Source organism: Canis aureus, chromosome 29, assembly GCF_053574225.1.
Source record: "Canis aureus isolate CA01 chromosome 29, VMU_Caureus_v.1.0, whole genome shotgun sequence".
Classification (NCBI taxonomy): Eukaryota; Metazoa; Chordata; class Mammalia; order Carnivora; family Canidae; genus Canis; species Canis aureus.
This window is the reverse complement of record NC_135639.1, coordinates 30077726-30335680: the sequence shown is the minus strand read 5'-3', so window position 1 is coordinate 30335680 and position 257955 is coordinate 30077726. Positions and strand designations below refer to the sequence as shown.

The window sequence follows — 257955 nt, the reverse complement described above, 5'->3', positions numbered from 1 at the left end:
TGAATGTTTCCAAGTCTCCTGTCTCTTCATGGATCTGTCCTTGCAGTGGTAGTAGAGAGAGGTGAGGCTCCACTCTTCTTAATATTCTGCAGACACACATGAAGCACCTACTCTGTACAAGGCTTGAGGTGTAGTATACATGTCACATATAAGGATCCCGAAATGCAGAAGACATAGTCTCTGCTCCAATTCGATCTGGTGTGAGAAAAAGACCAAAGGCAGGGCAGAGGAAACAGAGGACATTTAGCAGACAGAGCCCCACGTGGGGCGAAAGAGCTTGAAGGGGTTCTAGGGATGACCTGCCAGAAGGTAAAGGACCACTCCCTGTGGGACCAGGCAGTGGAATGTAGTAATGGTGCAAGAGCCTGAGCTTTGTGGACAAAGCCAAGTTGAAGTCTAAGTGATGTTGGGCAAGTATTTAGCCATTCTGACCATCCATTTTCTTGTTTGTAAAATGGAACGTTCTCAACAGTTATTGTGAGAGGCAAACAAAATGCTGCATGAAAAGAAAGCCCCCTGCATAGTGCCACACATAATAGCACCTAGGAATGTAAGATGTCTAAGGGATGTATGACTTCAGGGTAAAAATGTGATGTGTGTTCTGAGAGGTCTCTTGGGTACCTTGGCCCTGGCTGTGGTTTGGGACTCCGAGCAGTAGTTCTGTTCCCTGTGCTCCAGCTTACCCTTACTCTGCTGCAGGCTTGGCAGGGCTTCTGTGCTGCAGGGGAGGTGTGGTCTTGTGCACAGGCAGGCGGCGATGGCGCTCCCCAGGTGAAGTGCAGGGTGCTGGCTCCCGAGGCAGCTGGTTAGCCCAGCTGGCCTTGGCGTCCCAGTGCCCGGCCTGGACAACAGGAGGCATTGTTCCTGTTGCTGGTTATGTAGAACTGTCTAAGAGCCAGGTGAGTCTGTACCTGCCACTCCTAAGGGCAGAGGCGCCAGGCTGAAACTCCCCTGGAAGGGGAGGATGGGCAGTTTTTACCTGACAACTCTGCCTTGTGGACCCCCGAGGCTCCCTGACAGGATGAGATTAAGGAGGAAAGGCCTTCACAGGAATGAAGCCCAGGTGGGGGCTGTGCCATGGGGCACAGAAGATCTCCGCCTGCGGCCAGGTCAGTGGGTTACATTAGCTCTGTGGCCCCGGCAGGGAGGAGGGTGCACACATGTGCTGCCGCTTCCTGATGAGGCCGTTCCAGGGCCTAGGCAGCTGTGTGGAACACCTGGCATGCTGGGCATCTGTCCATCTTGGAACCTCTGCAGTCTATCCAGGTGCACATTTCCCCTAGCTGATGGAAGGGACCATTTGTTAAAAATAACAACAACAACAATGTGTATTTGTGCTTTGTTGTATGTGTTTGTCCTATATAGGTACCTCTTAGATCAACCTTGCTAATTATGTTATACAATCTTATATTTTCCTGCCTTTTTATGGCCTACTTTAGTGATTCCCCAAGTGTGCTCTCCTGAGGGTTCTCAAGTCCTTTTCAGGGAGTCTACAAGGTCAAAACTGTATCCAGTTCAAAGATTCACTCTAAGTCCAAGATAGACCATTGGATCTTAAGGTAACAGTAAGAAAAGTTTATTGGTATGGATTCAGGTTCTAAAGTACAACTAGCATTTAAGGAATGGTCATATGGCAATTTTTTTTGATAGTATCAAAGAAGAATATCTAAAATGTCTCAAAAGGCTGTTAAAATATTCTCATTTGCAGCTACATTTCTGTTGAGGCCAAATTTTCTTCATATAAAACAACATGTAACAACAGATTGAGTGCAGAAGGAAGTATGGAAATCTGTCTATTAAGCCAGATGTGAGATTTGCAAAAATGAAGACAAGTGCCACTTTTTTCACTATTTTTTTTTTTTGCTTTGTAAAATATAATTATTTTTCACAGAATTTGTTATTTATCTTAACATATAATGGGTTTATTTTTGTTGCTTTAAATGAATTAATTAGGGGGATCCCTGGGTGGCGCAGAGGTTTGGCGCCTGCCTTTGGCCCAGGGCGTGATCCTGGAGACCCGGGATCGAATCCCACATCGGGCTCCCGGTGCATGGAGCCTGCTTCTCCCTCTGCCTGTGTCTCTACGCCTCTCTCTCTCTCTGTGACTATCATAAATAAATAAAAAATAAATAAATAAATAAATAAATAAATAAATGAATTAATTAAATTTTGCTTATTAATAAAATTTTAAACATGGTAAATAGGAGTAGGTATACATATAAACAAAAGGTCTTTAATCTAAAAACCTAATTTTTTTTTTTTTTAAGATTTTATTTATTTATTCATGATAGTCACACAGAGAGAGACAGAGAGGCAGAGACACAGGCAGAAGGAGAAGCAGGCTCCATGCACCGGGAGCCCGATGTGGGATTCGATCCCGGGTCTCCAGGATCACGCCCTGGGCCAAAGGCAGGCGCCAAACCGCTGCGCCACCCAGGGATCCCCTAAAAACCTAATTTTTAAAGGTGTAAAGGGTTCCTAAGACCAGAAAGTTTAAGAACTGCTGATTTACTTATTCTACTTGTTTCTTTTCTTCCTTTCTTTCAAAAAGTAATTCCTATACACATTGTGGGGCTGGAACTCACAACCCCACAATCAAGAGTCACATGTTCTACTGCCTGAGCCAGCCATGCACCCCTATTCTATTCATTTCTTTTCTTTCTTTTTTTTTTTTATTTATTAATGATAGTCACAGAGAGAGAGAGAGAGTGAGAGAGAGAGGGGCAGAGACACAGGCAGAGGGAGAAGCAGGCTCCATGCAACTAGAGCCTGATGTGGGATTCGATCCCGGGTCTCCAGGATCGCACCCTGGGCCAAAGGCAGGCGCTAACCTGCTGCGCCACCCAGGGATCCCTATTCTATTCATTTCTGATTGAAGTATATAACATCTATTTTGTGGGTTTACAATTTTTCCTTTTTTTTTTTTTTTTTGGAATCACTTTTGCTCTATTTACTCTGAAGCTATGTTGTTAGGAGCATAAAGTTTCATGACCATTATATGTTCTGGTTGGATTATAATTTCTATCTGTATGAAATAGCCTTCTTCATTCCTTTTAATGCTTTGGTTTCGGGAGTAATCATTCCAGGAACCAACGTTTAACTAGAACCTGCTGTGGGCCAGGCATACACACGAAGTAGTCTCAGTCCCTGTCCATGTGGAGAACAGGGACACACAAAGGCAATGTAGTAAGGCAGGGAGAGTCCAGGCTTTGCTTCAGACTGAATGGAGGTAAATTCTGGCCACTTGCTAGTTGTGTATGTCCTTGGACATATGTCTGTTGAGCTTTGAACCTTAATTTCTTCATGTGTAGAATGAGGTGAAGACGATGTATTTAGTGGATGTTAGTGAAGACCTACGGAGGCAAGGGTAGAGGGGAGCAACCAGCAGAGTGCCTGGCATATGGCAGCTCTGTGATTAGTACTATAATGGAGCCATGAGTGGGAGATCTGCCCCATTCGTGTCTCCTTACAAGCACTCACCCCTTCCCCTGGAGAGGCAGTGCCTGGCAGTGGGAAGTGTACTAGCTTGGATTCAGAAGATTTCAGTTGTGTGTTTCCAACTTCATAACATGTCCCTGCACCCTGAGTGTTTGTTTCCTCATCTGTGAGGTGAGGAGGACCGCCTCTGCCTTACATTCTCCATGGGGCCATCTTGAGGATCAAGTGAAATCGGGAAGAGGAAGGAAGTTGAGAAGATGATGGAGGGGAGGCTGATTTGGTGCTGGCCCAAGGCGGGGCATCTCTGGTCCCAGCCTGTGAGGAAGTTCTGCCAGCATAGGCTTGCCTCCTCCGAGGAGGGTTGGGATGCCCAAAGGCATGAGACACAATCTTGTCCTTATTTTAGAGTCTTTGGGAATTACCTGCCATTTACGATCTCCGTGTTCCCCGCTGGGATACCTGTCTTCATAGCAGTGGCTGCTGATGAGTTAAGCAAAAAGTCCAGCCTGAGTGGCTTGTGTAGTTAAGAGAACTCTTAGAGCTAGCAGGGACCCATTGCTGCTGCCCTCCAGTGTCTCCCATCCCTGGCCATTGTCTGCAGGAGGAAACTAGAACTTGGCCTTCCTCTCAGTCCAGTACTCTTAACTACTACAACTACAGCACTGGTTTACTTTCCATCATTTAGCTTTGTTGACTGCAAAGTCAGCATGTGTCGCAGAGGTCTCCAGCTCTCCAGAGCCTTCCTGCTGTGCAGCCTGTGCTCCAGGAAGCAATTCAGGAGGGCCTGCTTAGGATCTCTGGGTGCCCTGGTAGCAGTAGGTTCCTGCTGGTAGAGGGGATGGATTCACGGTCACTGAATCAAGTGGCTAGGGAGGCAAGTTGCATGACCCTGGACACTGGCAGGCACACTGGTTATCCTGGATCTCACGAGAACAAAAGCAGAGGCCAAGCTTGTCTAGGACAGGGGCAGGTCTAGCTCTAAGAATGCCTGTCTGAAGTGCCAAAGTGGGCACTCCTGGTATCCCTGGAGGGCTGGGGATGGAGAGGCCTTCCTTTCTGGGTCCCCAGCACAACTGGGACCCCCAGGGTCTGGCTAATAGGCAACCCTGACTAGAAGTACATCAGAGAGGCAGCCAAATGTTTTGGTTAAGACCAAGAACTCTTGAGTGAGACAGGATTCTAATTTCAGCAACGCTGCTTGACCTTGGGCAGGTTTTTGAACCTTTCTGTGCTTTAGCCTTCTCATCTATAAAATGCAGATGATAAAGATAATTCCTTTTAGGATTATTTGGAGGACTAGGGTTCATGTAGTAATTGCTTACAGTAGTGCAGATAGGAAGAACTATCTGTATAGTTGTTAGTTAATACTGTTGAGCATTGGCAGTGGTCTTTAGAGATGGTCACCAAATTCTGTGGCTCCTCGCTCCTAAATTTCTCTTAAATCCACCTGTGCTCTGCCTCCTCCCCCGTTGTCCTTCCTCACTGTTCAGGGCTGCTCTCTGGTCTCTGGTTTTCTGCACTGCAGGAGGGAACCTGTCACTTCACACTGCTAACCTGCTAGCCTCTCCCTTCAGCTCAGGAGAGCTTTCAGTTGCTCCGATTACATTTAGCATCAAGTTCTTCCCAAGACTCTGGGAGGCCAGGCCTCCTCACTGGGCTTGCTGGGCTTGCTCATAGCACCTGAACTCCCCTTTGCGGCCTCCTCATACTGGTCATCCTAGAGCAGTAGTTTCTCTATTGAGAAATTTTCTCAATTTCTGGTATCCCTGTAGACAGAGAGCTCCACAAGGGCAAGACCTCTGTTTCTTTTGCTCTTTGCACACTGCCAGGCACATAGTAGTGCTGAATGAACGAATGAATGAATGAATGAATGAATGAATGAATGAACAGATGACTTCTGGGTGGGAGGAATTATCAGAAGAAAGGAGTCTTTGGAGCCAGTCAGACTCAGGCTGGAGCCAGCTTCCTTTAACCCTTTTTCATCTCTCTTGGAACTCTTGGAAGGCCCAAGGAAGATCTGGAGAGTTATAGGGTGACTGTAAGGAGAGCTGGTGGAGATCAAGTGGAGTTAGCTGAGGAGTAATTTAGTGCTTGCTGAGGGATGGTGGTGATGGACAAGCTCCCTGTGAAGTCAAGCTCATGTTGACTTCCCTCCCTCCTTCCCTCTCCTCTCTTGAGCAGGTGTTTAGGGGATCCTAGGTGCCCGGCATTATGCTCTGTGCTTTTCCGCACATTATCTCCTTTAATTATCCCAACAGCACTGTGAGGTAGATATTATTACTCCCATTTACTATAAGAAAACTGAGACCCAGAGAGGTTCAGTAACTTACCTACAATCACACTGGCAAGAACCAGAGCCAGAACTCGGAAGCCAGGACTTCCCGCTGTGATTTGTGGATTCCTGCCTGGATGTGAGAAGTGGCTGGGGCCGCTGACCCCAACTGTCTTGTAGAAGAAGAGGGCCCTAGGGCCAGTGCAGAAACTTCCATGGAACTCAAGTAGCTGAGGCTGCCAGCAGGTTCGACTCTGGTTGGCCAGGCCATTCCCTCCCTAGGGAGTGCAAGATCTAGAGGGGTAGCTAGGCATTGCACAAATACATGAATGGTTTATAATCATAAAAGCAACTTCCTAGTGGGGAGGTGGAGATACCCCAAAATGTCCTCTTTGTGGAAAGGAGAATGAGCACCAGAGGCAGTCAAAGGCACCTAGTATTAGGCTTTTTTGCTTCTACCACTTATGGGCTGTGAGGACTCGGGTAAGACACAGCTGCTTGTGCTCTAGTTCTCTCCATCTGCTGCAGATGTGTGGGTAAGATGAAATGAGAAATAACTGAAGATACTTAAAAGTGCTGCAGCGTAAGTGTTCAGAATTTTGTGGAGTCACAGGGGACAGCCTGTGCGCGGCTCCCACTCTCAGCCCCAGCTATGGCTTGTGGGCCCTTGGGACCCCAGATTATAAGATGTTTCAGTGGAAAGCTACTTGCTATTCCGGTGGTTCCTGACCACCAGGGTCTGTGAAGGCACTGATAAAGGTTCATAAACTATGCCCCGTGTTTCCCCAAATCAACACAGAATGGTTCATTTGCTCTGTAAATAAAACAACAGATTTCTTTGCTTTTGGCTGGAATTACATGCTCTCAGGATGGAACTCCCCTCTCATGCTGAACAGGAGTAGATTGGCAGTCCATGCATCTTTGATTAACTTAACAAACAGGCTGGGTGAGGGAACTGAGTGGCCTAGAAAGGGGAACTGTAGGTCAGAGAGGCCCTGGGGCTTTGTGCTCAGGGTATAGGGGAGGAAGTCAGGAAGCCCCCAGGAGGTGCTGGAGGGCAGGACGGCAGAGGGGAAAGCCAGGGCAGGAGTGGTAGGGGGTGGGGCCCAGCTGTTGGGGGAACCCTAGGCAAACAATGGCCTCATTAAAAAGAGGGTGCTGGTGGGGGGAAGCCCAGCAAGGCCAGTGAATCTCCAATTCCCTACCCTAGCCAATGGAGCAATTGTCCTCTGTTGGGAAGGAGCTGGGGCCTGGGCCTGGGAACTGCTGAGCGCTTGTCCTGAGGGCCACGGAGGTGGTCCCAGCCTCTTTGCATGGGTTCAGAATGGCTCTTCTGTGCTCAGTGCAGAGGGGTCAGGCCACGGTAGGGGCTACCTGGTCCTAGTTCTCCCAGCTGGCGGTTCAGGGGGTGGGTGCTTGTATGAGGCTCTCTGAAAAGGGGCCCCTATGTGCCTCCTGCCCACTTCTGGGACACCGAAGCTCTGGCTAGTTGGTCTGAGGCTCAACCTCAATCTGTGCTTTTCTGTTCTCTACTTGCCTGCTGTGCTGTGGCCTTGGGCTGGTTGCTTGACTTCTCAGGTCTTAATTGTTTCACCTATAAAGCTGGGGAGCATTGGGCTAGAAGTACTTCTCAGCTGCATTGGTAGTCCTTCCGGCCTGGCCTGGGTTTGGTTATCAAGGAGACTGGGGCTGATACTGGCATTTATGGGCAGGCGCTGGGGATGCCTAATTCCTGCAGTGTTCAGCCCAGCCCTGCATGACCAAGAGTTGTCTGAAGCACTCATAAATCAGTGTTTTTCACCATTGGTGTTTTTAAAGTAAGGTGGTCCTGTTTTCAAATGATGTGGCTTGTGGGAACTCAGCAGATAAAACAGATGGAGGGGGGCAAGTGTGGTTAGGGTTGGGGCAGGCCCCGGGGCCCTACCCACAGGGCGTTTCCATACCCCACGGTGGCCCCGCCCAGTGTGAACTCTCTCCAGGGCCTCATGCTGCTGCCTGGGCCCGATTTGGCTGCTCTGGGTGTCCTGATTGGTGGGTAGTATTCTCATCCATTGGACATCTGCTAAGATTGGGCAGCATCTGCACAGAGCCAATTGTTATGCCTTACCTCTGTACCATGGTGTTTTTGTTAGAGGTGCAATGGGCAGGTAAGGATGTGAATTGTCCTGGCCTCCTTGGTCTCCCTGGACTGGGCTGGTTGATTTGGGCTGTCACAGGGCACAACCCACAACCAGGCAAGGAGAGGTTTCCACACTTGCAGTGTGAAGCAGTCACCTCGTTAAAATACACATTCAGATTGCTGCTGGGTCATCTGCAGATTCTAGTTCAACACATGTCACCCTGGGTGATTCTGGGGCAGTGGCCTGAGGACTGGGGTGAGAAATGCTGGCCTCAGAGGGCATCTTGCCTGCTTCCTTCTTCTCCTCCTGCTCCTCCTGCAGGTTGCAGCCACTCTCCAAGGCTCATGGGGTTCCTTGAGGCGGAAATGAAAAACTCTCCCTTCTGGAAGCTCTATACAACCTGTTTCCTATGCCTGGGAATGAACCTGGTCCATCTCACCTTCTCCAGCACCTAGCTCAGGGCTCTGATTAATAACAGAGTTAGCATAATATTTTTTAAAAAGGCGGGGGGTGGGGGAACTCGTGGGTGGCTCAGCAGTTTAGCACCTGCCTTTGGCCCAGGGCGTGATCCTGGAGTCCTGGGATTGAGTTCTACGCCGGGCTCCCTGCATCCATGCTACTCCCTCTGCGGGTGTCTCTGCCTCTCTCTCTATGCCTCTCATGAATAAATAAATAAAATCTTTAAAAATATATATAAAAAAATAACAGAGTTAGCAGATGGTCACACGTCCCACGCTGTGCCAAGTGCTTTATCATCTCATTTAAACCTCTCAACAATGCCAACAGGCAGATGTTCTTATCATCGCTGTTTACTGATGAGAAATCAAAGGTGATTGAGGAACTTGCCTGAGGTCACACAGCTGGGAATCTTCCAGATAGATGGGACTCCACCACACACATTCCTGCACAGACAGGGCAGCCAGCCTGTCCCTCCATCTGGGATTTCATAATCCCCCTTCAGTGAGTCTGGCAAGGTGTTGTTATTAGTATTACTATCATCGGGGACTTGGTCTTAAGACTTTGCAGAGGTGTGCGCTTATTGGGAATCCTCATGAGGACAGGAGTTGAGAGCTGCTGGGGTCCCAGCAGGGAAAACTCGCCTTTCCTGGGTGTTTTGGAGTGTCATCTGTTTTTTTCATTCTTTTTTTTACTTCTCTCTCTCTCTCTTTTTAAAACATATTTTTATTTATTTATTCATGAGAGACACAGAGGTATAGGCAGAGGGAGAAGCTGGCTCCCCATGGCTGAGCCAAAGTCAGGTGCTCAATGCCTGACCCACCCAGGTGCCCTGGAGTGGCATCTGTTATCTTGCTTCACTCTTATGGTGACTGAAGGAGGCATGAACGATCAGTCCCCATTTTATGGAAGAGGAAACTGAGGCTCAGAGAGCTGAGCTTACTTACTCCAAGTCACCCAGGCGGTACAGTGATGGGGCTGGAACCCTACAAAGCTCTGACCGACACCCTCCCCCCCCACATTCCTTGCTTTCCGCTGCCGCACAGGTCTGGATTGTGCCAAGATCAGGAACACTTCTAGGCCTTTTTAGCGTGCGATGTGCCCCCACCCCTGTCCCCGTCCCCACCTAACAGGAGGACTCTGAAGTCGACCCAGGGTCCACTGGAGACATAGGTCTGTGCCCTCTTGACCGAGTTCTGTGGCCAGGCAGCTTGGGGTCAGGGAAAGGTGCATTCTTTCCCTCCACTCACATTACCCAGCCTCTGGCTTCCTGGAATTTTTGTTAAAATTCCAAATCACTTGGCAATAAGTCAGTCCTCTTCCCCACAGTTTTGGCAAACAGGAACCAAACACCCTTCATCTTCCAGACTGCACACTTTCACACCCTTTCCCGTTTGAGACTTGTGCCAGGCCCCTTCAGGAGAAAGCGGATCTGAGAGGAAACCGAGTCTCCACGCTGTACACGTGGAACAGGATGGCCTGATGGCCATGGACTTGAGTTGTCGCTTTCTGGACCCAGCTTGGAGGGAGGCAGAAAGGCCTTCAATCTTGATGCCTGAGGACCCAAGAGCAAATCCCTGTGCCGTCATTTCCTGTGCAACCTTGGGCTTACACATCTCCTCTCTGGGTTTCCCCATCTCTTAAAGAAAAATAATAACACCATCCTGGTGAGAGGGTCAGAGAAGGTAATGTATGTGAAGATGTCTTATTACTATTATTATTCGATTACCTGAAGATCAAAAAAATTGTTAAAGATTTTATTTATTTGAGAGAGATTGAGCAAGAGAGAACATGGGGAACATAGCGGAGAGGGAGAAGCTCCCACTGAGCTGGGAGCCCAACACAGGTCCTGCATAACAGGACCCTGAGATGATGACCTGAGCTGAAGGCAGATGCTCAACCCACTGAGCCGCCCAGGCTCAAGTTTGATCACTAAGATCAAGTTTGTTTAAAAACCTGTATTGAGGGATCCCTGGGTGGCGCAGTGGTTTAGCATCTGCCTTCGACCCAGGGCGCGATCCTGGAGACCCGGGATCGAGTCCCACGTCGGGCTCCCGGTGCATGGACCCTGCTTCTCCCTCTGCCTGTGTCTCTGCCTCTCTCTCTGTTGTCTATCATGAATAAATAAATAAAATTTAAAAAAAAATAAAAAAATAAAAACCTGTATTGATGGAAATGTGTTATATCTGTGCACTCTAGTCTGTAACCACTGGCTGGCTGCATGTTGCTACTGGACACTTGAGATGTGGCCCGTGGTACCGAGGAACCGAATTTTTAAGTTAATTGAACATTTTTAATGAGATGAAATTCTCGTCACTCCAGAGGAGATGCTGTACACGTGGAGTGGTCTCTCCCGGTTCCCCCTGCCTGAAGCCCCCGGAAACCACTCTGCCTCTAGGGATTTGCCTATCCTGGACATTGCCTATAAATGCAATCATATAGTATGTGACATTTTGCACCTGGCTTCTCTCATTAACAGAATGTTTTCGAGGTACATCCATGTTGTAGCATGTGTCAATGCTGCAGTCCTTCCTAGTGGATAGATAATTAATTTTAGTTTTTTTTTTAAGATTTTATTTATAGGGCAACCCTGGTGGCCCAGCGGTTTAACACCATCTTCAGCCTGGGGTGTGATCCTGGAGACCCGGGATCGAGTCCCAAGTCCCAAGTCCCGCATCGGGCTCCCTGCATGGAGCCTGCTTCTCCTTCTGCCTATGTGTCTGCCTCTCTCTCTCTCTCTCCCTGTGTCTGTCATGAATAAATAAATAAAATCTTAAAAAAAAAAGATTTTATTTATCATGAGAGATACAGAGAGAGAGAGAGAGGGGCAGAGATGTAGGCAGAGGGAAAAGCAGGCTCCATGCAGGGAGCCCGATGCGGGACTCGATCCCAGGTCTCCAGGATCACGCCCTGGACCGAAGGCAGTCGCCAAACTGCTGAGCCACCCAGGGATCCCCTAATTTTAGTTATTTTCAATAGCCTCATGGGGCTAGTGGGCTACTGTACTGGGCAACCAGGAACCTCTCGAGTCCTTCTGGGCAAGTAAGGAGACAGAATCTCCAGGTGTCTGCTGGTACCTGAGGGGACCCCATGGGAGAGTAGGAGCTAGGAGGATGAAAAGGTGGGGACGAGTGCCCCAGGTTCCTCAGAGGAGCTCAAAGCTGTGGCCAATAGCCAGCATGCTCCGTGAACTCGTTCTATCCTTGCAGCACCTTTGACCTTGATGTAGCTCTGTCTTTCCATCATCCCTGTTTCACAGAGGGGAAGACAGAGGCTCAGAGTGATTAAGTCACTCGCCCAAGGTCACACAGCTACTAAGTGGGAAGAGATGGGTCTGTGAATCCAGGTCTGGTCCCTTTCTAGCCCCAGATCTTCACCACAAGGCTGTCCAGTCTTTTTACCCTGATCTTGGGTGCTGCCCTGATGAAGGCAGATCTGCACCCACACAGCTTGAGACAGGGCTTTCTAGCACTGTCCCCTGTCAGCCTTTCTGAGCTAAGAACTGCCTCTTTGAGAGTTGGGAAGGGGTGGATGATGGGACATCTCGGAACAGGACTCAGGAGTAATTCCCATTGTTCATCTGAGAGTAACCTGGCCTGTCGGGGCTCTCAGTGTCCTCTTTGGGCCCCCCACTATTAATTGATCTGGGAGAGAGACTCTGTTAATTGCAGACCCAGAGTAAACAGTGCTGGGATAAATGGGACTGATAGCAGAGAGTTTTCCTTGGCTGTGCTGCCCTTTGCCCTTTAGGAAGGGACAGTGGGAAGAGGCAGAGAATCAGGGGGAAGGAGTGGTCCTAGGAATGTCTTTGGAGGGGGAGAGGGAGACTGGCTTCCTGGGGCCTCAGAGAGTAAATCTGTATGTCCTTCTGGAAATAAAGTCCTCTGCTGGGCTCCTTGTTTTCTGTACCCTGTCAAAGCAATGGGGGATGGGGCCGGTGAGACTCTGACATCCATCTCTCTTCATCCCACCCCTCATCCATCCATCCATCCGTCTGTCCATCCCTCTGTTCATCTATCCATCCATCATCTCTCTATCCTTCTCTTAGAGCACCCTTCCATCCTTCCTTTCTTCCATTTGTCCACTCTCCCCTTCTATCCAGCTATTTTTCTTTCCTCCACTTCCATTCATCTGTTTCTCCCTTATGATATCTACTCATCTGAAAGCCCACCCTACCCTCCCTTATCCCTCCCTTCCAGCCTTCACTCATCTTCATATCCCTCCACCCCTCTACATAGAGACATGTGCTTCTTCTTATTATTATTTAAAGATTTTATTTATTTATTCTTGAGAGACACAGAGGGAGGTAGAGACACAGGCAGAGGAAGAAGCAGGCTCCCTGCAGGGAACCTGATGTGAGACTTGATCCCAGGACTCTGGGATCACCACCTGAGCCAAAGGCAGATGCTCAACCACTGAGCTGCCCAGGCATCCTGCGACATGGGGTTTTTTTTTTTTTGGGGGGGGGGGAGTTTTAAAAAAAGATTTTATTTATTTATTCACAAGAGAGAGAGGCAGAGATATAGGCAGAGGGAGGAGAAGCAGGCTCCCTATGGGGAACCTGATGTGGGACTGGATCCCAGGACTCTGGGATCATGATCTGAGCCAAAGGCAGATGCCTAACTGCTGAGCCACCCAGGCGTCCCGCAACATGTGCTTCTTCAGAAAGCTAGGGAAGAGGTTGGTGGGAGTCCTCTGAGCCATGGGGTTCTGGGGCTAGGCCCTTGCATGGCCCTGATGGAGTTAACTGCCTGACTTCAGATGTGCTGGCCATTGGCTCAAGGTTAGATGGAGCTCTTCACCCCTCAGGGAGAATAGAACCATGTTTTTTCAGCCTAGGGGCCACATAACTGATTGTCCAAGGGGGATACTTGGGGAGTGAAAGGGTGTGCTACTAACAATCATACCCAAGCAATGGAGTCACCTGGGCACAGCAGAACATCTGGTCCTTCCTCCCCGGCCATAGCCAGGGAGGGTCTGTGACTCAGGTGGCCTTTCTCTCCCACAGAAGAGCCTAGATTTGGGGATTGGTTCTGTGAGCAGCGACATGCATCAACTTGAACCTCTTGGTCAGAATATGGTGTCTCACCCTGTCTGGGAGCCCAAAGCCCACACTCCAGTAAGACATGGAGCAGTCCCAACAGCTTTCCAGAAGTTTCATTGCAAAAATGCTGTGTGGACACCAGAGATTATAAGACCACTTTCACAAAGAAATTGAGGCTGAGTGTGAAGGCATTTTCTAAAATTTGATAGCCAAATAAACAAATCCCTAAACCCACTCTCAGGTTACTTAATAAAGTAATGTCAGACCTACAATCCTGTTTCCAAACCCCAAATCCAGGCCCATTTATAGATAGGGCACCTGAGGCTGGAATGGGAAGTGACTTCCTGGCTAGCTCATGGGCTGTCCAGTGGTAGAGACTTTGGCTAGCAAAGTGGGGCAGCTCCACCCCAGGGCAGGCATAGGCCCAAAGACTCCCACAGCTGACATTAGCAGAAGGTAATAGTGGTTACCATTTATTGAGCTCCTATTATGTGTTAGGCACAGCCTTGAGTATTTTACATATTTTGCAATGATTCAGTTCAAGTAGGAGAGCAAGATGGCAGCTAGAGAACAGACCCCTTGGTGCCCTCTCCTCCTGCTCCCCGCCCTCCTGCGGACCTCTCAGGTTGATCTAGGGGGCAGAATGTGTCCTCCTGGGGCCCTGCCACTACCCATTAATCCCTAACCGCTGCAGCTGGGAGATAAGATAGCACCAGCCCATTAATCAAGGCAGCCTGGCAGGGAGGGTGGGGGTGGGGTGAGACAACATCAACTCACAGGTGGAGATAAGCCCCCTCCTCCTGGCTTCCTCAGGGGCTGGGGCAGTGGAGGATGCTGGGAAGTTTGGCCTCTGGTCCCAACTTTGGGTATCTGGGTGGGTGGATGGAGCCCATAGTGGGCACTGGGGCAGGTGATGCTGAGAAAGGCAGCCCCTGTGTGCAGGAGAGAAGGTGGGAGACCTGGGTTCCAGCTCGTTTCTTCCTTGGCTGCTTCTGTGTCCTTAGATAACCCACTGCACTTCTCTGGGCCTCTTTCTATGGATGAATGGGAAGGGGCACTGGACTACATGACTTGGGGGGCAGAAGGGCCCTTTGATCATGAACATACTCTGTGACCAAGCATGGAGTGAAGGGTGGGCTCACCCCAATAGGAGGGAGAGGACCGAAGCACTGCCTTGGCTAAGGGTCGCAGGCTGGGTGGGATCTGTCCCAGGGCCTGTGTTAGTCACACTCACAGGAGGGAGGGTGTGGTGGCAGTGGTGGGGGCTGAGTGGGACACGAGCGGGGAATGGGCCTTTGAGCCACTGTGCCCTTCAGGGGGCCACGCAATATACTGGTTAAGCACTTGGAGTTTGAGTCAAATCCTGCCCTGTGTGATCTTGAGTGGGTTATTCAACCTTTCGCACCTCAGTTTCCCCATCTGCACAATGAGGGCGATAGTATTTCCCTCTTGGGGTTTTGTTAGGAGGATAAGTGGAAAGTGCTTGGCTCCATGCCTGGCAGATGGCAAGTGCTCAGTAAATATTAGTTATCCTTTTTTTCATGGCCAGGAACCTCTTCAGTGCAGAGTCCCTGTGACCGCAGCTATGGAGGAGTCTGGGGCAGCTTGACTCCAAAGCAATTGCTGTCCTAGGATGCTGATGCTAAAATGTATTGCTTATATATATATTTTTAAAGATTTTATTTATTCATGAGAGACACACACACACACACACAGAGAGAGAGAGAGAGAGAGAGAGAGAGAGAGGCAGAGACACAGGCAGAGGGAGAAGCAGGCTCCATGCAGGGAGCCTGATGTGGGACTCGATCTCAGGTCTCCAGAATCAGGCCCTGAACTGAAGGCGGTGCTAAGCCACTGAGCCACCTGGGCTGCCCTGCTTATATTTTTATAGCTAATAAACAACAAACTTAGGATGGCAAGCATTTATGATCTCCACCGCCTCTGTGGGTTAGGAACTCAGGAGTGGCTTAGGTGGGTAGTTCTGACTCGGGATCTCCGATGAGGTTACAATCAAGATGTTGGCGGGGGCTGGAGGACTGCTTCCAAGTTCATGCATGTGGCTGCTGGCCAGAGGCCATACGGACAGCCCCAGTGTCCCCACAATATGGCAGCCGGCTTCCCTGCAGCAACTGATCTAGAAGTAGGCATGGAGGGGACGTACCGTTTGCTGCCTGCTGGCTGAAGTGCACACTGTCACTTCTGCTGTATTCCACTCATCAGCAACAAGTCGCTCAGGCTGGCCTGCGTTCAAGGACAGGGAGGAATATCAGACACTGCAGTAACCCCACAGTAACCACGAATAATAAAGCTGTTCTGTGCCCAGGTGCTCTGTGCTGCTGAGCTGCGAGCTTGACGCGCGTGATCTCTAATCCCCACAACCACTTTCTAAGTCAGGAATGATGCTTCTTTTGCAGATGAGAATATAGTGGTTCAGAGAGGTTAAGTGATTTGCCCAAGGTGACCCAGCGGGGGGCGGGGGGGGTGCTCGTAGTGCTGTGTGGTCCTGGAGCCCGGCCACTCCCCACCCCAGGCACCGCCCTCAGCTTCAGCCGCACCCCAGCCAGCCTTGTCTTGGAAGCCACATGTGACCATCTAGGGTAGTGAGGCCTTCTTGGATTAGGACTAGAAAGAGTATATGAGGTGCACATACATGGAAAGGTCATGTGAAGAACGAGGACTTGTAGAGCCACCCTGGCCTGGGTTCAAATTCTGACTCTGCCACTTCCTTTGTGCATCAGTTTCCTCATCTCTGTGGTAGAAGTAATAGCATCCACCCAGCATGACTGCTTCAGGCATAGATGAGGGGTGTGTGTAGTAGGCATGTGTGTGGAAGGAGCCCTTATGATGGTGGGATAAAACCAGGTAGCTCTCAGGGCTGGGCTGCAAGAGGGCAGCGTCTCCCGTGAGTCACGTACTCTCCTGGTGGAAGCCGTGTTCCCCTTCCTGGTCTGAGTTCCCTATCCAGCCATGCTTCCCCAAGAGCATCTGAGGCATGTTGCTGTTTTGCCAGCCCCGCGGGTGGGGCTGAGGTAAGGGTGTGCTCCAGGCTCGCAAGCCTCAGGGCAGGAGCTCCTCACAGGCCTGGCCTGGTTGGCCTTCTTCCAACCCCTTCCCACCCTGGATCTTTCTAGGCTTAGGGGTTCCTTCTGTGTCCCGGCCTTTCCAGCATCTCCTTGAGGGATCTCCATGCACTTGCCCAGTTCTGCCAGCAGAGGGAGCAGGTGCCATGTCTGGGGACCTGGGAGGCTCCAGGCCGCTGGGGCGGTGGGGGGCTGCGGCTGTCCTGGAAGCTCCTCAGTGGGGTGGAGTGGGGGTGATTTGGAGCAGAGCTGGCAAGGGTGGGGCTTCACTCCCCCATATGCCCCGCAACAGAGCAGTCCCTGGAGCCCTAGAGTCCAGGAGATGGGGCCATGGGAAAGGAGGAGAAAGGATGGAGTTTCCTGGGCATCAGACAATGTATCTCAGCCCCTGTGGCCCTTGGGATCGGAGGAGGAAGAGAGGTTTTCATTTTTTCACACTGTGATCCATTCACCAAATGTCATGGAGTGCCTACTGTGTGCCCAGAACCCTGGCAGGCCCTGGGAGCCCATGTCAGATGAGGACTGTCACAGGGCTGACTTTCCCATGTGGAAGGCCAGGCCAAGGCAAGATGTCCAAGTGGGGTCATGGCAGATGTGCTGTGGAGGGAATAATCAGGCGACTGAGACAGGCCATGACTGGGGGCCTGCATCTCCACTTGCCCTCCCAGTGAACAGATGGGATGGAGGTGGAGCAGTCTATGCATCTGTGAGGGGCCCTGCCTCCTCCACAGTGCCCTTCTGAGCTGCAGGCTCTGTCATCACCAGAAACCACTGCAAGTCACCATCACAACCTGACAAGCCGGCAGGGAGGGCGTGTAGTGCACCTGCCACCTGCAGGAGCATCCATGGGACAAACCCATCAGGGCAGAATCAGACAGGCCTGGCCTCCAGCCTGGTTTGGCCACTTACTAACGGTGTGATCCCAGCTAAGACACATAACTTTCTCTGTTTTGGCACATGCTGCTGTAACAAATTTCTGTAGGCTTAGCAGCTTAAAACAACACATATTTATCATCTGAGTTTCTGTTGGTCAGGGGAGCCCAGCAGGGTTAGCTGGGTCATCTGCTCATGCTCAGGGTCTCATGAAGTTGCAGTCAAGGCATGGGGTGGGAGTGGGGTCATCTGAGGCTGGGGCTCCTCTTTCAAGCATCTGTAACTTTTGGCAGAATTAGTTTCCTTGTAGCTATGGAATTCAGGGAGGCTGCATCTTCAAGGATAGCAGGAAAGACCTTTCTTTAAAAGGACTTGTCGTCTTCCTTTAGAGAACTCACCTAATTAGGCCAGGCCCACCAGGGTAATCTCCCTTTTGATTAACTCAAAGTCAAATGATTGTAATAGTCCATTATATTCACTGGTACCATCCATACTCAAGGTGAGGAGATTATTCATGCCATGTATACCAGGTGGCAGGAATCTTAGAGGCCATCTTAGAATTATGAACATAATGAAATTATTTTGACTAATAATCATGTAATAATATAATAATTCTTTTTTCAAAAAGGTTTTATTTATTTATTTATTTATTTATTTATTTATTTATTTTAGAGAGAGTGAGAGTATAAGCATGAATGGGGGGGAGAGGCAGGGGAGAGGGAGGAGAGGGAGAGAATCTCAAGCAGACTGTGCTGAGTGTGGAGCTCAACACAGGGCTCAATCTCATGACTCTGAGGTCATGACCTGAGTTGAAACCAAGAGTTGGACACTTAACTGACTGAGTCACCCAGGTGCCCCAGTAATAATTATTTTCTTAATTTGTTGTACAGTTTTGAAATAAGAAACAGAAGAAATTTCAATTTTAAAGATACTGTTCAAATTCAATAAGATATTTCACATATAAACAAATGCTGTGCTTACCAAACAAAAGCATTCTATTTGTCAGTTTTCATTCTGCTTTGCACTTTTGGATTTTAAACATAACCTCCAAGTGGTCCTAGAGAAAAGAAAAACAGAATTGAAGAAACTCAAGTTCTATTTTGTATTGTTTTGTTTTCATGCTCAGTTGGCTGTCATTCTTTATTTTGGATTTACTGTTAAAAGGCAGGAATGTCTACTATCATAGGGTTTGGAGACACAAACTGCATCTGAATGATTCTGACCGTTTAGGGACTCATCCTAGAAACACACTGGTGGGAAGCAAGCAGCGTGTCCTTCAGCAGGTGAATGGACAAACTATGGTATATTCAGACAATGGAACATGTATGGATGTTCCAGAACATCAAGAAAAAGAAGATGAAATGATCTATCAAGCCATGAAAAACATGGAGTATCCTTAAGTGCATATTGTTAAGGGAAATAAGCCAGTCTGGCATGCTACGTGATTGCAACTCTGACATTCTGGAAAAGGTCAAACTAGGGAGATAGTAAAGATCAGTAATTACCAGGGGTTCAGAGAGGGATGAGTAGGTGGAGCATAGGGGATTTTTAGGGCAGTGAAACTATATATATATATAGATACTGGAATGGTGAATACATTGTACATTTGTTAAAATGCATAGAACTTACATGGCAAAGAGTGAACCCTAATGTAAACTATGGATTTTAGTTAATAATGGTGTATCAATATTGGTTCATCAATTCTACAAGTGCACCACATTAATGCATGACTGTAATAATATGGGAGACCATATGCACTCAGTTTTTCTGTAAAGCTAAAACCGCTCTAAAAAATGAAGTCTACTAATTAAAAAAAAAATACTGCATGTGTAGCTAAGTCTGCCTGTTATCAAAGGCTGCCCAAATGACCGGGAGCTTTCTGGGTTAGCCGTCAGGTGGAATACGTGCTTATGAAAGGCTAAGTATGGAAGATGTGCAAAGTTCACATGTATTGAAGCCCAACTCTGACAGTGGCACTAGTGGCACTTGTTTTAGAACTTAGACCAGACAAGAAGTTTTTTTTTTAGGGAAGGGTTATCATTATCACTAATATAGCTTAAAAAGTGTTGTTGGGTGATAATAAAGTGGAGACTGACCTTTGATTTGTTTCACGAAGGTCTTAAAACTCGCTGCCATTGCACCCCTGTTAACCTGTGCTGGGGTTGGGGGGGACCACTTGTGCTGTGTTGCCCGTGAGCCACGTACTCTCCACCTTTCCATGGCGAATCACTGGGTGCTGCATTGCACTTCACAAGGCCCCAGTAACAGCAGGAAAGGAACTATTTCTTTTCTCGTGTCTTTTCAAAACTTTTTATTTTTAATAGACTATGTTTTTTAAGCCTTTTTAGGTTCACAGCAAAAAGTGAGAGGAAAGTACAGAGAGTTCTCAGATGTCCCCTGTACCCCACCCCATACCCCACAGTCTCCCTTACCATGGACACCCCGCCCCACCCCCACAGTGGCCATCTGTAACAGTTGAGGAACCTGTGTCCACACATCATTGTCCCTCAGTCCATAGTAGTTCATGTGCAGGTTCACTCTTGGTGTTGTGGTTCTGTGGGTTTGGACAGATATTTAATGACATGTATCTGCTGTTGGGAGTATCTTGCAGAATAGTTTCACTGCCCTAAAATCCTCTGTGTGCCAACCACTCACAACTATTCAACTCCTTCCTCCATAACCCCTGGCAACCACTGATCTTTTTATCCCCTCCATAGTTTTGCTTTTCCAGAATGTCATAGAATTGGAATCAGATTGGCTTCTTTCACTTAGCAATACATATTTAAACTTTTTTCCATGTCTTTCTGTGGCTTGATAGCTTACTTCACTATCCCGTTAAATAATAGCTCATTGCACGGATCTTTCACAATTTATTCTATTGTGTCACATGTTCTCTTCTAAGTAAGACGGTCCGTCACTGGAGGGGGAAAGGAATTATGGCAAGTGACTGACAAGCGTCAGTTTGGAGCAGAATCGTCCAGCCACCTCTGAAGCTCAGGCTGCCTGACACAGGAAAACAATTTTTGAAGGGTTATTTGATGAGGAAGAAATGGGGAACACCCAACAATGTTTGCTTCAGGAACCACATTGTCTTTCTCTTTCTCCTCCTCCCTCCCCACTCGTTTATTAGATTTTTTTTTTTTTTTTTGGTCTGTAAACAGTGTGTCTTAGAAAATCTGAAATGTGCATAAAAGTGAAATAGACAAAACTTAGGGCACTTGGGTGGCTCAGTGGTTGAGTGTCTGCCTTTGGCTCAAGTCATGATCCTTGGGGTCCTGGGATCCAGTCTCACATCAGGCTCCCTGCATGGAGCCTGCTTCTCCCTCTGCCTGTGTCTCTGCCTCTCTCTATGTCTCTCATGAATGAATAAATAAAATCTTTAGAAAATAAATAAAGAAAACAAAACTCGCCCACACCCCCAAATTCTGGTTATTACTGTTGTTAGCATTATATTGTGTATCCTTCCAGAATTTTCTATGTATTTGTAGTGACACACATAATGAGACATGAAATCAGGACTCTTCCTGTTGCAGTTTTGGCTGGGGCATGAAGACAAAGACTGCTCATCAGAAGAACTTATAGGGCACACTGTGGTTGAGAACCAGGGAGAGGGCCCACCCATACTGAGGGCAAAAGAGCATGAGGAACTGGAGATTTGGGGGACTTTTGAGAGAATTTCTTTGTAGAAAGCTGTGTTATGAGTCCCAACCCCTTGGGCAGTTGGGGTCCCAACCCCAAAGGGGGCATTTCCCTCTACCTCAGACCTGGTATGGTGAGCTTCATGGAGACTACTGAGGGAGGTGATATCTGTCTCCTGGTGTAGGGATGGGGGTAGGGGCCCAGGAAGCCACGTCTGACTTAAATCTAGGGAGTCCAAAGGTGAAACTGTGACTTTCAGCTTGAGAAGGCAGAGTGAAGAGTGAGGAAACAAAGCTCTGCTTTGGGAGCCAATTCTACTTCTGTGGGTGGCAAGGCAAAGGAAGTGTGCATATTCCCTGTGGATGGCTGAGGGCTGTGCATGAGGGAGAGGTAGCCTGGAACTGTTTTAAATTTGGCTTGAGAGGCCTGCCCCAGGTGATAGAACCCCACCTGAGGATCCATATAACTGGGCCATTGGAAACCAGATGCTTGGGGGAGAGATGTCAAGTGCAGTTTGACCCTTCAGAGGTATTCCTGGGGACCCCTCTCAGGTCCTCACTCTTTTTTCCCAGACTTCCTTAGGCTCCTCCCCCTGGTGTCTCTCGACACCCTCACCCCCCTCTTCTGTCCTCACCCTGTTTTCTATAGGTACTCTTCTTCACCTCTCAAGAGAGCAGAGCCCCAATTCCAGGCCCCTTCCTGTGTCTTGCAAAACTCTGCCATCTCAGGCTTCAGACTGATGTCAGCGGGAACTCCCTCTGCTTAGGATTTGGCTGGTTGAAAATTAGCAGAAAGCTTTGACAGAGGATAACTTTAGCCTTCCCACCCCACCTCCACCCCCACCCCCCACCCCCCAGCTTGTGACCAGTGTTCTACTTCTGTGAGGGCAAAAACACTTCATTACCATAACACTTCATTACCATAATAGACTCCCATAGAATAGATTCAACGCCTGGTCACATGCTTTTTGTTCTCTCCTTCTGGGATTTCTATTAAAAGTATGATACCCCTTCTTGCTCTATATTCTAGGTCTCCTACTCTCACTATTGTGTTTTCCATCTTTAATCTCTGTGGGCTGCATTTCTTTCTTTCTTTCCACTTAACTTCCAATTCACCATTTCTCTTTTTAGCTGTGTCTAATCTGCTGTCCACCCCATCCCTTGGGATATCAATTTAATTTTTTTTTCAGAGCTAGAATTTCTATTTGGTTCTTTTCCAAATATGCTATGTCACTTTAGTTTTTCGTCCCTGCCAGATTTTTCAGTTTGTTTTTCTTTCTTTGAACACAGTAAGCATAGTTGTTTTTTTGTTTGTTTGTTTGAGTCTGATAATACCAATACTTCATGTCCTTTTGGGTATGTTTCTATGGACTGCTGTTTCTTTGGTTCTTCTCATGTAGGTTGGAATAATATTTTGAAGTCTTGGATTCAAAATCCAGAAAGTACTTTTATTTGCTTCAGCCAAGAGCTTGGGGGGGTGTTACCATTCTGGGACCATTACAATTCAACCTCAAGGCTTGATACTGCCAAGTAAGAAATCAGGGTGCAAGTCTGTGTGAGGGCTGGTTTATGCCAAATTCATTCCCTACCGATTCTCCACTTCACCTAGGGCGTGTAGTTCCAATTCTGTGTGGGGCATGGGTTTTCAGAGTTACTACCTAGGGCAAGCTCTTGTTTTCACTTCTTTCCTTCCAGCAATGAGGTTACTCAAAGCCCACTTCCTGCTCCGGGACCTATTTCTTTTGGGTGGGCAGATGTCCTCTGGACAAAAGCAACTTTGTAGGCTTAGGCGGATAGCTCTGAATTCTTGTCTTCTCCCAGATCTTAGCCTGGCAATCCCTCAGCACTTTGTTGTCTTTGCTGTTTTTAGGAAGGTGTTTGTCCAAGTTTTTGGCCCACCTTCCATTCATTGTCCTCAGTGGAGAACTGGCCTGAATTACTTTGTCCACTGTGACCAGGAGTTCACACGAAGAATGAGTGCCTATGACTGTAACTACTTGAGAAACAGCAACCCTAACCTTATTCACTAAAGGAGACTTTGCTACCTGCCGGGGCTTATTTTCATCACAAAGAGCCCATATTGGCTAAGGACACATCTGCATTAGTCATGCAGGATGAGCAGTGCCATCCTTAATATAGTTACTCTCTTGGCCCACATTTTTCTCTTTTGCTACCAGCAGAAGTAGTGAGAGTCAAGGATTCTGGAGATTTGGTTTCAGTCCTGGCTTTGCTTATTCCTTGCTGTGGATAAGGAAGTTATTTCCTTTTTTTAGGTCTTTGGTCCCCCCCACCCCTTTTTAAAGATTTTATTTATTTAATCATGAGAGACACACAGAGAGAGGCAGAGACATAGGCAGAGGGAGAAGCAGGCTCCCTGCAGGGAGACCAATGCAAGACTGGATCCCCAGGCCCCAGGATCACGACCTGAGCCAAAGGCAGATGATCAACCACTGAGCCACCCAGATGCCCCAGGCCTTTGGTTTCTTAATAGTTTGTAGGGATCAAGTGATTAAGAATCAGATTTCCTAAGATTATCTACCAAGGTAATGACTAAAAATTCCCAACATGCTGCTCGATGCATTTAGATGCTCAAACCATGTTTGAAGAATATTAATCTGAATGAATTACAAGATTATATAAATTTAGGAAAATCTCCCAAATAATAGTAGCTTTATTTATTTATTTACTTTTATTTTTTATTTATGATAGGCACACAATGAGAAAGAGAGAGAGAGGCATAGACATAGGCAGAGGGAGAAGCAGGCTCCATGCACCGGGAGCCCAACGTAGGATTCGATCCCGGGTCTCCAGGATCGTGCCCTGGGCCAAAGGCAGGCGCCAAACCGCTGCGCCACCCAGGGATCCCCATAATAGTAGCTTTAAAAAGAGTTTATTTCTGTCTCATGTCACTGACATCTAAAGGTAGGTAGCCTGGAGCTGGGTACTGACCCCACACTTTTTGGGGCCTCGGATGCCTTCCATCTTGCTGCTCCTCTGTCCTTCATGTGTTGCCTCATGGCCTGAGATGCTGCTCAGGCTCCATCTGAGGTTTGGGCAGGAGGAGAAGGAAGTCAGGAAAAGGGCACACCTTCATTCAAGGAGACTCCTTGGCAGTCCTGGCCAGTACACCTGCTAAACCTCATGGGCCTCACTTTGCCTACAGCTCACATGGAGCTCCTGGGGAAATGGGGAGATGGAGTCTCTGAGCTGGGTGGCACTTGGCTATTCGTAGGATTCTTTTTCTAAGGAAGATGAGGAAAGGGAAACTGGTAGGCGACTGGCAGCTTCTGCCACGGTGACCTTGACTGAATCACTCTTCCTCATTGAGTTTCAGTTTCCTTTTCTATAGAAACTGCTATAGAAACTGGTGGGCAGGGGGCACTGCTGGCATTTTGGGTGGTGCATTTCTTCACTGTGCAGAACTGTTCTAATGCAATGCAGGGCATTTAATATCCTTGGACCACACCAAAAGTATCCCTAGGTATTGTGACCACCCAAAGAACCTCACACTTTCTAACTACTCCTAGGGGACAGTACTACTCCCTGTTGGGAAGCCTGGACAGGAAGATTCTCAAGTCCTTCTAAGAGTGGCATTCTGTGAGAGCCTGTGATTCTATGATGCTTGGGTCTCAGTAACTTCATTTGTCAATCAGGCAGAGAGGAGAGGATGGGAATGCAAATGTCTGCTTCTTCAGTCCTCTCCAGCTTTGGAGGAAAAAGGGAATCTTTATGCGGCTAGACTCTAGGTCATTGGCCTCCAGGTGGTCAGAGAAGGAGAAAAGACAGAAGAAAGAAGGAGTCAGGACAGAACTTTCCAAGGAATGAGAGGGAGGGGAGGCAGGAACCCAGAACACCTGGTCCCAGCAGGGGCCCACTGCTCATCCCCAAGACCCTTCATTGTGCCCCTGACGTGAGAGCCATCTCCTGAGAAGCTGGCACACTGGCCTCTGCCTGTCACGATGCCCTCATTAGCAGCTTCCATGTCCATTGGCGGGACCTCATAAGTGGGGCCCATCTGACCTTTGGGGCAGCTGATGCTATGTCTGGCAGGCTGATCAAAGAGCCTGGGCCCTGCCCTTTCTGCCTCTGGTCGCTGCCAGGGGGAGGGAGTTAGCTAGATCATGGTGTGCTCACCCCAGTGAGTTCTGATGGAGCCAGAGGGAGGAAGTGTGAGGCTCAAGCATCATGCTGCTCAGGTTCAAATCTGGTCCCACTCTAATTTAATTGTGTGGCATTGAACAAGACCTTTTTGTCTTGTTTGTTCCCTCATCTGCACAATTGGGTAATAATGGTACATATTTCACAGTGTTGCCCAGGGTAGAGCATGGAGAGTAGTGCCTGGCATATGGTTGGCACTCAGTAAGTGGTAGGCCTTGCATTTTTGGGTGGAGGCCCCCCCCCTTTGTTCCCAGACAGGAGATTCTGACACACACACTCTGTGCCTTCCAGAGTTTGAGCAACTTGCCCCAGGTCCCACAGGTGGCCAGAGCTTGTGCTCCCTGCCACCCTATGATGAAGAGAAGCTCCCCTCAGAGAGAGTGGGGAGTGGACCAGCGGAGGCCAAATAGTAAGCAGAGCCAAGCTGGGTTCTACTCTGAATGGGCACCTGAGTCCCCAGCTGCCTTTAGCTGTGCCCATCACAGGTCTGGAGCTCAGAGAATCACCTCCCTGCCACCTGCCCCTGTGTAGACAGAGAGGCCAGTGAGGGCTTGCGGGCAGTGTTGCCTTCAGCTGCATCTTGAAACGTGTCCTGGGAGCCCGAGGAGGAGTTGACTGAGTCTGAAGTGAAACATTCTTGGAGCCACTGAGGCCATAGGCAGGGAGGTTTTGAGGTGCCCATGAAAGGCTCCTCTGAGTTAGCAAGCAGCTCGGGGTCTGACTTGCTTGTTGCTGAGGAAGGTTGCACACAGTGTGATCAGAGTGAGTCTCCTTGGCCGGGCAGGCAGGGCCAGGCCCGAAGACACACAGTGAAGCCAACAGAACCACTGTTCGGGGTACCTCTGACCTGCCCCTCCCTCCCCACGCCACAGCACTTTGCCCTCGGCTCACCCACTGCTGGGGTGTGGAGAGGGAGAGTGGGGACCGTGGTTAGGGGGCAGCGGGGGCCGGTGGCAGACCCCAGCACCGGTCCTGGCTGTGGCATTCATTATCATTGAGAATAACATTTAAGCTAATATAGTAATTATGGCCTCCTCATTATAGATGTCAATGATTAATGAAGATGAATTAACAATGAGAATAACTATTCGTTTTCGGTGCTCACTACATGCCAGGCTTTGAGCCAGGTGTTCTATATGAACTATCTCCTTTCATCTCACAAGGAAGGATATGTCAGTCCTGTTTTCAAAGAGGAAACCACACAGTGAGGGCAAAGTGACTTGTTCAAGGTCATGAGGCAGATGAAGAGTGGAGTCTGGGACTGGATCCCAGGGTGTCCATGCATGGACCTACATGCCATTTAGTAGCTGTGATCCACTTTACTTCTCTGGATTTCCCTGTGGTCATTGGGGGAAAGGTGTTAAATACTTTCATCCTGATGACATCACAGGGTAGTGGTTAGGGTGAACTGAATACGAGATATGGCAAGTATTTATAAATCCATCCACTATTCAATCAACAATGATTTACTGAGCCTTGATTTTGTGCTGACCACTCTTCCAGGGACCAGAGATACAACAGTGAATGGAACAAGCAAGTTGTGTGTTGGTCCCCCTCCGTGGGACCTAAACTCTAGTGTGAGGTTGGGTAGAGAGACACATAATAACCAACTCCATGAATGAGCAAGCATGGTGATTCCTTGTCATGCTCAGTTCTCTACGTATGACAAGACAGGTGATGGGCCTCGCTCTACTTCAGATGCATTGGTAGAGAGGGGCCATTGAGCAGGTGACACTTGGAGTGGGAACTTGCTGACATAATGAGTCAGTCATGCAGAGGTATGGGTGAGGGACAGACAGCGAGGAAGTGCTGGCTGGTGGTGGATCCTGGTAAGGAGAGGGACAAGCAGTAGGCGAAGGAGACAGAGTCAAGCAGGGGCCAGGCTGCAGGAGTCTTGTGTCCATCGGCAGGGAGTTTGGACTTTATTCTCAGGGCATTGGGGACCCAGTTGTATTGGTTAGAAATACATGTATTGCAGAGAAGTCGAACACTAATAGCTTAAACAAATAGAAGTTTATTTTTATTTTTCTTACTTGGAAAGAAGCCTGCAGCAAGTTCAAGGTTTGATGATGTTTGGGCTGACATCCTGCCACGGTTGGGCCTGTCCCTGCTGGTGGTCAGTGGCTGCAGCAGCTCTAGGCATCACATCCACGTATATAAAGCAGATTCTGTTTACTTCTCATTAAGCAGAACACTCTTGGCTGCAAAGGAGGCCAGAAAAGGGAGTTCAGAGGAATGAGTTTTTCTAGTCCAGGAGTGGAGGCAGGAAGGAGAGCTAGGGCAGGCAGCTGGGTGTGGGTCAGCCAGCCATGGCTGCACCAGAGCTTCTCTGCTGTACCAGAGTTTCTCAGTCCTCCAGAGGCAGCAGATATTCTGGGCTGGGCCCTGAGATTCTGTGTCTCAAGCTCTCCAGAGATGCTGAGGTGGCAGGTCTGCTGCCCACACTTTGAGGAGCAAGGGTAGACACCACTGGAGAGTTTTAAGTAAGAAAGTGGCTACCCAATTTCTGTGGCTCTGTGGGAATGAAGTGTAGGACACCAGGGGACAGCAGGAGACTAGTTAAGAGGCCAGAACTCATAGTTACCTGCAGTAGTGTGGTGGCAGGGGAGATGGCGCTGGTGAGTTGGTTTAAAAAAGTTTTTTTATTTTTAATTTTTAGGATTATGATAAGGTGTATATAACATAAAATTTACTATTTTACCATTTTTAAGTGTACAATCCAAGCATTAAGGATTTTCACAATGTTGTACAACCATTACCACCATCCATTTCTGGAACTTTTGTATTGTCCCAACTTTTTTTTTTAACCATCTGTCCCCTTTAAATAATAACTCCTCATTCCTCCTTCCCACCCCTGTCCCTGGCAGCCTCTATTCCACTTGCTGCCCTATGAGTGTGACTATTCTAGGCATCTCATAGAAGTGAACTCATACAATATTTATCATTTTGTAATTGCTTTTTTTGCTTAGCATAATATCCTCGGGGTTCAGTATGGATTAGAACTTCATTCCTCTTTAAGGCTGAATAATATTCCATTGTTTTCATTCTGCCGTGTTCACTCATTCACCCATTGTTGGACATTTGGGTTGTTTCCACCTTTTGGCCACAGTGAGGGGTGGAGCTGTGAGCTTGGCATGCAAGTGTCTGTTTGAGTCCAGGGGTCAGTTTTGAGGTATGTTTTGGAGGAGGACCGTCAGAAGTTGCTGGGAGTAGAAAGGAAGGGTGTGAATAGAAGTAAGGAAATCTGGCCAGTGTTTGGTTTGGTGATGATGGTGGCATTTATCAAGGTGGGGAAGAAGCTCTAATGTGCTGTGTAAACATTGGGCAGTATCATGATTTTATTCAGTATTGTTGGAAGCAGTATCGACAATGACATTGCCCTAATAAATGCAACAAAACAATGCTTTAATAAGTCAGACACCTGGGGCCTGGGCAGCCAGGTTTCCATATTCCTTTGATAACTGCCTGATTTAGATCAGGAGTTGGCACTTGATGGCCCACAGCCCAAATCCAGCCCACCACCTGGTCTCCTACAGCCCAAGAGCTAAGAATGGTTTTCACAGCTCTAAATGTAAATGTGAAAAAAAGACCATGTAGCCCTTTAGCTGGAACTGTTCAATTTTGCCTCTTGGCTTTCCAATCCTAAAATATTTACTATCTGGCCCTTTACAGGAAGTTTGCCGACCCCTGGCCTAAATTAATTGGTTTGGCTCGGCCTGAAGTAGTGCAAGAGAGTACATGAGAACAAGACAAAACCCCTCCTCACCACTGCCGACCTACTTCTGTACTGTTTATTTCTCCTCCTGGCTGAGCCTGTGCGGCAGCCAGCCAAGCACCAGCCCCCCGCGCCCCCCCCCGCCCCCGCCGAGCGCCCTCTGCAGGTCACTGCGGTTACCAGCACCCGCTGGTTGAGCCCAGGAAACTGATTAATGCCTGTGCAGTGCTGTTTACCAGGAACAAGTGATTTATTTTAGCATCTAAATTTTAAATGGTGTCTCTGCATCCCAGGAAGCTGTCTGGTTTAGAAAATTGCCTATAATAAATGCGTGCAATAAATCCATTATTTTAAACCTAAAGAAAGGTATTCAAGTTTTATAAGAGAAAATCAGTTTCTCCTCATCCTTGCTAAATACATGTTGCGTAAATAATTAAAAAACAATGGTTTGAATGGGCGCTAAATTACCAGCTTGCCAAAACAAAATCACGGCTCTTATTTTTCCAATTAAATCATGTAAAAAAAATCCATTGGCTGGTATCTCTGCAGCAAGGCCTCCTCTCCACTTCTGAAGTATCCCAGAATCCACGGTGCTTAGTCCAGTGGGCTCCTTTGTGGGGTGAAGTGCTGATTGGGAAGGTGTATGGAGGGAGTGAGCTGTCCGCTTATGGGCCCCAGCTCTCAGGGTTTCAGCGTTGGCTCCAGTCCTGGATGGTCCTGTATGTCCTCACCTGTTGCTGCAGGGATGCGGTGGCCTGGGTCTCCTGCAGGAGACCTGTCCTTGGGCTTCTGAAATTCTCGTTCTTCAGTTAGTTCATGCTCACTCAGCGCCCAAGGGGCTGGGTCCTAAGAGGGATTCAGCTTTGGTCCCAAGCTCTTCCCCTTCCTTGAGACTTCGGGGCCCAAGATTAGGGCTAGACTGTGGGTGTGTACATGCTCCTCCCTCTGGAGCAGGTGCTGTGACTTTCTGGCAAGCAGATCTCAGCCAGCATCAGTCCCCTTCACTGGAGAACTTCTCATCATATCCCTCTTTGAGGGTGCAGGGCTTGGGCAGGACTTCCTTCAATGGACTTTTGGGACCCCTTGTGAATTTACCCTCTGCTGCTCAGTAATCATCTCTGAGTGCCACGGGAGATTGAGAGCAGTGGTCCTTATTGGGCCATAAACGGTCCTGGGGGATGAATGGCTTTTTGCCTTCCCTCTGCATAACTGAGAGGGGTTCCCAGGAGTCTATTCGCCAACCTGAGAACTTTGATCCCAAGGTAATTTGCTGGTTCACCTGCTTGAAGTGGCTGGCAGGTTCTGTCTTGAAAGTTTATTAATTCATTCAACAAATGCTTACACAGCATCTTCTATGTGCCAGGCACTATCCTAGGAGCTTGGGATACACCAGTGGACCAAACAGGCAAAGATCCCCGTCCTTGTGAGATGGCATGGGAGTGTATTAAGTTCTGCTCTGGAATGCTGCTGGGATTTGCGTATGTGTGTCCAAGGTGCTGGGAAAGGCTTCCACTGAGAAGAGACATTTGTTCATGTCTTGAAGCAGGGTGGGATTTCTCAAGGCACACAGGGTCGGGGAGTGGTGTGCCTGTGAGAATGAGCAATAGCTGAGTGAGGTCAGACTGCAAGAGCTGCTTGGCTGGAACCTGGGATGCTTTAGGAATACAGTTTGCCCACGGAATTCCCAGGTTTTTTGTTTTTGTTTTTGTTTTTTACAAATAATTCAGCTCCAGGAGAGACTGCTCAAGGAAAAAGACACCCATTAGGTTGGGCTGGGACCTGAGTCTGTGGACCTTTGACTGCTTGGTAGCCACATTTTCAGGGACCCCAGCAGTGAGCAACTCTAGTGGTGTCATTTCCAAAGATTCTAAGGTGAGGGGTGTCCCCTATAGTTGTGTCCTGTTACTCTTCCTTTCCATGTCTTCCCCAACTCTTTGCCCCAGGGCTGGTTGTGTGAGTGCCTGTTGTAAGCATCCCGATGTGCTGTGTCATTCCTGACCTTCCCAGCAATCACATTGAATAACTTTTTCCTAGGTGCCTGCGTGCTGCATCTCCTGATTTAGGACCAGAATTCATTAGCACCTGCTTTGTTCTCTCTCTGGGCACCTTCAAGGGTGGGGGTGATTCCCTGGGCTGTCTTTCTCAGCTCAAAGTGGTTCTCTGTGTACAGTGTTTCTAACTATGGGCTCAGCCCCAAATCTTGGGGCTCTGAAACAGTGTCAGGTGGGAGTTTAGGCTTGGTGTCTTCAAGTTTGGTGCTTGGGTGATGTGAACCTGCATCATCCTGTTGAAAATAAGATCCTCACCTCAGATTTGCTGAATTTGAATCTCTAGGAATAGAAACTAGAGTCAGCTTTTTGGACATGCCCCCCCAAGTGGTACTTATGCATGTAAAAGTTTGAGGAATACTGTATAAGAGAGAAGCTCCTTAGCATTTTGATGAGTGAGGGCTAGCTTTCCTTAATTCAATTTCATGAGTTACCACCTAGAGATAGTGGGATCTTAGGTCTGGCCTCTGCCTGATGGTGTCTAGGTCTCCAGAATCACCACGACGAGGCTATTGTTCCTGGTGGAGAGGGTGAGTCTTTCTTGCTTAGAGCTACATCTCCTTCCCTATGATTTTCCCCCTGTGGTCTGGTTCTGCCCTCTAAACTCACACCAGGCAAGCCTAATGCTTCTTCCAGGTGGCAGCCCTTTAGACATCTGAAAGCCACTGTCATAGCAAGATCCTTGAATTTCTTTTCTTTTCTTCTTCTTTTTTTTATAAGATTTTATTTATTTATTTATTTATTTATTTATTTATTTATTTATTTATTTGTTTGACAGAGAGAGACAGAGCACAAGCAGGGGGAGCGACAAAGGGAGGGAGAAGTAGATTCCACGCTGAGCAGGGAGCCTAATACAGGGCTTGATCCCAAGACCCTGGAATCATGACCTGAGCTGAAGGCAGATGCTTAACCCGCTGAGCCACTCAGGCGCCCTGATCCTTGAATTTCTTGACCAGTCTTTATCTAGTATGATCTCTAGACACTTTCTTTGCTCTCTTGGGTGCTCTTTTGAATGATGACTCTGTGCTCTGAAATTTCTGTGTATCTTCATTTACTCCTTCTAACATCCTGATAAAGTTGCCATTATTATTACCACATTTTACAGATGGGGAAATATAGGCCCAAAGAGGTAAAGAGATCTTCCCAAGTTTACATGACTAGTTCGTGCCAGAGCTAGGATTTGAGCCCAAGGTCAGCAACAAAGCCAGTGCTTTATTATGATCCCCATTTTACAGATGGAGAAACTGAGGCTTAGAAAAGTTAAGGAACTACCTAAATCACACTACATCACATGGCAGAATTTTGAAATGGCCTTGGAGTGTGCATTCTTCATCATGATACCAAATACTGCCTTCCCATGTGATAATCATGCCTATGTCAGTACCTCTGCTGCTCGACACAGGCTGACAGGCACATGGTAAATGGACAAAGGGAATATTGGTTAATAAAATTATTGATAATAGTTTTAGAACTTGACACTGCTCCCACATAATATGAGATATATATGTGTACATGGACACATATATTTGCAGACAGATCTACCCATATTATATCAAAGTGAATATATTAGCAAACAAGAAATGCTTTGAGATAACCCAAAGTGCCGTTCAGTGGGGAGAGATGTTTTCAAACCAGCCTTGGAGCGTCTGGTCCTGTTTAGTAATGCCAGAGTTTATGTTGAGTACCTGTCGTGTGCGGGGGAGTAGAGGGCCCGTATTGGATCTTCTGGCTGTCCACTCAGACTGACTCAGATTTTGTTCAAGTGTGGCGCAGCCATGCACTTCATTACCTCTTTCAGTGTTCATTAGCTCACACCAGTGACTCTGACCCCAGATTGCACATTAGCATCACCCAGGGAGGTTTGAAAACTGAGATGAGGAGAGGCATTCCAGACAGAGAAATCAGACACTCTCGAGGTGTGTGTGGGGACCCCCAGTATTGGGATGTGCACTCAAGGGTTGCATCTCAGTTGATCCAATAACCCCAGCCCTCTTGCTTGTGGCTGTCTGAGGTCTGGACGTGTGATACAGTGCTGGCCAGTGAGACATTATTAGAGTTGTGTGAAGGAGGACGTAAACTCCTGGTCATCAGGGTGGGACACCCGCTGGATGTCCTACGATTCAATTCAGTTCTGACATTGTCTATGTGGAGTTAGCATCAGATGCCACAGGTTGAGGGCTCATTGCTATGAGACTGCCTCCCACCTACTTTGGTCACCAATCACAAGTGTAGGTTGTTACCATACTTCCCAACTACAGCTATAAAGTGGAGGTTCCCACATTCCCTCCTTGGGTTCAGTTAATTTGCTAGAATGGGTCACAGAACTCAGGGAAAGTTTGTTTACTGGGTTACCAGTTTATCAAAAACAGATAGGACTCACAAACAGGCAGATGAAGAGATGCCTCAGACCAGGTATGGGGGAAGGGGCCCTCTCTGGGAATGCCGCCCTCCCAGCACCTCTAATGTTGGTGAGCCTGGAAGCTCTCTGAACCTTTTCAGTTAGGGCTTTTTTTTTTTTTTTTTTTTTTTTAATTTTATTTTAATGGAGGCTTCATCACACAGCACACGACTAAATCACTGGCCATTGGTGATTGAGCCTACTCTTCAGCTGCCCCGCACCCCAGGAGGTTGAGAGGTGGGGCTGAAATCCATATCCTCTAGTCACAGAGCTGCTCCCTGACAACTAGTGCCCCAACCCCCTTCCCTGTGGTCGGTTTTCTAGGAGCTTTCCAGAGATCACCTCATTAATGTAAAGTCAGGTGCAGTTGAAAGGGCCTCGTTATGAATAACAAAAGATGTTCCTCTCACCTTCATGGCTCTCCTCCTTTAGGAAATTTCAAAGGCTTTGGAGCTCTGCACCGGGGACAAGGACAAAGACCAAATATATATTTCTTATTATACATTACAGTATCTCAGGAGAGCGTTTGGCTCACAAGACAAGGGATACAAAGACAAAGATGGCTCCTCCCCGTCTTTGGATGTTCTTGTGTGCTCCTGGTTCTGTCACTGCTGCAGCCCTCTGATGACCATGCCCAGCAAAGCCAAAGGAATGCCAGGGAAGTGAACCGAAGCCTTGATTTTGTTGAGCCACGAAATTAACATAATCTGGAAGATCTCTGCCTCCTAGCTTCTTGTGGTATGAGATAGTGAGTGTCTTTATTACAGGAGCTTTAGTTGGGTCTTCTGTCACTTGTGGCTGACATCATTCCTTGTTGTCATGGTCCCTAAGGAGCTTACAGTGCTGCTGGGGAGACAGGCACACATCAGGTGTCACCAGATCACCATAGGGCAGTGATCAACAACTGGGCACCAACCACACTTTCACAGGCACTGCTGGTGGAGGGGAGGCGGGACCAGGTGGCAGCCGCCACCCCACCCAGTGTGGGAAGAGCTCTCGGAGGACGGGAAGGGTGAGTAGACTTGAGATTACAGAAGTGATTCAGAGCCTGGGCTTGGAAACCTGCCTTTGCCACTCACTAGCGGTGAGACTTTGGGAAACTGACTTAACCTTTTTTGGCCTCAGTTTCTCATCTGTTAAGTGGTGATGATAATAGGGTCTAAAATCATGGGGGTTTGTGAGGATTTGAAAAGACATTTAGCATGGTGTGTGGCACGTGGGAAGCTCTTGAATGAATGCCATTGTGATGATCACTCTTGAGGCATGACTCACTGTGAGAGCCCCGGTTTCAGTCACACTCCTGCCTCCCGTCCTTAGCCAGCTAAAGGCTTTCCTCCTCCTGCGGGGCTAGACCTACCTGCTGCAGGTGGTATGAAGAAACACACTGGCAAAGCAGATCTTTCTTTAAGGATGCTTCTGTAGCTTTTTGTTTGTGTTATTGCCTTATTCCATGTGGTTCTGGATCTCAGAGCTCAGCTTTACCACTAAACCCAGATTTTTCCCTTCAGATAGATCCTGAACTCATAGTTCCCAGACTCATAGCTTTTTTTCTGGCCATGAATTTGAACTCCCTTGTCTTGCAGATCTTGAGGCACCCTTTCTGACCTGTCCCAGTTGGATGCTCTGAGTATAAAATCTCCCTGCTGATAAATTGGCTCATAGGCTGTGGTGAGTATCTAATGTCCCCCTCCACCAGAGCACCCGTGACAACAGAGGAGTATGAATACTGCTCAAGTCTGCCACAGCGAGAATCTATCTGAAGCCTCACGTCTGATCTTTAATTCATGTGGATTTTGCGGCTTACTTCCTGACTTTAATAGGTCATTATAATATAAAAAGTTTATAGTAATTTACCATGAGGAAAGAATTCAGAGATCTTCCATAGCTGCCCTACTGATTAATGCATGGGCCACAGTGTAATGACTCCAGCTGTTTTTAAATATTGGGCTGAATTGAAAAGAGATCTCATTGCCCAGCATGGTAGCAACTCTCAGTCCAAGGTGACAGTATGTCAAGCCCCCAGATCCCTGTAACTCTGTGAGTGTGAAGGGCAAGGGTTCCTTTTGCCTTAGCTTTGGGTAATCAGCTTTGGGTTTCAAGTGAGAAACACTTGAAGTAACAACAAAGGGTAGACCAGTGGAGCACGTTCAGGCTTCTGTCAGTAGGCCAGACAGCCCAGGAAATGCTGAGGAATCATTCCTTGGCCTGATGATGCCACTGAGGTTTGCGTCCTTCTGCCCTCTGGGTCTTTGACTGGCCTGCCTCTGCTTACTTGGTCTCATTTGTATGACTTGAATCCTGTAGGCTGTGTATTTGCCTCTGCCCTTTGTGTCAGAGAGGATACATGTGACAGAAGACCCAGATAGACAATGACTTGAACTATGATGATACCGAATTATCGCAGTGTGAAATCTGAATCAGAGTTGAGGAACAACCTCAAAATGTCAGACTTTTTTGATCTCTCTGCTCAGCCATCCTCACTGTGCTCACTTTACTTAAGTTTATTACCTTTTGATGGCAAGGTAGCTGCCACAGCTCCAGACATCATGCCTCACACAACCACACTCAAGGCAGGAAGGAAGGATACTTGCATTAAATGTCTATCTCTTTTATCAGGAAGTAAGAAGCTTTCCAGCAGATTTATCTTTATGTCTCATTGGCTAGAACTGTATCCTGACTCCAAGGGAAGCTTGGAAAAGCATATGAGGTTACTATGTTGGCCTTCACCCAATCCTGATTCACCTTCTAGGGCTAGAACAACCAGGGTCTATAATGAGGAGGAGGGGAAGATGGCTATTGGGCAGACTCTATCAGTGTCTACCATATTCTTTCTAATTTCCTATGTCACCCTCAATCCACTGGCTCAAGTCTTCGGGCCTGCTCCATGCTTGTCTGAGAGGACCTCAGGTTCTGGTGAAGGGTAGTACACCTCCTGCATTGTCACATCCTTCTCTGTAGCTATTGATACCCTCTTTTTGGGTTTGTTCTTAAATCATCAAAGGAAAGACACATCCTCTTTCAGCAAATCTCAGTGTTGCACTCCTGCCAGGTCTGTAGGATATGGATGAGAGAGAGAGAGACAGTTCTCACCCTGGTGCCTCTCAGACCGCTGACTCTTGAGAACAGAGATTTTTCTTTTCTTTTTCTTTCTTTTTCTTTCTTTTTTTTTTTTTTTAATGAGAACAGAGATTTTTCTGAAGAAAAGGCTGTCCATTAGCCCCCACACAAAATTATTCCCCAAATCAAGTTTGGATAAAATGAGTGTCCCTAGTAATTGGCTCTTTTATAGACAAAGAATTCCATGTCTGTATTGCTTTTCCTGGGATGGGCATGGTTTCTTCTGCAGGCAGAAGCAAGGGCACAGACTGACGCTGGGCTTTGAGTCCTGGCATGGCCAGTGTGACCTTGGACAGGTCCTCGAACTTCTCTGGGCCTCTTTTTATGCTGCTTTGCATCAGAGACATAATAGCCACCCCCAGGGTTGCTGTGGCTTTAGGACCGGAGGCAGTACTCTAAGGGGCCACAGTCACTCCCTGCCTTCAAGGCTTCTTTCAGAGCACATTTTCAATTATGTATTTGCATTTGAATTTGGCCACCTGCTGGCTGACTAACTTTGCTACAAATCTGTTCCATGGCTCATTTGGGAGCATCATTCTTATACCTGATTGGCCTTTTGCCTCTTTTTCAGCTTTCCCAGAAAGCTGGTTCCAGGTCTCCCACTTCTTGATTTGTGGTTGTCTGTGAGAGGGCTTTTCCCTCTTTTCCATTGCTATTCTTTCTTTCTTTTTATTTTTAAAAAAGATTTTATTTATTTAGAAGAGAGAGAGCGAGAGTGAGAGCGAGAGAGAGAGCATGAGTGGGGTGAGAAGGGGCAGAGGGAAAGGGAGAGGGAGAGGGAGAAGCAGACTCCCCGTTGAGCAGGGAGCCTACCTGGGGCTCCATCCCAGGACCCCAGGATCATGACCTGAGCCAAAGGCAGATGCTTAACTAACTGAGCCACCCAGCGCCCCTCCATTGTTATTTTGTTCTTTTATTGTGGAGATTAAATTTATACAGTAAAGTCCACCAATCTTTAAATGTACTATATAGTTGCTGTACTTTCCTGTATATATAGACCTGTGTAAATACCATCCAGGTCAGGATATGGGACATCGCCATCATTCCAGAGGCTTCCTTGTTCCCCTGGCCATCAATCTCCCCATTCCCCAGACCACTCCCTGCCCCATTAATCCAGCTTGTCCTTGAATCACCCTTGAACTTCATATGAGGAAGCATTACACACCCTGGACCTCCCATTATCTCCTCAATGCCTTCACTTCTATTTTCTTCCCCACCCCATCAATTTTAGGCAGCTTATCGGCCAATCTTCCTGATGGGTGGAGCTCCTCCCTTCTGGGACATCACCCACAACAGGCTGCTTTGTCTTTAGAGATGAACAGAATCCTCAGATATGCTTCCTCTAGCAGGAGATGTCCCAGGACGTATAGATGTCTCCACTGGCCCCAAGACTGGGCCTTTCCTCCCCCGCCTTCTCCTAGGGGCAGCTTGGAGTCTTTGAGGCTCTTGCCATTGCGGGGCTTTGAGGAGCTGGGCCTGGGCTGGGCCAGGCACCCTAAGCAAAGGTTTCTGAGAAGTGGCCCGAAGTGAGGATCAACAGGGGGCTCTATGAAATAGGGCCTGGAGGGCTGGTCCAGGTCCTGGCTGGAGGCAAGAGATGCTGGGGATGGAGTTGGAGACTCAGGAGAGGTCTGTGAGTAGGGATGCTCAGAGAACATCCAGAGATGCTAGAAGGGGCCATTCCCTTCTAGGTGTGGGTGAGTTACGCATGGGCCCAGGCCTCCTCTGAGAGGGCAGGGATGGGGCTCTCAGACAGGGCCCCTCCTACCCCCCTGCTGACTGACACAGCTGACCTTAGGTGTGGTGAGGCAAGTTTGCCTGCCTACCATGCTGTGTCTTTGCTTACTTGCTCATGTAGTAACATTTACTGGGAGCCTCTGAGGTCTCTGGGTAGTGTGATGGCACCAAGGGTATAGGGATGTACACAAGGTCTCTCAACCTCAGGGGCTCCCCGTTCAGACCGGGCTGCAAACAGGCAGCCCACTTGCCTCCAGATTTGGCCTCAGATGTGATTGCTTTGGCCCCCATGGTTTAAAAATTGGAACTGCCCATAAGAATCTTATTTCTGGTTCCTCTGACAAATCAGAAGATGTGGCACCCCTGCCTGCACTGTTACACGGCAGCAGCCTGTGGGGCCCAGAAGGGGCTGCTCCCCTCCCAGGCCTCCCAGGCAGCACAGCTGCTCCAGCCTGCCTGCCCCCTGTGGCATCGTGACTGGTGCCCCTCAGCAGCACTTCCTTGCGGGGCCCTGTGGGCCCAGCGGCTGATTTGTGAGGGAGGTGTTAGCGCAGGCTTCACACAGGAGGGTGCTGGGTCTTGACCTCCTGTGGGAGCGGCTCCTTTCCGGGTCTCTGGGTCCCCGGGTCCCCTGATTCTTCTCAGTGAGAATGGGTTCATCACATCCTTCCCAGCATGTGCTGGGGGAGAGGTAAGTGGGGGAACATCCGCTGAGGTGATAGCACCGAGGCCCATGGCTGGGGGTCTCAGAAGACAGGCCGCCTGGATCACCATCCCCTGGAGGTGCCAGCTCAGAGCACGGCACTACTGCAGCAGAACCTGGCAGAAAGTTCCCCAGGGAATCATTGATACTGCTCATATTTGAGAACCACAAAGAAGACAGGCCTGTAGCTTAGAGGAAGGTGGGATCAGACACATGGTGCCAAGGCTGGGAGGACCCCACTCCACCTTTCAGCTCCTCTATTGGACCCCTTGTTCTGAACACCCCCCTTCTGGGCACCACCAAGGCCCCCAGCAGGCTGAGGATAACATTTTCTCCAGCCTTCCTGTCCCCACCCAGCACCTGGAGGAAAGGTCATTCTTACCTTTGCCAAGCCTTGTCATTTCCCGGAATCTTTGAACTGTCATGTGGGCAGGGGGCCAATGCCAGGGAGTGGGACAATGGCCGGCTGGCAGGTAAGGGCCACCTTGTCTCCCCTTTGCCTTCTCGGCCAGGTGGCCTGACCGTGGCTGGCTTTGGGCCAGGGGGCTGTGCAGGGATCGGGGAGGATTTGGTGATTTATTCAAAGAGAAGATGCTTTCCCGAGTTGGGAGCCTTGGGCTATTTCTACCTTTGGATCTTTCAACTATGGGGGTGGGGAAGTATGTCTGGGGGTGGGCAGGGCAGGGACTAGGCTGGGGAATGCCTCAGGAGACCTTCACTCTCAGGGTCTTGTCAGTGAAGGGTGCATGACCCTGAGAAGGAGGGCCTCCTTACGAACAAGGTGTCCAGGGAGCAGAATGTGGGGGGGCCCTCTTGAGCCAGGAGGTCGCCACCCTGCACTCAACAAGGACCTAAGCATGAGTGCCTCCTTAGGTGTGATCTCGCTCACCTTCCCTGGTCCTCGTCGCTGCACCACAGAGGGCCTGTGACCTGCTAGGAACCCATTCTGGGACAGCATGCCAAGGAAAGGAGGACACTGAAGGCATTCCTGTCTCTCAGACAAGCCCACGGTCCTCAGCCTTGGCTGCACATTGCAAGCCCCAGGGAGTTTTCCCAAATCCTGATGTCTGGGCCCTACCAGAGGTTCTGGTTTAATAGATCTGGGGCGCAGCCTGCCATTGGGGTGTTGAAAAGCTCCCCAGGGGGTTCTGGTGTGCAGCAAAGTCTGAGAGCCTCTTATCGGGATGGTGCAGGGTGGGTGCCGTTTACTGGTTTTCCTTTCATTGATTTTCGCTGCGAGCAACAATCTCCTAAGCACGACACAGACTTCTGTGTGGGTAATACAAGAAAACATACACTAAAGTGGAGGGGGTTCAAGGAGAGTGGAAAGACAGCCTGAGCCTCAAGTTCCCAGTCTGTGCCAGATGCGTCATGTTTGCTATTTAAAAACCAGTTTTGGGAGGTGGCTATTCACGGGCTCAGTTTTCAGATGTGAAGCCTGAGTCGTGGCCATGTTGACCGTGTCGTCTGTGTCCCAGGGCTGTGGAATGGCAGAGCCTTAAGTAGAATACACGTGACACGTGGTGGATAGGAAGGGAAGTCAGTACCGTTGCTTTCAGACTGGTTTCTCAAATCATTTGTGGCATCAGCTGGTGGAGGAGGGGGCTTGGGAAAGGACGGAGCCCCCAGCTCCTTGCTGCCCACAGGACGGAGGGTGGGGAGCAGAGGTGTCTCTTCTCCCATCAGACTCTGGTCAGAGTCCGTCTGGGCCAACGGCTCCAAGTGATTTTTTTTTTTAAGATTTTATTTATTTATTCATGAGAGACACACAGAGAGAGGCAGAGACACAGGCAGAGGGAGAATCAGGCTCCATGCAAAGAGCCTGACGCGGGACTCGATCCTGGATCTCCAGGATCATGCCCTGGACTGAAGGCAGAGCTAAACCACTGAGCCACCCAGGCTGCCCTCCAAGTGATTTTAAGGAAAGGTACTGATCTCTCTTTCCCTCTCCTTGAAGTGAAATATGTCCCTGGACCTAACATGAGTTGAGTAGTGTGATAAAAGAGGGGCCCACCCTCCTCCTGCAAATGAGCATTACCCCCGCCCTACCCCCCATACACACACACACATACCAGAGTGGCTGCAATTCTACCAATTAGGTCATTGGATTCAACCAGAAAATACTCATGGGAGGGTAAATGGGGGAGGCTGTTCAGTCAGTCACATCATATTGTGGGTTACTGAATACCTTTGTGGGGAGCGGTCCCAGCATCCTTGGCAGAGCCCTGTGTCCCTGCAGACAGATGGCAGACACCACAGCAACTTGCCACAGAAGCTCTGAAGATGTGGAGGGAGCATTTGAGGTGAGGCTTGGAAGATGCCGAAAGTTGCTATCTAATGGATAAATTTGTGCAAAATAATCATCACGGTGGCTTCCAAAACCAGTGACAATGCTATGAGCAGCTTTTTGCAGTGGTGGCAAAAGTCTGCTGTATTCTACTGCCAGCTCGTTTTTCTTCCTCTGGGTGGCTCAGGCAGGAGCAGTGGGGCAGGAAAGAGCGCACCAGGTGCGGGGACATCTGGTTGGAATCCCAGCTGGCCACTTGCTGGCTACCTCGCCTTGGGCAAGGAGCTTAGCCTGGAGCCCTGGTGTCCTCATATATACGTGGGGACTTCTGCTTCCATCCAAGATGGAGTAAGAGGGACTGGATTTACTCTGCCGCCTGAAACAATTAAAAAACAACAAACAGACCAAATACACAAAAAAGAGGTTTTTCAAAACAGTGGACATTAGGTCCCAAAGTTCAGTGACCCCGACGAGCTCAATGATCATCTCAGCTTACTGCCTTGGGTGAGTTTTTTTAGGTCATGATGCAGTGAAAGGGGATAGAGGCCAGAAGGGGAGAAGTGAAAGTATACTATTATAAGGTTCTTGCTCTCAGTGCGGACTGGTGGAGTTGACTGTTATAGGGTCAAGATTTATAAGTGCCAAAGCAACCATCCAAAGAGCAAAGTGTTAGAGCTAATAAAACAATGAAGGAGGTAAAGCAGAACCATAAGAAATACTCAATCCAAAAGAAGGTGAGAAAAGGGAGTAAAAAGACAGATGGAACAAATAGAAAACAAATAGCAAGATGACAGATCCACGTCTAAGCAACATCAGCGATCGCAATGTACATGGTCTGAACATCATTTAGAGGTGGCCATGTAGTTTGGATAGTAAGCCTTAATCATATATGTGCTTGGAAATATTTCCTCCCATTCCGTAGGTTGCCTTTTCATTTTGTTGATTGTTTTCAAGAAACACATTTTAAATATAAGGACACAAATACGTTCAACATGAAAAGGTGGAGGAAAGTATACTGTGCTGGAATGGCTATAGTTATATCAGACAAAGTAGAATTAAGAATGAAGAATATTACCTGAATTATTTAGATCTGCATATTTATATCTAATCTCTATCTAGAATATAGGAAACAGTGATCTTTGCCTCCTTGGATTTTAATAACAACCAAGTGAGATAATATCTGGGAAAATTCTTCGTAGATTGTGAAACCTGGCCTTAATGATTAGGGATTGCACTATCTGGAGTCCTGTGAGAAGCTGGGCATCTGGCTTGCACTATTTGGCCCTGAAGGGAAAAAAGGAAATACCAGGTGGTGGCTGCGAGAAGACCAGAGTAGGGCTGGCGGGAGCAGCGGGTGCAAAACGTCTGTGCAATTCTGCCCCGACTGGCACTTCTTAGACCTGGTGGGTTTACCAGAACCTGCCAAAACAAGGGACTTTCCTCAGCTGCAGAGAGAGATGGACACAGACACAGGTCTAGTTCCACTCACCTCAGAAGCTTTGGTAATCTCAGCAGGTGTTGGGCCGAAAAGAAAAGTCAGACAGTGACCATGATAAGTCCTTCTTGAACCTTTTCTCATTTATCAGTCTTATTTGGTGGAGACCTGTATTACCTCCACTTAACATCTAAGGAAATGGAGCCCCACCATCACAACCACGGAGTCAGAGTTTGGACCCATGCAGACTACATGAGAGCCCAAGCCTTAAACACAACTCTGACCCAGGGGTAAGGCACAGGGAAGGGCTCAGCCAGCAGAGGGTCACGTCTAGACTCTGAGGAACACAAGGAGGGGCAGAGGTAGGACAAGCCCCTCTCCAGGCAGGGCAGCTCTGTACCTCCTCATCCTCCCCCTTCCCTATCCTCATGCTACTTTCCTGCCTTCAGCAGGAGTCCACAGGTGAGGAGTGGGGGCCAGACAGCCAGAGGGAGCTGACTCTGGGTGGTGGTGCTGAGCAGATGGGGATGCTTTGGTAGCTGCTCCAAGTCAGATGCTCCTGATCACCCTCTCAGCCCTGCCTGGGGTCGCACTGACCTGGGTCTAAGGAATGGGGCAATAGTACTGATGTAGTTGTCTGAAGGTTCTTTGAGAACCAGGTAGTTCTTTTTTGTTTTTAAAATTATATTTATTCATAAGAGACACAGAGAGAGGGGCAGAGACATGGGCAGAGGGAGGAGAAGCAGGCTCCATGCAGGGAGCTGATAATGGGACTCGATCCCTGGATTCCGGGATCACGCCCTGAGCCAAAGGCAGACCCTCAACCACTGAGCCACCCAGGCGTCCCGAAAGCAGTTCTTGATCAAGGCAGTTCTTGATCAAGTGTAGCCATGCCTCTTCTCTCTGCCCTCCTGCTCGTGTCTGCCCCTGCTCTCCCCTCTCACTCAGTGATATTTGCTTTCCCCTCACACTCTCCTCTGTCTCTCCTTGGCCTTCTCAGGGCCTGTGCTTCTGGTCTGTTGGGACAGATAGAAAGATTTCCTTTATAGCCCTCGAAGGAAGTGTTAGTGGTGAGGTATAGGGACTGGGGTGAGGGAGGCATGAGTGCCAAGTGAGACTGAATTTTTTTAGTGTTTCATTGGTGTGTGTGTGTGTGTGTGTGTGTGTGTTTAACTGAGGTGAAATTCACAAAATACAATTAGACATTTTAAACTGTAAAATTCAGTGGCATTTGGTATCTTCATAGTATTATGCAACTACCACTTGCTCTAGTTTCAAAACCATTTCATCACCCTAGGAGAACACCATGCCTGTCAAGTACTCATTCCTCATTCTCTCCCTCCCCCATCCCCTGGCAACTGCTGATCTGCTCTGCTTTCCTTCTCTGTGGATTTGCCCATTCTAGTCTTTTCATAGAAAAGGAATCATACAATATGTGACCTTTTGTGTCTGGCTTGTTAAGGTTTTTGAGGTTTGCCCAATTTGTAGGATAAATCAGTACTTAATTCATTTTTATGGCTGAATAATATTCCATGGTATGCTTACACCACAATTTGTTTATTGATTCATCCATTGATGGACATTGGGGTTGTCTCCATCTTTGGCTGTTGTGGATGGTGCTGTTATGAACAGTTGTGAGCAAGTTTGTGCTTGAGGACTTGTTTTCAATTCTTTTGAGCACATACCTGTGAGAGGCATTGCTGGGTCATATGGTAATTCTATGCTTGACCTTTGAGAAGCTACCAGACTGTTTTTCACAGTATGCATGTCCGTTTAGTTTTTAAGACTATGTTATTCTAAGTGCAAAGCTAATACAACTGTAAAATTTTATACCATATCATTTTACAAAAATAGTACACTATAAAAATTTGGCAATTGTTTACTGAGCAATTTTTCAAAGCTTTAAAGTAATTAAGAATTATAAAATCGGGGATGCCTGGGTAGCTCAGTGGTTGAATGTCTGCCTTTGGCTCAGGGTGTGATCCCGGGGTCCTGGGATTGAGTCTCACAGTAGGCTCCCTGTGGGAGGATCTGCTTCTCCCTCTGCCTATGTCTCTGCCTCTCTCTGTGTGTTTCTCATGAATAAATAAATACAATCTTTAAAAAAAGAATTATAAAATCGCATATAAAAACATGTTTATTGTAACAATTCAAATCAAGACATTTCTAGAAGAAAAATTCCCTTTTATCTGTTGCCGCACCTCTGTCCTGTCCAGCTTTGCCTGACTAGTGTTAACCCTTTGGTCTGTATCTTTCCAAACTTTTTCCAGGCATATGAAAGGTTTTTGTTTTGTTTTTTTATTTTTAATTTTAAAAAAATTTTTCTTATTTATTCATAGAGACAGAGAGAGGCAGAGACACAGGCAGAGGGAGAAGCAGGCTCCATGCAGGGAACCTGATGTGGGACTGGATCCCCCGTCTCCAGGATCAGGCCTGGGCTGCAGGCGGCGCTAAACCGCTGAGCCACCGGGGCTGCCCTTTTTATTTATTTATTTATTTATTTATTTATTTATTTATTTATTTATTTATATTTATTTTTATTTATTTATTTATTTTAATGAAAGGTTTTTGAAAAAAAATTTAATGCAAACATGTTATACTATCCATACTATCTTGCTTTGAAATCATTTCTATTCATTTCTTGTGAAAGTTGATTGTCATAGAGCAGCCTTGGACAAGGCTGTCCTTGGGTAGCTGGATAATGAATATATTGCAATTTTCTTTTTGTTATCTGCATTTACCAATTAAAAAAGGAATATGAATTTCCTTTATAATAAGAAAAGTTGGGAAGGATTGGAGGCCCCGGGGCCCAGCGCACAGCTCGTACCCTAATTTAGCACTTACTTCACTCCTGGTTGCATAATAAGCTGTTTACCCTTTGCCTCCCTTGAGGGCAGATACGGCGCAGCATATTCATCTGCTGCCCTCCCTACTCCTGCGGAGTGTGCCAGGCATGCTGGAGGTTTGCTGAGCAGACAGGCGGCCCCTCCGGAGTTGTGGCTGAGGCTGCGGAGAGGAGGGTGGGTTCCGAAGACCCTCTTGTGCCTTCAGGCTCACAGAAGGATGTGCATCTTCTTCAGAGCCAAGCCTTGGGTCCTGACGCTCCCTGCAGGGGCATCTGGGCTGCCCTCCACGGGAAGCTGGGTGTGAGCTCAGGGGGAGTTATTTATGGTGGCCCCAGCCAGGGTGCCCGTGGCAGGCGGCACCCAGCTGAGGAAGTAATTAGAGTGCTGCCAGGAGCAGGAAGCAGGGGAGAGAGGCTTGGAGGCTCCGGCTCCCTTTCCAGAGATATAAATAGCCGGTCTGGTGGCGGAGGTGGAGAGCAGTACGCACAGGAATGGAGGTGGGGGCAGCCAGTGCCTGGGGGGCAGGGTGGGAGCTGTCTTCTTGGACTGGTCTGTTTGGGAAGGAGCAGGGTGAGTGGCATTGACCCGGTCTATGCCCAGAGGGTACCTGGCTGAGGTTTTCCTTCCCCTGCCTGGGGTTCCCCAATCTGACCCCATAAGACTAGGCTGCCAAAGTTCATGTTACTGCTTGGGGCTCGGACCACTAGTGGGAGCACTGTGCAAGTCCCACAGACCTGTGGGTGGTGGTGGTCCCAGCTTCCTGTAGTCCCAGCTTCCTGCCTGGAACTCTCTTCAAGAAGCTATTAAGGGTCAGGGTGGGATTCCAGAGCCCAGGATAATTTTTAGCATTTCCAAGGGAACAGTGTCTGCTGGTGCTGGGCAGCTCTGTGCCTGACTCATCCGAAAACACTTTATAAATAACCTGGAGGAGGGACGTGGGCTGTCCGTTCTCATGCCTCCCCTTACCCCTGTGCTCTGTAAGCAGGTTGCAGGTACGGAGGGCCCCAGAGCTTTCTAGATGTCAGGGCAGAGCCCCAAATCTGGTCTGAAGCCAGGGCCAGGGATGCTGGGAAGATTGGCGATTGGCACTATAGTGATTCTGGGGCCCCAAGGTCTCCTCCATTTGGCTATGTTGTCAGCACCCCCACTTTCTATAGGGTGCATTGGGCATTGCCGGCTGAGCCAACTGAGTCAGTACGGGCTAACTTGGCTGGATGATCTGGGACAAGCCATTCTCCCCATCTTTACCTTGAAACCCTCATTGATAAACAAGAGGGTCAAACAAGGCAAGTACTAAGATCCTGTCCAGTGGTTACATTTTTGACTCTGTGTCTGGCACGTTGTAAGTGTGGATAAGTAGCAGATGGGAGTGGGGGACAGGGCAAGGAATAGTGACCCACATCTGGAGCCTGGGTGCTGGACAAAGAGAATCTCTCTCACTGTCCCAGGGGGACACTGGGAGCCCTCAGGCCAAGCAAGTACAGCGACTGATAGGCCGGCCAGTCATCTGAAAGGTATGCTTAGATAGGGCCTGCTTGTTGTCTCTGAGGAAGAAGAGATGTTGACTTGCTTCACCAAGAAGGCCAGCTAGGACCTGGGAAGCTAATATCAGCTTGGCATATACTGTGCTTTTACTGCTAGAACATTTTTGACTTGTGAGGTTGTGAGTTCCCTGTCACTGAATGAATGTAAGGATGTGGAGGAAGGGATTCAGTTCAGTAGTTCTGATGCGGCAGGGCATCAGGATCCTGGAGGAGTTTGTTCATAATACCTGCTGAGTGGGACTCCTGGGGGTGGGGGCTAGGTGTCTCTGAGCTACCTGGCCCTACGGCAGCTGTGCTACTGACCTCAGAAGACTGGGGCTAAATATAACCCAGCCTCCTTTACCCTAAATGCGGCATGCCATTTAGGTTTCCAGTTCTTTGCAACCACTGACAGTAGATGAAGATCAACCACCTCAGGAGACCATGAATGTGAAGCTTAATCAGTTGGCTTGGTAGCTGCCCAGAGCCTGGACAGATGGCTTCCCTGGAGACCAGCGAGGACATGGCTAGCAGGCATCATGCTTTTGGGGATTACATACTGGAAAGGTCTTGGTATGTTTTGGGGGAAACAAAACCAGAGGGCCTTCAACACTGTGCTCTGTCAGCTAGTCTGGTTCAGACTCAGCCCCTGGCGCGCAGGAGGCTGGTGTCGTAGGAAGACCATGGCCACAGGCAAGTGCGAAGCCCTGCTGCAACTCCCTTCTGCTCCTTGCTTACTGTGTGGCTTCCAGCTAATCCCTTACCCTGTGTGAGCCTCTCATTTACAAAGGGAGGGAGTTGGACTTTCCAGTCCCCCCTGACCTGATGTGTCACAGTGCCTCAAAAGACAAGCAGCCGGGACGACGTTCATCTAGCTTCTGGCATCAAGCATTGGTCTGGGGGCAGCCCGGGTGGCTTAGCGATTTAGCGCCGCCTTCAGCCCAGGGCCTGATCCTGGAGACCCAGCAGAGAGTCCCACAATGGGCTCCCTGCATGGAGCCTGCTTCTCCCTCTGCCTATGTCTCTGCCTCTGTGTGTGTGTGTCTCATGAATAGATAAATAAAATCTTAAAAAAAAAAAAAAAAAAAAAAGAAGCCAGAGGTAGAACAGTATTATAAAAACAAAAACAAAAACAAAAACAAAAACAAAAACCCCAAAACATTGTTCTGACACGTTCTGTTGCGGTGTAGTCTTTTCTCCTTATTTCCCAAAGGAGCCCTGCCCCTTTTAACTTCCCAGTATCTGCTGGGAGCATGGAAGTGGCTGCTTGGCCAGTCAAGCAGCAAGGTTTGCTGCAATGGGGCCAAACAGTTGGTGGGGAGGAAAGGAACGAGCATGCAGACATACTCAGGCAGTGAGGATGGGCCAGGGGGCCACATGTGGCAGGGGCTCCAGAGTGAGAGGCCAGGGCCAGGTGAGCTTCCAGGAAGCTACAGGCATTGCCTCAGAGCTAGGCCTCTGGCCAGCAGGGGGATTCCAGTTAATGATTGCAGAAGTCCCTAAGGGGTATGAGGCCAAGAGCACGCTGGCCAAGTGTTAATGTGCAAGACACTTCTAAAGACAGGCCTGGGTTAGGAATGGGGGTGGACAAGAGGCATTCATGCCATCTCCAAGGGCACGCCAAGGGCCAGGCCTGGTATGTGCACTATTTCCAGCTCTCATGCGACCCTTTCGAGAGGACATCATCTGCCCCAGTTTACAGATGATGAAGCAAGACCTGGGCTATATAATGTTCTCGGAGCCATAAGGCTGGTAAGAGGCAGCAGGATTTGAACTTGGGGTTGGCTGATTCTAAAGCATAGAGGGCTTCCTCTACATTGTGTACCTCCCCTTCTGTTGTAAGCATCCTTCTCCAAAAGTATGGTGGTATCTGTCAGCCCAAGGGCTCACACATATCTGTCCCAGGTCAGCGCTGGGACACTTAAATGTGCACTTAAATGAACATGTATGAAGGAAATATGTTTTAGAATAAAATAGCACTGGAGAAACTGGAAATATCCTAGGATGACCCAATACAGTGTCTGTAGGATTTGAACCTGGTTGCAAAACTGCTGGGGAAATGGAGGTGGAGAAGCGCTGGTGCTGGCCTTGAGCTTGTGTGGTGTTCAGGAGGCTAGCTGCAGAATTGTTGCAATGCTTGGTATTTCCAGGAGGATGTGAGCCACCACACTGGAAGCAACCTGGGAAGGCCCCTCAAAGAAGCAGAGCTCGAGTTGTCTCTCAAAGGATGAATTGGAGTTTACGTGGCATTTAGGAGTGGGAGAAGAGCATTCTAGACAGTGGAACAGCACGTGAAGAAAGCTCAGAGGTCTGGAGGCTGTAGAGTTGGGGAAATTGGGGTAGTTATGTGGGGTGGTGGGTGGGGGTGGGGAAAAAGTTGGGGTGTGAGAGACAGGGCTATACAGGAGAGCGGAGCCAGATTGGGGAGGGGGCATGTTTGTGTGACTCTCTGACTTTGGCTGAGTCTCTGTTTCCTTAGTTGTAAGTTGGGAAAAATAAGGGCCTCTCTCTGTACGGCGTTGCCATGAGGTTTAAACTAGCTAATGAAAATAAAATGGGGGGCACTGGACCTGACACGGGTTGAATAATTGGTATTGCTCTTGTAGTTGTTGGTGGCGTTAATGGCGATGGTAATGATAATAATAATGACCAGGCTTTCCAGTTCCACTTTTGTCTCTTCTTAACACTGCAGCAAGAGTGATCCAGTGAAAACACGGTGTAGATTATGTCTGTCCTTTGCTCACAAGCCTTAGGGGCTTCTGGAAGCTACAGTCATTGTAATAGTCTTCCAGACCCTACAAGGCCTGACCTTCCTCTAACCTCTTCCCGCCAGTCTGATAACGGCCTCCCTTCTGTCACTGCTCTCTGGCCACACTGACCTCTTTGCCATGCCTTGAACACGCCAGGCTACTCCCACCTCAAGGCCTTTGTACTCGCTTTTTCTGTTTACCAAGCTGCTCCTCTTCAGGAATCCACATGGCTTACTTCCTAGCTCCTTCACATCTTTACTCAAATGTCCTCTCCTTAGTGAGGTCTTTGGCCAAACTATCTAAAATTGCCAGCTGCCTCCCCTCCCTCACATCAGCACCCCCTCTCTTCCTCCCCTCCTTTATATCCCTTCTCTATTACCTATCACCTTCCAACATACTATATATTTGTATCATGTATTGCTCATCACTCCCAATAGAACATAAGCCCCACAAGGGCAGGGCTTCTTGTCCGTTTTGTGCTCTGCTGTATCCCTAGCATCTAGCTCAGAATTGGCATTCAGTGATACATGTTGCTATTTCTTATATTATTGTCTTGGAGCACAGAGGGCAGGAGGGGCTGGCCTTCCCTAATAGGAGTGGCCCTACAACCAGGGGCTCTGAGCTCACCTTGCTTCTTCGAAAGGCATTTCTTCAGTCCCTCCTGTCTCTCCAACTGAAGCCCAGGAGCTGCAGGCTTCTAGCCAACCACTGCAACCCTCTCTGAAGGCCTGCCCACTTATTTCAAAACATGTTCCCCTCCACTTGCTGAGGGGCTCCCTCCCTGCCAGAAAACTCAGTAAACTCAAGGGTGGAGGCGTGGGGTGGATGGTTGGCAGCCTGTGTCCCATCTTTTTCCGGAGGCAGCTCCCTAGATCCCAAAGCAAACCAGTGCCTGGGAGCTCCAGAGCCTGTGTGTCCTGATTTGGATCCGGGGGGCAGGGCCCCAGCTGCAGCCCTCTTCTTCTTCTTTTTTTTTTTTTTAGATTTATTTATTCATTCATTCAGAGAGAGCGAAGAGAGAGGCAGAGACACAGGCAGAGGGAGAAGCAGGCTCCATGCAGGAAGCCCGATGTGGGACTTGATCCCGGGTCTCCAGGATCACACTCCAGGCCGCAGGCGGCGCCAAACTCCTGCACCACCGGGGCTGCCCTGCAGCCCTCTTCATGCAGCTGGAACCCCAGCCTGAGGTCTTTCCAAAGTTTCCTTAGCCTTATGCATCCTCACTCTTTAGATCACTGGGTTGAGTCTAAGCGTGGGAGAAAAGTACCACAGTCACTTGGGTCACTCTGTCATTCCGCTGGGCCAGACTCCTCCTCCTGTAGGAGTGTCTCCTTGAGTATCTCTGAGATCCCCTTCCTTCTCAATAGCCCTGGTCCCAGCCTCTACCCAAACTTGCTGCCTCCATGTCCTATTTGCTTATGGCCAGTTGGAATGGCTGACAATCTGATACATTTCCTGTTTGTCGTGTCCCCTCTGGGCTTCAGAGATAGAACACTTTAATTTGGATGTGTGGCTAATGGAACTGCAGGCTGCCATGGGTGGGATTCTGGAATACACTGACCTTTAGTCTCTGAAGTCATGCCAGGGAAGTGGAGACTTACTGGAAAGAGGACGAGATCTGGTTTAAGACAGATGGGAATTGGACAGACTTTACGACTTAACTGTGTCACCTTGGGCAAGTTGCTTGCCTATCTGAAAAATGGCATAGCAAAGGTATCACCTTTCTCCTTGGGGGGCTGTGAGGATTAAGTGAAAGACTCTAAATGAGGCCCTTACCTCAGGGTCATACGCAGACGAGGGCCAGTGAATGGGATGCTAGTGCTGTGGCAGGGTGTTGGGTCTGTCCTCTACCTGCTGAGTGCTGAGCCACAGGTGGGACCCAGCCATCCCAGGGTTTTCTTTCTTTCTTTCTTTCTTTCTTTCTTTCTTTCTTTCTTTCTTTCTTTCTTTCTTTCTTTCTTTTTTATTTTTTATGATAGTCACAGAGAGAGAGAGAGAGAGAGGCAGAGACACAGGCAGAGGGAGAAGCAGGCTCCATGCACCAGGAGCCCGACGTGGGATTCGATCCCGGGACTCCAGGATCGCGCCCTGGGCCAAAGGCAGGCACCAAACCGCTGCGCCACCCAGGGATCCCCATCCCAGGGTTTAAAGCAAGGTGGAGGCCAGCGGTCCCCTGGAACCTGTCTTGTCCATGAGGCGAGGGCTCCTCCTCAGGACCCAGCTTCTATCTGGCTGTGGATCTCTATGCAGGACTGGGGCCATGGGGGCAGAGGGGACCATCTCCACTTGGTCCTTCCAGCTGGCCCTTTCTGCTCCTCCAAGATGGGGCCCTTGATGAGGTAGGTGGGCCACCCTGGGGCCTATGACCGAATCCCTGCCCATTGTGTTGGCCAGAACTTTTGCTATTCAGCAGCTTCAATTTCAGAGGCTTTGGAAGTGTTCCAATTTCCTGCTGTCTTGTGTATAAAATGACCCTAATGAGGGAAAGAAATCTAGACATTTATGAGCAGCTATAAGGCTGGAAAATTTGCAAATAGCATGGTGTCCAGCCTGGGAAAGCTCTTAGGGTCATGAGGCCCACCTTTCTCTTTAAGATGATGGAGAACTTGAAGTCCAGAGAGGGACAATGACCTGTTGAGTGTCACACAGGTAGTAAGACAGTAGTCTGGGATTCAAATGCAGGCTTCCTAACTGTTCATCCAGTGCTGTCAGCACGGCACCCTACCAGTCAGACGCTGATACTGGAAGCCAGTTGTCTCTGACCACGGAGCCTGTACAAGTGCCATTACACTACACTGCCATCAGATTACCTCTTCCTTCTAGAATGAGACCACTATACTTGTAGAGTCTCCCAGGCTTGGCTTAAGATGAGCTTAAATGCCTCTGGGGTGGCGTCCCACTCTTTCTGTTAGGAAACTGCTGCCCAACCTCAGAGCTTTCACTAGGAGGGAATAGTTCCTGCCACTAAGCCTAAAATTCCCATCAGATTCCATTTCACATAATTACACCCTCTTGTGTCATCTTCTGTGTTTCTCCTCCCTCTCCAGTAAGGGCTTCACACCCTTGGAGTCTTGCATGCAATTATTCTATTCTGCTCAACTTGGCAAAGCCCAGAGGTGGGTCTTTTTGTCTGTTATAATCATTCCATTTCCCCTGTTCCTGCATCATTTCAGACAGTTCATCTCTGAACATCTTCCAATTTCAGGGTATCTTTCTGGACTGGTGGTTGCCAAGAACTTAGTTCGGCTGTCAGGAAAGATCCCCTTAGGAGCAGAAAGAAGAGGGATGGGGTCCTCACTGGGCAGAGTTGTGTCCAGGCTGCCAATCACAGGGGCATCTGGAAAGCCTTCACTCCTCCCTTCCCAGATACCCAGGGCTGCCTGCATACTAGTCTGAAGGCAGAGGGGGCTTACCAAACATCCTCCTGGGCACAGAGGGGTGGATGGTGCCCTCTCAGTGCAGGGATGTGAGTTTGGATCTGCCTCCACGTTTACCCTCTCAGCCTCCTTTCCCCACCCTGGTCCACCTTTTTATTCCTTCAGCAAACATTAAGCACCTGCTGCTTGCCAGACCTAGAGCTAGGAAGTGTAATACTATGGTAAACAAGAGGCATATCATCCCTGCCCCCAAGGAGCTTATGTTCTAGTTCTAGTGCTTGAAAGGGGCAACAAACATACCAGCAACAGATGAAGGTGAACACATGAAATACAAGGAGGCCAAGGACAGAGTCCAGGGACAAAGAGTAAGAGGGGCTGCCTGGAGAGGGCGATTCTAAGCAGGTGGCATTGAAGCTGCTGTCCTCCAGACTTCTTGTTTAATTAAATGTCTTTAGTGCCCAAACCATGTTTGTGGGATAATCTTTTGCAACCCAAACATCCCGAGTGATAGAGGTGACTTTGTGTGGATTTCTTTCCCTTGCTTTTTTCTGATTTTCTGTTCTCTAGTTCTTTTTGTACTCCTCAAAATCACATTTTCAGAAGAATCAGTAATGTAATTCCTGTCAATCCAGTTCCTCTTGAACTTTCTATAATACCTGACATTGTTCATTCAGGCTTCCAGAGGACTCTGCCTCCTCAGGCTTCTGTGATGCTCCAGGGTGCTGGGTCTTAATCTGACACTCTTTTCTTCTCACACTGATTCCTTCCCACCATGATCTACTTTTGCTGAACACCTTTTCAGTCTGGGAGCTGGACTTGTCTATTTCTAGAGGTCATTTTGTTCACTGCTTACAAACATCTTGTGATAGCATTTATATTCCCACCATACAGATGGGGAACCGAGGCTCTGTGGGGTTGATGAACTTGACCAAGGTCATCCAGTTAGTAAATGACACAGCTGGGATTTAAATTGACGTATCTTTGACTTAATTACATCATCTTTTTTTTTTTTTTAAGACTTTATTTATTTGAGATAGAGCAAGAGAGAGACAGCATGAGTAGGGGGTGAGACAGAGGGAGAAGGAGAAGCAGGCTCTCCACTGAGCAGGGTACTTGATGTGGGGATTGATCCCAGGACCCGAAGATCATGATCTGAGCAGATGCTTAACCAACTGAGCTACCCGGTGTGCCTCAATTGCATCATCTTGCCCAAGACAGTCTCTTTCTCATGGTTTTTCTTTATCCTTCTTCCAAGGTCAAGTGATGCATTATGGCATCAACTGTGACTTTTATAGAGAGATCCCCTTCAAGTCTTAACCCACAGTCTTGTACTTATTCCTAAAAAATCACAGAAGCTTCTATTCTTTACATCTGACAGGTGTAGAGTTTCCTAATCTGCTTTTGTCATTCCTGACCATGGCGTCTCCCAGCTGTGGCAATGGATGGACAGTCCTGCGTTCTCTTTGTCTACCTCCCCACCTCCTTTCATCTCACGTACTCAGTCAGAAGCAGTGGCCTATGGCGACTCCATTTAAAATGTTTCCTGAATCTGTCCTTTTGCCCTCATTCCTAGGCAGTGACCCATCTTCTCCCCTCTGTCTAGCACAATAGCTTCCTTCCTGCTTCAGCCCCTCTCCTCCATTCCCTCTCTGAGATGCTCCCGTTCCTGAGATGACCTGTTCCAGTACGTTGCTTTCCTTATGCTTCCACTCTTTGGGCCCCCTTGTAGGCTCCCCATTGCCTCACTTTAATGGCTCTGTGTTATCTGGCTCCAGCCTTGTTTGTCTAGAGCAGTTCCAATCAGCCAATATGGTCTGCTGTTTCACATACACCTCCCTTTTCTTCACTTCCAGTTGCCCATTTGTCCAAATCTGTCTGTTCTTACCCTCTAGGTAAGAAACACCTCATCTTTCAGAATCCACGTCTGGTTTTTTGGGCCAGGAGCGGGATCTAGTCACCAGACTCCTGGGATCTCTCCCACTTCAGCTTTCCCATGACACTCATTGCCTCTGTAGGTCACTGAGGCATCTGTCATCTGCTCACTGTGTCCGTGTCATGGTATTTAAGCTGGGTTTCCCAAACGAGACTATGAAGTCCTTTACAATTTAAACCATGCCTCTCCCTGCCTGAGGCTCAGTGTTGGAAAACTGAATGGAGACATCCTCTGTCCTATAAATCAACCTACCTTCCTGTACAAGTATTGATTAAGCATCTGTTACATCCCAGGTACTATGCTGAGCACTGAGAATGCAGCTGAGGAGACAAAGTTTCTGCCCTCAAGGGGCTTATGGTCTAATAGGAAAGACAAATGAATTTTAGAATGTATGATTTGTTTTGTAGGGGAAGTATAGGGTGCTCATAATAGGGGCACCTAACCATGGCTAAAGTGCCAGGGAGGACTTCCCCAAGGGAGTCAATTTTATTTTTTATTTTATTGAATTTTATACTTTACAGTTCTCAATTTTTTATTATCAGATTCAATAAAGAATAACATTTTAATAAATGTACAAGAACAAACAAAATGTATGGAAAAAGAAAATAAAAACTATACTACCCAAGGTAGTGAATTTTAAGTTGGGACCCAGAAAGATTTATCCAGGTGAAGAAGAGGGAAAGAATGTTACTTGTGGAACATATATGAAGGCTCATAAGGGACACAGAATGTAGTACCTATGAGGGACTGAAAACTAGAAGTCCATTATGGCTATGGCTGGCATGGAGGGCGTGAGGGAGAGAAATGCCTAGAAGGGGCTGGGAGGGATGGGCAGGGGACATATGGGCTGGCCCAGGGAAAATAGGAGCCTAGGCTTTTGTGGCCTTAATGAAGAGATGATGATACTTTTTCAGCTAAGGAAGTTTTGGATACAGGGAAATATCAAGGGGCCCAGAAGGAGGAGTAGATGACACAGAGGCAGGGAATGGTGGAGTGGCTGGCAGAACTCTGAAGACCATGGAAACATTCTAATCAGTGGAACCTGCCTTGTGACCTGGCCAGTGGTCAGGAATTCCAAAAACTCTCTAGGGGTTTACCAGGCAAAGCATGGTAAGATGAAAGCCATGGAGAGGTAGCTATAAGGCCCCATGTTGGAAATGAGGTGGTTCAGCAAAGTCTTCTTGGGACTGATGGGCTTTGAGATGATTCTGGAAGGCAGGACTCACAGTGTGGGGTGTTTGGGTTCAGGGCTTCATTCTCTTCTTCTTGGCAGTGTCCAGGGCTCAGCCTTTGGCTCCATGGCCTCTGGCTCTGAGACCCATGGTGGCTGTCACCCTTGAAGAAAGCATCTCTGCTCCTTGCACAGCACATGTCCTTGTGAGAGTGGGGTTGGCAGAGGTCACTTCTCAACACTCATTTCCCACCTAGCCTCTACCAACCTAAGCAAATAGCTACTTTCTTTCCGAGGTGATTGGATGGACTTGTCCAAACATGCAAAACCAGTAAGTGGGTCTGAACTGAGGTCTTTATTTATTGTAGCACCCCCTTACACCATCCAGAAGAATTCTATATCATCTATAAATTAAAATTTTCATTGATATCCATTCCTTCCCATAGAATGAATCAGTTGTAAAATGACTGGTTGTATCTCAAAAAAGGCCAATTTCTTTCTCTCCCTTTTCCAGAGAATTTTGCTTTAATTAATTCAACAAATATTTATTGAGTCAGACATTATTCTAGGCATTTGGGATACATCAGTGAGCATAACAAAGAACATAATAAAGCTTATAATTTAGCAGGCAAGACAAACAGACGTAATAAGTTATATTGTTTGCTAGAAAAGGTGGTGAATGCTATAGAAGAAAGAAAAGGAAGAGAACCAGAGACGTTCTCTAATCCCATGAGCCAACCTACCTTGGTAGGAAGGAGGATAGGGGGCAAGAAGAAGGAAGGGATAGGACCCAGCTTCTGTTTTCTTGTTTTTGTTTATTCATTTTGCTAGGAGTCCTTGTTGCTGGTTGGAATTTTAAACTAATTGCACGTGTTACTTTGATAAAAATAAAAATTAAGTTCAAATAGTGCTGTAACTATATTGGGAGGTGAGGGTGGCAGTGTGAGCTAAGTTCTCTTCTGTCAGTATGAAAAACAGGACAGGTTTCCAACGTTAATAAATCAAGATATAGAAGTACAGGTATATAATTAGCAATGTAAAGGAAACTATTGGAAGAATTTAAAGGAGAAACAGCTAAAAGAGTGAAAAGTCATTTCTTCTAGGGGAAAAACAATGGAGGGTAGGAAGGCATAAGAGTAGGCAGGGGACTCCTGCCCTTTATTATAAATCTTTTGGTATGGTTGAATTTTTTTTTTTTTTAATTTTTAAAACCATAGGCCTGTGTTACCTTGATGATTAAGAAACCCTATTCTACTGAGCCCTGGGCAGGGAGTGTCTACAGGGCTGTCTTGGGGGCTGATATAGAGAGTGATGGGGACATAGAGTAGGTAAGCTGTGCCTCCCTTTCTTTTATTTGTTTTATATCTCTGACTTTTATGCAAGAGTTTGTTTGAACAAAGGGTTCTGCAGTTGAAATTGGCTTGAACTTTATGATCTCTTTTGGTTCTCATAATTAGTGATGCTTTATGAGCACCTGTTACCCTTTACGCTCATGCCTGTTTACTTCCTCAGAGAATTGTCATCACTTAGAAGCTTTGTGTTTACCCCCAGCTGGCCATAGTTTGCCGTGATTGGTGAGTTTATTGCTGGTTTGCTTGGCATGGTAGTGACACCTGCAGTCAGTCAGTCAGTCACTGGATGATTACTATTTCAGAGGGCCCCTGGAGGCCCTGGGAGAACAGGGGTCTTTTGATTATTCTGCCCAACCCCCAGCACAGTGGCTGTTATAACAGCAGGTGAGGGTTTTGGCTAATAGTCCTAGAATCTGCAGTTTCTCCTGTGGTAGCTGTGAATTCCTATAGACACTTGCTTCCCACTCCACCTCCTCCAAGGGGGAGAGAGAGAGAAGGGGAGGGAGAGGGAGGGAGAGGGAGGCAGAGGGAGAAAGGAGAGAGAAGTGGAGGCAGACTATGAATGAAGTCAAAGAAGGGAGGCAACTCCCTATTAGCTTAGTCACCTCCTAGTGACTGCGCTTCTAGACATGTGTCACCGTTTTCCTGCTCTGGTACTATTTTTAGGGTGAGTCCCCTCCATTCATGTTTCTGGGGCCTTTGCAGTCATCCCTGTAGCTGCTTTACTGAGTTTTGAGGTTCCAGACGTTCTGTGTTCCCAGGCACTGTCATGCCTTCCTGCCTTTGCACACCATGTCCTTTCATCCGTCCTCTGGAGATATGACACCAACTCTTGAAATCCAAGCTCAAATGTTGTGTAGTTGTAAAACTTTTCCTGGACCCCAACTCTGAGGAAGCTCTCTACACCTTAGCATTTACCATAGTCACCACTTAACATTTTGGTGTCCTTGAGGGATTAGAAATACCCTGTGTTTTTTTTTTTTTTTTTTTTTCAGCCTGGTGTAGGGTATTCAGTAGCTGCTCACCGAGTTAAATGAAGCACAATTGCTGTTCTCTGTTTTAGGAAATCTTGCTTGGCCTAGAAGAAATGTTGCTGTGGGAAGATCTCCAGCAAGGCATCTCCATAAATCTTTTCCTGTTTTCCTCTTGAAATACGAAATTTGGAAGAGTCAGGTAACATCTAGAGAAAACCGCCTATACTTGGAGGAATCCTATCAGGCGAGGGAGCATTATTGCCACCATTTTACTGATCAGAAAACTGAAGTTCAGAAATATTGCGATTTGCTGATGGTCACATAGTAAATAGAGCCAGAGGCTGAAATCCACGTCATCTGACTCCTGGGGCACTGTTTCCTACCACATACTTCCTTGTAGTCCCCACAATGTGCTCTGAGATCACACCATTAAAGACTTTCCAGACCACAGTTTCCCCCTCAAGCTTTCATGCATTCATTTTCCTTACAGACCCACATGTTGAAAATCCGTCTCCCCAGCTTTTTCATTTCTCTGAGATTTGCTCTTTCCCTGTCTCCTCTGCAGTCTGCAGGAATTAATTTCTCTCTCATCTCTTTCCAGAGATCATAATTTCCAAATCTTGGTTTCTTTTTCTGGCTGTGGTCCTTTTTTTGGGGACTTTCCAAGATAGCCGCAGACAGGAGGATGATAACAATGAATTAGTTAGTAGATCTTCTTTGATGTTATTTTGTGGGTGAACTTATTAATTTATGACAAAAACATCAAAGAGCTTGGCTCCTGCAAAGGACTGGCTTGTCCCAAGGCAGCTGGGTAATAATGATTAGTCAGATTAAATCTCAACGTCTTCTTCTGCTTCAAGAGTTAAAGTCTAGATGACTGGAGTGTGGGAACATCCCATCCTGTAGCATCCCATCGACTTTGAGTCAGCCAGTATGAAACTCCCCACTCCAAATGTGGATCTCTCTCCATGGTCTCTAAGCCTTGAGGTCTGTCAAGATTGGTGTAGCAACTGTGGAGGCAATGTAAGGATAAAAGGCTGAGGCTATTAAAGTCTCTTTCCATTTAGGGGAACTAGATATTAAAAGGGATCATGGCCTAGTTCAAGGTTCTTCATAGAGTCCTAGTCCTATAATTTCATGGGAGGGAGAACTCTTTTTGGGCCACGCAAGAAAAGTGCAGCACTATGTTCAGCACATAGCAAGCTTTCCATATGTAATGGTTGAATGGACTTTTCTTTTTTTTTTTTTTTTTTAATTTATTTATGATAGTCACAGAGAGAGGGAGAGAAAGAGAGACAGGCAGAGGGAGAAGCAGGCTCCATGCACCGGGAGCCCGATGTGGGATTCGATCCCATATCTCCAGGATCGCGCCCTGGGCCAAAGGCAGGCGCCAAACCGCTGTGCCACCCAGGGATCCCTGAATGGACTTTTCAAGAAAGGTCATGGTGCATGAAGTCTCTGGCTGGTTGAAGAGGAGCAAGAAGTAGAGCTCAGGTCTTTGTACAACAACGCCTCCTAACTTACTCACATCTATGGCCATTTACTTTGTTCTTCCACTTTGTTCATGGTGGAAAATTGTGCTCCTCTCTAAAGCCATCCCCACTATGTTTGCTCTGGATCCCATCCTTTGCTAACCTCTTAAGGGCTTGTGTCTGCAATTAACCCTCACCTTCCTGAGCCATCAGTGTTTCCCTCTTTACTAGATGATTCCTATTAGCAAACAAGCAAGCTCTAATGTCTCCCATCCGAAAAGAGCCTCCCCCTTGCTCCCATTTTTCCTTTAGGCCACTGTGCTACTCTTTACTCCCTTTTACAGCAAAATGCCTCCTTAGTAGCTCTCCTTCCTCTTCTCCATTCAGCCTCTGAAACCCACTTTAATCAGGATCTCATCCCTTTCACCACTTTTATCAAGCTCATCAGTGATGATCTTCTAGCTGTGAAGTCTAATGGTCATTTCTCAGTCCTCATCTTATTCTGCACATGAGCAGGTCTCAGCACAGCTGGTAAGACTGTGTTACCAGGTTTCTTGCTTGGTTCCCGGCACCACTCTCTCGGATCTCCTCTTACCTCACTGGTTCTTCCCAACCTGTAAGTAACAAAGTGCCCAGGATCAGTTCTTAGGCAATTTTTCTAGTTATACCCACTCCCTAGATGTTCTCATCTGGTCCCATGATTTTAAGCACTTCACATACTGGTGGCCCTTGTTGTTACATCTCCAACCCTCTACCTCCCTCTTGAAACTCAAGTGCTCATTCCTCTTAGATGTTTAATATGCACATCAAATTTCAAACCTAAATCGACTGAAGAAAACTCTGTGTTCTCCATCCTTTCAGGCCTACTCAGTTCTTATGCTTCCCTTCTCAGTAAATGGCAACTCCTTTCTTCCAATGGCTCAGACTTCAAAACTTGGAATCCTCTTTGACTCACTTTCATACCACACTCTTACTCTATCATCAGATCCTTCAAATTATATCTAGAGTCTGGACACTTCTTACAACCTCCATTGCTACTACCCTAGTCTAAGCCACCATCATATCTTACCTACTCTACTTTAACAGCTTCCTAACTGGTATCACTACTTCTATCCTTGCCTTCCTCCCCCTTCCCTCCTCCTCCCATCCTAGCCCTAGCATCCAGAGTAGTCTTTAAAAAACTGCAATTAGATAATGCCATGCCTCTACTCTAAGCTTTCTAAGGCTTTTGATCTCACTTTCTGGATAGAGTCCAAAGTTCTTATCAGGGCCTACGAGTTCTATAAGACCTGGTTCCTCTGATCTCAGCTCCCATCTTTCTTCCCCTTGCCCACTCCAGTCTAGCTACATTGATCCCCCTGCTATTCTTCAAACATGCCAAGCCCACTCCTGCCATCTGCTCTTGGAGTGTCCTCTAAGCTATCCACCCTTCCTCTAGTTACCTGCATGATAAGTTCTTTCACTTCCCTCAGGCCTCTGCCCAAATTTTGCCTTATCAAAAAGACTTTTCCTGACTATCCTTTAAAAAATAACCCTCCTCTGTCATTTTTCTTTATCATGCTTTAACTTTTCTTCCTAGCAATGATCACAACACAACATATTTTATACTGATTTGTTTATCTGCCATTGATTGTTATCCCCATTAATATGTAAATTAAGTCTTTGTGCATGTAGTTTTTGCTGTAGCCCTAGCTCCAAGAACAGTGTCTGATACATAGTAAATGTTCAACAAATATACATTGAATGAATAGATTTGTTGAATGGATTCATCTAGGTCTTTTGTTATCAGATAGAGTGGCTTCCAGATAGTTGTTTATTTTTTTATTTTTATATTTTTAAAAGATTTATTTATTTATTCATCAGAGATGCAGAGACATAGGCAGAGGGAGAAGCAGGCTTCTTGCAGAGAACCCGATGTGGGACTTGATCCCAGATTCCCAGATCATGCCCTGAGCCGAAGGCAGACGCTCAACCACTGAGCCACCCAGGTGTCCCTTCTAGATAGTTTAATTAGTATAATCAAAATCAAGTGTGAGAAACTAGAAGAGGTGTCGTGGAGATCATCAGATTATGCAACTATTTAATACTAATGATCACCATGGGATTCGCAGAGATTTTCAGTTTGCTCCTTGATGCCAAATCACTGGCCAAACTCTAAGGCGGAATGAAACATCTGCCTTTAACTTCTTTGGCATGTCATTTATCCTCTAGGGCTCAGTGTATCCATTTGTGAAATAGGCAGCTGAAGATATGGTTACTGCTCTGCTGGTCTATGAGATACTGAAGGGAGGCAGTACAGTTAGGAGGAGCAACCACACAAGCTCTGGAACCTGACTGTATTTGAATCCTGCCTCCATTTCTCACAAGCCACATGACCTTGGGCAACTTTCTCAGTTTTCTTATTTATAAAGTGGAAATAATAAAAGGATAATAATAGCATTTAATTCAAAGGGTAATTGTGAAAATTATATAAGACAATACATATAAAGTACATAGCATATGGTTTGGTACCTAGTAAGTGCTCAATGAGTGTTAGTATTAAAAATGAAAAGTTCTGAGAGGCCATTGCTATTGTGTTTTATGGGCAGTAAAGTACCTTAGAATATTAGACAATATGAAATCTGTAAGGGTGTGATGATAACATTGTGGTTAGGTAGGATTCCCTTATTCTGAGGAGAGGCATGGAGAAAAACTGAAGGGTAAACTTCTCAGTGTCACTTATTTTCTAATAATCTATATCTATCAAGAAAATGTGTCAAAATGTTAACAAATGTTGAAGTGAGGTGGAGAGTATGGTTATTCTATTCTTTCAACCTTTCTGTATGCTTGAAAATTCAAAATAAAAGGTTTAAGAAGAAAAAAAAAAGGACCCTAGAAATAGTCTAGTGAAGTCCAACTGTCATTTTACAGAAAGAAGCTCAAAGGTGAAGATTTTGACCAAGGTCATATACTAGAGGAGCCTGAGCCAGACTCCAGGTCTCCTGGCTGACCATCTCTCCCTTTGTGTGGGTGGCTGCTGTTGCCCCTCAGGTAGTAGCAAGCTGCAGAGGAACAGACTCAGCTTCCCCAAAAGACCAAGGGGTGTTATGGGTGTGTAAAAAGGCACTTGTGTTGGTGTTTCCTTTTTGTTTATTAAGCAAATAGGTAGGTCACTTGGTTGGAAGGTATGAGGTCAAAGTTGTGAAGGCAGCAACCAGGGCCAGACCCGACATCCTGGGTAAACCAGTTTGGCACCATCTGCTCGTGTTTTCTGGGTGATGGTGGTGGTGTATATATATGTAAACGCTGGGATTTCAGGGAAGAGAGGAAAGAGTAGGAGTAGGGCCAGGGTCAGGAAGAGCAGTGGAGAGACTGGCTTAAATTCTGGAGCTCCCTGAAAGAAGGGACCCCCAGGGTTTCTCTGGGGGATGAAATGCAGGCACGTATTTAAAGAAAGGAAATGAGGGATCCCTGGGTGGCGCAGCGGTTTGGCGCCTGCCTTTGGCCCGGGGCGTGATCCTGGAGACCCGGGATCGAATCCCACGTCAGGCTCCCTGCATGGAGCCTGCTTCTCCCTCTACCTGTGTCTCTGCCTCTCTGTCTCTCTCTGTGTGACTATCATGAATAAATAAATAAAATCTTTAAAAAAAAAAAAAAAAAGAAAGGAAATGATTCTCTGCGGTCTGCAGGATCCTCCTCTAGCTAACAGGGTTCAAAGCAGTGAAAAGAAGAGATGAGGAGAGGAGGGAATGCCCATGCAAGTCTGGGGAGCGGGGAACAGAGAAGGAACCGGGGAGAAAGCACAGAAAAAAATACCGTAGAGGAAGCCTGGGCCACGGTGGAGGAGGAGTTGGGGGAGGGGTGCTGGAAAGGTAAGGAGGCCGCACCTGGGGGCCTGCGGCCGCGTGGAGGACGGTCAGCTTCCGCCAGCTAGCGTGTCTCGCCCCAGAACCGTCCCGCCTCCCTCTTCTCTGGGTCTGGAAGTCTCAGGAGGCCGCGGAGCGAGTGCAGAGCTCCCGGCGCTCTTACCAGGGGGAAGGGCGGGCAGGAGAGGCGGGGCCTCGGGGCCGGGCCGGGCCGGGCGGGAGCGGGGCCTCTGGCCGCGGGCGGGGCTCCTCTCCGGCGGGCGGGCGCCGGAGTCTGGGGGCCGCGCTTCCCCCTCCCGGTCCGCGGAGGCGCCTGGCCCCTCCTCCCCCTGCCGCCCCCACTCCCGCGGCCGCTGTCAAAGATAAACCCGGCTGTTGCTTGCAGGAGCGGCGGCAGCCGGCGGGCGGGCGGGCGGGCGGGGAAGAGCCTCGGGCGCGGCCTCGCCTCCCGGGCTCGGCGCCCGCATCAGCACCGCGGACAGCGCAGCGGCGGTCGCCCGTGCTAGGCGCCCGCGGACCCACCACCCCACCGGCGCCCGGGCCCTCGGCGTCCTCGTCAGCACCGTGGACAGTGCCCCGGGCCCCCGCTCGCCGCCGCCAGCCCGCCCGCCCCTGGAGGCAGCACCGCGGACAGCCCACCGCCGCCGGCCTCGCCGCAGGCTCGGAGCGGTCAGCGCCCCTGGAACATGGCCACTGAGGTAGGGGGCGGGCGCCCAGCCCGCAGGCAGTGCCCGACTGGTGCGGGGACACAGCCCCGCTAGGGGCGGACTGGGCGGGAAAGGAGGAGGGGGGGGTGGGGTGCGGTGCGGTGAAGCGGTGGGATAGGGTAGGGTAGGATGGGGTGGTTTTCCGGATCTCTTACTGCGGGAAGAGGTGGGGAATGGAGTGGCAGGGTGGAAGGCGGGGGAGGGGGGCTTCTCCTGAGAACTCCTCTCACCCCTGGCGATCTTCCCCATCTGAGTGCCGAAGCTGCCCACGCCACTTGTCGGCACTGGCACCAGGTTTGCTCCAGAGACCCAGCTGGGGCTTCCCCTACCCTGGACTGCTAGTCTTAAAACTACTTCACTAGAGGATTGGAGGTGAGCTTGCCCCTGTTTTCGGGTGGGAATGCGGCTGGTTGCTGTTGCTATGCAGTGTAGCCTTCCAGCTTTTAAACTCAAAAGCCTGGTTAAGAGATGACAGATCTACCTCCACATCCACACTTCCTTCATGGGGAGGGAGGGGACAAAGAATCCTCAGGCCCAGACCACAAATGGTTGGTTTTAATGAGCTGCCTGCACCAGTCTCCACTTTTGCACATCATGCTTTCTTGCTTTTTCATCCCATTCAAGTTTCTTGACACCAGGGTGTCTAATTTCCCATGTCTGGTGGGAGGAGCTGTCCTCTTCAGGGTGTACTTAAAGGGGTGTCAACTTCAAGGGTCTTGAAAGCTGAACCAAGGGACTGTTGGCTGAGGGCAGAGTCTTGGTGCAATGCTTAAGAGACTAGGAATTTCCACCCGTGGTCCCTCACTGCATGTGGGAAATGGAGCTCTTTCTGTTCTCACTTATAAGCGGTAAAGCTAACACACGGAGAAGGGGAGAACCTATTTGATACACAGCATGTTAGCAGCAGAGTTGAAAGTTTCTTCCTTTGGATTTTTGGAGTGGAACTCAGGACACCAGGGCCTCCCCAGGTCTGATTGTTGATTCTTTTTGTGGTGTTTCCCCATTTCTAACCCAGCTGGAACACAAGCCAGGGGAACAACACAGGCTTTTGAATGATTCTGTGCATTGCCTCTGGGCATCCTGGTGAGCAGTGTCACATCAATACCAAGTGTTATTGTTGCAATTCTGTCGTGGCCACCACAGAACAAGGTGCAGTTGCTTGGTGCCACTTGGCTTTGTGACAAGGCACAGGATTAGCTAGGAGGGCTCACCTCCTTCCCCAGGACCTTGTGAGGGGGCAAGCCCAAAGCAGACCCATGGAGCTTGATTTTTAGGGTGGAGGAATGTAAAATAAATAAATAATTAGAAAGCTCAGAAAGTGCCAAAGTTACTGAGAAAAGCAGGAAGAACAAAGGAGAAATGGCCAAGGATCTGGTCACCTTCCAGATAGGGCTGCCAGGCTGCAGCAAAGGCTGCTGGTATTGGGCAGGAAGAGATAACTTCAGCCACCTGGGCCTAGCTGGGCCAGCAGTGTGGGCAGAGAAGGCAGCCACATCTGTGATGTGACCTGCCAGATTCCAGGAGGCTCCTCTGTCCCATCATATCTCCATTTCAGGTCTGTTGTGGTCTACAAATTCCAAACAGCAGGCTCACATCTCTAGGTTGAGGCGGTGTTTCTAGGAGGCTGCTGTGAAGCATGCATGACTCTCCCCAGGGAGAGATTCTGCTCATAATGCCTCTGTGAATGTAGCACTTTCCTGTGTACAAAGCACTATCACATGTGTGATCTCCTTTGAGCTTTAGAGCAACCCTGTGAAGTGGGCAAGGATGGTATTATTATCCCCAATTAACAGATGAGCTAACAGGCTCAGAAGCTTGCCTGATCCCTATGAAGAAGCCAAGGAAGGCATCATTATCCCATTTTACATATGATGCAACTGGAATGTGAGAGTTATTCAATAAACTATGGCTCAAAAGGGGCAGGACAAGGACTAGAGCTCGAATCTTCTGCCTCCCTAGTCAGTGTCTTTTCTGCTGCATCCAGGTGTAACCATTAGCTAACAGTGTTGCTCAACAGAGAGGTGGGTGTGAGGGGCGGTGAGATGAGGCTGTGATGGGGGAAGGGATGCCGAAGGACTCAGCCTCCCTATTCAGCCTGGCTGGGTCAGTTTGAGGGCAGAGGGACAGAGGAATGCCCAGAAGGGATGGAGAGCAGAGGACAAACATTACCCATTTCTCAATTTGGCCTCAGGTGGACCCTGCTGGCAGCACTGAGGGAGGAAGCCTTAGCTCTGCCAAGGCACAGAATGTACACGTTCCCTGGGCTGTGGACTGAGTCATTCTCCCCAGGCTGTTTTTACTGTTAGGACTGAGTTAAGATTCCCAGGAAAAACCTGTTGGGAGAAGGAATACCTCATGCCAAACGTCTTGGCCATACCCTTAGGAGTCTGAGTGGGAGGTCCTCAGTTCTAGCAGAAGGTGTTTTGAGAGGTGAAGAGGGGAGGAACAGAGGCAGAGGGAGGGGAGGGGAGAGAGAAGGAGAGGAAGGGGCAGGAAGACAGAGGGGGAGAGAGAGAGAGACACTGAGAAACATTGCATGTCCCTGGATCTCTAGATGGAAGGCATGGGAACTAGATCTTTTCTGCTTCTTAATTTCTGTTCAGGAGTTAGCATTAGGGGAGGAATCTGTGTGAGGAACTCAGAGGAGGGAGGAAGCCTCCTGAGTGATACACTGACCTCATTTGGAAAACTGTAACGAGCCCATTTCCTGAGCGACAAACCTCTGTGAATGTGTGTCGCCGGGAGCAGGGTCTGCCCTGGGAAATAGTACAGATAGCCAAGGACATCTGGGAAATGTCTGGCGGGGAGGGCTTCTTTGAGTGGTGAAGTTTGGTCTCTAAGAGGTTTTTAAATGCACCCAAGCAGCATTATCCAAGCAAGGCATTTGGAGGTTTGATCTCTGAGGCCGGGAATTAACAACCAGCAGACAGTGGGTTGGGCTTGGCCCTGGTGTAGGCTTAGAAGAAGGGAAGCCCTTATGCTTGGGTTTCCATCCTGAGGCCTGACTTGGCTGCTTGTGACTCATGATCCTCATTCCTCCTCCATGCCCCAGCAGCCAGGGAGCACGGTGTTGGTTCATTAGCTGAATCTCCTGATTCTTGAGTTGAGCCTCAAATGCATCCTCTGGAATTAGCTAGTTTTTAATGAGGATGGAGATGTGGGCCAGATGGGGCCTCCTGTTGGATGTGGGCAGATTGGGACTGGGAGTGTTCTTCTGAACTCTAGTGCTTGTTCCTCCCCACCTCTACCGGGTTGGCTCTATCAGGTGTGTGACCCACTCTTCAGGCGGCCTCCCTATCCCTGTCCTACTGAAGTTCAAAAATTGGTGCCAACAGATATTACCACTGATTTTCTCTTTCTTCTTCACAAAATGCCTCTTGGTCCTGTTTATACTCAGCTGCCGGCAGGCCTGGGGACAGTGGTGGGAGAGAGGGCAGAGCTGAGGAAGGTAAAAAGTAGATGAGAAGCCCAGGTGTCAGAGTCAGTTAAGAAATCCTGGGGGAGCTGCTAGGGGAGACACAGAAGCTGTGGCCTTGTAGTGAGGTGTGTGCATATTCTGGGATCCTCTTATGGGATTTCAGAGCATCATAGATCTCTTGAAAACTCTCACTCATTTCCTGAAAGCTAAGTAGCTGGCAAGTGCCTGGGGCCTGGCTCTGGCTCTGGCCCAAGGACCCCAGTGATGGGGTTCTTCATTCAGAGGTCCTCAACTGGCAGTCCTAGGAATGAATGTCATTCATGATTGTGCCTACTTGATCTGCTTCATGCTTACAAATGTAAAAATTTATTTGAAACATTAAAAAATCAAGATATTTGATATTAAAGAAATCTGGATTTATGGCTTCTCATAAGATGTTGGAAGCGCAGCATCCTGGGCTCACATTACTGCATGGCAGTGATTGGTCGCTTTCCTGAGACAAGGCATGAGTTCTCTGATCAGTCACAGCCCTCACCCAGCCCACTTATATGCTTAGTCCCTATAAACATTTGCATTTGTAATCCCTGAAAAAGCCTCCTGAATGTCAGGGCTGGAATGGCTTTAAGTGATTACGTTGTTCTAGCTTCTCAGTTTCTAGCTGAAGAAATGGAGTCCCAGAGTAGTGTGGCACCCAGATCTCCTGCTCCCAGGTCAGTGGGCCTTCTTTCCGTAAGAGCCTTTCAATACCTCACAACTGAGTCATTGTGGATGGAGAGAGCCAGTAGATGCTGCCTTGCCTTAAATCCACCCTTCACCAACTACAGATGAATCTGTTACATTGCGCTTTACTGGGAGATGAGGGCTCTGGAGTATACAATGTGTCCGATACCATCTTCTAGCAACTCCTCAAGACTCCACAAATACTCTGCAGGGAGGGAAACAGATTCTTTGTCACTCAGAGGCAGTGTTCTAAGGCTCAGGATTTTGCGGGTTGGAAAGGGTGTTGGCCCCTCCTACTCTGGCTACTTGAGAACATATGGATCAAAGCCAAGAGGAGATGAGACTATACTGTGTAAGGTAGCACCCTAAAATCTTAATGGAATAATAAACTAGAAGTTTATTTATGGCTCAGTTAAGTCCCAGACAGGTGATTTTGACCAGCAGGTGGATCTCCTTCAGGCTGATTCAGGGACCCAGGCTCTTCCCAACTTATGGTTCCATCATTTTCAAAATATAGCTTCTTTGGTTTCTGTGGGAGGGGAAAGATTACAGAGGCTAGTCATTGTGAGCCAAGCCTGTACATACCACTCACATTCCATTCAGTCAGATGCCCACATTTAATTGCACAGCAGGCTGGGGATTAATCTAGCTGTATACATGGGAGGAAGAAGTGGCTCTGGTCAAGTCACTAGAGACAGTCACTAGAGACACATAGCTTCATGGTAGCACACAGTGCATGTGTGCACTAGGCACAGACAAAGGAGGCTGTTGGCGGGAAGAAGTAGAGTCCATATCAGAATGGCTGAAGCACTGGGTTTTTTTTTTTTTTTTTCTCTCCCTTTCTTTCCATTCGCATGATCACTTTCCTTGGTTTAGACACACTTTTGTGTTCCCCTGGACCACTACAAAGGTAATCCATCCCTTCAACTGGCCTCTTATCTCACTCATGCCCAGTTCCCATGCATCCCTCTCAGAGTTGCTTGAATGATCCTTTTGGGGCTAGGGAAATCTATCCTCAAGATCCACTGGCTCATGTCAGTTGGTTTTAGAAGGGCAGAGGAAGGCCACAGCCCCTTTCCTTGGAAAATACAAAAATATGAAATCTTAACCAGACAGAGAAGACACATTCATGAATAACAGTACTTAATATCACCAAAGCTTGCTTTGTTTCTCAAAGTTATCATAGGATCCTAGAGGATGTCAAGGGGGCTTTCTCAATTAAAACTTTGATTGGTGGAATCAAGGACTATTAAGACAAGAGGAACACTATACATTTTTCAATTCAGTCCCAATACTCTGGGACCACATCTCTTATGCAGAGCAAGGGTTCTCTGGATTAAGGAAAGTCTCTGATTCTCCTTTTTTCAGAACTTTGATTAACCAATTATCTGCTCTTACTTTTCTCTCATTACTTATTCTTTCTGCCTAGCTTTTTAAAAAATAAGATTTATTTATTTGAGAGAGAGAAAGAGAGGGAGAGAGAGAGAGGGAGAGGGAGATAATGTGCTATCATGGGGCAGGGAGGGGCAGAGGGAGAAAAATCTCAAGTAGATTTCCCATTGAGTGTGGAGCCCAATACAGGGCTCGATCTCATGACCCTGTGATCATGACCCGAGCCAAAATCAAGAGTTGGATGCTTAACCAACTGAACCACCCAGTTGCCCCTCTTTCCCCCAGCTTTTAAACAAGTTTAAGTGTCTTCCATTCTACACTCTCCCCTCTATTAGAGACTCCCCCCACCCCCCAGCTCTCTGTGATTGCACAGAGATTGTTCTCTGTACTGTCATCCCCTGGGCTCTTATCTAATCCACAAACCAACTCCTATCTTGCTGAAATCTGCCTGCAGTCACTGGAGTAGACCAAGTTCTCTGCCATCTTTGCTCCTTTGTACAAGCTCCTCCCTCCATCTGGGTTGCTTTGACATCCTCTCCCTACCCACTGCCTGCCCCCTATCACTGGCAGCACCTGGCCTTCCTTTTTGACTCAACACAGACCTCAGGAGGTCTTTTCTGAGTAAGCATTTCTGGGTAAGATGTTACTTACCCAGAAGTAACAATGCTCTGAAGCATTTATCACAGGCTAATTTATTATATACTTACTTGTCTTCCTCCCTGGAGCTCACAGGCTGTCTTTTGCCCAGCATCCCCAGAGCCTGGCAGTAGTAGGGACTCAATAAATGAAAGGAATGACTGAATGGATTCACCTTAATTACACAGGATGAACTGGCTTTGTGTTCACTCTGCCCTTGGGGCTTGGTCTCCACGTGGTTCCAATGTTTGGCATATTTTACCCAGTGGAATGCTAGCTTGAAATGTGGGTGGCTAAGGCTGGAAGTGAAAGAAAGAGGACCTGTTCTCTTTTTTTTTTTTTTTTAAAGATTTTATTTATTTATTTATTCATGAGAGACACAGAGAGAGAGAGAGAGAGAGAGAGACAGGCAGAGGGAGAAGCAGGCTCCATGCAGGGAGCCTGATGCGAGACTTTATCCGGGTCTCCAGGATCACACCCTGGGCTGAAGGCGGTGCTAAACCACTGAGCCACCTGGGCTGCCCAAGAGGACCTGTTCTTCTGTGGACTTGAGCTCACTCCCCTCAAATGCTAGTCTGTGTCAATGTTAAGTCTGCAGGCGTGGGCAAGGGACAGAATTGCCCCACTCCTTTCTACCAGGGCAAGGTGTTTCTTTGATTTGGAGCTTCATCCCACTTTATTCAATTTTCTCTGGGGAAATTTGGGCATTTGGGGCCCCCTTCTTTCCTGTGATGAGATGTCCTGGATGGGAAAGCTATCCCTGATGTTCTCTGTCCTGGGCTTTAACTTGACCTGAACCCAAATATCCCTCCAAGGTGGTGGATATATCAGTTCCTGCACCCCCACCCCCCCACCCCCTGCTGCCAAACTGCTGTAATCCCCACTTCTGAGACCTCAGTCTTGTTCAGGGCTGGGTTCCCCAAGCATGAGGCCTGAGGAGTTGTGAATATTTTATATTTGCCAAGTAAACAAAAGTATGAAAGTTGCTGTGTGTGCATAAGACAGGAAAAAGGAGGGAGGAGGAGGGAGGGGAGGAGGAAGGGGAGGGTGAGGAGAGAAGGAGGGGAGGGAGGAGAGAGAGAGCGAGAGAGCGAGAGTGAGAGAAGGATCTGGGCCAGCCACCAGGAAAGGAAGTCTTTTCCTCTTATTAAACTTTGTTTCTAGTTCTGTTGCTGGTTCTAGAACCTCTCCTTTTGGCTCAGCTTTGGCCCTGCTTCAAGCTTTTTCCAGATCTTTCTGGGATAGCTTGAGGTATCTTGTCTGGTAAGCTCCACAGTCCTGCTTCCCCATGGTCTTCCTGGAGCACTTGTAGGGTGGCTAACATCTTGGTTTGCTGGGAACTTTTTTGATTTTGGTGCTGTAAGAACTATATCCTGAAACTCCCTCAGTCTTGGATGATCTAGATGGATGGTCTCCCTGAGTGTGTGTCTCCTGTATGCCTCCTTAGGTCCACAATCTGCAGGAGCTGCGGCGAAGTGCCTCGCTGGCCACCAAGGTCTTTATCCAGAGAGACTACAGTGATGGGACCATCTGTCAGTTCCAGACCAAATTCCCCCCAGAGCTGGATAGCCGGGTGAGGATGGCTTTTTTCTCAACTTGGAACACAGGCCATGATGGAATCAAGGACTTAATCAAATGTATTTTTTTTTCCAGTATAAAAGTATTATGTGTCATATAACTTGCTCAGTCACTTCACATGGAAGAACTAAACAGTGCCCCTGATAGTGTCTTGCTGTCACCACATGAAAAGTTAGAGCTGAAAAGGCCTCAGATTTCCTAGTTCAGCAGCCCACAAAGGTCAGCAGCACAAGAGTCACCTGGAGAGCTTCTTTTTTTTTTTTTTTTTAATTTTTAAAAGATTTTATTTATTTATTCACGAGAGACACAGAGAAAGAGAGGGGCAGAGACACAGGCAGAGGGAGAAGCAGGCTCCCTGCAGGGAGGACTTGATGCCAGGTCTCCAGGTTCACGCCCTAGGCTGAAGGCAGCACTAAACCGCTGAGCTGAGCCACCGGGGCTACCCACCTGGAGAGCTTCTTAAACAAAAGCAGATTCCTTAGTCCTGTGATGGCAGCAGCTTCTGGAATCTCCACATTTTAGCAGCACTTCTTATCCCTACATGCAGAGCTTTAAAAAATTCTGACAGCCGGGTCATCAACCAAGGGCTCTGCCCACAGCCTCTTCCTCCAGACTCAGCTACCGGGGGGGGGGGTCTTATAGACCACCAGACCCCTTGCAAGGCGTCAGATCCTGCAGCCAACTTTTGCTTCTGGTTCAGGGGTATCTATGGCCCTCATCCCAGGCTGCTGTAGAATTGGCCTGGGGTTGTAGTCTGCCCTCTGGAGGGCGGCGGGCAGACCCTGACTCTTTCATTCATCAGCTCAGGCCCATCTGAATGGGCTTGGGAAGGTGGGACAGGGCTGCCTTTTGCTAAGCTGATCCCCACCCAGCTTTTAGGGAGCCACGGGCTCTCCTCATCTCATCAAAGGACATGCCTGTCCTTTGGGGCATGGTGACTTTTGGGGTAAAGCATAATGTTTTCTTATGCATCACTCCAGATCTGTGTAGGGATAGTGACTGGGAACCCCAAACTTCTGATTATTCTTGGGGAGACCTTTTGTCCTAGATGGGCACGGAAGATCTCTAACCTGTGTGATGGACAGTTCTGATCCTGTAGTGGAGTGGGGAAGGGGGTGCTCTGAGGAATGTAAAAAATGGGGCTGTAGATACTTTGACATCTGTTGAATTTGGAGTATGACTTTCCAACCTAGTGTAGGGTTATGTATTGAAGAGACAGACTTAGGTCAGAGCTGTGTAACCTTGTACACGTTCACTCAGCATTCAGCAAATATTTACTGAACAACCACTATGTATGAGGCAATCATACATACTCATAGGGGGTATAGAAGTGAAGACTTGGAGTTTATTTTCTACTAGAGGGTATAAAGACTAAAATAGCAAGTAAATGTGTAGCAGCTCTGGTGGTGACCAGTACTAGAAAACTAAGGGGTGGGGGTTGTCACGGGGCTGGGAGACCTGGGGAGAGGTGAATGGCTGGGGAGACTCGGGGATAAGGTGAGACCTGAGTCTGGGGTGGGAGTGTCTTGGGGAAGAGTAATGCATCCAAGGACACAGGTGTAAAGGACTTACATATTTTCAGGAAGCAGCAGGGCGGTGGGTGTGGCTAGAGTGGGGACTAAGTGAGCAGGAGAGTAGGAGGCCCAGGGGACACAAGGCCAGGCAAGGTATGGCCTAGCAGGCATTGTAAGGACTTCCTGGATTTTACTTAGAGATAAGAAGGCTTTCAAAGCTCTTCTTCAGGGCTGTGACATGATCCAACTTTAGCAGTTCCCTTGGCAGGGCTGGGAGCAGAGACATAAGTTAAGAGGACAGAGATGATGGTGCTGGACCATTGAGCAAAGCTTTGATCTGCTGAAAGTGAAAAAAATGCGTAAAAGTGCATTATTTATTTACTTACTTTTATTGATTTTTTTAAAAAGATTAGACTCTGCAAAGCTTTTTTCAGATGAATCAATTGTTAAATTTATTTTTTAAAGATTTTATTTTATTTTATTTTTTTTTAATTTTTATTTATTTATGATAGGCACACAGTGAGAGAGAGAGAGGCAGAGACACAGGCAGAGGGAGAAGCAGGCTCCATGCACCGGGAGCCTGACGTGGGATTCGATCCTGGGTCTCCAGGATCGCGCCCTGGGCCAAAGGCAGGCGCCAAACCGCTGCGCCACCCAGGGATCCCAAGATTTTATTTATTTACTTGAGAGAGAGTGTGTGTGTGTGAGCCTTCATCCCCCCCGCCGCAGCAGGGGGAGATGGAAAGGGCAGAGGGAGAAGCAGACTCTCTGCTGAGCACAGAGTCTGACAAAGGGCTCAATCCCAGGACCTGGAGATCATGACCTGAGCTGAAGTCTGATGCTTAACTGACTGTGTCACCTAGGCACTGCAGCTATTGCTTAATTTAATCTATAGTTGCCAGATGAATTTATAGAAGTCTTAATTTTTTTTTTAGAAGTCTTAAGTTTTTAAAAAGATTTGTATTCATTTTTCATGAGAGACACACACACACAGAGGCAGCGACATAGGCAGAGGAAGAAGCAGGCTCCCTGCAGGGAGCCTGATGTGGGGCTTGAACCCTGGACCCCAGGGTCACGACCTAAGACAAAGGCAGATGCTCAACCACTGAGCCACCCAGGCACCCCTATTTTTTTTTAAATTGATGTATAGTTGACACACAATGTTACATTGGTACCTGAAAGTGCTTTTAGAAATAGAAGGCATAGAAAGTGCTTAATAAAGATTAGCTATTATGATTATAGATGCAGGCTGGACAGCTTCCGAGCTGTGCACACACATGAGGCTGTTGTGTTCTTCATGACCTCTTACCTTGAGGGAGGTGCCCCCTCTTGCATAGATACTCCTGAGGTCTCACAAATCAGTTGTATGTTTGGAGTCCCATTCAAACATGGGGAACCCCTACCAATTAGGTCCTGGGTGCTTTCACAGGTATCAAAATGGGGGAGGGGGACAGAATCACTAGAATTCTTTCCTGATCCCCTGTAGAAAGTGTCCACATCTACGATACTGTGGGGGTTTCCTGCTTCCAAGGGAGGCCAAGTAGCCATTCTTATTCCCACCTTATAGATGTGGAAAGTGAGTAGTTAAGTCATTAGTCAAAGTCTACACAGCTAGGTGCTGGTCAAGTCTGGACTGAACCCCAGGTCTCCTGACTCCCAGTCCAGCGCTCCGTAGGCAGCCACGGCTTCTCTGGTCTTGCTTGTGGGCATCTTCTGCCACCAGTGTGGCACTGCCACTGCCACCCTCCCATTGGTGACTATACACTGTTTAGGGAGGCCGACCTCAAACTGGTTCCCTGTCGCCCTCTCCCTCCAGATTGAGCGGCAGCTCTTTGAGGAGACAGTGAAGACCCTCAACGGCTTCTACGCAGAGGCTGAGAAGATTGGAGGCAGCTCCTACCTTGAGGGCTGCCTGGCCTGTGCCACGGCCTACTTCATTTTCCTCTGCATGGAGACGCACTACGAGAAGGTAGCTCCCCTCCTGACTGCCCTGCATGCCCGTCCCCAGGGCTCCCCTGCTGTGCCCTCATTCTCAACTGGCCCCTCTCCTTGTAGGTTCTCAAGAAGATCTCCCGCTACATCCAGGAGCAGAATGAGAAGATCTTTGCCCCTCGAGGCCTCCTGCTCACAGACCCGGTGGAGCGCGGGATGAGGGTTGTATCCTTCCTGGCTGTTCTGTGTCCAGTAGGGCCCACAGTGAGGCTACCAAAAAATAGGGACTACCCTAGGGTCCCCTGCTAGGGGATTTCCTAGGACTTCTCACATCTTGGGTCATCTGACTCCTTCTTCCACCACAAGTTATCAATGCTATTTATGAATTTTAGGGTTTGCTTTTATTGGGCTGCATTTATTCAGTGCTTAATACATGGGAGGTATCATATTAACTGCTTTTAATACCCCTAAAGGTGGATGACTTATATTCTCCTTGTCCCTGAGCACACTGAGGTTCAGTCACTGGCTCAGGTTCAGGTTCAGTCACTCAGCTCAGGGTTACCCAGCTGGTGATCATCAGAGCCAAGACTGGAGTCCAGGCCTACACTTAGCTATGAGGCTGTACTGCCCCTCAGGGAATATGCAAATCTCTGTGGCCCTTTACATGTCTATAGTCTCCTGTACTTCTGGGCGTCTGTCCTTTGACAGATCGGAAAAATGATCTGTGGGCTGCTGGCCCAGGGGTGGGTTATAGGTCTCCTCACCTGGGAAAGTGTGTGCCCGCATCCCATCCCCAGTCACTAGCAACAAGAGTTAAGTTGTTAAAAAAAGAAATTTCACTTGAAAATTGAGAGGAAAAAGTAAAGAAAGCACAAATACTGGAATCTTCTGTTTACAAAGCCCTGTGAGAAGGGCCTCTTTTTATTGAGCCTTTACTAAGTACCGGGCATTGTGCTTCGGGCCTCACGTGTTATTTCAGCCCGTCCCCAGACAGCCTGAGACTCTGTTACTGCCACCACCATCTTGCAGAGGCAATCATCCATGGCTAACAAGTTAAATGCCTGGTCTCAGGCCACATCGCTACCGAGCAGGGAGTCAGGACTGAAGCCAGGGCACCGAAGCCCTCCCACTTGCCTGCAGTGAAACCAAGGGTCCTGGGGTTGGGTAATTAGACCCCCTGGGGCGGAAGCTTCTGATGGGGTGTGCGGCTGCCAGCTCGGCCCTCGGGCTGCTGTGGGGCTGCTGTGGGGCTGCTGTGGGGCTGCTGCGGTCTTGCCCGGAGGGTGCGGGGGTGGGGGGTATAGCTCGGCCTCCGGCTCCCCTGCAGGCCTCCGTCCGCAGGTCCGTCCGCCCCTTCTGGGCAGCTGGCCAGGGGTCCCTCCTTAACGCCGCCGCAGATCGAGATCTCCATCTACGAGGACCGGTGCAGCAGCGGCAGCTCCAGCAGTGGCAGCAGCTCGGGCAGCGGCAGCAGCGGCGGGGGCGGCGGGGCGGGGGCCCGGTGACTGGCCGAGAGTCCCTGCAGGGAGGTGTACGGCCGGACTGAGGGCCTCTCAGACCTGCGGCGGCTGCGCTACCAGAGCACCCGCTTCTGAGTCATTCTGTGCGCCCCGCTGCTCCGGGGGCGGAGGGAGGGTGACTGGCCCGGGGTCCCGCGGGGCTGTCTCCCGCACCCCCTCCCGCAGTCGGCCCACTTCCTGCCCTGGCACTTTCCTCGGGGGTGGGGGATAGGGGGCAGGACTGGTCCCTCCCCGCCAGATCTTCCAGGGGAAGGCTGGGGCGGCGTGGGCAACACAATTTGGACAGCCCCTTTCTTCTGCTGCTCTCCCAACACCCCGAAGGGGGGCTCAGGTCCCAGAGAGAAGTCCCACCCCGCATGATCCCTCACTCCAAATCCCATATCCACCAGGACTCTCTCCCGCCAGGGTCCTGCTCCCCGTGGCTGTCTCCCAGTGTCTGCTCTTTCTGGTGCCACTGCAAGGGCTCTGCCTGTCTGTGATCCTGCCTCCACGGAATTCGAGGTCTGGGGAGATGGGAGCCACTCAGTCCCCTCCTGACCCCTCCTACGCTCCTGGCTTCCCCTTCCTCCATTCAAAGCCTGGAGGCCACGTTGGCCTTGTCAAGAGACACCCAACTCCTGAGATTGTGCAGGACCCCAGGTGCTGGCTGTGGGGCACGCAGCGTGGGGCTCTGAGAGGTTATATGGGAGCCTAGAGAAATGCATCGTGGAGACATGTAGCTTTGGGAGGTTTGAACCTCCACCACTGGAGCCAACTTCTCGAGATTACAACCCGTGTGTATGTGAGAATGAGTGCACCATGGGCATGAATGTGCGTGTGGGCGTGCAGGTGTGTGCATGAGCACACACGTGGATGCATGTGTGTGAGTGCCCTTTGTGAGTGTGTGTGCACACGTGTGGGTGCACCTGTGTGTGAGTGCATGTGTACGTGTATATGACCATGCACTCGTCTGTTCCCTTTGGTTGCCAGGTTCCTTTGGTTGCCCTTCTCTGCATCCTGTCTTCTTTGTATGTGATGGTCTGAGGCTGCTTCCCTGCATGGGTCCAGCCTGTCCTTTGTAAATAAATGTCCTAAAGCTCCTTGCCCCTTGCCTGGGGCTGCCAGCTTGGCTCTTCTTCCTGGTCTCTCCCCCACCTGCAAAGTTCTCCCCACTGTGTACATTCTAGCAGAAGAGACGTTGGGGGTCTGGGAGAGCAGAGCCAACCTTCTGGGGCCTTCTGTGTCCCTCTCCCAAACCCCCTGTGACATGGCAACAGGACCACACATGCTGCATATTCAGCCCACCCAAGCTCTGGAGCTCTCTAAGGCTGCATGAGTGAGGCTTCCTTGGATGTTCAAAGGAGGTGGCAGCCTGCAGGGGGAAAAGGCAAATTCCTTTCTTGAAAGGGAAGAGAAGCACCCAGGCAATGAGGCCCTGCCTGCCAAGGCCCAGGGTGGCCAGTGGGAAGGAAGCAGCCCTGTCCTGGTGCCCTGATGATGGACAGGGAAGGCTGCCTGCCTCAGCTGGCAGGAGGTGCTCAAAGTGCAGGTGAAAGACTAGACACTGCAGGTAGCTTTCTAGAACCAAAGAGGGGTCTGGTTTTCCTTTGGACAAAAGAATGGCATAGGCGAGGAAGGTGCCTACCCAGGAACTGAAGAGGGCAGCCTGGTCCCTGAACCTGAGTCGGGGGGTGGGGTGGGGTTGTCCTGGTGCAAGGATCCCCCACAGAGGGTGGCAACCAGTGGGTTCCACGGCAGCCCCCTGACCCCTGGGCCTGGTCCGTGCTCACCCTGGCCCACTGTGTGGCTGGGCCTTATGTCTGACCTGTGCCTCTCCTGTGGGATGGCTGGGCACAGGTGATGCAGTGGCCTTTGGTTTTATTATTTCTTTTTCCAATAAAAGGACTTGCCCAGCTTGAGGCTCTGTGCTGCTTCTCTCCCCTAATGTGATGGAGTGCCAGTTCTATGCCCCAGAACCACAGTGAGGGGAGGCTCAGCTCCCCACCCGCCTCATGCCAAGGAGGTGGGGCTGAGTGCGAGTGCGTTCCTGAAGAAGCAGTGAACCTGAGATGGGCAGGACCCATCCTGTCTTCTTGGAGCTTGTGGTCTTTGGGGAGGCTACATTAAGGATCCTCTAATCTGGAGCTTTTATGGGTGCTTGCAGCCCTGGGTGGAGGGAATAGCTCGGTTAAAAACCAGGTCAAAAGTAAGTTATAAATTGATTAAATGCCCATGGTTTGAGCTCTTAACCTAGGTTGGGCCCTGTTAGGGAGTGGATCACAGAAGTCACTCAGCTTTAAAGACTAGGAAAGCATGTGAGTGTTGGAGCTTAGCAGGGTTGTGTCTTGCATTTTATAAAACTAACATTTATCGAGCACCTACCGTGTGCCAGATACTGTGGTAAAACCATATGCTAGAGCTGGGAGGGGATTTAAAGATCATCTAAATGGGGCAGAATGGAGGCCCAGAGCGGTCACATGACTTGCCCCAGGTCACACAGCTGGTTGACAATACCAAATTTAGAACCTGACTCAATGCTCACTAAGACACCACAGGGATGGTATCCTGATGGAAGTTGCCTTAGGCTGCAGGGTGGCCAGGGTCACACACTCAGGTCTGTGGACAAAGAGAGGCTCTCACCAGACTGTGGGGACAATGTCCAGCCTCAGGATGGGGGCTTTGGAGAGATCCCCCTCTGGGTGGTGCTGAGTGGCACTCTGGGTGGCTTTCACACTTGAACTTGCTGCTCTGAAGGGGCAGCTGGGCCTTTGCCTGAACCAGGAGGCAGGCTGGACTCACTGCCTGTGCTCAAACCTGGGGTGTGTGTGGGCGATCACAATGGTTCTTTAACATGCAGGTAGATTCTTTCTGTCCTGTTTGCAGGGTTATTATTAGCAATAATAATAAATAGTAGCTAACATTTATCACTACGTGCCAGGCACTAGACTATGACCCCACATAGTCATTCAGTCCTCACAACAACCCTGTGGTGTGGACTATTATCCCCATTTTATAGACGAGGAGACTGAGGCTCACAGAAGTTAAATAACTTGCCCAAAGTTACACAACTAGGAAGTGGGCAGAGCTTGGCTTTGAATCTAGGCAATGTGACTCCAAACTGTGGAAGATGATCAATCCAGCTTCGGGGACCCTGTCAGAGCTCAAGGTCCTCAGCCATGCTAGGTGAGGGTTTGACAGATCGCCAGATAAGAACGTGGAGCTGTGCCTGGTCCCTCCCAGCCAGGGCTGGTACCTCTAGGCATCATGGGAGTGCGGGTGGGCTGTGCTCTCCACAGAACTGTGGGGCCTGCAGGGGCAGCGTGGTGAAGGCAGAGTGGGGAGAAGCAGGTGAGGTGTGGCTTCTCTCTCCCTGGCTTTCCTCTGGTGTCTCAGTTATGGGGGACGTGGGCTCTCCCACGGGTCCAGTCACAGCCATGTCTCTGCCTCCCCATTGCCAGCCTGGAACAGGCAGGCAGCTCTGGATTACCATTCCCCTGTCCTCACTGCCGCCTTACTCTGCTTTCTAGTGTCCTCTGGGGTGTGGGAGAACCCCAGCATTTACAGAAGCTCATTGTGCCACCAAGTGGTGGAGTCGTGCACTGCACCCCGGAATCAAGCAGCTGGAAACATTCCTAGAACCTTGCAGCCACTTCCACCTGCTTTCAGAGGACGTGCAGCAAAGATGGAATCCATTTGGTGGTGGCTCTCCCTACAGCCAGCCCCTGGGGTGCTGCCCTTTTCCTGGGATCACTCGGCTCCCTTCTCCGCAGCTCTGGAAGGACTTACAGTAAGGAAAGTTCCTGGCAGGAGGCACCTGCACCTGGTTTTGGCTTTACTATTGGCCAAGGATGAAAGCAATGCAAATAGTGATCCTGGTGAGACCTGAATTGGAGTTCAGGCTTCATGAGAGTAGCACATGGTGGAGACTCCTTGAGCCTCAGCTTCCTTCCCCAGCTGTAAAATAGGGAACCTAATATTTTACAAAATTACTTGGACTAGTGCCTCTCATCCTTGGCTGCAATTGGTGTCACCTGGTGAGCAAGAGAAACACCGATGTCGGTTCCTAGCCCCAGAGATGCTGATTTCATTGTTCTGGGGGTGCAGCCTGGGCATCAGGATTTTTAAAAAATCTCCCTGGAGATTCTAGTGTGAAAATGAGGTCAAGCACCCCTGATTTCGACAGTACCTAGAGCCTAGGAGCCTTTTCACAGGCCTCAGAAAATGTCTGAGACCCGAATAAAAGTTTTTCAGTTCCACAAAAGCAACGATACACACAATGAGTGCAAGCTATGACTCCACTTATAACAAATTCTAATACAGGCACAATGAATCTATGGTGGTAGAAGTCAGGAGAGCAGGTGTCCTGGGGTGGGGTGCAGTGCACGGAAGGAGGCCTTGGGGAGGCTTCTGGGTGCTCACAATCTGTTTCTCTAGCAGAGTGCTGGTGACACAGATGGGTTCACTTTGTGAGAACTCATTGAGCTGTACACTTAAGATTTGTGTCTTTTTCTATATGTACGGTACATTTCAATAAAATTTGCCAAAAAGGTTTATGGGCTCCAAAATAGGAAAAGAAAACACAAAACTGAATTGAATGTTTCACTGTATATCACAAAAAGTAACACTGTCAAATAGTCAACTGTAATTTAACTCTGTGTGTGTGTGTGTAATTTAGTATGAGTTGTGGATGTCTATGACAATGTTTGATATAATGAGGGGTGAGGCCTCCAAAAGAGATGAAGGTCCCTGGTACTTAAGAAAATCATAAAACAGCCCAGGTTTACCCTGGGAGCTCTGAGCCCTGGCCCCACCTTCTGCACTTCTGTGCAAAATGATGTGCCTTTATCTGGGGAAGAGAATCTGCAGCTTTCAGCATATTTGCAAAAGGGATCACCCCCTAAGAAAAGGCTGAGAACAAGGGGTTTGAGGAGTCAGTAAGACACTGGCTGGGAATGTGCTCCGCATGAAATAGGTGTTCCCGATCCCTTTGAGGTTTCCATCTGACCCTTCTCAGGCAAATTTGGGAAGATTTAATCTCTGGCAGCACCCAGGGCCGACTGTGCAGAGCTCATGGCTCTTCCTCTAAGGGGCTATTTAACGGGCTTGGCGGTTCCACATCTGCCCAATGGCAGAACTTAGCATGAGTTCTGGAGTTGCACCGGACTTGGGGTTTTGAATTGGGGACGGCGGGGGAGGTGGAAAAGTGAGAAAGGAGTCAGAGGGCTGGCTGTAGCAGTCTGCCAACCCCGAGCAATGCACTAAGCTCCCCTGAGTCCCAGCTCTGTCATCTGTTACCCTGAGCCCCAGCACGATGAGAATGCATCTTTGTAGATGATAATCTGTTTCTCCAAAATAAAATATTATTATTATTGCTGAAGTTACACGAGGACCTCATTATACGGCAGCCTTGTGATACAGACTTAAAGCTAGGTTTAAGATTCTTGCATAGAATAAACATATTTATCCAAGGGTTCACTGATTCCCTAATATATGCCAGGAACATTCATGTACATTATTATTCCATTTAGTTCTCTAACACTCTGGTAGGTGGCTATATTTGAATTCTTATTTTATAGATGAGGAAACTGATGTTCCAGGTGGTTAGGTAGCTCGACAAGTGCCCACAGCTAGTGAGTGTCAGAGTAAAGACCTAAACCCAAGTGTCAGACCCCAAATCCTGCTCTCGTTCTACCAGTGTGTCACAGTGAAAGACTCTGTTCTACCTGGATTGCCTCATAAAGACAGATTTCAGACCCAGGGAGAAACACGTGGGCAAATGCGGACACAGAAAAATTAGCTTTGCAGAGGCATGATGGGCCTAGTTATTTTGGAGTAATTCAAGTTATCGATTGCTGTAATGGAAAAGTGATTGGGGACCAGCTAGCACCTGCGAGCAGTCTGAGCAAGGCCCTGGAAGGGGGAAATGTTATATCCAGCTTACTGGACTTTGTGGAAGGCAATGGCTTTTTACCCTGTCCCTAGTTCCTTGCTAAACTTTTTTTTTTTTTTAAGATTTTATTTATTTGAGAGGAAGAGCAAGAGCCAGAGAGAGAGAGAGAGTGCGCAAGAGCTCAGGAGCACGGGGGAAGGGTAGAGGAAGAGGGAGAAACAGACTCTTTGCTGAGCAGGGAACCCCATGTGGGGCTCCATCCCAGGACCCAGGATCATGACCTGAGCTGAAGGCAGACGCTTAACCATCTGAGCCACCCAGGTGCCCCCATTGGGAAACTCTTGAAGGCTGGGGACCTAGTCTTACTCATCTCCACCAACTCCCTCCCTCTGCCCCATGTGCCTGTCACAGTGCCTCGCCCTTGGCAGGTGGATGGGAAATGCAGCCCACCGGGAAGGACAGGAATATTCAGATGTGAAATCCTCTGGCTCCGGGGCAATGTGAGCCGAGAAGGAGAAGTAGCATAGGCAGGTACAGACAGGTAAGTGGCCACTGAATGATACAATTGCACGTGGCCACTAACTCAATTAAAGGTTAGAGGCAGTGACCCTAGGCCATCCCCTGTGCTGGGCAGTTGCTTTGAGTTGCTCTGGCCGTGGTCTCGTGGCCATGATCTCGTGGCTCTGTTCACGATCTCCACCTGACCTGGGAGGAGAGGGTGAGAGGAGGAAGCATGCATCCTGACCTCACTTGGCCCCTGCCTGGTGCTCCCTGAACACCACCATTTTAAGGTGGGTAAATCCCCGTGGGGCTGCTTCCTGGAAAGTCTGGGTCTGGGGCTCTACGGAGTGAAGTACTGTGGGTGAGTGGATGGATAGACAGATGGACAAGTGGATGGATACAGAGAAGATGGGTGCTGGGAGATGACTGATGGTTCAGAGGTGAGCGAGAGGATGGCTGGCTTGAGATGGATGCTCGCAGAACCTGGAGAGGCAGGTGAATGGATGGCTACCGATCGGCCCTGTGCTCCCAGTGCAGATCTAAATACAGGGCTGGAGCTCTTCAAAGGGAAGATACTGTGTAACCTGGTCCCCAAATGAACTCTGCATTTGAGTGATGGATGTGTCTCGTTGGGAAGGATTCTTATAGGTTTAACATCGCCCAAGTTAATGACTTATGGATTGTTGTAAAATCAGGCAGTGCTAGAAGTGAAAGCAAGAGATTAAAAGGCCTGGGACAGATCTTTTAATAATATCTGCATTTTACCAGCCAGGCACGGCACTGTACACCTTGCATGCCTGAGCTTTGTGAGGTTTTCGACAGCTTTGTGAGGTTGCCGGCTCCCCCATTCTGTGGAGGAGGAAATTGAGGCTCAGAGAGAGGAAGTAGTGTGTTCAAGGTCATTAACAGGTCATGTAGGTGGGGTATCTGGGAGTCAAGCCTTTGTCCATCTGATCCCAGGGTCTCAGGGCGAAGAGAACATTTTAGGGGTATAAGGAAGGAGGGAAGGAAGGAGGGAGGGAGGGCCAGAGGATTTTGGACCAGCTCTCTAAGAAAGAATGTGGCTTTCTGGCATATGAGACACATTCTGCGTGGGGGTGAGGCTTTGAGACCCCTCTCCACCCTCCTTCCTCTCTGTGTCTGTAAATCTTGAGCTGGGGGAGCTGAACGTGCAATGAAGGTGTGTATGGGGTTTACTTTCCTCCCTGTGGCCCAAGCTTGTTCCTCTGCCACGGCCCCCCATGGGCGGCCAGGGAGGTGACTGCACTTCTCTCCTTCCCCAGGAGCACTGCACTCAGGTCTGGGGTGGAGGGAGGAGAGTCAGCCCTTAGATGGATCTTGTGGTGGAGGGAGGCCATACATTAAATGATTCTAGGTGGTAGGTCCTTCATGGCTGCTCTGGGGCTGGCTATGAAGACGGACCATGAGCTCCCTTTACAGCAGTTGTTCTGGGCCCAGACTTCCCTCCTGGCAGGTGGGCCAGGCTCATGAGGTTCTGGGCAGGGACTTCCAGGAAGGGGTGATGCAGGTCTTCCTCCTGTCCCCACCCTCACCCTCTGCTTCCGACCTCGATGCAGCCTCCCTTCTCAGCTGTGTAGGACCCTCTGTGCACCTAGAATCCCCATTCGGATCTTACTTAGCGGGGTTCCATGAGCCAAGCATGGTTCATGGGTTCACTTGCTGGGCACTTACCCTGACTCTGATGGTGGGTCAGCACCACGGAAAGAACTCTGCTCTGTGTTCTCCTCCCCCTGTCCCATATTTTTGGAAACTGTGGACACAACTGTGCTTGTGAAATACTTTGAGCTTTCTGGAGAAGGAGGCAGAATGAGCAAGGAGGAGCCCCAGGCAGGAGTCAGACTCCGTGCTAGGCTGTGGTCCCTGGAAGTCACCATTCCTTTTTGGGCCCCACAGTTGAAAAGGATGGGGCAGGACTAAATGACTTCTCAGGTCCCTCTGTACCTAATGCTCTAGGCGTCTGTGGCGGCGGAGGGCCCAATCCTCAGGCCGGGTCACTAGCTGCCGGTAGACCTATGCTCCGCATAGCCTGGTGGATTGCACACTCTCCTTGGTCAGTTTACCTTATTTTAGGATTATTCTCTCTGGGACTGGTGCTGTGTGAGAACTCAGCTGAACAGGGCCACAGCCTGAGCCCCAGGAAGGTTTGCTCTGCTCCCTTATGGCTATTTTTGGTTTGAGGTCTCTTCCCTGCAAAGCTGTCAGCTGCCCGAGGGGGGTCAGGTCCTCCTCGTCTCCCTCACTGTAGACTCCCAGGTGACCCGGGCCACGGCAGGGAGTGCTGGGAGCCCTGGGAACAGTGGCACTGAGCACACACAGGCTCTGTCCTGAACTTTGCTACTGATTAATATTATTAACCTTTTAAGATTTATTTGAGGCTTACTATGTGCCAGGCACCATGCCAAATGTTTTATATCATCTTGTTTAATACAATGACTCTGTGAGGTGGGTATTATCTCCATTTTACAGATGAGAAAACTGAGCCTGGGGAGGACAGCACACCTACTTTACATTTCTGCTCAAATGCCTCTTTCCCAGAGTGGCCCACCCTGCCTCACCCTTCTGTGTAAAGGGCCCTTCTGCCTCCGGCTCAGCACTCTAAATGGGCCTTCACGCTGCTGCCTCCACTCCGAGAGACTTAGCGCCTTCTGACACACTATATTCTTTACTTATTATGTTCTTTAGTGCCTGCCATGTGTCTCTAGGCTATTCGGGAATCTTTGCCAGTATTGGACACAGAGGTACAGGCCAAGCCACAAGAGTGATGCTCAGCACACAGTATGTGTCCAACCAACAAATGCCGAGTGCCAGTCTGTTAAATAATTTGCCCAGGGACGCCTGGGTGGCTCAGTAGTTGAGCGTCTGTCTTTGGCTCAGGGTGTGATCCTGAGGTCCTGGGATCGAGTCCCACATTGGGCAGGGAGCCTACTTCTCCCTCTGCCTACGTCTCTGCCTCTGTGTCTCTTATGAATAAATAAATAAAATCTTAAAAAAAATAATTTGCCCAGGTGTCAATTAGCTGGGGATGGTTCCCCATAAGGCTTAGGAACAGGCTTTGGAACCAGTTGCCAGTCTGAATTACGGCTTTTGACACTTAACCAGCTACATGACCTTGGGGAACTTGTTCTTTCTGAGCCTTGCTTCTTCAGTGATAAAACAGATGAGTAACATTTATCCGACAGCATGGGTGTGGGGATTCGTGGGGACATGCATGTAAAGTTCCTGGCGTATGATAGGCGTTCCGTAAATGTTAGCTCCTTTCCCTGAGAAAGGGTCTCTTGTCTTCTTGTTTCTCATTTTTCTCTCATGGTCTACCCTTCCATCACTTTGCTGTTCAACCACAGTTCCTTAAGAAGACGGCTGCTGAAGGCGGGGTTGGCATTGTCTGTGGTGTTAACCAACCCGTGCTCTCTCGCCTCCTCCTTCCTCTTCTGGGATGTGTCTGTTGCTAAGGAGACACAACATCAGCCCTGACAGGATGTGGCTGGGGTTCTGGCCCACACTGAAGGAGAGACGTGGCTGACCCCAGGGAAGGCGAGGAGGGGAGGGACTTGGCTTGCCTTCTGGGCTGGCAGTCTGGGTGGGGTATAACTCTGGAATCTGCTGGAAAAACCTAGCTGGTTCCCTGAGGAAATGAAGCGTTTGTCTTCCTGTCTCCATGGGGCTCCGGAGAGATGACCAGCAGCCCTGTTGGGAGGCTGGAGTGGAGTTCTTGCGTGGGTCACAGTTCAGTGGTACCGGTCAGGGTGGGAGGCCCAGACCCTGGGAGGGGGCCATAGCAGCCAGAGTGACACATAATCAAACTCTTGGCCCTCAGAATGGCACCTCCCCAAAGCAGGGCTGGCAGCTGAGTAGATGCTTGAAGAGGCTGCGTGGGTGATTCATAGCTCCGTGTTTGCTAAGGCCAGCCAAGCTGGCTGGTGAGAGGACTCAGCAGGGGCACTGCCACCATTCCTTGCAGCTGGAGTGTGACTCCGTGGTGACCGTCACAGACCCTGGGCTCTTCAAGGACTCCATTTCCTCCTTCCCCACCCATCCTCTGCCCCTAGGCAGCATGGAGAGATAATGGCTTTCGTGTTACCAGCTAGCCACCCCCAATGGGAAGGAAGCTCCACGTTAAGAGCTCAAGCTGGGGGGTGGGCAGACTGCTCTGATCAAGTCCTTCCTCTGTTTGTCCCAGTTGTGTGAGCCGGACAAGCCACTTAGCTTCTCTGTAAAACTGGGATTGTCACAGCACTTTCCGTTTGGGATTATTGTGAGGATTATACAGGCTGATTCTTCTAAAGAGCTTAGATCTGGCCCAGACACCCCAAGCTCGCTTAATGTGGCTATTCTTCTCATGTTAAGGGGTACGTTTCTGGGGAGAGGAGTGTTCTTGGGCAGAATTAAAATGGTATTATTACTAGTGTTACTGTTATGACTAGAGTGAGCCAGGGCTGCCCCAGATGGGGCACGGCTCCTCTGTTCGCATGATCCCTCGTAGGCCCATGCCATTCGGCCCATGCCTGGAGCTGTTTGCAATTTTTGTTACAAACTCAAGTCTGGTGTAGTATGATGTCAGGAGCCCGAGTGGGGCTAAGGGACAAAGGGAGGACTGAATTGTCTATGCTTAGAAGGGGAAGGCAAGGGTGTGGGCACCTGCGGGCTTCAGGGGACGGGGAGTTGGAAGAAAGAGGGATGGTGATCTTGTACCTGGCTAGCGTGGGTGTGGCTTGGTGCCCACCCCTCTGGGGCCAGCTCAGCACTGGACTGGGGGCACTTGGCTCAGAAAGCCTGGATTTCTGAGAAAGCTAGGGATTTCCCCTAGCCCGCTGGGGAGGCCCTATTTTTGGGGGGCAGGTAATGCTGAGTTGGGTCAGTACCTGGTTGGCCTCCTGTATCTTTTAGCCTCGTATTTCTTTCAATACAAGCATCTCGGGAACAGGAGACTTGATCCCCTCATTGGACTGTGTCACCTTCCTTGTAGAAGGGACTCAGTGCTTGTCACACAGGAAGTTCTCAATGGATACTTGCCGAATGAATATTTGAGTGAATGAATGCAAAGAGCTTGCTTGGGCAGCTCCGGTGGCGCAGCGGTTTAGCGCTGCCTGGAGCCTGGGGTGTGATCCTGGGGACCCCGGATCGAGTCCCACATCGGGCTCCCTGCATGGAGGCTGCTTCTCCCTCTGCCTGTGTCTCTGCCTCTCTCTCAATCTGTGTGTCTCTCATGAATAAATAAATACAATATTAAAAAAAAAGAAAAGAGCTTGCTTGCTGGTGTAGCAACCCAAGTATCTGGCTAGATCTTTCAGAAAGCCCCTATAAGTCCTATTCTCATTCCAGGCACTGGGCTCCTCCATTTGGCTGGAGGAAGACAGTGTGGGGACAGTAACTGTGTCATTTCTGCTTGCCATAGTATGCCCAGGGCCTAGCTTAGTACCTGGCACATAGTAGGTGCTCAACTAATATTTGTTGAATGAATGAATCATATCCAAAATAAGTCTTCTTACCCTGGAGTTGGGACATTGCAGTTGTGTTCTTGACAGCTGGGGGAATTTGGAACTCCTCTTTGTAACTCATCTGGCCCCACCACCAAGTAGGGTAAAACGACATAAATATACCCTGTTATAAGAAACTCATTGTGCGAGGATTCGTGGTTATTACTTTATGAGGTATCCTCTGAAGTTTGCTGTCATCCTGAATTTCTGATGTCCTTGGCAGGCTGTCTCACTAGCTGTCCTGTCCCTTATTTCTCGTGCTGTCGTGTGTGGCCTGTCAATGGACACTGTTATCTTGTCATTTGCCATTACATTTGGAACCACTGCCTCTGTGGGTTTTGGGTTTTACTTATCTTACTATCTTAGATCTACTTGTTCATTTCTAAAAAGCAGCAGCTTTCAGAATGACTAGGGAATAGTCTGAACAGTGACAGCACTGTCTGTTACCCCTGACAAGATGGCATGGTAGGAAAGGGCTCAAGCGTTGGCTGGGGGCCAGCTGGCTCCGTGACCTTGGGCAGATCACTTCATTTCTCTGAGCCTCTTCTCCAGACCCATCCAGACCTTTAATTCTATGTGAACACACAGAAGTGGGCTTCCCAGAAGTGGAGCAATTTTTAAGTTGTTAGATGCTTTCCTGTGAAAATGTAGCTGTTTTTATTTTGAACCTTTTCATTTAAGCTCCTATTCTGAGTGTAAAGACAGTACTAGCTATGAGGAATTCATATTTTGTGATTTATTGGGAGTATTATTATTATATTAGAGAACGGTACGTTTTTGTAAATATGTTTTTAAAATGCTTGCTGCATTCTTAAGTGTGATTTTATTATATCTTGGGGCAACTTTTTTTTCCTCATGAAGAACAGATCTGTGATTTATAACAAGCCTTCACTACCCAAGCTGGTTGTGAAAGTATTCTATGGTGTTACATCATTCCCAAAGGGTGCTCTTGGCTACAGAAGTTTCCAGGTTTCTAAGCATATTGCAGAGGAGACCAAGTTGTCAGATTCTTTCTAGAAATCAGGGTAACCTGAGACTAGCCATGTCTCAGTCCAGACTGAAGGGTCTTAGAAAGGAAAGGGCTTTATGGATATATCAGACTAAATCTCTTGCTCTTTAGGGAAACTGAGGCCCAGTGTAGAGAAGCGACTTCCTCCAGGTAAAAGGCCCAGAATATTCCCTCCACATCTGCCCCTTGCTCATCCTACATCCTTGCCTGGTCCAGTCCCCCAAATGTGAACATTGGTGCACTATCCAAACCACTGCTCATGCTCCGGGCAGACATCTTCCCTGTCTCATGATCTGCTTTCCAAGTAACACATGACAGAATGCTGCTAACTCAGCATTCCAGTCAGCATCTACTTGCCCCAGACACATTTTTGTTTTCACCAGCTAGGCACTAATATCCAGCAGAGAGTTTATTGGCATAATTTCTCCAGAAAGAGGCTGGAAGACTTAGCAAATTCAAACTTTAACATTTTTATCAAGAGTCCCAAAGGGCCACCCTTTCCCCTCCCATCATAACCACCAATTCCAATAAGGCTTTCTCTACCACAGGAAGTCAGGGCGCACAGAGCAGAAACAGCACAGGCCAAACCAGCAGGCACATGATACATGAGTGAATCAACTGAGCAAGCAACCGCCTGGGAGCCATCTTTGTTAAGGGTGAAACAGGGTGCTTGGGACCCCAGAGAATACAGAAAAGACAGGACGATCTTGATTCTTCTGAAGAAGTGAAGGAGGGTAGATGGGGTAAGAGGGGAGCCTTTCCTTTTTTGTTTTCCTCAGAAAACAGGCAAAGAAAGGCTTCACAAATAACTAAGATTACATAAACGTTGTTATCTCCCAAACTTCCCTTTTCAAAGATGGCCACCCCTGCGGTCCATTCAGGGGGAGCACGCAGCAGAATCTACTGGGTGTGGAGAGAGAGACAGGCAGCGGGAGAGATTTAGTTTTCCACAAAGGTTGTTAGTTTTTTCTTTTTTTTTTCCTTTATTGTTGGGGTTTAAAGTGCATATAACTGAAGGCAAAGTCCAAGGCCTAGAGAAAGATATGAGGCCCGAGAGAGAGGCTCAGAGATTCTAAAGGCAGCAGAAGGATACCCACCTAAAAAGGCCACTTGAGCTGCAAAAAGGATGGGGGAGAGAGAGAGAGAGAGAAATGGGAAAAAGAGAAAGGGGGTTGGGGTAGGATGGGGGTGGGGGGAAGCATTTGGGAGGAAGAAGACAAATACCAGTTCAGAAATTCAGACAAAGACGAGTAGTAGGAGCTAGTTTATATCCCTGGTAGGAGAAGATGGCCTGACTTTAAGGTAGGAACATCTGTTTTAGGACATGTGAAAGGGGAGAAATAAGAAAAACAGTTGCCTCTGGCCAGGGCACAGCACCCCAAGGACCCTTCAGATGGTGCTAGTAGTGGTGGGCATCCTCTAAACCTCTGTCATGGTCTTCCCGGGAGACCCAGTGGGGGTCTAAGGAGACTCCATGCAGCCCGGAGAGGTCAGGGGATGGGGACCTTGATATGGGGCCTCCCCAGAGCTCCCCAGTGGAAGACAGCTTCCTTGTTTCCTACTGGACTGTGGTGGGGCCTTACTCACCCACACAGGCTGTGCCGTCCTCATTGGGCTCGTAGCCCCGGCTGCACCTCTTGTTGGTCCGGCACCTATAGCTTCCATACGTGTTGACACACACAGGCTTGTCTCGAGGACACACGAATGGGAACTGGATGCATTCGTTGGTGTCTAAAAGGTGAGGGGAGTCACTCACCAGGGAGGAGTGGGACAGTGGGTCCTTGCTCAGGCTCTGCCGTCCCACCTACTTTGTGATCTTGGGCATGTCCTTCTCTCTAGGTCTTAACTTCCTTGCTCCTCACTTCAATCCCTTCGGCGGGCTCATCCTCTACTTGACTGCTACATGTTGGGGGTGTCAGACTTGGTCCTGGATCTTCTATCTACCACACTTTCTGTAGGTAGGCCCTTCACACATGGGGGATTCCAGATTCCTATCTCCAGCCCCAACCTGTCCCTGGAGCTCCAGACTTGTGAATCTAATGTGTATCTCACAGTCAGTAGGTCCAAAATGGAACTCTAGATCCCCCAGCCCTCAAACTTCTTCCACCCTGTGACCTTATCTTGCCTAAGTCAATCAACACCACTGTCACCCACTCAGCTGCTCAAGCACAGATAGGAGTGATCCCTAGTTCCTCTTCTTTCCTCTACAGGCAATTTTACAACAGATGCTGCCTTTCTGCCCCCATAGTACCCCCCTGTGCATCCAGGTCCTCCTCCTCTGCCACAGCCTAATCCTAGCCTGTACTACCTCTTGCCTGGATGTCTGCAGCTACCTCCAGGCTGGCACCCTGGCTTCCACACTTCCCTCCAATCTAATCTGCAATTCAGCAGCCAGGGTGATCTTTTGAAAATGTGAATCACACCATGCCACTCTCCTACTTAACTGCAAAGGGCCCTAGGAACAGAGTCCGGACACCTTAAGACCCTCCCTGACTTAGCGCTTGGCTCTGGCACCATCTCCAGGCACGCCAGCCTCCTTCCCAATCCCTTCACATGCTGAACCTTGTTTCTGCCTCATGCTCTTTGGACTTGTTCTTCCCTTGGCTCTTTCTGTGGCTGGGCCTTCTCGTCGTTCAGGTCTCAACTCAAAGGTCGTCTCCCTGACCACTCTGTCTAGAACAGTCTGCAGAGACACCTTGCTTCAAGGGTTCTTAGCCCATCTCATCCAGCTGTCAGGTCACATGTTTGTAGTTGCCCCTACTAGAGCAAATGCCACTCCAGGGCAGGTGCTTGGCCTGCATCCTCTGCACCATGCACGAACACATAAACATCTGGTGGGTGATAAGAAGGAAGGGGTGGCCCTAAGTGTGACCTCACAGAGTCCTGCTGGTGCTCAGGCCAGATGCTGGAATTTCTGTGGACATGCACCATCTATTTAGAATGGTCACACGGAGAGTGGAGGGGACTCATTTCCTCCCAGGCCACCCTTAGAGCTGTACTCCTTCACTTTCTTACCTGTGGTCCTCTGCTCACGTGGCGCCCTCCACCTGAACACTTTCTCCCCTCTGCCTGTCTGGCAAACTCTCCGTCACCCACCAGGCCTCAGCTTAGACCTTGTGTTTTCTGGGGGCATTTTCTTAGGCCCTCCCCAGCTGGTGTAGGGCCCCACCTTTGCACTCCCACATAATACCGCCCCCCTACCCCCAGCCCTGCTCACTCTGCGAGGTCATCACTGTTTCCTCGAGGTCATCACTGTTTCCTCGAGTGCCTCTCCCACTAGCTCTAAGCTCCCGGAAGCCAGGGAGTGTCTGTCTTGTTTACTCTTGAACCTCAGTAGCAAACCCACTGGCCTGGGACTCAGGAGCATCGGCAGAGTGGACTTGGGAAGAATGTTGCCTGAGCGTCTAAAGGCAGGAGGAGTCGTTGACCTGACCCCACACTGTTGGTCACTGACAGGGAAGGTATTGGGTTGAGGGTCTTTTAGATGCTAGGCCTCTTGGCTGTCGCTCTTCCACTCTAGGCCCTCGGAGGACTTCTAGAAGGGTCACTGGACCCTCACAGAGCTGTTGTCCTCTGAGAGTTGAGCTACCTGCCCCCAGCACAGCACGAGGCTACAATCTCCCTTCTGCTGTGTGACCACACTCCATGGCGGGTTGCTCCCCTGCCCCCGCCCCCTCCATACCCATCCTTGTCTGCCAGCCCCTGGGCTTGCTGCTCCACCTGCTGGCCAAGCTGAAGCCACCAGCTCTCCATGGAAGATGCATGTGCACCATTGTCACTGTGGCCCCCAGGGGCCAGGCCTCCCAGCGAGCACTGTCTTGGGTGTGTCTCCTCCCACACCCATTCTGTCTGTATTCATGGCAGGAAGCACCCTCGTTCCCAGAACTGCGGTGACTCAGCCTGCTGGCCGCTAACATCGCTCCCACCTTAGTGAGTCACATGGCACTCGTCTTGGCATCTGGAGCCCCAGGGACAAACAACACATTTCCCTCCCCACTTCTCCCCTCTCATCTGCAACCTGAGCTTTGCCAGGGCTCCGGCTGACATTCCCCAGGGAGATTCTGGCCTCTGCCCCATCCCCTGGGGCCCGCAGGCAACTCACCCATGCAATGGCCGTTTTCCTGCTGGGAGAATCCTTGGCCACACTGCAAGGTGGGCAGAAACCGAGACGCCAGTGAGTTGAGAAGATCCTACCTCAGTTTCCCTCCTAATCACGGCCACAGAGCAGCCATCGCCCTCACCCCAGAATGAGGGGTGCTCTTAACTCTGGGCCTGGGGGCAGTCCTTCCTCTAGGACCCCTCCCGCTTGCTCTGAGAATAGGAAACTCGGGGAAGGACGAGAACACACTCAGTTCCAACTCCTGCTCCTTCCCCTCATGTGGGATCCGTGATGCCTAACAAAACCCGTCCCTCTTAAACTACAAAGCCCCACCTAAACTACAAGTAGAGGAATCGTTATGAAGCCTGCTCTTTGCTAAGACTTCCACCATTCTAGGGGCAAAGTCTGCAAATTCCTGGGAGTCCAGCTTCAGCCCATGGGACTGTGGGTGGGGCCTGCTTTTCTGGCTATGAGGCCCAGACACCCCACTCACCTCCAGTGGGGCTGGGTCCTGAAGCTGGTCTGCATCCCGGGGGTAGGGGATCTCCAGCACAGAGTTCATCTCCTCACTGGACACACCCCGGCTTACCATCTTCCCATCTGGCCATGTCACCTCCACACTGCTGGCTTCATCCTTCCCTGTGGGACAGAAGACAGAACTGAATTTTAAAGTCTATTTAATTTTAATTAATTTACATTTCCATAGCCACACCTGGCTAGTGGCTACCATATTGGACAACACAACTCTAGAATTTACATTCCAGTGGACAGGCCAATCAGCATGAAGCTGTTTTAGGGAAGAAGGTAAAGCCTGGTGGTTAGCAGGTTGACTTTGAAGTCCCGGGTTCAAATCTTAGCTGTACCACTGGCCTGGTGTGTTGGAAAGCACATAGTGAGGGTCCGGCATCTTGGAGACTTGGGGCCAAATTCCAGCTCTGCTGCTACTTGCTATGTAATCTTGGGCATGTCACTGTATGTTTATATTATCACTTATAATATATGTTTATATATTTATTTTATTTTTTTAATTTTTAAAAATATTTATATTTATAATTATAGCTTGCTAGGGGCCATGCTTTCTTTTGCCATTGGGAATGTGCCTGCATTCAGGGGGCTTCCTGGTGGGATAGACAGGAACAGAGAAATAACATCAGATATTAACAAGCTCTGTGAAGAAAACAAAAGTAGGCAAGTGGGTAAAGAGGAACTGGGGGCTGGCTGGGGGCTTTTTCTAGAGTGGGTGATCAGGGACAGGCTCCCGAGGATAAGGCACTTGAGCTGAGGTGATAAAGAAGCGGATGGTGCAAGGCACATGAGAAGCACCGTTCTGCAAAGCTGAGATGTTTATAAAAGCTAATGGCAAAGCTCAGAGAATATTCGTGGAGAATCCATCCACACATGTTGCCACAACAGTGGTAAAGAGCAGCTTGGAAAGATCTGTCAGGTGTTTAGGCGGTGTCAGCGCTGGCCCCAGCCTCCTGCTTAAGGCATCAGGGCTGTCACTGCACCAAGGTCAGGCTAATGGTGATGAATTGGGGTGGGGGGGAGGGGGCTAGGCCTCACCTGTAGGCAGAAGCTCTTCTAGTGGGTCACCTGGGGAAGAGGGCAGTGCTCAGCCCAGGTAGGAGACAGGGTGTAGCCCCCTCATTACCACCCACCAGGGATGATCAGATGTGGGCCTGGTGCTCAGGGGTCTGTAGATCCAATCATACCCTCAAGCATCATTCGTGGGCTGAATAAACAATACATCACCCACATGTATGCACTGTCTCCCCTCAATGTATGCAGATACTCTTAGAAAAACAAAGGAAACCAGAAAGGGCTGCTGAATTTATAGCAGCTTTGGGTCCTTGGTGTCACCAATGGATTTTACAAGGATCCCTATGGGGGCAGAGGGTAGTCTGTGACACATGTTCATGTATAAAAAAGATTCCTGTGTTTTAGAAAAGGGTTGGCAGCCACAGCGAGACTTTAAGGGGAATGCATGTGTAGACTCCTCTGTGTAGAGATTAACCCTGGGGGTGAGGGCTGGGACAGCGTGGTGTGGACGGGCCCTGCCCCACCTTCCTCCCTGAGTCCTAGCACACAGGGCAAGCTGCCTGCCGTGAGCCATATCACCCAGCCTCTGGACCCTTCCTGCACTGGCTACCCCCTTGCCTGGCTGCTGCTGTGCCATGTGTTAATGAGGGTAGGGACCAGCTGCCACCTATAGAAGTGTCAAAGGTGAGCAGCCCCTGCCTCTGTGGGCAAAGGTGGGGCAGTGGTACCCAGGGGAGGCTCCCAGAGCAGACCCAGAAGCCAGAAAAAATTTCGCATAAACCTTTCTTCCCCTACTCCCTCCTCCTATAATAATTCCTTTTGGAGGAGGAGGGTGGATATGGGATGGGGGATGGGGTTGGGTATCACCTGTAGATTTTTCCTCTGTTTTGAAATTGTCACTTGAAGTTAAAGAGACTTGGCGTTTTTAGGTTGTATAGTGTCCAAAAGAAGTGGCATATATAAAAAGTAAACATTTTTCCACTAAAAGAAGGAGACAAAGAATAGCAAATGTTTCTCACCTAAGCCAAGAGAACAGCTACATGAATACATTTTCCAGCCTGACTGAAGTGCCACAAATAACTCAGAAGAGTCACCGAATATTCATAGACAATCACAAATTTACATTCCGTTTGTAGCATGCTGTTCTGAGTCCTGCTTCCTCCCTCTCTCCAAACCCAGGGAGGGGCCAGGCTATGAGATAAATAAGCCAAGGAGAACACATCTCAGCAGAGCTCCCTCCTCTGCTGCTGATTATTATGCCGAATCGGGCACCCTGTCTGGGACCTTAGTTTCTTTATCTGTAAGATGGGTATTTGGCCTAGGGCTCTAGCACTCCTGGGGAGGATAGGCCTTCTTCCTTGCAATGTGAGCCCTGCCCCGGCTGACTGTCCCCTTGGCGTCCCTATCTCCATCATCTCTTAGGCACGAGGGGCACCCTGTAGTTCTCAAAGTACCTTCATTTACTGGCAATAATGCTGGAGAATATGTACCCCAAACTGTACCAGGTGTCCTCAGTGTTAGCACTGGATCCTCTCGGCAGCACCACGGGGAGGGTACTAGATTTACAATCTCCATTTTAGAGATAGAAGGGCTCAGGCCTGGGGAGGTGATGTAAATGGCCCACAGTTGCCCAGCTAGGGACATCTGACCCTAAAGCCCATTTCTGCTTTGCCTTTGTTCTACTGCTCACTTCACCTCCATGCCCAGCCCCACCACAGGCCAAGCATCATGCTGGGATCTGGGATTTAGCCAGAGCAGATGAACCCGGGCCCCTCCTGTAGGAGCGGGCAATGAAGATAGTGATTATTATAATAAACTGGGAACATGCAGCCATAGCATTGGGGCCACTTGGTGAGAGAGGCGGGTGTTAAAAGTCATTTTATTTGGGTGTTGCAGGAGGAGTAGGAGTTTGTGAGGCAGGGAAGGATCAGTCCAGGCAGATGGTTCGGCAAGGCAAAGGAAGGTCACGTGCATTGGAAGCTCAGGGAGAGGTTCAAAGTGGGGGAAGCTGAGCATAAGAATATGTATTAGGAAAAAAAAAAGAATATGTATTAGGCAGGGGTGGGGGCTGTGGACGGACTTTGGCGCCTTCATGTGTGAGGCTGATCTGAATCCTCCTGACTACCCTGCGACGTGGGTGGTCTATCCCCACTCTCCAGGTGTAGACATTGGCAAGGGGAAGTGACTTGCAGGTGTCTGAGCTAGGACGGGAGCCCAGGCTCCTGTCCCCAGGCTCGGCTGTTCCCTCTCAAGTCCCCAGACGTCTCAGGCCTTTCCAGGCACTGCGTGAGGGCCTACAGTGCAGCGTTTATGAGCCGTCTGTCTGCCAGGCCTATGTGTCAGGCAGTGGGGCTGCGCACAGAGGGGGCCCCATTAGCCAGCACAGCTGAGAGGTCAAGAGCAGCAGAGTCACCCCCACCCCCCGCAGCTTTTAAAGGCCAAAGGCCAAAGAGGCACAGAGAATTGCGCTTTTCAGAAGAATTACCAGCAAAACAGATGGTGGGAATACAGTTGGTGGAATATTTTTGCACTTTAATAAAGCAACTTTTATGTGGGCCACTGAATTTTCCTTCCCTAAATGAGCACCAGCAGGCTGGGAGGCAGCTGTGAGTCACTTGCAAACAATTAGCTTAAAGGAAGGTGGGGTGCCTGTGTGTGTACGCGTGTGTGTCAGGGATGCCATCAATGCTTGGGGTGGGCTGGCCAGTGGGTGAGCCCCCCATGGGGGGTTGGCAGGGCAAAGTAGATTGTGGGTGCTTGTTTTCACTTTCTGGGTTTGGCTCAGCTGCCTCAGCCCTCCGTAAAGCAGGAACTGGAGAGTTCAGGGTGTGGGATACGTCGGGTGGGTGCGTGGGGGCCAGGATGCAAGTTCAGAGCAACCAGTGTGCTCCAGGGTGGAGAAATGCTTCTTTATGAGAGAGAGAAATGCTTGTTTATGAGCCCAGCTGGCCATCTGCTCCAGAAGGAGCAGGGAAAGGCCAGGGCGGGGTGCACAGGAGGGCTGCAACAAGGCCAGAGCAGGGGTAGGTAGGGGGGTAGCTGACACTGCCCTAGGAGGGACAGTTCCTCGGGACAGACTGAGGGCACTCTGCACAGCACAGTGGCCCCTCTGGGAATTCCAGAGAATGAAACAGCCATCCAGCGAGGTCCCTGAATTTTTATTGCGTGGTGCAATGCAGCCCAGACCCTTGGGAGTCAGGAGAACACAGGAGGGTCTGAGAAGCTAGTGCTCTGACCAAGGCTGAGTGCAGAGATGAGTGGGACATGTGCATGCTGAGGAGGCAGCTGCTGGAGGGGTGCAGGTGCACACCTATGTACGGGTCCATGGAGAACACTCTCACCACACCCTGCTGCAGAGTCCAGGGGACACAGGGATGATTCACAGAGGGAGGAGGGGAGCGGGGTCTGTTGGGGTGAGTGGGAGCACCGTGAGTGCTGGAGGCGGGCTTTTTTGGGCCCTCTTCCCTCCAGAGACCTCTGGCTCCCGGCACAGTCACGGCCCCACATCTGTGGCTCAGGAATTCAGAACAACAAGGCAGGCCTTCCTTGCATTCGTGTTCTGCACATGTGCCTTCTCACCCCAAGCGCCACAAAACAAACCGCTCAGGACTGGAAACCATCGAACTGTCTGTCAATAGGAGACTTGCTCAATAAATGACAGTGCCGCCACACAATGAAATACCGTGTAGCACTGAAGGAAAGCAGAGGAGGGATGTGCGCACTTGGAACGATGTCTCGTTATATTGTTAAGAGGGGGAAATAAAAGCAAGTTTGGGAGTAATAGGAAGACTATAATCATTTTCGTTAAAAAAAAAACCTCCCGAGGAATATTTATCTATAAACACGCTCCCATGCACACTGCATGCAATAAAAACCTATCAGAAAGCACGGAAGTGGGAGCAGACCGTCCTGACCACTGTTCCTTACCTTCTTCTCCACATTCCCGATACCCCTACCCTTCTGCATTTCTTTTTTTTCATAGCACTTAATATCTTCTAATATTTTATGTATTTACCTAGTTATTATGTTTATTATATATTTTATGTTTCTGCTATTTCCACTAGGATATAAGGTCACCCACGGCGAGGATCTTTGTCTCCCTAGTGTTTGGCACATAGTAGGTGCTCAGTAAATAAGTGTTGACTAAATGAATCAAATGGTACTGGGAGAGGGTGAAGGGAGAAATGTTTACTCTCAATCTTCAAAACAGTGATGAGATTATGGGTTATCTTTCCTTTCTTTTTAACGATGTTATAATTTCTAATTTTCCTGTATCGATATGCATTATTCTTACAATCAGGAAAAAAATTAAATCCTTCTAAGAATGTTTGCAAGCACTGCTCTTCCTGCAGGGCTCCAGGTGGAGGCCACCACCCCCGCTAACAGCTCCCGGGCTCCTGGCAGTCCTGCTCTCACATAGCATCACCTGGCTTTGACCCCCCCTCCTATCTGTTGTCCCCCTCCAGCCTGGCTCTTGGCTCCCCCCACAGTTTGGCTTTTGCCTCCCTCTTCAGGCTCTGCTTCTAGTGGATCATTGCAGTTGTGTGGGCACACAGAACACTCCACCTTTGGGCCTTTGTTCAAGCCAGGCTAGCCCCTGGAATGCTCTCTTCTGCTACCCTGCATGCCTTCTAAATTCCTACCATCTGGCTAGACCTGACACTAGGCCCATGTCCTTGGGAAAGCAGAACTAATTCCTCCCGTGCTGGTCCGGCCAGAGTGGTGGTGCATCCAGATCTGTCTTGCACCGGAATCCCTGTGTCCAGCTGCCTCTTTCACTGTGAGCCTGGAGGGCAGGAAGTATTTCTTCTTTGTCTCATCTGTCTCTTTCCCCTGTCTCTCTGCATCTCTTGGTTTCCCAAGCTCCCTGTCTGCCTGTGTTCGCTCATCCTCTCTGTTTCCTCAACCTTTCCTTTCAAGTGGCCTTCTCTCTTGGCTCCTCTTCTTCCTACCCCACCGCTGTCCCCTCCATCAATCAGGAAGGCTTGCGCTATGCTGGATTCATGAAGGAGACCTGGATTGGGGCCTCGGAGCTGTAGGGATGGAGCCCACCTGCTCCTGGCTGTGCCCCTGCCTCTGGCCCTGCTGCCCGCTCAGCTGCCTCGAGGAGTCTCCCTGCCAGGCCCAGGGCTGACCCACAGGGACCAGTCCCCAAGAGCAGCTTTCCTTCAGTGGCTCTCTGGGAGTGGATCCTGGCAATGGAGAGGAGCCTACAGGGGGACCCGTGGAGCAGTTTGAGCCAGAGTTCAGAGGTAGAACAAATCCCCTGGCATCGCAAAATATCAAGGATTGGCAGTCAGGAGCGGCTCCCAACTAGGTGCAGCATCTATAACCCTGAGTATGGGAGGCAGACAGTTGCGGAGAGGCGCGGAGGCTCTTGGCTCCCTGCGATCCCACCAAATGACCTGGCTGAGGCTTGCCCAGTTGAAAAAGTAGGTCTGTTCTCTTGGCAGGGGCAGATTCTGGCCAGAGAGGAGACCCAATGAAGCCCATGAGCATGTCTTAAAAGAGCACAGGCAGCCCACGGGATGTGAGGAAGGAGAACCTCAGCTCCAGTCCCGTCCTTACATTGCTATGTGGAACCTCAATTTCCTTATCTATACAACAGGGTGGGAGTTGATATCCAGCCAGATACCTGGAAAAACATCTCACCTATGATACCATGGTAGTTACTCTGGTGATCATATAGCCTCGCATGGATCACGTGGTAACTGAGGAGACGTGGATATCCAGGAATAAAGAGTCAGAGCAGGAGGGCCTTGGGGGCTCTTCACAGAGCTATGGGAGGTCAAGCTGTCAAGTCACAGTGGTCAAGAACTCAGTGGTGTCCAAGGAGTGGGGTCTAAATCCAACCCCTCTACTTTCTGGAGGTGGGATTTGGGGCAGATTACTTAGCTGGAGCCTCAGTTTTTTGACCTGTGTAATGGGGTTATGATTTATCATGTTGTGGTAAGAACTGAATGTGTATCTTTTGCAGAGGTTGAGCCCAGTGCCTGGCACACACTAAGCGCTTGATGACTGTCGGCTACTGCTATTTTGTGAGAGAGAACTATATATTCAAAAGTCATCGGGGATTCCCGGGTGGCTCAGCGGTTTAGCACCTGCCTTTGGCCCAGGGTGTGATCCTGGAGTCCTGGGATCAAGTCCCACGTTGGGCTCCCTGCGTGGAGCCTGCTTCTCCCTCTGCCTCTCTCTCTCATGAATAAAAAAAAAGGTCATCTCGTGGGATGCCTAGGTGGCTCAGCAGTTGAGCATCTGCCTTCAGCTCAGGGCATGATCCCAGGGTCCCAAGATCGAGTCCCACATTGGGCTCCCTGCAGGGAGCCTGCTTCTCACTCTGCCTATGTCTCTGCCACTCTCTCTCTGTTTCTCACGAATAAATTTTTTTTTTTAGGATTTGATTTATTCATGACAGACACAGAGAGAGAGGCAGAGACACAGGCAGAGGGAGAAGCAGGCTCCATGCAGGGAGCCTGATGTGAGACTTGATCCCAGGACTCCAGGATCACGCCCCAGCTGAAGGTGGTGCTAAACCGCTGGGCCACTGGGGCTACCCAATAAAATCTTAAAACAAAACCAAAACAAACAAAGGTCATCTTGTACTTGGCCAGCATAGCAAATGGCTACTGTAAAAGTGACAAATGCTTCAACTGCCAGCTGACCCATCCAGGGTGAAACAGCTCAAGAACATGCTTATATAACCAGGCTCTGGGTCCCCTAAACATTTATGCTTCTTTTTCAGACTGCATAAATATTATGTGTTCCTATGAAAACTGGAACACACACAGAACATATGGAAGAAAATAAAAATCACATAGGTCCGGATTTGAATGTCAGCTCTGCCACTGATCTATATCATGTGACCTTGGTGGGTTTCTTAACTGCTGTGATCTTCAGTTTTCCCATTCGTAAAATGGGGATAAGTAATGCCCATTTCACAAGGGGGTTGGGGGGTGGTGGGTCATGAGCATGAAATGAAGCAAAGTGCCACCTGAATGAGTGGGAGTTACTATGTTAATCCTGCCCCTAGAATCGCTGTTCATACTTCCTGCATTTTCTTTCAGTTTTTTTCTTTGCCCATATGATGTGTGTGTAATATTAACACATACATATATATTAACTTCAGAGCATATTGCCTATTCTTTTGATGTTAATATATCACCCCATGAGGTGCTAGCACATGGGGGAGGGTGTCTGATTTTGAGCCTGGGTATATTTGACTCAAATGCTTTTTTAACCACTGTGTTTTAGTAAAGCCTCTCTTGGCTCCTCCACATTTTTCCCAGGATTGCCCCTCCTCTCAAGAAGGCTTTTCAGACATTTCTCCTTCCTAATTTCCTCCCCAATGCGTTTCTTTAGAAATGTTTGATGTTGGGGCAGCTGGGTGGCTCAGTGATTGTCTGTCTTCGGCTTGGGTCATGATCCTGGGGTTCTGGGATCGAGTCCTGTATCAGGCTTCCCACAGGGAGCCTGCTTCTCCCTCTGCCTATGTCTCTGCTTCTCTCTTTGTGTCTCTCATGAATCAATAAATAAGTAATCTTTAAAAAAAACAAAACAAAACAAAAAAGTTTGATGTTGAAATAATCCTAGATTCACAGGAAGTTGCAAAGATCATACAGAAAGGCTCTGTGTACCTTTCATCCAGTTTCCCTCAATGGTTAGAGCTGACACCACTTTAGCATGATGCCAGAACCAGGAAATTGACATCAGTACCGTGCCTACGTGTATGCACGCATACATGCATGTGCGCGTGTGTATAGTTTTATGTCATTTTATCACATAGGTGGATTTGTGCAACCATCACAATCCAGATACAGGACTGCTTCATGACCCCAGAGTCCTCTCTGAGGACTTATGGTCATATCCAACCCTGGCAACCACATCTCTATTTTCTGTCTCTGTAATTTTACCATTTCAAGAATATTACATAAATGGAATCAACAGTATGTGACTTTATGAGATTGGCCTCTCCCCGATTCCCCATAATGCCCTTGAGAGCTATTCAAGTTGCTATGTGTATCAACAGTTCACTCCTTTTTATTGCTGAGTAATATTCCATGGGGTGGAGGACAACGGTTTGTTGAACCAGTAACCTATTACATCCCGGGTGTTTCCAGTCTGGGTAACTGCTGGTAAAGCTATCATGAGCGATCTTGTATAGATTTTATGAAAACATAAGTTTCATTTTAATTAAAACATACGTTTTCATTCATCTGGGACAAATACCTTGGAGTGCAATTGCTGGGTCTTATAGTAGCTGTGTGTTTGGCTTTTTTCTTTTTAAAGAAACCACTAAACTATTTTGCAGAGTTGCTGTACCATGTCACATTCCCACTGACAACGCATGGGAGAGTGAATTTCTCCGCATCCTCGCTGGCATGTGTTGTTATCACTATTTTTTTTTTAAAGCTGTTCTGATAGGTGTGTAGTGATAGTTCATGCATACCACAGATATACCGGATAGCTGTTTATGTGCGGTCTGTATATCTGTCCCTTTATACACATAAAGAGTAGGGTTTTCTTGCTTCCCCTCTCCTAGACAGGAACCAATTTTCACCCCCTTGCAGGTGATCACCCTCCCTCGCAGAATGCGAGGCTTCTCTAAGCCTTCTAGTTAAGGGAAGGCACCAGCGGTTTGCTGAGGCTTTAATCACCAAGCTGGCTCCAAGAGGCCAGGAAAACAGTTGATTTGGACAAATCTGGTTCAGGCCAGTGTTTGAACAAGGCCTCAGTTTTGGACATGAGGATTAAATACCCGGACCCCAAGGTGAATGAATTCAACAGAGGACCACAGTTGGGGGCCCCTGTGAGGCACAGGCAAGGAAACCACCCTTTGGAGCTCAGGCTCATTTCAGAGTGGGGTTGCCTGTATGGCTGTGTCTGCCAAGGCTGTCATGGGATCTGGAAGTACCATGCACCTGGCAGTCCTCTGTTAGTGAGCAGGCTTCTGGATGCGTTTACAGGAACCCACTGTCTGGGCACAACAGCTCATTGCCTGCCCCGCCCTCAGCCCTGACTCACCTAAGCCAAAGTGTGCCACGGGCTCCATCTCACACAGGTAGCCCGAACCCCCGTCAATGATCCTCAGGTGGGCCCCACTCCTCTTGGTGTAGAGCACGACTTTAGCTCCCCTGGCAAAGGCCCCAAACTGGGTCCGAGGCACCACGCGCAGCCAGTTATTGCTGAAGCCCTGCAGGGAGGGAAGAAGGCGGGTGAATATGGGGGATGGGCAGGGGGAGCAGGGATGGGGGAAGGCAGGGAGGGTGGGCAGGGGGAGCAGGGAGAGAGGTAGAGAGGGGCAGAGGGAAGAGAGGAGGAAGGTGAACAGGGCAGACAGACTGGCTGACATTTGGAAAGAGAGGCACTGGAAACATGAAGGAAAAGCCAACAAAAGACTCAGGAAAAACAGTTTTTGGAGCAGAAGTGCCAGTGGAAGGCAGAGGGGCAAAGGGCTTCTCCCAGGAGCAGCCCTTCCTGGAGGTTTACTGTGTGACTGTGATTTATTTCCTGGGTTTCTATTTCCCACCACGCTGGACAAGCAAGCATCCCAGGTACCTCCGACCTCCATCCACTTTAGATCCAGGGGAGCACATGGGGCTGGGGTGTCTGTGCACACCTGGTTCCCCCGGAAGACGGACAGCGGCTGAGCCATGGACTCCCCGTGGGACAAGATGAGGTCCAACATCCCGTCTCCATCGAAGTCTGTCACCACACCCCCTGCAACAAGGCGGATTTCACTCTGGCCATCAGCCAGGAGATCCAAGAGGAAGAGGGGCTCCCAACCAGGGCCATGTCCTGGCACCCGTGCCCTGGGGTGGGAGGCAGAGAGCACAGTGCTGGGGCAGGAAGACAAGGGGGAAGCCCATCTCCTCTGCTTTCCCAGAGCCGGTTCATGGCAGGAAGTCAGGAAGGGGGGCTCCCTTTCCTTTCCCTGGACTTTTGCATGGACAGAGTGGGTGCAAATCATTCAGACCATGAGGACTCCTTTCTGATATACACATGCCGTTTGCATTTGCAGTTTTGTCAATATGTCATGTTTGCACATTCATGGTCTCCTTTCGGTCCTCACTACAACACAGAGAGGTGAGGAGGGCACATGTAATGATCCCTTCTGTGGGTGTGCAGAACAAGACTCAGAAGCTGAAGCAACCCTTCCACGATCACAAATGAGGCAATGGCAGGATGGGGGCTTGGGACTCCTGATCCAGGGCTCTTTCTTGGACACCAGGCTGAATGCCAAGAGGGGAAGGGTCAGAGTGCAGAACACCCCCCAGCCTCTCTTTTCAATCCCCACCTGGCACCAGAGAAGCTACTGCCCACGGATTTCCAGAGTCCCGCCCCCAGCTCTGAACCTGGAAGAGGGGACCATTGCCTCCTTTACTTCCAGCCTGGCACTCCCAGATTCTCACCCCTGCCTTAGGGTGTCAGTCTTCAGAGTGGCGGGGAAGGAGGGGTCCCGCGCTGTGGGACTGGCTGCCCCATCCCTCTTGCCCTCATCCTGTGCATGGACAGAGCTGAGCCAGAGGAGTGCAGGCCTGAGCCTTCAGGTGTCCTCACCTGTGCCCCGGCCCTCAGGCTCCAAGGCATCACCAGGGTTGAGCTCCTCGATGAGGGGGTCTCCATGTTCTCTGCGGATGACACTGCAGGAGAGGAGACAGTCGTTGTCAGATGAGTCACATGCTGGCGAGGCCCCTGCGGGCCCCCTGGATGCAGAGAACCACTCGTTCCAGTCTCTGTTCCCTGAGCATCCCCAGGCCCCACTGTGCATCGGCCACCACCCGGACGCCTACGGAGCCACTCTCTGCTTCCAGAGGCTGCCTACACCCTGCCTGTTCCCTTCTTGGGTTTTAATTTACGTTGGTAAATATTGATTTTTCTTTCTCTAATGGATGAATTATAGACAGCCGGGGGAAGGGCAGTTGATGGATGGAGAAGAGGCAGGGACGCAGCTACCTTCAACTGACCTTCGCTTTCCTTCAAGTGGCCCTGGGTTTCTGAGTTCTGGATGTGCCCGGGATTCAAACCACTCAAAGGCCACCTCCTCCGAGTCCTCCCTGATCATCCTGCTGGAAGCAGTGCCTTCCTGCTCAGCCGTTATCACTTTCTGCCTTGCTTTAAAGCTCGGACGAATGCACCTTATCTCCCCAGTTAGACTGTGAGCTCGTTTGCGGCAGGCCGGGACCACGTGTTACTCACGTGTTACTCATTCTTGCATTTCCCACGGCACCTAACACAGTGCGCGGCTCGCAGGAAGCTCCAAGCACATGCCCGTGGGATGCGTGGATGAAGTCCAGCAGCAAAAAGGGAAGAAAGGGGTCCCTTTGGGCTGCAGGGGCTCTGTCTATTTTAAACTCTGAACCAAGGTAATATTTGCTTCAGAAAAGCCCACTGCGAATGTCCTGCTCTTTCTCCACGCCGAGCTGAATGCTGATGATGGTGGTGAGCTTTCCTCCGATTTTTCTCACTCATTAGATTCTCATGGCCTGGCTGTGTGGAGCAATGCTGGGGGAGACGGAGGGCAGGGAGGGATCTGATCGCCCTCCCCTCAACACTGCAGGTGGCTTTTGTCTGCTCAGGTCACAGAGAGTCACCAGAGGGCTGAGATGTGGCCAGTGATTTCAGGAGCTGGCAGGAGTCCCCTGAGCTGGAGCCTGTGGTGTGGAGAGGGTAGAGTGCAGGCTGAACTGCAGGGCGTCTGCAGAGCTGAGCAGCGGCCCTGGCCCTGGGAGAGCCCTCTGTCCCTCTGTCCCTCTGTCCGCCTGAGGCATCTGTGCTGCACATCCATGGGTGTAGTTGGGCAGAGGACAGCGTGCCTGTTGCCCTGGGGCATGTGCATCCCTGCTAGAGGTCTGTATACCTCAGCCTGCCAACAACCACAGTCCCTTCGACCACCTGTGTCCCACAGATTCTTCCACAGTTGGGCAGAGACATCCCTGGGCTCAGGTGACAATGCAGTTAAGGGTTCCTAAGGATAAAGCCCAGCAGTTGCCCTGCGTCTATGTATTGGCTGAACAAATTCACCTGCAGTGACCTCTGTGTGCCATCCACTGCGCGGGGCCCTGTGGCCACGATGTGCATCAGGGAGGATGGAGTTTAGGGTCCCTGACGACAGAGAATCTCCTGCAGAGTGCTGAAGGACCACAGGGAGAGGGGCTGGGGAGGGCAGAGCTGGGCAAGCTCGCCCAGGCTTCCTGGAGGAAGGCTCAACTAAGCTGAGACCAGAAAGATGAGTGAGTATGGTCACTCGGACCAAGAAGGAGGAAGAAGAGGCAGAGGGGGCGGGCATTCTGAGGGTCCGACCTGGTTGGCCCAGAGCTGAGCAAAGCTGGTGGAGTCTAGAGCTCAGCCACAAATGGGGAAGTGGAAAGTGTGTGGAGGCTAGGACACAGCCGGGATGCGTCCGAGAGAGGGCAGTGGGGAGCTTCCAAAGGTTTCAAGAGGAAGAGGGCTACAGCCAGATTTCCATTTTCAACAGCTCGGCTGCAGGACTAGAGGGGGGCAGGGGTGGGTGACACCTACGGAAGGCAGGTGCAGGAAGCCCCTTCAGAGTGACAGATGAGGAGCGGCAGAGGGGGTAAGAGGCGAGAACAGATCAGAGGCATGTGTCAATGTGTCAGTGGTGTGACCCTGCGTATCCTGGCTGGCCTGGGAGCGACCCTGTATGCCGGCTGTCCCGCCATCATTAACAGGACCCCTCACTCTCACTAAGCATCTGGTTTGGGTGATGAGTCCCCTGGTTACCCTACTCTTCACTGAAAGATTGCAGGCTCAAGCACACTGTGGCTTTGAGTCCCCAGTATCTCCTACAAGGAGCCTGCCGTGTTCCATTCAGTGACAGAGACAAGTTGGGACCGAACTTCTAGAGTTGCCAGCTGAGTGGTGGCTCCAGCTGTAGCCCCTCACTCTCGGCTGTGTGCTCAGGACCCAGCCATCTGCCACCGGGACCTGGAGCACGGCCATGTACCTCAGTAGTGGCGTCCACTGCTGCTGCCTGGAGGTAAACCTGCTAACCCGTGGGGCCACTCTGTGGTGACCCTGTCCTGGTCCATGGCAGCCCTGGGCCGGCCCTCCCTTGGGGTGGCCAGAGGGGGGCTGGGCCATGTTTTAGAGCCCCATGGGCAGGTGGACACGGGTGGCGCCTGGGTTCTCGGCCACAGTTATGAGAGCACTAGACTCCCTCATGCTCAGGGGCCCTGGCGAGTGACACTTTATTAGCCAGAGAAGGAAAGCAGTGTCTCTGTTAACGAGCAATTGATCTTCCGCAATTAATCTGGAAGTTGTGAATAAGCTTTTTGCAAGGCACCTAATTAGTAAATCTAGTGCCTTCAGGGGGTGATTACATCCAGTCAGGATTGATGCTTTGTTAATAATTATATTTTAAAACATGCTTAGTCACAGCTCTTGCCTTTTATTAATAGTTGGGGCCCCCCTGGGGTTCAGGGTGGGGGCCTTGGGGAGCCGAGCAGGTGATGGAGCCTATTTCTTGAAGCCAAGGCCCCGTACCCCACCTGCCTCCTCTCCCCACCTGCTCCTGAGCCCCAGTAGCATGTTTTAGGCCAGGAACAGGGCTGTCTCAGGCCACATGGGTCCTGAGGTTCTCCAACGGCAGTTCTCAAACTTTCGTGTGATAAGAATCACCTGATGCCCAGTGTACTTGTTAAAAATAGAGAATCCTGGGCCTCACTCCTGGAGATTCTGATTTAGGAGATCTGGGTGGGCCCTGGGATTCTGTACTTTAAATAAGCACTTCGGGTGATTCTGATGCCAGTGGTCCCTGGGCCCCTCTTAGAGAAGTATTGCCTCCCAACATCCAACCTTTCCTCCCCAGACGCAGATGCTTGCAGATCCCTTCCATTCGGTCACTCTTTTCCTTATCTACCATTAATCATCGCATCCAGCATTTCCCAAGGGATGTTTTGCAGAGCACCAGTCCCAAGAGGAAAATCTTTGAAAGAGGTGTCCTGTGGTCAAACCTATTTAGAATACTCCAGCCACCTTTCAGAAAGTAAAAACACTCATGGTCATGTTAAAGGCTCTGAGAAGTCCTGCAGCCAGTAAACCTGCCTGTCTTTGCTTACCCTATGGGCACCGAAACAAATTTGACTCTGTAACTCCTTTTTATGGTAGTGTGGATTTATCTCCTATAGAGTATGGCTTCTGGGCACACTTTGGGCCGTGTCCCTCTGCCCATTTCCCCCCCAACAGCAGGAGGCTGGCTTCCTGCCCAGGATCTGTCCTCCATTCCACAGCCTCTCATTCAGTCCCTCCTTCCCTCCTTTCTGTTCCTTCATCAGGGGACCTTCCTGCATCTCAGCCCTGGGAGCTCTCCTCTGAGTTCTACACCTTCCTCCCCAGCTCCCAGCTGGCGAGGGTGAGAGGCTACTGGCCAGGCTGAAGCACCTACCGGAAGAGGCGGTTGGCTGAGGAGCTGCGGTGGGCAAAGTTGTTGAAGAAGATCTCCAGCTCCTGGTCATTGTCAAAGTCGGCGGCAATGACTGTGCGGACAGGGGATGGCATGGAGAACTTGGGCGAGGCGATGTCCTGGGGTGCAGGGGGGAGAGGGTGCAGGTCAGCAGACAGAGGTGTGTGTGTGGGATGAGGGAGGTCGACTCCCCACACGTGTGTGTATGCAATCCAAGAGAAGAGATGGTCGACCTAACACCTCCTCTCTCACCTCCCCTGGATGGGACCTGCAGTGGCTGCACTCAGGACCACACAGACCTCGGGCTGCTTGTAGGAGGACAAAGAGGTGAGAGGGATGGTCCCAATTCACACCAGGCAACAGCCAGGTGCTTTACTGGTCAGGCTCATATGTAGCCCTCCCATCAGGCACTTGAGGCAGGGCAGACATTAGCATTCCCATTTTACAAGTGAGGTGATCATGTCCTAGGGGAAAGAGGGGAGACAACCATGGTTATAGCTAATGACGGGGCAGTAGCCAGGGCTTCAGACTCAAGATGCTATGTCCTTCCCCCTTTTCAGAGAGTCAGAAGCAGGTCTGTGTGTGGGGCACTGGAAAGGGCTGTGTATTTGAATCCAGGCTTCTCTGCTGACTTAGCTGTGTGATCTTAGGCAAGTTATTGGCCTCTCTGGTCTCACTTTCTTCATCAGTAACCTGGGGCTAGGAATAGTGGCCCAGGCTGTGAGGACTGCATGTAAAATGCTTGGCAGGCAGTGGGCATGAAATAGATCCCTGGCAATCCGTCCTGGCCCTGCTCACACTCTCAGTCTTGTGGAAGGCAGCAGAGGTGGTTTTTAGCTGTGTTTTTGCTGTTATGTTTCTTCTTGGAAGTATTTTGATTTTTTTGACCCTTGCTTTGGGGGTTTGCAGTATCAGATACACCTGTCCATGGTTCACAGGGAGACCCTAGGCCCAGGAGAACCCAACTTGGACCTCAAAGGGGGACCTGGCAAAGGGTCTCAGCTGTGGGGACCTCCCTTGAAATAGAATAAAAGGTGTGGAGAGCAGCCTTTTGTTTATAAGAATATATATTATGGATGGCTTTATCTCTTAAAGATTCTGACAGCCTGTCTAAATCTCAGGGCCCACATGGAAAGGGCTGGGAAGGGACAGTCAGTGTTTCTGGGAGGGCCCCTCCGCCCCCTGGCCTGGCCCAGCTCCTTGGCCTCTTACTGCAGGCACCCCCTCCATCAGCTGCAGGAATGAGCCTGCCTGGGACAGCTGCAAGCTGCCTGTTCTGGGGAGGCCAGGAGGGAGGTTGTCCCCATCAGCGCAGTAATGAGGCTGATTAAGAGGATGGCCAGTTGGCCATAGGCTGAGCAGGGTCTTAAGAGCTGGAGAGAAAGACCTCAGGATCTCTAGTTCATTATTATTCTATTGATCCTATAAAAATGGAAACCTACATAGCCCCCTTGGGGTTGCCCCACTGGACACCCGGGCTTCTAAGATAATGTATGTAAAGCGTTTAGCACAGTTCCTGGCACATGGAAGGCACCTGATAAATGGGGCGTCTGTTATCATTATTATTGCTCCTGTGAGCTCTGGGGAGGGGCCACCAGAAGGCTTGGCAGTGTTCCTCAACCACAGCACACCGATGTTTGGGCCTGGATCATTCTTTGCTAGGGGTCTGTCCTGTGGATTATAGGACTTTCAGCAACATCTCTGGCCTCTACCCACTAGAAGCCACTAGGTGTCAGTAGCACCCTAATCCCATTCATGACAATCGAGAATGTCCCCAGACACTGTCAAATGTCCTGAAGGAGAAAATCACCCCTGGTTAGAACCTGGGTTAGAACAAAAAGCTGGGGGTGCCTGGGTGGCTCAGTCAGTTGAGTGTTCAACTCTTGGCTTTGGCTTAGGTTGTGATCTTATGGGTTGTGGGGTTGAGCCCCACATTGAGCTCCACGTCCAGTTCCACCTCAGTGGGGAGTCTGCTTGAGTATTCTTTACCTCTGCCCCTCCTCCCCACTTGTGTGTGCTCTCTCTCTCTCTCTAAAATAAATAAATCTTAAAATAACAAAAAAAGCTGAATAAAGGTGAAAATCATCCAGGATCCCAGAATCAACTGCTTTAGTTTAGGGCATGCCTCCTTTTCAACCAGAGAGCCTGGGTCTCCAGGGAGGGAGCAGCTGGGCCTAAGCATCCCCAGGCTGGCATCCCAGAAGGAAGAGAGCTGGTGGTGGTGACCCAGACAGAAAGTTCCCAGAGACTCCACTGGGGCATCAGGCATCAGGCAAATTCTCACTCCTGCAGGGGGTTTTGGCAAGACCTAGGTACCTCCAGAACCACTCAGACTCCCTGAGATCAGTATCAACCATCCTATGAGAGCTCCCTGAAAAAGCTCCAAACTCTAGCTCATCACAGGGGTGGTGGTGGTACCTCTATTCCTGTCACCAAACAGCCCCTTTGAAGAATTCTTGCCTTGCAGTCTATTGACAGCTCAGGGACAGGACACATAAGGGTTTTGAGGTCATCTTGTCCACCACCTGCCATTTGTCCTTAGGGGGCAACTGTTGGGAGCTCTGTAGCTTCAATCTCTCCCAGTCCTCTCTTCACTGACCCTTAGCGTAAAGTTAAACTTGAAAAGATCAGGTTTTCCAGGAACCACCTGGAAAAATGCTGTCAGTCCAGGAATGAAGTCTACCTCCCAGAGCCTTCATTGCCCTGCTCTTCCCCCTCCATGGGAAGCTGCTGTCCCTCATTTGTCTGGCCCTTTCTGCCCTGAGCACTAGAGATGGAAGCCCAGGCTGGAGTCCACCATCTTCCCCCAGATGTTACCTTTATTGTGGCTGTCCTGCCTCCAGGCTCTGCAGAGCTGCAAGCCCCTTCTCAGCCCCTCCCTGGTGGGAGGCAGGCTGCATCCCCAGGATATGCCAGGGCCACTCACAGAGCTGGGTGGTAGAAGGAGGGAGAGGGCCCTTCTTACCCGGAAGCGGACCTTCCCATGGGCACTCATCTGCAGATAGAGCCGGTGGGGGCCATTCCAGTTGCCATAGACGATGTCCACTTTGCCGTCACGATTGAAGTCGGCTAGGGCAACACCTCGCCCGTGCTGGTGGGGGTCGTCCACACCTGGGGAGGAAAGGCAGGTTCCCTCAGGGCAGTGCCCCCTGCAGGCTCTACAAACACTCACCTTGCTGGAGCTCCTTTGAAGGTGATAGGGAGGATGACCCTCCAGCTGACCCTGCCATCCTGGAGCAGCTTTGTCTCAAGCTGCAGCTGTCAGCTCAGAATTTCTCCATGGGGGCAGGAGGTGGGACAGCCATGTGGTCGCAAAGAGAACCACACCTGTCTTCAACTGCATCTGCCCAGCAAGCACACAGTTTTCACTCTGTTTTGGGGTAGCTTAGGAAGGGGAAGGAGACATGGAAATTCTGGAGGACAAAGGCCTCTCCAGCCACCCCAAAACTGTCAGTGGGGTATATAGTAAGCTGGTCATCACTCTTTTGCTTAAATCTCTCCATGGCTCCCCAGTACTATTGGGTCAAATTCAAATTCCTGCCTGGGGAGTACCAGGCCATCTTTTTTGTTTTTTTAAAGATTGTATCTATTTATTTATGAGAGACACACACAGAGAGAGGCAGAGACAGAGGCAGAGGGAGAAGCAGGCTCCATGCAGGGAGCCCGATGCGGGACTCGATCCAGGGACCTCGGGATCACGTCCTGAGCCGAACGTAGCTGGTCAACTGCTGAGCCACCCAGGCGCCCCGAGTACAAAGCCACCTTATCTAGTCTTACCTAGTACCCCTTCCTCTTCCCCCTTACTCATAAGCTCTGGCTACCTGTATTCCTGTCATTCCTCAAATGAGCCCTGCTCTTTCTGGCTTCTAGGCCTTTGCTCAAGCTTGTCTCTGCTCCTGGAATGCTCTTCCCTTGGCTCTTGGTTACCTGGCTCCTTGTTTTTCTTTTGCTCTAAGCTACTATGTAACTTCCTCAGGGAAGCCTTCCCTGACCCCCATGAAAATAGTTCCTCCCAACGACTTTGTTATTTGTCCTGACAGCCTCTCATTCTTTCCTTCCACTGTGCTGATCACAGATGCAATTATGTTCCTTTGCAGTTTGCTTAGTGTCCAGTTTCCCCACCATACCTTACATTCTATGAGGGCAGGAGCTGTCTTCTTATTTACCTGTGTTCAAGCAGCATCTGTGTGGCCTGGTAGTTTTCAGTACATACTGAATGAATGAAGATACATAAATAATTTGACAGAAGGCACCTGGGGACATTGGTGACAGCAGAGGAAATGCCACTGCATAACACAGAAACCCACAGCATGCCTTGGGAGCTCGGGGAAGAGAAACCTGTGTGTCCAGCGTCATCTGCTCTCACTGTCTCTGCATCTGCCAGTGCCCACTGAGCTGCTCCTGGGGGAGGACAGGGTGTGGCTTTGCCCAGAGGGATGGCCTGACCTCCTGGCTGCGTAAGGCAGATATGTTCCCTCAAGCCAAGCATGGAGCTGAGAGGTGGTTGATGCTGCTCGTTCTCAATACCCATGCTGACTGTTTCGGAGGACAAACTGCTGTTGGTCATCAGGCCTTTGGAGATGGTGGGCGATAGGACAATATAATGGAGGGGGGATCACAGAATCCAGGGGACCACAGAGCTCCTGGGAATGGGAGCCAGGGGAAGGTGGAGGTGGGGCCCTCTGTGAACCTTGGAGGCTGAGTATCCTTTTGGGGGAGGGGAGGATCTAGACAATGGGTGGGAGGTGTGGGGAGAAGATGCAATGAGCCCTAGGCTTGAGGAAGAGGCTTTGCCAAGGAGCGGGGGCAGCCTCTAACCTCTAGGATTAATACCCCATTAATTCTCTACAAAACTCCCCAGCCCTAATGTCGGTGGCCTTCTGTGTTGGCCCATTTCTCTCCTATCTACGAGGCACCTTGACAAGGAGCTGGTTCCCTTTCACGGGAATAATCGGTGCCAGGCTGCATTTCACAGCAGCATCTGTTTGGGTGATGAATGCCCTCTTGACATGTCTTGTTAAACCCCTGCAATCATTCTGACTTTCAATTACGGGCCTAGCACCTTTCCTCTCTCCTCCCGCCAGATACCTTCTCCCACTCCAACTTGTTCGCTCACCTCTGCTCCCATCTCTTTAACACCTTATCAAATCCTCTAGGTTTTTTCCACCACCACCTCCCTTTCATTTTATGATTTTTCAGCAATGAGAAAATTTGCTGCCAGAGTATATAGCATGATGGGGTGTGTGTGTGTGCATGCCAGGTAGGAAGACAGACCAGGGGAGCTGCTGCCTCTAGCTCTAGCTTTGCCTACAAGGAGAAGAGGGAAAGGCAGAGGGGAGTTGACTGGCTACCAGTAGAGGGGTGGTTCAGAATGGGAACTCCTGAGCAGAGAGTTGCAGGATTAGGGACTTGTCAGTCACAGAGAATGGATTGGCATCTGCTCAGGGATTTGATGTTAGCTGTCAGCACTAGTTGGAGCTTGTAGGACCTTTGATCTACGTGTCTAGTCCCCTCTCGCCTCTTCCTCTGAAAGCTTGAGCTCATTCCTAAGCTGTCCAGAAAGGGGTGAAATCAATCCTTTCACTGGCAGGGTGGGGAGGAAGTGGGTAGGGAGAAGTGCTTGAAGGCCAGGCTGATCACTTCCACAAACTTTAAAAAGTGTCCCTTTTGCCTTTCAGCAAAATTTACTGGGTGACCACTGTGTGCTAAGTGTTGTGTCAAGAATGAACAGTACAGTGCCCAGCCCTTGTAGACATAGATTATTTTAGCAACGTAGAAGCCTGGCCGAGAAGTACATGCAAGAGCAGTGTGAGTGCAGAGGAGAGAGTGCAAATCTCTGCCAGGTAACACAGAGGGAGGCAGAAAAGGCTTCAAAGAACTGAGTGTTGAAGGATAGATAGGATTTTTGCAGATAGAGAAAAGGGAAAAGGCATTTCCAGTAGAGAGAATGGCAGGTGCAAAGGCCCTGAGGCGGATGAGGGATGAGCACAAAGGGAGGAAGGGGCGCAGGGCTGGGAGCCTGACATACTATTTTGTGTGGATTTTAGTCTTCTTACTCCAGTTGTTTGTTTACTCATCTGTTTTCTCCTCTAGAGTGTCCATGCCTGTGTGCGTACATGTGTGTGGGGGGGGGCAGAGTGATATAATCTTATTTGGGTCAGTATCCCCAACTCTTAGCACCACCTGGCACTTCGCAGGGGCTCAATAAATGGTTACTGGATTGAATATCATGGTTACAGTGCATGTGGGGAGGGGAACTGGAAAGAGGCATCTTGGAGGGAAAATTAATGCTGAGGAGGCAAGCAAGACTCAGAGGAATATGGGCCAATTTTAGTTTCTGAAAAATGGATAGTGGCCAGGAGTTCCAGGCTCCTCCTTTCCCTAGCAGCAAACATTCCCTGTGGCCTGAGCCTTGGGGGATGTGGAATTGAAGGTGACAAGCAATGTTTCCCTCTATGGTGCTCATGATTACTTGTCCCATTCTCCCTAAGGTCCGGGGAGGCCATGCTGGAGGGGGCAGGGCAGCGGCCACACTCACCAGCACTGGCAGCAGCATCCACGAAGGTACCATCACCCTGGTTGTGGAAGAGGAAGTTGGGCCCATTCTCGTTGTCACAGAAGATGTCTGAGGCGCTGCTGCTGAGGATGGGGCCCACGCTGACACCTCGGCCCCCTAAGAGAGGACATCAACCCACAGTAAGTGGTAGAAGCAAAGCCTCAGGCCTGCGAGGAGGACAGGGGTGCCTCCAATGCCTTCAAGAAGCTGCTATGAAGATGCTTCAGAGAGCTTTGAGGGTAGGGGGAGATTCTAACATCTGGATGCTTCTCTGGGCCCAGATCTGGGCTCACAGACCTGTAAACTTATGCAGAGGATGATCACACCAATGATGAGGAAAGTGAAGGGCAAGACAGCCACTTTGTACCCAAGCAAAGCAACAATCCCATGGCCTATGGAACACAGAGGCCACATACAGGTCCTTCCCTTCCCTTTGGAGGCTGATTTACAATAATCCCCTAGCCCAAAGGAGCCAAGATGTACTTTAACAGATGAATGGATAAAGAAGATGTGATTGTATGTGTATATATATATATATATATATATAATGGAATATTACTCAGCCATCAGAAAGGATGAATGTCTACCATTTACATCGATCTGGTTGGAACTGGAGGTTATTATGCTGAGTGAAATAAATCAATCAGAGAGACAATTATCATATGGTTTCACACATATGTGGAATATGAGAAATAATGAAAGGGACCATAAGGGAAGGAGGGGAAACTGAATGGAGGGAAATTAGAGAGGAAGACAAACCATGAGAGACTCTAACTCTGGGAAACAAACAAAGGATTGCAGAAGGGGAGGTGGGCAAGGGGATGGGGTAACTGGGCACATGACGTGATGAGCACTGAGTGTTAGACTACATGTGGCAAACTGAATTAAAAAAAAAAATCCCCTAGCCCAAATCTACCCACCACATTTTGATCAAGTCACAGATTTTCCTGACAACCCCCACCCCCACCCTGAGTCCTATGTATGGCAGTCAGGACACTAGGTGCACTCCTGGTCTATGAACATAGAGGAGTGGGTTCCAGCTAAAGCTACCGCATACTTTCTTGACTTTGTTTGATGTAGTCAACAACTGGGAACAATCTGCATGTCCATCAACAGCGACTGGTTGAATGGATTATGGTGCATCCCTACAATGGACCATTCTGCAGCCGCTGAAAAGACTGCATATGCACTGACTTGGGGGAGCGCCCGTGACATATGAATGAACAAGTAATGGTATTGGGGCATCTTAGATTTATTTTTTAAAAAAAGGTAAACACATGATATATGTTTCTGGACATGTTTGTGCAGGCTTGTTCTTGAATTTGGGGGAAAGCGGGAAAGGCCACACCCTGAGTTGTTAACCCTGGTGGGGTGGGATTTAGGGAGGGAAGGAGAGATGGTAGTTGGCCTTTTTTAGGAACCTCTTTGTGTTGTTTGGCTTGTTGCAACAGAACAGCTTCTGTAGTTGGAAAGGAAAAAAATCTAGTAACTGCATACTTTTTAAAACAGAAAGAAATCAAGCCAGCTGTACATTAGGGTCTGACGTCTCCAAGATCAAATTTGAGCTACCTGTGTCAAGAAGTCCAATCTTAAGACATCTTGAACAAACAGCCCCAACTACTGGATTTCAAATCAAGCCCTGGAAGCCACATCCCCAAACACTGGAAATACTGGGCAGAAGGCAGCCTGACCAGGACCAGGACATGGATTCTCGTCAGCGAGGCTTTGCACAAGCTGTGTGACCTTGGGCAATTTATGTCACCCTTTGAGCCTCAGTTTCTTCATCTGTGTAATGTGGGTAACATGACTTGCCTTTTCTATTTTAGGATTTTTATGAAGATCACTGAGGTGAGACACGTGAAAGGGCTTTGTGAATCCTCGCTCTTCAGAGTCAGGTCTCTGGACCCGGTGGAGGGGTGCCGCCTCCGCAGAAAGGCAGAATTTCTGGTCCTTTCCCGCCGGGACCTGCATTCTAGCAGACCCCTGGATGGTTATGTGCACAGGAAAGTTTGAAATGTGCAGCTCTAGCGGGCTAGTCAGGAAATAAGAATAGTCTTCAGAGAACTCAGAAGAACTTACTGTTTGGTTATTTGTTAAATAAACGAGCACTCAGGCAGACCTGAGTGATGTTGGGCCACTCCCCCTGCATCCTGCCTGCCTGCCTGCCTGCCTGCCTGCCCGGCTCTGGGAAGAGGTTTCCATAAAATGTGCTAATGTGAGATAGAGGTTTCTTGGTCCCCAGACTCCTCCTGTCCTCCTACAGAGGTCCCTGGAGAAAACCATGAGGCCATTCTCACACCTGTGCAATACAGCCTGCCTACCAGGTCGGGTGTTGGGGGCCAGGAGGAGGGGATGGGCCCAATGGCATTGTTACTCTCTTTGCTCTCATGGTTGAGCTCCAAATTAACACATTCTGAGCCCTGTGCCTCCCATATTCCTCCCAGGTAATCTAATTAGCTCTCAAGGAGAGCCCACGCCTCATGAAAATGGAGTCACTAAATCCACAGTGCTCCTGGGGAGCATCATCTAAGACGTGGCATGCGTTTTTCATTAGGAGAGCCAGAGTGTGGGGCGGGGAGGCTTTCAGATGCCTCTCCTAAGGCCAGCATGGAGGGCTGCTGGGCTGTAACCTGGGCACCACGTCTACCCATTCAAAGAGGAGCAGCAGAGTGGCTGCTGGCAGGTGTCCCTGCCCCCATCCTGCCAGATTCCAGCCCAGGAAGAGGCTTCAGTGAGAAAACCTGGGCCTTGCCTGGGCCCCCGGAAATTCCAGGTGCGGCTCTGGGACTTGCCACCAAACAATTCCATCCTTCCTCCCCACTCTAGTGTCCTCCAATTTCCGCTCTGCCTCTGGCTCTCAAGCTGTGACACATTCTCTTCATTTTCTACAAAGCAGGTTATTTCCCTCTTGGACAAATTTCTAAATCTTTCTAATTAACTAATTGGGTTGGGTTGAAGCCTTGTACCATTTGTAACCTGTAATTATTAGAAAATTGCCATGGTAACCACACTACTAATTAGTGACAATTTATTGCCATGGCAACTGGACCATAACAGAGATGTTACCCACAACTCCTTCTTGGCAAGTTCGCTGCACAGTTGGGGAGCAGGTGAGTCGACAGTCAGGGAGCCAGCCTCTTGGGCACCGGCCCCGGCAGCCTTAGGATGGAGAGCCTAACTAGGGTATGAAGCAGGAGTGGCCAGGTGTCTGAGGCCCTAGCCGTGCTGCAGAGGAAACTCTACTCCCAGGTGGATCATCTAAGTCTTCTTCAAATCTATAAAATCCATCCACCCATCCTAAGTGTAGTCTGATACTTCCATTCTCTGCATGGTCCATGACAGAGGTTCCTGATTTAGTGCCTTCTACTCAGACTTCTCTCCTTGGCCAACTTTTCTCCCTCCTGAGGTTTAGCACATGCCTTATGAGGCCGCCCAAGGGGCAGTTAGGAACATCTTTATTTTAGCCTTGGAGAACCATGTCCAAATAAGGAGTGAAGTTCTACTTTACACCAATTACTTCTTTTGTATTGAGGTGGGCACACTCTCTTGGGGACATGCAGCTCCCCAGCTGGGGCTAGAGAGACAGCCCTGCTGGTGGGAAAGAAGAGTAGGGATCAGAAAGTTTGTATGTGACCTTGGGCACATCACTGAACCTCTCTAGGCATCTGTTTTCTCACCTATAACTCGAGACTGATAATAACAACAGCTTTTTCTCAGGGCTGTCATAAATATTAAGTGTGCGGGTTTTCAGAAGGTACCTTGGAAAATGTCAGGTGCCACATAGTCATTAGCTGGGACCATTTCCCACCTGCTAGGTGAATAAAATCCCCTGATTTCCCCAGCACTTTCTGGATACTAAGGCATCTTTATGCTGCTGTTGGGTGCAAACGCTGCTCCCTGCCCAACCCCTCCTGAAGGCTTCTCACTCTGCCCATTAAGCTGGGTGGGAGAGGTGGAGTCATGGGGAAAAGGCCTCGCCCTTCTTCCTCCAGCAGCATTCTGGTACTCCCTGTGATTATCTGCTCATTGGTCCTGAGCCCCGTAGAGCCACCTCTTTTACCTCAAGAACTGCACCCTTCAACCTCTGAAATCCTGCACTCTGGTGATACAGACTCCAGTTTGGGTATGGGCATTCCATTTATCAGATTGTAGCTAGGTGGTACTGGGGTGGTGGAGTGACAATGGGAAAGAGAGGCTGGGTGGAATAAGTGGGGCATGCTGCTATGGACCCAGGCACAAGGAGGCAGGGGGCATTTGCCATGCTACAGAAAAGCCTCTAGGTCCTTACTTGGCCTCTGCACCTGCTCCAGCTCCAGGAACTTGAGCTGTGTGCTCTTCAGGCTCTGGTCTCCCTCCCCATAAACTGGGGAGGGGAATGAGATCTCCAGGGCTCCTTCCCACTCATCCAGGGCATCCTCCGGGCTGAAACTTGGGACAAGCATGGCTGGGAGTAGATTCCTGGGGCCCATCTGGAGTTCACACCAGTGGAGGCTTTGTGAGACTCATTAGCCCAAGAATCTGGACCTGTGGGATTAATCTACTGAGACCTCAATAGAAATACAATTCTTGTGGATGCCAAGGCCTGCAGACTGCCAAGAGCATCCAAGAAATTGTAGAAGAGTAGCAAAGGTGCTGGAAAACATTAGGGGTGGAGGAATGGGCAGTGTGTGTGTGTGTGTGTGTGTGTGTGTGTGTGTTGGAGAAGGGGGAGTGAGGGTCAGGGCTGGATGGTAACAGGGTCTTACATCCTGAATTTCCTGAAAATTCAAACATAGAATGATATAGTGTCAGTGCTGCTACCCACGAGCCCTCTGTGAGCTGTCCAGGTACTGGGCGGGGGCAGAGGGTATTAGACACAGGCTTTTGGCTCCTGCCTCAATCCTTGCAGCTGCCCCCCGCCCCCCCCCTCCCCAGGACACTGAGGCGGAAGTGGGCGAGAGAACGGCCGAGTTGAAAAAGAAGTTGTTTCTGGAGAGAGGGCAGGGAAAGGGGTGGCAGGACCAGCTCTGCTCTCCAGTCCCGTGTCCAGGCTGTCATCTGTGTCTCATCCCACTGCACAGTTTTTCAGGTGAGGAAATCAAGGGGTACAGAGGTACAACTGCAGCCAGCAGGCAGCGAATGGCAGTTCAAACCCACATCTGAGTGACCCTAGAGCCTGTGCTATCCTCACAGCGCGTTCTCATACATTTCTACACAAGCTCCCCCTTGGCAGGAGAGAAAGCTAGCCCCCTGATTAGGCCCAGAGTGGCCAGCCACTGCCTTTAAAATCTCTTATTTTAGCCAAGAAACTGTGCACCAAGGTTACATTTCTATTATATGAGTATTCATGTTTGTTTTAAAAACAAAAGCAAAAAGATGTCCCTTTTCGTCAACCATCCAATGCATTGACACCTCACGTATCCTGGGGGCATTGGGTACCGCTGGCAGGTCTGTGGCTGCACTCCCTGAGGGTCCTGGGCCTGTCACTCCAGCTCTGCTTGTCAGATCCCACTGTGCTCCTGCTGCAGGAGAGTGCCCGTCTGCCAACCTGGGAGGCCCCGTGGCCCCCACTCTGCTACCCACGGTCACCTCTCTGGAGTCGGCTGATGGGGAGCCGCCAGAAGGCCTCAGCTGGGCTTTAGGCATCTCCTTCTCCTCCAATAATGACTTCCTATAAATCAGATCTGCCCTCCGCTTTGTTCTACACTGCTCCCAGCCAACAGCAAAAATCCCCACCCCGTATCATAAATCCACCTTCATTTTCTTTCCAAATTTCTTGTAAGGATTCTTTAATCACCTCCTTGCAGCCCAGACAGATGCTCCCTCAAAGGGTGAGGCTGAAATGCAGGCCTCCTGGGAAGGGGGTAGAGGCTGGCAGGGGTGGGGAGGCAGGGGGAAGAGGGAAGACCGACGAATTCCAGTGGAGAGGGCATGAAGATGCCCATGACTGCACCCGGCCTGGAGGGCAGGCTGGGAGACGCACGGAGAATGTGTCCAGGGCAGGGGCCGGGCAGGCTTGCTATGCGCTGCCTCCCGTGTCTAGCGTGGCGCTCCTTGCACCCAGCACCCACATGCCCAGCAGACAGCCCTGGCGTCCCCCTGGGCACCTCAGACCAGGAGCATTCCGAGGGTCTGTCCTTTGGCTCCTTTCGTTCTCATGCCCCACTGCGGGCGAGAAAACTGCAGCCTGCAGAGCTTAATAAACTGCCGATGGCTGCCTGGACAGGACCCGCGGGAGCAGGATCCGTACCCAGCACTGTGGCCCGAGATGTGTCCTCTCAGCAGCTCGGCGGCTGCCCCAAGTGCTCAGAGAGGCTGGGGGGACGCGCCCAAGGTCACTCAGGGCCACACAGCTCAGCGCAGACCTCTGGTCCTTGCCGTCGCCCTCCCTGGGCTCCAAGCCAGGTCCCCTCTGCCACACGGACGATTAATTCTCAGGATTCCCTGCGCATCTGGGAAAGTGGGGGCTTCGGAATGTCCTTGAACCAGGAACCGCGGGGCAGTGGGCTTCCCTCCGCTCAACTCGGCCGCCCCTCTGTCGGCCAGCAGCCCTCGAGTCCCCCAGAGTGGGCCGGCTGGACGCTAGATGGCACTGCGACCTAGCAGAGCGGCGGCGCCCGCGGCCCAGCTCCCTTCTGGAGAGGCCTCCCCTCCCCCGCCCTGGCCTGCCCGCTGCTGCTGCCCCTGCTGCCCCGCTTGGGCCACGGACACTGGGGGGAGGGGGTCAAAATCAAGCCCCCAAGTGCCAATCCCTGGGGCGGTGTCCCAGCAGGTGCAGGGCCTTCCTCCTTCACCAGCCTGTCCTGTTTTGCAGGCTGGAGCAGGATTCTTCACAGGTCATCAGAAAGGTCAGAGGGTTGTGGCAATTTAAGCTTGGGGGGGGGGGGGTGGTCAGGGCTCTGAGTGCTAGTTTCTCTACAAATCTTCTGGGTGACCTTGGGCAAGTCCCTTCTCCTCTCTGGACCTCAGTTTGTTCTTTTGTAAAACAAGAGGTTCTTCAAGGTCTGTCCAGCAGATGGGTGTTGTTGGCTCTGGGGACTCGCGGCTCCCTGACTGCATATCTGGCCCTGGCTTGCTTCCTTCCTGGCCTGCTCGGGGGCCCTGCTCATCACTGCCTGCTTCCCTCCCTCTGCCCAAGCCTCAGGGCACCAGCCTGGAGCTGAGCACTGGCCAAGTGCCAGAGACTCAGCAATCAGGCAGGACTCCAGGGGTGGCCCTTACATTTGGGGTCCGTCCCTGGGGCTCAGGGGTGGGGTGGTGCTCTGGGTTAGTTTCCCAGCCAGATGTCCACGTGTCATTAACGAAATGACAATGGGGGCTGAGGGTAGAGCTGAGGGGTTTGGCAGACAAGGAAAGGGTGGGCTGGGGGAAGGCAGGCAGACACAATAGTAACTTGGTGGGCCAAATGGGTTCTTGTCAGCCAAACGGCTTTTGGAAGTCTGCAAAGCTGCTCTAACGTGTCCTCTGGGCACGCCAGCTGCCCCGGCCTGCCTGCATGCTCCACAGAAGCTGCTTTCCCTTCCTTGAGTGGCCCGGTGCTTCCAGCACAGCCTGGCACAGTTGGCTACTGCTCCCGTCCCCATTCGTCCTCCTCAGCTGTCTCCTCTTGGCCCCCTCCTGCCCCTTCCTCAGTTCCTGCCAGCCCTTCCGCCAGCCCAGCCAGTGTGAACAATTCCCCTTCATGCTCAAACCCAGTCGCAACCTCTAGCATTCTTTTATTCAGTGGATAAGCCTCTCTCCCAGACCTTGCCTCCCCCCAGCTCATCATTTTCAAGTGCTTCATCTCCCCGGCCCACTCTCCTTCTCCTGCAGATCAAGGTACTTAATTGCCAAGCCAGCCCAATGCACAGAACTGGGAACTATTCAGAAAAATTGACTGTACAAATCTAGGCTGAAGCTCCTGGATGTTTATTCCTTTTCCCAGGAAAGCATGGTTTATTACTGACACTCAGCCAGAGAGGCTGCATGTTCACGTGTGGCGCTCTCCAGCACTTTGATGGGCTGGAGCTGTGCAAACTATTTTACTGTCTAGCCATTTGTTCCCACAAACTTTGTCAGACAGGTCAACATCAATCTCCCCATTTCACTGAGGTGGAAAGTTGGCTAGAGAAAGGCATCATAAACTCAGGAGAGGCTGTGACAACCCTTTCCAGGTAGGGCTTTGAGAGTGTGCTACCACCCAGGTGTACGGAGGCAGGGTAATGGTCCAAATGACCCCCCACCAGGTATCCTTCCAGCCCCAGGATTTGGATTTGGGCGGGCTGCCACTCCGGAAGTCTGTATGTAGTGCAAGTTGGAATGGATATACTGGGAAGGCCAACCAGCAAGAGGATTTCTATGCCCAAATTACAGGATCAGGGTGAGGGAGGCCGAAGTTCACATGAGACATTGTTGTGTACAGCTCTGGCTTCCTGATTTTTGGCACCCAAAACAGGAACTGGATTGCTCTGCCATCAGCAGTCTATTGGCAGATTATCAGAGTTTAGTCAGCAGCCGTGCTAGAATTAGAAAAACAGCCTTCCCTAGAAAGATCTCCCTGTCAGAGACTCTGACAATAGGTCCCCCATCCAGAGAGATGTGGGGGGGAGCATGGCTTCAAAAAAAAGGGATGGAGAGGTTTTGGAACAAGAACACAATTCTTTGAGCTCAGTTATCCGAGACAGGACCCAGCTGAAGCTTAGGGATTTAGCACTCCATTTCTGGCCGCTTATGTATAAGTAAATAATTTCATCTGCTGTTTGGCAATAAAGAATGCTTTAAATCTTGGCCTTTGTGATTTGTCAGTTTTCTCCTATAGAACCTGTTCACCCATCATTTGGGTTATAGCAGGGACTGCGGCAAGAGGTTCCAGGGAGAGGATGATGTTACGGTGTTCTCATTCTATGTCCCACGTCCTCCACGGGTCCCCCAAAGCCCTCACCTGCCAGATATTCGCCAACCCTTGGAGAGGCAGTGTTGGAGGAGCCTCCTATGGGTGGTAGGATGGAATAAAGCCTTCATCCTCCCCTTCCCAGGGACACAAGCCCACCCTGTCCTGTGGTCTCTGATGAACTAGACTCAGCCTTGCAGCCCCAGGCACTGCCCCCCACTCCCACCCTTCCAACTCACAGCACCCCAGCCTGCCACCCCGTGTCACTCTGCCTACCTGTGTATTTGCTGACCCCAGCCTCAGCAGCCACATCTCTGAGCGCCAGAATGCCCTGGGAGAGGTCACTGGCCTCGGGGTCCATTTCAATGAGGGCATCAGGGCCCACGTTACCGTAGGCATAATTGGCGATATAGATAGAGTAGCGTCCGGAGCCCTGAGGAGGAAGGGAAGGAGGGTTGGGTGAGCAGGCCCATCTGTGCTCATCGTGATGTCTTTCCCCAGAAAGTGGCTCTCCCCCTCCCCGTGTAGGACCATAGGTCTCTCATGAGTCAGGTGCTTTTCCCTGGGTCAGGTGTGCATGGTCTTGCAGGCTGTGTGCTGCCCAACTCCAGAAGTACTATTCCCAGAGGCTACAGACTGCACAACACGCTCCCCCCGCCACCCCCCACCCTGGCATCCTACAACAAAGCAGCCCTGCTTCTCCTTCTATCCTGTTCCAAAGAACACATCCTCCCTCTCCCCCACAACCACCTTTTTATAGACAATTTTCTAATGTGCCTCTCTCCAGCTGAGCTCTCTCCAGCTGCCAGCCAGGGTAGCTGCTCAATAAATATTTGCTGATTGATTGATCTACCAATTCCCATTATTCTCAGTCTCTCTCTCTCTCTCTTTCCCATTCAAGCTCACTCCAGCCAAGATGACAAGCAAATTCTGGAGTCCTCTCCCTCCCCAACTCCCACCCTGGGTTCCCTCATTTCACTATTTTGGTGGCACAGGAGGCTTGGATAGGAAGGGGTCCTCCTTCCATTCCCTCCCTCTGTTTTCCCACATTACCAGAAAGAAATAGCATATTGCTTCTGCCTTTATAACACTCAAACATCTTTTTCCTTTGCATCCAGGAGAAGCCTTGGGCACCAGCTTCTTGTTGCTATAGTCATTGCCTGCTCTAGTCCGAAATCCTGCTGATGAATGGTTCTTTTCTGTCTGTTATTAGACCTGTGTCATTTCTTCAATGGATGCTTCCTTTCCCCCAAGAGAGCCACCTGATTTCTACATTTGAACAGTTTTCCAGCTTTCCTCTCATCCTTCTCATCATTCCCCTCCAATTAATCAGATAGTAGATATTTCTTGAGCTCCAACTACATGCAACGTGCTCTGCTATGAATGTCCCTAAGACAATGTCTTCATTCTTCAGTGGCTTCTAGTCTTGTTTAAAGGCAAGTCAGAAACACAAAACAACCTGAGAAAAGCAGCTGAGTTCCACGCAACCAAAGTGTGCTCCATCACCCTCTCTTGGCCCTCGGTTCTCTTGGCTGGCCTCTATTTCTCCCCGGTGGCTCCATAAGCAGAAACCCCCATCCCACCTAACCAATCACTGGCTTTATCCCATCCGTGGGGACATTTTCTTTGGGGGGAAGCTAAGATCTACTGGGGTCTGACTGACTGGTGGGTGAGGCCAACGAGGAAGCTCTTGGTCTCCTGAGGGGATGCAGACATGTTAACAATAGTACAATTATATATATGATTAAGACAGTATATAAGTTAACTATGTTGGAAATAAAATATTTAAAAATGTTAATTAAACTGGAATTAAAATTTTTTAAAAGATTTATTCAGGAGAGACACAGAGAGAGGGGGCAGAGACATAGGCAGAGGGAGAAGCAGGCTCCTTGCAGGGAACCCGATGCGGGACTTGATCCTAGGACCCTGGGATCATGACCTGAGCCAAAGGCAGATGCTCAACAACTGAGCCACCAAGCATCCCTGGAATTAAAATGTTTTTAAAAAGGGAGAGAACATGTACAGCATTTCCTGGTATACAGAAGAGGGGCTCCCAGAGGAAGAGCACTGAACCAGGGGCGGTTCGGGAAAGGTTTTCTTTCCCGAGAAGAGAAAGGAGTCTCAGCTAGGTGAAGTGTAGAGGCAAGAACTTTTCAGGCAGAGGTCATAGAGAATGATGTATGCAGAGGAACCACAAGCAGTTTGTTCAGTGTTGCCGGGATATAAAATGCAAGGCAGGGCGTGTCAGGGGCTGAGGCTGGAGAAGAAGGAGACAAGGTATTCCCTAAAGATGTCTAAGCCCCGTGTGTTTTGGTTTTCTGAGGCTCCATCCATCCTGGGAGCCTACGTTTTCTGAATCTTGTTACCCAGTGGACCCTGGCCCTGCAGCATTAGTGTCCTCTGGGCGCAGGTTAGAAATAGACGCTCTCCGGGACTCCCCAACCCCCGTCCCCTCCGCCAGACTTGCTGCATCAAAGCTGCATTTTCACAAGACCCCCTCACATGATCTCTGTGCAAAATGAAGTTTGAGATGCTCTGTTTCACAACACGGCTTCGTGACGGGGGTGGAGCCGGAGAGAGCTCTGAGGGGTGCCTGCTTGTCTCAGGAGCTCAGCATATGTGTGTGGAATGATCAGATAAAGACTGAATGGGGCCAAAGGAGAAAGTGCGCCATCACTGTACCCATGCCTGACCCTACCAGCTGTTAGCAATCCCATCAACAAATGGGCAATTAAGCCCAAATGAACTGAAAGGCACTCTGCTAGAAATTAGGATGTTTATAAAATTCCATTATACCTAGTTCCTTTCTTCAATGTATGGGGATAATAAAACTTGACAAACATAGATGTGTTACAGTTGCAGAAATTTGCAGGTGGCCTTGACTACAGTCGCTCTGGGATAGTGAGGCAGTTGTAGAGATGAGCCCAGGAAGAGGCTCCCCAGGGCAGGGGAATCCCCCTTCAGCCTCCATCAGAATCACCCCTGGTGAGCCTCTGAAACTGTAGATGCTGGGTCTCATCCCCAGGGTTTCTGATTTGGAAGCTCTGGCGTGGGGCCTGAGAGTATGCATTTCTAACAAGTTCTCAGGTGAGGCTGATGTTGACCCAGGAACCCCACCTGGAGAGCCACTGGTGTAGGGATATTAGCCTGGGCCCAGTTCAGGCTCTGCCTCTGTGTGGCTCTTTATTTTTGTGCAGGTTCTTCATTCCCTTTGGCTGCATCTCCTCCTGTGTTAAAGGGGAATTATATTCCCCTTGCTTCCTGGCAGGGTTGTTGAGAAGATGAAATCAGACAACACATGTGAAAGGTCTCCAAAAGATAAAAATGCTATATAAACATGAGGCATAATCATTATCGATCAGGGAACGCTTCTTGTAAGAGATCGGCTTTGAGCTGGATCCAGAAAGGTCGGTGAGTGATGAGGCAGCTGCAGACAAAGGGCAGGCAAGTGTGCCAGGTTTGGGGCCAAGAGAGAATGAGGGCTGCTGGAGAGAGGGCAGGAAGGGCACATGGTAAGTTTGAAACATTTACCTGCAAGATGGCTCTCAAACTTCTACCTGCACCAGCGTCACCTGCAGGGCCAGTTCAAACCCAGATTTCTGCCCTTCCCCCCGTCCCCACCCCGGGTTCAGACTCAGTAGGTCTGGAGGGTGGAGTGGGGGTTGGGCCTGAGAATATGAATTCCTTTTTTAAAAAGATGTTGTTTATTTGAGACCCAGTGAGTGAGAGAACAGAAGCAGAGGGAGAAGTAGGTTCCCCATTAAGCAGGGAGCCCAATGTGGGCCCTACCCCGGGATCATGATCCGAGACGAAGGCGGACACTTAACCTCCTGTGCCACCCGGGTGCCCCAGAATCTGCATTTCTGACAATGCTGGTTCTGCTGGTCTGGAGGCCACACTTTGGGAACAGGTAAACTAAAAGGCTCCATCCAGGTGGAGGCTGTGGGTCTGAGGATGGAGTGGGGTAAATACTGTAATAGAATCTGTGGTTAGAAATTTGTGTCTGACACTGGGTCACCAAGAGGCAGGGTAGCTGTGGGATAGAAAGGTGTCTGACTCATTCTCAGGCAGGCAGGGCTCAGTTCCTAGCTGAGTTCCTAGTGCCTAGTTCCTGCCATTTACTATGTGATCAGGGTCAAGTTGCTTAATTGCTAGAAGCCTTAGTTTCCATATCTGTAAAACGGGGGTAATGATAGCAGGTACCTCATCAGCCTACTGTGAAGATTCAGTAGGACAATGCATAGGAACCACTGAGCACAGGGCTTGACATGTTGCTAGTTCATTAAGGTTAACTGTCATTATTGTTGAGATTGCTTTTGTGTTTCCTATACCGCACAGCATTCCTGGCTCTGTTTCCAGAGTGGCCGTGACCTTGCCCTACTTCTCCCCTCCAGTTCTCAGACCCCAGGGATTGCTGGGGTGGCCATGGCGGCTGGACCCAGAAAGCGGCCCCTTCTCCTGGTGGCAGACTGACTGTAGGGGTTCTTTCTAGTTCCCTGAGGCTGAGCAAGCTGCTAAGTGCCTGCCTACGGTGCTGCTGCTGCTGCTGAGTGCCAAAGCTTTTTTTTTTTTTTTTTTGCATTTCACACGGTGCCTTTGTCCTGTGGTTAAACGCGTGGGTGTGCAGATGACCTTGTTAGGACAAAGAGTGCATCTCTTTGTGATTAACCTTCAGGCCCTGCCACCAGCTCAGAGATGATTCCCACCTTGGCCAAGGGTGGGAAGCCTTGGTTCAGCAGAAGCGAGGCAGGAAGCAAGTGGCTGGGAAGAGGCTCCCAGCAGCGGCCAGGCCTGGCATTCCGCATACCCTTCTTATTCTTTGGGGCCACTCACAGAGCCACTGCCTCCTCATTCCTTCCCACCAGGCAGGAGTCCAGGTGGCAAAGATTCAGGTCAGGGCTAAATGTGGCTTCACAGCCCAGCTTGGCTTCTTTTCCCAGCACCAGCTTGTTAAGAAATAAATATTTATACCTGGCACCTGCCTTCTCCCAAGGCCTGGAGGCCCCTGCTGTGAAGATTCACGCTGAATCCCCAATCCCCTCCGTGCCATCTCAATCCTGAAATGAGCCCGGCCCCTTGCCCCTGCCCTCAGAATGGAAGCTAGGCAGCAGCTGGGTCCCTGATTTACTGATGACAGTCTCCAACGCCAAGGAGGGGGCTGTAGGGGAGCAGGTAACAGGAGGGATAAATCACCTCCACAGCAAGCCTCTGCTTCCAGCTCTGGCTGGGGCTGCTGGGACGCAAGCTTGCGTTGGGGCCACCCTATAGGGCAGGTGGCTCCAGCTGCTCCTGCTCCTATCCCTGGGCCTTTCCTCTCTACCTGCTTTGGGTTGGCACCTTCAGTAGGGTGGGCTAGCAGGTACGAAAGCAGTAACAGAGCTACTGATTAACTGGAGTACTTGGACATTTGGGCCACCCTCCACTCATGAACCTCTTTGTCATGCCTTCATTTGTTTCACAAATATTTTAGGGAAGAGCCCTATGGCTCAAGGGCTGGCACATAGTAAGCACTTCAAAAATGTTGGTTGAATCAATGAATGAGTACAAGGTTTAGACCTAGAAGAGTCTGATTCACTGTCCTCGTCATACTGCTCATCTATTTTTGGGTCCTCAGGCAAGTCACTGTCCCAAGCTGGGCCTTGGTGCCATCCTCTGCCCAATGGATATGATGGTGACAACCCCTGACCAGTTTCCTCACTGGTTGCTGGGAGAGCCTCAAGGGAGAAAGGATGTGAAAGGAGATTATAACTCACCTTGCACTAGCACCTACTAGGTGCAAGGCCCTGTGGGAACTGCCGTGATGGTGCAGCTTTGGCCTTTGCCCTGGACAGCCACAGTCCGCTGGGGGATGTCTGCCTGTTGGCTCCCCTCTTGGCTCTCACATCACTGTGTGCCCCTCTCTTTTCCCCAGGCCCCTCATGCACCCCAGAACTCACCGTCCTGTCCACACAGGCCACAGAGCGCCCGGCAAAGAGGCTGGCCACACCTCGGGCCACGTTGACCTCATCACTGAGGATGTCTTCCCACCGGTTGTTGCGGAACTTGAACAACTTGTCCGTATACGTGGCCACCCCTGGAGAGAGAAGGGAGGGCTGGTGGGTGGTGGGCATGTGTGCATGTATGTGTTGGGGCACCTGCCACAGGTGGTCGGATCATCTGTGGCAAAGTGAGTGCTTCCCACAACACTCACTTAAACAGGTGAGGCTCTATTTGGGGGCACTCAGGTATTTTCATTTGAGAGAAAAGACTGGCTTATGAAAATAGCCAGTCCATGCCTCAGGAGCCACAGAAGAAATGTTATTGCTACAGTGTGTCTGAGATGACCCTGGACAGCTGGGTTTCACATTTTGCACCATGGTCCTGCAACATACAGGAGATCTGGGGTTGCCAATATTTCAGCACCCAAACTCCACCCAGAATGTCTCTTTCTCCAGCACCTGCCTCCTACATTCTCTGCTGGATCATAGGACCTCATTTGGGTCTGAGAAGAAATGATCTTGGTTGGTAGGTGGGGTTCTAAGTCCAGATCCAGGAAGGGGCAAGAAGTGGAGCTCTGACAGACATGTTGCCCATCCCCAGGGGATCCAGATGGCAGTAGGGTCAGCCCCCAGGTGGGGTAAAGTGTTTGAGCAGCCCTGGGAGGCCCTCGACGGCAGTGGTCTCCACCCCTTTCAGAACCGAATGGAGGCTGAGGACTGCCAGCTCAGGGAGTCACACACACACGTACCACGCAACATACCACATGTATTTGCGGGGGGGTCTGTGGAATCCTGAAGCACGCTCATGGCTAAACTTTATTTTGGGTAGGTGGAGAAGAACTTCTGGTGGCCAGAGGTTCAAACCCTTCTAAGACCACTTAGGCAGAGTTCTCCACTCTGTCATCACCCCTAGTTTCTTTCTTGCTCATTTGAGCCCCGGAGCATTCATATTTTAGGAGGAATCCTGTTTTACTCTCAAGGACTGGCATAGGAAACACACAAGAGGAGCAGCTGCAGCCAGGAAGGTGAGCAGGGGAAGGAGTGGATCTGGGGATAGACCCCTGCATGTGACTCTCTGGCTGGCCCAGGGCAGAGGCCACGGCTTAGGCGAAGGGAGCAGCATGCTGCAGTGGTTAAGACCTTAGCATAAACAAGCCCCAGGCCCGGTCCTTGTTCTACCCAGATTCTATGTCTAGGGGCTAGCTGTTGACTTTGGGGAGGTTGTTCAGTATCTCTGAGTTTGTTTTCTTATCTGCAAATGAGACGACAGTAATCAGTACATCCAGTTTACTGTGAGGCATACATGAGATGATATACGTGAAAGGCCTAGCACGGTGCCCCCTCAAAGAGGGTGGGCATTAGCAGTGGTCATTCCCATGTTACAGATAGGGCACTCTCCAGGGTCCTTTAGAGACCTCAGCTCCACAGTGCAGGGGTCTGGTGAGAGTCAGTGTGTGAAACGAATGGCTGAGAAGGAGTGTGGGAGCGGGTTAGGGGAGGGCAGTTTTAAGGGATCCCTCAGGTGGCTCTCCCCAGGAGAGGCCAAAAGGCCTTGCTCTCCCACTGGTCTCCTGTGGGACTCTCCTAAGAGGGGTCTCCACAGGGACCCATGAGGGCTGGTGCATGGCCTGTGAGGTCTGGAGTTGGCCTCAGAAAGCCTCACCAGGCACCAGGGAGCTGGAAGTGGAGCAGACCCCTCCTGCCTGGCCTGCCCTCCCAGGGGTGCAGAGGCCCGCCTGGGGGAAGGAAAGGCCCTTCATGAGCAGAGCAGGAAGCAGATCCAGGAGGCCTGCAGGTGGAGGCTTGGGCTGAGGAGCCGCAGCTGGAGAGGGCACAGAGCTGCTGCGGCCTGCGAGGGAAGCCTACTGGGGCAGCCGAGGAGCTGAGTCTGGCTGGAAGCATAGCTGCCGACTCCCATTAGCTCGGGGCCTTGCTCATTCTTTATCCTCTCCAGCCTTGGTTTCCTCGCCTGGACATCAGGGGAACAGCTGTGCCTCCTCCCTCACATGTGGCTGTGGGGATTCTAGGAGAGAATGCACTGAAGCCCTGGCCCACGGTGGGCTTTGCTCATGGCAGCCCCACACCCCTCCAGGCCACAGCGCCTCCTCACCATCCTCGGGGGCCAGATGTATTTAGAAATTTAGATTTTGTTCTTTCACATTTTAGAAAGGTAACACAGTGCACACACCGTTTATTACATAACACCCCCAGGAGGGATGGGGCCGCACCCTGTAATTAAACACATTAATATTTCTGCAGTAAAATATATGAATATTCACACTGAGTGGGATAAATAAAGCCTATAAATAGCTCGCGTCAGCCCAGGACAGGTTTTGCTATCAATTCATTTTCCCACAAACTTAAAAAAAGCACCTGAGGCTTTCAGAGTGTTTTGGATTCTAGGACTGCAGAACAGAGACCGTGGGGCTGGACTGCCATGCTTACGGATGTTCTCCAAGCAATGGAGGCTTCATCATCCTTTCCTAGTGCTTGGGGGACCTTTGAAGGTGGCCTTGCCAGCATTGGGGTCTCTAGCTGCCACCCGTAGCAAGTGACCCTCGCCCTTCTCTGTCAGACCAGGGCTCCTGTAGAGGGTCCTCCAGCCAGTCCAGCCCCCGCTACAATACTGATGTTAACTTTTGGCAAAGCATGGGCCAGTGTGAGAAAGTAGCTGCCAGCAGCTGGGGATCTGCAGAGCTCAATGGGCCCTCCACTTGCAAGAATTTGCAAAAATTCGGGAGAAATTTCTCATGCATCTGAGTTCCTGCCTCAGTGAGACAGACAAGAGGAGCAAACAGGCCCAGGGGGACTCTGTTCCTCTGTTTGCCTCCTCACCTCCAATTCCTCCTGCTCCCCCAAGATAAACATTTCCCAGAGTGTGCTTTATGGACCCCTGGTCTCTGTGAGCTGCCTGGAGAAAAGATGCTATGATCATCTGAGTTCGGGAGACCACACCTTTCATGCCCTTCTTCGAGATTCCCAATGAATATCCATCTATTAAAACTTTGACAAGTCCTGCAATAAATTACCTGCTTAATCTTATTTAATCCAGCCTGTCCCAAACACAGCTGGCTATGAGCCCCTTTTTGCAGCTCACCTATTAGCATCCTGCCAAACTGGCACTGTTCTTAGCAAGTTGCGTTTTGGGGTGGTGCTGTCCAGCCATGCTCTGGGCTTCGTGGCCAGAGGGGTCAGGGTGCCATATGCTGTTAGCCTCTTCCCCTGTTCCACCTCCTGGCTTCTGAGCTGACCAGGGACACCCAGAAGAATAAACTAATTAAGGTAAAATGTGCAACAGTGATGCAGAGCCTTGTAGATCATAAATGGGAACGGCAAAATCAATGGCAACCCCTCTGCAGGCAGAGGCCCGGAGGCCTGGGAGCCTGGGTGAGGAGAGACAGGAGCCCTTGATTTAGGAAGAGCACACGCTCTGGCAGCTGCAACCTGGGTAATTAGGTGTGTCAGGAAGACAGATAAACAGCGAGCTGTCTGGGTCGATGGCACGGGTAGTCACTGCCCAAGCACTGGCCCCCAGCCTGTCGGCGTGTAATCTCGCCTTTTGGCTCCTTGTAGCTGCACTCTGCCCTGGGGTCCCACACCAAGTCAGGGGACAGTTGCTCAGGAGAGGAGAGGCTGTTAGTTGCAGGAGAGAGGGGCTCTCCTGAGCCCCCTGGGGGAGACTGAGAGGGCAGAGGCCTGGGAGAAACATAAGGGGGTTTGTGAGCAGGGCAGGGGTGCTCTAGGGGTCACAGTTCTCATGAGAAGTGTGTCTGAGGACTCCGATTCCCATCCTGAGACTTTGGCATCTTGGCATTTAAGGAGACTTGAAGGTCTCGGAGTCCAGTAGAACTGGCATTTGCTGCCGGGTGGCCAGTTGGGAAGGCCCAGTAGGCGAGGATGAGCATCTGCCATGCCCTGCAGGTGTCAGGGGCAGTAGGAGATCCACTGGGAAGTAGGGGTCTCAGTTGCTGATTCAGGGCACCTATAGTCCATTCAACAACAGGATGGATAGGTAGAGGAGATGCCACAGGACTACAGTGAAACTAACTTTACTTAACATTTCTGCAGCACTTCACATATATTCACGCGTGTGCCAGGCATTTCACACCCCTTTATTCATTGACCGTCACCACAACCCCTGAGCTGGGTACTACTTTCCTGACCAGTTTACAGATGAAGGATCTGAGACACAAGAGACAAGGGAGCTGCCTAAGACCCCGCAGCTAGCAGAGCTCTGAGGGGTAAAGACAGGAGGATACGTCCCGGAGATGCCATGAAATCAGGACGGAAGATCACAGTGATCATGGAGGGCTTCATGATGAAGGAGGCACCTGAACCTGGACTCCTGTTTCTAGAGGACTTCAGGCTCTGCATGAAGCTTCTCTTTAATAAACATCATCTCACCTAAGGCCCGCAGCTGCCTTGAGAGGTGGTGCAGCCCCATTTTACAGATGGAGAAATTGAGGGGGCAGACAGGTTAGTCAGGTGCCCAGGGTCACAAAGCTAGTATGTGGTGGAGACAGATTCAAGGCCTGTGCTTCTGAGTGGTGCACTCTGCAGCTTAGGCTGGGAGAGGGGAGGGGGGTGCTCCAGGCAGGCAGGGGGCATAGACAGAGACACAGAGCCTACATGTTTGCCCAGAGAGAAGAATTTGTGGAGGTTGAGGAGGAAGAAGTGTGGCAGGGCAGGAGAGACCCACTAATTCCAGGACTGAGGGCAGAAGGGGACCTCGTGGTTCTGATCTGGGGAAGATACTGTTTCCAGAACATTAATCTGGCAGTGGAGTGAGGGGTGGTCTGGTAAGGGAGAAAAGGTGGCCACTTCTGTGATGATTGTAGGAGTAGGAGGAAGCATGGGATTCAGGAGGCTGGTGCAGGAAGGGCAGGGGGGATTGGGTGGGTGTAAGGGGTCAGAGTGGGACAGTGACTGAGGCAGGGACACTGGGCCAGCTGGGAGCAGGAGCAGAAACCTGGCTTCACACCGTTTGCATGTGATAGGGTCACAAAGTGGCTGAGAAGACAGAGCGACCAAGAGGTCGCTGGGCACGAAGGACAGCAGGGTGCAGAGCAGAGAGGCTGGAGCTGGGGTGGAGGGGAAACGATGTGTCCCTGGAGCAGCCTCATTCAGTTGTAGGAGGAAGAAGGGGCAGACGTTGGAAGAATCATCAGACCGAAGGGAAGGTTCACATCAAGGCATCAGTGTCAATCTAGCAGATGGCCCTCAGTTTGCTATCCCGTCATCCCATCTATATCAAGCTGCCTCCAGAGAGTAACTTGGAGCCACTGCAAGGGTGTTCGGGTCATAAAGGGCTCTTCCTTCCTTCATTGGCCTGAGTGCCTCCTCCCCCACAGGCTGCTGCCACCTCGGGGAGATGAAATGACTTGCGGTTTGGTATAAGGGCAGAGAGAAGAGTGAACAAGTGTGTGGCAGGGAAGAGGTCTCTGCCTCCAAACTCCAAAATAATGTAAAGAGATTACTGCCAAACAGCAGGGTTAAGGAGTGGGCCAGCCTAGGCTGATCTTGGGCAAGTCACAAACTTGTCCTTATTTGTAAAACAGGATCATGAGAATGGCTACCTATTCATCAGGCTGTTGTGAGAATTCTATAATTCATGTGAAGTACTTAGAATATTATATGGCATGATAAGTTTAATAAATAATAAAAACAATATCATCATCATTACCACCATCCTCATCACCATCACCATCACCATCACCATCATCATGACCACCCTCACAGTCCTCACCATCATGACCATCACCACCACCACCATCCTCACCATCATGACCATCATCACCATTAACACCACCACCACCATCATCATCCGGGGATGACAGGGCATGACCACTTCAGGTCCTCAGTGAACTACTATATAAACCGACATTGAGTTTGAAATGCTTTATAAGACTTAGTTAATGGAAACTCAGAAAAGCAGTGATGGCCCCAGAGGAAGAAAGAAATAGTTCAGGATATTTCAATGAAGAAGGAACCCAGACTCCCTCCTGACCCTAATATAATTTCTGACCCAAGTCTTCATCCTTCCATCCCAGGATGAAGATGGAAATCTGACCAACCTCTGCCAGGTGCTTCACTCACATGTGCTCACTTAGTCCTCTCCAGGGTCATGTCAGGAAGACAGTTTCATCATTTTACAGAGAGAAATTGAGACTCTGAGGGTCAAGTCATTTGCCTGAGGTTGCACAGTTGGTATTAAGTGGCAAAGCTGAACTTTAAACTATGATCTGACTGCAAAGCGTTCCCCACCCAACTCTGTATTAAAGAGCTGGAGTGGGGGCTGGTGGAGGGCAACTGAGTCCCTGGCTCCTAAGGAAACGTGTTCTGTGTAAGGACTGAGAAAATAGCCTTTGGGGCCCCATACCATTTATGGGGCTGCTTTGATAGCCTCATCCATCCTTGCTTCTTATGGGGTCACACGTAAGAGAAGCCTTTTAGGGGTGGGGGGCAGGAAATCTGGACAGGTCATTAACTTGTCTTTCCACATGGGGCCAGGCCAGGTGAGCTGAAAATCAGAACACTACATCTAAGAGAAGCATGGCTGGGACTTAGAAGCACCTGGAAACTGACTGGGAGAGAAGGTAGAGATTCAGCACAGTGTGGCTCAGGCTTTTCCAGGCATTGGAAGTCACGGACATCCTGTTAAAGTGCAGATTCTGGTCTGGTAGGTCTGGGGTGGGGCCTGAGATTCCGCATTTTAGAACAGCTTCTAGCTGTTGCTGATGCTGCTGGCCCACAGAACACACTTTGAGTAGCAAGATGCACAGTGTCTGGGTGTAGCTGGACTGGCCTGGGTGAGGGAGCTGCTGGACCAGGGGTATACTCTCAAGAGCAGATGGCTCAACTGTTGTGTGGGCAGAAGCTGGAAGTGCAACATGCCCCCAACTGCCTTTCTTTTTTGGCACAGTGACTGACCCCTCCTCTCTGAGAGGGTACAGAAGCCCCTGCCAATGGCCTAAGGTTGACACAGAGCTCAGAAGCCATCAGTGAAAAGAGTTGATAAATCCAAGTTCATAAAAATAAAAATTTTCTGCATTGCAAATCCCATGATGAACAAAGACAAAACACAAATGACAAACAAGGGGAAACTATTTGCAACATGCATTACAGACAGAGGACTAATTTCCCTAATTTATAAAGAGGTGTTACAAATCAATAAGAAAAAAGCCAATAATCAATAGAAAAACTGGGCAAAGGCAGTGAGCAGACAAGAGATTCAAATATATAAACATATGCTCAGCCTCACTTGTTTTGAGAAAAATGAAAATTAAGCCTACACTTAGGTATCAATTTTTTCCCATCATATTGGCAAATATTTAAAAAAATTATGGCACATTGTGTTGAGAGATGCTTACTCGCTTCAGGGCCGATGGGAGCATCATATGGACTGTTCGTGTAAAGGGTGATTTGGCAACGCCTATCAAATCCACACACATATATTCCTCTGACCCAGCAATTCTTTTCTAAATATGAACACCCCTCCCAGATATGCCTGCAATTGTGGACAGTGGCATGCTGTACAAGCTTATTCATTTGGTGGCACTGCTTGTATAGGAGCAGAAAATAGCAAACCATCTCAATGGTCATCAACAGAGGACCAATTTGGTGAACTGTAAATCAACACAATGGAGTACAATACAACCATCAAAAGAATGAGCAAGCAGTCTGTGTGCTGCTATGACATAACATCCAAAATTGGTTGTTAAACAAAACAAGCAAGGAGCAGCAACGTGAGTAGAGTATGCTACTATTAGTGTAGAAAAGGAGGGAAGCATATGTAGATTGAAGGTAGATTATCGATGACTTGTTCTTTTGAATGGAGTAAACATGATATAGTGGTGGGGCTCCCAATTCCTGCTGACCCATCTCCTACCCATGCCACCATGACCCCAGATCACATAGGCAGGAGAGCTCAGGGCCACAGCGGCTGGTGTGGCCAGCACTGGACCCCTAGGGGGCATGGGCTTTGATTGGGAGCTGCAGGAAGTCCCCGGTTCTTGGATGTTGAGGGAGGTGCTGGAACCAGCCTCTTATTCCCCTTTGTCCTACACACTCTCCTTCCTGGTTTTCACCAAGTAATGTGTTGCCTGAACCACACTGGCTTATAGTTTTCCATGTCAGTTAAGCCATAAGCTAGCTTTGATGGCCCAGGCTTTCTTGGGATTGTGGTCAATTTTCCTCTGTTCCCCCCCCTCCTACCTATTTTCCAATTCTTATTTTTTTTAAAGATTCTTTTTATTTATTCATGACAGATGCAGAGAGAGAGAGAGAGAGAGAGAGAGAGAGAGAGAGGCAGAGATGGGCAGAGGGAGAAGCAGGCCCCATGCAGGGAGCCTGATGTGGGACTCGATCCTGGGACTCCAGGATCACACCCTGGGCTGAAGGCAGGTGCTAAACTGTTGAGCAACCCAGGGATCCCCTATTTTCCAATTCTTAATCCTTGATCCAGGCCCCCCTGGTCCTCTCTTCTGGGTAATATCTTGTTTACATGATGGTCCTTTTCTGTTTCTGTTGCTAGAGTCTCTCTCCCCCATGGGCCAGGAGGGGGGCCTGGCCCCTCTGCCCAGGACACTTCTAAAGGCTCTGGCTTTCTTCACGCTGCTGGATTCTAACAGCTACTGCTTGGAGAGCACTTACTAAGTCCTAGATACCATTGTAAGTGCTTTTCATTCGGAGTCTCAGTTGTTCATTCAAATATATGTGTTAAATGTTTATTAAGTGAGATTAAGTGGTCTTGGAGATACAGCAACAAACAAGACCAAGTTTTTATCCCTATGGAGCTGAGTAGAAGAGCAGAATAGATGAACACACTTTAACATAACATAACATAACATAACATAACATAACATAACATAACATAACATACTTTCAGAGAGCACTGAGTGCTATGGAGAGAAATGAAGCAAAGTAAGGCCAGAGAGAGATAGGGGTATGGTTTTAAGGTTTTCAGGCAAGACCCCATCTGAGGATGAGCCTGAATGAAGGGAAGGAGTAAGCCCTGAAAACAGTGGTGGGAAAAGCATTTCAGGCAGAGGTAACAGCAAGTATGAAGGCCTCAGGTGGGAACACGGTGAGCAAGAGGAAGTGAGTAGGCAATGAGGTCAGAAAAGCAACCAGGCTCACATCAAGAAGGAATGTTGTAGGCCCTGGTAGAGCCACTCGAGGGAGTCGGGCTTATGAAGTTGATGTGATTTTTCACATTCTACAAGGAATACCCAGTGAGTAAGGTGCAGATCTCAGGGTTGTACAAACTAATTCCTACTGCCAGGATGCAGGGTCTCAACCCCCTTCCAGAGATTCTAATGTTGCTATCCCAAAGGCTGGCTGAGGAAGAGGATGGGGCCATCCTTGCACAGGTCTCTCCAATGCTCCAGCATAGGCTGAAGGAGCCCCCAGGCACATGCCACAAGCAGTGCGGGCTGGCAGGGCTCCTGGAGGGGATCTCAGGTTCCCCATGGTAGGCAGCATGGCAATGGCTAAGCGTTGTGCCAGCTGGACCCAAGGAAGTGCTGACATTGCACAAATGTCCCAGCTCTACACCATGCCCACTGTCGATGAATCAATTGAATCACTGGACTGAAAAATTAACTCAAACCCACAGACATCCCTCAAACCCACAGAAGGTCACCAGGAGGTGCATGCCTGGAACTGAGGCTTCTGGGCCCTGTTGCCCTTCCCCAGCACTGGGGGCCCAGGTCTAGCCTCTCCTAGATGAACATTTGTGCCCTGAAACCCAAGAAGCCCAGGACCTTTTCGGGGGTGGGGGGCGGAGTTGGTGGAGAGCTCCACATTGCCTGCTTCCCCTTGTTTTCGCTTGGCTGGCAAAACTTCTCTCTGGCCTAATGGCTCATGCCTTGTCTGTTCTTCCTGGATTTATTTACCAAGTTTTTGATGGTGCTCTCAGGATGTTCAAAGTCTACCTGGGTTGGAGGCACCAGTATAGGGACTTTGCTCTCACGGAGCTTAGAGTCCAGGAGAATTAGGTGCCTTGAGAAATCTCAGGCTGCATTGAGGATACAGTATAAATTTCAGGAGGGCAGGATTTTTGTCTGCTTCATTCATGGGGCATCCTCAGAGCCTAGAATAGTGCCTGGCACACAGTAGTTGCTCAGTAAATATCTGTCCAGTGAATGAATACATCTGTGAACAACAGGAGCTTTGGGTAGGTTAGGCCAGGCCGAGCAGGGAATCAACATGATTGCTGGCGGGTGGGTAGCTTTGACAGCACATGGGGAATCACTTGGAAAGCTTTATAATCTGGGTAACTGGGTTCTACCCCCAGAGGTCTGGATTGGCCTGGATTGGGGTACACCATGGGAAGTGGGAGGGATAAAAGCTCCCCAGGAAATTCTAATGTGTAGCTCTCGCTGAGCACTCTGCTCTAGGATTCCCAGCAGAAGGCTCCGAGGACATGGGAGGGGCTACAGCCTCAGAACCACCTGACCAGCTCCTCCCAGGTGCTCTGTGCTTGGTGAATAGGGAGGAGAATCTGTCCCCTTCCTCTGGCATCCTGCCTGCTGGGCCTATGTGAGACATCACCCACCTTCCACAGTTCTTCCCATTTCTGCTTCCCTGCCCCACTGCATCTTCCTGGGGACTCACCTCTTCCATGGCTGTCCCTTGCTGCTGCTCCCCTCCTGACCTTCAACTTAAAGGGTTGATCAGCCCATCAATTAATTGTGTCCTAATCCAATCTTGGCTTAGTTGGAGAGAGGGTAGTAAATCCAGCTGGGTAATCATGCCCTGATATTTGTGTAGGGATAATTACTATCTCTCAGGCCTCACTTGGTGGCAAGATGAGATGAAAACCCATAAAACACCACTCCGGGCTGTGGCTCATTGTTTCTTGGCTGCACAAGGCTGGCTGCCAGCCAGTCAGCCCCGCCTGCCCCTGCCCCTGGCACAGGCCCCAACCCCTTCCCCTCCCATTCATGCCACTGGCAGGGCTTAACATCAGGGGCAGTCTAGGGGCTAGATCCTGGCCTGGCCTCAAAAACCAGTAGGGGAACTTTATGGGCCCAGAGAAAGCCAGTGTGTGTGTGCTGGGGCTGGGGAAGAGGCAGGGAAGGCGATCCCCACAGCTAGGCAATCCCCTACCTTTGGGAGACTGGAAGGGTCTGGGATGATGAATACACAGGTCTGAACCACAGGGCATTGTCTAGACCAACCCAAGAGGACGCTGCCATCTGGAAGAGTCCAGTGCATGTCCCACCTGGCCTCAGAGACGTGAGGCTCTGCATGTTTCAGGAAGACACCATGGCCTGGGACTTCCCTGCAGATGTTATGGCTCCATGGGAGTGGACTTCATTCTAGTGGGCTGAGCTCGGGCTTGAGAGAATATGAGAGTCAGGGTTTGGCAACCACCTTGATCTTTAGCCCAAGAACACAGCTGCCAACTTGTGCAGCACTGAGGACTTGCTATGAGCCAGGCTCTTCACGAGGCCCTGAGGACACTGGATTGAGTAAGGCCATGGAAACTCTCTCTCTTTCTTTTAAAGATTTTATTTGTTCATTTGAGAGAGAGAAAGAAAGCATGAGCAGGGGGAAGGGCAGAGGGAGAAGCAGGCTCCCTGCTGAGCAGAAAGCCTGACACAGGTGCTCTGTCCCAGGACCCTGAGATCATGACCTGAGCTGCAGTCAGATGCTTAACTGACTGAGCCACCAAGGCGCCCTGGCCATGGGGTATCATTATTAAAGGATGGATGTAGAATCAGACCCCTGGGTGTGAGTCCTGGGACTTAAAAGGTATGTGACCTTATGCCAGTCATGTGACCTCTGTCCCTCAATTTTCTCAACTCTAAAGGGGGATGCCGAAGACCAACCTGAGTGAGCTGCTGTGAGGCTTACATGAGATAATTAACGTAAAGTGCTTAGACCCAAGCCTGGCACACAGTCAGTGCTACTCAAGTTAGCTGTTATCAGTATCCTTACTGTTCTTTAGTCTTCTGGACATCAATGTTCCTCAGCCATTCGTTGGTAGGTGGTCCCTGGGTCAGCAACAGCATTATAGTGTGAAAGCAATGCAGGATCCTGGGCTGCACCCAGACCCATTGAGTCAGAATGTGCATTTACACAAGACCCCCAGGTAAGTCGGCTGAGACACTCTAGGCTGAGAAAGGCTCTGTGAACTGAAGGTCTGTCTGCTTCCAAGTTGTTTCCCCAGCATCTAGCATCTCTAGTCTGGTTTGGAGTAGCTCAGCAGGAATTTGTAGAGTGAATAAATGAGCTCAGCTAAAAGCTGTGGGGGGCCCTTGAAGGATTTCAGAGCATTCTGAAAGGTCCTCTAGAAGCAGCATGGAGGGTGATTCCAGGGGACCATCTGTCCAGTGAGAAGTGCTGAGTGGCTGAGCCATGGCAGGAGCAGTGGAGGGGGGCGGGCGTGGAAGCGGGGGCGGGTGCTGCTCAGAGTGGGAGGTGAACACGGCAGAAAGTCTGAGGGAGATGAGGGGCGCTCCTGGACGGGTAGTGATGGGGTCTCTGCTAGGCCAGAGCAAGCTCCTGGAGGCAGCAGGGGCCTATGCCTGGGGGGGAGCCCCTCCCCCGAGCTGGTGCTGGGAGGAAAAGAGTGGGAAGCAGGAAGAGGCCCAAGGCCCCAACCCCTTACCTGAGAAGGCATTATTGGTGTTGAGGAAGTAGATCTCCTCACGGCCATCCCCATCAATGTCGCAGGCTGTGACCCCAATAGCATTCCCCTGCCGGTCCCGCAGCGCATAGTAGGGGGAGCTGCGCTCATCCACTGCAATGTTCACCAGTCGCTTTTGAGTCCGGTCATACTTCAGCACCAGGTTGGGGCCGTTGTACCTGCAGGAGGAAGGGGTGGGGGTGTTGAGGAGGAGCAGCTGAGTTCACCTGGTGTCCTCCTGCCCAACAATGGGGCTTAGAATCCTCCGGGGCAGGTCTACAGTGGGGCAGTTCAGCCCTGAGGCATCCCGGGGAAACCCTCGCCTCAGGGGTCCCTGGGTGTTTGGTGGGTATCCCTGATTCAGATACAGACTCACTCAAAATAAGAGTCAACTGGGCCCACCTGGGACGCAATATAAGAAGCAGTGGCACAGGGGGAGCCAGCGACAAGCCCCTTACCACAGGCTTCCCTGAAGAGAATGACCACTCCCCTACATCTACCTTGGCCATTTCAATGTCAAAGCACTTTCATGTTTATGATCTCACTAATTTAAATCTAATAAACAAGTGAGGTGGCTTGGGAAGCTGTATTATTAACCCATTTTGCAGATGAGACAACTGATGAGCTTCATCGGGGAAACGGAGACTGAGTGCCCTTCCCCATGGTAACACAACTAGTCAAATGTCAGGTGCTAGGACTTGGACCCAGGCTCTTTCTGTGCAAATGAGTCCCAGAGGAGCAGAGGCTTTGTTGCTGAGGTGTGGAATGAGTCTCTCCTGACAAGAGTCCCAGCATTTAAACAGTAGCATGAGATGAGCATCTCAGATGGGTAAAGATTATGAACACATCTAAAGCCAGAGGGTGGACCTGCTGGAGCTCTTTTTCTTTTAAAAGATTTTATTTATTTATTTGGGTGATGGGAGAGAGAGGGAGGGAGAGAGAGAGGGGGAGAGGGGGAGAGAGAGAGAGAGAGAGAGAACATGCCAGAGTGCACAAGGGGGAGGAGGGGCAGCAGCAGAGGGAGAAGTAGACACCCTGCCGAGCAGGGGGCCCTCATAGGGCTCGATTCTAGGACTCTGGGATTATGACCTGAGCCGTAGGCAGCCACTTAACCAAGAATGAGCCATCAGGTGCCCTGCAGCTCTTTTTCTAAGGAACTCAATATGAAAGATTAAAATGCTCATCTGTCCTCATCTCATCTCATTCTCCTGCAGCCACACAGCCTTCAGGCTATACCGAAGGCCCAGGCATGTTCTTGCCTCAGGGACTTTGCACTTGCTGTTGCCCCTGCCCATGATGCACTTCCTCCAGAGAGCCACAGGACTGTTTCCCTCTGTCACCAAGTTCAGGACCTGCCTCTATTGTTGCTTCTCAGTAAAGTCTTCCTGGCCACAGGCCTGAAACCTGCAAGCACTGCCCCCCACCTCACCCCCGCTCCTTATCCTTCGTTCCTGCTCTTCCCCCAAAGCTTTTACCAGCAGCAGATAATTCCCTTGTCTTTTTGTTTAGCTCTCCCTTCTATGATTGATCCCACTAGAATATCAGCTCCACGAGGGCAGAACTTTTTGTCTGTTTCGTTCCCCAGGCCCTACCACAGAGCCTGGCACGAAATACGTGCTCAGTAAAAACTTGTTGAATGATCAAATGAATGGAATCTCAGAGTCTAGGTTGGAGTCATAAAGGCTTAAGTGTCCCACAGTCAGTTTCTTCCCACTGCCTTTCCATCTGGAGAAAGTACCATGTCCAAGGTCACCCTCAGACAGTGTGGTCATGAATGTCTGAAGGCCTCCTCCTGCCTCTAGAGAACACCAGCTTGCCAGGCTCTCCAAAAGAACCCGGCCAATGTCCATCCATTAGTCCTGGCCTCCTGCCTTTGTTTTAACCTAAGTGTGTACATCCCGCGTGACGTTCAGCTGAAGGCCTCCGGCTGTCCTGGCTGAGAACACTTTGGGGGTGGGGATGGGGTGGGCGGAAAGACCTCTCCAAGGTCTTTGAGAGAAATCACTTCTTGCTTTCCTGAAACTGGTCCAACTTGGCCCTCTCCTTCATCACCGAGATGCAGAGCCAGTGAAGTTTGGGGAGTGCTGAGCAACTGGCCAGGCGCCTTCTGGCACCCACAGTGTGTGAAAGCACAGAGCTCAGTGGGCGCTGAGTCAGCACCCGGTGATGGAAGGTCGTGCCTCAGATGCCTTGATGAACAGTGTCTGAGGGCCGTGAGTTGAGGGCATGGCATGACCCATGGGACATGTCTGGGCAGGAGAGACAGAACACTCGGGTTTCAGCACCATCAGCAGCTGGCTCCAGCCCCCAGGGACAGAAAATACCTTGGGTGCTACCCACGAGTCCTCCAAGCCTCCAGGTCTTCTGGTTGCTACCATCTCTGCTGCTCCTCACAAGACACCATGGCCCTAGAGTGCTGGGTTTGTTAACGGTACTATCAGAAGAATGGTCTCACTTGAGCCCCACAGAAAGAGGGTTGATGAAGCATTTTTCTAGAAAAGGAAACTGAGGGTCAGGGAGGCGGTGAGCTGTCCAAGGTTACATAGCTGGTACGTGGCAGGGCTGGGCTTCTGTCTCTAGGCTCTAAATCCTGTGTTCCTTCCACCCACCATATCTACACTCCTGGTCCTCTGATTTCTTTTTCTGGTGGCGGCCCCCAAAGTAGTGACCATGAGAAATGCCCAAAAACTGCATGTCAAAGGGGAGATAATAGGCTACTTTGCTACAGTACTTTACAAAGCATGTTCTCATCCTTGATTTCATTTACTTCTTGCAGGTCTTGACTTTTCCCCAGATTAGTTTTGTAACCCTAGGTTGGTTCCCCTCTGGGTTTCTCTTCTGCAAAGTGAGAGACAGACTAACTCAGAGGGTCACAAAATGTGTTGACAAATGTGGCCATGGGGCGGCAGGGGCATGGCTCTGCACATAGTGGAAGCCAGTCCTCTTGCCCTGAATCTGGGGTGGCAGCTGTGCACACAAGGTTCCTACTCCCATGGTGGTGGCCCTAGATCCTCTTTTCTTTGAAGAACTTGGAGGCGCTAGTTCCAGGGCACTGCCTAGGGGGTACTGGGGTGGGATTGCCAGGCTGGCTCAAATTCCTCCATCTGCTACAGAGTGAGCACATGCCATAGAGTCCTGCCTAAACCTAACTGGTGGCCTGGGATGAATCCCAATACTCTGGCCCCTTCTCTCCTGCTGCCACCCCTATGGGACTATAGATGCAAAGCCAAACCAACAGCTCCTGGGTAGGCTTCTTGACAAGCCATGACACAAGGCCAGAGGTAAATGCACAGAGTTGCCACTCCTCCCTCCACCCAGGCTGCCCTCTACTGGGTCTGCTGGACTGACATTTGAACCTCTTACAATCCTCTCCTAAGATAATCAGGCGTGTCCCCTCCCTCTTCTCCATGGAGCAGATGCTCCTGTTGGGTTCCTCACCATCCCCCGCCCTCGAATAGGCTCTGCCTTTTCCAGCTTCTATGACTGCTCAGCTGCAGACACCCCCTTCCACAGGGGATGGTCTCCCTACCCTCCTGCCCTCCCATGAAGTCTGCCCCCACTGACCACCTCTTGGCTGAATGTGATCTCTTCTCTGGATAAGCAATGTTCTGTGCCTCACTTATTCCTATGAGGGCAGAGTTGTTTGTGTTCCAACATCACTTCCCTTCATTAAAACATATGCTTCTTGAGCCCGGGAAGCATGTGGATACATCTCTGCACTTGCTGAGCCTAGAGCAATGGTTGGCATAGAGAAGGTGCTCAACGAGTATCTGTCCAAGGCAGAAATAAGTGAGTGAATAGATGGATAAATATAAATAATCACATGCAGCGTGAATAGGGTCGTCGCCACAGGCCAAGTACCTTTCTGAGCACTGTACACTCACTGTCTCATTGTATCCTCATGACAGACCAGGATTTTGCAAACGTGGAGACTGAGGTCCAGAGGTTGGCCACAGTCACTAACCCACCCACAGTCCCTCTGGGTGGCAGTCCCCATGTTGATAAGCTTGGGGGTGCTGGACATGAGGGATGTGAAATTTCACGTTTCCTCTCTCTGACACTTGCCAGAGATTGCTGGTTTCTTCCAGAAATTCAAGAGGCTTTGAGGCTGAGTTAAATGGGATCAGGGAGTGGGACAGTGTCCCATGCTGTTGAAAAGTAGCTGTGACTTCATAATATCAAAGCTGGGCCAGTAGGCAGAAGTGATTGGCTGGGTGGCAACTGGAAAATCTGCCTGAGAGACCTTGGCAGGGCACAATCTATACTTTGTTCATGCTGTCCAAGTCTGGTGCCAGTCCCCTGGGACACTACTGCTGTGGACAGGGAGGGGCCTTGGGGGTGGGCCCAGGAGCACAGCATGGGCACAGGGGCCTGGCCCCCATCCTTTCTGGCTGTGACCTTGAGCTTGTCACCGAGTGCCTCACCTCTAACTCAGGGCTGCTACATACCTCATAGCATGGCTGTAAAGCTGAGACAGTGTGTGTGATAACACTTGGTAAACTGTGAAGAGTTACGCAATTATAAGTTCTCATCATTATGAAAAGTAACACAAAAGCCAAGACCTAATCTCTCACTCTCCAGTGACCATTTTGAGAGTTTCTAAACACACTAGTTATTTCTTATCCCAAACATCCCACTCTTGATCTCTCATCCTCTAAGAGTATGTTTCTCTACTTAAGCCCTCCTTTCATAACCAAACTTGAAGATTTGTCTTGGTATGCTGTCTCCCCTCTCTCACCATCCATATACCCCGCCCTGATCCACATTCCCCCCAACTCCAGCAAAGCTACACTGGTTACTGTCATGGGGGGGTGGGGCTTTCAGGTGGCCACATCAAGGGACAGGCTTTCTATCCTCCTCTCTCTTGGCCTCCAGCTGCATCTACCACACTGGCCAGCTCTCTGAGCATCCACTACACCGTTTCCTCTTAAAGCACTCTGCTCTTTTGGATTTGAGAATACATCCTGCCCTGGTTCCCTTCTCTCTGGTTATTTCTTTTTGCTCTTTGTAGATCCTTCCTCCTCACCCTGCCCTCTTGATGGGGTCTCCAGGCCTACTGCTGGGCCCCCTTCTCTCTCTTCCCATTCCACTGGGGGATAATATCCATTCCCAACTCCCAAAATTTCTATCCCTACCCCAAATCCCCAGTCTGAGTAGACTCGTATATCTGACTGCTTACCTGACATCTCCCCTTGCATGCCCCACACTCACCTCTGATAGAATGTGTCCAAAATGGAACTATGCTTGCTCCACCCTCCTCCTCCCTGCAATGGGCACCCAAGTACTAAAGCCCAAAACCTGGCACCAACATTGGTTCTCCCTCCCCCTTGTTGTCACATCTCATTCACTGGCCAAACCTGTCATTTCTACTTCTTAAAATATTTTAAATGCTTTTCCTTCTTTCCTCCCCCACTGTCACCATCTCTGGAGAGTCTACGTTTACTGCTTTCTCGCCGGCCCCCAAAATCTAACCTCCCCACACTGTAGCCAGAGTCATCTTTTAAACACATAAACTAGATCAGCCACTCTCCTGCCTAAAACCCTTAGGTGGCATTCCTGCATGTCAGAATGACCCCTTAACATGCCTGGTCTGGGAGCCTGTCTTGGTCTGTTGCTACCTCTCTGACCTCCTCCAACCACACTGGCCTCCTCTCAGTTCTCAGCATTCCAGCAGGTGCTGTCCCAGCCCCGTGCCCTTTCACAGGGCTGCTCCCTCTGATGAGGACACTCTCCCTCCACTTCCCTCTTGCTTTGTCCTGGGCTGGCCCTTACTCATCCTCTATGTCCTGCCTCAAAAGGCATCTCAGAGAGATCATCCACTGGTCGGTATTCCAATCACTACATCCACTGTCCCACTCTTGATTGGGTACCTATTTATTGCCCACTTCTTCCAGTAAACCATAAGCTCCATGAGGGCAGGGACTGTGCTTTGTTCACATCTGTCTTCCCATCACTGAGTACATAGTGCTCAATAAATACTTGCACAGGGAACAAATGAGAAGGAGCCTGTAGAAGGTGCAGGATCATTGTGGGGTAGCTGAGCAAAAAAAATCAACTTTGACCCTCCACTTTCATTAGTTTTCAAAAGATAGGTGCAAACATAGTCATGGCAAAGAGGAGGCTGAGGGCTGGTGCCCTGGGTAAGAATCAGAGAGAACAATGAAATGTTATAGATAGATACAGAGGATCTACTTTTTTTTTTCTGTTGAGAATCATTGACCCATGTGAAAAAAAGGCCACTTAGGCAGTTAAATAAAGGGAAGCCAGATAAAAGGACATAATAATTATTGGGTACCTACTGAATATTAGATATGGTACTAAGTAACTTATATACAATATCTTATTGTATGTAAATGGATATTTAAACATTTTGAACAATATGATATATAAAATATGCTTAATTTTTAAAATATCTATTTAAAAAATTAAGAATAGGAAACTTTTTTTCACTCAAGGAGGAAAATAATGAAAAATATATAGCTATTCAACATTCTCGTCAGGGGAGAGAGGCAGGGCGAAAAGAAGAGACAGGTGTGCATATACATAAACAAATAGAGACACAAAGAATGAACAGCAATGAAAATTGAGGGACGATGAACCCCTGAGTACAGAGAGAAAACCACACACATAAATACAGATAAAGAGAATGGCCCAGATAGAAACAGACACACATGGAAAGGGGGATATGGATATCTATGGAGACAAATAGACTCTTGGAAGGACACAAAGTCAGAACTCTGAGATATCATGATAGGAGAAACAACCCATCTTGTGGCTATCTTGGGCATTTCCTCTGAGGAGTTTTAAAGATCTGTGGCATTTTCACAACTATGAGCTTAAGGGGGTATTTATTCTTGTTCACTTCAATATCTTTATTTTATAGATTTAAAAAGTGACCTTCAGAGAAAAGTGACTTTCTGAAAGTCAAACAGCTAATGATTAGACAAAATAAACTGAAAGACATACTTGTTCCTTAGTCTAATGCAGGATCAGCAAAACTATGGCTTTTGGGCCAAATATGGCATGCTACTTGTTTTTGTAAATAAAATTTTATTGAGACACAGACATGTTCATTCATTTATGTATTATCTGTGAGAGCTTTTCCTACACAACAGAACTGTATGGTTCCAAAGTTGATAATATTTACCATTTGGCTTCTTGCAAAAGAAGATCTCCAACCCTTGGTTTAAAGGATTGTCAGCCTCGGAGTGCCTGGGTGGTACAATTGGTGAAATATCTGACTCTTGGTTTTGGCTCAGGTTGTGATCTCAGGGTCATGATCTCAGGGTTGTGAGACTGGTGGGCTCTATGCTCAGTGCAGAGTCTGCTTGGGATTCTCTCTCCCTCTGTCCTCCACCCTCCCTGCACTCTCATGGTCTCTCTCTCTAAAATAAATAAATACATAAATATTTAATAAAGGATTGTCAGCCTCATATTATAGATATATTACAGGTTCGAAGTGATCACTATCATAACAGAACACAAAATTAAAATAAGCTCTAGTAAAAATTAATTTCGAGTCTGTGCTTGGGAATATACAGTTTTCTGAAATAGGTACTTCAGGGTGAGTATAGGTGGAATGTAAGGAAGATGTTAGGTCTTAGGATGGAGACTGTGAGGTAAAATAATGTGTAGGGAAAAAGGAGACTGAGAAGAGTTGCCTAGGATGAGAACAGGGTCCCATGTATGGGGGTTTTTCTAAGGCTAAGAAATAAAAAAAAGCATGTGTCCTTTCAGTGAGTAAAGAGGTTAAATTGAGAGTGCTGGATGGTCTCCAAAGATGGCTGCCATCATTTTCTTTCTTCTCCGTATGCACATGTTATTCCACTCATCAAGAGGTGGAACCCCTTTTGCCTCCCCTTGAATCTGGGCTGGCTTTGTGACTTGCCTCAACTGCAGAATATGGGAGAATGGAAGTGATGTTGAAACAGTTCAGGGCCCAGACACTAAGGGGCCTGCCAGCTTCCCCTTTGTCTCTGGGAGAATCTGGTCACCATGTAAGAAATTTGGTTACCTTGAGACAACCACACTCTGAGAAAGCCCAGTCTAGCCCCATAGAGAGACCATGTGGAAGATCACCTAGGCACCAGATATGTGAATGAGGACCTCATGGGCTGTCCAGCCCAGCCTACAGTTGAATACAGCCAAGTGAGTGACACCAGCTGATGTCCTGTGGAGCAGAAGAATGATCCAGCTGAGCCCTTCCCAAATTCCTGACCCACAGAATTGTGAGAAATAATAAATTGTTTTTCAGCTACTAAATTTTTGGAAAAGGAAGCAGATAATGATGGTCTATCATTTCAGACCTAAGGGGAAAGGAACTTATCCCTGGAAAGTAGGGGAGAGTATTATAAATCAGTGGGATCTCTAGTTCAGTCATTTCAGTTCACAGCAGACAGGTCTCCCCAAGGAAGGCCTGGAGCCATTGGGGTGATACTTGGATCTCAGAATAGCTAATGGTATGTGCAGAGGCTGAGGGTGGAAGGGTACTAAAAATACAAGGATTCTACCCCTGTTTTTCTACCCCTCCCTCTCATTCTTCTTTCCTTTCTAAGCCAAATCTGTTTCCTATTTTGAATGTACAACCTTGACATAGGTCATTTCTTTGGAAACATGTGTAATGCTCTATTTTTCCTTTTTACATATTTAATTGTTTGAAAGCCGTTGAGGTTAAATAGGACCAGAAAACATACGGGAAGGCATTTAAACAGGATATTCACAGATTGTATCCTAGAAGAGCATATATCCAGAGGCCAGATATTAGTTTAAAGAAATGGAGACTTTGGTAGTGGGAGGGTTGCAGGCATGATGTGAAATCTGGGGCTGGGGATTTTATAGGGGAGTAAGTTTGGTACATCTGGAAGGGGCATCCCAGAAAACAAACAAATAAATTTGATCCTGAATTAGGAGCTAATCAGGGTGGAGAAGACCCCATAAATAAGTGCAAAGAAGTAGATAACTTTGTAGAGATGGAAGACAAGAACCTTTTGTCCTAAGAGGTGGATAGTTTTTCAAGAAAGTGATGTTTGGCACCAAAGCAGAGACTACCATTTCCAGCTCTTTTCCCCACTATACCTAGGACAATGCCAGGAAAAGATAGGTACTCAGTCATTTCTGTTGATGATGATGACGATGACGATGACGATGGTGTTGATGATGATGATGATGATAGTGAAGACCATGCCTCTCCTCCTCAATGCATGTTTACTTCAAGAAAAGAGGAAGACAGGGAGGCAGGAATCCCATGAACAATTAAAGGAGGGATTCAGGTGACAGATGGACGCTGTGTTAATCAGGATTCTTTGGTTGCAAGTGGCACCTGAACTGAAGAATTTTTTGGCTCAGATGTCCAAACTGCCAAAACAGAAAGGCTACAGCCAGGTCTCAGGGTGATTGGAACCAGGGTTCTGACCAGAATGCTGTCTAGGTTTCATTTCTCCTCTCCTCTTCCTCCTTCCTCTGTCTGTTGGCCTCCTTCTCTCACACCATCCTCCTCCACAAGGCTGTGGAGGCTGTGGCAACACTCTCAGCCTCGCCCTTCAGTTTAGGTACAGACAGCAGATGCTTTCTTCCCTCAGCTCCGGTATGAGACGTCCCAGGGCAGGGCTCTGATTAGCCCAGGTTGAATCATGCGCCCATCTTCAGGAGTGGGGAGCCTGTGGTTGCCAGCCTTCAACTGGTACCAGAGCTAGCAAGAGCAGCATCTTAGGAGTTACATATTTTCGGGGAAAGAAGTACCAGGAAGGATGAGGGATGTGTCTCCAGACAGACAGTCACTCATCTGGGTCTGTACATTCCAGAGACAGACTTGCTAGGGCCTACTGATGGAAAGCAATGATTCCCTGGCACCACTGAGTCCCCGCATCCTCTAGATACATCTCAAGGTCTCCCCACTCCCCTCCAGAAGCCCCAGAAAGAGGTAAACACAGAAAGTGGAGCGACTGTCTGACTCACTGTGTTCTGAAAATGGGTCCGGTTCTTGGCCTCCTGCCTACTCTTCCATTGCTGGCTGCAGGGAGGCAAGAGGACACAGAGAGTTGGCAGTGACAAGCCCAGTGTGGGGAATGGGGGGATACGAGGTGAGCTCTGGCCCAACGCTGTGATCAACCTTCTGTGGGTTCAGGCAAATAACTTAAACTTGGTCCCCAAATACTTTAAATGTCTAGACACACTTATTCCCTCATGCTATAATTACCTGGAAGCTTTCAGATTAAAAAAAAAAAAAAAGTCTTTGTCTTTGTCTCTCTTTTGGCTAAGGAGGTGGGCCAATTCAGAGGCAGAATAGCAAGGCAAGTAGCCTATGGATGCCTCACTCATCTTTAAGAGAGAAAAAGATAAGCCAGTCATTCTCTAATGACTGCATTCCACCCTTCTGGGATCCTGTTTCTGGGATGGTCCACACAGCATGGCACACGATATAATTCTCGGCTCAAAGATCCTCCAGCCTAATATGGCAAATAAGGAGGGGCTCCAATCCCTAGCTTTTAGGAAGAGGGAGAGTTCACTTCTCCTGGGGTAAAGCCATTACAGAGAAGGTACATTTGATCTAGAACTTGAAAGGAAGCATAGGATTTTCATAGAAGATATATGAGTTAGGCATTTACAAAAGAAATAGTGTGAGCTATGAAGCAGAAAAATATGCCTAGGGAATAGAGGGGAGACTAACTAGATGATACAGAGATGTGTGTTGGATAATCGTGGAAAAGAGTAGAAGGCAAACTGGAAAGTATGTGGCAGCTAAGGTTGTAGAAGATGTGATATATAAACTAAGACTTCAGATTTTCTCTGGTGGGAAATGGAGAGCTGCTGGAGGATTCTAGACAGGATGTACCATTATAACAGTACTGTTTTGAAGAGAACTGTCTGGTGGTTGTGTGGATGAAGGATGGGTCAGGGAAGAGACTTGATATGATAGTGCAAAAGAATGAGAATTCCCTTAAATTATTCCCAAAACCCCTGAACTACTTTGAGTGGGTTTTTGTTCCTTGCAAGCAAATGACTCCTAAGACAGAGCAGAGTTAAGAAGGCACAGAAATTAAGAAAGCAAGGATGAAAGAGGCATGGCCAACCGTGCGAAATGCTTTGAAGAAGTCTAAAAGGCCAAGGATTGGAACAAACAAATGGATTTGGTAACTTGGAAGGCACCAATGACCTTCAGGGAAGCTGTTTCCTTAGAGAGGAGAGAGGAGCTAGGGTGAGGGGAGAAGAGCATGGATGGGCAGCAGTGTAGATGACTCACTAAGGACCAGGAGGGCTCAGGAAGGCCTAGGATCCTGGTTAAGGCTACATGGAGTTGAGTGACAGTTTTACACCGCTATGGGGCCTGTGCATGTTTGTGGGTGGGAGGAAAAGATCCAGGAAGGCAATAAATTTAGAGGGATCCGGGGAAGATGTGTAGAAGGTGGAGGGGGCAGAGTCTAAAGTAGCAGCAGTCTAAGCTCAGATCACCTGCAATTAAGAGAATAAGAGGAAAACAGGATGGGTAAGAAGAAAGGATGAGGTGGAAGAGAATGACTAGACAATTGGGGCCCAGAGACCTTGGTCTGCTCCTAGGTGAAGAAATGAGGTTCTCTGAGAGGAGGTGTGGAAGTCATAGCTTGAGGACAGAAGAAGTCAAAATTATAACCGAGGAGCTAATACGTGGCCACTTTCCATGGTAAATGGGGCATGCAGGGTGAGCCACCTCAGGGGTGAAGTGGGGACAGCTTGATGGGTGGTAAGACACAGAGAGCAGGGGGAGGGGAGGGACAGGGTCAGGGTCAGCTGAGGGGGCGGGGAAGACACACTCTGCAATCACAGCAGGGAGGCCAGAGCAGGGGCCAGGGAGTCCTCCAGTGGCAAGGTAAAGGCAGAGGTGGAGTGCAGGCCTCTGGGAGCCGAGCTCAGGTTGGGGGCAGGCATTCTGGGTCTTGGACCTGGAATGGGGGCTGCCTGCCCCTCCGCCCTGGGGAATGGCTGGGTGACGTTGGTGGGAGCATCTTCACTAGGGCGTGAGTACTGGGCTCTGTGGCTGCAACATGGGGGCAGCAGAAAGTTCACTGGACTTGGAGTTCGAACGGTGTGGTGAAGAGTATGACTCAGAAGTCAGACCACCTCGGGGCATATCCCTGCTCTGCAACCGTCTAGTGGTGTGGACATTCTTGGGTAAGTCACCCAGCCTGTCCATGCCTGTTTCTTGAAATCAGCTCCTCTGCCACAGGGTTGTGCTGAGGATTAAGATCATACCTGTAAAGTTGTTAATACGGTGCTGGGCAAAGAGCAAATGCTCAATAAACACTAATTAGCACGTCTGTCTTCTTCCATATACACTCAGTGCCTGATACACGATGGGAACTCGATAAATATTTTTGAAAGAATGAATTATTATGATTATTATCTGCACAGAAGACTGAGCTAAGAGTTCTGGACTATATTTTATTCTTCTAGCCCCTAACACAATGTCTGATAAAGGAACCTGCTTCCATTCTCGAGGATTCAGTTTCCTCATCTATAAAGCAGGGCTAATAATACTTGTTTACCCCAAGGTCAGATGAGATGACCTATGTAAACTGAGACACAGTGGTAGGTTTTGTGTGTGCATGCACACACACCCACACATGTGCATACATGCATGTGCACACACACAATATATGGCTGTTGTCTGCAGCACAGGCAGCCGCCTGGTCCCCAGGGAGCTCTAGTTCTTCTACCCTATTCGACAGGAGCTGAATGATAGGCCCATTGAGCTGCAGGAATGCCCAGTGAAGGGGAGGTGATAGGAATTTGTTGAGGCCTGGTATGGTGCTGTGGTTTTCTCCAGCAAGGAGGAAGTCCGGGGCTGGGCACCTCACTGGACATGAGGTATGCAAGAAGCTGCTTTAAGTCAGCCTGGCCCGATGCCTGTGTTGGACAGGCAAGGAGAGACACAGGTGACTAGGCACAGGTCACAGGCCCTGGTGAGGGCAAGAGAACAGACAGGTCTTGGCTGGCGAAGGGCAGATAGGGCTTCGTGTGAAAACAAAGAGCAGGCGGGCTCCTCTCGGTCACAGCTCATGGGAGGATGGAGATGGCCATGTTCAGCTGAGAACAGTCCCGTCCTGCTAGCCCAAGGCTCTGTCCAACTGGAGTCCTGGCCCAGACTCTAGCTGGGTGCACCCCCTTGACAACTAACTGCTTGGAATTTCTAATTTCAGTCACTGTTGGAGTTCCCCACCCCCACCCAGCCCGTTGTCTGTCAGATTACATGGGCCTTGCTATGTCGGCCCCTTCCCCCTTTGCCTGCCTGGATCTCCACATGCTCTCTCCAGACCCTGTGGATATACAGTTCTGCCTGCTGGACTCCACTCCCTATTCACCCTGCTATCCCATCCCAGGGGGAAAATCAAGTTCCTTCTAGTTTTTTCTCATGCTGCAGCTACTGGGAGCATGCCTGGCTGTGTCTTGAGAAATAATAGGTGGAGGAGGCAGCAAAAAGCCTTCTAGTTGCTATGGAGTGTTAACTGATGAATTAAACTCTTCATTTTGATTTGAAGGAAAGTCCTAGAAGAGACTCTTGCTTTAAAAAATATAAAGCTGCCAACAATGAAAGGCATTCATTCAGAGGGGTCTTTGTTGCCAAGCTGGCTTGAATTCCCTTAGCCATGCATTAACACTAATCAGAATCTGGCTGTTGGAGCAAATGTGCATTAAAAGTTTAGTGATAGAAAATGTTGTGTGTTAAGTATTAGCAAGAAAGTACCAGATGTACCTAGATAGTTGTTCTTTAAAGTGCTTGCAGTATTAAAAATTACCTATCTGGCAACTACAAATAAATAGTTATTTTAATTAAAAATGAAAGGTACATGACTATAATCTAAGACATAAGGTACTGTAGACACTATATGTTTGAACTACCCATGTAGAGTAAAGCCCCCGCTAGAGCTAGTGCACTGTGATTGCAGAAGACAACTCGCAGGAAGATTCTTGCTATTCAAAGTGTGGGTGGGAGCAGGTGGCACCAGTAGCATTTGGGAGCATGTAAAAAATGCAAAATCTGGGGCCCCAGATCTCTGAGTCAGAACCTGCATTTTAACAAGATGTTCAGGTGATTCCCAGGCATATTCAAATTTGAGAAGGGCTGGTCTGGATCAGTGTGTCTCAAAGAGTAGCCTGGTGACCACTTAGATCTGAAACAGCCAGAGAGCTTGTTAAAAATGCAAATTCCTGAGCCCTACCCAGACCTGCTGAATCAGGATGTCCAGATGTGGAGTCCAGGAATCAGCATTTCAAATGATCTCCCAGGTGTTTTTTTTTTTTTTTTAATTTTATTTATTTATTAATGAGAGACAGACAGAGAGAGGTGGGGGGGAGAGGCACAGACACAGGAAGAATGAGATGCAGCCTCTATGCAGGGAGCCCGACGTGGGACTGGATACCGGGTCTCCAGGATCACAACGCCCTGGGCTGAAGGCGGTGCTAAACCGCTGAGCCTCCCGGGCTGCCCCCAGGTGTTTTTTATGTTCACCAAACTGAGACCCTCCCAGTCTTTCCAGACTCATGGAGGTCCACGAAGGGCCAGTTGACACATGGCATTCCGAGTCCAGTATGAAAGGATTTGGATGGGCATCACCTCTGCTGTGTAGGGGTTTATAACGACATTGATACAGCTAAGTGGGGAGAGAGCAAACTATCGTATAAAAAAATACCTGTTAGGATTATATAGTGAGTATATATTCACAACGCATTGGACTCTCCCACACTCGTGGCTATGTGTCCTCTCTGAGGGTGGAGAATAACAGACATGTCGTCCTGACCCTTCTTAGCTCTCCTCATGTTGCCAAGCTCACCTCTCCTCCAAGGGGCCATTCATTCTTTTGGGCTACTGGGCCGGGTCCAGCTCACTGCTCAGCTACGTGAGCATCCTGCTCAGACAGAACAGGGAACCAGTGATTCATTTCATTAACCTTTTCGTCTAAACCCTCTCCTCTCCTCCTTGCATCCACCACCCCTTTCAGGGCAGCAGGTCCCGGCCCCGTACAGCTCTGCCAGAGTTGTTCCGAACACACAGGTCAGGAGTGGGTCAGATCAAGCCTGGGAATCTGTGAGCACTCATTCCTGGGGGATGGCATGAGCTTTCTTTTTTTTCCTTTTGATGTCTGCATTTGGTTCCTTCAGAAAGAGAGAGATTCAAACCACAACACTCTTTTAGAGATAAGAGAAAACCAGCTAGCATCTTTTGAAACCCAATGTATGACAAGGGACATGGGGCAGCATGTGATAGGAGCCTGGCTGGAGGTCTCTGTTGACTAAAAGCTTCAATAGATGGCAAGGAGGCCAGCCCCTGAAAGTGGTCCTATAGTGGAAAAATGTGTAGGTTGGGCTAACCCAGCCCTGATCTCAGGATTCAAAACATACCATGCAGTTGCAAAATGCTTTCAGGTTTACCCACATGTATGACTTAATCCTCTCAGCGATCCAGTAGGGATCATTATTCATCTGTTCTCCCCCTTTCTTCTTCTTCTTCTTCTTTTTTTTTTTTTTTTTTAAGATTTTATTTATTTATTTGAGGGAGAGAGAGAGAGAGAGAGTGAGTAAGCATGAGCCCGGGGGGTGGGGGGTGGGTGGGGAGTGGCTCGGGAGGGCAAAGAGAGAGGGAGAAGCAGGCTCCCCACTGAGCAGGGAGCCCAATGTGGGGCTTGATCCCAGGGCCCTTGGATCATGACCTGAGCCAAAGGCAGGTGCTCAACCGACTAAGCCACCCAGTCGCCCCTGCTCTCCCTTTAAATGCAAAACTAAGACCAGAAGTTAGTCATGAGCCTAGAAAGCTGGAAAGTGTTGGGCTGGGCCTTGGATAGGCTTCCTCTGACTTCAAATTCTAGTTTCTTTTCACCCAACAATAATGCCTTATTCTAGTCATGAACTAACATATTATTTTAACTAGGCCAGGGATTCCTTTTGGCACAGCTCTCTCCAAATTATACCAGTGAGTGCAGAACTAGCACGTGATACTCCCTCAGCAGGTGTGGTGGCCAAAAAAGAGTTACTGCTTCTTTACTTTGGGGCTCTGGCAAAGTCTCGGAGGTGTAGGTGAAAAATCAATGCCAGATGGCTCTCGTGGAGAAGTCTCCATGGTCCAGCTGCTGAGGAATCACCCTGGGAGGGACGTCTTTGCAGCTAGAGAACATGGAAGCCCACGCTGGACCCTGGACCACACGAACCCCACGAACCCCACGTGGCAGCAGAGACCCAACTTGGCTCTGCGCCACTTTGAACGTTCAAGCCGAATGCTGAAGTGAAATGGGGAGGAGTTGCTGTAGTGAGAGCAGAATCCAGGAGGCATTCCTGCTCGTGTTGAGAGCCCCCTCCAGGCCCAGATGTGGATGGTGATGAAGCTCGATGGTGACAGCGGAAATAATGCTCCTGTCCGCACAATCATTGGACTCAATAGATAAATGCAGACCTGTTGTCAGAAATGACAATCTGGGTAGTGCGAATAACTGACTCAACACAGTGATTGCTGGAGCTGAGGCTCAGGAGGGAAAGGGAAATCTGAGCAGGAACCTACAGTGACCAGGAGGTTCTGCCCCTGGAAGGGTCTTCAAAGAGCCAAGAGGGCTCCTGACAAAGCTGGCTTGCCCACTTCCAAGAAGGAGGCTTGTCCCTTTGATGTAGGAGTTCAAGGATTCCAGCATGTGCCCTACTCCTCAATCTTTGTGTGGAACGATTCCCATATACAGAGTGTGTACTGGGGCCAGGCTGGGGTGTGCTGGGGCTGCGAACCCCTATATCAGCTTCCTAAGGCTGCTGTAACAAGTTACCACAAACCGGGTGGCTTAAAAGAGAAATGTATGCTCTCAGTGACCTGGAGGCCAGAAGTCCGAAATCAAGGTATGGGCAGGGCCACATTCTTTCCAGTGGTTCTAGGAGACAATCTCTTCCTGACCTCTTCCAGCTACTTGGCTATAGGGGCTGCTTGGCCTGTGGCCGCTGCACTCTAGCCTCTGCCTCTATGGTCCCACTGCCTCCTCCTCTCTCAAAATACCCTCTGCCTCTTCTAAGGAAGTATAGTGATTGCGTTTAGGGCTCACCCAGATAACCCAGGATAAGCTCTTCTCAAGGTCTTTAATTTGATCACATCTTTTGCCATTAAGATACCATAGGATCCAAGAAGTGGGGCATGGATTTATATTTTGGGGGGCACCATCCAACCCACTACAGCCCCTCTGAATTAATGCATATTTTCTCATAAGACACATCCATTAGGAAGGTAAGAATAGTAGCTGGGGGTATATCAGATGCTTCATAGGCATTAGCTTGTCTGGTCTTCCCAACAGCTCTGTAAGGCCAATATTTGCATTCTCCATCACAAAGAAGGAACAGAAGCTCTGAAGTCCTTATTCCTTCAACATCAGTGAGGTTTCTGGTCTGTGACCTGTGGGGCTTGAAGGTCCTTGAGGACCCCAAGGGGAAGAGGAGAAGATGAGCAAGGCCCTAAGCCTCTAACCCTCTTTGCCCACAGCAGTTCTGCCCCAATCTGATTTAGATATCAGGAGGCTGTAAAAGATTTTTTTGTCCCAAAGGGTTCCACTGAGAAAATAAACTTTGCAAACCACAGCTCTGCACTCCACTGCCTTGGATTGCTTGGGCAGGGGCCCGGGTTTAGGAGCTCACATCTGAAGGCAGACATATTGGGTTCAAATATCCTCACTATCCTGACCTTGTTCTGTGTCCTTGGGCAAGTTACCTGACCTCTCTGAGCATCACATTTCTCAGATGTGTTCAGTGGAAACAATAATAGTATCTAGCTCAAAGGGTTGTCGTGAGAACTGAATGGGATAATGCACATATAATGCTTACAGAGTGCTCAATAGAGAATAGCTATTTTTTTCCATTGTTCTTTTCATTGGCTTGTACATACCTCTACGATCAGTTCCCCTGATATTCAATCTGGAACCCCTTGAAAATGAAAATGTTTCTCCATACAGGTGGGTCCAGCTGTTTCTCCCTCACTAGTTTCCAGAGAAGAGGTATGGCATCAGCTCAGGGCAATGATGGGCAACAACACTCTTCCTGGCTCATATTTGAGGGTGCTTCACCCACATTATGCCCAAAGGGTCTGAGACACATTCAAGGTGATGAATATAAGGTGTAGCCACTGCCTCAGATGGGAGTCCACAAAGAGGCTGTGATGACAAAACTTGTAAAGGTGGGCCCTGGAGGGATAATCTGTGATAATTACAAAGGTTTATTTAGTGACATCTGTGGGGTTCTAGATGATATTGGGACAGATGACCTACTGCCGCAGTGACCAAGCACAACTCCTCGTAAGGTGCTACATAAGTGACAAAGGAGGGGGGGCGGCATGCCTGCCTCTGCTAAGCCTTACTATTACATTTGTCATCAGATGAATGAAACACGTGAGTTCCAGAAGGCAAGCTGACTGACACCAACTTCTTCAATATATTCCAAGACAGCTGCTTTAAGCACAGGTTCTGATTGAATTTTAGAATGTGTCATAATGAGAGCTTAGCATTTATTGACTTCTTGCTGCCTGCCAGGCACTGGGCTAAGGACTTTATCTGCATGTTCTCATGTTTCTCCAAATGAACCAATTATCCCTTTTCACAGATGAGGCACAGGAGGTCAAGTGTCTCCCCGAAGGTCATGGAGTTGTGAAGCGGTGGAGCACGATGCAGACTAGGGTCTGTGTGAGCCTCTGAAGCCTGTGCTCTCAATCCAGCCATGACCCTACTCTAGGAGCTGTGTTCTCAAGAAAGAACTTGCACTGCCTGCTCTGGTTCATCTTCATTTTTGATAGGATCTTATCCTGATTGAAAATAAATGTTATATTCAGAACTGGTGGCTCAGCAAAACAAAACAAACAAAAACACTACCACCATCCACAAAACCTGAACAAACAAAAACTTGCTTTGGGCGAAATTCTCTTTTAAATCACAGAAACCTACAACTCTAGGTTCTCAAAAGTACAAACACTAACACAGACACAGACCTACTTTCTCAAGGCACAGTGGCGTGCCAGAGTAACAGACATACTCTCAGATGGAGATGTCAGGGGCAGAGAGAACTTTCTGGAAAGTGCACTTGGAGAAGAGGCTTTCATTTGAAAAGAAGAGGCCTCACTCTGGGGAAGAGAAGGAAATAATCCAAAAAGATTTTGGGACAAGGGTATGCCTGGCACTGGTGGGCTCTTGGCAGGGGCCAGTGGCAGATTTCTTAGAAAGAGGAGAGACAGGGTTCCTGGGTGGCTCAGCTGGTTGGGCATCAGACTCTTAGTTTCAGCTCTGGTCATGATCTCAGGGTTATGGGATCAAGTGCCACCCCCGGTCTGCTTAAGATTCTTTTGCTGCCCCCCTCTCTACTTCCCCCACCCAGCTCCTGCATGCATGCTCTTTCTCCATCTCTAAAATAACTAACTAAATAAATAATTAAAATCTTAAAAAAAATAAAAGAGGAGAGAGAGAAACAGAAGTATGGTGCAGAAGGAGAACGGGAGGGAGTGATAACAGAAGGAGTGTGTTCTCCTGCAGCCCTGGGAAGGTGGGCCTGTTCCTAACAGCATCAGCACCCTCAATAGAAGCAGCAGCAGATACTCACTGAGTGCTTGTTATAAATGACGTGCGCATTAGCCCAATGACTTCACTGACCTTTGTGACAACTCTGAATAGTAGAATCCATTATTATCCTCATTTTACTGATGAGGAAACTCAGGCTCAGTAAAGGGAATCAGCTTGCCTGAGTGCACAGCAGGAAAGCGGCAGAGCCAATTCAGACCCAGACCTCAAGCTTGTTCTGATATAGTTCTCCTCTTACTTTCCCTCTGGCTGATTCTTCTGAAGGTGGTAGTTTCGACATGGCGGGGACTGTCACTTGCATTGACTGTATCTACTGCATTAGGGTATTATGGACTCTCCATGTCCAGGAAATCAGATCCAAAGTATAAGAAGTCAAAGACACACTGGGGGAGGAAGGCTTAGACGCAGGATGTGGTGATGAGGTTCCTCTACACAGGAATAACCTCTTGCCACTTCCTGTATCACTCAGGACATGTGGATTTGAATCTAGGGGAATTGGAACAGGTCCTATGGGGCCCCTCTCCCTCCCATCCCTGCACTATCCACTGGGGTTGCACAACGGGAGGTCCCTTCCTTCTTTGCCTCCTCATACCCCTGCACAGTCCCTGTTGTAGCCCCAGCAGAAGAGTGGGAGCTACTACAAACAGGACACTCATAAAAAGGGTAATTTATTAATACACGTTTGGCTCCCTCAGCCCCAGGGCGCCTTAGGGAAAAGGTGCAGTTGAGAGACCATGTACTGGGCATGCTCCGCCTTCTCAGGCTGGAGGAGAGGATGGGCACATCACATGCCAGTTGGCAAAAGAAAGGGGACAATTTCTTTGCTTTCAAAGACATCCCAGTGCATTTAATGGAAATAGCAGTGGAGGACATTAGAAATTAGTCACCCTTTTAAGAGAGCAGTGATCTCTTGCTGCCCTACTCCATTCCGTAAGCCCTACCTGGAGGAGTTACAGTATGTTCCTTTAAAAAACAAATTAAAACTTGATTTTTTTAGAGCAGTTTTAGATTCACAGCAAAACTGAGCAGTAAGTACAGAGAATTCCTGTGTTCTCCCCGTCCCTGCACATGTGCGGCCGCCCCCATTGTCAACACCTCCCCCCTGTGTGCGTATGTTACCATCGATGAACCTCTGTGGGCACATTATTGCCCAAAGTCCATAGTTGATATCAGGGTTCACTCCCTGTACAGTCTATGGGTTTGGAGACTCTCCTTTTTTATATGATAGAATAAGGAAGGGATGACTGGCTCCTGGCTACCTACTGGGGTAAGGCGATAGCCAGCATTAGCCTTTAAACCCTGGGTAAGCCCTTACACCCATACCTTATTTGTCAGAGAATATGACCAACTATCTATCAGGGAAAGATAGCAAGAAAGAGAGGCAGAGAGAATCCACAGGATTCTGAAATCAACAGGAATAAATTCCATGGGACCACCCCCTGCCCTTGCTGCTTTAAGGAAGGCTGTTCTGTGGTTTATCTTCACCTCGGATAACACTGGGGAGAGACCAGAAGACTGTCTGGAAGTCCAAGAATAGCAAGACTCTCCACTCAAGCCTCAGAACCTATATTAGCAGCAAGTATAAAGGAGAACCAGGCTACTCTGTGGTTCCATAGAATAGGCGAGACTGGATTCAGATCTGATTCAAGCCCCAGGTGGGGGAGTTACCAGCAATAAGTGCAGGATTGCTCCAAGAATTAGAGGGGATAAGTAGCAAGTCTATGGATCAGGGGTTCCTATGACCCGCCCTCCCCACCCCCCGGCTCAGTAATTCTCTGGGAGGACTCTCAGAACTCAGCATATAGTGCTCACAGCCACAGGGAAGGGGTACAAAGAGAAATAAGCAAAAGGAAAAGGGTGTACTAGGTGAAGTCTGGAGAAACAAGCTTCCAAGAGTCCTCCCCACATGGAGTCCCAGAGAACATGTGTGATTGCCTAGCCAACAGGCTCTGACAACATGTGTGAAATGCTGTCCACCAGGGAAGTTCATGTAGGCACTCTCTGCCTCCCATGTACCAAAATTCCAGACTCCTGAAGAAAAGCAGATGTTCAGTACAAGCCATAGTGTCAATAGAGTTTAGGCACCATGAGTCATTTTTATTAGTTCTGCAGATGGTGGGAACCTTCTCCAAGTCCAAGTTCCCAGAAGCCAGCCAAGGACCAACCTTGCAAGCAGGACTCTGTGGAGAATGGTTTTAGGCCTGCTATGTTAACTCTTCTCTGAACAGCCTGCTTCATTGTTTGGCACATAGTAGATATTCAATAGATTGCAGTTATCATTGCCAGCAGCACCACATTTCTGTGCCTTTCTCTGTACGAAGATGAGCTCATCATGCCAACACTAGCATCCTTCCATCCTCCAAGTCAACGCAGTTACTCACTTGGAAAATGAAGAACGTGTGCATATAGGTGCACACACATATCTGCACACACGAGTGTATCTAAGATAAAGTAACTGCTTATAATAAACCCTTCCCTCTTCAAACAGAATCATTTTTTTTCACTGCTGGTCTTAGTTTGCCATTTATAATTCTGAATAGCATGCTTCCTGGACCTTCAGCTTGATCATTGATAAAAATGGGTTCATCAAGGCAGGACCAAGGACAGGGCCCCAGGCACTCTATTTAAAGCCTCCCTCAGACTTTTGATTCAATCTCAGGATATGATTCCGCTAAGAGAATAATCATCTGGCTCATGGGTCAACGTATTGGTTACCATGATATGTGGGGAGGCTGTTGACTGCTTCACTCAAATAAAAATAAACTGTGTCTACAGCATTCTGCCAACCCACCAGCCAAATGCTTCCTTGTAAGGAAAACAAGGTTAGTGGTGTATGGATTGCTCTTATGCAGCAAGGGCTAGCTCATGGTGATCATACACCACATCCAAAAAACTTAAGTCACTGGTTCGAACTTAACAGATACACTTTTTTCTTCCCATCTGAAATAATTTGTCTGTTCTCTTTTCTGACTGCACCATTTTCCCAGGATCACCAGATGTAATTAAGAGCATAGCTATGTTCCCCAGCTCCTGAGATGCGCCTTGTCTTGTGGTTTCATTTCAGATGGCCACATGTGCACTTCACCTGCCTAGGCTGTGGGCCATAGTGTCAATAGAGTTTAGGCACCATGAGTCATTTTTATCAGTTCTGCAGATGGTGGGAACCTTCTGAGGCTGTGGGTCCCTTAGTCGATTACTGGTTCTACCCATTCAAGTTTGAAGGCTCCTCATGGAGAAGACAGAGGTCAACAGAAATTTAAGTTCTACCTTCTTTCTATCACGTGCAACATTCTATTCCACCTGTCTCTCCTATTCCTTTTCTCATCCTTTGTTACCCCGAACAAGAAATACAACAACACTGCTCTCCAGGACATCAATGATTAGGTATAATAGTCATTAAAAATTCACCAAAATTATAGGAGGCTCATTATACTATTCTGACTACTCCTGTATATGTTTAAAATTCTTCAATATAATTTTTTCTCCAAAAACCAATGAAAATCATTTCAACTATATTAGAAAACATTAATTACCAGTCTGGATCTTGGGTCAGAAGGAAAGGAGGGGAGAGACTAAGCATGTGTTCAGGGAGGAGACCAGGCAAAGAATCTTGAAGAAATTACCAACCTCTCTAGGGCCTTACAATCCTAAATCTAACAGCCAAAATGCACTCTCTCCTTGTTCTTCCTTCCCTTAGGGTGGTGATGGCTAAGGAAGAGGGATTTGCTACCATATGAGCATAAACGCCCCAATGTTCACGTGCACTGATCTCATGCCTTCCCCTACAAGAAGCACCTACCCCTGCCCAGGCTTGCATCTAATTTTAACAGTAACTGGTTAATTTTCTATGTACTTGTGATTAGTCTTTCTTGTGTCTGCTGTCTTTGCTGGTGTCTTTTTTAGAACACAAGATCCTAGAAGATAGTTTTCACATCTCTAACTTTAAAGCCTTGGAACATCACCATGCTCAAGAAGCAAGCAAATTCCTCCTCCTGGGCATTCAGTCTCCACACCTGCTGGTCTTCTTCACCCACTGTCCATCTGCCTTGGGTCACCACGGCTGGGTGTCTCTATCCAGTGTCAGTCACTGCTCCAGGCAAGAAAAAAGAGGAGAGGCTGAGAGGCCACAGCAGCCTTCTCGAACAAGCTCAGGATGGACAGATCATAGGCAGTACCTAAAAGAAGTTTCTGATCCACAGAAAACAGGACACTCTGCATCGGTAAGAAACACTCAGAGCCATTTTTCAAAACTAGCAGCTGTAAAGGAACGAATGCAGATTGCCGTTCAGTGCGCACCAACGCAGACTCATTCCACCCTCAAAGAGCTTCACAGTCATTATTAAAGAACACATTTCAGAACATAATGTTATTAGGCTATTGATTGTTGTTGGTTTCGATGTTTAATTCAGTAACAGCTCGAGTTGTGGAGAGCTTTAAATGAAACGGATGCTCTGAAGACGTGCACAGACGCTGCAATTTTCCACTGGGTTTCACAGGGAGCTCTGGCAATGCCGTGGGGACAAGGGGCTCCTGGCGCCGTGAGGTTCTTACAGGCGGGGAGCTCACAGGCCGGCTGCTGAGCAAGGCTCTGCGGTTTTTGGTACAGAAAATAGAAAAGGCGGAGAGTTCCACATGAATCCAAACAACATCCGCTCCCTCTGTCACCACGCATTAAATGATCCGGGACCGAAATTCAATACACACCTCGGGCACTCTTGCGGAACGGTACCCGCGCATCTTGGCGGCATCAACACCCCAGGAGGAATAGAAAAGCAAAAAAAAAAAAGAGAGAGAGAGAGAGGGAGAGAAGCTTTCCTTTGAACATACACAGAGATAAAGACCACAGTGGGAAACCCCCACTGGGACGACAGGACAGGAGGTTCCAAGGCTGCAGCTGGCCTACACTGCTGCAGCTCCTTGATCCTGAGGCTCGTAGGCCAGAAGGACCCCAGTAGTGTGCAGAAAATCCAGGGACAGTGTCCCTGGGGCCTGTCATCACTGTTTCCTGTCCATTCCACTCTAAAAACGTTCCCTAAAACCAGCCTCCCACAATCCCTAGAGTTAGTATCTCCTCTTCTTTATGTTTTCATGCTCTCCTCTTGAGCCTGGACCAGTGGTCCTTGAAGTGTGGTTCTCCTGACCAGCAGTATCAGCGTCTCCTGGGAGCTGGCTTAAAATGCCAATTTCTCATACCCTATCCCAGATATGTTACATCAGAAACTCTAAGGATGAGGTCAAGTAATCCATATTTTTAAAAAGACCTTTCCGGGTAGTTCTGATGTGTGCTCAAGTTTGAAACCACTGGCTTGGACTATGGAGCAGGCTGTAACGGTCTTCTGCCTCCGGCGTAGCCCCCACACGCCACCAGAGCCACCTTCTAAAGCACAAATCTGATCAGCCTAGGTGCCTAGCATAGCCCGGCATATAGTAGGTGCACAACAAATATTTATTGGCTAAGTGAACCTATGACCTCTGCTTTTAAAACTTTGATGGCTGGTTATTCATGGCCTCCACAAAATAACCCAGAAACTCCTCAGTAAGAGAGAATAATATTTATCTGATTGTTATTTCTTTCTCCTACTATTTTTATTAGCAGTTACCATTTATGGAGGACCAACATCCTGCCGTGTGATTTGGTGAGTACCTTGTATTATGATATTCTTTTTTAATCTGTCAACCCTGTGAGGTAGAGAGAGGTGGGTGCTCTTTACAGATGAGGGAATTGAGGCTCAGAGAGTTTATGTATCTTGCCTCAGGACATACAGGCACCAGTGATGGGCTGAAGTTCAGTCCAGGTTTGTTTGGCTCCAAGGCTCATGCCCTGAATGTATTTCCTTTCAAAATCAGTGACTGCTCTGTGGTCTTCCCACCTACATGCTTTCTCTGGCTTTGGCTTGGGCCATAAGTCTCTGAAGTCTCACCTGATCCTCCTTCAAGACAGAATGAGTGACTTGCTAATTATATTAATGATCCAGGGCCTTAAATTGGATGGCTTGTGGGGGCCTAAAAATCCTTTGATGAATATTTCCTCAAGTGTGGTCCTTGGATCACTTGGAGAGCAGAGCCAGAAATGCAGAGAAATGTGGAGCCCCAGGCCACAAACCATCTCCGTCCCCAATTCACAGTGGGCTTGGTGTGGGGGTCCAGAAATGCCTCTTTCTTAAGGGCCACGCTACCCCCAGGGTTATTGTGCACGCTGATGTTTGAGGTCCTCTGCCCTGGACTGTGAGCTTGTCCTGTCCACATGGGTTCCCCTGGAGCAAATGTACAGGGCTGCCATTTGACAGACCACCAGAGAATGAATGAATGAATGAGCCCTTTTCTCTTAAGAGGATTGAGGTGGGGTGGGGTATTCCATAAAACACTCATAGGAGAAAAGGCACAGCAGAGACAGGCTTTCCAGATGTGGCACCAGCTGCTGGCACACAAGAAACAGGCCTGGGTGTGAATAGAAGACACATGTTTTGAACCACAAAAACTTGACATATCGACTTTGGCAAGGCTTGCCGACCATGCAGTGCTGATAATGTTATTAACGCTGAATGTATTTGCCTGACCTTATCAGGCCTTATAAAGAGCACAGGAGTCTAATTAAGTTCAGATGCCAGCACCTCTAACTTCTTTCTCGATAGCTACTGAGCCCATCATTTACCCTGATGTTCCTGAAATGGCTGGTCTTTAAAACCAAAGGAAGTGAGTCATTAGCATGTGTAAGGCGCTTGTCATGATTTGTGGTAAAACCAATCTGGAGCCCAGAGATGGGGGGCTGTTTCATTCTACTCGCTGTTATATCAGTCAGGCTGGTAGGAGACCCGGCCTTATTGTCCCATCACACTCACCACGGGGGTCTGTCTTCAGTTTCCTTCTATTCAACCTGCACACAAATGAATTGGAAGGGATGCTGATGGGCCAGCTGGTCAAATGGGCAGATGACATAGAGCTGGGGAGGAAACCAGGTCAGAGCTGGTGTCAGAGCCAGGATCCAAAAGGGACCTGTGAGTTAGGAGTGATTTATGGGGGCCTTTGGCAGGTGTTCTATGTCTCCACCCTTGAAACAAATAGTAGATAGTAGCTGAAAATAATAGCAAACATTTATATAGTACTGGGTGCCAAAAACTAAGAGCCTTTACACACATTAACTTGTTCTATTCTCAACCCCCTGTAAGGCAAATTCTGTTGTTATCCCCATTGTTAAGATGAGGGAACAGAGGCAAGAACAGTTAAGTAACTTGTCCAGGAGACTGTAAATCCACCCACCAAATCTCCCCTTTCTGAGTGCACTTGAGTACTCCCATTGATGGATCATTTATGACTGCTAGAGGCAACTGCCCCCTCCCCCACTTCCTCTTCTGGCTTTCTTTCTTTCTTTCTTTCTTTCTTTCTTTCTTTCTTTCTTTCTTTCTTTCCTTCCTTCCTTCCTTCCTTCCTTCCTTCCTTCCTTCCTTCTTTCTTTTTTTTTGTAAGCTTTAACTTGCAGGAAGTTATCCCTTATATTGATTGCAGTGAATCTGTTTGAAAAAAAAATTAGGGTAGTCATGTTGGAGATACTGAGATGTTAACTTGAGGTGGCTACCCCTCAAATTATAAGTTGTTGAAGTCACTGAGGACTATACTAATAGAGATATAGTATATGAGCAGAAGGAGGTGACAGGGTCCTGTTCTTCCCTGGGCTGAGCAGCCATACTGGGAGTGCTTTGTTCAATTCTAGACAAGTCAGTGAACTTAGGAGGCTGCTGGCAAACCAAGCTGTCTGAAGAAGGGTGATTCAGTCAGTGTGAGAAGCTGAAACCAGGACTCAGGATCTGAAGAAGAAGATGGAGGTGTTGGGCTTGGAAATGAAGAGACAGATGGGGCAGGGGGTAAGGGTGAGTGTTATGGCTGTGCTGGAGAAGGCATTCAGGCTAAGGATAGAGGCAAGGGGAGCAGGCAGGCCGGAAAGGCTGATTTTCATTTTTTAAAAAGCTTTTAGTTTGGGATAGTTTTAGATTTATAGAAAAATTGCAAATTGTCCTATATTCCACATACCCAGTTTCCTATATCATTAACCTTCTACATTAATGTTACATTTGTCACAGTTAATAAACCAGTATTGAGACATTATTAGCTAATGCCCATACTTCATTCAAATTTACTTAGTTTTCAACTTTTTCCTTATAGACCCTATCCAGGATACCACATCACATTTAGTAGTCAGGTCTCCAGAGGTTCTTCTTCCTTTTTTTTCTCCTTTTCCTTGTGACAATTTCCCACTTTCTTTGGTTTTGGTGTCCTGAACAGTTTCAGGGGCACTGGTCAGGTATTTTGTGGAATGTCCTTCATTTGGGATCTGCTTGATATTCTTCTCATGGTTAGATTGGGGTTACAGGTTTTTGGAAGGAAGACCATAGGGGTAAAGTGCCATGTTCATCACATCAACAGTAGATACTATCAACATGACTTATCCCTGTTGATATTAACCCTAATCACCTGGCTGAGGTAGTTGCCAGATTTCCCCACCCTTTCTGTATTGTACTCTTTGCAGGAAATCACTATGTGGAGGCCACACTTAAGGAATATAGCTGTGGTTCACTTACTTTGATGATGAAGTATCTACATACATTATTTGGAATTCTTCTTCATGGGAGATGTGTCTATTCTTGCTCATTCATATATTTGTTTAATCATTTATTTTTATCAGTGTAGATTCATTGATATCATTTTATACTTTGGGTTATAATCATATTTTTTTGTTATGTTTAAATTGTTTCAGCCTTGGTCACTGGAAGCTCTTTCAGGTGCTTCTGGCCTTTTAAACATGCCTGCCAATTCCTTACATTCTACCACTAACAGGTGCTCAGGTTCATCTTGTATATTTCCTGCCCTAGTCTTAGAATCAGCCATTTCTGTAAGAAGCCCTGGTTCCTTTTATTGGAAAATGGTTTTAGAAATCAAGATCTGGGGGCCGGGTGTGCTCATTGCTATTGGGGTGTTCACTGGTTCTAGGCCCTCTCAGATGACAGAGCAAGGAAATATGTGTATATCTAACCCATGGATGTATATGTATTTGTGAACATTTCTCTATATCACCATCTGTATCTATATGGAGCTAAACAGGAGTTCACATGGATGTCTCTATTACCACATGAATCATTCTGTCATAGGGAAGGCTGATTTTTAAGCAACAATAACAAAAAACATTCTGTGAAGTGATGGATATATTAACTAGCCTTATTGTGGTAATCATTTCACAATAAATACATGTGTCAAACCATCATGTAGTACACTTTAAACTTATACAATATTACATGTCAACTATATCTCAATAAAGCCGGAAAAAAATCCAATATTAAATAAAAGACACTCTGCAAATTTGGGGCTGGTTGCTTCTGGAGGTAGCAAGTGCTCCATCACTAAGTGTATTCAAGCAGACTGGGCAGCTACAAGGAAAGAGATCTAGTGGGCAAAATTGGAAAAGTAAGTTCACTCTATATTTGAGGTCCCTTCCTGACCTATGACTATTGAAACAGAAGCACCACGTAAGGAAAGAGTATATCTGGCTTCCCAGAAAGATTCATAGTCTTCTACCTTTCAGCAGTCTAGGATCCAAGCAAGGAGAGAGAGTTGGCATTTAGGACAAATCAAGGAAGCACTATTCAACTGGTGGGAAATTTATAGCATTTGTAATCCAAAGAAGAGAAAACAGGCTTAAAATATAAATGAAACTCAAAACGGTCTTAAATTCACATATGACAGAGCCAGAATGGATTATGAAAGGGGAACTATGCTGGCTTATAGGAGGGACATGTGCCAGAGGACTGATATCTAAGGAGTTGATCTTGCTGTCTCTTTAGGAGTCCTGGATGTCCATAGTCAGAGGGACAATTCTTAATGCTTAACTACCACAACCCAGCATCTAGTCAGGAAAAATGGGGCAGTCCAGAGGCCCAGAGAAGAGACAAGGAACTGACCATCCCGAACACAAGAAGGCTGAATTTCCCAGGAAGGGGATGGGAAAGAGGAATCCCTCCTTGGTTAGCGTTTTTTCTTCCTGCTAGCACCTTCTCCAAAAGACCTTAAAATCACGTCTTCAGGAAAGAAAAGTGATGAAGAGATAAAAGGTGGGTCCCAGTCCCAAAGATTTTGAGCTAGTACATATGCAGTCTGGCTTGGAGATTTTTTAAATAATCTCCCTTAGGTGACACTGATAACTAGACTTTCTCAATGGCATCTGGAGTGACCTGGTGATCTGAATACCAGAGTTTGCCCAGTTCATGTTCGTTATTCTGAGTAATTATTAGTAGGTCCCCCTTCCTCCCATGTCAAAAATGCCCTGGTTTGGGTGGCAAATGATAGGGTGACCCTTCTTCATACTGATATGTCCCTGAGCCACAGACGGAAGGGACATATCACACAGTTCCAATCTCAGAGAGAGTGAGGGTTCTCTATCAGGAATGGGGAGAGGTTCATGTTGGGACAAGAAAGGGTTCTAGAATCTCTGGGGTCAGAGACTTGGGGGCCAGTGATAAATAGATTGATAAAATCACCTGTGGTTTGAATGTGCCTCCCCTTCCCCACCCCCTTAAGAATCATTGCTTAAAGAAGGTGCTGCCTCTCAGCCCCAAGCCTCCCTTTGGGTCCCTGCCTTTCCCATCTCTTTTTTCTCCTTTCTTTCTCCCAAACCTGCCGTTTCCCCTGTCAATATCAAAGGGCTGCCATTGTGCTTCGCCCTGTTGATGATGGCTCTCTAGATGAAAGAGTTAGCTGATCTTTGGTCAAAAGTAACCATGGAAATCTGAGACATTAGCCATTGCCCGCTGGGGACCTCTGATGGGAAGCTCTCAGATTCTCTCCACACTCAGGAGAGATGGGATAAATCACAGTCGACCCCACAGAGCCACAGATTTGAAACATGGGTGTGGTCACGTTTGCCCCCCCCCGCCCCCCCCCCCCCCCCCCCCGGCTCACCCCAGCCTGGTAACCCTCAGGGTGCGTGCCAACTGTGCCTGGTAACTGTGCCAGAGGAGCAGATTGCTCCTGATACTGGAGGCAGCAGGCTTCTCTCTCTCCCTGCCACTCCCCATTCTTTAGTGACCTCGCACAGTATCAGGGCTTTAAATACCATCCGAACGCTGACAACTCCTGGATTTATGTCTCCACCCCAGACCTCTTCCCTGAACTCCAGACTCGTATATCCAACTGCCTACTCGATATTGCTCTTGAATGTTTAATAGACGTTTCAAATGTAACTTGTCAAAAACTGAGCTCCGATGCCCTTCTACCTCCATCCCTCCATCCCTGCTGCTTTTCCTTCCTCAACTCCTGACTTTCTAGGTCCTGGGGCCCAAAGCTCCAAGTTCTCTTCCCCTCATACCCCTGCATCCGATTCATTAGTGAATCCTACCATCTGTACTTCGAAACAGGTGCAGAATCTGGTTAATTTCTTACATGTCTCTAACCTCGGGTCTAAGCTCTGTCATCTTCCATATGGACTCCCGCAAGAACTTCTGAGCAATTCTTTCGGCCTCCCCTTCCCTTTCACAGTTTCTCCTCAATACAGAAAACTTCCTTTTAGGGTGTGAGTCACATTGCTGTCACCCCTCTGCTCCAAGTCTGTGTCCTAATGGCCTTCCTCTCACTCAGAGAAAGAAGCCAAAGTGAGCAAGTAGCCCTTAGGGCTAGTAGGGTCTGCTGTCCTGGCCACGCTCAGACCTGACTTCTCACCCCCTCCCCTTCCTCACTCTGTGCCAGCCCCACTCCCCTATATTCCTGCCTCACGGCCTTGATGGCAGCTGTCCCCCTACCTGATGACCTCAGATTTCCTCCCTCACCTCCCCTAGCGCTGGCCTCAGGCTCCTCCATGCAACATCCCTGACACCTGGCATTTACCTCCTTTCTTCAGTTCATCTCCTTAGCACTTACATTGTCTAACACATGACACAGTTTGCTCATTTATCTTGTTTGATGTCTCTCTCCCTCACTAGGACATAAACTCCAGAAGGGCAGGAGTTTTGGTCTGATGGTTTCCAGCAGTATGTCCACGCCTAGACAGTGCCTGACGCAAGACAGGAGGCACTATGAGAATACTGGTGATTGTCTGAAGGAATCTTTAATCTATGAGCAGCACATATAAAGTAATAAATAAAACACTACATATTTATAGGAAGCTGATCACAGGACACAAAGACAACTTACAAAGAGTGAACACATCTGGCTAATGAAGACATAAAAAAAGAATTCACCTTCATTAGGAATGCTCAAAGAAATGCATATTAAAATGACAACATGTTATTTTTCTAGTATTGGAGTAACAAAAATAAACCAAATAATAACATTCAATGCTGACATGCATGTTCATACTCTAATAGAAGGAAAAGAAATTTGTATAACATTTTTGGAAAGCAACTTCGTAATGTGAATCAAGAGTTGAACATTTTTTTCATATCTTTTGATCGATGACTGGGAATCTATTCTAGAGAGCCCAAACTTCAGATAAAAGCTATGTACACCTATAGATGAATGGATAAACAGAATGTGACATATACATACAATGAAATAGTAGAAGCTTAACAAGGAAGGAAACTCTGACACATGTTGCAACATGAACCTTGAGAATAGTATGCATAGTGAAATAAGTCAGTCACAAAGAGATGGGTACGATATGATTCCTCCTATATGAGGTACCTAGAAGAGTCAAATTCATAGAGACAGAAAGGAGAATGCTGGGTTCCAGGGGCCAGGTGGAATAGAAATGGGAGTTATTCTTTAATGGGTACAGAGTTTTAGTTTTGCAAGATGAAAAAAGGTCTGGAGATGGATGGTGCTGATGGCTGCATGACAACGTGAATGTCCTAATGCCACTGAACTGGACTTAAAAACAGTTAACATTCATGTTATGTTCATTTTATCACAATTAGGAAAAAAAGCTACAAGACTGAACACAGAGCTGCCAGCTAAGTTTGCCAACAGTTTTTCTATGTCCCTGGAGAGATAGAAAGCATAACATATATTTGCCAAACGAAAGTCTTACTATACTGTGTCAATGTTTATCTTGTAGTATATACTTCTCTTAAAGAAAAATATTAGAAACAAAAAAGCAAAATAAAAAAGGCTTACGCACACCATTTTTTCATGGAAGCACTATATACAGTATTAAAAAATAGAAACCAACCTGTTGATAAGGAAGTGGTTGTGTAAATTGTGGCATAGCTACAAAATGGAATATTACGCAGCTATTAAAAATCTGGACAAATACTTTTTGTAACCTGGAGAACACCTGTGATACAATTCTGAATAAAGAAGCGGGACACAAAATTGGCAATACATTTGAAAAACCACATAGCTTTCCTTTATCGATTCCGAAGCACAGAATTTCTTCCGCAGGTGTTAACCTATCTGAAATGTGATGCATCTCACTCTCTTTGGAAAGAAGCACTGTATCAAGTGTAATTGCACATTCTTAGTGGCACATAAAGTAATGATGCGCTCTGAAAGTAATACGCCAAAATGTTAACAGTAATTATGTTTCTTTGTATTTTTCCATATTTTAAAGAAATTTTATAATGAGCTTATATTGCTTTTAGAATCAGAAGGAAAAAAAGTTATGTTAAAAATATCTCTTCAAGAAGTGTTCACTGCCTGACAGGATAAAGCACCAACTCCTCAGCCCCTGTGCCCTCTGGCTTTGCTGCTTTGATAGCTCCTTTCCAGTTTTCTCCTCACATGCTCTGCGAATCAGCCCACTATTCCTGCCTCTTCCACACCTCCATCTTCATGGAAGTGCTCTTCTTCCTGCCTGAAATATCTCCCCCGCCCCAATCCCCACTCCCTCACGTGTCTACCTGGTGAATTCTTATTTATTTTTCAAGGACCCACCTCAAAAATTCTCTCTTCTGTGAAGTCTTCCTGTTTATTCCCTGCCCAGAAAGCAGCAGTCCCTTCCCCTGTGGTTCCAAAGTGCTGGTTGCTGCTTGCTCCTGCTCTGGCCCAAGCTTTTGAACAAGGCATCTGAACCGTCCCTGCCATCTTGCCTGCTGCTCACGCCTTGAGAATCTGACTCCATTCCCTCTCCCTGCTAAAACCTTTCTCCCAGGTCACCACCCACAGCCTGCCAAATTCAAATTCTAACGAATACCCAGTCCTTCTGTTCTCACTTCCTCCACCCTTTTAGCCTGTGGCTTCCATGACATCTCACTTTTCTAGAATGTTCTCCACTCGATTTTTCCTTCTTCACCATCACTGCATCTTCTTTTGATAGTCACCAAAATGCCAGTGTGTCCAGCTTCCCTTCCTTGGCCGCGTGGTTCTTACTTGGAGGTCTAGCAGGTCTGAGGACAGGCCCTAGGGATTCAAGGACCTCCTAAAGTGGTATGCAAAATGCTGTGGCTGTGACGGTGTGCACATTTTACCTGGCGATACAGCCACAGCATAAAAGATCCCATGTCCTCCCCCCCCAAAAAAAAGGTTACAAACGATTGCCCTACACATTCTCTCCAGTGACCTCATCCACTTTTTATTTGAAGATAAAATACCACTTATATTTTTATCTCCCCTCAAAGAACTCCTAACGATGGGCACCACATACTGTGTGGGAGATATTTTTGCATGGGGAGGAGGCGTTTCTCTTAAATCACAACTCAGCCTGCTCTGCCTACACACATTAGGAGGAGGGGAAGAAGTCTCAGAGAGTCCCAGGAAGGGGGAGGTCTGTGTAGTAGGAGGACTGGATAGATGGGGAGTACCCTGAAAGCACGACCCAAGAGGAGGAGCTGGCCAGGCATCTGTCCCATGCAGAACATGGAGACTAACTTTGTTGTGTATTTCCTCTAACGTGACGCTCCAGTCTGGCAGTTCACCACCGGTTACTGCTCAAGCAGCAAGGTCATCATCTGCTTACAACTTGGAAAAATATCAGAGACAACACTGCTTAGGGTATTCAAATAGAAGTCCCTTCCCGGGACTGGCAAGTCAGGTCATTCAACGCTTCCTAATTTCCTTAAAAACAAAGGAAAAAAATTAATCTGGAGGGGGAGAAATGGCTATGTTGAAAATTGTCTCCAGAGCTGTTGAATTCTTGAAGATATAAAATGGATTTCATCTTTTAATCTCAGTGTCTCCCCAGCATCCCCTGCACCCCACCTGCCTCACCTCTGTCTCTGCCTTTGGGCCCTGCCTGGTGGGAGGGTGGACTCCCACTGTAACCTGGCCGGCTGGCTGGCTCCAGACTGCCTCTCATTTGGGACCAGGGAGGACCAGCTTGGATCCTAAGGCCGGCATTTATGCTCCCGGCTCAGAGATGGGAAAAAAGACCCTTTCTTCTGCTTGATATATTTAGTAACGACCTTAAAGAGTCTGCGAGGCTGAATGAATTGGTGCATCTCTGTGCATTGGAAGCAGCTGCCGCGGCGCAGACAGGAGGAGGGAGAGACTAGAGGGAAGAGGGGAAGGCGGGCGGCGGGAGGCGTTGGGAGAAAGGGAGCGGGAGTAGGGGGAGGAGGGAGGGAACACACTCGGGCAGCGGTGGGGAGGAAGCCAGAAGGATGTGCGGGCAGCGGCAGAGAAGGCTGGAGTGTGCACAAGCTCCTGGCTGTCTCCGGTGGGATGGCCTGGGATCTATTCCCTGGTGACTCTGGAGGGGGTCAGCACAGGGAGGGGTGCCAGTGCAGGTGGCGGTGGCCAGAGCCTCCTGCTAAATCTGCCTAAACGGCAGCACTTAAGGGCCCAATGAAGGAATCCAATTTGCTCACAAGGAATGTCTACAAATTTATATGTCCGCATTTAACACAAAGTGCTCCCAAGACCAATCCCAGGGCAGAGCAGGACCTGGGGCCTGGCTGACTGATTCAGCCGGTCCTCAAGCTCCTCTCAGAGATTGCAGGCTTGGGGAGGCAGGCAGTTCCTGTTCCTGACCTGCCTCCTGGCTGGAAGGTTCAAAGGACATCAGACCTCCCAGCTCTAGAGCACAGAGGTATCGAGTTGTGTGTGTGTGTGTGTGTGTGTGTGTGTGTGTGTGTGTGTGTTGGGGGGGTATTGCGGTGGGGTGGGGGGATGGAAGGGTAGAGACAGGGAGCTTGCAGACCTCTCTCTCTCTTCCTTTTCTTCAGAGGAGAAGTGGCTACGAGATTCATCACCTGGCATCAAAGAGGAGAAAAAGGATTAACCCTGTTACTGCTCTGGCCCAGGTTAGGACTAAGCCACCTCTTCCTCCTTAAGGACATAGGGTTGTTGTCAGGTGGCATTTCTGTTCAACCTGTCAGCCACATCTCCTTTGCAGAGTCCCAGTGGACCCTTTGTGCAAATGATGGAAGGGCACCCCTTGCTCTAGGCTGGCACAGCCTCACACAGGTGCAGACCTGCAGGAACTCCAAGCCCCTGGCTCACGTGCAGAGACTCTGTCTAAATGCTACTTTTTCCTCTGCACCAGGAACCTCTCCCACCAGAGAGAAGGAAGCAGAAAGCACCTGGCAGAGCTTGTCTGGGTCCATCCTGTGAGGAACCAGCTTGCTGCTGCCTCTTGGGGCCATTAACAGCTCCAAGCCATGAAGCCATGGAAGAAAAAAGAATCATCTCCCTGGTGCATGGTCTCCCTTCCCCCAACCACATCTTACATCTTAGGACTCTAAAGGGACCACAGACATGGAGCTCGGAGCCCCCAGAGGAAGAGAGATGTGCTTGGCTGGCCTCTGAGGACCAGAAAGACTCTCTGGGAGGTAGGAGGGAAGCTGCCAGCCTGGAGAGCCCATCCTTGGCTTTCTAGAGCTCAGAAAGGCAGGCTACAGCAGCTAGCTCTCCTCGAGGGCCTCACTGATTAGGTGGCTCAAAAGCCTGTAGTGAGGGAGTAAACAAACATCTTCAGTAGGTCCTCAGTGCTTACTCTGCTTCTAACAAAGCTCAACAGAGTTGATTAGTGATTTTTAAATGAAGGTAATAAAAAAGAAAACCAAATGTCTTGTACACGGAGTTTAGTAATTACCAATAGGGTTTAGTAGTTACCAGCCTGGTCACTGGCTCCAGGTTGCCTGGGTGCCACTCCCAGCACCACATTCCCTCCCCTGCCCCCAGGTTACTTCTTGGCCCAGGACAAAGTTACCTGACCTGGTTGGGCTTTACCTGTCTCACCTGTGATGTGAGGATGATACTGTAGGTACCCACCTCACAAGGTTAATGAGGTGACCAAATGAACTAACACATGTAAAGCACTGAGAACCTTACCTGATACAGAACAAGAGTTTAATACCATAGATAGTATGCATTTCACTAAAATGCTCATCCCGGGGTTGAAATCCTGTCTATGCCACAGGTAAACCAGATCCACTGACCCTCCTTCTCAGAAATCATTCCAGACGTCTCTAGTTAGTTTTAACCTCCTCTCCTACCCAGCTCCCAACCACTCTCTGTTCCTGCCTTGAATCCCGAGTTTATTACATTCTGTTTTGCATGCTAGATATCTGTGGATGTGTCTACGGGCTCAACTGTACTAGATTACAATCTTGACAACAGGGACTGCGACTTACACATCTTTGTTTCTCCTCAAGTCATTAGCAAGCTTCCTTCACACAGCTCAAGAAGTATTTGTTGAATTGAATAAAATGTAGACAAATACAGGTCAGCTCAGTCATTTTTGTTAATTTAAGCCCATAGATCATCTTGGCAAAAGGTTAGAAACAGAGAATCCCCTGAACAACTCAAGAGTCTTTGCTGGACCTTCAGGAAATCACAGGACAAGGGGGAGTATCTGCCAAGCATTTCTATGTAGCTGGGATTCACTTGCAGTTTACTGCCAAATTAGCGTTGGCTTTGCTTGGAATTTATGGGGAAGTCCTGAACAGCTGGGCTAGGTGGGGCCCCTGACAGCTAAGAGGGCCCAAGGTAATTGATAAAGGGGCCTTTGCTCAGGCATCTTCTGTGACAGGTTTTAAGTCCTTTGGCAAGCTGCTCGTCATGACAGGAGCTGAATTGTGATGTCTGGAATACTAGGATTGAGGAACACTGTCTGGCACATGAGCAAGAGGGGAGCGAGGGTCAGGAGCTATAACTGGATCTCCAAAATTTCTTTTTAGGACTGGCTCTGCTCACCCAATGGGGCAGGGCACTGTGAAAGGTGCCCCAAATCAAGTCTTGTCAGTTTTTTTCCTCTCTGGATAATAATGGCTAGTGCAGTGACTTTCCTGCTGTATGCTTTGCTTTTCTTTTCTTTTTTCTTTTCTTTTCTTTCCTTTCCTTTCCTTTCTTTTCTTTTCTTTCCTTTCCTTTTTTTTCTTTTCTTTCTTTCTTTCTTTCTTTCTTTCTTTCTTTCTTTCTTTCTTTCTTTCTTCTTTCTTTCTTCTTTCTTTCTTTCCTGCTGTTAAAAAGAAAGCCAGCCATTTACTATCTATGCTAATTTTTTCTGGGACCATCTTAATGGTGACTCTCCAGGGTACCAGTCCAAATTTGCGACTGGAGAGCCCTGGGGAGGAACATTCAGCTCCAAGGCCCTGATAGAAAATCAAGATCTGGTTAGCAAGGCAGCCAGTAAACTAGAGGCAGCGATGCCTCGGAAGCATAACCAAGAAGAGAAATGTTGGCTTTATGGAGTGGTTTTTGCTATCAAGTCTGAAAACCTAAAATAAGTCAAGAAGTTGTCTATCGAAATTGATGAGTACTTCACGAGTGTAAATCAGAGTGGCAGGGAGCCAATATGCTGCGGTCATCAGTATGTATGTCCTGACCCGAGGCTGTACCTAAGACAAAGTATTTCACACCCACCAGGACCCTACTTTAGTCTTTCTGGAGCTCCTGAGGGTGGCAGGGTGGTCTCCATAGCCTCTTCCTGGGTGTTATATCATCTGAGTGGACTTCAGCCTCAGCTCTTGGACCCTGTGTAGGTAGAGGAGGTCAACTGCAAGGACACAGACACAGTCCATCTGATCTAATAGCCAGAATACAAAATAACCCGAAGGCCTGGCTACTCAAAGTATGGTCCATGGATCAGCCGTGGTGACATATAACTTGGGAACTTGTCAGAAATGCAGAATCTCAGGCCCCACCCAGGACCTAGAGAGTGAGGATCTGCATTTTAACAAGGTCCGCATGATTTGCGTATACATGAGAGTTTGAGAAGCACTGTCTTAAGCTATGCTTCTTACTGACCCTGTTACCTTGGGAGTGACCCTTTCCCTCTCTCCATCTCAGTTTTTTATATACAAAAAATGGGAATATAGACTCTCTTTTCTCTTATATTACAGGACTATTCTGAGGACCCCATATGTATGGATATTAGGACTTTCCAGAGCTAGGTAAATGTGAGTAGTTGTTGCCTACCTATAACCTTGGCTGGCTTTCTGCTCTTCACATGCACCAAGCAATTCCTGCCTTAGGAATTTTGCACAAACTGTTCCCCTGGCCATATGACACTTGGAGTCGTTCACTTCCTCTGTGCCCTAATTTGTTTAAGAACTCAGTTTTGACATTTTTGATACAGAGACTCTTCTTTCTGGCCCTTGAAAGACTAACTCCTTTTGTCTTTCAAGTCTCAGCTCAAATATCCTCCCTTCAGAAAAAGGCCCTCCCACTCTTAGTGTAGTCTAAAACTACATCTGCAGTGTCACCCCAATTTGCTTGCTTTATATCACTTATTGCTCTCTGCAATTATCTTGTTTTGAGTGTGTGTGAGTGTGTGTGTGTGTGTGTGTGTGTGTGTGTGTGTGTTAGCTTCCAACAAGGGCTCCATGAAGGTGAGAGTCTGGTCTGCTCATCTACCACTCTTTCAGCAATTAGAACATGGACTGGCCCTGAGGAGGCATTACATACATTTTGTTGAATGACTTGATGAATTCACACTTGTGGCTGGAAGTGAATGTAATATAACCTGTGGGTGAAAGTGGGCTGGGGGACAGGGGGAATGGGGCTGGTTCTCGACTCATCTGTTCAGATGCCTCAGTGATGTGTCCCTCAAATGTTATGGGTCAAAGGGTCTAAGAATCAACTGGAAGTTCTCTCGGAAAAATTCTTCCTCCAAAGCACAGTTTTTCACTGGTCAGGAAGAGGGGTGGGGCTATCCATAGGCTCATGTGGCAGGTGAGTTCAGTGACCTGCAAAATGCTAAAGCAGAGGTTGACGGACCAGTAGCATCAACCCCACCCTGGACCAACTGCATCAGAAACTATGGGGACAGGGTCCCATGATCTGTTTTAATAACAGCCTCCTTATTGTTATTCTGATACACAACAATGCTTGAAAACCACTGCAGTAATGAAGCAGGAGAATTCCCCTCTTCATTCCAGCTCTGGACTACGAAGCACCCCCAAGGCATACAATTTGGTGTTCAATCAGGAGCTGGGGAACAAATGGACAATAGGACCACTGTCACACCCTGCTGGGTATTTTGCTTTTCTTCCTTCAGCCTTTACAGGACTTCCTCTGATGGCTGGGCTTGAAGTGGGAGATGGTTAGCACTGAGCGATTCTTCTTTTACCAGTGCTTTTTTAGTGAGTCAAGCTGATTTAATTTTAATCAGCCGAGGCAGCAGAGCGGTGGTTCTTAGCCCTGGCTGCACTTCAGAATCACCCGGAGTGTTTTAAGATCCTGATGTGTGGGTCCCACCCCAGTTCGATGATATCAGAATGTCTCGGAGCGAAGCTAGGTACCAGGACTTTTTAAAAAGCCAGGCCCAAGATCCACTGCGGTATTGTCAAACATCATCTCTCCCAAGCTTTCCCGGTGACAGGAATCACTTGAGGGCACTTGTTCAAACTACCACATTCTAGATCTCTCTGCAGACCACCCTATTGGAGAAGCTCCAAGGACCTGGGGGCTGTCTCTTTAACAAACATTCTGGATGATTCTTCTGGGCAAGTTTGAGACACACTGGTCTAATGGCCTATATCAGCTCTGGGATTGAATTCTAGCTTCACCACTTAAGTTGACATCAAGAAAGTTTCTTAAACTTGTTTCCTCATCTTTAAAATGGGGTGGGGTGGGGTGGGGTAAATAATAACATTATTCTCAGAGGATTGCTGAAGAGTCCACAAGGAGACTCGTGTAAAAGTGCTCAGCACAATGCTAAGAACATAACAGGTGCTCAACAAATGTAACTTGACATCCCACCCTCATAAGTGCTCAACAAATGTAACTTGACATCCCACCCTCATAAAAGGTGGGTTTCTGGAAGCTGATTCTAGCAAGGCACTTACATTTTGGTCCTGCCTTCCCTGTAAACAAGAGACCACGCCTACCATTTGCTTCTAAGCTTCTTGAAACTTCAATACTACATTCTACATTCTAACAGTCCTGCTCTTGCCGACTAAAGGATGGATTTTAATCCACTATCATTAGTGACTGTGAGGAAGTCTTGGAATTTGCTTCCACAAAACATTACACTTAGGTTTCTTTTTCTTTCAATTTCACAATTGGGTTTTTAAGAAAAAAATGACGGAATGGAGGAAGTGACTGATTCCAAGTATCATATTAAACAAATCATGTTGGAATTGGAAGACACCTTAGATCATGTAGTCCAACCTCTTCACACCATGACCAGGAGGTAGAAGGCTTTTCATTTCCAGCACACTGACACCAACTCAGAGAGAAGAAATGGAGACATCTATAAACCAAGGCAGAGGCTCAAAGTAATTTGGTACAAAGAACAGATAGAAAGATGACCCCATGAAGGCATCCAGCATTCCTCCAACATTTTATAACATGTGTGGATTAAAGTGCCCTTCTACACACACACACACACACACACACACACACACACACACACACACACACAGTAGCCACCAGGCCCCTTGCTATTCCTGGATGGACTGTTGTTAAATAAGAATGAAGCTGTCACTCAGCTCTGGAAAGAGCATTTTGGAGACCTTCTCGGTTACCACAATTATTGAAGAACACGTTTTCAACTCTATCTTGCAATATCAGACAAAAGAATCTGCAAAATCCCTCTGATTCTTGACAAGGTGCAGAAAATCATCAAGCGGCTAAAAAAACAAGGCATCTGGAGCCCATGGAATTTCTGCTAAAATTTTCCAAATTAGGTGAAGAGAAAGATATAATTGCTCTTCCCATTCTCATTCTGAGGATCTCAAGTGCTGAAAAAATTCTTGGGTGACCCTATGGATGCTGTGATTATGATCATTAAAAGTTTTTACTGATTATAAAAAATGTACTTTGTGCAAATTTTACAAAAATGGGAAAAGTACAGAAAAGCATAAAGAAGAAAATTAAAATCACCTCTAAATCAACCACCTAGAATAGCTATTAATACTTTGGTATATTTCCTCCTAGTCTGTTTCTGTGCATATTTAAATGTTTTACAAAGTTGGGACCATAGTGTACAAAGTTATATATAAGGCTTCTTTCCCTTAGTTATGATATTAGAAATAATTCCCTCACATCCTTAAATATTCTTTGAAGGGAATTTTTAATGATCACATAGTATTTCATCACATTTTGTATTCCATAATTTGCTTAACCATTTTGTTATTAATTGATAATAAAACTGCTTCTGTTTTTTTGTATTATAAAAAGGTTCAACAAATAGCCTTTCACATAAATTTTTGAACATATATTTCTTTTTTTAAAAAAGGATTTTATTTCTTTATTTGTGTGTGTGTGTGTGAGACACAGAGAGAGAGAGAGTGTGTGTGTGTGAATGAGCAGGGAAGAGGGGCAAAGGGAGAGGGAGAAGCAGACCTCTTGCTGAGCAGGGACCCCCGAAGAGGGGCTAGATCTCATGACCCTGAGATCATGAGCCAAAGGCAGATGCTTAACTGGGTGAACCACCCAGGCATCCCAACCATATATTCCTGATTATTTCCCTAGGGCAGAGTTATAAAAGCAGAATTATAGAGTCAAAGAGTCTGTGTATTTTTAAGGCTCTTAGTATCTTTTGACAATTTCTTTCCAGATTTTTAAAAATATCATCTTTGCTAACACTATTATAATCTGTTTAATTTTTTTTCCAGTTTTGTTACTGAAAACTAGAGCCTGATTTTATGCTGTATCTTTGAAAACTCTAAGTAGTTATATATTACTCTCCTATTTTCCATTTGCATCTTCTTTTTTGTAAATTATTGGTTATGATTATTTTAAGAACTCATATACAGAGTGAAATTACATATATCAACTTAAAGGAAATTCCTGCATAGGACCACTCGTGAGCCTTCTCCTAGCATCTCACTGTGGCTTTAAGTCATATAGACTCAGACTCATATATGGTTACTTTCTCCTCTTGCCAATGGCAAGAAAAATTCAGAAACCATAATCTCATTCTTTTTAACCTTATCTGATTTCATGAAAGCCTCTGCCTTACTCAAATGATAGCTACTGTTGGAAGATGCCCATCAATACAAATGTCCACCAAAACATGTCAACATTTATTTCTTCCATGATGCTCTATGGGCAGAAATCTCTGATAATATGTACATTTTCAGCACCTTCAAGGTCATCACTAAAGTCAAACAAGGTTGGGTTTTCGTTCCAATGCTCCTTGACATTTCTTTTTCTGATGGTAAGTTATGTCACTAACCATCTTCTAGCATGAAGTTAAATCAGTCAGTGGACAGTAAATCTCTGCTGACTCTGAGGGAGAAGTAAAACCCACTCTGATCTAATCAAATCTAATCATCAAGCTCAAAAATGCTGCTGCTGCTGCTGCTGCTTTAATTTCAGGAACAGATCTTCACACAACTGTCAACATCATTACCAAAACACATCAGAAAATTGGATGAAGGTGCAACATGTAGACAATCATAATCCCCCATCATCAATCTCTAGCAGTCCCCAGTTGACAATTCAGATTAGGGGTAAGCCTCCAGGGGACACACTTTGTAAATCAACTTCACAAAAGAGCAATATTAACCCTAGAAACACCTCAAATGTGCAAATTCTGGTGCTGGCAAACTGAGAAGTGGGAATGCAAAGAGTGACTCAACATTTGAACACAGTTTACAGTCTTGCCCATTTATTAATGGATAATATGCTACAGACAACTAAGGATTGGAGGAGGTGGGAGAGTTGTTGCCTATGGAAAGTTTTTCAAGTGCACAGAGTACATGAGCAAACAACTTTTGACAAGCAAAAGCCAAGAACATTGAGCAACGGGGCCCAGTAACAATTCTGCTAGGAAACCATGTGAACCTTCAATTGTAGACTCTTGAAGTGACCCTTATATGATTAGTGTGGTACTGAGTATGTTCAGGAGAATGGCAGAGCAATGCTTTTGAGAATAAATGCCAAATGAATGTGAAACATGCCAAAGGACAATGGTGATGTCCACCAGGGGGAGGGAGTCCAAACACTAGGAAAGCCATAGAGTGGTAGAGCTGAAAGGACCTTTGAATTCATCTCACTCACCTACAAATATTTACTGAGCACCTATGTTGTCTCAGGCACTGTACTTAAACTTAAGAAAACAGGTTCAGAGAGGTTAAATAATTTGTCCAAGGTCAGACAGATAGTTAAAGCCAAGACATCCACTGAGAAACTAGCATTTCAATTTTTTATGACAAGAGATAGAAAAAAAAATGTTTGACAGAAATGAGTTACAGAACAAATAAATAATCCAAGAGGGTCTTGAAGCCTGCCAAAAGTAGAGATTCTTCTCTCTCCCTCCTTGTTGGGCTGTGATCTTTTGATCATAAAGAGATGGAAATTGCAAGACACCAAGAAACAGGAGTCAATTCTGAAAGCTTCACTCTTCCTTTTATTTCCTATCAAAAGAAACACCAAGAATGACCACATTTCTCTTGCCCCTGTCTTAAAATGGGATTCTCGAGTTGTGGAATGGCCCAGCACCTGGACTTAGCAGTGTGGTGGGGGTGCACGACGGTCGATTTAGCCATTCCTAGTCTGACTGGATGTGGACACAGGCAGGTGACTACATCAAGGTGAGGGTGTGTTATCCCCACTCTTAAGTTTCAATTTGGGACCCACAGTGTCATCCAAACATACATGCTCCCCCCATTGTTATTTTGGGGGAACTTAAGGGCAAGACTCTCCCCAGTCTAGGAGAAACTTAAAAAGGAAGGAAGTATGATGCCTACATAAGAAGCCGTAAGTAGAGTTTGCTGAAGGGGGCTATACGTTCTCTTGTTTTAGATTTGAAGCCTAGCCTTGGGCAGAGGACATGTATCCTGCTTAAGAGCCACAGACAAGAGCCATGTCTATTAAACCTCATCTTCTTCCATTGTGGACAGGAAAAACCCTTAGATGGCTGGTCTACAGGGTGGATTTAATAAGAGGGTTCTCAGACTCAGAAAAGTCTCTCGTAAGATTTTCCAAAGGGTTTTTAAAACAAAGTCTAATTTTTTAGGCTTAGAAACAGGACTCCACCATTGTGTGTGACCTAGAAAATGAGATGGGCTATTTAATAAAGATACCAGAATCTATCCATCCAAGCAAGTATCCTCTCCCCTCTGAGCCATCATCCAGATATGCCAGATATTTATCCCAAGGCTGCTGCCATTGTTTTTAGATACTTTGGGGACTCCCTGGAGAATTTCCTTCAAATTGATGCCACATTATTTGGAATAAGCACAATGGTGGCAGATCCTCATCCTGTGAGGCTGGATTTTATTTTTGGAAACAGTCAAAAGGCTTTTTGGCATGTGTAGCCAATTCCGGTGAATAACCAGCTGATTGAGCTGGTAATGTTGTTTTGGGTCCAAATTGAGGCATAGTTATAAGGTCACATGTTCTTGTGTGGCATGGAAACAGCCCTCCAAGGCTATTTCAAATGAGGAGGCCCTGCACTGTTTGAGTGGAGGCAGCACCACCAGACCAGGTGTGTGACCTTCCAGCAGGCCACTGAGGAGGACAGCACTAATTTGGGCAGGTGATGCTCAGCAGGGTTCTTTGGTTATAAATAATACAAATGATTCTGCCTAACTTACGTGAACAGGAAATTGATCGGCAGGATACTGGGAGCTTGCTGGTTCAAAGGAAAGTCCAAAGGGCCAGTCTCAGAACAGACAGTTCCAGAAGGAGCTGGAACCCTCTGACAGCCTAGCTCAGGTGCAGTAATAAAACTGAGTAAATTCCAAATGTTTCTTCCATCATTGCATTGCTCTGCCCCAAAATGACAGTGTCAGGGTACATTCCAATTGGATAAGCTTACTTAGGGCTTGTGCCCACCTCTTGGCATATGATGAAAGAACCTCTGGGGATCTTTTTGGCTTCTGTAGAGTGAGGACAGTATTCCTCGATTACCAATTCTCCAAAACTGCCCACGAAAGAGGAGAAGCAATTTCCCATGAGGAAGGAAGTGTAATTTTTAGGAAAGGGGAGTAAATACTAGCCCCTCAAAGTGACAAGCATGAACCACAGTAAATCCTGCTATTACTATTACTAATTATACATGTTATGTATAATATTAAGCTTTGCTCTATTTGTCAACAATTTTGTCACTTTTTAAAAAAGATTTTATTTATTTAAGAGAGCAAGAGAGAGCATGAGCAGGGGCAGGTGTGGAGGGGCTGAGGGAGAGGGACAAGCAGACTCCCTGCTGATCAAGCAGGGAGCCTGATGTGGGGCTCCAATCCCAGGACCTTGGGATCCTGACATGAACTGAAGGAAGACACTTAATCGACTGAGCCACCCAGACTATCCAACATTTTTGTCACTTTGTAAATTACATTGGCTTCATTAGTCATCTCCAGTTCCATAAGCTTATGGAAGTTTGCCCCTTTATTATCACTTAAAAAATCTGTAGGTCTACAGTCTGGTCCATCTTCTCCAGAAGAGGCAGACCCTGCCCTCATTCCTCTACGAGTCCAGGGAATAAGTTCAGTCAGTTCTCCTCTTCCTAATGAAGACAGCAGGAGTGCTTGCTCTCTGCAGCCACAGCCACATGTGGCAGTCATCTGAGGCCACACTATAAGGCTGTGACTGTGGATGGGCTGGGCATGAGTGAACAGCCTTTGGTCTACCCAAAGGTACTTTGGCCTCTGCAAAGCGTCCAGGTCCCCTGTGCAGACGGAATGTGCATGCTCTCAAGAAAACCAGCCCCAGCCTGTGCAAGGGAAAAACCACCTTCTAAACTGCACACAAAGGGAAGGCAATGAGCCTGCACCAAGACCATCATAAACATGCAAGGCAGGCCCCAAGGCTCCGGGGAACTCATTTGACCTCACTGTCCCTGGCCAACAACAAATAGAAGAAGCACATAGCTCACTACTTTCCTGTTGAGTTTCTCCAGGAAGTTCTTCCAAGCCAAAGTACCCAAAGAGAGCCCCCAAAGCTGGCCTCAGCCCTCTATAATGCTGTTTATGGAGCCTCTGAAAGCTAGCAAAGCTTCAGGTTCTGGGGAAGGGTGGCCTTGGGAGAGAGCAAGTGTGAAAGGAAGAAAAGAGGCTGCCACATTAGCTAGGAGCACTGTGTCTGACAAGAGGCCCAGGAGTGGGAGGAGGGCTGCTGGGGGTGAGCTACACAGAGGGCAGGGAGACCAGGCTCACAGGCAGCCTGCCCCCACACCCAAGGCAAAAGGTGGAGTGCTGGAGTTCAAGGCCATCAGCAGGGTCTCATCCCACTAAGCCTCAGTTTCCTAATCTGTAAAACCAGGGCAGACCCCCTTTGAGTGGTATCATCAGAGATAATGTACCATCCAGCCCAGTGCCAGCACATAGTAGGCATCAGTGAAAGGCAGCTCTGCCTTTTTGGGATGCCAACATTATATACAGCAGTGCCTTCAAGACTTTGAGATCTCTTGCCACAGTAAAATTTCAAAACACAAACTTTGCAGCCACTCAGAGGATGGCCAATGTTTTATTTTTGCCAACTAAGGACCATAAAAAACAACAAACAAGCCCAACAACAACTACCACCTATGATATGATATTTGTAAAATTATTTTCCAATACCAAAATAAAGCAAAAAGAACATCTTAGAATTAAAAATGTCAGTCTTTTATATGGAATATTTTTAGCCTTTTGAAAAAATTGCGTCATCCTTATTTAGTGAATTTTGTTACAAAGTGAAAACAACTTCATTCCAGACTGACCTGGCTCAGGAACCAGTGGCAGGAAGGAAAGAGTTTGGGCCTTGGAGCCAAATGGGCCACAATGTCCTCCCAGCTCTGCTTCTTAATAGCTGCTTGACCTTAGCAAGAGACCAGCCCTGTGGGTCTCACTTTCTTCCTTTATAAATAGGAAACCATAGCACCTTCATAAGTGAGAGTATGTGTGAAGGGCAAAGCAGAGTTTGGTAGATAGTAAGTGCTCATGAAATGCTAATGCCGGATCCTCCCCAAATTGGAGAGGACTGGATTACTTCTAGCTCATTCACATAATTGAAGAAAATATTCACATTGAAACACAATATTTGAAACACATCTACACACAAATACACATGCACAAACATGAATCTAATATTTGGGCAAGCTTGGATCCCTGTAGCCCTTCAGTCCCCATGATGGACCCTGGTTAATTCCTTTCTAAGTCACGCTCTCACAGATGGCACATGCCGAGCACTTAGAGACACTGATTTTACTCATCTCTCTTCTCTTTTGTTCTTTTTCCTTGACTGGAGTTCATCTGGAACATTTATCCAGACTTCTGTACTTTTAGTTCATAATTCTGAGCATGCAAATTTTCTTGGAATTCTAGCTGGTGTCTTTTTTGCATCACTGGATCTCAATAGGTTTCAAAAGGACTAAAATTGAGGGTTAGAAGGGAAGATAAACGGGTGCTGAAGTGGATGGTTTAACTGAGGGATTCTAGGGCAGCCTGAAGAGGGGAAGGGATCCGTGCCCAAGCCTCTGGGAGTGGTGATGAAGATGTGCCCGCACAAGACTGTGTAAGATTTTCCCAAAAGACATGCATGTGTGTGAGTGTGTATCTTGTTTCTTGACAGAAATAAAAAATTCCTTTTTCTTTGTTTATTGCTGTCTATCCCATTAGAATGTCAGTTCTGTAAGAGCAGGAATTATAAATGTCTTGGCTGTGTCTGTGTCTCCAGTGTTGAAGACAAGCTTGGGCACACAGTAGGTGTTCGATGACAGGTATGGGCACACAGTATGTGTCCAACAAATGTTTGGGGATTGTTGTTTGTTCAGCACTCTGCTCTCCTGGATCTAGGAACAGACTTTCTCCTATCTAGAGGATCAACCCTTCCTCCATTCCCAACTAGATAATTTCCTGAACCACAGGGATGAGTGCATGGCCACTCAGAATTCTTTTCTTGTCATTGGAATTTTCTTTCTGGTTGTTAGGTTAGGAAGATATATGCCTACGAGCTGCTGGTAGTTTAGGTCCTAGAGCCTGGGAGAAAGATGCTCTGAAATAATTGGGCTGACAGGCCAAGACACAGAAACAGGGATAAGAGGCACAAAGTCAACAACAGTGATCCTAGCTGTGTTGGACTCTGGCTCCTGTCAGTCCAGATGTCCCCCTGCTGCCCCTATGCCTGCTTTCTTGAGGCTTGGCTAGTCAGCTCTTTGAGTTATATGAATTACCCCAATATGCTTCCACTAGATTCTCTGTTCCTTGGTGGGGAGGAAGATAAGCTAGCAAGGGTTAGTTTTTATTGTGCAGTCAAAAGAGTTCTGATGGATCAATTTTCTTAAAGGTGGAAGTGACCACAGAGTAGCACTCGGGTGTTTGTTGACAGGTAAGGCTCTGAAAGATCTCCTGGGTAAAAGTCTAGTAAGAAATGATGATGAAGGTGGTGGCAGTAGCTAATATATATTTTTAAAGATTTTATTTATTCATAAGAGACGGGGGGGGGGGGCGGGGGGGCGGGGCACAGAGACACAAGCAGAGGGAGAAGCAGGCTCCATGTAGAGAGCCCGATGTGGGACTCCATCCCAGGTCTCCAGCATCACGCCCTGGGCTGAAGGTGGCGCTAAACCGCTGAGCCACCCAGGGATCCCCAGTAGCTAATATTTGAATACTTTCCACATGTCAGACACAGGACCAAGCATTTGGTATCATTATTGTTTTGCCACTACCATAGTGCTATGATGCAATAAATGGCTAGTTATTATGGTCTCCACTTTATAAAGAAACCAAAACTCAGAGAGGTTAGGTAACTTGTTCTAAGGCCCCGCAGAGAGGAAGAGAAGGTGCTAGAGTTTTAATGCAGGTTTGCATGACTCCACAATTTCTCTTTTATGCCTTGTACAGGTTTCTTCTCCCTCTTCCCTTTCTTTGTCTCCCACTTCTCTGTTCTCACACTCTTTCTCAACCTCTTGCCTGAAGTCTCTCACTCTCTTCCTTTCAGTGACCCTTCTCTGGCTCTTTTAACCCCATTGTTTTGACAGTCCATGAAAACATATTTTAAGGCCATGGTTTTCAACTCTTCTCAAGTATGAAGATACCTTTTCAATGTTTAAAAAATCTCCATATAATAGTAACTGTGCTTTAGTGTCTATTGATAAAATGCCCATGCACAGATGGAGTCTCAGATGCCTTGTAATAACTCTGTGACCTCTAGGTTAGCATCTGTTACTTTCAAATATATGTGTGAGAAGTCACATAACCATCCCTCTTACTGCTACCTGCTTGGTTTATTACAATATAGAAAAGGCTTATAAATGCTACTATAGAGTTCTTCTTTGCTCACCCTCTGCCTTAAGGCTACTAATTTCTTCTGAAATGTGGTCTTTTTGTCTCTCCTTTAATATGTTTAATTATTTAAAAAGGCATGAACTTACATTTTATATATCATCTCTTGATTATTCAGGGGCTGATTAATTCATGGACTGCCCCAGTCATGTCCTTCTCTTTCTATCCCCATTTGTTTTATCATTCCATTTCTTATTAGCATCTTTTAGTAAGAATGGACAGTGGGAATGAGAAATGATTCTGGTTACAAATTATGAGTTTTGATAAAAGATTTGGTTAGAGGAAGCTGAAATTCTTTCTCAGAGTAAGAATTTCTTTAATTCATCAGGCATATTGATTCTCTCTGAGCTCAGTGAAGGCAGGAGTTGCTCTCACTCACTACTAACCTCTGGGGCTCAGCAAGGTGCCTGGCACATAGGAGCTTACTTTAAAAAATTATAGAATGAGTGAATAAGAGCTGGCTAATGTAATAGGGGTAAATAAACTTTTTCCTAGGTGGGACATTGATTTATAGGAAACTAAGTAAAATACAAGACAACCTATTTTAGGTTCACATGTCTGCAGACAACACAGTATAAAAATGTCTAAATGACTGTGTTAAAATTAAAAACAAAGATATACAGTTCTAATTAGAAAGCAAAAAATATTCCACAGTGTTATGCTATTCCATTGATAGAGAAAGGCATAGACAGAGAGATACATGGAGGTTTCTAAGATGAGGGTTAGTGGACGTAAACTGCTACTGTTACATTAGGCATTAAATAAACATAATCACCCCCAACGCACCAACAACTGAACATTTAATATGTGCCCGGTGCTGTGATAAGCAATTTACATGCCTTCTCACTTTTGTCTTCCCCACATTTAGGAAGTATTATTACCTGATAAGCATCAGGAAGTTACCAGTGTCCCTTGAAAATTTCTTTAGCTTTCCAGCTTTTTGAACCAAGAATGAACTCATCTACTCTTTGCTTCCTCATTTTTAAATTAAAGATTTATTTCCCAATGAAATGTTAGATACATTTGAAACTTAGATTTTAGATATGTCCTTGGAAACTTTGAGATATCTGTTATTTCACTAGCTCTTGCCTTTTGACATTAATGAGTTGTATGGAAAGGAAACTTTTATAATGAGACTTGCCATACTTTTCAGAGTCTTCCTAATTTGTGGAAGCAAAAAAGGTTTGCATGTAGGGATGCAGTGGGGGAAGGACAGAGTTCAGTCTGTGGACCTGCTCCAGGGCCCTGGTGCTGTCCAGGGATCAGGTGCTGAAATGGCTTAGCCAAGGCCTTCCCAAGCCAGCTCCAATGCAGCAAAGGCTGATGGGAGGTGGGAGAGTGCAGCTTTGGCTATAGTCTCGTGCAGCCAGAGTTTCCCAGAATAAAGAAACAACTTGAAAAGGTACTGGAGGAACAGGAATTATGGCCCATCTTGTTTGGAGGAAATTGGGGAAAATGACCAGCTTCCTCTACCTCCTTCTTTCACACTTTGCTTTACTTAGCGTGGAGGGAAGAATATGGACAACAGACTACGGATGAAAAAGTGTATGTTCAAAAAAATCCAAGGCTGACATTTGTAGAACTGGTTAGTGATACATTTTGGAGAATTTCACTGCCTCTCTGAGGCCCAATGATGCTGTCAGTCCCTTGGGACTACTCGACTACTCCGTCAACAAATAATTATTGTGGTGTAATAAAAGGGAAACGAACACAGGGACCTTGGCTGTAATGAGTAAGAGAAGATCAAACCTGTGGCATCAGAGAGGAGTTCCATACAAGGGAGAAGAGCCTTATTACTACAACCTCAGATGAAATTCAGTGTTAATAAGAAACTGGAAGAACTGGAATATTCAATGGGGAGATGAACCTGATAAGTGTGCCAACCATGGAGTGAGTTTCTTTTCTACAGCTCACATGACATTCTACTCTGTTATTTATATATGTGCCTTATCTCTCTTACAACTAAGACTGCTTGAAGAAAGGGACTGTATTCTTGTATCTCCCAAAGCAACTGAGCACACAGCTATGCACATAAAAGGTAGGCATGTAGGATTTGTTTATTAAATTTACTGATGTTGCTCTCAATGCTTAGGCCCTTAATTAAACTACTTCTGAGTATAGCTAATGTTTATTATTTTCATTAACTCTTTTACCTAAGACCCTCCCTCCATCTATAAGACCCCTGCCTATTTCATTTTATTCATTCACTGAACACTGACTACATGCTAAGTGCTGTCACTGCACAGATGGAAAAGAGAAAGTTCTTGCCCTTAGTGGTTGGCAATCTAATGTGAGAGGAGAAATTTTAAAAAGAATTTTTGATATAAGTATATAGTTAAATAACATTGTGATATTTCTTTGGTTTGAGTTTCCCTCTCAATCTGACCTAACTAGCAAAAACTCCTTCAGAAACACGTTAACACTGACCGCAGATTGTCAACTGCTCTTACATATGCTTAAGAATTCTCTTTGACTAGATAGCCACAGGGTCTCTTTTGGGGCCAGGGACTGTTATGTTCTGATCTGCAGCACAGCGTCAGATAGGGTGCTTGCTCTAGCCTGCAAAAAGGCTGCTTTGTGTAAAATTTTAAGTCATTAGTTTTGGTGTAGGAAAAGTTGCTCGAGAAAAAAGGCTCTTGAGAAAAATTTATTGGTAAAAAGGTGCCCCCAGAACTAAAGTAGAAGTGCAGGAGACCCCCAGGTCTGAAGGCCTCAGGGACAGGAATCACAGCCTTAATGTCCCAGGATTATTCCTTCTTTTTTCCTCTCTGGGTATCATCTTCATTCTCAGATTCCTCCATGGGATGGGGGACATGGATATACCCCTAAGTGGTTTTGCAATACATCCTTACAACTCATGATCCAAGAGTAAGTTAGAGCTTTCTTTGATTCAGTTTGAAAATCTCAGATCAAGATACAGATTAGACAGCATTGGTCACAGGGAACCGCAGACTATTGACTGGCAGTTCCACAGGATCCTGTGGTTAGAACAATTCCCCAAAGGAGAGGGAATGTTCATCCCAAAAGAAGGAATGAAGGTTGTGGGGAGGTGCAAAGAGAAGATACCCTATTCTGTGTGATGAGCCCATCAGTGCAATGTTGCTCTCCAGGATAACTCTCAAGCAGGAGAATCCTCATCAGCCTGTTTATCTTCCCAGTGCCCATTCATGGCCAGCATACAGAGTGACTACAGCACTAGGGCATGTCAAAACACACTGGATACTTGTCCATGACTTCATATGGCTGTAATTCTACTCTATAAACAACATAGAAAGATGGCTACTGAGGGGGAAGAGGTCCTTTTTGATGTACACAGTCACATATTTGCTTGGTTGACATAGCCAAACACTGGTGACCTTACATGGCATCATCTAAGGTGGATTTTGATCTTGACTCTCCCTGCTCCTCCAGAGAGGCACAGTCCTAAAGGTCTGGCCTGACTATCCAAGTGCCTTTGACTTACTGCACCTGCTTCTCTCCCCCCCCCCTCCCAACATCCCTATCCCTCTCCATCTCACAACCCAATCTCCTATGCTGTAGAGCTCTTTCTATTTTGCAAGTGAATTCAAGCATTTCTGAACAGGAAAGGGGGATAACCTCTTAAATATTTTTCCTTTAGCTGTGCATACTCTCCCTGGTCCTCTTAGTAATAGAAAAACAAGCTTTGGAGGTCCTAAACCATTGACAACTCCAGACTTCTGTTTCCATCCATATAATAGACTGCTGAAAGACCCTCCTGCTACAAAAAAAGTAGATTCCAGATAAAATATATTTTTAATGTATTAGTGGGCTCATAAACTTAAGGAAAATCTCCAAGAACTTCCCTACTCCACAGAAAAGGGATTTGAAACTAGATCTGGCAGTGATGAGCCTAAACAAATGGGAATAAGGGACTCAGAGCACTATGAAGAGTATTACTAACTCTTGAGCTGGCAGCATAGTGAGGACCCTGAACTTTAGAGTCCTGCATTAATCCATGACCCTTGGAGAGAGCTAGTGTTCCTGATTAAAAACACTGCCTTTAGATAATTACAAGAACAACAATAGTCATTATAAGTGGTTGGGTTTTCAAGGGGCAAAGTTGACATTCTATATGTATACCAGGAAGGGTTGCTCAAGACTTAAAGTGGACTAAAGTCTTTGTAATGTTATAGAACGGGGTTAAGATGATTTTAGAATTTGTTAAAAAATATATCATAAAATTTCAAAGAAATTTCTAAAAGAATAGTAGAAGATAAAAGTCCCAAATCAATTAGAGGAAAACAATGGGATTTAGAAAACAAGTATCTCCCTCCTTCCTCCCCCCAAAAAGCTGTTCAATCAATTTTTTAAGTTGTTTTTTAAAAAGATTTTATTTATTTATTTATTTATTTGAAAGAGAGAGAGGGAGAGAGTATGATCAGGGGGCAAGGAGGTGCAGAAGAAGAGGGAGAGGCAGATTCCCCATTGGGCAGGGAGATCATGCCCTGGGATCATGCCCATTGGGCAGGCCCTGGGATCATGACCTGAAGAGAAGGCAGACACTTAACCAAGTAAGCCACCCAGGCACCCCTCAATCAATTTTTTTTTTAAAAGCAAGAAAGGAGGGATGCCTGGGTGGCCTAGTCAGTTGAGCGTCTGACTCATGGTTTCAGCTCAGGTCACCATCTGAGGGTGGTGAGATTGAGCCCTGCATCAGGCTCCGCACTCAGCACACAGTCTGCATAAGACTCTCGCTCCCTCTTCCCTTCTCCCCCTAAAAAAAAATAAATAAAATAAATCTTTTTAAAAAAAAGCAAGAAAGAAAAAGAAGCACTGAAAATATGAAAATTGAACAAATAAGAGAAACAAGTTTAAACATATTAATGCTCCCATTAAATGGAATGGACTAAACCCATCAATAAAAGAACAAACAGCTAAGAAAGAAACATAAACTACACATGCTGCATACAAGAAACACACATTAAACTTAAGGATTTTGGAAAGTTCAAAGTAAAAGGATGAAAAAAGATATTCCTGGCAAACAATAATAAAAAAGAAAGATGGAATTGTTCTAATAATAACATTAGGCCAAAAGCATAATTATGGATAGATGAGGTCACTTTATAATAATGGCTCCATTCACCAGGGAAACATAAGAATCTAAGATTTATTATGGTTATCATTTCACAATATATACAAATATTAAAACATTGTGTTGTAAACTAGTATTATATGTCCATTACATCTCAATAATAAAAAAAGGATTCTAAAGCTGCACCTAATAAAATGAACTCAACATATAGTAACATAGAGTCACAGAAAGAAATGGACTACCACAGAAGTACATTTCAAACCAAGCCTCAATAATGAAATATTAGAGAGAAGAGAAATATTAATAAAGATTATGATTTGAACAACACAATTAACACAATTTAATGGACATATGTAAAATAATAGTTCACCTTTCACCATTTCTATGACTTTCAGCAGATCTCTGGGCCTCAGTTTCCTTATCTGTAAAATGCGACAATACTATCTACAGTGCTCTTGTCAAAGGCATCACCTAAGATGTGTCATTATTGCTGTATCTCCAGGAAAGAAAAGACTTCTAATTAGTGCATGCTGCCCATTGTAGGTCACATCCCAATCTTTGTGATGTTAAAACGTGAAAAGATGTGTGACCCCCTGTGACGGTTTAAGATGAGATGATGTAAGTAAATTATAAGGTCCACGTTGTTAACTCCACCCCTTCAGAACTGACAGTAATGAGAGGAGAGCTTGGCAAAAATTCAAAGTGGGGAATATCACAGCTTTTTCCATCCTTGCATGTTTTCCTAGGTATCCACACCTCAAAAAAAAAAAAAAAAAAAAAAAAAAAAACAACAAAAAAACAACAAAAAAAAACTTCTTCAGAGGGGAGATTAAGCCCTCACCATAGCATTCTTGAAAGAAAGTGACTCACAGGTCAGTAGCACTGGGCAGAAGGGGTGGGGAGACCCGTGAGAGGGAGGCAGGGGTCAGAGAGGTCCCCCAGAGCAGAGGTGATGCTGGGAGTGGAAATGGCAAAGAGAAGTGTGAGATGTGTTAGGGGGAGGGTGGGAGGGGGGCAAGGGGAGGAGAGGGAGGGGAAGGCCAGCTGCTGTAGGGGTGTAAAGGTGGGGAGGATGGGCTTCACCAGCAGCCTGCCCCGTGCCTGGGACTTCAGGAGGCTGAGGCAAGACCCTCCACCCAGCCCACCACTTAGAGAACTGGGGAGAAGGCCAACTTTAAGGAAGGTGACTGGAGACAGGGCCTATATCCACTTTCTGAATGGATGAAAAACTCAGACTACTAAAAGTAGCTTTGCCTTTTTCAGCAGAGGCAATTTTAGGGTCTAAATTATATTACTATTTTGGAATAGCTTTTTATAAATATTCTTCACTATGTGAAAATCAGTTTTTTGTTAAATGATTTTTTTAAAAAATTAATTTTAAAACAAACAAACAACAAAATTCAAGTAAGCCTAAAGCTGTCTTTGACCTGGAGAGGACCTTGCTCCTTTGTTAAACAGACCCAGATGCTACCTGTCCTTTCAAATGCCTCCTCCAAGGCCTTGGTGATTCTCACCTGGGACTGCTCTCCACCCTGTCGGACTCTTGGAATGCTCACATCTCTCTGTGAGTGTGGGTGGCTCATGACCTCACCCTGTTTTGCTGTGTTGTGTCACCAAGGACAATGAGATCTTAAAAAGTTCTGAATCCCTCTCCCTACCTCCAACCATGCAAGGCATCAGGTGTTGAACAGTGAGCCGCCTGGTAAATTAAGGTGGTTGGTCACTAAGGACCAAAGTGTGCTTTTGGGGATTCTTCCCCAAACTGCACGTGCTCCTAAGACAAGGGATTGTCATTAATTAAAAATAATACTTTTGTTGCTGGTGTACTTCCTTTACTCTTTTAAATGATACATTTGCTTATGAGGTGGTATATTTATTTGAATGCTGTGAAATTGTTAAAATAATACTATTAAAATTCTCTAAGGTAATGGTCAGCCCCTCTCTAAAAAATCACACCACACATCTGATGTATTGGTTTCCTATTGCTGCTGTAACAACTTGCCACGAACTTAGTGGCATAAAACAATATACATTGATTATCTTACACTTCTGTGTGTTAGAAGTCCATCATTGGTCTGTGTTGAAATCATCTCCTTCTAGAAGCTCTAAGGGGTAAATCTATTTCTTCACCTTCTCCAGCTTCTAGAGTTTACCTGTGACCCCCTCCCTCCATCCTCAAAGCCAGGAATGGTATGTTTACGGCTTTCTTACATCACATCACTATGACCTCCTCTTCTGCTTTCCTTTTTCTAGTTTTGAGGACCCTGTGAGATTACATTGGGCCCCACTCGGATAATCTGGGATCATCTCACTATCTCAAGTTCCTTAACTTAATCACATCTGCACAGTTCCTTTTGCCTTGTCAGATAACATATTCACTGGTTGTGGGCACAAGAACACAACATCTTTGGAAGGCCATTTTTCTGCCTACCATACCTCCTGTCACCTCCCTCTGGTGGGGAGTGTGTAGCAAGGTAACTATGAAGGGGCTTCAGGCCCTTGGGCTGTCAGGAGAGGCTGTGACTTGGTGTGCAGGGTAGAATTTTTGTCCACTGCTTCTGGGAAGAGGGAAGTTCGGATGCACCAATGAGACATCTCTGGAAAACCTGGTATGCACCGCTGAGTAACCTTTTTAGAAAAGTTTTAGGAATGGGTTTAAAAGCCCTGGTTCCTGTTCTAGCTCATGTCTTATTAGTATTCAAAATCAGGGGTAGTCCATGCTTAACCACAGCAAAAGAGCTGGCACCCCGCAATCTTTCTACCATGATACCGGTGACAACAAATCTCGGGGTGAAGGGCGAACCATTTAAGAAATATATTTTTGCAGACTAGACTTTAGAGGAAGTCCTCTTAGCAGTTTGAATCAGAAAGTATTGAAGTTCCTCAATCTGGTTTTTAACGGCGGCAGCTTCTTTTGCAGATGTAGAATAGGCTTTTTCCTTCTTGGAACTATCAGATCTAAATTGATCAAGTGCAAGCCCTGGAGCCTACGTGGCCATATACATGGTAGGGGTTTAAATAGCTATTGGATTCAATAATCCCCAAACTTACCTTTTATTTCTAGGCTATGAATAAATAGAAAAAGATTGAGATTGGAAACAATTTGGCAATATTTTTTAAGATCCAAAATGTACATAGCATTCCTAACATCTTCACTTCCTGGTATCTATCCCAGAAAAATATTTGCATATGTGGGTAAGGATGTGTAGTTCAGGATTGTTTGCAATGGTCACAGATTAGGGACAGCTTAAATGTCACTTGAGGGGGGGCAAAACAAATGTGGCATGTCCACACTAAGCAACTTAAAAAAATAAACTATATCTATATATATGAACAATAAATATACAATATAGTGAAAAAAGTGAGTTTTGGAACAATCTGTATCAGTTTGATTCTTCCAAAAATTATGTATTTGCAACCTGAGAACACATCTGTAACACAGAAATTTCTAGAAGTATAAACAGCAAACTGAAAACTGTTATTCTCGGAGAGGACTAGGATGTGTTTGAAGTAGGAGTGAGGGGTTTATAAAGATGGATTTTTACTTTCATCTATATTGTGAGAATTTTGGGTAATAAAACACATTTAAGTGTTATCAAATTGTAGAATATATTTTAAATTAACAGAGAAAGATAAATTGAACTGAATGACATAGTTTAACATTTTAAAGTTGTCAGAACTGATCAAATCTATTAAAATGTTTTACAAAGCAACAATTAGGACAGGAAGTTCAAAACTATTTTTCATATTTTGTTAAATGTCTGTAGATGTATATGCATATACACTTATAGAGACTACATATATCTAAATATATTTACATGGATACTACATCTATCTACCTATCTACTATCTATACCCACTAAACACACTATATATCTCTATCTATGCTATATATACTTATGATAAAACACATAAATGCTGCTTTGGTTAAATCATAGATAAATATCTCATTCTTTATCATTGTTCTTATTATTTACAATGGCAAAATATCTCCTATATGATTATGATTAATCTGGTAATTGAATACAGTTTGCCTTTTAAATAATTCAATTAACTTTAGTAAATTAAAAAAGTTTTCTGACATAGTTGCAAAATTAAGAACAAAATGAAACACTGCTTTACGATATGTAGCATCCCTTTAAATGAAACCCTTCCAAGTGTGAAGCATGCGACAAGGTTTTATCAAATGAATGCTCTGTGTAGAAAAACTGATCTAAATTGTGATTTAAACTTTACAACCACTACAATCTTTCCATTTGAGCAAAACTTCTGTTGGAAACTGAAAGGGTAAGGGGGTTATCTCAGACCTCTGGGGATATCCCAGGAAACAAAAGCTGCTCTAAAGGAATTGTGCAAGATTGACACCAACAGGAATTCCTTTCTAGACTATGTGAGACTGTAGATTGGGTGTTTAGTTCCACTGAGAAAAGGGGAAGCTACTGAGCTTTTTATTTACCCAGGGAACCAGTCCTGAAGATCCTCAATGGTCTGTGCGTGCGCGAACGTCTCTTGGGGTGATCAAATCCTCCCCTCACCCTGCAGGGAGGAGACTGTATGCACAGACCGCAATCATGCACCTGCCGGTCAACAGATAAGCCCTCCATATGCGGAGGCACTCACCCAGCTGTGGCGGAGGAGCAGAGCCAGCCCATTCCCTCCCCCATCCCCGCAGAACAAAGGGCGGTCATTCTCTGCTCCTCCCAGAGTCAGATGCACGCACATGCCTTCCATCACAATTAACTCAAGAAACTGAAACACAACACAAACTCACCCGCAACATGCTCAAAATCAATGCCATCAATACCCAGAACGAGGATACCGAAAAAGCAAAACAAAACAAACCTATTCAAAAAGTAAATACTCAAAGCAACAGGGCTCAAGTCAGACACACTACAAGGTCAACAAATCTAAGACAAGTTCAAGTGCATGGTGCCTGATAAACTGAAGAGCTGGCCATTATCCCAGGGGTCACAAAGGTAAATGCCTTCTGAGACCAGCTAATGGAAAGGTCTGTAAGATAATACAGAGTGGGCCTGTCATGAGCTGGACCGCAGGTGCCCCAGGTAAAGGTATTTACATTCAATTTTTAGAAATTTCACTCTTGCAGCATGATTCTTAAACAGAGTCTACAACCAAACAGAGAGGGAAACTGAGTTAGATATAGGTATAGGGTAGATGACAGAGAGTAAGAGTCAAAGCCAGAAATGTGGCCAAGTCCACAGAGAATAAAATGCAGAGCAGTGATCCTCGCTGTCATTATTTGAAAGAATGGTGACCATTTGGTTTATATCTTCAAAGGCAAGAGCAAAGCAAAAGTTAAAAGAAATGGCTTATTAAACTCTAATATGAGGGATTCAGATTTGTCAAATAGATTCTTGACATAAGTAATTGAGCTAGATTACAAAAAGATTGCACACATTCTCTTGGAAGGCTTTAAATAAATGGAGCTTCCAAGCACTGTAGGTATGGCTTTATTGGAAAGCAAGGGGTGGACCAAATGACCTCCCAAGGTCCTAATTTAAATATGTCTATACAGTCAACCCTTGGTTATCCAGCCCAAAGAAGAAGACAGTGACAAATCATCCTAAGCTGAAGATAATAGAAAGTTATATTTGCCTTTGGAATGTATTTTGGTACTTAAATTAGAACGTGTCTTTCTGATGCTCTGAGAATTCACAATGCTTCACAACAGCCACAAAGAAGGCCTGACCTGGAGCTGGGAAGCTGCCCACTTTCACCATCCTGTCCTCCATGCAAGCCTTCTCCTTTGCTGGGAGTGGCCATATCATCTTGTAAAAGAACACTCGGCAGCCCAGACTTCCCCAGACAGGGCCTGCCCAGCTCAACCCTTCCCTGGGACAAGAGAGAAAGGTCTCTCCCTGATTGATCTCTGGCTGATTCAGGAGGAACACCCAGGACAGTCTGAGTTTTGTTTCCTGAGGAGGACTCCAAAGTGCCGCAGGCCCCACAGTCAGCAGCAAGCTAGACGGGCTTATCTTATCTACTCTGAGCTGACTACAAAGGATGGTCTAGCCTCCCTAACACAGAGGACATAGAAGCAAATTTCTTGAGTTCCTTGGAGGAGAGAGAGGGAGGGACTTCATGGAAAAGACAGAGGAAATGAATGCCTAGCTCTTGGAAAGAAAGAAGCTGCATGCTCAGGGGATGCAGTGGCAGCCCAGGCACGTCCAAGGATGGGTGTGATGAAGAGTTGTACCTGAAGCCCATGTCCAAGGTGAAGGGTGAGCACACTCACCGCAGTAACTTGTAGGGGGCCCAGGAGGAGGGAAGGATGATTGCCTTACCATCCTGTCTGTCCTCTGTCAGCTCCCAGGGTCTGCCGGAGGAGGAGGGGTGGCAGAAGGTGGGAAAGGCTGGTGCCATCCAATGGGAGGCAGGGCCAGCTAGAACATTTCAGAAATGCGACAGGTCTCTGGGAGGCGGGATTTGATGAGGTGAGCTGCTCTGATTCAGAGAGACACTGGATCCTCACGGCACTGAGAGCAGACAAGCTGCTCAGGTCACCTCAGGCAACAAGGGTCATTACAACCATTTCTGATTTTCTTTTTTCTATCACACTCTGCTCTTTCATTTTTCCTTCTTAAGGCCCAGACAGATGCTAATTTCAATGTGGCTATTTAATATAAATGAAAAAAATTAAAAATTCAGTTCCTCAGTCATAGTAGCTACATTTTAAGTGCTCAACAGCTACATGTGGCTAGTGGCCACCATATCGGACAGCACCAATGTAGAACATCTACATCATCATGGAAAGTTCCATTGGATGATGCACACTCATCCAGACTTCGAAGAGGTCTAGAATTGGGTACCTCTACTCTTCACAGGGTAGAAGAAATTAATAAATGGAAGAAGTGTGCTTTACAAAGTATCTTTTCTATACATCATCACTGCTGATCCTCACCACTGTCCTGTGTGGTAGGTGGGGATAGCCTTCAATATGCCCATTTTAGGGATGAGAAAAGTAGGCACTGTATAGCTAAGTAACGTGAACAAGGTTTGCAACTATTGGGTGGTACAGTGAGGATTAAAACCAAGTGCTCCCTGGGTGGTGCAGCGGTTTAGCGCCTGCCTTTGGCCCAGGGCGCGATCCTGGAGACCCGGGATCAAATCCCACGTCAGGCTCCCGGTGCATGGAGCCTGCTTCTCTCTCTGCCTGTGTCTGCCTCTCTCTCTCTGTGTGACTATCATAAATAAATAAAAATTAAAAAAAAAAAACCCAAGTGCTCCAATTACAAGGTAAATGCTTTATACAGTTACATGCAACTGCTACAAATAGTGTTACCTAATAGCGACTTTATTCAGGGCTGCCAGAAAAGCTCAGACCTCTCAGAATGAAGAGTACAGGCCCTTGTGTTTTTATTGATCCACTGATTTTTGAAGTGATAACAAAACTGCACAACTGTGGTTCAGTAGTTCTAGAGTTAGGGAGCCCTGGGGTTCAAATCCTGACCCATGCATGTCCCATGTAATTGATGAGGGCAGCTCACTTCCCATCTCATTTCCTTTTCTTGTCTCTGTACTTCATAATGTTGTCCAGAGGATTAAAGAAGACAGTGCCATTGAAAGGCTTAGCACCACAGTGCCTGGCACATATTAGGCTCCATAAATAACACCTATCCATGGTTACTGGCAGACCTGACAATGCCTGGTGCATGTAACACCCTGCTGTTGCTTCAGAACAAGGAAGCACTACAATCATTCCCATTTCTATAGAAGATACGCCTGAATCTCAGGGAGTAAGGGACGGACTCAAGGTCGTGCAGATAGGAAGTTGTAGATCTACGGCATGAACTCAAAGCTATTTGGACTCCAAATCCTATGCTTTTCGTACTACACAATGTTGCTTCTTGAGAGAGAAGGGAGCAGTGGGCCACATGCTCTAGAGGAAGTTTAGCTATCCTGAATTCCCATCATCCTCCCTTCTTTGAAAGGGACAATTACTGCCTGCCTAGTCTTATGGGAAATGCCCTGCAAAGGCAGCTTTGAGTATCCCCTCGATCATAATGATCACCTTTAAGCCCTTCCGACATAGAGATTCTACAGTCCCCCTGCTAAAGAAGTGTTCCTTGCATAACGAAGGAGACTTAAAAATATGAAGAGAAAGCCTTGAAGCAGAGCATTCAGATTCTCTTCCTGAAAAATTCTCCAGCCTCCATCCTCTCACTGCTCTAGCAAAAGGTAAGGACATAGCATACCAGAGGCCCAGCTGAGCCCAGCCAAGACCTGTGAGTGGGAAGTGAGTGGGAATCTGAGTATTGCAAGCCACTGGCTTTTGAGATTCGTTACTCAGCCTTATCACAACAAAAGCTGACTAATGTATCCGTCAAACTCAGGGTGGGAAGCACTTACCCTGCCACAACGATCTCAAAATCTCCATCATGGTCCACATCGGTGACTGCCACACCATAGTTGAGCTGGGTGGGGTTGCTGTCATAGTCAGGGGGCAGAACCGAGCTGGTGACTGCAGTGAACATGGGTTCAGCACGCTGGGACCCCTCGGTGGGGGGCAGAAGCCACAGCAACAGCAAGAACAGTAACATCCTGAACATCTGAAACCAAAAGTTAAAAATGTTACCAAATATGTAACCAAACAGCCCAGAATAGGCACAGAAGTGCCTTTCCCAGCTGTTCATGGAGGGCGTGGCCATTCCTAGGCTGCCACTTTTCCCTAAGACCTGCCCTGACCACTGTGTTTAAAACTGTAGCCTCCCTACATCACACCTGATCACCCTTATCCTGCTTTGCTTTTTCTTTTTCTATAGCACCTACCACTGTATAATCTACTTATTCATTATATTTGCTATTTATTGCCTCCCTCTGCTAGAATGTAAGCTCCACCAGGGCAAAGATCTTTGTTTTGCTTACTTATGCACACCAAGCCAAGGACAGGGTCTGGCACATAATAAGCACTCAACACATATTTGTTGAGTGAATGAAGGAAGGAAGGAATGGTTGAGTATAAATACACTGGGATCTTCCGTACTCTGAAAGATTGGGGGAATGAAGAAAATAACCACTCTTAACAGTCCAGGGGTGGAGTGAGACAGACCCCTATTGGGTATCCTGGTCTAGAACAATAATAGAGGCAGTGAAGGATTATCCTTCTATGGGTCATGCCCCAGAGGTAGCCTGGAGGGAATCTGGGAATTGGCAGGTTCCTCTGGCCAACGTCCCTCCCTAGGGCAGCTGGCCATCATCTCCAAATCAGGAAGCGATCAGTTAGGGAATGTATTCCAGCAGGATCTGGCGGGTGGCGTATCATTCACTTGGAGAAATTAAACCATTGTGTGTGTGTTTTATTATAAATTAATTATGTATAATCCATTGTATAATTCATTATTATATCTCTAACATAACTCAGGGTGTTGCCGAGCAGCCTGGGGCCATGGGAGCTGGTGGCATGTACCCAGGAGACTGATGAGAATGGCCAAGGAGGTGGAAGGACTCCACCCCCACTTTGCATGAGCTACAGATGGCACCACCCTGAGACTCTGCCTGCAGGCCTGGAATCAGAACTCACAGAGTGTTCAAAAGGCTCTGCTGGAACAAGTCCCATGAAGGCTGCGCAGGTCCAGTCCTGCAGGCAAAGTGGTGCCTTCCTGCCTTCAGAAGGCAGCAGACCCCTTCTTCATGGAACTTTTCCTGCTGGCAGGCCAGTGTGTCTGGCAGCCAAGAGCAAGGCTGAGTGAGGCTGATGTCTTCATGAACAGAAGACGTAAAAATTGACTCTCCATATGGAGACAGACGCTCTTGCCAGCAAATGAGCTCGCCTCCATTCAGGACCCAGAAACCCACGAGGGCCCAGGCACTGTCTTCATGGTCAAACATGATTCAGAAGCCTCCCTAATACCTTGCTGGTAAGGCTGGGGAGAGACCCAGGGGCAGGGCTCCCACCCCAGGGCAGAAACTAACATCTTGCAGGATGTTCATATGGCACAAGTTGGGTGTTGCACTATCAGAGTGAGGTCAAATCTAAATTATGGAGATGTCTGAACAAAACAGTGTCATCTACTGGGCTGTCTAACCACTGAAGGCAAACACATCACTATGAGAGTTAAGCAACTCTGCAGGAAGTTTGGTTGAATAAAGGAAACTTCTAATTGGATTAATGAGCAGCTGGTGGTAAAATGAGAAGCTAAAGAGTATTTAATAATCAGCGTAGACATGCTGAAATGTAGGGTGGATCTGAAGGTCACTAGTCTTTTCAGGGTATGACCTCTATTGTAAGAACAACAAATGAGTTTCAACTTGAGAGCCAGATCCAATTGATTGGCAGTGGATTGAAAGAGTACTGTGATCAGATTACAAGGTCTGCAATGGACAAAGAAAAGGAAAATGGCATTGGGTATACCTTCCAGAAGCTAGTTAGTCCCTCCCAGGCACCATACCTGCAATTTGGGTCACTGCCACCAGGGAGGCAGGTCTGATTGGAGTAATACAAGCAACTGTTAGAAATTTTGTAATGAAGGCCAGGAGGGGTATGAACCATGATCCAGCCTGTTGATTTTTTACCTTTTCTGTGAAAAAGTGAACTTTAAAAAAAAAGATTATTTATTTATTTGAGAGAGAGAGAGAGCACGCACGCACAAGCAGAAGGAACAAGAGAGGGCAGGGGCTCAATCTGAGGACCCTGGGATCATGGCCTAAGCCAAAGGCAGATGCTTAACTGACTGAGCCACCCAGGTGCCCTGAAAAAGTGAACTTTTAATTAAAGGAGCCATATGAAAGAGGTAGCTACTCTGTGTTAACCATTTCTGGATAAATAACCCAAAGCGAGATTAAAAAGAAGTAATACACGTATGGGCTGAACTCTATTTTGCTTGGTAACCTCAAACAAGTCACAGCCTTGTTGAGTGCCAGCTTTTCTTCTCTAAAATGAGAGTTTGGGAGAGACTCTAAGGGTTCTTTCCAGCTCAAATTCTATGATGAATTAAAGGATTTTTTTTTTTTTTAGAAGCAGACCTTCAACAGTTTTTCTCTCTAGTGTCTTCTATAAACTTCAGACCAACCTGTGTGATTTTTCCTTTCTGAGCACATTAAACATATTTTGAACAAAACAGCTTTTCAGCAGGATTCTACAGTAGTTCCCCTACAGAGGCCAAAGCCAGACCATCATTAGTGTGGAATCTGAAATCACCCCACATGAGCAGACCAATTGATGGCCTCCCCAGTGGGACAGGGGAAGAGAGGGGCGGGGAGATGATGTACTTTACAAGTTATTCTTCTGCTATGTCAAGGGCACCCAGTGCACCTACCTGGGCTGCTTAGAACCAGCTGTGAGTTAGAGGGGAGGCTGTGAGCCTGTCTCCATGGCAGATCAGGAAACAGTTGTGGTAAAGAAACTCAGGAAAAGGTCTGGAAAATATCTGCCTTCTACTCTCAGGGCTCACATGAAAGAGGTCACTGAAGGTATTTCTCTGTACCTTGGATGTTCAGACTGGTCCCCAGGACAACAGCATCAACATCAGCTAGGAATTTGTTAACAAGCAGGATCTTGAGCCCCACCCTAGACTAATAAATAAGAATATGCATTTTAATAATATTTTCGGTGTCACAAATTCACATCAAACTTTGAGAAACATTGCCCAACTGGAACTGTACACTGGAATCACTGGGGGGAGTTTTTAAAGAATACTGTTGTCTGACAATGATTTCCTGGTCATGACATCAAAAGTACAGACAACAAAAGAAAATATGGTTAAAATGGATTACCTCAAAATGTAAAACTTTTGTACCTCAAGGACATTATTGACAGAGTGAAAGGGCAACCCACAGAATGGGAGAAAATATCTGCAAATCGTCTATCTGATAAGGGATTAATACCCAGAATATATAGTTTCTACACCTCAGCAACAAAAAACAACCCAATTAAAAATGGGCAAGGGACTTGAACAGACATTTCTCCAAAGAATGTATATACAAATGGCCAATAAATATGTAAAAAGATGCTCAACATCAGTAATCATTTGGGAAATGCAAATAAAAACTACAATAATACCACGCATACCCATTAGGATCAATATAGCAAACAAACAACAAAACCCAGAAAATGGCAGTTGTTTGTGAAGATGTAGAGGAGTAAGACCCTTGTGCTCTGCTAGCGGGAAGGTAAAATGGCACAGTTATTGCAGAAACCACTGTGTGGTAGTTCCTCAAAAAAAATCCCAAATACAATTACTATGTGATCTGGCAATCTCACTTCTGGGTTTATACCAGAAAGAAGTGAAAGAAGGGGCTCAAACAGATATTTGTACACCCATATTCACAGCAGTGTTATTCACAATAGTCAAATGGTGGAAGCAACCCAAGAGTCCATTGACAGCTGAATGGTAAGCAGACCGTGGTCTACACAAAGAATGGAATATTATAACCTTTAAAAAGGAAGACAATTCTGACACACTCTACAACACAGAAGTACCATGAAGACACTGTTCTAAGTGAAATAAGCCAGTCACAAAAGGATATATACTATAATTCCACTTACATGTACCCAGAGTAGTCACATTCACAGACACAGAAAATAGATGTTGGTCCTCAGGGGTTGTGGGGGAGGAGGAATGGGGAGTTAGCATTTAATAGAGACAGAGTTTCAGTATGGGAAGCTGACAGAGTCTGGAGCTGGGTGGTGGTGATGGTTGCACACTAATGTGAATGTACTCAATGTCACTGAACTGTACACTTAAAAATGGTTAAAGTGGTAAATTTAGAGACCAGATCTCATACCAAGATATTCTCACTTAACTGGTGTAGGGTGCAGCAGGGACATCAGAATTTTTAAAAGGTCCCCATGTAATTATAATATGTTGCAAAATTTAAGAAACTGTTCTATACCAGTGCTTCAGTACTTCTCAAACTTTAATGTGTATATGAATCACATCTTATTCAAGAGCAGATTCTGATTCACTAGATCTGTGTAGTAGGGTCCAACATTCTCTATTTCTAACAAGTTCCCAGGTGATGCCAATGGTCCTGGTCTGCAAGTTACACATTGAACAGCAAGGCTCTTCTATACTATAGCTCCCAGTCAAGAAACCAGGGTGTACACTACAGTGAAGATACAAGATTAGTTCAAGAATCTTCTTTGTCTCTAGATCTAAGGAGCTGAAATCAGTTGAAGGTTAGGCAATTCCCAGGGCTCCAGGCTCAGTTTATCCTTACACACTCAAAGTACTGACTGTCTTCAGCTCAAAGTTAATTCACCACACTTGATATGAAGTGACAAAGAAGGATTCTGACTCCAGTTTTTATGAAAAAGTGAAAAGAGGGGAAGGGTTGGAACTGGAGAGAGGTGAGGTCAAGGAGAAAAGAGATGGTTCCATCAAAGGCTACAGCCTAGAGAAAATGGGGGATGGGCAGGAATTTGCAGGCTAAGATAGAGATGCATGCCAATGTGTTCTTAAAAACCATCATAGCACCTGATACTAGTAAGTGCTCAATTAACATGTGTTAAATGTACAAAGGAATATGTCTAAATGATAATGTGAGTCAGCAGAAATTGTTTGCAGCTTGTCATACAGTTATTTAAAAACTGTTCTTTCCCTAAAGCAATGCTTCTCAAACTGTAACATGCTGACATATCACCTGAAGATCTTGTAAAATGCACATTCTGATTTGGTAGGTCTGGGGTGGGACCTGAGTTTCTTCACTCTAGCAAAATGTCACATGATGCCTATGCTGCTGGTCTGCAGACTTTACTTTTAGTAGCAAGGCTTTAGACCAGTTGTTCTGAACCTTACCTGGTCAATAGAATTACCCGGAAGTTCTAGAAATATGATGTGGCCCAGGTCCTTCACCCAGTTTCTGATTTAATTGGGTAGGGCTTAGGCACTGTGTATCTTTAGAAGCCCCCCAGATGACTCCGATGGGCAGCCTGGGTTGGGAACCGCTGCCCTAGACTCACGGTCCTCAGATATCTGAGGTGGGAGCTACAATCTGATTTAAAGAGAAAAATGTTCCTGCTGCTAAGATTCCCCACCAGCTTGTTGAAATATATGAAGAAAACCTACTTAGCTGGAGAATGTCAAAGGAAGAGGGGAGATAGAGTTTGGGGCAGAAAGCAGAGAAGGCTGGTACTGCCTGTAGCGGAAGGGCAGCCAGCACCCGCAGTGCCCTCACATTTTACACGGCTGACTCGGGAAACCTCCTGTCACACCACTGTGAACATCTGAATCTTTTGGGAGAGTGTGGAGAAGTTAAAAATAGAATTAAAAAGTAGGTTGAACTGAAATTTTTTGTTTTCTTGAATGGCTTGGATATTAAGTGCCTACTATGTATTTGAGCACACGAGTGGCGAGGAGTAGTGGGTTAAGCACGTGAGTGCAAAAGGAGGATTTTCAGGGTAGAGCAGCCTGGGATAGGAGAGGCTGACTACCAAAGGCAGAGCTCGGGCAGAGGGGTGCAGGGCCAGAGTACCTGGGGCCCCAGTAAGGAATGTGGGCTATTCGCAGGGGAGTCGTGGGGAGGGGGTAAAGGAGGGTCTGGCTTGACAAGAACAAGGGATGGTAGGACTTGTGGTTCAGGCAGTGAGAAGAATTGCTTTGTAATAATACTTTTTTTTTTTAAAGTGCTCTATAAGCAAACTCCTTGAACAATCCTCAGCAGGATAAAAAGGGGGAAAAATCCCAAAGCCTGGAGTCAGGGACCTGGATTTGGATCTCAACCCCCTCTATAAACTAGGTAGTAACCTTGGGCCTGTTCCTCAATTATTCAGATCCTCAGTGTCCTCATCTGTAATCTGGGAAGCAGATGACACACCACAGTTTCAAGGGTTAGGTGAGCTAGTGTACACCTCTTGGGGGCCAGACAGCGCAGTGCTCACTCCTCGTTTCCTTTCTTTTCACACAGTGTTAGGTTAGTTAGTCTGTAGACATTGGCTGTGGGTTGGGTCACATGCAGCCAAACTCAGTTTTGTGTGGCCTTGGGACTTTCCTGAATTGGGTCTGAAAACTGGTAACCAAGCAACCCAGATCTCGGAGTGGGGTCAGGCAGCTGTGGGGAGAGGCTTCCAGGGCAATTTCCAGGGTAAGCAGTTCTTTAGCAATTATTGAAAGAGCCAAGGACACAACCCCGAGCTCTCACAAAACAAGAGCCCTGAATGCTTCAGATGGTGAGAGTGAGCAGGGAGCACAGACCCTTTCCAGACACTGTAGGAGGGCAGAGTCTTGCTCTACAAAAGAGCCCTGGATGCTTCAGAAGTTAGAAATGAGCAGGGAGCACAGAACCTTTGCAGACACTGCAAGGGGGCAGAGGCTCCAGGGAGAATGGCAGCAGCAGGAGCACTCCGCCCTGCAGTGGCTGAGCCCCCAAATCTGCACAGAGCCCCACAGGAGTGCCTGGAACCATCTCTGGAGAAGAGCTAACAGAAGTTATCTTGGTTAATTTACCCACAGTGACACTCCCTGTGGACCCTCAATGAGCCTGGGATTCTGCTAGGCATTGCTGAGGTCACTGGGAGAAACTTAGTCAACATTTGCAGTACAGGGTGAGGGGTGCTGGGGAGGAGGGAGCACAGAGAGATATCTAAAGGAGCTGGGGGGCAGGGCAGGGAGCTGGGAATGCCTCTGAAGAGGTAGAGTGGTGTCATTGCAAGTTAAGTTAAAGGATGCTAAGAGGTAGCTGGACAGGAGAGGCAGGAGGGGAGAACGGAGAGGATCCAGAGAGCAGACCCAAAGGTGTGGAGGACCCAGGACCCAACTTGCTCTTTCAGAACTGCCTATTCAAAGGCTCTAATCAGGGACACCTGGGTGGCTCAGTCAGTTAACCATCTACCTTCAGCTCGGGTCATGATCTCAGGGTCCTGGGATTGAGCCCCTCATTGGGCTCCCCACTAAGCAGAGAGTCTGCTCTTTCCCCCCCCCTGCTATTCCCTCTCTCTCTCTCAAATAAATAACATCTTAAAACAAAACAAAACAACAACAAAAAGCAAAGGCCCTGATCCCTGGATCATGAGTTGGGAGGAAGCATTTTTTTCTCACTCCTAAGGTTGCCATCCAGAGGATCTTCCATTTAACTAGAGCAATGGCGCTCAATTGGGAGTAATCTTGCTCCTCCACCTGCCCCCTGGAATACCTGTCAATGTCTGGAGATATTTTTGGTTGTCACAACTAGGGAAACGGGGTGCTATTGGCAACTAGTGGGTAGAGGACAGGGATGCTGCCAAATTTCCTACAGTGCACAGGACAGCCACCAAAACGGAAAAATATCCAGACCAAAGCATCAGTAGTGTGAGATTGAGAATCTTCAGTGCTAGTGCTACATTCCTGGCCTCCCTCCTTCCCCCAAGTCCTTGTCCTGAGGGCTGGAGCAGGGAGTCACAGATTGGTCAGTGTGCAAGAACTGGGAAGAGCAGTCCTTTTTGATATGCCTCCCTGCAGAGGCCACTCTATCCTGTGCTGAGGCTGGCCAGGCAGCCCCAGGCCTTCCCCCGACTCCTTCCACAGTGAGGGCTGCAGTGGCAGGTGCCCCACAGACCCCACTCTGAAGCCTGGCCTTCCAAATAGTTGTATCTGTGATGATGGTGCCTGAGGCCTGCCGCTCTCCTCCCTTCTTCCTCCCCCTTACAATCTTTCAGCTGGTCCTAAATCCGAGTAGGGAACGGGGATGCTACTCATTGGGCCCCTTTAAATCCCAACACTGTACTCAAGGTTGGAAATCCAGTATCACAATTGGCTCTTGCTTCTTCGTTCTTCCTTACAACCAACCACTGGATCACCACACCCATTCTGCCCCATGAATATTTCTCAAACCTGCCCAGTCTTTCCATCCCCATCGCTGGAGGTTGCCACTCCACCTTTCACCTGGACAGTAGCAATACTTGCTAACTATCCTTTCCTTTCACCTGGTGAGCCACCCTAGCCAGAGAGAGAGACCCAGGGAATGATCGGGCTAGAAGGGTGTGTTAGAAAGAGCACTGTGGCAAAGGGTTGTGGAGGAAGCCACAGAGGGTACAGCTGGGGGCTGGGACTCCAGCTGGGAAGCAAATATTGTGCCCAAGTAGGAGAGATAAATGGGGGCCCGGAGATGCCATTCACTTGGTCATTTATTCAACCCGTGTCCCCATGCAGCCACACCACAGCAGGCACTGGGCTCACCCGAGAATAGCTGGGAACAAGCAGCCCCAAGCTTGCCCCATGGCAAGCACTTGCCAAGGAGTCCCTCCACCTTGAGTGTCCTGGTCCTTCTGCACTGCCACATGCTAGACCTTCTGCACCTCCCCATCCCAGGGGCCACCAGGTCCTCTGCATCTTCCCCAGCACCCAGAAAATAGAAGGCTTCCTCCTCTTGCCCCCTGCTCAGGGAAAGCACCCCACTCCTCCTACAGCCGCATGCACAGACACAAAGCAGACATGGTCCTGCTCCAGAAAAGGCAGACAGAAGCTCAGGGGCCCCATTGAGGAGGGGCCCAAGAGACTGGCAGGCTAATGAAACAGGGTACTGGAAGTGAGAGGACAAATGGAGTCTCACAGCCTGGTACTTCAGGCGCGGCAGCTCCTTCATGAGCATTATTCACGAGGCAGGCTTCCTGGTCTGTAAAACGGCCCATGAAATGAGGTGATGCCTGTTGTGTGCTGAGCCCAGTGCCAGGCCACCTTGAGGTCCGTACATGGCACGTGAGGGTAACAGCAATGGTACTAAGACAGTATAGTGCTAACCACTGCTTGTGGGATGCAGGGAAGCAGCTCAGGAGGTCAAGCCCGGGCCCACTAGGTACTCCCTGCTCCAGGAGCAGTGGCCAAAAGTTGAATGGAATGCCTGGGACTGTCATACTTTGAGGAATAGGCTTGCTTCCAGGACTAATTTGTCTAGGGAGCTCAGTGGAGTTTTTCTGACTTCTTCAGTACTGCTTTCCAAACACAGGACTCCTCCATTTACTGATATACACATGCGTGCTCAGTTAGTAGATGCCCCTGGGCCAGGTTAGAAATGACACCTAAGGCATGGCTCCTGACCTCAAGGAGCTTGCAGTCTATTAGGGCTGAGGCACAGTACAGAGGGATAAGCTTAGAGCAGCAACAGGTCCAAAGTATAGATGCAGCCCATAGGAGGGATGGGTTGGCTAGTCATGTGAGTGGGCAGGGCAGGTGGAAAAGGAAAAATGAGATTCCAAGGGAGCTTCATTCCAGGGGGATCTACAGGCCACAGCATGGGTGTGACAGCTTAGTGCACTGGGCAAGTGCAGTGGTTGCTGGAATACCATGTCTGGGGTGTGAAGTGCAGGGTACAGGGGAAGGTGGAGGTGGCAGTTGGGGCCCCTAGAGCCTGCCTGCCATGCCCAGGTAAGGAGCCTGGGAGTCACACCATGAGAGAGGTTTTGAAGTTAGCTATGACATGATCAGCCATGCATTTTAGAAAGAGCATTTTAGATCTGGGGCAGCAGTGTGCAGGATAGACAGACTGTGTTTCTGAAAACCGAATACAAGACTCACAGAAGGGATATGGGCATCCTGGGGCAGCACAGCAGCATGGCACTGGATGACCTCCAAAGTGCTTTTCCAGGCCTAAGAATCTATGGGTCAGGGTTTCTTGTTTTTTTTTTTTTTTCCCCTAAATCACTTAAAATGCATTAATGGACCTTGCTATTTAGAAGAATGCCCCTGGGGATCTTTCTGTGAAGCAGTGATTCACTCCCTAGTCTGTCCTCAGTGGAAATCCAAATTATCATCTATTCTCTCAGCTTAAAACGAGGCAAACCTGCACTGAGCTTCCTTGCAGCAGCCTGGTGGGAAGAAGAAGGGAAGGGGAGTAAGCACCCAAAGTGTGGTAAAGAGGAAGAAAACCTTGGTCTTGCTCAAGGTTCGGAGCTGGCCATCATCTCATAGGGTGGGCCCTGCTTGGGCTCCTCCATCCCTACTTGAGCAGTGGGACCTTGAGGGTTCTAGAGCCTTCTGGGAAGAAGGAGCCAGAAGGAAAACTGGCCCTCACTGATCCAGGCCAGTCTGGAGATCCACTTTCAAACAAAGAACCACCTCTTCCCCAGAATGGCCACCGATGTTCACTGATTTATTCATCCACCAAGTACCCACTGAGCTCTTCCACATGCCAAGCACCATGCTAGGCACTGAGTGTGTGACTGAGAACAAAAGACACAGTGCCTCCCCCGACATTGCTTACAAAGCAGTGTTTCTCCTTCTCAGGGACTCTTGTGTCCCCACTTGCCAAAGACATCTTGGATATACATAGCTTCTCTGATGAGAGGTACATGGTTTTGATCTCCAAGAAAGAGTCTGTTCTTAGAGACCAGAATGAAAGGGAATGTGACATTACTTCGACAACAAGTCTGCAGGTGATGGAAAGGGCCTGTCAGCTTAGCTCCTTTATTATAGGGATGGACCAGGGTGTAGCCTTAATCCTCTAAGGAGAGACTCAAGTGACTTCCTACCTCTAATCCTGAGCACGTGGAGGTCTTGCTCAGGTGAAAAACACCAAGTGAGGCTGTTTCCACCAATCCTGCCAGATCTCCTCTGCCCATGCAGGCTGGGATCTGGCTCCCGGGCCTGTTCTCCATATAGAGAGCTGAGTCAGAATTTGTCTGATGTGATGGGTCCTTAAAGACATACATCAAAATAGGGCAGGGTGGGGATGCCGAGAGAGAACCTCCATTGGGGTCCACGCTCTGGGAAGGTGGGGAGGCTGCTGTTAGGGATGAAGTCCCTGCAGTCCCTCCCCTGGTCACCGGGACAGCAGGAGCTCATCAGTGATTCCCGTGACCTTGTCACTGTACTTGTTGGGGGCAAACAAAGATAACAGTAACTAGAAACAACAGGAAGGGTCATTTTATACACTCTCTGCACTTGCAATTCTTCTGTGGCTAATTAAAGTAATATGTCAAAATGTCCCTTGGAAGAGATCTTTAAGAATATGTCTGTTAAGTAAACAAGGTTTTACTAATTAATGACACGCCTTCCCATCCCTCCGTGAGGTTCCTTGCAGAACTTCCCTGTGCCAAGAAGGTTGAGCAGGAAAGAGTGAAGTTGCCACCTCCCCTTCCCAGAGGGAGTGGGGACAGATCCAATCGCTTGTCATTTGTGAAGCTATCAGTTTCTCCTCCGGATGTTGATCAGATTTCCTGGGCTGGAACCAACTTACAGGGCCAGGGTACTGGAATTTTTCCAAGAAGAAAACGCTTTGCTTCTTACGAAGTCAACACGGTTTCTTTCAAGGAAAATTTTTATCTTTTTTTTTTTTTAAGTGGCTAGGGTTTTTGAAGGGCAAATCTTTGGACTTTCCTCTAAACATAATGATTATGATATACTTATTTGCTAAGACCACCCCCTGTCTCTCTCACACACACACACACACACACACACACACACACTCAGAGAGGCATGGGGGTGGGGGGATGATGAGCCCAATATTACACAATGAGTCAGTGGCACAGCCAGAAATAGAACTTTCCAAACTCCCAAATTCTTAATAATAGCAATATTAATAATAGTCTCTTTATAATTTTCCAAGTGTTTTCACAGCTCACATTTAATCTATGCAGCATCTCTGAGAGTCCGGGTAAGTGGGTCTTAGCAAATCTGAGTTCTAGACCAGCAGATCTGAGTTCTAGACCAGCTTGGCTGCTTGCTTGCTGCAGGATCCTAGCTAGTCTTTTCACTTCTCTGGATCCTAGCGTCCTGAGCTGTGAAATGGGAAAGCCAGATGAGAACACTTCTGAAATCCCTCCCACCTCTGGCATACTACAATTCTGTGTGGTGGTGCCCCAGCCCAGGTTTCTCAGCCTTGGCACTATTGACAAATTAGTCCAGACAACTTTTTGTTGGGGGCTGTCCTATGTATGGTAGGATGTTTAGCATCATCCTTGGCCTTGACCCACTAGAGGCTGGTAGCACTCCCTAGCCCAGTGGTGACAACCAAAGATGTTTCCAGACAAATGGAACAAATGGAACATCTCAAATGACAGGGATGCTTTGGACCTGCTAGTCACTGCCAAAGGACTCCAGTAAGGTCAAGATCATGAGTGGTTCAGTGGCAAAAGGTCTTCTTGTCCCTAAACCTGTTGCAGGTCTCTACTTTTCAAATGCAGCCTCCAAGTCCTTTGTTGCTTCTCATTTTTTAAATGCCCTAAGTGGTCCAGGGTGTTTTGGGTGTGATAATGAACCAATTGATTTCATACTTTTTCCTAAGGAAAGTTCACAGGTTTATGTCCCCTAAGCAACCAGCCAGGCTCCCCAGAAATCCCTCACTAGAGCCCTGGCTGGCCTGGAAGCCTGTATCTGCAGCCTGCAGGAGGCTCGGTGAGCACGGATTTGTCAGCACTCTTAAATCACTGGGCTCCAAGGAAGGCTTCTCCCAGCACAAAGATCCTTCCTTAGGAATCAATAGCTCAGGGCCCTTCATCACATTCAGAATTATCCTGGGACCTGTAAAATTTCTTTTCCCCAAGTATGGCAGAACCCGAAAATGAGAACCCCAAGGTGGGGGAGGGAAGAAAGCAAGGAGGAAGCCCTGCCAGGAAGGCCTTGTCCATCAGCCCAGATGTTGCTGTGAGCAGAGGCTGATGTGCAAACCTGGACCCTCAGCCTCACTTACTTGGAAAAGGAAGCCACAGTGTGGTTCCCAGTGATCCCGCAATAATATCCCCTTCCAGCTGAATACCTCCTCGTATCTTGCCAAGGGCAAAGGCATGTTAAAGACCATCATCCTTGATCTTCACTATGCTACCCTCATCACGGGGTTGCCAGCTTCACCATTTTGCAAAGGAGGAAACTGAGGCAGAACTTCGTCCAAGGTCTCTAAGCCAGAAAGTGGGGAGCCAGATTCTAAGCCTGTGTCCTTTCTACTACACTGGGCTGCCATCTCGATGAGAGTAGGGTAAGGATCAGCCCTCCAGTGGGGCTCATGAAAGCAGTGACTTCTTATTTTCTTAGGGTCTAATGCCACTTTTCAAACTCTGTCTTCTCCCCATTCAATCAAAAATCCAGAGATCCTGTACTACAGCTATATTTCATGTAATTATTTCCCTCTCCTTATTCAGACTAGTCCAAGCCTTGGGAATGCAGGTCTCAGCCAGAGCCAGGAGCTGGCACAGATCTCAAGCACAGCCTCTCAGAACCCCACCTCTTAAAGGAAGGGGCTGTTGCTCCCTGGTGGTTCACATAATCCTACTATCTCCCTCCTCCCCTGAAGACTAAGACCAAACTTGCCTGTGAGCCTCAAGGAGCAGAGAAAACTCAAGCATCTTCCCTGGCACCAAGCATCTCTTGGTACTGGTTCCTCCTTAGGGTTGCCACCACATCTGCTGAGGCTCCAAGGGGACCCCAGAGGAGCTCTATGCAGTGTGCAAAGGAACAGGGTGGGGAGAGGAAACAGAGGGGTGGCCCCCAGGCCACTCAGCAAGCCTCCTTCCCAGGGCCCAGCTCAGATGTCGACAGTCAGACTCACAGAACAGAAAAAGGGCAGTGGAAATGGTAGTATACTCCAGGTCACCCAAGAAGCCTAACACGAGGATTTTGCAAAAATAGAACATCCTAGGACTCTGCCCTTGAGCTGGGAGCAGCAAATATGGGGAAATGGGCAAATAATGGTTGGGAACTCTGCACTTCACCCAGGATCTGAGTAACAGAGGTGCCACAGGCAGTGGTGTGATGCAGGACAGGGCGAGCCTACTCCAGCATGCCCTAGTAAAAGAAAGAAAGAGCTCTGGCTGGGCTTCTAAGACCACAGGGAGGGACCGAGCACTTCTGATTCCTATATGCATGGACTGAGAACTGGAGTTGCTTTGTTTCTGCCTAGAAGACTGCTTGGAATAATGAGATAACACAGTAGATAGAAGGAAAAAAAATTCAGAATTTCTATTACATATGTACACATTCTATACATATGTATATTACAATAACTTCATCTGCTTCTTGCTCTGAATAATTGATTTGGAGAAAATTTCCCCAAATTTACTAAATTTGTTAATTTACCAATGTCAGCAGTTATGAGTACCTGGTATGCTGAGAACACACGTCCATCTCCATAGTAAAGAAAAGCAGGTCACAAGATTGGAATGAGCTCTGAGTAGAGAACCGGGAATCCTGAGACCTAGTCCAGTGTCTTCCATCATCAAATAGCCATGTGACCTTGGGCTAGATACTTGCCCTGACTGGGCTTCGGCTTTTTAATCTATAAATTAAGTATGCATGCCAGTCTTGGGGATGGGATGAGGTTGGACTAGATGCTCTCCAAGGATCCTCCCTTCTAGCCCTAATGCTCTTGGACTCCATGCTCTCCTAACGAGTTCAAAGGACCCACCAGAACTGAGCAAAAGGAATGATCTCAGAGAGCAGGTGGGGCTGAATCCCAGCCCTCCTGCCCTGGAATGTTGTTCCTGCGTCTGCCCCAATGCACCTGAGGCCACAGGACCACCTGATGGTCAGGAAGCCTGTGGTAAAAGGGCTCCCATCATGAAGGTGAGGGTTGGGGGCTATGGCCTGGGCTTGCCCAAAGTGTTTAGTTACCAATGGTCAGTGAAGGGCAATAAGTGGGAATGTCAGTGGTCTTGAGCTGGGTGCCTTTGGCGCCCCCTACTGGACACCAAGGAGCCTGCTGCACCTTTAACCTTCCATCACCTCTGCAGGCAAAAAGACTGAGAACAGGAGACTGTCCTAAGCACTTTCACAGTACCGCCTTTGTGGTCCCTGGTCCTCTCTCCACCATAGTGTAGGTTTGACTCCCTAGAATGACACAGGCGTTTGGTCCACACACTCACAGGGGCACTCCTGTGTAGCGATAGGACGTCTTAAGCAAACATCAAGGTGCCAAGTAATAAATATCAGGGTTCAGAACACCAGGTGCAACCCAGATGGAGAGAGGGGAAGAAAGAGCAACAAGCAGGTATCTCATTGCACAAATCCCCAGTGGAGAGAAGGTGTTGGGAAATGCAGCAGAAAAATGTTGACTGCAGGCTGAGGATGGAGCTGGGTTTGCAGGTATAGATTGATAACCCCCACAGAAGAACTCCATGCTGAAGCAGTTACCCTAGGAGTTCAAGATGCCCATTGTGTTCAGGAATGGGGTACAGGTGAAGAATACACCCCAGCTGAGCAGCATGCCTTTGACCTTCTCCAGAGTCTATTAGCGCCAAATGGAAGCCAGAATATTCTAATTGTGGTCCTCTGTGCCAGCATCAAGACCCTAAACTTTCACCGCTTCTTAAATTGACTTTAGGACCTGGTGCCAGAATGATGTTCTTAAGTCAGAGGAAGAGAAAATGCTTCTCCAAGAGCTATATTGGAAGAACCGCCATGTTCCCACTTTTCCATCCTCCATCTCCCCTTCCTCACCGCTGGGAGTGAGGTACAGCATGACTCTCTGAACTCGCTCTGATTCAGTCTTGGGTATCTCCAGCCCCAAGTCATCAGGGTAAAAAAATCTCCCATCAGTAGCAATTCTCTCCCCTGGTAAGTTCTCCCCTGATTCCAGACAGCACTACAGAGTTGTCCCCTAGACTTGGAGCCTTCTCCCCTTCTTTTCCACCTGGCTTCACTTGGGAAGTCCTGCACCCATCCCAGAAGACATCCCAAGTGTGACTCAAGAATGTGTCCTGCCTGGAGAGCTGAAGCATCTCCTGGGATGCAGAGAAGCCACCCTAGGTGCACACCCACCACCACCACCGGTAGCAATATTCATTAGTCATTCCCGGAGGCAGGGGAGTGCCCCCCTCCCAGCCCCAGGAGCATTTCCCGACCACTCTGGGAGGCTCTCATCCAGGCTGGCATGACTTTGGATTCTTGAGTTGGTTTCTGCAGAAACGGGACTAACCAGGGCTCCCAACTACTGTACTGCGAAGTGACGCGCTGCATTGTTGGCCATGCCCCCAAGCCCGGCCTGCCGCCCCACCGAAGCCTGTGTGTGTCCCCACGGGCAGAGGAGGACCCTCGGCGCCCCCGGAATGCCTGAAGCTGGTTTGCCTGAGACAGGCTGCGTGCGAGGAGACCACACCTCGGTCCAGCAAAGGCAGCTGGCGCTACGCGGCTCGCGGGGCTGCGTCCGGAGCTCTCTGCCGCCCGGCGCTGTGCCTGGGCGCTCGGCTTCCCCGGGGGAGAAGCGCCAGCTCCTTGGGGGCTCTTCCCCATCCCGGCCGCGTACACCCGGTCGAGGCCAGCAGCTTCCCCGGCCCGGAGCTGAGCCCGGCGGGGTGACTCCCAAATACCCGCTCCGCCCCCCTCGCAGCCCCGGGGCCCCCCTCCCCGAAGCGCTGACCTCCAGCGCCCCGGCACCTGCCCCGCCGGCGGGGCGCGCTGTGGTCCGCACCCCGCGTTCCCGCGTCTCCTGCACCTGCAGCCCCGCGCCCGCCTCGCCCCCAGCCCGCGGGGGAGGCTCGGCGCGCCAGTCGGGTCCTGCGCCCTGCGCCCTGCGCCCTGCGCCCGCCTCCCGGCAAGTTGGGGGCGCCGCCGCCGCCGCCTTCCGTGGCCGTGGCCGTGGCCGTCTTCCCGGTTCCGCGGCCGCTCTCCCGCCACCGGTGCCGGCGGGTCGGGAGGGGCGCGCAGGGCGGGAGAAACTTTCTCGGCCCGAGGGGTGGGGGCACGCGGGCGGGTACTCACGCCGGGGTCCGCGCTCGGAGCCGCCTTCGGGCCCTGTGCGCCCCACCGCCCGGGGGCGTCGGAGCGCGGGCGCTGCTGCCGCCGCCGCCGCCGCCTCCCAGCTCCCGGCCCGGTCCCGGGCTGGCCTCGAGCCTCCCGCCCCGCCGCCGCGCGCCGCTCGCCGCTTTATACAACTCCGCTCGAGCGCGCCGGCCTTATGTAAAGGCTGGCGGAGACCCGCAGCCAATGGCGCGGCGGCTGGAGCGGGGGCCCCGGGCGGGGGGCGGCCGCGCGGCCAATCGCGGCGCCGCGAGCGCGGGCAGCCGGTGGGGGAGGGGACGCCTCCCCGCGCTGATTTAGGAGCCGGGATTGCGGTGGCAGCAGCCGGCGGCCCGGCCGGCCCCGCGCGGCGGGCTCTGGGTGGGCGGCGGGAGGGCGGCGCGGGCGGCGGGAGGGCGGGCGCCCCGGTGCTCCCCCGCGCCCCCCGCGGCCTCCGCGCCCCCCGCGCTCCCCCGCGCCCCGCCGCTGCGTCGCGTAACCTTCAGGAGGCGGCGGGGCCTGGCGGGGAGGGCGAGACGAGGGCGCCTGGCCGGGCACTGGGGGCACTGGCGGGCGGCAAGCGGGGGTCCCCGGGGAGGAAGCCGGGGGGAGGGGGAGGGGGACGGGGAGGGGGCGAGCCCTGGGGCCCCGCGACCCCCGCCCCCCGCCCCCCGGCCCCCGGCGCGCAGGGCCTGCTCTGCCCCCCGCGCAGGTCGCGAGCTGGCGTCGCCGGGCCGGGCCGGGCCGGAGCGGCCGCGCGAGGCGAGCTGAGAGCGAGATTTCGCGCTGCGGAGCGAGCGCCGAGCCGATCTTTATCCGGCCTGGGAACGTGTCCGAGCACCTCCCGGGGCTGCTCAGTATGGAGAGCGGAGCTTCGCGACGGCCCGGGGGGCGGGGGGCGGGGGCGGGGGGCGGGCGAGCACAGCTCCGAGAGCAGGCGCGGCGGCGGCGGCGGGCCGCGTCCGCTCCCCCCCGCCCCTCCCCTCCCCGCGTCCGCTCCCCCCCGCCCCTCCCCTCCCCGCGTCCCCTCCCCCCCGCCCCTCCCCTCCCCGCGTCCGCTCCCCCCCGCCCCTCCCCTCCCCGCGTCCCCTCCCCCCGGCCCCTCCCCCCGGCCCCGCCCCCGCCCGCCGCCGCCCGCAGTGCCCCCGCCGTGCCCCCGCCGTGCCCCCGCCGTGCCCCCGCCGTGCCCCCGCCTCCGCAGCGCCGGGGCCCAGCTTAATCCGGGGCCCCCCAGCAGGCCCTGTGGCTCTGGTCTTTCCAGCCCCCCTCGCCGCTCTGCTCGCGGGTACTGCTGACCCCCTCCTCGACCCCCAGCCCGCTGGTCTCAGCCTCTCCGGACCCGGGGCCCTGGCGGGCCAAGCTTGGGAAGAACGCACTGGGGCAGCAGTGCCCCAAATACCCGTGCGCTGGGCAGGAACTGGCCCAGGTCGGTAACACTCTAAGACGAGTCCTTTGTTTTGCGCCTGGAATCGAGACTGGCACCGAGGAGGCGCCCAGTGAGGATTTACTAAATGAATTGTGAGCTTCCATGAATAAAGCCTTTGGGTTTCGGAAACCTGGGGCTCGAACGGGGCGCTGGAAGAGAAGGACCTGGGGATGATGCTTCGTCAGAGAGGGAAGGAGCTAGGACTGTTTCCCCATCTATTGATGCCTCTCTTCTGGGTACTTATAAAATGACTCTAGTGGGGTTTTGTTGTTGTTTTATGGAGGCCCCCTGCCAAGCAGCCCCTGGCCCTAGTTATCCCCAGGTTTTGAGCAGAATTACCAAGCCTAGTTTGGCCCTGTTTTCAGGTCTCTGTGATCGTCCTCTGAAAAGAAATAGCTAAGCGTAGGCGATCTTTGTAGCTCTTGGGCCTGGAACTAGCTCAGGTCCTTAGTCCTTTGAGGATTGTGGACCAACTGAATGCTTCCTCTAGACAAATACACAACACACACACACGTAAGCACATCTCCAAGCATCATGTCTTGATCATTAGGGATCTCAAATCTTTTATGGGGCTCTGCCCAATGTCAACCTGTGTCCCTAGGGGTCTGGGGTTGCGGCTTATAATCATTTCCCTTTGGGGGATCAAAAGAACCCTTTTGAAACTTTCAAGAATCTGATTACTGCTATGGGTTTGTTTCTCAGGAAAATAATCACATACTTGTATACATGTTGCCATGCAAATTTAGGGGGTTCATGGATCCTTAAACCTTAATCTAAGACCCCAAATTAACCTTCACTTAGCAGCAAATAAACTCTGCCCCAAGGACACGCCTGATTTCCCAGCTCTTTCCATAACAAGTCCAGCCTGCTCTGTACCCTGCTGCATTATCCCCCCACCATGCTTAGAGGGCATCTAAGTCATATGGGCTTGGCCCTGGCATCAGAGAGGCCGTCTCCACACTTGTTTCTGCATCTCGGTCCCTGCCGCCCTCTTAGTGTGGAGGTAAGTTGCAGGTTGTCATGTTTTGTGTGATCAGTGAGAGTTCCTTAGCCAGAAACTCCAACTCAGGGAGATAACAACTGGCTGGTAATTAACCATTTTCACTCAATCCCAAGCACCTGAGCACACCTTTCTTGGTTTTTGTTCTCACCTCTCTCTGCCGGCGAAACTGCGAGCAGCAGCCCCAGCTGTGGAGCCTCACTTTACCTAAACCCGACAGATTTAGTAACCAGTGCAGTAATTATCAGCATTAGCCATCCAGATGTGAATAGGCTGTCTGCACAAAACAGCTCTATAATGATGTCACACTTTCCTGCAGCTAGCCAAATAGGAGTGCAACAGATCAGAGGTGCTGGGGAAGGGCAGAGAAATGCAGGAAATGACGGAGATGTTCTTTCCAGGAAGTTCTCCGGGGAATGCAATCTGGTTTCTGCACTTGAACTCGTAAGGGTTGAGCCAGTGGGCCAGGTAGATCTGTTCCTATAATTTTGAATTCCTCTAATGTCTTCCACATCCATTCACCCAGTTCATGTCTGTGTCCACTCAGAGTCCAACCCTGCCCTGCCTGTCTCTTTGTAGGTATCTTGCCTTCATGAACTGCCTGGATGCATCCTGCTTTCTTGGGACATTTGTGCACTGCTATGAATTGAATTGTGCCCCCCCACTTGCCCCCTGCCCTGCTCAGTCCCACTTCCTTCGCATCCCTTCATATGTTGAAGACTTAACTTCCAATATGACTGTATTTAGAGATAGAGCCTTTAAGTAGGTAATGAAGGTTAAATGAGGTCACAGGGTAGAACCCTAGTCCTTAGGATTAGTGTCCTTATAAGAAAATAAAGAAACACTGGAGATTTTCCCCTCTCTCTGCACACGGACAGAAGAAAGGTCACGTGAGGACACAGATAGAAGTGGCCATCTGTAGACCAAGGAGAGAAGCCTCGGAGGAGACCAAACTTTGCCACACCTTGATCTGGGACTTCCAGCCTCCAAGTGTGAGGAAATGAATTTCTCTTGTCTAAGCCATCTGTGTGGTGTTTTGTTATGACCACATGAGAAGACTAAGGCACGCACATTTTCAACATACTTCCCCTATCCTCCCAGTACCCCAACTCCAGCCTTCTCCACTCTGGGGAAGTCTCTCTCCATATTATCCTTCCACAAACCTTGTCCATTCTTGTCCAGGACACTTGCCTAAGATGTTTTCTCATCCTCTGACACCGAAACTAAGTCTCACCTCCCACACCACCATCCCAAAGTGCTCTGGCCAACGAGCTTTGCCTTTTCTGCTCTCTTGCTGGTGGTCTGCAATGTCTTAGCACTCTATTATGTACATAGTTCAGTTTTCTAATTATTTCCTATGCAAAAAATGTGGCCATCTGGGCAGCCCGGGTGGCTCAGCAGTTCAGTGCTGCCTCCGGCCCAGGGCCTGATCCTGGGGACCCAGGATCGAGTCCCATGTCAGGCTCCCTGCATGGAGCCTGGTTCTCCCTCTGCCTGCGTCTCTGTCTCTCTCTCTGTGTCTCTGTCTCTGTCTCTCTCTCTGTCTCATGAATAAATAAATAAAATCTTTAAAAAATAAATGTGGCCATCTTACCAGAATGGAAGTCCCCTTAAGTCCTGAGTTTGTATGTTATACTTGACTGCTTCATGGAAGCCAGCATGAAACTGGGCACTGAGTGAATACACAGGGTTTTCGGATTAATTTATTTCAATTAAACATGATTACTTTAAAAAATACCAGAAAGTTTATGTGCCAATTCATTTGCTAAAAGCTCAAGATATTTTGTGTGCATCATTTTGGCATTTTGGTTATCTTGAAAGTCTATTGGAGGGGGGGCTCTTGGGAACTAGCTCCCTGTTATGGTCCAGCCTCAGATGGGTTACACAAGTCATTTAGAGTCATGCCAAGTCAATCCTTCTTTCTCCACATCAGAAGATTTGCTATCCTTCCTCTCCTTGTCACCCTCCCTGATCCACCTGGCTGTCTTCTCATTCTCCAGATGGAAAGAAAAGGCCAGGGAATCTCAGATCTTAGAGATGCTTCTGTTCTAACAGATCTGTTGCAAAAAAAAAAAAAAAAAAAAAACAGGGAGGTTGCTACAGTTCCTCAAACCCTTATCTGAAGCCAAAGGGGTTTTAGAATTCAGAAAAGTACCGTACATTCTGAGACATCCCCTGTGAGGTCTTGGGCAGCATCTCTTAACGGGACCCATGAATATTTCTTCAGTAAAAATATGAATGTTCTCATGAAGCAAGTGTGAGGATAAAATAGCCTCACACCAGTTTAGGTAGATGTTGTCACCAGATGAGTTTTGACACCAAACTTGCAAGAGAAACAAAACAAAATAAAAATGCACCTCTTGACTTTCGGAGATCTGAGAACTTGGAACTGCAGATGAGGGATTGTGGAATTAGGCTTGGTTGTCCCTAAAGAAATGCATGCTTTTGTGAGGGTGTGGGAATGCAGCAGTAGTAGCAAATGAGAAGCCATAACCTGTACAAGAAGTAAGGAGTTTAAGGGAGGTGAGGAAATAAACTCTTCTCAAGCCAACTTGTACTGCACTATTGTTCCTTTCTTCTAAGGAACACATATTTATCAGATGGCTGGTGAGTTTTAGATGCACTTGTGTTAACAGTGGCTTGTAAATGACAGATGTGCAGAATGGACCTAGTAGGGGAGGCAAGTAGGGGTGAAGGCACGGAAGCTCTTATAGAGGAGCCACAAACCATGGTGGACTTCTGGCTGGCCAGGGAGACCTAATTCAGAACAGCTTAAAATGGGAGTGCATGCTACAGGAAACTTCTCCAGGTAGAGAGAGGGCAGATCTGGGGAAGGAGACTAGAAAAAGGAGAACATTATGGGATCCTAGAAAAGCTGGTTAGAAAGGTCAGAGCCTCTTAGGGCTGAGGGGAGCCTGGGAGCGATGCTGCAGGTAGACATCTGACAATAATGTCAATCTGCATCTATCTGGGTGCTTTGAAGTTTTCCCACACTGTGGTGGAGTGGATTTTCAATCTGAGAGGCTGGCTGAGAGTATGACACAGAGACAAGGCAAGGCCATGGTGAACCCCTGAGTGCACAGCTTTCTATCCCTGCTTGAGATGCCCAGCCAGCAGTACCTTTCATGGTCAGGGGGCTCCCTGGAACCCAAGGTCAGTAGCAGGAAACTTCATCTTGACTTTTAAGGCCAGCCTTGTTGCTACCCTTGGTCCTGCTTTGCCTTTGCTCCAGGTCCTAGTACGTGCTCTTACCTTTTTCTTCTGACCGAACTCTGTCTGGCCCTCCCAGCTCCAATAACTGGCTCTCTATCTCATTCTCCCATCCTCGTATCCAACCACATAACCTAGGTTTTCAGGCACTAGGATTCTGGAGTCCAGATGCTTTACTTCCCTTCCTGTGGCTGAGTCTTTAACACCTGTTGCCTCATATCCCTCATATCAACTGCTTTCTTGAACCTCCACCTACTGCCTCATGCCACCTTCCTTTGACCAGCGCCCTCAACCTGGCCTCACTTCCTCCTACCACTAGCTGCCAGAACCTCCCAAGATCCTGGCCCTGCCTTGGTGGGTAGGTCTTGATCCAGGTTCCAGCCATTCTTGGTATGGCATATCCAGCTGCCAACCCAGACATGTTTGTGACAGACATGAACTCATGGTCATGGTTTGAAAGAAGAAGAATAAAAAAGCCTTTAGCAGTTGGGGAGTGGAAGCAGGAATTTGCTAGCAGCAAGTGCCAGGAGCTCCTGGACTAGGGGTGACCTGGCCAGTTTCATCCTAAAGGAAGAGAGAAATGGATGAAAAGTGAAGAGGAGAGGAAGGCAAACAGGAAGGAGTAAATAAAAGGAGGGAAAGAATCAAGAGAGGAGAGAAAGGGAAGGGAGGATGTTGGGAGAAGAAGCAAAGGGTGGAAGAGAATGTTTCTAGTCTGTTTGGATGTGTAAACTGAACATGAAAGTCTTGTCATCAACAAAGAGTCAAGTATTGATGCAAAAGAAGATGGAAAGGGTAATTGTGTGGGAAGAGAGGGAGTGAGGGAAGGAGCGAAGGAGGGAGGAGCCTTAGGGAAAAGAGAGGGAGGAGGGAGGAGCAAGACCTTGCAGAAAGGAGGTGGGTTAGAGGTGGAGGGCTGCCAAGAACAGGTGGACAAGAATGGACTGCATCTGGGAAAGGGAAACCGTGTTTGAAATGTGCAAGGGGTATTATTTCTGATTACTCTGTCGTGATTTCATTAGCCAGGGTTTGTGGAGAATTCCCTTCCCCCTGCCACTTCTCTCTGCACCTCTTGGTTCTTTCCTGATTTGTTCGAAAACTCTATCCTCATCTTGACACCCCATTCCATTAAAGATAGAATGGATTTCTCACAGGTTCAGTTTCAGGGTCTGGAGGTATTGTTATGAACCGCCAGATGCGAGGGTAAAATGAGGACGATAAAAACGATTATAGGGCTTTTATAAGGAACACATGAGATAATGTATGCACAGCACTTAGCAGAGTGCCTGGTACATAGTGAGTGTCCCAGAAATGGTGATTGTCGTCATTCTTGTCTTTCCTCCAGTCTCTGTGCACGACCTGTCACCTCCACTGGCCTGTCCTTCATTTGAAATGCCACTCACTTTCATCTCTTTCTCTTTACACCCTTTAGCACCCCACTTTTGTATTCCTGCAGTAGCAGATCTGGAGATAACCCTGCCTTCATACTCTCCCCACCCAATCTCTAGTAACACTTTCAGTTTGTGCAGAACTTTACAGAATTAAAAAAAAAAATCCTCATTGACACTTACTATGTGGTAGACACAAAGGATGGCTCAAAGGGGTGCGTGACCTGCCCAACCAGGCACAGCTAATGAAAGGCAGAGCTGGGATGCAGATTTAAGTCTCTTGGGCACTGCCTCCTATCCAGAGAGTCAAGCAAGTCATTACTTCTCTCACAGAGACATGATTTTATATTTCCCATAAACACCTTTAGGGTCTGGCCCACAAGAGGTCCTCAACCGGTGTCAGTTGGTCACTCCTTCCAGGCACCCAGAGAGACAGAGGGTCACCCTTGGCTCAGCCCCACCCCTTGAGATGGAAGGGGCTACTCCGTTTCAATGTCGCTCTACTCACATCTCAGAAGCAAGAGCCCAGCCCTGACCCAGGGCCATGCACATGGTGGGTGAAGGCTGACCGGAAGCAAAGCCAACGTCCACACGTTGGTGAGTGAGGAGAAAATCGGGAGGAATTATGGTTGTTTGAGTGTAGCTCAAACTAGCGAGGATGAAAGCAACTCCATGCTCATTGCAACAGAAAGGAATTGAGATTTCATGAAAAGAAGGCTTTCTTCTCCGCGCAAGAGTTGTGAGATGTTAGAACCAGATTCCTGCAGAGGTTGTAGAAACTGCTCCCCTGGAGGTCTTTAAGAGCCAGAGCACAATTCGCTCTCCAGCGAGGTGGCTACAACAGCTGTGTGTAAGGCTGGGGCACGGACAGCAGGGAGGTTTAGGACATCTCAGGAGGCCAGAGGGAAAACCTCAAAGCCAGGCCCAGGGGCTGGGGCAGGGAGGGGAGGGCGGGCTCCAGGGAGGCAGGAGGCCAGAGGTTCAGGCAATGTGAACAGCAGTAACAACGTTGAGTTCTGAGTGAAGAGCCCCACAGGCTGTCTGTTGTCTGATCTGTCCAATTACTGCCTGCTGGCTGGGCCGCTGAGCACTGCAGTGGGGCGGGAGCTCATTCTGGACCCTCAGGAGGCGATTGGACCCAACCGGACAAAGCCAGGTATTCTACGTAAGTAAAGCAGGGTGCAGAGGCTGGCCCGTTACAATATGAAATGCAAATAATAGACCCCGAAGAGTGCTCTTTCACCAGGCTCCCTGAGCAGGGATGTTTGGGGAGGATTCCAGGGCCACAGATTGCCCCAGGTAAAAGCACATCTTCCTGAGGACCCATTTTTATTGGAAGATGTGCTAGGGGCAGGGGGCAAGAAGAGGTGCGGTAGGTAATTTAACCGGTAAGAAATTGAAAATACACTTTTCATTTTGATAAATCTAGATATATCACAGAGTTGAATGCACAGCTGTGCATGCATCTTTTAGACAAAAGACCTTTCAGACTTCCTGTTGGGTGAGATCCCCCAGGCCCCTGGGGTGGGGGTGTGGGTGTGGGATAAGCCTTTCTTCTGCTTTGAGAGTACTTTGGCAGTAAAGTCTTACCAGAGCTGCTTTAGTCTATACAAAGCACTGTCTCGTGCACTGCCTCATCGGGATATTCAACATGCATTTAAGCATTTTCTGTGGGCTGGGCACTATGCCCTTTATGACAAAGAAGTGGGTGTTTATATTATCCCTGTAGTGGAGTTGAGGAAACAGGCCCAGAGAGAGGGAGTGATTCCCTCCCCCTCAACAAAATTCTCATCTGGCAAAGGAGGCTTAGGAATGTGGGTGCTCTGTTTTGGAATGCCATGCCTATTCCATTGTGCCTGCTGCCTGTCCCCGTCATGCTGCCCATCCTCCCCCCACCTGTTCCCTATCAGTAGCAATTACACAGCATTCACTGCCTGTGCCCCCTCCTAAGAGCCTTTAGGCAGGAGGGACAGGTCCAGGGCAAATGGCGAGCCCAGGAAATCCAGCCGGTGCCTGTGCCTATTCTCCTGCCTCTGATGATGGCATGCTGTGCACGCATTTACAGATAAGGACATTAGCACAGAGACACCAATGTCCCCGGGTCACAGGCAGAGCATCCAACTCCTAGGTTGGGCAGGAGGAGTTCCGGCTCAGTGCATAGCCCAGGGGTTTCTGGGATGTGACCAATTCACTGCACAGTCCAGAATGGATGGGTCTCAGCCAGCATTTATTCAAGGCTTGTTAGGTGTGGGCTCTGTGTTAGGCCAGTGGGGGAACAAAGATGAATGAGTCCTTTTCTGCCTTCAAGGAGCTTACAATACAGCAGGGAATTGATGCCGAACTCATGTGGAAAGAGATAGTGAATAGGAACAGGCTGGGGAGATGTGGCCAGCAGGTGATGCCCCTCTTCCTTCATCCTGCAAACTCTCCTGGCAATTGTAGGGCAGGAGAGGTTTCCCAGGCTTGGTGACTGGGCACCTTCCCTCCCTCTCTCTATGTGGAACTCTCCTCTCTCTCTGCTTACACATGGTCTCCTGGGAGCTCACCATCTGTCAAACGTTCTCCAGTAGGCACCACAACCAAAGCTACCAAGGGCTGTGCTCATAAGCTGATCTGCCTAAATGGAGCGTCACAAATGCTAACAGCTCACACCGAAGCCACACTTCTATATGCTGGGCACTGTTATGTGGTTTTACTGCTCCAATCGTCCCTGCAAGCCTATGATTCTAATTCTTTTATGCCCATTTTACAGATGAAAAAGCTGAGGTTATGTAGATAGTAAGCAAGTGGCAAAGCTGGGACAGACACTCAGGTACATTTTAGACAGCCATTCCACACATGGTACCCCACTGGGGCCTCACGATGGTATCATGGTACAGGTAGATGGGGAGATAGGGGGCCCTTGAATGAGCAAATGCATGGACAAGGTCAACTGGTCTGAAGGTGAAGTAGGGACTAGAAGCCAGGTCTGGCTCTTAGCCTGCTATCCTTTCCATGACTTTCTGTTGCTGAAATTGGAAAATATTCCCTGTACGTTTCCAGTAACCCTGTACCCACCCAACCAGGCCTTGCCTCCAAAGGGTCTTCGCCCTTTCCTAATGGTGAAAAGTCAGGACCAGGCACCGGTGGAAACTAGAAATCTTGAACGACTGCCACCTGGTGGTGTCCTGAGTGGTGGCGGCTGAACGGAGCCCGGGGCCTTGAGGCGTGGCCTTGAGGGTTCGTGATTAAGAAGCCCGTGAAGGGCAGCCCGGGTGGCTCAACGGTTTAGCGCCACCTTCAGTCCAGGGCATGATTCAGGAGACTGGGGAGTCCCCAGTCGGGCTTCCTGCATGGAGCCTGCTTCTCCCTCTGCCTCTCTCTCTCTCATGAATAAATAAAATCTCTAAAAAACAAAAACAAAAACAAAAACATAACAAACAAACAAAAAACACGTAGTAGTAGAAGTTGGACCTTACTGACTGTGGAGTGTGTGCCAGGGGCTCTGCTAAGCACTGGCAACGGTTTCTGTCACATTCCTCCCACTAGCCATGTGAGGTTGGTCCTGTTTACATCACTCCCATTTCAAAGATGAGGAAGCTGAGGCTCACAGGTTAAGGAACCTGTTCAAGGTCATGCTGCTGGTAAATCTTAAAGCTGGTATTCAAATCCAGCTCTGACCTCAGGGACTGCTTCCTCCTAGACATTCCTTGTCCTGCCTCCCCCTGCTTTATACCATCCAGTCACTGCCTACTGCTCTTATCTTCATCTTATCTCTTATCTCATACCACAGCCCTGGCTCCCTGACCTGTAGCCACTCTGCACTTTTCTGCATTCTTCAAGAGGGCCTCTGCACCTTCTGTGCCCTCTGCATGGAGTCTTCTCTCAGGCTTATCCATCATCTATTACAGATTATACAGGTCTCAATTCATAGTGGTCACCTCCTCAAAGATGCTCTTCCAACCGGGCAACCAAGGTGCCTCCAGGTAAGCCCAGTTCCTCACTGTCCATTGACTTCCCACATTGCCTTCTCAGGGTTAGGCACTCTCTGAGATGATCTTGTTGATTTGTTTATATGCTTGTTTGTTGTCTCTGTTCCCCACTGGGAATGTCAGCTCTGTGAAGACAGGCACCACTGCATCCCGGGTGCTCGCAAAATAGTTGCTCCTCAAATACTTGCTGGATGAATCATTGGAGGTGGCAAGGGGAAAGGGGCTCTTCAACTAGAATATTATGCATTTAACTCAGAGGCCTTCTCACTTCTCCTGTGGCTTCCTGTCATCCCTGCCTCATTTCTCTTTGGCCCCCTCCCCTATACATCCAGGACCAGTAGTGAACCGAGGCCACGGTTTGGACTTGGTTTAATTTGGTAGGCAGAAAATTTTAGACTCAGTAAAAAGAAGATGGCTTGCGTTTCTGGTCCTCAGTATTTGATATAGTTGAAGTGTCTGAGCTTTTTTGGTAGTGGTTGTTGTTAATTCTTGTAATTAGCTTGTATCTTATAGATATTGCTCTTGGTCATTTAAAAAGAGACTTAATTGGTCATTCAGGCTTGGAACCTATTCTGTTCTCCGACTTTATTACTTCCTCCACCACAGTCAGAACCTGGAAAGGTAGATTAGCATCTCAGGATTACAAACTGCCTGTTCCCACTCACCTACATTTGGACATGCTCCAGAAAGCAGGCTCTGGTTTGTGAATTTGAATTTAGCATCCTGCACTGGTAAGGAGAAACCCAGATCCAGGCACAATTCCTAGGATCTGCTGGAAATCTGAGCAGAGTACAGATGCTTACACAGATGAATTTCCATCCAAAGATGCGAGTGGCCTCGGAAAGGAAAAACCACCATGGCTAATGGTTGTTAGAGCTTCCTTGATGTAATTTCAGAGAAGGAGGCGAGCCACAAACCAGGTTAAATGAAACCAGGAGAATTGAACTCTGAGCCGACAGCCCTACTAAGGTGATATGATGGTAGAGCCATATTAGGGGTGGGCATAGACTAGGAAGGGGCAGCCTGGCTTATCCTGAGCCAGCCTCTGTCTCACCCAGTGTCCTTCCTTAATCTCAGAGATAAGACAGAGCTGGCTGGTCTTTCAGATTCCCCGCTGCTCTGAGGTTCTAGGCCTTTATGGGGTTGGAGGAGCAAGAGTAAAGGTTGGCAGGAAATGAAGCTAATGTTGACTGAATTCCTACTCTACATCAGACACTGAATGGGTACGGTGGCATCAGGTCCTTGTGGTCTCTATTTTTCAGATGAGAAGAAACAAAAAAGGAAGTTAAGTGACATGCCTAAAGTCACATAGCTGGAACACGATGGGGCTTCGCCACAAAGCATCTGGCACTTACACACCGCCTCCACCTGATGCTCCAGAATATTTAATTCCTAGAAGTGGCACTCACCTCCTAAGGAGCACTGCTCTGGTTCACACAGTGACCGGGAAAAGGAAGAGCACAGCTGGGTTTGTCAGATTTCTTGTTTTTTTTTTTTTTCAATACAATTCTCTGGCTCCTAATTAGGCAGCTGAGGGGTGAAAAGCTAACGTGGATGTAAGTAATGAGCAGCGGACCTTGTGTCACAGGCCGACCCTGGATCCAGGACCCAGAATGATTCTGTAATTATACCAGCCAGTGTTTATGGAGGGTCTCTGATGTGCCGGGGACTGACAGCCCCATCAGCAGCTGAGGGCTTACTATGCACTAAGCAGGCGCATGTACCTATTGGTGCATTTCCTATGAGGGGAGTCAGATGACTCTCCCTACTTGCTGGTTGAGATCGGGTCTCTGCCTCTGAGAGATGAAATAAAGACCCCAAGGTCAAACCTGTTTCTGCTTCTAGATGGTGGAGGAAGAAACTGACCAGGAAAGTGAAGGAACTGTATTTTCTGAATGAGAAATTGGGGCACGTGGTCTGATGTGTTGACTGGTCATGGAGCAAGCTTTTGGAAAAATCCAGGAACAGTTGTCATTGCCATGGTTCTTAATGCAGTCCCCCACACCTCTCTCTGACTGCCCAAAGCCTTCCTTCAAAGGCTTATCTCTCTGGCATCCCTCCCCCAAAGAATCTTATGCTCTAGAATTATGACTTCTTTTATTTATTTATTTATTTTATTTATTAATTTTTAGATTTATTCATTTATTTGAGAGAAAGAATGCGCACATGAGTGGGGGGGGGGGAATGGGTGCTTAATTCCCAAGGCACACAGTGTTTAGTCAGGAATGTATCTCCATTGTAACTCCATGTAGGCATTTGAGATAGGAAGTACTCTGAACTTAACATGAAGGGACAGAGGGAGAGGAATAAACAGATTCCCTGCTGAGCAGGATCTATCCCAGAACCCTGGAATCATGACCTGAGCTGAAGGCAGACGGTCAACCTACTGAGCCACCCAGGCACCCTGGAATTATGACTTCTTTTAATATACAACCAAACTGACCATTCATGGGCAAAACACCCTCTTATCATTTTGCAGGGTGGCTAGAAGAAAATGATTGTTATAATTTATACTAAGATGTGAGTGACTAATAAGCCACCAAATACTGGCAGCTGCTTGTCCTTTTAAAGAGAAGCTAGTTTATCCACCAGATATCTCTCTCTATTGGGATTCTAGCTGCCTGGCTCTCCAGGCTCTTGTAGGGGCAGGGTCATGGGTGGGGGGGTAGGTGGAGAGAGAGACCACCCTTCCCAAGGGGCTATTTTCTGAATGGAGATGTTTGTCTCTTCTTTCTGACCTCTGAATAGAGTGCAGTAGCACAGGGAGAGCTCTTGGGAAATCCAAAAGCTGCCCTTGGCATTGTCTCATCTTTCTAGACCTTCTCTTCGGTGAGAAACCATTTTAATAAGGTTGTAATTTTGTTATGGAATTTTGTAATTAAATATCCTTTAAAAAATGAGTTTGCAGGGCCCTATCTCCTAATTTATCATAGACTTAATGCCCCAAGGTACACAGTGTTTAATCAAGAATGTATCCCCCTTGTAACTCCATGTAGGCCTTAGAGATAGGAAGTACTCTGAATTTATCACGAAGGTTACTTTCTGCTCTTGAGATGTTATTCTGTTTACCAAGTGGCAAAATAAATGGTGCCTTCTTAGTGAGAAATAACAGGCTCTCCCTCATCCCTGCATTCATCCCAGTCCCATGGGCCTCTCATCCTCAGAGGTAAATCTATCCATCAGTTCTCCATACAAAAAATGTTCAGAATTGGCTTCTTCTTTTAAGGAGCAGACGCGCTCCCCCTGCTGGCTAAGGGTACCCAATACAGCTGTGTGCTGCAAAACCACGACAATTTGGACTTTGTTCAAACCACGGATTGAGCACCTACTATGTGCCAGGTGCAATGCTAAGGAATATAAAAATGAGAAAGTCCAGGCCCCTGTCCTCAAAGAGCTTAGGGTCTGCTCAGAGAGACAAAATGTTATACATGAATTTATACAATTTAATACATGAAACTATGTAACATCTAATTGCTGTATCTTCAGAAGCAAGAAATTACTTCTGTCTCCATGGAATAAGAGAGTCTCCAAGGTGGTGATAAACATCTTATTTGCATCTTGAGAAAGCAGGTTCATTTCAGAAAGTGAAGAGGGAGAGAATGGTCAGTGTAAGGAGTCCTAGAATCTTAGGGGTAAAAGAGACCTAAAGGATCATGTATTTTAATCTCCTCCTTTATAAGCCAGGGAAATGGAGCTCAGAGAGGCCACGTGTCCAAGATGTAAGAGACATGCTCTAGAACAGAGACTGGAACCCGCTTCCTTTCACTCCAACTCCAGGCTCACCAAAAATTCCAGGTGGCAGGAGGAATGAAAGATGGGGGTGGGAAGAGCCGGATATGTCAGGGAAATGGAGAAAGGAGTCTGAGTCGCCACCACAAGAAATCCAATCCCATTTACTGAGGAAGTGAAATGGTCTGGTTAATTTAATTTCCTAATTAGATGGAAGTTCAGCAGAAAGGCTACATTGTTAGAAATGTTAATTTTTTAAAACTTCCTAAAATGTTTTATTTCACTTTTCTGCCTTAGCAAGTGAAATAACGGTAACAGATCATTCATTGATAATTCTGGATTTTTCAGTACCTTACAATATTTTAGATGTAGACAGCATGCAAGCTTACAGGTATATATCCTTGGAGGGCTTTTAAAATTCGTTAAAGGTAATATAATGCTTGCCATTTGTATCCTTATCATCAGCCATAGTATTTGGATTTATTTATCGGGGTGGGAGAGTTGAGTACAGAAAAAATGTGATTAGATGAGGGGCCTGTCTGACTTTTCTCTGGTTAATTGAGATTTTGCTGGGTTATTTGGGTGGTCTCTGCTGAGCCCCCCCTCCCCCCAGCTCTGCTCTCACACCCAGCAGGGCTGTGTTGAGCAGCAGGGTTTCCGTGAGGAGCTCTGCAGAATTCCTGTGCATGCTTTGGAAAGGAACAGCAGGGACATTCCACTGAGGATACTGGCTGGCTCCTACCAGTAGTGGGAGCTGGGACATCCCTGAAAAGTTGTGAGCAGTGGCCTTGTCTAAGTGGGGGCACTGTGGCATTGGCTTCAGCCCGGGTGTGGCAGCCAGCTTCCCAGATGGCCCTCAAATGATGGCCCGATGTGGTTCCCTCCTACGTGACACCAGAATTGAACTGTAGAACCAGGGCTCCTGGGTGGCTCAATTGGTTAAACATCTACCTGCAGCTCAGGTCATGATATCAGGATCCTGGGATTGAGCCCCATATTGGGGTCCCTGCTCAGTGGGGAGTCTGCTTCTCCCTTTCTCTCTGCCCTTCCCCTTCTCCTCCCCTGTCCCCACCCCTGCTCCTGCTCTCTCTCTCAAATAAAGATAAACCTTTTTTTTTTTTTTTAAGAATTAATCTGTATAACCAATTAAATAGTTGACAGTATCTCACTTCTTGGTTGGATTATAAAAAGGCATTACAGCTTCCATCTCAATGACTCTTTTTCTCTCTGAGATCATTTACTCTGGGGGAGGCCAGCAGCTATGTTGTGAACAGCTCTGTGGAGAGGTCCACGGGGCAAGGAAATGGGCTTCTAGCCAACAGCTACATGAGTGAGCCTGGAAGTAGGCTCTAGGTGATGGCCATTCTGGCCTATGTCTTGATGGCAATCTTATGACAGCGGCTGAACCAGAACTAGTTTAGATTCCTGACCCTCAGAAAGTGTATAAGATAATAAATATCTGTTGTTTTATGTTGCTGAAATTTAGGTTAATTTATCACATGACAGCAGATAATGAATATACCAAGCTAGCAACCTCCCTGGGCAAGAGAACTCAGGCACTGCTCTTTCCCAGCTCCAGTCAAGTAGCCAGGGGTAGTCTTGACATCCTGGAATTTTAAATCCAGAGGGGCCTTGGAGCTTAGCCAGTCTATTCCCTCATTTTAAAGATGGAAAAAGAAGGGCTGGCAAGGAAGAGGCTTTGTGTAGAGCCCTGCTGAGGCCAAAACCTGGATCTCCTAATTTGGGGTTCAGTCTTTTCTCCCCCAAATTCCTATTCCCAGGACCTAGTCAGCGTCCCTGTTCACTGTCTCATCCACCAAATATTTATTATGTGCTTGGTGCTGTGTTGGGTCCTGGGGCATTGTGGGGACTCATAGCATATGTCGAAGTTACTATTTGAAGAGCTCATAACTGTGATAATGGGTATATGGTGAATGAATGAATGAATGAATGCATGAAAAAGACTGGAGTACAATCAGGAGACTCATGTGCTAGTCCTCTCTTTGCCTCTCTTTGCTAGTCCGCTGAGTATGGAGGCTGATGGGGGGCTCCATCCCAGGACCCTGAGATCAAGACCCGAGCTGAATACGAGAGCCATAGATGCTCAGTTTCCTTTGTCATTCTCTGTAAATGAAGGTTCCAGGCTGGTATGCAGTACAAAGAATTAGATTAATACATAGAATCTTAGACTTTTAGAACTAGACAGGATTTTGGCAGGAAAGTGATGCTGAAATTTTAGAATGATAGTGTGTCCCTTTGAAAACGGAAGAACCAGGAGCTCTTAAGCCACAGGCACAAAACATTCTGCATACAAATTCTGGGGGATTCTTTGAACATTTGACATCCATCTGTGGACTTCGTAGGGATCCAGAAGCCAAGCATCCCTGCTCCAATCTAACCTCCTGTTATTTTAGGTGAGAAAACAAGACCCAGAGAAGGGAAGTAACTTGCCCCACATCACACAGCAATTCAGTAGCAAAGCCCATGCCTGAACTCCTGAAACCTGGTCCAGGGCTCTAGCCACACAGAACCCTGCAGACAGGTCCTGAGGAAAGTATAGAAAAACTTCAGGAAATCTCTCTCTCTCTCTCTCTCTCTCTCTCTCACACACACACACACACACACACACACACACACGTACGTTAATATCTCCTGGGGAGAGGCAGCGTGGCTTACATGATCAGCTCTGTCTCCAGCACTAGGCTAAAAGGCGACAGCGGATACCTCCTACAACTGTGCGATTGGAGTCAGGACTGACAGGCATGGAGAGCAAAGTCTCACGATGTGGGTGCTCGGGGGTGAAGCCCCAGGGACAGTTGGCTTCGCTCTGCCCACTGGCTGGTCCTGGGTGCTCAGGGGCACCTCTGCGATGGAGCAGACAGTCCACATTTACGCAGGACCCGGGTTCTCCCTGTCACATTAGCAGGTAGTTCAGCATAGTACTAGGGAGCAGGGGCCCTGGTCCCAGCCTGCCTGGGCGCAGAGTCCTGTTTTGCTACATTTTTACGGTGCCATCTGGGGCTGCTAGCTGACCTTTCTTCGCGATCTGTAAAATGGGACCATGACAGCCCTGGCACCACAGGCTTGTCGTGAGGGTCCGGTGAGTTTGTTTGATAAAGTGCTTAGAACAGAGCCTGGCATTTAAGAAGTGCCCAGTAAATGTATGATAAGCAAGGGCATAAAATTCATACTCCTTCAGGCATCACTTTTCTCTGTGGGGTCCTTCAGAGCAGAGGCTACTAAACTTTAACAAATGGCTACATTAAAAAAATCAACGTCATTGAAGTACAAATTCCCTACAATAATATGTATGTATTATAAGCACACATTCAAATGAGTGAGTTTTGACACGTTTATATACTTTTGTAGCCACCACCCATAATCAGGATATAGAATGTTTCCACTACCTCCCGATCTCCCTTTACTCCCAGTCCCAGGTAACCATGATCCTTGCCACCAAAGGTTATGATGACACATCTCTATCAGTAAGCAGATGATAAGCTGCCAAAATATATGTATGTCTCCCAATATATGGATTCATTTATTTATATATCACACATGTCTTGCTGTCCGTATGTATAATATACGCTAGGAAAGCTAAATTTCTGTTTTATTTTTAATTTTAGTATTATTTTTTAAAGATTTATTTTATTTGAGAGAGAGAGAGAGAACGAGGGGAGGGGCAGAGGGAGAGGAAGAGAATCTTCAAGTGGACTCCCCGCTGAGCATGGAGGCTGATGGGGGGCTCCATCCCAAGACCCTGAGATCAAGACCCGAGCTGAATAAAAGAGCCATAGATGCTCAGCTGACTGAGACACCCAGGCACCCCACTTTCTGTTTTATTTTTTAGATTAAGAAAGAATGATAGGGGTACCTGGGTGACTCCGTGGTTGAGCATCGGCTCAGGTCATGATCCCGGGGTCCTGGAATTGAGTCCTGCATCGGGCTCCCCACAGGGAGCCTGCTTCTCCCTCTGCCTGTGTCTCTGCTTCTCTTTGGTGTCTGTCATGAATAAATAAATACAATCTTTAAAAAATGATAGAAATGATTAAGCAAATGGACAAAATGTGAACGATTGGTATATTTGGGCAAAGGGGATATGAGCTTTATTTATTTATTTTTTTATAAAGTTCTTGAAACCTTCTGTAAATTTTATCAAAATAAAAAGTGATAACAAATAAAATAAACCTAAATAGCAGTAGACAGAGCCACTGTTTGGCACTTGGAGTGCAGGTCTTCCTCAGAACCCCCAGGAGAGTTCACCTACCTTGCTGAAGCCCGGGCCCCACCTGGCTGGAAGAAATCCAAAACTCCAAGGATGAGGCCTTGGGCATCTGCTTGGCACCTAGTGAGGGGGCCAGCCTCCTCAGTGTGCAGGAGAGGGCCCCTGCAGCTGGCTGAGTCCACACTGGCCTTTGGGGTAAAATGGGCCATACTTGAGTTTGGTGGAGAGAGGCCTGGTTCCAATTGTCAGGAATGTGTCTGTGAAAATGCTTTGTATCACAGAGGCCTGTTATGCACGAGGGCTTCGAGCATCTACAAACTGTAGGAATGAGGTAGCTTAAAAGTGATTAAATATAGAATTATTATATAAATGTAATATAAAGCATCAGTTAGGTATCACACCACCTCTGCTGCTACTACAACCATCGCTACTCCTACTGCCACCGTTACTACTGCTGCTGTGACTAGTTGGGGCAACCAACCATCCTGATGACTGTCCCAGTGTGAGCGCTGGAAACCGTGAATTCCAGGAAGGCCCTTGGTTCTGGGCGCATTGGGGATGTAGGGGCATGGAGAGCCTATAACTAGTGTTTTGATTGCTGGGTCTCTTCGACCATCACCACAGGGATCTGCTCAGGCTGCCCAAAGAAAATTCCACAGATTGGGGATATTGAGCAACAGAAATTTATTTCTAGAGTTTGGGGGAACCAGGTTCTGGCTCTTGGAAGGTTCAGAATCTCCCAAGAGCAAGCTTCTGGCCGACTTGGTTTCTGGCTTGTAGACAGCCACTTTCTGGCTGCATTCTCACCTGGCCTTCCTTCCCCATGCATGTGGGGAGAGGCGAGTGCTCTCTGGTGTCTCCTCCTCCTTTTATGAGGATGCCAATCCCATCAGGTTGGGGTCTCAGTCTTATGACCACACTTAACCTTAATTCCTTCTATAAAGGCCTTATCTCCAAATACAATCACACTAGGGGTTAGGGCTTCGATGTATGCATTTTGTGGGGTACCATCTACCATCCAGTGCGACTACCACCATGATGCATTTTGTGGGGTACCATCTACCATCCAGTGCGACTACCACCATGATAGCCACCCATCCCTCCTATTCCTGGCTTTAGTCAAACCTGCCCCCTCTTAGGAACTCCCCACCCCCCACACAACATTCTCTGGTCTTTATTTCCTTCCACCGCCTTGCCCTCTTCTGTTGGTTCCTAACTTGCTGCTGCTCCCTAGGAGTGTCCTGTGTCTTTGCACATGCTTTTCCTCTCTCCTTGCCTTGGTCAAGGGAAACTTGACTTTTATAGGAGCTGGATCTACAAGTCCAGAAAAGAAATTTCATAGAATCCTCTCATACTGGCAGCCTATCCCTCCTTAAATCACCCCTAGCCTTCCCCTTCTCTGATTGTCATGACAATGGCCATCTTGGCATCCGCTGCCCACTGGCTGCGTGACGGGGTGCATGGGGAGCTTGCGAAGGTTAATGAAGCTGCTGGTCCTCCTGGAGGTCGCAGTCACCCTGAGTCGAGTCATGCCCCAGAGCCCTGTGCTGGCCTCTTCCTGTCGCCAGGACATCATTAGAAATGTTAATTATTAATTATCACTAAAAGCTCTTTTTGCTGCATTGCTGTTCTCAATAGCTCTCACTATCTTTCTTTTATCCCCCCTTTCTCTCTGTAACTGGATCCTGGTTCCTGGGTCTTCTGTTTTTCTTTTAGTCCTCTTGCCCTGATCACTTATCACCTGCAGGCTGGGGAGTTGGGGTATTGTGGGGCAAGGGGCACCCAGGGAGAAGTGACGGGGCATCCTTTTCTTGTGGTATTCTGGCCAGAGAGCCCACTTCCTTCTTTTAAAGTATTGAAGACCCAAGGACACAGACACTGGGCAGAACCTGGGCAAGAACTAGGTTCTGGAGTTTTTGGTGAATCTGAAAAGCCCCTGTTTCTTCCTTCCCTCCAGCAGGGGTGCCAAGGCCCAGTGTTGTTGGCAACCTTGGGAATATCTAAGGAGACGTAATCTGAAGAAATCCTTGGGAGGATCTCTCCACCAAAAATATGTCCGTTACCCTGTTATGGTGCTACACTTCTATCCCCAGGGAGGCAACCTGGTGAAGGGAGAGATTGCTGGAGAAATCGGGTGGCAGCTTGGGATTCAGAGTTCTCACTACTTGTTCTAGAACTTGGGTCACCTCTTTTCACTTTGGGCCACATAGTTCAGTGAAAAGAACAGGGTTTTGCCATCAGGAGACTTGGGTTTGAATTCCTCTCTCCCATGTCCATCCTGTGTGGTCTCAGACAAGTCAAATGACTCCTCTGAACCTCATTATTAAAACATGGCAATGATCTCTTTGTCTGGGTTGCTGGGGAATTTAATGAGATCGTGACCTCTAGTTCTAAGCCTGCCATATTGAGAGGCTTGATAAGTGTGCATGTCTTATGTATAAAAAAGAGATGAAAACTCTTGTTCTTCCTATGAGACAGAGCTGGGAACGTTGAATTTCTGAGCACCTGCTCAAAGCAATTGTCACAAAGCTGCTATTGGTATTTTCACTGCTTATGAAAGAGGCAAGTCAGAGAAAGAAAAGTTAAATAACTTGCCTGAGGTCTTGTGCTAGTAAAGTAGAAAAGGTAGGAAGCCTTTGGGACAGTTTAGGGACAACTGTGTTGTCCAAAATGTGGCCATTTGCCAGATGTGGTCACTGAGCTCTTGATATGCGGCTAGTCTGAACTGAGGTGTACTTTAATTATAAATTATAACCCCAATTTAAGAGATGGTATAAAAAGAGAGGGGGAATGGGAAATGGGTCATTAATATTTTTTATATTGATTCCATGTTAAAATGGTTGTATTTTTGGATATGCATTGATTTAAGTAAAAAATGTTATTAAAATTAACTTTACCTGTTTACCTGTTTTCCTATTTTGAGTGTGGCTACTAGAAAATCTTAAATGACATAAGTGGCTCACATTATATTTCTAGTGGACTCCGTGGCCTAGGACCCCTGCTCAAAACCACCCACTGTATTGTCTTCAGCAATGAGGATTTGTAAATATTAAAGTGATAGGTTATGACAGAATAGGAACACCCACATCAGCTCCTACATGCAAGTTCATAGGGTTTTGCCAATATGAGAAGTCCCTTTATTAGGATGCAGGCACTACTGACAGAAGGGTTCCTGCAGGGTGGTTGAGGAGTAGCTTAACAAGGGACCAAGCCTCTGACCTTGAGTCTTTACCTGCCTCCCTGCCACTCATACTGGGAAGAGAAGAGAAAGGAAAGGAAGCTTGTCTGAGACAAATTTTTGCTCCTCATGTCTGCCCCAGCGTGGGGTGGGGGCTCACCTCTGGTTCAGGGACATCCCAGCCAGCTGCTCAGGGATCCCAGCAGTGAGGGAGGGAGGCAGCGCCCCTGGGGCCATTCTTTTCATGGTAAGCGTGCACCACAGTCCTGTAACTTGTGGCAGACCCGTGTGAGAGCCTCTGGTGATGGGAAGCTTGGTGGCCCTGTCTGCCTCATGGTTGGATATTTGTTAGAAAACTCTTCTTTTTACAAGGTGCTTCCATTCCATAAATCACTCTGGCTTCTATTTTCTGGAACTGTGCTTCTCAAAATTCCAGAAAATATGGCAGGGAGTTCAGTGCCCTCTAAGACCCACTGGGTCCAGATCTCCAGGAGAAGAGCCCAGGGATTTACATCTCTCTTGTCTCTTTCTCTCGCTCACCACTTTCTCTCTCTGTCTCTTTCTACCCTGTCTTCTCTCTGTCCTTCTTCTCTTCCCTCCTTCCCCCCTCTGTCTCTATCTCTCTCTGTCTCTCTCTGCCATTCTCTCTCTCTCTGTCTGTCTCTCTGTCTCTCTCTCTCTGTCTCTGTCTCTCTCTCTCTCTCACACACACACACACACACACACACACACACACACACTCAGTATTATAAGAACCAAACTCACAGGCAGACACTCAGATAGGTGTCACAGTGCCTAACAGTGTGATCAGTTGTGACATATGCTGCCAGTAATTTTTCCTAAAAATAAAGTGGCAAAATTTGCAAATTATTCACTTCTTAAATTTAATTATGCAGATTCAAGAGTATTCCTACAACAGTGTTGCTTTTACTCATTCATGTTCCTGGGCATTTTTAAAACATCTTTTTATTTATTTATGATAGGCACACAGTGAGAGAGAGAGAGGCAGAGACATAGGCAGAGGGAGAAGCAGGCTCCATGCACCGGGGGCCCGACATGGGATTTGATCCCGGGTCTCCAGGATCGGGCCCTGGGCCAAAGGCAGGCGCTAAACCGCTGGGCCACCCAGGGATCCCGACATTTTTTGATCAGAAGAGAAAAGTGTGCATTAAGGCCACATCATAAACATGGCACACACCCATGCCCTCTCCCATCTCTGCCCAGGGATGTCAGGAATTGAGGAGAGTATGGGTCAGCAATTATGCTAATACTGAGCATGTGCTCTGTGACTAGCAATGTACTAAGAACTTTCTGTGTAGTATTGCATCTGACCCTTACACTCATCCTTGGAGGTAAGGGCCATTACTATCTTCATTTATACAAATGAGAAAACTAAAAAGAAAGGTTGGATAACTTGCTAAGGTCACCCAGCCGACAAACAAACAAACAAATCAGAATAAGATCTGGAACAGGTCTATAGACCTGTCTACCTTGATAGACTGGAATTATTCCATGACTATTGGAGACAGCTGGGAAAATTCATATACCCCTTGCCCAGGGACCAAAATACAGGAATCCTGCCAGGTTTCTATGAGAGGTCCCCAGGATTGCAGAACAGAGGGAGCAAGGCAAAGCAAAGGAACAGGTTATTATTCTTGGGACTTTGGCCCCAATCTCCGATGCAGGGTGCCAATGAGCCACATTGAACCCTTTGGACAACTCTTTTACCTCAATGAAGACAGCCTAGAACCAATGCCAGCCAAAAGGCCTGCTCTGCCAGCTTCCATGCCAAAATGTCTACCCAATACCTGGCTTTTAATATTTCAACTCGAGGAAAAGCCATTCTTGCCAGCAACGAGTAGATGAAAGCACAAGACACCAAGAGCATGGTTGCACAGGCTCTACCCCCACAAGGCTGCCCTAGTCAGCACCTTCAGACCTGATCAGCTGTAGAGTATTCCTTCTGGGAGATGGGGAAACAGGAAGAGAAGCTGTGACAGTTTCTTGACTACCAGACTCGTGTTGGAGGCCAGAGAGTCACCACAACTAATGTGACTCTGTGGTGGCAATGACCAGTTATGGTAAGTTCTTTACTTCCTTGCAATTGCAGCGGTGGGAGGGGGTGTCTAAACATGAGGGTCTGCCATGGGAATGTGTTGGACATGTGAATGTTATTTGTCCCATGGATCCTGGCAGATGAACGTTGTGAACGACTGGCCTAAAGGTATCCAGTGAGGAAGTCTGCTCCAGCTTCTGCATGACAACCTGTCACATATTAGAAGCAGCACTCACACACCCTTTGATTCGCCTCTTCTCCTGGACCAAAGTTTTCCAGCTCCCTCAAGCCTTCTTTATGGACATGACTTTCGGCTCCTGCACCATCTGGCTGCCATTCTCAGGACGTGCTCCAGTTTCTCAATGTCCTTCTTACTCTGTCATGTCCAGCTCTGAGCCTTGCGTTCCAGACAGGATTGACCAGTTCTGAGCAAATTGAGGCCGTTTTATGATCTACTTCCCTTAATGTAGCCAAGATTGTGTTCACTTTATGTATCATGTATCAACCACATAACACAGCTGGATCAGGCTGAGCTAGTGGCCAATTTACAGAATAACAAACAAATAGGTCATTTTCACTTGGACTGCTGCCAAACCAGGTCTACCCTATCCGGTGCTTGTGCAATTAGTTTTTAACCTAAATGCAGGACTTTGCATTTCTCTCTTCTCATTCCATCATGTTGGTTTCAGCCCTGTTTTCCTTCCTGTTGAGGTCATTTCTTATTTCCATTCTGACATCTGTAGTGGTAACTATACTTCCCAGCTTTCTGTCTGCTGCAAACTTTATTAGAACACCTTGTACGTTGTCTTCTGAGTCACAGGTAACAAAGCCAACGAGGTCAGCGCCAAGGACAGAGCTCTGTGGCATGCCACTAGAGACCTCCTTTGGGTTGACACAGAAAAACTAATCAACATTCTTTGACTGTGGTTGCTCATCCAGCTATGACTCTACTTCCTGTCCTGTGACCCAATTCTCATTTCCCCATCACATCCTCAAGGGCACCAGGTAAAACATTTGTCAAATGCCATGCTGAAATCAAGATGCATTGGGTCCATATCATTGCCTTGATCTGCTGCCTGAACAAGTAGAATTGCTGCTGACATGCAATGGGCAAGATATTTACCTATCTCAGGGGTGGAAAAGGAAAATAAATGTATAAATGACTGAGGGATTCACTATGGAAAATATAGGGAAGCCCATTTAAAGTTGAAGGGTTAGTACATAAGCCTCTTCCACTAGCAAAGATTGTATATTCCCCCAAATATTTATATTGTTTGAACAGTCTATCATGTATGATAATTATTGCATGCTTTTTATTCTCCCCAATGAAACTCTGAACTTTTTTCTTCTCTTTTCCTTTCCTTTCCTTTCTTTTTTTCTTTTCTTTCTCTCTCTCTTCTTTCTTTCTTTCTTTCTTTCTTTCTTTCTTTCTTTCTTTCTTTCTTTCTTTCTTTCTTTCTTTCTTTCTTCTTTCTCCTTAAGGTGCTTTTATATCTCTTGTCAACAAAAGGTTTTTAAAAATATACACCTTAAGTCAGGGACTGTGTCTTAATCACTGAATAATAATGTAGGAAAAGCACCCAGTCCAGGATCTGGCCCAATGTAGGAGCTACAAAAAATAGTATCCCTTCTGTGCCCACAGCATATAGTGCGACAGCCTTATACTCAGTAGGTGCTCAACAAAAGTAAGGATATGGGACAAAATAAGGATATGGGAGCAAGGACACCAGGAGACCTGGTACCCAGGCACAAAGTTGAGCTGAGTCTTATCAGTGCATGTCTGATTCGTATCAACGAAACCAAGTTTGCAAGAGGCTGATTGTAGCATATTTATTTACTCTGAGAACTACCATCTGACCCCACCTGGAGGGAGAGGCACATGTCTAGCTGGAGGATGTTGACCAAATACGCTTGATTAGTTGTGGGGGAGGGGACAGGGGATCCCAGAGAGGGCAAGAGCAAGTACGGAGGAAGGATGAACTCAAGCAGCATCTGAGAGAGAGGTCAGGGCTCAAAGAGAAGTCACGTTCAATTGGTCATCGGGTCTGAGGGGCATGCATGAGGTTTGGCATGGGAGATTAGCCAAGAGGGCAGGTGCCAAGTAGGAACTAGAAAAATCAAGGAGGAGAAGTGGGCACGCTCTGAGAGGGTCCAGGACTTTCACGGCAGGTACGCCTAGGAAGCTTAGAGCTTGCTGTTATTGGGGCCTGCTGCATAAGACCTGGAGTGGTTTGGCCTGGTTGAAAGACCCAGAACTGGCCAGACTGTTACGACAGTTAAGTGCAACTAGATACATAGTTTTTCCTGCTCCATATTGGAGAAACACCCATGTTTCTACATCATCCAAATGCTCTTTTAAAATACAATGCTTTCCTTTGTTAACCAGACAGCCTGTTATAACAAGAATACTTGCTTCTTATTCCAGGGATCCTTTATGTGTCCAGGAGCATCTTTGCACTCAGGCAGCCCTGGGTTCAAATCCCAGCTCTGTCATTTGTAGCTAGGTGATTTCAAGTACTCTACTCAGCGTTTCTAAGCTTCCGTTTCCCCATCTACAAACTGGGAATAATGATTAACATCTACCTTATGATACTGTTGGGAAATTAGATCGGACATATCTACAATGCCTGGCAGGTAGTTGTAGTAAACTGTATCTATCAGTATTAACTCTGTGACCTTGGGCAAAAGTCACTTAACTCCTCTGAGCCTCATTTCCATCATGAACATGATAGCTGTAAGAACTATGCGGACATGGAAAGGAAACATTTTGTAGAGTGTGAAGTACTCGATAAATGTAAAAATTCTCATTAGTCACAGGTTGCTTAGGTAACTTAGTCTCTTCTGCATACTCTCCAAACCCAAAGTCAGGACCTGCATCAGGCTTCTAGGGGGAATTGGCAGAGGGGACACTGTGATGCTTTCAAAGTCGTGTGCAAAATGTTGTAGGCACTCACATACTACAAATCCCTCTGGGGAGACTGACTACAGCTTTAATTATATTTTCAAAGGAGTCCATAGTCCCACAAAGACCAGGAAACACTGCCCTGGGGTTGTGAAGCTGTAGGAAAGCTATAGTTTCCCAACATTGCTATAAAATCTGGAATTCCTTAGAGTGTGGCAAAAGAATAGAGTCGGTGCTGTGGACATCTGGGGCAGTTCCAGATATAGGTCCATTTCCCTTTGGTCTTTGTCAAGCACCCAGGAATTCAAAGTCCTGCTCTTCTACACCCTGCATGTTTCTAGAAGCACTGCACATGAGCCTGAGCTGGCTATTCACCTAGTCTAAATAGCCCTCCCTATTAGCAAAAGCCTTTCATGCTATTTCCAGAGTAATTCCAAACAAGCCTTGAGCTCATTTAGAATCATGACCCCCATTTTGTCAGTGGTGAAAAGGGCTCAGAGATGGTTGGGACAGTGGCCAATAGAGTTGATATGCAGATTGAAATCAGCACTATGGGTAATTGGGACTTGAGACTGAGGATCTGAGTTGTACACCAGGTTCTCCCTCTACGTGGCTGATGGAACTGGCTAATTTAAGAGCTCTGGCAGTACAGAGGTTGGTGAAGTGGCAGAGGGCAATTGTTAGGTGATGTGTCTGGTCCTGGCCACTCTTCTTTCTGGCCCACCCTGAGGATGGTGAAATTGGGTTGCTGTCTAATGTCAGCACCCTTGCAAGATGATGCCATTATCTTCCCGCCCCCTTTCTTCCTGAGGCTGTCAGACTGGGAATAACTCCCGAGATCTGAGGAGTCTTGAAGTGGAGGCTTAGACCAGCATCACTCTAGGCATTGGGAAAGCCCCCCTCTCTTGTTCTCGACCTTTCTTTGCTTTGGGCGACCTTGTATCCCATAGGGCATCATGTTCCCAGACCTGAGTTTGGATATTGAAGGGAATAAATGGTAATGGTCTCCTTTGATACGAGGAAAGAGTATCCCTGCATGGTCCAGCCTGCTGAGATGTGAGTTCAAAACCCCGCCTAATTGTGGCAGGAAGAGCCAACACTTCCGTAGTTATTTAGTGTAGTACTAAAGTTTTAGGGCCGGTATTAAGTGCATTTAATTCTTCCAGCAATCTGACAAATAAATGCCATTATAATCCCTATCTAAGAGAGAGGGAAATTGAGGCAGGAGGCAGGGAAGCAAATGACCTGCCCAAGGTCACACAGCTAGTAAGTGATGGTGCCAGGATTCAAAGCCAGTAAGCTTGGCTCCGTAGTCTAAGTGTCTAAGTGCTTAGCCACAGCACCATATTGCCTCTTGAAGGAGAAAGCACCTTTTCGGGCCCTGCCTCATTTGTGCACATATCTACCTTTGGGAGGAGGCGTACCGGGACCAAGGAAGAATGTATGAATTCCTGGTTTGAATGGTGTACCTGGCCTCAGTTTCCTCATTTGTAAAGTGGGGATTGTTCATGTTACTTTTTCCCACAATTATTGTGTGGATCAAATGAGCCCCAGGGCAAAGGCTTTGTAAACACTGAGCATTGGCCAATGAAAGGCATTGCCATTATCATTATTGGTTGAACAGCTCTAAGTGTCCCAGCTCCTGGGGCGATGCACAGCCTGTGATTCTGCTGGAGCTGGTGACTAGAGACCGCTCCACCTGCTTCTCTAAGGCTTAGCCTCCACCCTTCCTCCCCCTAGTTTTCCCTCAGAGGAATTTGGAGGAGGTATTTTGTTTTCCAGCCCAGAACTCAGCCCAAATCCCAGGCGGAGAAGATAAGCCAAGACACCGACCTGTTTTGCCAACACATTTGCTCAGGTGCCCTGGCCAGCTCCCAACCCTGGCAATCCATCATCACCAGCTCAAGCAGCCACTTGCTGCAGTTCCACTGTCTCTGCTCTCATTTGCCCTCTATCCCAGCCTGCCACACAGCACCATCATGGTCATTAGGTGCTGCCTTGCACTTTCGAGAAGACCAAACTCCAGGTCTCGGGATATGGGGTACAGGAAAAAGGATTTGAAGGAGAAAGAATTGTGGCCTATGTCATGTTTCTAAGATTGTCCTGTCCTTTCTGCTTCCCACCATTGCAGCAACAGATTCAGTTGAGCATCTGCCTGTTTGGCTGACAACTCTAATGGCAACATGAAGGAAGGCTCCAGAATTTGAGGAGGGGCATCCTATTCCCAGGCATTTCATTCACTGAGCTGGTGTGCTTCTAGAGGCAGATGTGGTTCCTAGTTGGTTGAGGTTTGAGGGATGGAGAGAAGGAGTCAGTTCAATGAAGGAAAGGGTGTGAAGGAAGAAGCTGACAGTGGGCGGTGGCTCTAGGAGTCAGTCTGGCTCAGAGTGGGGAAGGTGCATAGTGGGATTGTTGGGCTCATGGTTTACTGGAGGCGGGGGGGGGGGGTGTCCAAGAGAGATGTGGGGAAATCTAGGTAGTACAAAGGAGGACTGATAGGGGCCTGCCTTGATAGAAATATAGATCTGGGGGTTGCTGGGTGGCTCAGTTAGCAGTCTGACTCTTGATTTTGGCTCAGGTCATGATCTCAGGGTTGTGAAACCACATGGAGCTCTGCGCTGGGTGTGTAGCCTGCTTAAAATTCTCTCTCTCCCTCTGTCTCTGCCCCTACCTACACCCCACCTCCCTCCTCACGCTTTTTCTCTCTCTTTCTCTAAAAGAAATAGATATATAAATAGATAAATGAATAGATATATAGATCGATCAATCGATCGATTGATCTGGAAGTGGCACTGTACTGGGTGGATGTCCCATGAGCTCCTCATTTTATAGATGGGGAAACTAAAGCCCAAATAGATGAATTGTCTTGGCCAGGGATGCATGAATAGTGGCAGACATGAAACTAGAACAAGCTTTCAAGTCAGACCTGGGAATAACTCCCAGTTCTGATGCTTATTAACTGTGTGACATTGGACACCTTACTTAACCCTCTGAACCTCAAGTGTCCCCATCCATAAAGCAGAGATGATAATGTTGACTTTGCAGGGCTGTTCTGAGGCCTGTCCTTTCCAGTGTACACACTGATCTTCCTGGCTTGGTAGCCTTGGCATGTGAGGAATCCAGAGGCTTGACATATTCATAATCTGGGTTGTTTTGTGGGTGGATTTTGGTGAGTGCTTGGGTAGCAGAGCAGATGCAGCGAGCAAGGATTGCGATACGTTGGAGAAGTAGGAGGTGACCGTGGGCCTTCCCAAGTCCCTGGCTACATGTTCCTGGTCTCACTTGCCTTTCAGTGTCTCCTTCTGGCCACCGTCTTGCCGACTTTCCTTCTTGTGTCTCCTTTCACTTAGCAGTAAAAAGAAGTACATTCATCATCACTTTCTGTTTTTAATAAATAGTACACTATAGACCCTGATCTTCATTTTAAAACCCCATCTCTTTCTTTGTCAATTTATTCAATACTCATTTATTCAATAAGTATTTTTTGAGCATCTGCTATATGCCAGTCACTGTGCCAGAAGTTGGGGATATAGCAGTGAGCAAAGCAGTTTGAATTCCCTGCCTGCATGAACTTATATTCTAGTGGGGTCATTCATTACCCACCTCCACCCACACTGTTCAATTAATACACTTAGTTTCTATTTTTATAATTTTTCTTCTTTGGCTGACATGTTGAGTCTTTGGTCCTCTGTATTGTAGAATGCTCTCCAACATGGCTGAAGCCTGTTTCCTTGTATAATCAGACTTGGTTATAAATCAACGTGTAAAGGAATGCAAGTATGTGGCAAAGCAAATAGCACCCCTCCTATCCCAGCTCACATGCCCAACCATGCTGTTTTCCAGGACGTGAGCATTCCGGCTCAGCTAAATGAGCGGTGGCAGTTGACTGTCCACACAGCCCTCCCTTCTGCTGTCCTGCAGTCACTGGGGACAGACACCGTGTGCTCCATCCTTAACACAACGCAGCTGGGCATGTGTGTGTGTGTGTGGGGGGGGGCTCAGATTTGCTGAAGAAACGTAGGTAGATGGGTAAATGGGTAAATGAATAATCAGAGCTTCTTGGAAAGGTCTGGGGGAGAGCAGGACCAGGTACTCTATTGATCAACTTTGGTTGGGGTGTCTAACCATGTCAGGGCTTTGTCTGAGGGCAGATCTTATCCTTGGGGATGGGGGACACAGAGCCTTTTCTTCCTGCTGGGTCTCTTCCTCCCGGAAACTTAATCGTTAGTTTTCCCGCAGGTGTCGCAGGTGCCGGGGTGTACGAACTCCCCAGGACTGTCTGTGAGGGAGGGACGGTCCTGCCTACTCAGAAATGCTCTTCTCAGGAGCAAACATAGAAAAAGGCAAAGGAAGGCTGTCCCTTGTGCAGTCAATGCCTGTGAACCGGGGACTCATCCCCCCTGCGCAGGAGATGAAAGGCCTGGACTGGGGACCTCCGCTGTGCACCGACAGGGAGCCCCAAGAGCACAGAGCGCACGGCTGCCACCGGAGAAGGTCGGCGAGGGGGCCGCCAGTGGCGGGCTGTTGAAAACAAATGGGGCAAAGAAACGATTCAGATGCTATCGATTGGAGCTGAGGTTTGCAGAACAGCCGGAAATGACTTACTTGCCTTCACAACCTATAGGGGAACCGAAGGCAGTGAGCCTGGGCAGACCGTGCTGAACCCCGCGGAGGGTTTTCATGGCCCGGCCCTCCCCCTCCCCCGAAATACCCACACGTCAACCACAGCCGCCCCCTTCCCAGCCTCTCTGAAACTAGAGCCCGAAACTGGAGCCCAAGAGATGGGCTGGGGACCCGGCTGCCCGCTCCCCGCTCCCCGCTGCGCGCTCCGCGCTCTTAGCCTCCCAGGCTTCGGGCGCGAACGTCCTCCTCAGCCTCCCGCCTGGAGAGGAGGCACGTCCTGCTGCCACCGCCACATCTGGCCCCTGATCCCCTCCTTGCCACTGTCACCACGGCCTCTGCTGTGCAGGCGCCTGGATGTGAAGGAACACCGGCCCCTTGGGTTAGCGGCAACAGCACTGGAGCTTGTGTGCTGCTGGTTTACTTAAGGGGAATCCTTGGTCAGTTACCAAACCAAACCCAGCAAAGGGAGTACAAAGGCCTGTAAATGGATGAGTTTGCAGAGCAGAGACCCTTCAACCCAAGATGACTCAGGATTAGCTCAGTGGGCACAATCGACTGGAAGCCCAGGCCTTTTCTTTCCCTTTTCTTTTTTTTCTTTTCTTTCTTTTCTTTTCTTTTTTTTTCTTTTCTCCTTTCCTTTCCTTTCCTTTCCTTTCCTTTCCTTTCCTTTCCTTTCCTTTCCTTTCCTTTCCTTTCCTTTCCTTTCCTTTTCTCCTCTTCTTTATTTTTCTTTTCTCTTCTTTCCTTTTTTCTTTCTTGTTTACCTCTACCCTGTGTTAGTCTACCAAGAAGCAGATGCCAAGACAGGATTGAAGGAGCATCACTTCTATTGAGGGCAACACCTGTATGAGAGAAAATGAGGACGAGCTTTAAAAAAGCTGGAAGAAGCAATGTAAGTCTGACCTGGAGTGTGGGAGAGAAGGTGGACATTCCTGACAGACCCTAGTCTAAGGAAGTTTCAGCAAGGCTATCTTTGAGCCTGGGCTAGCTGCCTAAGGGGTCTGATGTCCCCTGGGCATGGGCCTGCCATGAGCATATCCCTGCTGTGCTCAGTCATTAATGGGGAGCAGGGCCTTGCTGTCAATTGGGTGGTGGGTGGTTTTAGATCCTGGCACTGGGAGCCCTGGTCAATCCTGTCCCTGCACTTGGAGGTCTATCAGGCACATTCTCATGGCCACCTTGACCCTATCTGTTCTGGCATGCCTGAGGCCAAGCCACAGAAGATTCTACTCTTCAATGGACTCCTCCTCTCCCTCTAGTCTGACCCTAGATATCTACAGGGCTTCCTTCCACTCCTGCCTTCTCTATAAGGCCTTCCCTGGCCACCCTGTCTAGAATTGCAATTTTCTGTCCAACACCTCCTTGCCTCCTTCCCTGCTTCATTTTTCTCCCTAGCTCTTATCACTCTCTAAGCTGCCATATC

At 48.3% G+C, this 257955-nt stretch overlaps 1 protein-coding gene and 5 long non-coding RNA genes across 10 annotated transcripts; 3 read left to right on the top strand and 3 right to left on the bottom strand.

The window, feature by feature from the left end:
• Positions 1 to 15032: 15032 nt before the first annotated feature.
• LOC144300820 (uncharacterized) lies at positions 15033 to 25137 on the bottom strand. Its single transcript, XR_013367593.1, has 3 exons — positions 25056 to 25137; positions 18265 to 18340; positions 15033 to 15571 (listed from the first exon to the last, which is right to left on the bottom strand). It is a non-coding gene; the product is annotated as an uncharacterized LOC144300820 (long non-coding RNA).
• Positions 25138 to 55841: 30704 nt separating this feature from the next.
• Positions 55842 to 58908, top strand: LOC144301300 (uncharacterized). Its single transcript, XR_013368126.1, has 2 exons — positions 55842 to 56058; positions 58535 to 58908. It is a non-coding gene; the product is annotated as an uncharacterized LOC144301300 (long non-coding RNA).
• Positions 56456 to 64171, bottom strand: LOC144301301 (uncharacterized). The gene is made up of 2 exons (XR_013368127.1): positions 63784 to 64171; positions 56456 to 59455 (listed from the first exon to the last, which is right to left on the bottom strand). It is a non-coding gene; the product is annotated as an uncharacterized LOC144301301 (long non-coding RNA).
• A 492-nt stretch (positions 64172 to 64663) lies between these two features.
• LOC144301303 (uncharacterized) lies at positions 64664 to 75556 on the top strand. The gene is made up of 3 exons (XR_013368130.1): positions 64664 to 64841; positions 72083 to 72208; positions 75544 to 75556. It is a non-coding gene; the product is annotated as an uncharacterized LOC144301303 (long non-coding RNA).
• CRTAC1 (cartilage acidic protein 1) lies at positions 69010 to 224955 on the bottom strand. Of its 5 annotated transcripts, none has more exons than XM_077878079.1 (16): positions 224807 to 224954; positions 207621 to 207820; positions 144115 to 144311; positions 131454 to 131590; positions 125794 to 125950; positions 116652 to 116786; positions 113079 to 113224; positions 110096 to 110232; positions 106249 to 106331; positions 105308 to 105408; positions 104713 to 104881; positions 94646 to 94791; positions 94156 to 94198; positions 91641 to 91784; positions 91151 to 91168; positions 69099 to 69136 (listed from the first exon to the last, which is right to left on the bottom strand). In XM_077878079.1, exons 2-16 carry the CDS (start codon positions 207818 to 207820, stop codon positions 69114 to 69116), a joined length of 1836 nt encoding a protein of 611 aa, XP_077734205.1. In that variant the 5' UTR covers positions 224807 to 224954; the 3' UTR covers positions 69099 to 69113. The 5 variants fall into 5 exon arrangements, with proteins under 5 accessions (XP_077734206.1, XP_077734205.1, XP_077734202.1 ...); XM_077878076.1 differs by lacking the exon at positions 69099 to 69136 and adding an exon at positions 76546 to 77178 and having other exon boundaries at positions 224807 to 224955; XM_077878080.1 differs by lacking the exon at positions 91151 to 91168 and having other exon boundaries at positions 69010 to 69136.
• Positions 75891 to 79077, top strand: LOC144301302 (uncharacterized). Its single transcript, XR_013368129.1, has 2 exons — positions 75891 to 76823; positions 77001 to 79077. It is a non-coding gene; the product is annotated as an uncharacterized LOC144301302 (long non-coding RNA).
• Positions 224956 to 257955: the final 33000 nt, after the last annotated feature.

Coding starts and splice junctions, on each gene's coding strand:
- CRTAC1 (XM_077878076.1), bottom strand. CDS start 207,820: ATGTTCAGGATGTTACTGTTCTTGCTGTTGCTGTGGCTTCTGCCCCCC. Junction 113,225..116,651: donor GGATGCTGCTGCCAGTGCTG/GTGAGTGTGGCC, acceptor TTTCCTCCCCAG/GTGTGGACGACCCCCACCAG. Junction 105,409..106,248: donor GCCTGAGGGCCGGGGCACAG/GTGAGGACACCT, acceptor GCCTTGTTGCAG/GGGGTGTGGTGACAGACTTC.